Source organism: Homalodisca vitripennis, chromosome 1, assembly GCF_021130785.1.
Source record: "Homalodisca vitripennis isolate AUS2020 chromosome 1, UT_GWSS_2.1, whole genome shotgun sequence".
NCBI lineage: Eukaryota > Metazoa > Arthropoda > Insecta > Hemiptera > Cicadellidae > Homalodisca > Homalodisca vitripennis.
In genome coordinates, this window is record NC_060207.1 from 90,124,025 (window position 1) to 90,412,382 (window position 288,358).

The window sequence follows — 288,358 nt, forward strand, 5'->3', positions numbered from 1 at the left end:
TGATGGTAATACAAATCTTTAAATTTGGCAGCTGAGGTAGTGAACATTAAAATAAATAAACTGTCTTCCCCTTAATTAATAAAGCTACAAAGTTTGCTCACAGTAAAATGTTTTTTTTTTTCTGATACAGAGCTTTTATTTTATTTGAGTAGTAAGCTCCATTAAAGTAATCAGTAAAACTGCTTCTTAATTTAAACCCTTCTGCTTTAGCATAACCTCCGACATAAGCCAAAGGGATCATGTTTTGTGTAGGAAGTTCGTGTTGCGGATGAGTCACTCACTAGTCCTTTGGGGTTGCGTGCAATAAAGTCATCCCTGATCCAGTTGTGAAGACAGCAACTTACGAATATGACTAAGTCGACTGTTTCTGGTTTCAAGTTTATTGGTGTGAAAAAAAAATTCTGAAAATGTGACACAAAATGCATTTTCAGTTACTCTTCTAGCACGACAAGTGGCGTAGTTAAAGTGTCGTTTATGAACATCTGCGATTGCTTGTTTGTGCGTGTAGGGTTTCATGACATGATTACCCAGTTTAAATGTTTCATCTCCTACTGCAACGAATGGTAGCTTAATTTCAGAAGAAGGTAGTTTTTCAGGAGGTGGGAAAATAGTTCCTTCTTGAATCAATTTCCCCATTTTAGACTTTTTTAAGATTCCGGCATCTCCTTCTTTGCCGTATGCTCCGACATTGATCAGTACAAATTTGCAGTTTGCCTCAGCCATAGCAAACAATACAATGGAGAAAAAGTTCTTAAAATTGTGAAAAAGGGATCCTGAATGAGCTGGTGCAACTATCCTCACGTGTTTTCCGTCTATTGCAGATATACAATTTGGGCCTCAGTTGACCCAGAATTCGTCGGCTTTCTGTTTCCAATCAATCTCCGATGGTGGTGGCAAATGCAAATGTTCTATTTTGTCCTCGACAACTGTCAAAACGTCTGGGACAAAATTTGATATTGTAGACGCAGAAAATCTGTATTGGAAAGCCAATGATCGGTATGATTCTCCCGTAGCCAGAAACCTGAAAAAATAGAATTGTATAAAATGTTATAAAAGAGTAACAGCAATGTCGACATCCTCGTCCATTTCCTCGTCTGCGAAGAGCACAATAACTTTGCCAAAACATTCCTTTACCGGTCCATATCAATGAAAACTGTACATTTCTTCAAAAGATGAAACTAGACGAGGAGAGACTTTAAGTCGCGCGTTACGCTGCGTAAAATGACAAATCCTAGGAAAACACATTTGCGCTGCGCAGTATTTAAGTACGCTTCAACTAAACACGCTGCGTACTTGGCCTTAATTACGTAGCACGCAGCAAGCCCAGTCGCGGAGCTAGGAAAACGTAGCTTAAGCCAAATACAGTAATACTTTGTCAAGTAAAACTACTACATATGAAAAACAAATTATATAATAAATGTCTTTTTCTGAATTGAATACGAATAACTCATTCATACACACATTCATTAGCACTCCATCCCTCCTCCAAGACCTACCCCAACTAACTCATCGCTGACATAGTTTCTAGCAATTGAGCTTTCAATAAGGCTGCAAACCGGTTTCAATCCCCCAACTGATTTAAAATGGTTAGGAAGGGAATTCCATGTTCGTCAAGCAGTAACGATAAATGATTGATTGTAAGTTGAGGTTCGGTGGTGAGAAATAAGAAACGTTGATGGGGCCATTTTTTTATCTCTTGCGCTTGTTTCAGAGATCGATTTTAATTTGCCAGCCAAATATATGGGCTTTCCAGAGGTAAGACTAGAATATACCAATTCAGAATGTTTAATAATCTTATATCAGCCAATTTTAGAATAGAATTTTGAATATAAATATGCGTGATATGATTGTCACGTCTTAGATCAAATAAAAAACGTAAACAGTAATTTTGGCATCGCTGCAATTTGATAGCTAGATCCACAGACATGCCATTGATTACAGAGTTACAATATGAAAAATGAATAAAAATCAGTGTTTTGCCAGTAAAAGTTTCACACGTTCTGGCAAGAAGTTCTCCATCTTCTTGAGTGAGTGTACTGGAGCAAATACCCTCTTACAGATGTCCACAACAGCGTCACGCCATCCTAGAGTTGAGTCCATAGTTAAACCCAAAATTTTCACTTTTTCGCAGTATGGAAGAGACACGTTGTTTACAGTAATTTGGGGCATGTTATTTGTCATTTGTCATCAACTTTGTGGGGGAGTGTTCTACAAGTCCAAAAGATATAAAGTTCTGAAGTCATGAGTGAGATATGATAATCATTTGTGTTTTGTTTTCGTTAAGCTTCAGACCCTGTTTCGTTATCCACAAGTTTTTTAATGTCAAAATGTATGTTGCTTATTGTTGTATGTAGATCGCAGACCCCACGGTGATGAGCATAAATTTGTAAATCGTCAGTGTACATGTGATATCTAGTGAATGCAAGTACTGTACAAATGTCTATTAGGTAAAGTAAAAATAAATTAGGTCTCAGTATTGAACATTGCGGTACACTACAAGTGAGCATTTTGTAGTCAGATTCTTTGTCAGCCACACTTACACACTGCCGCCGATTCGAGAGATAAGATTTAATCTAAGTAATGCTAGCCTCAGAAAATCCTAAAGCACACAGCTATCTTAACAAATCGAATATAATGCAATAAAATGCCTTGGAAAAATCAAACTATGTCATAATAGTGCATTGACTTCTATCCATCGCTTGGTGAATGGCATCAGTAACACTGATCAGCGCCGATTCAGTGCTGTGATTTGATTGAAATCCTAATTGATACTTTTTCAAAATATTACTTTGAGGAATATTTAAATTTTACAGTGCACTGTTCTTTCCAAGCTATTTGAAAGAGCAGGGAGAATGCTGATAGGCCTGAAATCTTTTGTTTCAGTGGGTGAAAAAAATTTTGTTTGTTGGACGTATAAGGTCGGACTTTCCAATGTTCAGGTGGAAAAGCCAGTGGTTAAAGATTTATTATATAGAACAGTTACCACAGAAAGTACAGCATAAAGATTCTTTTTCAGAATCTGAACTGGTATTTTATCAGTTTCCAAGGCTTTACTTTGATCCTGTTAATAGCTCGTAGAGTGTCAACGTAAAGGATATATTTTAAAGTGAATTTCTCATATGGCAAGATGGGTGAAGGGTTGGTTCTTGCAGAAACGATTCAATAGCATTTGGATTATTTGCTTGTGATGCAATAATAAAAAATATAGTAAAATCGTTTAGTGGTATACTGCAATCAATATCCGTCTTCTGCTTGCCTATACCTAAAGATTTAACATTCTACCACATTTCGGTGGATTAAGATCTTCTTTCAGAAAACAAACTGTGAATATATCTTAGCCAAAAGGCACGAAGGTCTTGTTTAACTCTATTGCGGAGCTGACAAAACTGAGTGAGGATATCTGAGTCATTAGTTTTACCAGCTCTGTGGTTCAAAGAGTCACACTGAGCCTTAAAACTGAGAATAGCAGGTGTTAACCAGGGAACGGAGCGCTTCTTAGAATTAATTGTAATTAATGGAACATGATTATCATATAGATCCAGAACAAAGGAAATAAACCTGTCAACCATTTCATCATTCAAGTGGATAATGGAGATCCGATGAGTATTTTCAACGTCACAAGCAAAGGAAAATTCATCAATATTTTTTAAAATTTCTGTAGGTTATAAACATAGATTTAGCGCTAGCAGTTTTAGTTTTTAGAACACAGTATATGAGATAATCACACATTTCAACATGGATAATCTTTTAAAACCACATGGTTTTGTATGAATCCTGATCGTGGCAGTGCAGAACAGTAGGTACATTGGTATTAGACATTCACAAACTTTGTGGGGGAGTGTTCTACAAGTCCAAAAGATATATCCAACAGAGTGAAATTGTTTACTAGTCAATCACATTAGTCCATATGTTTACAAACATATATCAGAGGCTACCACTCTTAATAAAAATTTAATTATTTTGAAAGGCTATGTTTGCCCAAAAATGAGATTTTCTATCGGTACATGCTAGCTACTCCATATCAAAACCCAGGTGAGACAATTTATAAATACTTACAGTTAATTAAGGAATTAAGTAAACTGTGTAACTTTACACAAGTTGACTCTGAACAGAATAAGAATTTATAACAAATTTATTAGAGGATTCTTTTAATATCAGACAAAGACTTTTAGATTTCAAAACACTATCTTTAATGAGTGTTTGAGAAAGCTAGAGGTTTACAACTGGTGCAAACTCAATGTTAATCTTTTATCAATTCATATTCTACAAAGAATCATCCAAATTCAGAGTCTGTTAGCTCCAACAGCATTCACTCTGACAAGCATGTTGTCTCATCTGCGTCTTACCAATGTTATTTTTGTAATTCAATAAAACATCATCATCATCAGGAGTAATTTCCTACTTTTAGATGTAAACTGTAGGACATGTAACAAAAAGGGACATTTTAGCAGTCCTTAGATCAAGGAAGAATACTTTGGTTTCTAATAAATCTTTGTCTTCAAAGGTTTCTGTATCTCATAAACCACCCACTTGTGCACTTCTCCCCATTCGCTCTCCAAATCTATAATTTATTACGATTGAAGTGAATGAGCTACAAACAGATGCCTTGGTGGATACTGGCAGCTCTGAGACTTTTATTAGTAAGAGACTTTCTGATAGTTAGTATGTTATACTTCTAACCACAATTAATTAATGTTTCCATGACATCTACTTCCTTCCAACCAAAAGCTGTGAGTTGCATTGTTAACCTAGCTATTCGGGGTCATGATTATACTAGGGTTAAGTTACTTGTACTAGATGGACTTTGTGCCGATGTGTTCTTAGGGTAGTTATTTTCAAAGAACATTCTAGTGTTAAAGTGTCTTTTGGAGGTGTCAGGACTCCATTAAGTCTGCATCATATCTTCAGCCAATTTACCACTGCTACGTTTAATTGAAAATTTAACTTCAGACCGTTATTCTAAATAAGATTTGATGTTCTTAAAGAAAGACATTGAGCAGCTCCTCTCTGAAGTAGTTATTGAAAGTGTATTATTAATAATGCAAGTTTTTTCTGAATTCCGCACATGCTGTGTGAGGCACATGGGATCATGTATAAAATAACTATGTAAACTGTAATATACGAGAACTTTGTCACTCTGGGGTTACAAGATTTTATCACTGGATCAAAACAAAAAACTTGTCCTATTCTTTGGAAGAAGTGAATTAAGTTGTATCCTGCTGTACAGTATGTTAAGAGCTGAAACCAAGGTTTTGCAGCTACAAAGGAATCTGATAAAGGTAACACCACCATTTAAAAGATTACAAATCAATTTTAAAGGACCTCTACCTGGCACCAGCAAAACAAATTCATTCCCACAAGTGTTTATGAACATTCATGCTATTCATTTGCGTTTCTATGCAGAGACACATCATCACCCACAATCATCAAAATGCTAAGTGAAATATTCAGTCTTTATGGAATGCCTTCTTTTATTCATTCAGAATGTGGATCAGCACTGATGTCAAAAGAACTGAAATTATTTTTTGAAACACATGGAACTGATTCTAGTAATTTTTCAGCATACAATCCCAGAGGCAATGGCCATTACAAGTTAAAAAGTATAATGATATAATTTGGAAAACCATCACATTTGCCAACAAAGTACTGAGCATTAGTTCTGTCAGAAGCCCTCTATACAATTAGATTTCTTCTATGTACATCTATGAATACCACTACACACGTTGATGTTCAAGCATCCTAGCAGATCTCACTTTGGTAACTCAGTCCAACATGGCTTTTCTTACTTGTCCTCATTTGTAATCACAACCGACCTAGCAAATTTGACCCTTTAGTGGAAGACATTGAACTTATTCAAGCAAATCCTGGCTATGCTCACATGAGCTGTATAAGAGAAAGGAGTATTATCAATGAGGGACCTAGCTCCAGCAACAGAAACTTGAAAATCAAGGTCTTGAAAATGATTCAAGAAACATTGTTGATGAAAAAACTGATACAGTAGAGTCCCGTTAATCCGACCTAATTGGGACCGAGCCCTGTTCGGATTAGCCAGAATTACAGAAAAATACGGTTTTAAACTTGAGATGGGTCTATTTTGTTATAGAATTATCAACGTTGTTTATTAAAACATATTTTCTGACTGTTGCATTGTATGTCTTGCAACAAATAAACGTGTTTGCGAATACTAAGCACATTTACCGTATTTAGTGTAAGAGTTCTATTGTTAAGCAATGTGAGCGTACTGGATATTGTACGGGTCCACGCGTTCAATAGTTGTACGAAACTACACGTCATCCAATAGACTCTCTTCATTGCGACAGAAGACAATAACTGAATTTATGTCTTTCAACAATTAATATTGTACTCAATAATAATATCAGTACTGTACATCCAATTTTTGTTTGATTTCACTTCTTAATACAGTAATTTAACTCATACTTAACCTATAAGTTTCAATTTGGTACTGTATTTAACTTCATTATTTATGTACTGTACCGTACACAATTTGTCTTAATAAAATACTGTCTATTTAATTAAAGTTTTCTTTGTTTATGTACGAAATGATGCACCCATTTTCATTTTTTATGTAATTAGTTCCTATAACTGTTCATTATCGTTATAAATAATTCCTCCTGGACCTGTTTGGATTAACCGACGTTTGGATTACACGTGTTCGGATTAGCGGGACTCCACTGTATACATAAATCACCATGCCGCACAGTGGAGATTTCCTCACATTTAGCTGGGCAAAAGACTAAACCAAAGGTCAGATCTGAGGCTTTCAATGACCTGAAAAACCTTTAATGGTAGTCTCTTCGATGTCAACACCAGTTTAGAACTCTTTATCTCAGATATTGGTTAGCCAATAGCTCAGTGCATGTAGAACATTTTACTTGCTAGTTTTTAACGGATATTTCCTGTAAATTAAGCGTTTGCTTGAATAAAGGGACAAATAAAAGGAACAATTAATCTCGATTATTGCTTCAGCTGTGGAAGCAGAGATTATGAAAGGTAAAGAAAATTTAATGAGATTTCTTTGAATGTATTCTTTATTATTTATAGTACTTTGAATTTTATAGTTCTAACAAGTTAAATATGTCCCTATACTTTGACGTTGCTGGTACACATACCTAATCAAAGCTATGGCACAACAAATGACGGAAACATAGCGAGAAGGTCTTTAGCGCACTACGATACGGCTTCAAAGATAAGTGGCGTAGATAAAAAACTGATAAAGGGATTTGCTGTGATTCTGATGAACTTGTCAAGTGGAAGAGCAATTAATGTAAAAGCGTTTCATGAATACTCTACTGAGACAGCAAAACTATTCATTGACCTATACCCATGGTATAACATACCATCGAGTGTTCATGAACTATTGATTCATGGCTCTAACATTATTAAGACAGCAATTTTGCTGATCAGAATACTTTCTGAAGAAGCACTCAAGTCCAGGAATGAAGGTTTAAGGAAATTCAAGAGTTTAATACAAGGAAATTATCTCGAGTAGTTCAATTAACTGACTTGTTCCATGCCCTACTATTTTCATCAGATCCACTTATATCTCACATATCATGTAACAAGAATAGTTAGTCAACATATGAATCATAAAACTGATTTGGATAGTAATGTACGGTACATAAATTCATGTCAGAAAATGTGTCATACGAAATGGAATATGATGATTGAGTTGCTGAGCTAGAAGACTGTTCGACTACTTTTGTAAGTACCAGATTTGAAGTTAAGCTATGATCATATTGATTTCATAAATATGGTTAAAATATTAATTATTTAAATATGACATTGTAAAACATATAAAATCAACCAAAAAAGTTGCTGTTTGGCCAACTTTAACTGAATTAATTTGATATTGTTAGACTTTAATTTTGTATGAAACAGTTTTGTTTCATTTATTATAAAAAACTATTACTGAAAGGAGTTTACCATATATAACATTCAAAATATATTAAAATAATATTATCTAAGTCAAACAATCCATAAAAATGCGTTTAATGACCTTTGTTTATTACTTAAAGCTTTTATCTTGTTAGATTTCTGTTTTTCCCCAATGTGTACCTTGAAGATAAGGCAATGACCTAGACCTAGACATCTTGAAATTTGGAACATAGCATTAAAACTGAATAAGAATGCAATAATATATGTATGTGTGTGCGTGTTATTTTTTTAGTTTTAAAAATATACCCTATATAATGTACTGTAAATGTTTAATTGTAAATAAATATTTTCGTCAAAGGACAGCCACTTTTGAAAGTGCAAGACAGTGTTCTGAGCTCCTAGGAGTTTTCATAAGAGCGTAAATTTCACAAGAGGACAAATCTGTCTATTGCTAAGTGATGTGATCCTCCCATGCTGATATGCCAACCTGAAGCTAGCATGTGTAAAAACCTGTAAAATTGCTTTGTAAAAAAATGTAAATATATAAATATACATGCTCATCACAAAGTACTACATCACAAAGTAATAAAATCACTTTGTTGATGTTCAATATGCTAGTCTTCAGCCCTAAGAAATAACAAAATAGTAATGGCAGTCACAAATAAATAAGAAAATAGTATTTGTATAGGCATTCAAACTTTACAGTAATATTTGAAGCAGAACATGCAGTAATTTTGGGCGTAACACTGTGCAAGTAGCAGCAGAAAAAACGCAGGTAGTCAATTGCAACTATATAAAAATACAGTACTTTTCATTCGGTTGATTCAACTGTATAAAACCATAACTCAAAAAGCTTGCAGAAACTGTATTAGCAGACAATCAGCCGGTATAAATTATAATTACTCATTAATATCTCAGTGAAAATCTGAAATTATGCCGGGTTGTAAATCCACATTGCAATGAAAATGGTTGTGAATATGGGACAGTGGATTAAACAGAGATTACACTATTTATTAACTACCATTTGCTCAAGTTTAGTTTATATTTAAATTATTATTGTCATCTTTAAAAAACCTCATGAGGATAGCAATAACATAATTCGGAATCAACAGTATAAAATCTTTAATAATATTATAAACTCAAAACATTATTTTCTTAAACCAAATCAGTTGATACAAAATTAGCATCTAGGTAATTGTTGCTCTGGAAGGAGTTAGACATATAATCAGTATCCCAACTGGAAACTGAGTGGTTGCCCAGGGGCTTCAGGGGGTGTGAAGGAGGGTGCTGTGGCGATTCTGCACTCACTTGATCTACAACGCAGTCGGAACACAAATTGACATTGTCACACACTAGACAATGCCATCGGGTCCCTTTAAGAGGCTTCTCCGAACATACAGCACACTGAAATGAAATAATGATTCATATATTAATAAAATACATTACAGAATATCCAATATACAATATTTTCAACATTATTTCAATTATCCACACTCCCAGCTTTATACTAAATATCACACACTTTACTTCTCTCTAACAGTAGGAACGTACTTATATGTACATGACCAAAGGATAAAAATAAATATACTTTATTATAACAAAGAAAATACACGACACTGTCAGAATACTTTCGCTTGACTAGTATATTAATTTACAATTACATCGTCAAAAACGTTATTCAACTTCAATAAATGTTTAATTAACTTTTTCACTAAACTATTTCTCAACCGTTAAAGATAACATAATTGTTTAGTAAAAACTAGATGCCTGTCTTGAGAGCCATGGGCACTTATGGATTATAGACGCCTAACATTACGGCTATGTAATAACTGTAAGCTTTACTTTACGGTGGATAAGCAAAATTTGAGTGATGTACAACATACATCGGCAACGTTTATCTACATAAGCCTATCTATAGCAAATAATTAAAGAAAATAATCATTTTGTAAAAACTAAGTTTCATGCATAACAACCAACAATAAAGGAAAATTTATTACTTTTGGTAGTTTTTACAATTTTCAAAAGGTTGTTATTTTACTTACTAAATAAGTATTTTGAAACTATTTATAAATACTGCCAAACTTCAGACATTGGGCAATAAATTTAAAATTGTTTCATCACAGTCAATTAGAAATATTTATTTGTTATTAATTTTAATTTTTTCCTAAAGTAAAATTAAATTAAAATTTTTTAACACATTATAATATATAAAGGAGTAAATCAACAGCAATATATTTATTGTAATGCTAGCTATAAGCATTACAGAGTTATAACTATATTATTAAAACAATGAAAAATGTTTATAATGAGCCCGCTCTTTTTGACTAAATAGGTTTAATTTTTTTATAGTGTTAAAATGTTTGAAATGGTGGAAGGATTTTTTAAATATAACTCTACTACACATTTAAATGTGAGCTTCACTTTTTCATAGAATTCGGACTCATTTCCTTCATTTTGTAATAAAATTAACTAAATTAAATAAGAATAATTATTAAAACTGATTTCTGCATATCAGGAACATAATGGAAGATTGAAAAGGCAGTTGAGAAAGGGCTGTGAATACGTGTGTGCAAGTCCTTGAGTCTGTGTAATCCTTCAGAGGCCACGGCTGTCCAGACAGAGATCTGTTTTGACTTTAGCAAAAGTAAATACCTTAAATTTAATTACTATTAATTAGTAAAATATAGAAATTATTGGGTAGATTTCATAGAAATCTGTCTGTTGTAATTGTCCTCATGACGGAATTTTTGGGAGATTTTTAGCAAACCCTCTGAGGTCCTTAAGCTCTTCAAAGAGGTAAATTTAAGACTTCTCCTGGACCTGTTCAATGGGTGTTTAGAAGATGTCTTTTACTCTGCATGACAGGTGGCCCGCCTAGTCTTTATCACCAAGGCTAAGGCTGCACCGGGGACTCTGTCTTTATTTTGTCCCTTGTGTATGCTCAACACGACAGGAGGTGGGACAATGAGGGTGCAGGAGTCTGGCACTATTGAGGGGACAACAAGCCTCTCAGTGTGCCAAAAGCATTTTAACTTCCTAAAAAAAAGTCCCATCAGTGGTATGCGAATGTTCAAACATCTAAACTAATAATGCACTTCAGTTTGACATTTCGAGAAATCCCTCATGTGAAATCTACCTTTCTTCTGAGTCAGCGGGAAGGTATATTTTTCTCTTGAGATAAGCCTTCAATTTTAATTGCAACACAGTTCAAAGTTATTGCACAATGAAGTATTAAACCATAATTTACAGTAACTCGAAATGTCATATTTTTTCAGTAGAAGTTAACTATAAGTCTAATTATTAATGCACACAAGTTTTTAAATGAACCAAAGGTTTTATGGTTTAAGTTTAATGCAAAAGATACTATATTTTGGTATCACAAATGTGCAATTGATTATAAGTTCACAATACAAATATTTTTGAATACTTATACGGTTCGACTTTTAGTTGAACAAAATTAAAGTAATAGATTAATCATTTTTTGTAATTTGAGGATTAATACTACAGAAAATAAATACATTTGTTAATAGTATAGTTAAATCTCCTTCATATCTGATTAAACTGGTAATAGTAAAATTTTTAAAAGTTTTTGAAACAAAATTAATCGAATTATAATGGGTATAGATAGAACTTAGATTACTATTATGACTGCATTAAGAATCGTGCACTAAGAATGGATTACTTAAGAGGGAAATTCTTCAGAAGAATACAAAAATATTGAAGAAGACTAAATTTTGTTGAAGAACCTTTAATCACAGATGAATTACTTTGCCATAAAGAAACAAAAGAGGATAAACAATGTTAATGTAAAAAACCAAACAAAAAGTTACGTAATTATAACATAATTTTAGATTATTATGTAAATATTGTATATGGTTTTACTGTAATATTAATTGAATTAAACTGAGTTAGTCAGTAATTTTATCAATATCAATTTTTAATCATCAAAAATTTTTTTATTATCTGTAAAATTTGCTTATCCACTAATTAAGCTAATCCATTAATTGTCTAAAGTTTTATCACTACCTTACATGGTGTTTGCTTGAGTGAACTTCAATTTTATGATTAATTTTGTACTATAGTTTATTCACAACAAATTAGTTACACATCCAAAATATTGTATCACTTGGATTTTCTGACTTACCTCAATTCCTGGATGGGTAACCGGAGGAAGCTGAGCATCCTTCACCTTGAAGTCAATGACTTTTCTAACGAGATCTCCCCTTAATTCTGGTGGGAAGGCAGGAACTCCCGTTCTGTTGTCATCCTCGTCCAACATGTCAAAGTGTATAGAGGCACCTAAGTGGTGGGCGGGAAAGAAGGTTGACTCTCTTGTGTTGTTTTTCTTGTTTTTTCTGGGCTTCTTCTAAAATTTGAAAATGTATGAACATTTAACTACTTAGATATGAAATTGAAGACTGATCTACTGAATCTAGCATTGTCCTTGCTGTTTTTAACAAAGTACATTCTATAATAACACAACAAAAGAGTGTTATGACTGATAATTATTATTATTATTATTATCAGAACTTTATTATTACAAGGTTAGGTAGAGTACGCCACACTACATGTCTCATAACAGGCTTTTCTGGTATTGCATGCAAAATTCTAATCTATAACTCATTTAATTCTCAAGATGTCCTGCGAGCAGATATAGACAGACAATCATACAGAAAAAAACCTAACACAAAAATTATGTTTAGCCAAACTCCGTGATTGTACATACACAATCATAGAACATATCCTTGTCTATGTATAAATGAAGCATGTCCTGCAAAATTCAAAATCTACAGATGAAATCTTTCTTCGATATATCTTGCCACATGATACATTCACATTTTTTCATTGTTATGTTTCATAGTAATGTTCAGTAATAAAAGTTCAGATGAGCTAGGGAGGGTACTACAAAGCAAGAGTGTGCTAATTTTCAAATCTTGTCACCGACTTTTAACATTAACTCTCCACTCTTTTATCTTTTTATTTTTACTCTATCAATAAAAATGTTGCATTTTAAATTTAGTATAATTGTACACAGTTTATTTACAAACCTATTTATTCTTCTATTTTCTGGTTGGTATACCCATAAGACCAACATGAAAATATTCCCTAACTTTCAGCCATATCCCATGGAGTGACATGCAACATCATCGAACTTAATATTGCTCATATAAAACACAGCTTCATAAACAATTTCAAGTCTGCATGCCATTCAGTTTTAAAGACATTGTATGGACAGATAAGCATAAATGAAATTTTTCCAGTTCCACAAGGGATAGGCTCCATTAACGCTCAGCCAATAAAACAATGGGCAACCAAAATAGTTTTTGGATATGACACATTATTCTTTTACAATACAAAGATTTAAGATGTGTATTTTGGAGATTGTATAAATAGATAATTATAATACAAGTTTTTCTTATCTAAACAAAGTTTGAGTTAATACATTATTTCTAAGACTTAAATCCTTGAATAAAGTACTATCACAAATTTTACAAAAAAGTAAAACTATAAATAATGATAAAGAAAAAGAAATACGGTTTTGACTCTTATATGGACAAAATTACCTTATTAAATAGGTATATCTGAAATAACAGCACTTTATCTTAATTTTCCATCAATTTTTATTATTTTGATTATTATTAGGTTTTTAATAGTTTTCTTTTCTTTCCTACTCTACAAGTTTTATTTAAATTTAAAGTTTTCATATATGTTTAGGATAAACATGTATAAATTAAGGTTATTAATAATTACATGCTGTATTGAAACCGTGTTAAAAATAAGAAGGGTCAATACACTTTCATCTAATAATTTATTTGCTACATAAATAATGTAATATATTTACAAAATAAATATATTTTGTACGTTTTGTTTATATTCATTATACACTTTTTAACAATAAAAATAGATTAAACCACTTTTAGTCTTAAATGAATTATTCCAGTATTTTGTGCTGTAATTTATCGAACCATAAATCAGCAGCTATCAGCTAGCAAAAGATAAATCATGTACTACTATTAAACTGACTACTGTTAAACAGAGTATATTTTATTGGTTTAATTTTTTTAGTAATTGGATCTCAGGATAATGAATATAATATTACCACTTGAAATTGCTTTTCATACAACTTTTGTGAAATTTATAAAATTTTGAATAAGATTTAAGAAGTTATGAAATAAATTAAGTTCAACAAACCTGTAAAAATAACAAAAATATGTATTAAAAATATCTAGTCTCAGAGACACGTGACATTTTATGGAATAGTTTATTTATAGCTGGCAATACTTGTGCTATATTACAAATAAATAAAATCTGTATGTAAATATGTAAAATTTAAAAAAAAACTTATGTATGTGAGAGAACTTCTAAAATTATTGTAGCCAATTTTCGTTTGCACACAAAACAAAATATGAATTTATACTTTTAGGTTTTCCTGGTAATTTGCATTCAATATAATGCACAACCAGAATCTATACACTAAAGAAAGTAGTAGTATAACTTCATATAAAACTATAAAGTTCATAGCAATAACTTTTTTTAAACATTGCAGTTTTGCTAAAAATAATTGCAAAAATAAATAGAGTTCAGGAAATTCAAGTGGAAAGGGTTAAAGTAGCAAATATTATGTCAAACGAACCTTCTGAGAAGTCATGTTATTTGTTTTTAGCTGATGTCCTGGAATTGGCAATCCTGCTTTGTTTAGCTTCTTGAAATACTTCTGCACCCGGCTGCAAACTTGTTTTGTTGTTCTATTCCCTATAATAAATATTTAAGTTATTTTTTAATATTTACAATTTATTCATAAATGTTACTGTAGTAAAATAAGAAAGTACAACTACTTTCTGATATTGGTACTATTTTTTATAATATATTTACTATTCTCTTTTTATTTATTTAATTTCTTCACTAAAAATATAAGATAGTATTTTATAATGAGTACTTTTAAAAATCTGTGCATATACAGGGTGGAGCGCGGTAATTTGCTTTTTTGCACTGCAGGCTGTGGCGGTACTGTTGGTCGAAGAGAGGGGAGAGTGGGCGTGGCTTATAGTGGCTGACGGGAGATTTGTATTCCTCCGCGTTCCAGTTGCCATCATGCAGTGGACACTAGATGAGAGGTCGTTTCGTGTTGAAGCGAATTTTTAAAATGCCCACTCGATCATTGCAGTGCAGCGTGCTTTTCGTTTACGATTCGCTGTTCCCCCACGCGGACGTGTTTCTGTCGGCAATCAATTGTAAATTGGATAACTGCATTCAGAACAGCAGGGAATGTGTCATGTGTATGAAGGGGACCTCAGAGAGTGATTACAACACCGGAAAACATCAATAGAGTTAGAGCAGCAACACTGCAATCTCCAAAACGCTCTGCTCGGAAGCAATCACTTGCTCTTAGCATTTCAAGACGTTCTCTCCACCGGATTCTTCATGATTCACTGAGATTTCACCCGTATAAAACGTGCGTGGTCTATCAATTGTCAGCACGGGATTATTTGACACGGCATACTTCTTGTGAAGACATGCTTGCAACTATACCAATTGTGTTCTTTTATGATGAGGCACATTTTCACATCAGTGGGTGTGTCAACAAGCAAAACATGCGTTACTTGAGTGAAAAAAAACCTCAGAGAAATCCACCAGAGACCTCTGCATTCGGACTGCGTCACTGTGTGGTGCGCCATATCACGAGTAGGCATCATTGGCCCTTACTTTTTTCAGGATAACCGTCGTGCCATAACTGTGAACTACGAACGGTACTTGACTATGACACAGGATTTTTTCAGCCGGCTCTTGAGGCAATGCAATTAGAGGATACATGGTTCCAACAGGATGGTGCCACTGCACACACAGCGAGGGTTACCATGAATTGTTTGAGGCAAATGTTTCCTGGACGGCTTATCTCTTTAAGGGGTGATGTGAACTGGCCGGCACGCTCACCAGACTTAGCCCCATGCGATTTTTTCCTTTGGGGTTACCTGAAGTCGAAGGTGTATATCAACCGTCCCAACACCTTGGAAGACCTAAGGAACAATATTGAGGATGAAATTGGCAGAATACCAGTCGACATGCTTGTTAGAGTTAATGAAAACCTCAGAAAACGTATGCAACAGTATGTGGATGCCGAAGGTCGACATTTGCCAGATACATTATTTAAAACTATGTAATTTAAAAATTCCCTTACTGTTCAATATAATTAAAATAAAAAATAATGTTTTCTAAGATTCATAATTTTTTTATTTCATTTCCAAATCAGCAAATTACCGCGCTCCACCCTGTATAACTTATATATCATATTAAAGATGATGAAAAAGAATTTACATTTCTCCCCAAAACATAATATACAATAATATTTGTGGTTGTAAAAGAAACATTTCAACTTCAGTAAAAATTGGTTATGTTCAAACAAAAAGACAACATCGACAATTTGTATATAAAAAAAGAACGGTAAATAACAAAAAGTTTGGATTTTGACAGTATTTTCGTTTTTATTTGAAAAATCATACTTATAATTATAAAATCAAATGTTTCACAAACAACTCTAAAATTTATATTAATTATTTTTGTATATGTTCCATTATATAATTACCACAAAAGCAGTAACAACTTCATTTATCTTGAAATTTTGGTACAAACATTATTTTAATCTTAGGTTATATACAACTGAAACCATAGTACATATATTTTATATTGCATATTTTTAATGAAATCTAGCTTGCAAGTCTAACTTAAAAAACACCCCCACAAAACCTTTCAATTTTTTATGTTACGTTTTAAAAAACAATAGAACTAAATTGGTGTCTTAACTAGTCTTTTCTAGAACTGATAATGTGAAAATTATGAAATCAATGTTTAGTTTGTAACAGAGAAAAAGTGTGAGCCATGTATCAGCTCTATCTAAAGATTTTTAAAAACATCTAAATAAAAAAACATATATTTTTTAATAGCAAATTTACTAAGATCAAGTTAATACTATTATACTTGCCTAAAGCCTCAGCGATTTTCCGCCATCGGTTGTTTTCATTTTTCTCAGGCGGAAATTCTATGAGCAGTTCTTCCAGTCTCAGCTGTTCCTCTGGAGTCCATAACTGAAATATTGAAGGGTAAAGTAACTTTTGGCTGTTGAAACATTAACCAAACTTGGAATGCTTAAAAGACCAAACAAGAAGAGAAGTCTCTTTTCATATTTAAATCAGGGTACACTGTTTAGTTTTAATTACAATTAGTAATATTTTTATTTTATTAAGCAAATGTTTAACCAATGAGTGAGTGAGAGGGATCAGCTGTTGTCCATCAGACCGATTCTAAATTTATCACGGCCGAACTACCCTGTGCAGAGCGGCTGGCTAGTGGGGTTGTAATCCTTGTACTGATGTGGTCGCTGTGACCTACCTGTCCTACATTACTCCTGTGTCTATGTGTCTCCTGCACATATTCTCTTCTCTGACTTCTCTGCTGATTATCCCATTTCACCCTCTTCAGCTCACCATTCTACATTATTGTTTTACCTATTTTGTTATTCATTGTTTATCCTTTATGTGACCCGTTGTGCGTGCTAAAGTTTATGTTCTGCCGCTAACATGGATTATCTGTCAATGTGGACCTCTGGAGCCCCTCTAAAGCTCTCTCTGGCTTGTCTCCCAATGATCTTGTATGCATGGCCCAGGGACTCGCTCTTGTGGCGGTACTCGTGAAAAGACAACTTCTCTTTGTGAGTGACTTCTTTAGCACATTCCATAAAATTTCCTATCCTCAAATTGTCGGTAGCTGGAGATCCCTACTGGTCCTCCAAATGTTTTAAAAAGTAATTATTCTAAAATAATTGATTTATTCATTTTAATTCTTTTCTCTATAGGACATTAATTGGTCCTCCGGGTCTGATGTGTCTCTTTCTTGAACTTAACATACACAGGTTTTCTTTGTAGACTTTCTAGAAGTGTAAAATTACCACTAACCAACTAATTTTGTGTACCTTATTTTCTTTAAAGCATCAATCTATATTTGAATATGTTACTACATTAATAACATATTGTATTAAATTATCCTCCTCTGACTTATTACCATCTATCTATAATTGCAAACCAATTCTGGGCTGTTCTACAGTTAGTTTTAAACTGAATGAAAATATAAAGGCAAGGGGAAGTTGAGATCTTAGTGCTTATTATTTTTATGATAATTGAAAAATAACTAACATCAAAGTCTTCCGGTTCACACCCCATTTAAAACACTACTTACACAATTAACTTCTTGAAATATTTCTGCCCTGTTGTTAATTGAAAATGGCCCTCCACAGCAAAGCCAACATTTTTAAAGAATGCTTAATATACGATCAAACACTCCAATAAATATAAATTTTTATTTTGTGAGGCCTTTCGTGCTCAAAGAACACATCGTCAGACCCACATAACTTTACTTTTATTTCAGTTATGTGGGTCTGACGATGTGTTCTTTGAGCACGAAAGGCCTCACAAAATAAAAATTTTTCATTTATTGGAGTGTTTGATCGTATATTAAGCATTTAGTTTTCAATAAGAAGAAGCTGGTAAAATGTATTTTTAAAGAAGTTAATTCTGTAAGCAATGTTTCAGCTCAATGTGAACTGGAAAACTTGAATGTTAACTATGACACCAGCCATGTAAGCCTAAGGATTAACATTTGTTAATACAATAAATTATTAAGACAATTACCACAGATCCCTGTTACGGAACCTAAGGGACACACAATAATGTTTAGTTTTTAATACTGAAACTGTTACAAGCTCTCTAGTGGCAGATCCACTTTACACCCTTGTACCACCAGCCATGTAAGCCTAAGGATTAACATTTGTTAATACAATAAATTATTAAGACAATTACCACAGATCCCTGTTACGGAACCTAAGGGACACACAATAGTGTTTAGTTTTTAATACTGAAACTGTTACAAGCTCTCTAGTGGCAGATCCACTTTACACCCTTGTACCAACAGCCATGTAAGCCTAAGGATTAACATTTGTTAATACAATAAATTATTAAGACAATTACCACAGATCCCTGTTACGGAACCTAAGGGACACACAATAGTGTTTAGTTTTTAATACTGAAACTGTTACAAGCTCTCTAGTGGCAGATCCACTTTACACCCTTGTACCAACAGCCATGTAAGCCTAAGGATTAACATTTGTTAATACAATAAATTATTAAGACAATTACCACAGATACGGAACCTACAATAGTGTTTAGTTTTTAATACTGAAATTACAAGCTCTCTAGTGGCAGATCCACTTTACACCCTTGTACCAACAGCCATGTAAGCCTAAGGATTAACATTTGTTAATACGCAATTACCACAGATCCCTGTTACGGAACCTAAGGGACACACAATAGTGTTTAGTTTTTAATATTGAAACTGTTACAAGCTCTCTAGTGGCAGATCCACTTTACACCCTTGTACCAACAGCATTGTAAGAAGAACATATATATACTCAGTAATTTTATTTGATTTTATCAAAATGAAAAGTTGAAACCAAGCATTATGCAGCTGCAGAATTGAAAGAATTTTTTTATTTTACTTTACTCTAAAGTACTTTGTAGTTAGTATTAGTACCTAATATATTTTTTGTGGCATATTATAAATTGTATATTATATTAAGATATTATACATATTAACTTTTCTCAATGTTATCATTTTTTCAACTAACCAAACCATACTATATTATATTACATATTATATTAAAAAAATGAAGATGAACTAGAGCTAAACTCAAAATTCAATTGAATTAACCCTTCCTACCATGGCTACGTTATGTGTAGAAAACTCGGCAGCTCCACAGTGCTTAGAGATTGTGTCTATCACATCGTAGTGCACTAAATTATGTGCCTGATGAGACAATGAGACTACCACTTTACCTATTTATAGGTGTCTCTGATGTCGAAACAATGTAAATGTTTGAGCTTTTTCATCGTCGACTTTCATAGGATCTCTTCAGACGAACATGGCTCCAGATTCCAGGAGTCAAGTCTAAGACAGTGTTAGATACCAGAAGCTACACTAAGAGGAAGGTGAACAGGAACTAAATTCTAAATTCAATTGAATTAACCCTTCCTACCATAGCTACGTTATGTGTATTATATTGCTGCACCACATAACTCCCTCTAAACCTCTTAATTCCCCTAACCCGTACAACCCCCTCCAAATTCTATTCTTCAAAGGCGAAGTATATATTCACCATTTCCTAACTATAACATTCCCACTGCAGACGACACAAACACCGGCAACTTTACAGTCAGTTGATGATAAATTAAATACAATTATGCAAATACTAAACAGCAATACTGATGACATCAAGGAAATAAAAAAGGAACAGAAGGAGCTCGGATTGTCAATTGAATTAATGTCATACTAATATTGATGATTTAAAAATATTAATAAAAGCTCAAGACAACAAGATTAATGAATGTAAATGGTGAAATACAGCGTTTAAACAATGAAAACGTTGAACTACGAAGAAGAAAAGTAAACTCTTTGTCTCATGAAATAAATTGTATGGAACAGTACTCTCACAGAAGTAATTTAGTCATCTACGGTGTTCCCGAAGAAAAAGATGAACATATTCTTAACGTTGTGAGAAGGGTGGCGGCTGCGATTCAGTTCCAGAAATGGTCTACCAACTTGATAGATGCAGTTCACAGAACGGGGAAGGGAAATAACGCTGAGCCGAGACCCATTATCATCAAATTTATCAGCCGATTAGACAGAGACGAGTTTTTGAGGTGCAGAAAAGTGAGGCGTCATCTGAAGGCAACTGATCTGGGCTACAGCAGCGAAAAACTCAATCTACATCAACGAGTCACTGACGCCTTCTCACGAGGGAGCTGCTCAAGCTGACCAAGGCGAGGGCGAAGGAGAGAAACTACAGCCAGGTGTGGACCTTCAATTGTTTCCGTCTTCGTTCGAAAGGACAAGGGAAATACAACACCTGTGATTCAAGATCCTCTCTGTGAGTGACTTGGACAAGATGTGAAATTGTAAGTAGGCTAGCTGTACGTCTGTATATTGATGCGTTATGATTTATATACTTGTTGCCGATGCATGTTTTGTTTATATATTTATACATTTTATAACCTTAATGGTTTATTTTGTTATAATCTAAATGGTTTATCTTGTTATACTCTTTAATAGTATATTTTTGTTATAATCTTAATAGTTTATTTTGTTATAAGTATTTGTTGTTTTTGAAATTTATGTCAGTTTATTTATTTATTTTGGAATGGTCATGTATGTGTATGTGTATGTGGGTATGTACATGTATATACTCGAATGTATGTGTATGTATGTATATATATATATGTATTTAATAATAGATCTAGATTATTAGTAAACGTCATATGTCACCTATTTAATATTTATTAACATGACAATATTTACAAATGAGTAATTTAAAGGGAATACATATTTATTATCAGAATATAAGAGGTCTCAGATCTAAAACAACTTCATTTATGAATAACATTCTTGCTTGTAGTTACGATATATTAACTTTGACAGAAAACCAATTTACAGTCTGATATACATACCGGTGAACTGTTCCCCGACACTTACAACGTTTTTAGAAAAGATAGAAATTTGGATGTTACTGGGATGTCAAGTGGAGGGGGTGTTTTAATAGCAGTAAAAGCTAATTTCATTTGTAAAAGAATTTATAGCCTTGAAGTCGACTTACCAGACTGTGAAAATATATGGATAAAGTTGTCAAGTTATTGCAGGAAAATCAATATATTTTATGTGTTGTTTATATAAGGCCTAGAGCGTCTGTACTAACATACCAAACTTTTTATGATAGATTACAGAATTAACAATATCATTAATAATTCGTGTGTAAAAAATATTAGGAGATTTTAATTTACCGATATTTGGAAGACATTATAACTTAACAATGGGGGATAGATTATGTAGAGAACTATTAATATTTCTAAATACTCATATTTACAATTGAAAAATAACATTTTGAACTTTCAAAATAAAACCTTAGATTTAGTTATTTCAAACATAGAGAATACCGAGGTGAGTCGGGTGTTTGGACCCGCTGGTGGTGGAGGATCCTTATCATCCTGCGATAGAGGTGGAGTGTGTTATCGCGGTACAACAAACGTGTGGGTCAAGGTCGATTGACGAGCCAGGCTATTGTTATCGCCGGGCAGATTTCCTTGAGTTGTATCGTGGTTTGGCAAACAATTGACTGGTCTCAGTTGTATCTGTTATATGATGTTAATGTTGCTCTAGATTATTTTTACAAAGAAGTATATAAGGTTATTAATAACACTTGTCCTCGTAAAAAATCAAAAGTGTGTAAGTTTCCTGTTTGGTTTACTAAGGAAATTATTTTAGATCTAAAATTAAAAGAAAAGTTTCGAAAAAAAAAAAGTATAAACGCTCTGGTAGGCAGGATTATTATGTTAGATTTTCAAATTTAAGGTCAAAAATTAAAAAAGATATTAAAGTTGCCTACGAAAAATTTCGCTATAGAGGCTGAAAATAACATAGTTGCGGACAATAAACAATTTTGGAAGTTTGTAAACATTAAAAAATCGGCAAGAAAAAATTTGCTAGTAATGGAGTATAATGGTTTGCAACTTGATAATGGTAATTTGATATCTAATGGCTTTAAAGATTATTTTAGTTCTGTTTAATTAATAATATACAGTAGAGCCTACAGTAGAGTTGGCAATGGAAGGGCGACCATGGTGGGTGCGGGGCCATTTAGCTCTGGACGGGTTACAGAGCAAGATGTCACTTTAGCTATTGAAAAGTTGAAATCTAAGAGCACTGCGGGTCCTGATCTGTTGCCTCAGTATATATTTAAAGGGTGTGCAGATGTTTTTACTCAACCACTGATTTATTTTATACAATTTAGTTTTGAAATCTAATACATTTCCTGATCAATGGAAGTTGGACAAAAATAACTCCAATTTTTAAGAGCGGGGAAGGAATCACAGATTGTGAACCAAACCGACCAGTAGCAGTGTTATCGGCACCAGCTAAGATATTTGAAAGTATAGTTCACAAATATTTGTATAACTATTTTAAATCAATATTATCACCTGGTCAACATGGGTTTTTGCCTGGCCGCTCTATTAACACTAACTTATTAAATTTTTACAAACTATGTCTCTTCACGGTTGGACTCATCGGTTCAGACTGATGCAATATATCTTGACCTGGCTAAGGCTTTTTGATAAGGTGGATCATTTGATTTTATTTAAAAAAAATTGCATTTTTATGGTTTATCGAATAATCTAATTAAGTTTTTTCATACCTATTTAATAAATCGAAAACAGTTTGTCTATTATAAAGGTTATTTGTCTTCCACTTTTCTAGTACAATCTGGGGTACCACAAGGGTCAAATTTAGGCCCATGTTTATTTACAATAATGATCAATGATCTGTGTGACTTTGTAAAATCTGTAAATGCTCTGTTATTTTGCGGACGATTTGAAACTGTTTTATCATATATCCTCAGTAAAATGATACGGAAATATTACAATCTGACCTAGATAATGTTAATAACTGGAGCGTTCTTAATAAATTGAGATTTAATGTCTCTAAATGTCATGTGATGTCATTTACCAGGTCAAAAAAACTGTATAATAAAAAATTATAACTTAAATGGCGAAGTAATTGCAAGAGTTGATTCAATAAAAGATTTAGGTGTTGTAATTAGTAGTGATTTATCATTTTCCAGTCACATAGAAAATTGTGTCAATTCAGCTAGTCGTATGTTGGGGTTTATAATAAGACAGGGGGTCAATTTTAAAAACATCAGGTCTTTTATCACATTGTACACATCTTTAGTCAGGTCAAGACTTGAGAACGCCGTCATTGTATGGAATCCAATGCATTTAATTCACGAAGAACTGATTGAACAAGTTCAAAAAAGATTTTTTTGAGATATTTATATTATAAATGCTTTAATATATATACATATTTAGTGCCATACATTGAGTTATTAGAAATGTTTGGGCTGGAGAGTCTGAGTCGGAGGAGACGGGTCCTGGCGCAGGTGTATCTCTGGGGCCTGGTCCGGGGTCGGGTGGGACGACGCGAAATGTTTGGGAGTCTCAGTTTATCGAGTGCCAAACTTCAACAGCAGGAACAAATGTTTGTTTCATTTGCCCTATTCACGCACTGCGACGCGTGCATTCTTTCCTCTGTTGAGGATGATGAGGTCTTATATAATACAATACTCTTGGGTGGGGTCCGACATTGACATTCACCATGACAGCTTGAATGTTTTCAAAAAAAAGATTAAGCCATTGTTGTCATGAGATCCGTAGGTCAACGTTCTCCATAGGTTTCTCCCCTCCCCGGGCTGTTTTGTTCTCTATGTGGGTTGGTGTTTAGTTATTTATTTATTACTATTATATTATATTATATTGCATTGTTATTATATTATATTTATTGCATTGTTATTACATTATATTTATTACATTGTTATTATATTATATTTATTGCACTGTTATTATATTATATTTATTACATTGTTATTATAGTATATTTATGATATTACACTAGTTACTGTAAGAAAAGTAAAGTAAAGCCAAACGTAAAGAATTGTGCTATGGACTGAGCTATAACTCAAACCACTGATGTCTGTTTTGTAATTTTTCTTGAACTGCTATAATGTTATTAGGGTAATCCTGTTTTATAGCATGTAAATAAAATAAAATAAATAAAATAATTCCCCAATTTCCATTTATTCTTGAATGAAGAGGTCATGAGAAGAAATCTGTTACAGTTGAATGGGTATAGCATACTAAGACAAGGGTTGGCTAATCTGTGACAGCACCTGATTATGGTAGTAATGCAAGTAGGCTATCTGTTGTTAGTTCAGTATCCTACCCACCAAATCAATCTGATAAGCTGTAAACAATTATACAAGACCATCAGATGAAGGTTAACTCTTCTATTCTGCACTAGAACTCTTCACTTCCATAATTTAATATTTAGACTCCATTATATTTAAATTATTTATATTGATTGATGCTACATTACTGTAAACACCAGGAATATCTTTGGAAGAACATTGTAGATTTAATTTTTTTTTGTCTATAAACTAAATGAATTACAACATTTAGCAAAAACTTAACACATTTATAATCGACAAAAGAGGTGGGAAGGATGGAAGAAAAGACTTTTTCATTGCATTAGGTGAGAGATACAGCAGATAATTTAAACATCGGTGGTTGAAATATGTTCCACACTCACATAACTCATCCTTAACCTTCAAATGCCAAGTGTGATGCTGCTATCCCTGGGAAATTAGTCTGTAGTCTCTTTATATCATTGAGTATCACTAAGGCCATAACAAAACTACATAAATAAGAGTAAATAAAATTTAAATTATTGTTATCATTTAATTTCAATGATATGAATTAAATAAATGATTTAATTATTGTTATCAAATATAATGTTGCTAAGGAAAAGTAAAAAAAGCTCTACAAAATTATGTTGCAATCAATATACAAACTCAAGTGTAAAATTTTATCCTACAAAGTGGTCACATGAAAATTTAAATTATACATCTAGCTAAGCATTTGACTAACAATGCATTTAGTGGTAAAATATGTTTTCAATGCGACCAGTATTGTCTATCAACATGTGATGCATGCAATTCTGCGGGACTTAACTACCTACTATTGGGACAGAGAAAACGAAAATTTTGAACATCAAAATGAACTGTCAGACACAAAACAAGAGTAAGTTTGTGTTCAACACCTGTAGATGAGCTAGAAAGAACAATGTTCTTAATTTACCCAAATACCCACTTTTTACACAGTAAACATGTCTTATTTTAAAATCAAGGACTTAAAAGAGTAACGTATTTTAACATGTTAAGTTTTAAATTAACTTAACAATCATTTAAAACGATAAAAACTATCCAACAGATGTTGAAAGTGAACTCTTTTGTGATTTATGTATATAATAACAATATTACTTTACCGAATTAGAACAAGACTTTAAAATAAAGATATACCACAATACCAATGTTCAATTTCAAATTTTCACTGCCTTGGTTATTGAGGGATTTATTCAAAACAGTTTGTTACCAAGTTTCTCAATTCTGAGTTATTTAATTTTTCAAAAATAAAAAAAATCACTACCATTACTTTTTTTATATTTTTTAAATACTTTCAGTAGAGCTCTTAGGAGGCAGGATACCAGGATGCATTCCTTTCCATTCTTTAACTGTTTCGATGTTACTAAAAGCAATCAATTTAGTACATTAAAAGTAATATTTAATTAACTTCAATTTAGTAAAATAATAAAATAATTTGAGCGTAATTAAATATTAATTTTGTCATGATTAATAAACATTAGTTTGATTTTCAGAAATTGTGATGATAAAACTAACTCCGCTGCTCTTGTTGAAGAATCAGAAAATATTGAAACTTTGGATGTATCAGAAAATGATAGCTATACTAAAAAAGAATTTGGTGTAAATATTGAAGAAAATTGTGATGTCAAAAAAAATGTGGTAAAAACTTTGACAGGTAATGAGGATGAGAGTGAAACAGTTAATGTTTGTATGGTGTTTGCCTGTGTTCCACCCAAAGAAGACAATCGAGATGAATGTGCTATTCACCATATTGAAGAGAATATCAGCGAGGAAGCAATGGATGCTACCACTGCAATAACACCATCTGATGAAGTTGCCACTACGTTAACATCACCTGAAGAAATTATGAATGATGAAGATGTAAATGATAAAGATCCGAGAGAGACAATATTTGGCGACTGTATTCAAAACATACAAGAGGACACACAAGAAACTCAATATGATAAATCGTCTGAAACACAACCTGACAAAGGTATTCAAATGCCAGATCATTATCCTTCTCTCTTTCAACACGTCGACAAAATTGGAATATATGAAATGCAAGCAGAGAACAAGTCTGACACAAGTGATGTGGCACCAAACAAACAAAACAAAGAATACACTGAACTGGAACTAAATGGAAATTCAGAGTTATCGTGTGGGACAAAGGATAACTGCAGTGACACTGGGAGCAGCTGTAGTGAAAGCTGGATGAAACGATTCCTGTTCTACATCACACCTGAGTTTGGCACACAACAAGAAGATGAAACGGCTCAAGTGGTGGAAGTATGTAACTGTGCACAAACACATAGATGTCTGCAGGTTGTACAGTGGGACGAGCAGGACGACGTGACCACAAACTATGAGATGCTGACAGCCGAACAACTGGGATCCGTAGAGACAGGCTCTGTAAGTGACTGGCTGTACAGAGTCAATCCCACCATACATTTGGTGTAAGTAGTTTAGCAGTTAAATGTTTCCAGTTATTTTCCCTACAAATTTACCATAGTTGAATTTTTGCAGATTTTCAAAGAAACTGCTAATAAAAAAAAATATATACACATGGTCCATTTTCCATAACTAATCCCAGAACAATTGCATGATTAAGATTATGCAACTTGATCTGAACATGTATATATAACTTACCATCAACTCATGCATGGGTTGTATCTTGAGGAGCTGAAGAAATAATGCCATAAAAAAGTAGTTTCTTAGGCTCTGCAAACTTGATTTGTAGAGTTAAAATTTTATTAGTTAAACCATTAAAATATTAGGCTCTATCCTATCTGAACTACTGGTAGAAACATTATGTAATTATTATATACAATATGTTTTTTACTGAAAATATAACACCTTTCTCATATAATCAAAGGCATAAATTACAAATTTCTGTAAATATTAAAGCCCAATCAACAACCATACAATTTAATTTCCACACAATGCAAAATTAATATTCTTGTTACAAGTAATTTATAAGTAACCAAACATTCTGGCATTAAACTTCTTTTAATACTTCTGTAATTCTAACAAGTTTCTGATCAATGTTTGACCATTTTTTCTGTATTTTATTAACAATATAGTTAATTTTTTAAGTTATATATTACTTCCAATTGGACACTTTGATTTATTCATAAATCATGAGAGATTAGATATGTCATAAATATACAAACAAGTTGTTACTAATTTAGATACTTAACTGAAACACTAATGAAATGATTATCTCAAAATTGATTATATATCCTGTTCGGGTGTATTAGCACAAATTGAAATTCTTAAGAGTTGCTGTCATTATAAATTGTACATCTAATAAACGTGCGCTAAATTACTAAGTATTTAATATTCGTTGTTACCCAAGGCACACAATTTCTTGTTGAATAATTGGGGTGTCATAGGCACACCTGTTCTAAATGGCGTAGCAGTCAGGAGATATAAGTGATGGCCATTGGAAGTATTTCCATTCAAATTTCTTTGCAACATTCTATGATTTTTTTTATTGAATAGCTAGAAGGATTTCAGTAGCATTTGAACTATCTTGGACAAAAAAAGGGAATCCTTAAGTTGGAGTCTATTAGCTAGTGAGAGCACTTATTGTACAATGTAATATAATAGAGTCCTATCATAATTTTGAAATGAAAGTAGGCATATTTGAAACTTGGGTAAAGAATATGTCCAGTCACATGAGCATTACTCGCAGGAAATTTTAGTCAACTCAGGAAATATGGAGAAGTTTGAAAGAAAGTAACTTAATTGTGTTTTTGTATAGCCTAATAACAAATAGTACATAGGAAAAGAGTGGACTCCTTCTCGCCGACATAGTTTCCTTTCCCTTTTGAGAGGCAGAAACATAATTTTCACTGTAAGTCGATTAAAGTCTATTCTTTGTAGTAATGTCGTTTTTTTAGGTCCCTGGTACCCACCGCTTCTCACTCTATCTCTGCTGTGCTTTGAGATCATATCTAAAACATCATTAGTACACTAAATTGTGCACCACAGTGAGAATACCTCTCAATCTCTATTACACTAGCTGGCTGCTAAGTAAGCCAGACAGAGCTCTTTTGTAGTCTAGGTAGAATGTAGAAACGATGTAGAGCGTTTGTTTTGAACGTCTTCTTCACCAACTGCTTTAGATATGTTGAGACAGACACGGACTCCAGATTCCAGGAGTCAAGTCTGTGACAGTTTCAGATTTCAGACGCTTTACTGAGCGTGAGGTGACTTGGGGCTAAACCTTAAAATTTGCTGTCATTGCTTGTGCCCTCAGTATTAGTTCTTCAAAGGCATGACAATCTTTAAACTTGTTGCAGTAGACTGTATTCACTTGCTTTCCAATGTCTGTTCACTATTCCTTTCTATTTTCGTTTTTCAGTCAGGAATCATATAAATGTATTTGTATATACTGTATTTTATATTGCAAGTCTCTTCAGTGCAAAACAGACCCACTGGCCCTTGATTATATTACTTCAGCATTTATGCAACATTTCAATGAAATGTGAAGTTTACGGATTTAATCTTTCTCGAGATATGATACATTCACATTTATGTTCATTAAGTTGTGTTTCATAGCAGTATTTAAATATTAAGAATCTACACACCACGTCACCAGATGATGTATATGTGTAGTTAAGACTGTTTACTATAGCACTTGTTAAAATGTCATATGGTTGTACTTAGTTTGTTTACAAACTTATTTACTCTCCAATGTATTCATTGCCATGAGACCAATTCAATAATATTCACTAACACTGAACCAAATCCCATGGAGTGAAATGCAAACATCATGGAATTCACTGTTTCCTATATTGAAATGAAGCTTCAAGCAAAATTTCAAGTCTATATGTGAGTCAGTTTTCTAGGCATCGTGCGGACGCACGGATACACATACAGTATTTTATAAATTTCTGCTAAAGTATTGGAAATTGAAAAATAGCATAGTGTTTAAATATTAGTTTTATTTAATTAGATACTACGTATTGAGTGGAATCATAAGATGACCCAGAATAGTAATAAAAGTAAACTCTGCTACTTGCATGAAATTGCTTTGCAGTATTTTTTGTAGAACTTCAAATACTTAACACATCCCAATCTACTTCTACACAGAATATGAGTATTAGAATAATCTGAATAAAATTACGCAAGAAGTAAGATAAATGTTATGCATTCATTGTATTTCTTGTTTCTGCTTGCTGTATATGCTATTACAGTTGTATTTACACTATAATGCACTGAAAACAAAACATCTTACAAAATTTGTTTTCATGGTATTTTTTTTAATAGAGAGTAATTCTAGTTTCCTGTCATATGTTTCCAAAAATAAGAGGATTCTTGTTCTTTCTTCATTACTAAATTCATCAACAGAACTGTCACTGCCAAGTAACATATTCTATACTGATCATTACTCACACGTGAAACTGATGCCATGTTTGCAGACATTAATAAACATTGGAAGCTATCATTGGTAAATTAAATTACAAATAAAACACAAACAGCTAATACAGATGGTGAAATTGTCACAGCAGACCAACTTTGACAAAGAATAGTAGCAGGAGTTTTGAAACCTTTGACAATTTTAGATATTGAATTAAAATTCTCCTATCAAATTAAAGTGACTATACCCGTGTTCTACACTTAGAAGTCAACTAGATATCAAATTTAATGTAAGTAATTAGAATCAAACTTCTACACTCCAATACTTAATGACTAAATGTTTCTGTTAAAGGCCTGCACCTGACATAAGCAATAGTATAACAGAAAAATTACAACATCCACCAACTGAAGAAAACTTCACAGATGAAAATAATAGTGATGACAAGAGTGAATTTATTACCAAAAAATTGTACATTCGACATTGGCTGGACAACACAGAAAAATATTGTTTACAACCTTCAGTGAAATATAATGATCATGTTTAGTAATTATTTGAAATTAAACTGCTTATTTCTGTTGTGTTTTTATATTAAGAATAATTTTATTTTTCTGTTTTTGTTTTTTGTTTAGTAACAAAATTGTTTGATGAAAAATAAGTTTCTGAGGCAAAATAGAGTTATTTATTTGAAATTATATCTTACTTTCAAATCTATATTCTACTGAGTATACAAGTACATTATAATGCTCGAGAGCCAACATCTCGGGCTGCTTGAGACTATTCAAGTTTTCCTAACAGTTTAACCGAGATCCAGATGTAAGATTTAAAATACAATCTAAATTTGTTTAAGATCGATGTAGTAGATAGTAGTAGATAATGTAGGCACAATGTTGGTAGTCATTAATATATGATATATGAGATAATGTTCAGCTGTGTTGATAAATATTTGGTGATTTATTGACATCCCACATTGGTTATGCCATCTGATCAGATTTTATAATGTGATATGTGGAAGCCCCATGTTTTTTTGTGTCAACTGTTGACTAATGTTAGGTTAACAATGTTTTAATAGCCCCAATTTGTTATGACAAAATGATGTGGTTCCAATTATGTAGTGGAATAATATTTAAAGTCCCACATAGTTTATGTTTAACATCACCATGTTGATGTTACTATTGTGGTTCAAATTAAAGTTCAATCAATTGTAAAAGTCCAAAATTAAGTTGTTATGTTTAATAAACCTCATAACAAATATGTTCAAGTACTTGCTGTGGATGCATTATTCAGAAATAAAATTATTTAATTTGTTCACCTGTGCTACAGTACATAACAATGAAGCAATTTTATCTACTTATAGGGATTCTCGAAGTTCAATGATTAAACTCCTTCCTTCAAAAGTTTATATTTTAGATTATACATGATGAAAAACACTTTAAATTTTACTTTAGTTCACTTTGAGGATAAATAATTGATTCACTTGTTAAATTGTGATTTAAAATTCTTCACTTGATTAAGACTTCACAACACTACTACAACTAAAATGTAAAGACAACTTATGTCATTAGCACGTGTTTACATATTTAGTAAAGTATTCTTTAACCCTTTCCGGGCCAGGCGGAAATATATTGCTGTCGGTGACATACGCGAAAAGCGCCAGGCGACAATATATAGTCGCCTTGATATTCGTTGTTTTCTTAAATAAATACGACGTCAAATGATTAAAGTTTTATGTTTTTTTATTCCCTGGGATATTTGTAGATAATTAGTATGAATATCATTTTTATTTTGAAGGTCTATGCATTTTTATTTCGTAATTGTTACATGACATTATCAGCTGACTCGATCTATTGTTGTTAATTCTTTATGCTTTAGTGTAATCGTACTATTGTATGCTGGATTCTTCTTCATTATTTTATTTTGTGGTTGTAAATATTAGTAGTGTTAGTAGTTACGTGCTTAGCTATTGTGTGTAGTAGTTACAATGACTGACAATTTGCGATCTCACGGGAGTGAAATTGTAATTAGCATATTTGTAAATAGAAAAAGTGTAAATAAATTTCAAATAAAATTGTGTAAATATTTCTTGGTAAATAGTGTTTTTAAACTGTATTGAAACTGTTTATGGATCCTACAATCATCTGTTTACCGGTACATCCATAATGTGAATATTTATTTTAAGTTTCTTGCAGTGTAAGGGTCAGTTGCTTTATCACTTGTTGCGAAGTACAATTATGCGTATTTATACAAAATGTGTCATAAAAAATTTATTTATGAGAGAAATAACACAAAATTTTGTATGGTTGTTCCTTTCTAAATGTACAATATAATAAAATAGCTTCCCACATTAAAATTATTTTTCCTTTTTTAGTTATTTACAAAAAAAATTAAAAAATAAAAAATTTTTATGTAATCTATTAAAAAATTATTTTTTTTTAATTTTAAATTACTTAAAACTACATTTATATATTTTTTTGTTGATAGTATATATCTATACGAGTAATTTGGTGCAACTTTTAGGTCATTCTCTAATTTTTATGAAAAGTTATAAATTTTAATCTGAAAGACTGCAAAATCGCCAATTTTAGCCTGGCACTTTTGACTAGTTACAAGTGGATATGATATGTGAAAAAATTTTGCAACATCTAATATTTGGTCCTGGCCCTGAAAGGGTTAAAGTGATTTAAAGAACTTCTTCTATCACTTCACTTAAAAATGCGTTGTTAAGAAATAAATGTAAATTCTCACTCCTGATTTACTTTGATAATAGGTAATTTTGAAAGCACATGTTTCTAAACCGATCTGTTATGTTCTTTCTCGTTACGATTTTGTTCTCAACTATTCCCTGAACTTGTACTTCCTGACTCTCAACCCCACTATCTCCCGCCAATATGATGAAGATCTAATGTACATTATTATAAATGCAGATTTATTTAATTCATATAAGTTTCAATTAATATTTCCAATCTACTTTAATACATTTTTGTTTATTTTAATTCGCTATATATTTATTCAGATAGACTGATGCAGTAGTGATTTCCGCTTACAAAGATTTCCCGCCAATACTTACTTTTTCAAATATTATTTCGTAAAAATTTGCCGCCTTAGAACGTAGCCAACCTGTCACAGCGTTGTGAAGCTCTTCATCACTCGCAAACCTCTGAGATGCAAACCACCGCTTCATGTACAGGAAAAGATGGAAATCACTGGGAGCCAAGTCTGGGCTGTAGGGGGGGTGGTTAAAAACGTCCCATTTGAACTTTTTCAAAAGTTCTGTTGTTCTTTGAGCTGTATTAGGGCGAGCGTTGTCATGGACAAACACAACACCAGATGTCAGAAGACCACGACGCTTGTTTTGAATCGCCGTTTTAAGGTTTTACAGTAAGCTGCAACTGTAATGGTCGTACCACTCTCCATAAATTCAACAAGCAAGATGCCCTTAGCATCTCAAAAAACTGTAGCAATCAATTTTCTCGCTGAAAAAGATTAGCGAGCTTTCTTTGGCTTGCTTGGTGAAGCGGTATGACCCCATTGCATTAACTGTTGTTTTGTTTCGGCATTCACATAGTCTACCCAAGTCTCATCTCCTGTAACGATCCTGTTCAAAAATGTTTCTCCTTCAACGTCATACTGAGTAAGAAAGTCTATGGCAGAACTCATTCTTTTCATTTTGTGATCATTGGTGAGCACTTTTGGAATCCAACGAGCACAAAACTTGTGATAGCCTAGTTTTTCTGTCACTATCTCATGCACAAGACTTCGAGAAATTTCAGGAAAATGGTCTGAAAGTTCCGAGATTGTGAAGCGACGGTTCTCTCGAATTTTCTCATCCATTTTGTTCACCAAGTCATCACTGACAAGAGATGGCCTACCATTCCGGTCTTCATCGTGAATGTTCGTTCTCCCATTTTTTTAAAAATAAACCCATTGACGGACTACACCTTCACTCATAATGTTTGGGCCATACACCGCACTCAATTCACGATGAATTTCAGCTGCTGTGTAACTTTTTGACCACAGAAATCTTATTACACCACGCACTTCACACTTGGCAGGATTTTCTATAATGGCGCTCATGTTTTTACGTTGTAACAAAAGAATGCGCGATCACACGATGCTCTCCCTTGCACAGCTAGAAGCATACTGAACGGCTGCGCACACCGATGTGAGAATGGCGGCGCTACCTCCACTACTTATCGCACCACGCCTAAACGGCGGTTACTTTATGGACGACCCTCGTATATTTAAAAACTACAATATCTATACAAACTCTTGCTGAAATAGTATAACCATTAAGTTTTATAATATTTCTGGGCATAGTACAATACAATAGGCCCAGTGAATCTATAATGTTATCAGAACTTGATACACCAACAGTACCGTAAAAGCCATGTATTTGTGTGGATTTAATATTTTACATGATTTAATATATGTTATCCATTTTTGTGAAGCATTAATTTATTTACACTTCTAAAGAATACAAAATTGACTGGATTTTTAAAGCAGAGTTATTGTAGTTGGTTTTAACTTGTGTTTCATATTTGATATAAATGAGCTGTTCTGATTAGGCAACTCAGAATTCCATCAGTTTCTCTCATTAAATTAATGAGTAACAGTGTAATGTGCATTTTATTTCATAAAATATAATCAAATTAAGAAAACAAAATTATAATATAAACAATATTGCATGCTATACTAATACTTTCATTATCAATACTGGATTATTAGCAAAAATCATTAGTGCCAATGACAACACACTTGTCTTGGTACTTTGTATGTAAATAAATAATATTTATTCCTAAAATTGATCAAATTTAACTGTTATAAGTAAAAACAGATAAAACTGACAAACAAATGTATGGAACCAGAGGGTGTGACATCCCATATTACGATTCATGTTAATGTGTTAATCAATCAGAAATATGTGCTGCCAATTCTATTGCACTGATGGAAGATAATCCTGCATGATCTTCTGTATGCAAGCACAAAACATCATTTAATACGATGAATAAAAATTCCAACATTAAATCAATTAATTACTGATCAACCCTTGTATGAATCATTGATTAGTACATGGCAGACAGTAATTGTAAAGTAATTTAACACATTGGTTGCAGCAAACACCTTATTACACAAAGGGAGGACTGAGAGTAGCCAGTCAACAATCAAAAATTATCCTTTTGATACACTATATTTGATCCTTTAAACTTTAGTACAAGGGTGTTCATGGTTTGGTGTTATTATGGTTTAAATGGTATTCTACTCTTTAAAGCTATTATTTAAAGACAAGAATGCCTTATGTTTTGGGTCTAGTACACTTATAAAAGTATACACTGATTTCATTATTTCCACCAAAGCCAACCACCATTTATTTAAGGTGGGCCCTCTCGCAAGCTTTACTACAAACCTTCAAATAAGTGTACACTAGAACTCAAAAATATCTAACACATGACGGAAATCGAACCCACGACTCCAAGGGCAAAGCCTGCATCTGACAGTAACATTTTAGACCATTCAGCCATCCTGAACTAATGTCTTGAATGTGCAAATAGCTCACTTGTTTTCGCTATACCTCAAAGTACATACCCAAATTTGTGTAATCTATTTACAGTGGAAAGCAGCGGATGTACTGGTATTTCAGAACTCGTCAAAGCGAAAATGACCTAATATGAATAGAAGATTACATTTAGAGACATAGATCATTTCTACAAACTGTTTTCTTACCTGGCTGACAAAAAAACATTCCAGTGGTATGTCTGCTTAACAGAAACACCAGTGCACTACTTTGGACCCTAGTAAAAGACTGATCAGTTAGTTTTTAACAGTGTGAAGTAATACAGTAGTTTTCCAAATACTACGAATGATTGTATGTTTTTGATTTATGTATGTTGTGTGTACAGTGATAGTGAATATGTGAATGTTAATTACTTCATTTTGTTTGTTATTTATATTTTATATTCTTGAATAGTAGAGTTATTAAAACAGATTCCATTACGTTTAAGTCAACTAATGTCATTGTATACAGGGTATCAATTAAATCCCGAAACAGTTTAATATTATTTCAACCAACAAACATAGCTACAATTTCTCAACCAGCTGGATAATCTGGATCCACTACTTTTACTTTAAAAATTCATTGTTTATTTACAAACAATCCTTTACCTACCATGTTTAATATCAATCCTTTTGTATCTTTCTTTAAAGAAATCTAAAATTACCATAATTTGTTTTTGTTGTTTACAGTGTAAATGGAACATGAAAACATTAATAAGTCAACATTTTAAGTTTACTCTGTTATATTGTAGTGCATGAAATTTTTGAGACATGTGTGTGACATTAATTATCCCTTATGCGAACATGATTTAACTTCCAGCGTATTGAGATTAAATAAATAAACATAAATTCTGTTTTGCTGATAACAACTTTAATTGGGTGATTTAAATTTTGTTCTGTCACTTTTACTTGCTCTTCACAGATAATATGAAAGTAATACAAAAGCTAATAATAAGAATGTTTTGAAACCTTAATAAGGCGCCATTTTGATTAGTCAACCTTTTGATGTCATGTTTGTGGCATGGTATTCTACTAATAAAGACCTTTAATTTCATATGTTGCTCGTCCTATGCTCCGATTACTTTTCCTCTGACTCCTTGCAGGCTTTCCCCCTGGAAGTGTAGCGGTCCACTGAATATGAGTTAAAATAGTTTATGTTAAATGTAACTCTATTGTAATGGTTAAAATAATATTAAGCCATCCCAGGACTTAACTGACACGCTTGGAATATGACTTACCTGATTAAATGTCTGAGGTTTAGACTGGTCAAACACTCTCCCTCTGACAATCATTGAATTTGTGTTTTCCTCTGGTGATTTAGGTTCTACTTTGGTTTGTAGTTGAGGTTCTTCTTTACAAACAACCGCATTATTTGAAAGCTCCTCCTTATTGCTGTATTTGCTCCAGTCAATCTTAGGAACCTGAACAATTTAATTAAGAAGAATTTATCATTGGTAATCATAGATAGAAAAATTATTTGCCTAAATGACAAGCTCAAATTTTTCATGGAGCATTTTTATTTTGAAAATCTTTTAAACGACTGATTAATTAGGCCTATTAATTTTGCATCTGTGTGTTATTTACCTAGAAATGATACTGTTTTGAACTTAAGTATTATTAATTGTGAGACTAGTAACTGTTGCTGTTAACTCTTAATTGGCAATACCAAATCATATAGTCTCACAGTATAATTTTAACCAATAAGCCGAGAGCCTTAAAAACTCTCCAAATACTGTGAGACTAAAGTATTTCCTTTACTCTTCTCTCACAGCGTGATAGTCAATGATTGTAAAAAACCGTCACAAGTAAGAAGAATTAAATGTAAAAGTAATGTTAAAAGTAAAAGGCCAATGCCTGCATTTAGTAAGACATAGGTGCAAGTTCTGGTTTTTTAATTAGGTATACAAGCATTCTTCGGGGATTAACAGAGAGAATGAATGGTTACAGCAACTTAATAAGACAAAATCAATAATTTTTAATCTGATTTAACCAAACTTTATAAAGTCTATTCTGAAAATATCATAAGGACATGAAAAACAAAAGAAGTTACAAGTCACTCAAAAAGATGGAACCATATTAATTATTTTGTATTTAATAAATACCATTAATTTATATAGTAATCAAAAGAGGAAGTTTCAAAGTATTTCTGTAAAGTTATTAATGTTCAATATGTCCAAAGTAATTATCTAAACAGTGCTCAAATTCATTCCACTATGTAAAAGGATGAAAGCACCGCAGCTGTGACAAGGTTTCTGCAGGTTGGCTAGGGTTGTTAGTAGAGGTGGGACACAAAACAACCTCCTTAACAAAGCCCTGGAATATAAAATTTGTAGGTGTGAGAACAGATGGTGGTGGTCAGTGTCTCCCCAGTTTAACTATAATATTTGATTGAATACTTCAGTAAACAGGCTATCAAGATTGATACTACATATTTGAATTTGTGGATTAGTTCATCAGACATCACTATGAACTTGAAAACTCAAAATTAATTATTGAGTGCCACATTGTGCATCATATAACTATTACATTAATTATTGTACTAGCTCATTATGAACCCCTCCTTCATATCAGCTCAGATTTGTAACATTAACAACAACACTCACAACCAGGATATGCAACTGAAGTCAAATGGCCAAATTTCAGCAGACTACAGTCATGACAAAATGTGACAATGTATAAAATCGGCCAGCAAAGAGAGATCAGATACTCCAGAAATGAGTGTGAGTGTGGGGAGTGTTTGTGTTCTAACAACCCCCATATCATGTGTTTGCCATCTCGAGTGTTAAGCCAGCTCAACCAATTATAAAGACATAAAGCCAAAAACTAAATTCAATAGCATATTACCTTCTCTATTATGATTCTCGAAGGAAAATCAAGTTTGTCACCCTTGATGAATTTCTCAAGGAACTCTAACGGGTTGTTCCTAACATTTGATCGAAGTTTGACAAGTGTGTCAACATCCTGAAAAAAGAATACTGGTTATAATATTATATAAGTCAAATAGTCCTCACAGTCATTGTGTAAAGTCTTGGTTTGGAGAGGCAACCCAATGTTGAATTGTTGATATCAAGATTGTGAATGTAGAAGTAAATAATGTCAATGGTAATGAAGGTATTTTAATAAAAATTATCATACTTTCTGTTGGTCCTTGTCTTTCAGTAATTTTCAATGAATATAAAAGCAGTCTGCTTTTTATACTTCTTCAAGGAAGAATGATATTATTCAACCCTTGTAAAAAACTCGATCTTCATTAAGTACAAATAATTTCAGACCTATTAACATTTTGCTATGAATTTAAAAAATATGAAAAGCACAGTTTATTGCCAATTACAACAGTAGTTTGAAATTTTTAATATTACTAGCAGTTACCTGTGGCTTCACACACAATTTTCTGCTAAAGAACTAGGACTTCATAGATCCTTTTTAAATGACATACCATGATTAATAGAAATTCCCAGCCAGTTTTGACTGTCTTGTTGAATGTCCTTATTATAAGATTTTTGGCTGTTTCAGATATCGCAGAAACATCTGTTAACAACATTTTTTTGCATTCAGGTACGAGTTTGTCAACTTGTATTAAAACATTATGTTGGCTCTTGATTTCATTTTTCTGGTTGTGTACAGGCTTATCTACTGGTCCAAAAGCAGGTCCTCTCCTTTGGTATACTTCTCTGAGACAGAACTCCTCATATGCTTCATTTGGCTCAAGTAGTTTATCTATTACAGGAGGTGTTACTAACTTAGGTATTCCTGATGTTTCTGCCTTATGTACCTCTGCTCTTACTGTGATGACATTGTAGTACTTACTGTCACTGAAGCCGCGTTTACACGAGGCCAGTAGGCGGGCAGGTTACTTGGAGCAGGTAACCTGGCGCAAGTTACTGTACTGGGGACGTGCCGTTGACCCTGTCCACACGACTCAGTTGTGAGCGAGCCAGTGTTTAATTAAGTTGTATTAAAGTGGCAGAAAGTGCATCTTCTGTGTTATCTTATGATGACGTACAAGAAATTACGCGTAATCTTATACTGGAATTTGTAAGTGAATCCAGTGAAATACTATTGGAAGAACTGGAAAAGAAAAAACTATGGGTGAGAGAGTGGCTTAAGGGAGAGATACCAGTGGTGCATCTGTTCGTAAAGCTTTTATTTTAGATTTAGCTTCAGTTATATCAAACCCTTCAATTTTCATAGCGGAAACTCTTTCACCAAGGGCAGATTCGCGTGCATTTTTGTTCTTTTACAGTTCAGAAAACTGGTCCCATAAGCAAAGCTGGTCCTTGTAAAGTTCCAAAAACTTAATTGTCATCTCTTCGGTCTAACGTGGAGCCATTGAATTAGTACAGTATTACACAAATATATAAAAGTTAGCAATTAAACAATAAACAAACATCCAATAAAGCACTGTTTGTCACCAATTCGCTCACTTGCTCATCAATCAGTTGTCCACACGGCGTCAGTGCAAGGCAGGCTGTGTGGCAGGTACTGTTTTCGAGTGGTGGGAGGGCAGGTTGTCTACTCCTCGTGCAAGTCGACCTACCAGGCAGGTTGACAGGCAACTTGCCTGTGATTTACAAGTGTGGTCGTCCACACGGGGCAGGTTACTTGCCTCAGGTTGCCTGCTCCAAGTAACCTGCCCGCCTACTGGCCTCGTGTAAATGCGGCTTGAGCTCTGAATTGTCCTCTGATATGTTTATTACTGAGATTATTTTGTATTACAGGTTCCAGTTTTCTTGAGTATTCTCTGTTTCATGTTGTTTCGAATGTTTTTAATGGATTTTCCTGACTTGTAGAGAGATAATAAACTTATTCTTTTGTTTACTTCTATTAATTTTGTTGTTGTGAGAAGAATATGGATTTTTTGTAAAGGTTGTATCTGTGCTTAGTATGGGTAGGTAATTGAGTTTGATTTGTTAATAAATTACAGTAAAATACTGGTTAACTCGACTCGTGTCAACCAAAATCTGAGTTGATGGAAACGGTTACATGAATAACACATACAGGGTGTATATTATGTCTGGAAACACCCAAATATATCCTTTAATAATTTAAATATAAATTTGAAACCTCTTACAATCGTGATAGAGATTGGGCATCTACTTTTTGGAACAATGTTTTGTTATGTCACACCAACGGGGGACGTCCTGCCGAGGGTATCGTGAATATTCTTAATGGAAGCCTATACCTTGTGATACATAATTTTAAAGGTAATAGCTTACTGAATTGAATGCCACAAACCGCATCTCAAGGGAATTATTCTATCAGAAAATAGAGCATTTTTAGTATTGAAAATTTACTGATGTTCAACAATGTAATTTTAACATGGTTCTTGCCACAAAATGTGTTACACTAATTTTTTAGCATTTTTTTAAATGTTCAATTAAATAAAACAAAAATTTCATTTTAAGCTGGTTCTATTAGCACAAATTTGCCAGTTTTTATTACAGTACAATTATGGAAATACTTATGTTATTGATTTCTTATTACAAATAAAAAATAATGTATGCTGTTAGAAAAGTCTTACAACAAACGTTTTACCTGCATTTGGTGTCAAAGCAATTGTTCGAACTGTGTTCCTTCTACGGTTTGACAATGAGCCAATCTTGTGTAAAATGATTCGACAGAGTTGCCTAACATTTCTTCAGTTATCAAAGCAATCTCCTCTATAATCCTGTTTCTTAGGTCTTCCAAATTATGAGGCTTTCTTCTATAAACATTGGATTTTAAATGACCTCATAGGAAATAATCGATTGGTGACAAATCCGGAGATCTTGGAGGCCATTCGATTTCTCCTCTTCGGCCAATCCATTTATGAGGAAACCTTAAATCCAAATACTCTCTTACCTGTCTCCCATAATGGGGTGGAGCACCATCCTGCTGAAACCATACATTATCAAAGTATTCTCCTGATGCAATTTGAATAGCTGGGATTATTTCATTTTGGAGCATATTGTAGTAAAGTTCGGCATTTAAATTTCCATTGATGAAAAAGGGTCCAACAATTTTGTTACCTAAAATTCCACACCATACGTTCAGTTTTTGTGGTTGCTGTGAATGGGACTCAGTAATCCAATGTGGGTTTTCACTAGCCCAGTAACGGCAATTGTGCCTGTTAACATTGCCATTTAGGAAAAAAGTTGCCTCATCAGAAAATAGTATGTTGGTCAGAAAATCTCTATTGTCATCACATTTGCGCATCACAAGTTCACAAAACTCAACTCTTCTGTCGTAATCATCCTCACTTAACTGTTGGACTAAATGAACTTTAAATGGTTTGTATTTATTAATTTTCAAAATCTTACTCACAGACATAGGGTGCATATCATGTTGCTGTGCAGCTTTTCTGAGCGATGTATGTGGGTCTTCAATAGATGTTTGCAAAACATCTAGTGCATGTTCTTCATCTGTTGCAGATTGTATCCTACCCGACTTTGGCCGATTACGTACACTCCCTGTCATTTCAAAACGCTCAATAGTTTTTGATATTGTTGAAACACTTATGGGATTCCTTTCTGAGAAAGTGTCATTAAACAAATTACAAACTTCCCGATAAGATCTTTGACAATCGCCATATCCTCGCATCATCAACAGAGTAATTCGTTCTCTTTCAGACAATTCCATTAAAATGCCAAATAAAAACTGAACTACTGTAATTAGATAACTTGTTGACAGCAATGCTTCAGAGACACTGATTAACTCGACAGGAATGATATGACCTTTGTCCATTTGTAATTCCCAAGCTTAGACCTGTCTAGTGAAAGCTCCATGCTCAACAAACTGAAACCTGTAGACCAGATGATTAATAACACAATAATGTTTCTCATAGGCTAGTGACCTTTGTCTCTTTAAACCTTCCTGCTGACTGGAAAACACCAAGTACAGATTCATAAGTAATCAGAGAAAGTGACTCATAAGTTTTATTCATTGTAATAAAAACTGGTAAATTTGTACTAATGAAACCAGCTTAAAAATAAATTGTTTATTTTATTTTAATTGAACATTTAAAAAATGCTAAAAAATTAGTGTAACACATTTTGTGGCAAGAACCATGTTAAAATTACATTGTTGAACATCAGTAAATTTTCAATACTAAAAATGCTCTATTTTCTGATAGAATAATTCCTTTGAGATGCGGTTTGTGGCATTCAATTCAGTAAGCTATTACCTTTAAAATTATGTATCACAAGGTATAGGCTTCCATTAAGAATATTCACGATACCCTCGGCAGGACGTCCCCCGTTGGTGTGACATAACAAAACATTGTTCCAAAAAGTAGATGCCCAATCTCTATCACGATTGTAAGAGGTTTCAAATTTATATTTAAATTATTAAAGGATATATTTGGGTGTTTCCAGACATAATATACACTCTGTATATATATATATATATATATATATATATATATATATATATATATATATATATATATATATATATATATATAAATAACTGAGCAAAATAGTTCATACTCAACAGCAAAATAATGCACCAATCCTCTGCTGTTAGGGCTGAAAAGTGGGTATAACTTTACACAACACTGTAACGACTGGCTGGGCAAATAACATGTCCTTGAGATGATTCATTCTCACCCTCCCACACTATGGCGGAGCAACTGAGACTTCTACATGTATTGTAGCTATGGTGGGAATGGTTCATTCAATATAAATGTTAAGTTCAGCTCCATTTCACCTTCCGCTTAGTGCAATGTATGAATTCCGACACTGTCGTTTTTGGATCTTGATATTCACACTATTTTTTATTATTTACATACTAATATTTATGTAGAGTAAATTATTTTTCTTTAGGTTAAGAATATTATTACAGATAAAATTATTCAGTAGTCATCTGTTTAAAGGAGTTTACGATATATGAGAACTATTTGTAATGTTAATGGCAGTAAATTTACGATTCTGGTGTTCTTCAAAACCACTTAAACTTGTAACTTTCATCTCTAAAATAACAATATTTCATTTGTATTAAATCAAATTGTTTGGATTTGTGTGCCATCAACATTATAGGATAGATAACAGGTAATTAGCTAATTACATCCATCTAATAGTAATTTGTTCAACCAAATGACACCAACTGTTCCCACTATCAATGCGACATTATAGATTTTTACCCCTTTCAATGTTCCCAATATTTTACTTGGTTATAGAAAATTCTTTATAAAATAATATTCCTACAAAGACTACTGAGATTAGAGTCAAAATGTTCTCATTGTTGTTACCCCTTTCAAAGCAGAAATTCTTTAAAGAGGAAATTTCTTCCTCAATGGTTATCAGGAAGAGCTGAGTTGTTATTCTTTCAGTTACTACTGTTGAAAGCTGCAGATTGTTTTTGACAAATGGTCCTCAGATTTTTACTATGTATTTTCTAAAGACTGAAAAAGGCTCTTATTGGTACACTAAACTGAGGACCAAATTTCAGAATACAGCAAACAGATTAAGTAATTAGAAATTGCTAACTTTCGATGTCACTAGCAGAAAGAATACCACACAGCTTAGTGTTTAACCCTTTGAATGCCACAAGGCAAAAAATTTAGTACAAAAGAAATGCACTAGCAACTATATTGCAAGTCATATGCGAAAAATGCCAGGGAATAATAAGAAGTATTACCAGGCTTCCGGAAAAAGAATATATTTTTTTTATTTTTCATACTATTTTTATGAAACAGGTTTGTAAAAAATTGTATTACAATAAAATGTTACAAAACAAATGAAACAACATAAAATAATATTAGTTTTGGCATATCAAAACCAAAAAATGTATAAAGCAATTTTTATTTTTTAGTTTTTATTTTTTATTTTTTTTTTGACAAATTAATAAGAAACAATTTTACTATGGGAAGAATTTTTTTAATATTCTTTATAACATTGTTAATGTGAAAAAAAATAATGGTTAACTTTTTTATATAATTACTATAGTTACATAACAATGTTTGAAATTATGTACATAATGAAAAAATCATTTTTCAGTACCGGTAACACAACACTAAAACAAAAATAATTAATGCATTACTTACATTTATCCTTTGGTTCTAAAGTATATCTAATATATGGTCTTCATATTTTCCTAAAAAGTATGTACACACACACACACACACACACGCGCGCGCGCGCGCGCGCGCACACGCACGCACGCACAGGAGATATCAATTTAACAAAATCATTTTAGAGATCCTAACCTCAAAACGATGTAAACACAACCATGTGACCAAACGTATTATTTTAGATATTACGCATACTATACGTAGCGAGTTGTTTACGCGCCAACGATGTTACGCGCCCGGTTGATCACCGCCAGCTGTTGTTGCTTCTATTATTCTGTGTTTTTTTTATCTTCACTAATATAAAGTACTATGTGAACTATTATTTATCTATTGCAGGATAGTTAACAAATAAAACAATATTGGTTGTGAAAAGAATTCATGAAAAATAAAGCGTTAAAAATTACGATAACAGACGGCGACGACGGATCGTCGCCTGGCACTTTTCGCAAGGGTTTTTGGCGACGATGTATCGTCGCCGTGGCACGCAAAGGGCTAAAAAGAAACAACAAACTGTACAAGCATATAACAAATCAAATAACGATATAAAACCAACAACTAGATTAAAGTGGCATAATATGTAACAACTTTACCTCAACAGCTTTTATTCGTTGAGCTTGTAGACGAGCTAAGGTATAAACCAATTTCTGATAATCCTGGTTTGTTTTGAGAGCAGTGTGATCTGTCTCAAAGCCGAGTGTCTTATCACTGGTATTTTTAATTAGTTCTTCATCTTCTGAAGCTAACTCATCCGCATTGTACCAATCATCAAGATCACTTCCATGATCTGACTCATTATCAGTATTTTGAACAAGATTTAACATTTCCTTCTCTGTCATTGTTTATAGTTTTCAAATCTGAAACAAATCAATAACATTTAAAATATTTCATTTTCAATAAAGTAATATTATTTGATAAACAACAAAATTGAAACTGTTTCATTCATTGCACACCTTACTTGTTCTTTTTGAAAGAATTTAAACCCTTCGTGTAACAGATATGTGAAAGAATTCAAATCCTTTCTTTAATCGGCACATGAAAGGATTCAAACTCTTTGTATAACATGTGCATGTGGATAAGGTTTATGTCAAATCAAATATTGCAGTTATGTTACATTTAAAGGTAATTAGTTATTAGACTACAGCTAGTTCAGGTTTTGAGATAGTAGTATCTGATAACCTATAAATTTTATCCTACACTTTTACTGACCTAATGATTTACCTCTAAAATATTTTGGTTTATTTTATAGATAAGAAATAGGTATTAGACAGTAAATATTGTTGTAATAAAATTCGGCTGCAGTATAGTAAGCGGCCACCACTAAAATTGAATCGGAGAATCAAATTATTGATTAGAAATATAGTACCTAAATTATTGAGAACAAAAACATTTTAATTATAATTATTTACAGTTATTGGCAGCTTTTTTTAATGTATTAAATTGCATAATTGTTCCAAATTAATTCTAACAAATAAAAATCACTAGTATGGTATTTGAGTAATAAGCACAAGTACAATGGCAATGAAAATGTGTTATTTGTGTCACAAGATGGCAGACATGTTTAAAACACCAAGTGAGTTGGCGATTAATATACTATTACAGTAGTTTTAATTATTGTGTTAGTATTAATGTACAGTAGTGCTTACATGATCTGTGCTTGAATTTAGGTTCTATATCGATGGACTTTAATATTTTTTCACCAAACTTTAACTAAAACATACCTAACCTAACTACATGACTCACTGTACGTCTACACGAGGACCTACCACCCTATCCGAGGGTCTATCATCTGGCCGAAAGCCAATTGCTCTAACTGAGGGCTAACCAAACTGAGCAGGAATTTTCTTAGTTTTATAGACCTTTCCTCACTTGTATTTAATTAATATTGTTATCCTAGTCACATATTAGGCACTTTCTATCCAAACAATAAACAAAGAGTGTGAAGTGGGTTTTATAAACTAGTACCGAATTTTTCATATTAGTCTAGATCTTACCTCACTTTTATTCTGTAGCCCTCCAAATGCTATGGGTACTTTGGTATTATCCTATTATCTGGAGGCCACTCTATCCCCATCAACTACTTGTTATTACACGATATAAGTAGGTTTAGATTATGTTATTATAAATATTACTAATAGTACTAAAGTTAAAGTTAACCTTTATGAGCACTCACGTAATCTAAACTAGTATTTAGGTACTACCTCACAGGATGGTTTTCTTTTTTTACCAGAAGTGCCGGGTGGTATCAAAGGCCCCACCAAAACTTGCATTGATGGCTAGGGCATTTCCGATCGGTACTTTCTCAACCTCATATCATGTCCCGATCGTCTAACTTTTCCTATGTCAGATCACGTTGGACAAACTGACACGTCATCTGAGTTCAAGTATCGATCGAAAATAACCCTGGCCATGAGAGCGAGCTTTAGTGGAAAAACTCTTCCAAAACTAGTGGCCTCCGGACAATACCAAAGTATTGAGAAATATTTCCTACATTTTACATTACAAAGAACATAAATATTTAATAAACTTTTTGTTTGAAACATGACAAAATGAAAAGATATCATTGTGCGAGACTAGCATTTTAAAGAATTTCAAGTACATTGCACAATGCACCAATAGCATTTTTGAGGGTATTGTTAGCATATCCTTAGCACTGTTTTACCACAAATCTGATTAAATTACAAATAATTTTACCAGCATAATAATGAAAGTATTGAACATGATAGAAGTAAACCACGAAGTCAAAAGTACATAGTTTATATACGTATACAATAGGCCTACATGGGAAAATTGAGTGAAATATTCAGTGCTTACTCTTTTTGATAAATAGCCTGAGGAAATTAAGCAACATGAACCTAAATGTCTGTTATAAGGACAGCTTATGAATGGTTGATTCTAACAAGTTTGAGAAATAGTTGTTAGGCAATCCACATCCTAGCGGCTAGCCTATCCCAACTTCTAAAACAAACTGAACACTTGACTTTATAACATTTCCTATACATGGAAGTATCAAAAACTATTCCTTAGACTGTTCAAAATGCACCCATAAATATTCATATAACAGACACGTTTATACTCTTGTAAACTATGCTACTAGGAAAATAAGACACAAAACAACTAAATTAGTCTAAACATTGTTTGTTTACAATACCTGTGTGAGGTTATGTTTATGTTGGTGGTTTATGTTTATTTATCGCCAGGCCAGGCTTATGTCTATTTGTTTTGTTACTGGCCAGGCTAGGAGCTCCTTATGCGTCATCTGGATGGAGTGATCGCAAGTCGCAAGTTGCGGAGAGAAAGAGTGGGGATGGAGGGGCCCCTTCTGCCAACTACAGATACGAGCTCCTCATGCAGCAGCAAAATGTGGTGATCGCAACCGGCGACTACAGATAGCCCGTGTATTGGAATAGTGGAATGAGCAGTCCGCGCCGCGTTCTCGCTCCGTACTCCTCTGGATTTAATTTACAGGGTATATCAAAAAGAATCATCCGATTTGGCATGTCTATATTTCGAACAGTAGTAAACAATATATACAATTACTAATTTTTTTGTCTGAAAGGGAAACTCGAAAAGTTTTTTTTTCATACCTTTTCAAAGGTGTTCAATATGTCCACCTTTAGATACACTTGCGGTCTATGCGGTATTCATAGTCATCCCACACTGCAGCGAGCATGTCCTGAGTTACTTATTCCACTGATGTTGTAATGCGATTCCTCAGCTCATCCATTATTGTTGGTAGCGGAGGCACATATACAGAGTCTTTGATGAAACCCCATAAGAAAAATCACATACAGTAAGGTCCGGTGACCTTCGAGGCCAGAAACGTAAGGATACGTCGTTTTTTTGTCCTGTGCGGCCGATCCACCATGCACGAATTCTTTCATTTAAAAATTGCCGAACTGCCAATGCCAATGTGGCGATGCCCCGTCCTGTTGATAAATGAAATCGTTCGAATCAGTCTCCAATTGGGGGAAAAGATCATTATCAAACATATCGAGATATATTATTCCTGTAACAGTGTTCTCAGCAAATAAAAATGGACCGTACACCTTTCCCCGTAAAACCGCGCAAAACACATTACATTTTGGGAGAGTCTCTCTCATGTTGCACAATTTCAAGTGGTTTTTCTGTGCCTCATATTCTAACGTTATGGCGGTTTACCTTTCCATTTAAATGAAATGTTGCCTCGTCGCTAAACACTATGTGCGATACAAAATGTTCATGTCCATCATCTTATCAAAAACGAAGTTACAAAACTCCACGCGTCGTTCTTTATCACCCTCACGAAGAGCTTACAGTATCTGAAGTCTGTATCCTTTCATGCGTAATCGTCGACGCTACACACGCCAGACGGACATAGGAGGCATGTTGAGCTGTTGAGCAGCACGGTGAACAGATTTCTGAGGGCTGCGTGTGAAACAATGGCGGACGCGCTCCACGTCTTCATTGGACACTCTGGGACGGCCCGGTGACTTGCCTTTACACAGACAACCTGTTTCTTGAAATTGTGCATACCATCGTCTAATGCTCTGTGATGTAGGAGGATCAACACCATACTTATTAAGAAAGTCACGCTGAACACAAAATGCGTTTTGTGGTGCAGCTGCCATTTTCACTAGAAATGAAGGAGGCGTTCACTCAAGCACGCTGCTGCTACCTAGCGGGAACCATGTAAAACTTTAAAAGATACTCTTTTCAACAGTACGTTGTTGGCCCATTTAGCCCAACAAACAGAATAGTTATGATTTTATTAAATCGGATGATTCTTTTTGATACACCCTGTATATTACCAGCAAGCCCACACTCGGTATTAGCATCGTGCTGTTACTGAACTGACGTTATCCTTGTTACCGCGGTAACACGTTACCCGGCTACATGTTACCCGGTCATGTGTTACCAGCCGACCAACGCTCAGTATGAATATCATGCTATTACTGAACTTTTGTTATTACTCTTCCCGCGGTAAACATGTTACTGTGGTAATATATCACCAGCCGGCCCACACTCGGTATTAGCATCGTGCTATTACTGAACTGACGATATCCACGGATACTTTTTTCGTCTTCTTTTAGGCTATGGCTTTTTTATCCATGCAGCCTCGTAGTTCACTTTTGTAAACTAACGCGGTAGGGGTCACGCACAGCCCGCCGCGATTGATGACGTCAGCCGTTCACCAGCGACGCGCCCGCTGTACAAGCCTGGCCGACTTATTGTTGCCACTGCCGGCCTATGTAAGCTGCTGTTGCTCGATGCTAACCCCTTATTTTAATTTATCGTTATATTTCTATTTGTAATTGTGTAAATGATTCATATGTTAGTTTTTGGAGATAGACTTTAATTTTCATCTCACTAATAAATTTACCTTTGTTCAAAATGTTTGGTTTTTCAAACCCTCATTGGTAAAGAGGATCCCACAGGCTTAGTTCTAATAGACCTGTGTTACGGAGAAAAGCCCGATCATCTGATTGATTTTATTCTATTAACTTGATTAGTCACATTTCTCAAAGCCGTTTTCTTTATTATTTTTTTACAAATCATACATTTTATTCCCGTACTTAGACAATTTTCTACCTTTCAGTAAAGCCTGCTGGTTTTAAAAGTACGCCGATTTCCTTACAGATTCTGCATTCAGTTTCCGTCAGGCCTAGAAGACCTATATTGATCAAGGCAATTGTGGTTTTTATAGTATCTTGTGATTCAACAAAGTGGGTTACTATATAAAACGTAGAATTCCACCTGGTGGGTACTTGTTGGATCAGTTTCTTAGGTTCTAATCCCAAATTTTTCTGGGAAACAAAAAGCTTTTCCTTAGCAGTAGTGCTTCTTTTGAAAAAAAGTTACAATTTCCTTAATTCTTTTTCTAACAAACTATTTACCTGATCTAATAAGCCTTGCACAATAAGGTTCAGGATATGAGCAAAACAGCCAAAGTGTTTCCACTTGAATGCATTTATGATTGCGTCTTTACTGTCACTATAAGTGAAATATTGGTCATGTGAAATTTAAAAGTATTTTTTTTTATTTCCACTGCCAGGTTGGCGCTAGTGTGAGGTCTTGACATTTATGAACATTGCAATAAAATAGATGCAAGTTCTAAGGAATCTGTGATCAAATTAGCTGTAACAGCTATATAACTTTAAACATTTTTTTATGTCCAAGTGCCTGTAATTAAACACACATTTTCAACATGCAATAATACATGACGGATACCTTTGACACTTTTTTCATACTGAGCAGGAATGAGACTTTTTGAAATGACTTTCCTATCAGGAACTTTGTACGCAGGATTTAGGGCTTTAATAAAACCATAAAACTCAGGACCATCTACTATAGAAAAGGGTTCAAAATCAACCATAAATAGTTTTAATAACAGTGTCGAGAATCTTTATCTGCGTTTCACTTTATTATTTATTATTGGGGTAAAAAAGGTTGTATATTTTGTTGACTGTTTGATGCAACATTTTGCTGTACGCAAATACTGGTGCTGGGGCGAGACATATTCGTTACTGGGGATTCGTTTGTTTGTACAGTATTTTGGGACAACGTATGCATTGCTCAGTGGATTTATTTTTTATAGGAACTGGTAAAGTTACACTATAGTGCAGTCATTGAAGCGAAAAATATGGTCTTACCTCCGAATTTTTTTACTGTGAACAGATTTGCATGAAATTTTGGAATTAGGCTCATCTTACCCTTAACTTAAAAAGTGAAAATGATCTGAACTCCGCCTATTATTTTTAAGGGGTGTAAACAACCCCTTAATGGAAAAATTTACATTGAGCCATTTTATCGCTAGAAAACATGTCTAATAATAATAATAATAATAATAATAATAATAAATTTATTTCTCAAAACAACAAATATGTTACAAATCATGCTGAACATTTGTACACTGGCACAATACAATACATAACATACATAACAACAAAATTAAAACAATGCCAAGCAGATCCTATAAAATTAATATATTTCAAGTACAATGCATAATATAATATAATTATGAGAAAATAGACTCCTCCAAGGCACAGCCTGATTGGAGGTCTTACTGAATTTATTTTACAAATGGCTGATCTAATTTTCAAATTACATATAGAATGAAAAATAATTTCTCCAAAACCAACAAAGTCTACTCATAAAAAAAATACACTTTCAATTAATAATTTGTCTTTCTTTAAAGCCCATACAAATATTATAAACCATTAAACAAAAATATCTAGTTTCATGAATAAACAAAACTGTTCTATGTTTTAGCCTACAACAAAACAAAAATCAAACCTTAAAACTTGATTTTATGTACATAAAATATTAATATGCAAACCTTTATATTTTATAAGTTTAAATTAATATATAAACAAAAAAAATAACGTATATCCATATCAGAAGATTTTACATTTTTTTATCTGCTATAATCTTTAAAAACAAAAACTTTTACTGTATTATCTCAAATAATACTTCGTCTATATTTTCAATTTCCAACAACCACTGTCTTAATTTAGAGCTGAATTTAGTTAAAGAATTGATGTAGCGAATGCGATTAGGTAATTTATTAAATATTCTTGGCGCCAAAAAATTATAGCTTTTGGTAAAAAATTGTGTTTGATGGCCTAGGTACACATACATCTGACGCATTTCTTAATTTTGATCTGTAATCATTTAAATCTGTACTATTCCTGCTACGACGATAAAATATTTTCAAGACTTTATAGATATACGCATGTCTTACTGGTAGAATTTTTAATTGATAAAATAAAGGAAAACTTGCTTCAGTTATATTTCTTCGTAAAATTAGCCTAACGAAATGTTTTTGAATAATAAACAAGGATTTTGTGTTGGTTTTATAAGTCCCTCCCCAACATGAAATTCCATATTCCAGTCTACTATGCACCAGTGAAAAATATATCATTCTTAGTGTATCATTATCGCACATGTTTCGTAAAAATAAAATAGTCTCAAAACATTATTTAATTTTTTCTTTAAATCTTAATATATGTTTTTTTCCATGACAAATCCTTATCTAAAATTATTCCTAAATATTTAATACTGTCAGTAATTTTTTACTTCAATACATTTATTATTACAATATACACTCCTACTACAAATGCAATCAATACAGTGTAGAATAATCCTATTTGTTAAATGATTACCTTCCCTTAAATTAAAATTTAAATAATTTGTTTTAGTGGTACTTAAGATCATATTATTTTTAGTGAACCACCACTGTATAGCTTGAAGATCTAGGTTCATATTCAACTCTACATCAGCCCATGTTTCTCCAACGTAAGAGAAAGCAGTATCATCAGCGAAAGAAGTTACTTTTCCAACAAATCTTGCGCTACATAAATCATTAATATATATTAAAAAAGAACTGCACCCAAAACAGAACCCTGTGGAACTCCAAACTTAACTTCACGTAAATCGCTAAGCACTCCATTCAACTTTACACGCTGTGTTCTTCTTAAAATATAACTTTTGAACCAGTTAAAAACAACTCCCCTAATTCCACACCTATATAGTTTTTGCAGTAATATGTCATGATTCACCATATCAAATTGCTTTAGTTATATCTAGGAACAGGCCGCTTACCTTTTTTCCATTATTTATCCCCTCTGAGACCTCTCCCATAAATTTTAAAAGAGCCGACTCTGTATTTAAACCCTGCCTGAAACCGAATTGATTAGAACTAAAAAAAGTTATTGTTTTTCTAAAAATGTAATTAACTGTTTCTTTATAATCTTTTCAATTATCTTAGAGAATGATGATAGAAGGGATATTGGTCTATAATTTACCGCTGTTTTAGTTTTGATTCTTTTTTATGAATTGGAATTACCACAGCCTCCTTCAATTTTTCTGGAACACACCTGATTGAAAACTTAAATTTATAATATACGTTAGTACTTTACCTAATTTCTTTGAATGTTTCTTAATAATTTGAGAACTAATGCCATCAATCCCAGGTGCTGTATGGTTTTTTAAAGAGCTTATCACAGTGAGTACTTCCTGCTCTAGAACCGGACTTAAGAACATCGACTGCTTAATGTGTTGTTCACTAATAGTAAGTGGTGACATTGTAAAGTGTTTTCTAACACAATTACCTCATATTAAATTCATTTTCAACCCCTTTAAAATCTTACAACCCTTGCAAACAACCCCTAAATTGAAAAAAATCACAAAAAATACTTTGGTATGACATAAAAAGATGTAAGTATAGAGTAAGTAATATTTTATATTCTCTATAATAATTATCAAATTTTTAACCCCCTTTCAACCCTTGAAAACTGCCCCTTGATAAAAAATTGTTAAATTTTTTTTTATAAAATGAAAAGGATTTACATATTATTCCACACTCTCGAAAATGATTATAATATTATTAAATTTTTCTACTCTTAAAACTACCCCTAAATTAAAACAGTATATATATATATATATATATATATATATATATATATATATATATATATATGATTAAAAATTTAAAAATAATTTAATGTAGAGTAAAATATTGCCATTTATTGAATAAAATATTTACAAATTATATAAAATTCACTCAAATGTGTGAATATACATATAAGAACGTTGGTATGTATTCAACGTTCAAAATATATGAGCCATATTATGTATATATATATATATATATACACATTACAATAGTTTTAGGTCTCTATTATACTGCGTACTTTCACATTGCTCCAAATAGTAACCCTCCGAAATTTTCAGTTACTAAGTAGAAAAAATATGATAAGTTTTTGGACCATAACTCCTTCAATTTTCATGCTATCACAATTTATAAAAAACCATTGTAAATGTAATTAAGAGAGCTACAACATCCTTCATTGCAATATATAGTAAAAAACCTTTTTTTCAAACGGTGATGGGTTAAAGGGCTTAAAAGAGGCTGCGATTGCGCTGCCACGTGCTCTTTAAACAATCATATCTCCGTCAATTTTTGTTTGACAGAAAAAACAAAAATACCAAATTGTTTGTCAAAAAGATACCTAAATCTTTTATTCATACACTTTTATACGTATCTGTCGTCATTTTTGAGATATTATGAAAAAAGGTGATTTTTAAAAATTTTAAACTTTTTTTAATCGTGACTTTTTTGAAAAATATGTGTCCTGAAGCAGCCAAACTGATGCAATCTATCACAATCTTCATAATAAAGTTAATTCTAGGCGGAATAAGATTAATTTTAATTTTGGTTGAAATAGCACTTATGAAATCAATTGATTTAAAAGAAAAAACATTAGATGCTCCTCTTATTTCCAATACAGCTTACTTATTTTACGTGCAAAAGACTTTTAATAGTGCTTATTTTAAAGCTTATTTCAAGCAATACAAAGCCCTTTTTTATTAGAATGCCTAAAATGCATCTGCTCGCCGCTAGATGGCATTGACCACATCGATTAAATTTCAAACAAAATAAAAAACGGATTTGATCTTTAATATCTAGCTTAATATTGCACTTAGAACACTTTATAAAAAACCTAATTGTTTATTTTTCTACCTGCTACGATTTTCGATAAAACGTATATTTTTGGAGGTATTTGCAAAAAACCGATGAAAAACGTGAAAAAAATTGCGAATTTTCAATTGCCAATATCTTGAAAATTATTGGATTTTTCGAAAAACTTTATAGATGATTTTTTGCTTAAAATTAGGCCTTCTATCGAGATCCGAGGTTATTTTGAACAAAAAACAATTCAACCCCGAGAAGGGGTGGCAACCACCCCCAGGTTGATTGCGGAGTTCAAATAATTTTCACTTTTGAAGTTAAGGGTAAGGTGAACCTAATTCTAAAATTGTATGCAATTCGGTTCACAGTAAAAAAATTCGGAGCAATAATGCTTCAATGACTGCACTACTAGGGTGGCGTGTCTGTAAATGTTTCTTTAAGTTTGAAACAGTGGATTTAAAGTTGAAATTTGGCCGCATAAATCACATTTTGCTATTTTACTTACAGTGTCTTCAATTGTGAAGTAAGGCCACAACAATTCAATTTCTTAACTCCACTCATTACTGCAATATGGTTCTTTTAAAGTGTTCACTTCACAATACAATTATTGTTTAGTACAAAAATATTTAACTAGTACTGTACACTACAGTATTTGGTGTTGTATACTACTTTAAAACGGTCTAATAATTATAAACTTGTTTAATTCGCTGCACAATGCAATGTTCCACAAACAAGTCTGTAGAGGCTCATTTCTATTATGATAAGTATGTCGTATATAATATTTTATCTTTGTTCCCCGCCCCTCCCACCACACCACTCAATCCAGCTCACTTCTGACTTCACTATGTTATTGGTTTCTCAGTAACGTATTACCACAAAAGCGTTATCAGAGCGATGGTGGCAGTGAAAACTTACTGAGTAACTTAATACCAAAAAGACGTTATGATAACGTCGAACATTGTATAAAAATCACACCTGTTATTGAAATAGTAGGGTGTTATTGGTAACACGTTATCCTGGTAATAGGTTACCACTAAATAACCATCTCACTAAGCCTAATACGTGAACGTGATATACCGCCAATCTCGAGTTAATAGTGTTGACTTAGGTTAGGTTCTTGTGTTCGACTCGTCGTTTCCTCCTCGCCTACTATTTTTGAGGTTAACGTACGTTTGTTTATGTTTTGTTGTATAAAGTTAAGAAACAGGAATAAAAGAATCAATTAGATTTTATACCTTTATTGATTGCATTTAAGCCTACAAATGGAAGATTTAAATTTGGTGATAGAATTTGGGTAAGTTAGACTATTAGATAAACGTGGAAAATTAATTATTTATTTTCTCCTCTGTAAATATGATGTGGTAGCATAGTGAAATGACATTGGGTTTTATCTTTAAGAACAGTTTAAAAATTTAAGCACATACCTTCTTATTGTTTGTTGTGAAAACTTTACACCCCTAGCCATGTTGGCATGTCCTGGGTTAGGTGAAATGGATGAGATTAGAAAATATTGTGTGTAGTTTCCCACAATAAATTATCAAAAATCTTATTGAGTATCTGTCAAGAGTGACTCATTGTATGCAAGTTCTACTGTTTATTTCTGTGAGATATCTTATGGGAAGACTTGGGTAGGGTCCAATAAGCGGACCCGGTTTTTTATATCGAAATTGGCAAACGATATTACTTAATCATAACCATCGATATAATCAATCGATACTGATGAATTATTTTTAACAACTTAAATAATCTATATGAACAGCTGTAAACACTTTCAAATAATACAATTAAGGTAAGTTAATATTTTAAATTTCACGTAACATTGTGTATTGAAATGGCCGTCAATCTTAGGAAGCTTCACGAAATTGCTTTAAAAGACGATAAAATATGTTTTTTATGGCTTCAGGATGTTGGGTTAGTACCTAAGAATCCATTATGTGATATTTGTGGAAAGGTAACAAATGTAACTGTCAGAGGAGCTAACATGGTCGTCTTCAGATGCAAAAAAAGAAGGTAATGGTGGACACAACTTTAGTAAAAACGTTTTCGTTCTGTTTCATCCTAGTTAAAGTTATGAGTTTCCCTGATTTTGGTTATGTTCATTTATTATTTGTTATCATTAAATTCACATTTTAATTTAAACATATGATTGTTGTTACTTTTATATCGATTGATAGTCTATGATTCGATATGCGAATATTAGGTATGCGAATATTAGGTATCGATGATTATATTCTTCGATATAAAAAACCGGGTCCGCTTATTGGACCGTACCCGAAGACTTTAATAAGCAGCCTACACTCGTTATTCAATTGTTTTTATTGAACAATTCGATATATTATCAAACTTCGATATGTACAGATCATACGCAGTAAGTTCTAATAATATTCAGGAACATGAACAATCTTATTAAAATTTTAAAAACAATTTTAACACTAACATAAAAAAAAAAAAAAATAAAACACAATGGCCTAGTTTTAGTTATCAAAGAAACCTTACAATATTAATAACTTGTCCAGCTAGATATAAATGAGTAACCGCTTTTGTGAAATGTAGAAAAGAATTCTCCCCATGGGTTACCAGGAGCCAAACCCACATGTTGAAGTTACTTAAACAAATCTCGTCACTTCTGAGAAATATCTCACATGATTTCTTCATTCATTGCCATTATTTTCAAAGTCTCAAAAATTAATTACTTCTTGCTGTTTATTGCTTAGATTGAAAGTGCTATAACTAATAAGTTGAAATCATATGCTAAGTTAAATAAATCGTAATGTTAAAATATTCCTTAGGATAAAAACATTGAACCATTCAATAAAAATAACAGAATAATAAGTATAGTCGGCTTATTAAAGTTTACCCTATCTTATTTTAAAGATTATTATGGTAATGTAAAACACTTTCTGGTTTTTTTAAATGTAATATTCAAGTGATAAAATAAAAATATGTTTTGAGAATTCTTCCTGGGTAACCAATAAAAATATTAATATAACGTAAAAAGTTTGTGGACTAATAAACCTCTTCATATCTTTAAAATGAGATCTCCCATAACTATATGACTGAAAGTAAGATCATAAAAGTGTTTGGAGATAGGCTTTTATGGACTAAAATCAAGATGGTTGTGAATACAGCCATATCTAAAAATGATGGTATTAAAATATAATTTTGGCTTTCAGAGCAAATTTCTGCTTTAGTAGGCCTACTGGGTAGGGAACGATAAGTGGATCCGGTTTTTTATATCGATATTGGCAAACGATATTATTACTAAATTATAACTTTCAATATAAGCAACCGATGCTGATTTTTGAACAATAACCGGTAAATCTTAAGATCAGCAACTACCGCTCCAATCGCCGTAATTTTTTGCATACTAACACAGGTTAATGTAATTTCACCGAAAAAATAGTCCCGATTATCGCTAACATATAAAAACCAGTTTATTGGCAGTACAATGTTGGCAATACAAAACACCTATAAATAACAAGATTTTCGACTATCAAACTGAAAACAATGGCCGACCATGGTCGTTTTGATGAGTTGACAGTAGTCATGTGACAAACAGGAAAGTTTCCGATTGGCCGGGCGGATCATGTGACCTATAGGACGGCTTCGATTGACCGCCAGACGTAAACAAACAAACCCACATGGACAAGGAATAATTAGTGAAGTTATTGACATGGCGTGCGATGGTTCTTGTCACACGCTAAAAAGACCCTAGCTTGCCTATTCAAAACTCAGATCACGCAATGCTTGCCCGCTGTGCAGCGCTTTGCGCTGCTTGCTCTTTTAGAAAAAAAATTTACTCGAGCTTGCAAAGTCCAAGCCCAGATCACGCCATGACTGCTTACACACACAAAACTCAGACAGAACTAACGCAGGTTTCATTACAGGTAAAAGATAAGCGGCTCGTGTTTATCACTGATAAGATAAGACGAGTTTATACTAGAAGTAGTACCTGGATTACTGCCCTACGAACTAATAACACCAAAAAAACAAATAAATGCACTGTCAGTCAGGTTTTTTTTAATTTTATTTTTTTCAAATTTTTTTTGGGGGGGAGTAAATGGCTACGGCGACAATCGGGACTATTTTTTTTTTCGGTGAAATTACGTTAACCTGTGTTAGTATGCAAAAAATTACGGTGATCAGAGGGGTAGTCGCTGATCTTAAGATTTACCCAATAACTAACTTGTATAAACTATAAATACTTTTTCATATAATAAACGTATTTTCTTTTATAGGTAATAACAGACAGTCGAAAGCTTGTGGAGGACCTTGAGACAAAAGACAAAGTTTAAAAAATGGCATATCAGCCAACCTGCTTGCAGATCATCTCTGTGAGTATTTGCACAGAAGAGAAGTACGGTTTTCTAGAGAAGATGTTACAACAACTTCTCGAAAGTAGTTAATAATTAATTACTACCTAGGAGAAAACATATAAATAATTACGCATATTTCTTATTTTCTGTTATAAATGTTTGTTATGTTGCTATAATTTCATTATTATTTATGAGTTTTTCCTATTTTCAGTTCTAATCTTTTGTTTGATCGTTAGAGCTCATTTATTATTTATACGATTATCACTATGAGTGTTATATTAATTATTTTAATTTAAAATATGATTGTTATGACTGTAGATATGTTAATATTATTTTTAAACACGTATTCAATAAATGAATATTAAGTATCAATGATTGTACTAACCAATATAGAAACCGGGTCTGCTTATTGTACTCTACCCAGCCTACTTCTAATCTATTGTAAAACATTGGAGTTGATTTCTAGGGTATGGGGTTGTAGTAATTTTCTGTATTTCATTATTTCCACATTTTTGAGTTGTGTTCACTTACTTGCCTCTCCAATAAAATTCCTCCCTATGTACCATTCCCTTGGGATATTTACCCCAAACCCCCATACCTAAATTTGTTCAATTTTTACTGAAATTTAGTATTGAAAATAAAAAAAACTGTAAAAGTTTACTTTGACCGTTTCAACCTTAATATTTTTTGTACGTTTGTTATCTATTATTTCCGTAATTATATTATATGAGCATTACTATAACCCAGACAGGTGAAATTTAATAGAGAAAGAACATTATTGATAATTCACATTTACTTTAACTTATTCATATCACAATATTTGTTGTTGTTTAAAATAGAAATGCTTATTTATGAAATGAATGGGAAAGTAAAGAAAAAAGATATAAAAGATATCAAGTGCTAAAATTTTTAAAAATACAAGAAATACTTAAAAAAGGAACTAGAAATTGAACAGACAATGCCTCCGGCCATCAGTGTGTGTTATAGCTAGTGATGAGAGAATCCAATACTTAAAAGAACGATGTATTAAAAAACACCTTTATATTTGAATATGTTATCTGCTTTGAGAACTTCTAACAATCAAGTCTAGACTTGTATTTTCTTCCTTCCCGCAAACTATTGTTTTATGGTTATTTTGAATTGTCCATGCCAAAAAGGTTAGAAATCCTTTGCTTTTTTGTGATTCCTACAAATATGTCACACCCATGATTTATGAACTTCAGAAAAATATATTTGTTTACCTGCTATTTCAGTCCCGTCTGAAAAATCTTTTCCTACTGCATGTAGGTTTTGTCACCAATGGTTGTAGAAATAAATTACACTAAAAACCTCAATCATATTATGTTTTTACACAACAACATAAAAATAAAATTCATTTTTTACTGTATTGTTTTTACAAATGTATTTATTAATTGAATAGTTTTACAATTATACATTTTGTCAAGTTTGAAAATTTCGAATGATTTATTTATAATTATGAATCTCCCTTAATTATTCTTTTCAGATCAAACACACACACATTTAAAACCCTCCAGTGAATATGAATAAAGCTTTTAATATTTTATTTGAGTACTATTAGTCCGAATGAACGAATACTGTAGGTATGAATTCAGTTTTACCAGAGACATTGTATTCATTTCAAAACTATTCGAGTATGTGAGTACCCAGGCTGTATTAATTTAAGTATTCATTTAAAACCGAATGAACGAATACTGTAGGTTTAAATTCAATTCTTCCTGAGACATTTTACTAATTTCAAAAGTATTCAAATTCATTTTGAGGTATTCCAATATGTGAATACCGGGATGTATTTAATTACTATTCAATTCTTCCATCACTAGTTACAGCACCACCTTCGGTATTACATGACATGTGAACAAAAACATCCCCCCCCAATATAATAGGTACCTATCAGTAATTGATCATGGTTCTATAGGTCTATTTGGTCTGGTTACAAATACCTAATAAACCTAAAAATATTAAAAATTCACTTAACCAACTATAATATTTTAGGTAAAGAAATTTTCCATGTTATTGAATTCTGGAAAGCAAAATTAATGGAATACAACCAAAAGCTGCAATATCAATAACGTATTTTTCTTTGTCATTCCACCTTTTGATTCTATTGATCTTATTTGAATTGCTTCTATTATTTTTAGAGGGGGAGCTGAATTACTCTTTAATAAAGTGAAGAAACATTTTGTCCAACTTCCAGGATCTTCTAAGCCATGTGAGTTTTGAATACACAACATGTTTTATTGTGTTAGCTTGTTTGTAAAATATTCTATAGTATTTGTGAGAAAATAAATAAGAATTCAGGAAGTAAATTAAATTTCCAATGCTGGAACTGTTGTCTTAAGTATCACAGTAGTGTATCCAGCTGTAACAGAGTGCAGACTAGACTCCTTTTCTTTTTTAAATGAATTTTTAAAATGAGTATAGCTGTGTGAAAAACCACCAACGAATTTAAAATTATTGCTAACTTGTGAAGTATGCTCAAGGTGACAAACATTGCATACCATAATGAAGTTAGGTACCTTATTTTATAGAGCTATCACTACTACGGTTGACAAAAGATCGGATAATAGCGCATGTTTTTGTTGACATTTCTTGAGAACAATACAAAGATATGCAAAACATGTCAATTGTGATACAAAAGGAAAAAAAACAGTGTGTGGAATGGAGAAACACAAATTCCTAAGTAAACTATCTAAAATCTCATGATATAAATGTGTAATTGAAGTTGTATGCGGCAACTTTCTAAATTTCCATCTACTGTGCTGTTATGATAAATGCCATTGTAATTAAAATGGCTGCGTAGAAAATGAGTAGACATTTTTTTTACTTTTGTGTACATAAAAACCATAATTTTAGTTTAAAACTTGGAGTAGATTGAGTTTTAATTACGAGTAAAATTTAAAATTATTATGGCATTCACAATTTAAGTCCTAATTTATGAATATCTTAAAAATGTTTCTCAGAATTTGAGTATTTCAGATTTTTAAACTCAATGAATCAGGATTTTATCATAAAAAGTCAGGTTTAATCTTCAATATAGGTATATTTTAATATTTTGGCTGCTAATTAGAGTGGTGATTATTCTAGAGACTGCTGAAAGGCTTTGATAGTAAGTTTGTAAAAAAGATGTGATGATAATTGATCCTATGAGCGGTAAAAAATGGCTTAAGCCACATTTGCATAAACATAATTTATAAAATTTAATTTTTATTTTCTACAGAAATATAATTTTAACAATAGGGAATAAAGAATGTCTTAACCTTCAAGAATCATCTAGTAGTATAGCAATGGGATAATACAACATTTAATATACTCCATGCATATATTTTACGTTTAATTATAATTATAAATGAGAGCTGTCTTTGAGGCTTAGCAATAGTCAGCCAATTTTTGATCTTGACTTGCTGTTCTACTCTTGTACAAAATTATAATTCTACCATCCGTTGTTCACTGCTCTGTTGACACACTTACACAGATAGTCGTTACCAGTTTACAAGATGGATAGACAGTGCAGCCAATCCTGGATAAAGTCACATGAAGTTTATAGTGATTGCAATTTTGCAATATAAACATTGCATTATATATATATATATATATATATATATATATATATATAATATTGTAATATTATTAACTCAACATTACAGGGTTATCTAAAACCTTAAAAAAAATATTTTATTGCCATACACCTATCAAGAGGGTAATGTACATTGATGATAGTTGAATACCAAAACACATGTATGGCAATAAAATAATTAAAAAAGAGTTTTAGCTGACTATTCATTATACTAATAATATTGTAAATATATTACCTTCAAGGTATAACACAAAGCTTTGTATGTATTAATAGCTCTCCCACCTGACGAAGAGGATAGATTCCAATCCTTGAAGCATTGTGTTAAACCTGTTATAACCTTATAAACAATGACAAATGTCCGAAATCCTGTTATCCTTTCAAACCTTCCATCGTCAATAACAAACCTTAAATAAACAAAGAATTATCTTCAAAGTAAAAAAAATTAGTGGATTGATTGTCAGCGCAGACATCATCTGAAACAAAGAGAACAGGCCATTTAATGTGAGATTTAGAAAACATAAAGAAAATATGAAAAAAATTATCTGGTGGGATAGTCTAAAATTACTCACCACTGCTGGCCTGCAAATCATCACATAGAATGGGATGAAGCCAACATAATATACCAAGAGGATAATGTTTTCAAATGCAAACTAATTGAGGTTTCATATGTACAATTAGCACAAAACCGCTAAGTCAACCTTCTGTTGAGTTTAGGCCACTTTGGCTACCAATATTCAAAAAAGAATTGACATTGAAAACTAAAAATCTTTTAACAACTAAACAAACCTCAATCATTAAAATTAGTACACACTGTGATATTTGGGTCAATCCATATTAAGTGGTCCAATGAGGTTTTCTTGACTATTTTAAAATATTTTCATTTTTTTATATGTTTTTACCATACTCATAAGAGGTAAAAGATGAGTTTGAAATAATTTTATCTTTTACTGTTTTTGCATGGCGGCCATTTTTGTTTACGAGAATACAATTATTTAAAAATCATTTTTGAACCTCTTTGAGTACCTCATTGGACCACTTCATATGGATTGACTCATTTAGGGTAAGGACCTGTTATCACCTCGATCGTTCTATATGCAGTACAAGCATGGAGCCGGGCTTTGAGACTGAAGATAGTCAGGAAGAGGCTTGACAGGTTACAGCGCAAGGTTGGTCTGGGGGTGTGCAGTGGATATAGGACGATATCCACAGAGGCGGATCTTGTCATGGCAGGAATCTCTCCAATGGAGCTGTTAGCTAGAGAGAGGACAGATGTTTCTAATGGGATGAGAAAAGAGGAGGCCAGAACACAATTCATGAGACCTTCTTCTCATGAATCAAGCAATTCTTGCTGATCTCCTTTCTTGCAGGAGATCAGCAAGAAAGGAGAGTGGACTATAAGGATTATCCCCAAACTGCAGTCTTAGGTCGAGTGTGGACATGGACAACTGACTCTCCCATGTCACCTAGTTTTTAAGTGGACATGGGAGCTTCTGCGGCTATCTACACAAGATAGGCAAAAGCCAAACTGTAGAGTGCTGGCACTGTCATGAGGCTGATGACACAGCAGAACATACATTCTTTGCATGGAGATGGTGGCAGGCAGAGAGAAGAAATGGGGTGTAGTAACTCATTGTGGACAACATTGTGGGGAAGATGTTGGAGAGTGAAGAGGCATGGGAAGACGTAGCTCGAATGATTAAGAAAATCATGACACGTAAAGCCAGAGAAAAGCCATGGGAATAAACCGACCCAAAAATGAAGCAATGAATTAACTGAAAGCTAAAAAGATCCTGCAAGAGCTGAAGTAATACTGACTGGCGATTTCAACTCTTGCAAGATGAAGATCATAGGGCGGGGGTATTTAGTGGGTGAGAGCCTCACATGCTTGGGGGACCTGTCAAGGACAGGCGGTACTCTCTAGGTATCTGGTAGAGATTTCCCCCTCCCCTTGAAGCAAAGAGTGAAATAAAGGTTAAGGACCTAAACATCAAACCAGAGGCGGCTGCCCTTTATCCCTCCCCATCTCTACCATCACTCTCCTGTTCTCTTTGTTTTAGATAACACATCTTATACAATTATTCAGTGTTATTATAATAACATTATTTATCTGAAGATATTGTCCTTTTTTCATATACAATCAATATTGTTTCAGCATTTTTATAATCAACAATCACTATTCATTGTAGAACAACTTTGGAAAATGATCACAATAAATAATTTATTATTTTCTGTAATCAACATCTATAAGTGTTGTTTACATCAGAATACCAGCAGCCTGACGTTCATGGCCTAGTGTAGTTACTGCACTTTGGTGTTATCTTCCTTCTGGCACAGCTCTGTCATATTGAAATGTAATCGCAGCCATATCTTCCAGTATCATAAGCGGAATATTTGTAAAGTGAAAAATTTGTATCATATCTTAGCAGTATTTATTACGTTAGTATCATATTTAAAAAAAAGTGTAATAGGGCTTAGAACATTTGCAACTGTTTTATATATATATATATATATTACAAAAACTGAAACGCTTTGTTTAAAAAACTTGTATCAGTCCTATTCTTTAAGTGATAAAATCTAAGACACAATGTTAACCATGCTCAAAAATAAAATAATCAAAAAAACTACTGTGATAGGCATGCTAACCTCATACATGACAAAAAAGTATTTTTTTATTAGAACATAATGGACACATCGTGGCATGTAAATGGAGACTAGTTAGGACATTCCAAGACAGTATTTTGTTCACATTATTTCATTTTTTTTAAATATAATAGTGACCAATTTCTAGAATTTTGTTTTCTTTTAAAATCATCTATATTCAATGATAAATTTAGAACAAAACAGTTTTTGTGTTGAAAACTTCTTCTAGTAATTTATTTGATTTTATTTACTTTTTATATTTGTTTTAGGGACATTAAGAAAACTTCTTGTGTGGCTGAAAGAAAACTTGTTGACTGAGAGACCTGAACTCTTTGTACAAGGAGAAACTGTGTAAGTGAAGCATGTAGTTAGTTAGCATTATTTTATTTTTTATTTTCATTTAAATTTTAAGTAATATTTTCTGACTATTATTTTAAAGTTAATTGTTGCAAATTTATTTAGGATTTTTTTGTCCATGTGTTGGCCAGCCAATAATATTAAAAAACACAAGTCATGACAAATTTTAAAGATTTGTATTATTTTATAGTTGTTAGATAATAGTTCTAGCTATTACCCGTGACTTCCTGAATAACAGGGACATTTTGGGTATATTCGTTTTAAATACTTGTTGCAATCCAAACAGTACTGAGATAAGTTATGGTAATTGGAAGATATTCCCATTCACTTCTTATCCACTTGTAAGAATAATTAATTAAACTTTTAAGTTTAAAGGACAATTAATGTTTCAGGACCCGGGAGTCTGTTTTATAAGGACCAATGTAATAATTTGAATTTCTTTGCAACTTAAAATAGTTTGTTGAATAGTTCCAAAGGTTACAGTAGCACTTGAACAATTAAAGACCTATAGGGAGAAATCCTATGGTTGGAGTCCATAGTTTTTTTTAGTGAGAGCTCCTATGTTGCTCTTCCAGCAGCGCACGCTATATATTATTTGCACAATGAAAGTTAATTTGGGATTATGAACTTGAGTCACCGAATTCACCCAATAGCTGTTGTAACTCTTGAGCAACCAACTTTATTCAAGTGCCATTATTAAAAGAGTAAAATTTGGCTAAGATTTCAATTGATTCAATCTATAAAAATTACTTAATTCGTGTATAAAAGTCTTCATACAAATAAACACAATTTTATCTTGCAGGCAAAGTTATAGTTTTCTTTGGCTCTGGCAAAGAAAATGCAATAAAATTCCCAGCTTAATATTGAATGTGAGTTGTTCTTGATGAGACTAATAGTTTAATGTGTGATGTATATTTTTTAGGAGACCAGGAATTCTTGTTCTTGTGAATGAATCAGATTGGGAACTATTGGTAAGTCTAACTATTCAATGACACCACTTTATAATTAATGCCTCTTGGAGTAAAAATCCTGTGATGACCGTAGATAAACAATTGGAATGATAGTGGGGCTCAAGGGAGGTTTTCATGGTCCTGTTTGTGTATCAAGGCAAACTTTTCAAAAATTAAAGTAACTTACTTCATTACATCTACCATTTTTTACTCCTTCAATCTTTGTTTTCAAGATCAAGGTTTTATTTTTGATTAAAAAGTGACAGAACAAAACCGGCAATATGATTGCAATGTTCTGTTAGTTTCTTTACAAAGAATGTTATTTTTAATATTAGAAAAAGTACTCATACAGACGGTTGTGGTGTGGGTACGTTATTGAAAAAGAATATGGGGAACAGTTGAGTAGGTTTAACCTTTAACCCTGGATCTGGCTGAAGAAATTTGTGTATTATCAGGAACTATTTTTCTAGTTGTGTACATCATTATTAAAACCTATTTAGAATGCTTTTTACTAAAGTAAAGTATACATTATTATATATTTTATTTTGTAGTACATTGCAAGGAACATTTATATGCAGATGGATCTATTTTTGTATTTCAATTTAGGTTTTTATCAACATTATAAATTTAAAAAGAAAAGTAAACAAAACAAATTAAAAAAAAATATAAACTATTTTAAAAAAATTTTTAAAATCATTTATCATTTTTTTAAACTTTCATTATTTTATACAACGGAAAATTCATGGTGAAACGTCTGATGTCAGTTGATACAATCACAACTTTATAACAAAATACTAGCGAATAGTCAAAACTAATAGTCATATAGAATAGAATAGAATAAACTTTATTTCTCATAAATATGCACACATTCCAACATATTCATTACAAGTATACAACAAATATAAATGCAAACCACATACATAGCAAAATAATCCTGTGCATAGCACGCGATTACATAGTATATCAGTACTGGCTGACCTTCACACATTAACATTCATGCCACACATACATACATACATATACCGAGAAACAAAGTATTGGCCTCCAAGGCAGAGCCTGTTTTGAGGCATTTACATGATTCATAGAAATAAAGAACTAGCAGTGATAGAACAACAATTATACATCTTCAAATATTACATAATCCTAAAACCCTCTTTCCAACAAAATTCATTCAGATTCATACTTGCAAGATAAAACAGATAAATCACACATACACTAATTATATAAAATAAACTATAAATTATAATCCTCATTATGTCTACATCTATTTTAAACAAATACTATCCATTGTACAATTTCCTACATCCACACATACATTTCCCTATCAACCAACAATACAACATTTCATACATAACCCATAATACAAAGACAAAATACTATTATTTCACCATTAGTGTTTATTATTATAAACCATGGCCATTAACAGTACATATCCCTCCCACTAGTTTTGTACAATAAAACCGGACATCAAAACAATACATAAAATACATTTAAAAACATTTAATTTACATTTAATAAAAATTCAACATTCTGCAATGAAAATACCCACTCCTTAATACATTTCAAGAAAGGTATAAGCGACAGACTACTAATTTCACAAGGTAATACATTAAACAATTTTGATGCTAAAAATGAATAATTTTTTAAAAAGAAGGTGTTTGTTGGCATTGGTGTGGTATAACTGTCAGCATTCCTTAACCCTCCATCGGTCGCACTGTATCAATTTGATACGCATGCACGTTCTCTTCCGTGCTATTTCACGATGCGCGCACATACTGCCATCCCCTTCCTAATGGGCTTCCCTCTCCCTCATCCCTGAACTGGCAGTACTACGCCTGACCTTGAAACAGAGCGTGTTTACGGAGCTGTATCAATTAGATACAGTGCGACCATTCCCGTTTCAGATTTACGGTATCAATTGGATGCAGTGCGACCGTTCACGTATCATATTTACAGTATCATTGTGGTGCAGTGCGATCGTTTCTGTTGCGCTTTTTAGGTAAAAAATGTCAAAAACGCAGTTTGAACTTAGAAAACCGATGACGGTCAGGAAAACTGTCCATCGCCTCTTATTTTCTGATACAAGTGAATAAGAGGATGAAAGGTTAGAATACGTTTATGGTGATAATAGCGATATAGACGGTGAAAATGTGGTTGAAGAAAGAGAAGAAAACTCCGATACAGAACAGAGTGCTGATGACGAACTAATGATGTTGGATGAACCACAGCCGGAGGTGATCGACCAGCCACAGCCGCAGGTGATCGACCAGCCACAGCCGCAGGTGATCGACAAGCCACAGCCGCATGTGATCAACAAGCCACCACCTACAACGTCAGGTTCGCGAAGAAGATGCACAAGACCCACTTGTTTTGACAGCTAAATGGGGTAAGAACGATACAATTAAGTGGTTCTTAAGACCTAGGCAGTACAATCAAAGAACACAGCCACAAAAATTTTGCGAGTCTGCCTGGCGTGATTGGGCCTGCACGTCAAAGCATAATCCGAATTAGATTGTTGGTCCAACTTTTTCACAGATTCAATGTTAGAAAAAATGGTTTTTGCATACAAATCAGTATATTACCCTTGTACAGCTAAAGTACACTAGACTTCGTGATGCCAAAACCACTGACTTGATCAAAATAAAGGCGTTCATAGGCATACTTTACCTTTTAGGAGTTTTTAAGTCAAACAGGCAAAGTCTGGATGAGATATTTACTACCGATAGTTTCGGCATAGAAAAAATGCAGAATGATGTTTAGTCTCAGACGGTTTAAATTTCTCCTATGATGCTTAAGATTTGATGATAGAAGTACTCGAGACGAGCGTAAAGAGATTGATAACTTAGCCGCTATCAGAGAGATATTTACAGACTTCGTAGGTAACTGTAAAAAATGTTACTCTCACGGAGAAAAATGTAACTATCGATGAAAAACTGAAAAGCCTTTCGGGGTGGTTGCCACTTTAAACAGTATATTCCTTCAAAACCAGCAAAATATGGTATCAAAATCTTTGCTCTTTGTGACAATAAAACATTTTACACTAGCAATCTTGAAATGTACTGCGCTAAACAGCCAGACGGCCCTTTCTGGGTCAGCAATAAGTCGGACGATGTTGTTAAGCTATTGGTTGAACCAATACATAACAGCGGGCAGGAACATTACTGCCAATAATCGGTTCAGTTCGGTAAGCCTTGTTGACCATTTGAAAGAAAAATAAATTATAATTTGTTGGTACGATAAAAAAAAACCGGACTGGTATTCCTTCTACGCTGAAATGTACAAAAGGAAGACCTTTGTAGTCAAGCTATTTCGTGTATGGTGAAAATTCAACTATGGTATCATATGTACAAAAAAAAAAAAAAAAACAAAAATGTTTTGTTGATATTAAGCTTACATTTCAGTGACGAAATTGATGCTGACTCAAATAAGCCTGATGAAATTGTCTTGCACTACAATAACACAAAGTCTGGTGTAGACCGTGTTGACAAGTTATGTGCTTCGTACAACGTTGCCAGAGGTACCCGCCGATGGCCGATGGTAATTTTTTATGCCTTGTTGAATGTAGTTTCATCATCAATGCTCAAGTAGTTTCATTTGGAAATGACGTTGTCACCAAAATTAGAAGATTGTTTCTACAAGAACTCAGTAACTCTCTTGTAGCTGAACACATTCAACGAAGGTGTGAGACCATACCAGTTGGAGGGATTCCCTTGCACATGCAACATGGACTGAAGAAAATACATATGCAATGCTGACCGGGATGGAAATAGTGTAAATAGAGAGAGGGCCACAGTTAGAGAAGCGGACAAGGTGTGAGTTCTGCAAGCTTGATAAGAGAACCCGACTTACAAAAACACTTTGCAGAAAGTGTAAGAAAACCATCTGCAATGAACATACAGAGGTTGTGTGCGTACGCTGCTATCCGAACATGTCAAACAGTGTTCCTTCGCACATAACTTCTTGAGTTCATTATATATATATATATATATATATACAGTAAGTGGTATTACTGTATTTACATTTTTATAGAAATATCTTATATTTTTTAGCGGACAGAAAACAACTACTTTTTGTACTGCAATTGTTTGGCTAAAAAATGGCAAAATATATGAAACTAGTTCAATATAAATATATTCCATTATTCCTGATCGTTATTGTGTGTCATTTCTTCAAATCCATGTAATTTACCAAATGTGTATCAAATAGATACAGTGCGACCATTCCCGTTTCAACAACAATTTGGTTTGAGAGCACACTTTTTGTAAAATATTTTAAATATTTTTTAAACTACATTTAAAAAACAACTATGATATTTGAAAAGCATAAGGCATATTTTTAGAACCTATAAATATAATATATTATATGATTATATTGGAGTAAATACCACTTAAATTAGTTTTAATACAAATGTATCAATTTGATACAGTGCGACCTGTCATGTAACGTTTCAGGTGCGACCGAAGGAGGGTTAATCTCAATTTATATTCATTACTTTCTTTACTATTTTGAGAATACTACTTATATTCAGAAAGTAAGTGTACTGAAACTCTCACGGCCAGTAGGATTTCTTTTTGACACGTTGGCTACACTGCCATGTGGCCTGATTCCACCCCTCCTCAACGAGACCGTAGGTTGAGGTGTATAATGAGGTAAAAACTGCATATGGTGATAAAGCTATGAATCGTATAAGTGTGCTCAAGTGGTGTATCGAGTTTAAAAATAGTCGTACATTTGTTTATGATTATCAAAGGAGCAGAAGATTAATGTGCTCCCGGAGGGATTGTGACCCGATACGGACCCACACATGACCAGACAGCCAATGACGTGAAGGAGAGGGATCTAGGTGAGGCCAACGCACGGGACTGAGCAGAGAATCACAACAGCATGAGTCCAACTAATATAAAAACAAAACAAACTACCATCCTAGGAGGTTTTGAGTGGTGGGCCCGCTCAAAAGCAAGACCGCACCATGATACCGAACTGCTGCTTGCCTTATTTAAATGGAATGTCGTGAACAATCCCACCCATTCTCAGGACCTAGCACCTTCAGATTACTATCTCTTTACCTCCCTAAAGCTACACAAGGTGTAGAAAAACGTTTTGGACAATGAGGAGGTGAAGGGAGAAGTGAACAAAGGAGTTGGCTTGAAACTACTGAGGATGTCATAAAAAAATTAGTACCCTGGTTCACCATCTGCATTGAGAGAAATGGTGTCCATGTCGAAAAGTAGCTTGCATATATACTAATGTAACTAGATAATGTTTTTGTTCAAAGAAAAATGTTTGTAGACTACAACAATGCAGTACATCTACTTTCTGGATATGTCTTGTAGTCGTTTGACATTACAGAAATGCTGGTAAACATGTTTGCATGGATTTCTTTCTTCAGACCTGAGAGTAATAAACAGATGTTTGAAGCAAGTGCTCTTGTAGAGGAAGAATTTCTGAAGGTAGCCAATCTTTTTCCCAAACGAAATTTCCCCCGTGGAATGTAGAAGACAAAATCCCTTTATTTTCCATTCTGTTGAAGTGTGTGGCAAACCAACATTTGGTATAATTTCGGTGTGTACTTATTACATATTACTATTTAATGAACAATACATCAAATTAAACTGTGAAACATCCCAATTAATGTGATAGACAATTTGTCCTTCTTAATCTGATTTTCGATAACAAAAGTTTGATTTTAAATGGATTAGTAACAAAAACATCTAGTGAATAGTCGTTTGACATAGAAGAAACATTTTTAAGCCACTAGTCATTCAACAGATCCAGGGTTAAAGTATCGATCAGTACTTGAAATGATGCATTGAGTAAATAAATCTCTCATTATTAGTCCTAAACTAAGCTGATAAATCACCAACATTATTAACCCTTTCAGGGCCAGGACCAAATATGAGATGTTGCAAAAATTTTTTTTCACATCTCATATCCCTTTGTGACTAGTGAAGTGCCAGGCTAAAATTGGCGATTTTGCAGCCTCTTAGATTAAAATTTATAATTTTTCATAAAAATTAGAGAATGGCCTAAAAGTTACACCAAATTACTTGTATAGATATATACTATCAACAAAAGAAATATATAGATATAGTTTTAAGTCATTTAAAATTTAAAAAATAATGTTTTAATGGATTACATACAAAAATTTTATTTTATTTTGCAAATAACTAAAAAAGGAAAAATAATTTTAATGTGGGAAGCTATTTTATTATATTGTACATTTAGAAAGGAACAACCATACAAAATTTTGTGTTATTTCTCTCATAAATAAATTTGTTATGACACATTTTGTATAAATACGCATAATTGTACTTCACAACGTTTTATAAGTGTTAAAGCAACTGACTCTTACATTGCAAGAAACTTAAAATAAATATTCACATTATGGATGTATCAGTAAACAGATAATTGTAGGATCCATAAACAATTTCAATACAGTTAAAAAATACTATTTACCAAGAAATATTTACAAAATTTTATTTGAAATTTATTTACACTTTTTCTATTTACAAATGTGCTACTTACAATTTCACTCCCGTGATATCGCAAATTGTCAGTCATTGTAACTACTACACACAATAGCTGAGCACGTAACAACTAAAACTACTAATATTTACAACCATAAAATAAAATAATGAAGAAGAATCCAGCATACAATAGTACGATTACACTAAAGCATAAAGAATTAACAACAATAGATAGAGTCAGCTGATAATGTCACATGACAATTACAAAATAAAAATGCATAGACATAGAGTCAGCTGATAATGTCACATGACAATTACAAAATAAAAATGCATAGACCTCCAAAATAAAAATGATATTCATATTAACTATCTACAAATAGTATACCAGGGAATAAAAAAACATAAAACTAATCATTTGACGTCGTATTTATTTAAGAAAATGATGAATATAAAGGAGACTATATTTTGCCGCCTGGCACTTTTCAGACGCGATCTATGGCGGCAATATATTGCCGCCTGGCCCTGAAAGGGTTAATAGAAAATTGAAATAGGATCTATCTCCCTCATTTAAATCCCTGAAAACCTATAACAAAGATATCAGTTTGTTAAACGAAAAAATAACAAATCCAACAAACCATAGACTGGTTGTCTTTTTGGTCTCTGGTACTGGAATACATATAATTTTGCAAAATAGTTGCTTTGGTAACCAAGTTATGTATCACGTATTTAACTTGCAGTGGATCCAATTTTAAATCCTCATTAATAGCCTCATTGTTGACAATGTGGATTCTGTGTTGATGTTTGTCACAAAATAATGTTGACTATTAATTGTATAAGACTCACCTGGGTTTTCCAATTGCTGCAATTCTCTATTTATAACAGTAGATCACTCCATGTATTGGTTTATTTTCTCCTCATTTATTTCATTCGCTGGGAAATTAAATAATTTGGAATATGTTCTAATCAGTATTCAATCATTAATTTACTACATTGAGTGCACTATTACCAATGTCTTATAACATTCTCTATATATGTATGCACTTAGCACGTGTTTACCAAATTTAGGTTCTGGAGTCTCATCAGAACTCGATACCACATATAGAGCAACAGAAAGAATCTTTAACACCTGCTTCCCTTACGGTGTCTGAATAAGAAGGAGGAATCAGGCCGATATCTTTCTCACAACGTGGTGGCTTATACAACGGGGTCCACAAACCGGAAATGGAGGAAAACCGGCAGCTCTCTAGTATCCAACCCTAAGCGATATGTTCGACTTGAATAACAAACATTCTTCTTGTATTTGTTTTCAATTTCCACCTATCGTTCTCAGCGTGAACCGTTCGAATTTAAATCTAACCAATATTGATCTGTTACTAACTATTCACTGAGATATTTAATAATATCCCTTTCCAGGAAATAGTCCAATTCAGACAATAAAAAGACTATTTGGGCAACACATTTTTACCCAACAAATCATTTATTTACCTTTACAAAAAACATTTTTGTTTCCTGGATCATGTTGTTCAAAACATATGCAAAAATTTGCTTTACTTTTAAAGCGTTGTGCTGCATGTATCACATGTTGTTAACCTGTGTGCTTGCCAGTATTAGACCGGTTTTCATCACACATGCATCACTTTTAGTAACACTGTTCAATGTCACAAGCGCATGTGCGTATGCAATATGTGTGCACTGAATAGGTGTTGGGGTATACTCTATAACCTGTGTAAAACATACTTTCATTTTTGTTACTTTCAGTATTGCTTCTTAACTGTTGTTTCTTTTCTTTGAAGTATATAGTGAGTGAGTTACATTAAAGATATAAGACATAGTCAGGATGATGTGTTCAAATGGATATATGCTAAATAAAGAGTTAAACATAAAACAATAACAAATTGTAAAAATAATATATTTCCATTTATTTCTTGTTATAGTACATTATTTTAATCAATATTAATTTAATATATACTATAGATATATAATCCTAGTACTTACAGATTTTGTACTCTAATAATTGATGTATTGTTATCATCATTATGGAATATAACAATGCATATAATATGCATTAATATAACTGCAACATCTATATATATATATAAATGGGAATGTTTGTTGGTATGTTCCATTATAACTCTGGAACCAATGCACGAAACATCGTGAAATTTTGTACAGTGATTCTACACATTCCTGGAAGTAACATAGGCATACTTTTAGAGAGGTGGCTGTTTCGCTGTTTGTATGTATGTCCTTTATAGAATCGTAAACTATTTGACCGATCATTATGAAAATTTGTATGTATATTTATTTTTCGACGGAGAAGGTTTATATGCTATGCCTATAGATGTATCTCGCCACCAGGCGGCACTGCAAAAGTTACAAGTTTTTAAAGTGCCTGTACACTATAAACTGCGATTACGAGACAGTTAAGTATATTAAATAGCGAAAAACTATTTGAAGGCGCTAAGCTTTGATGTATACTTGTCTTCAAAATACATTTCTGCTTGAACTTAAAGCTTTAGTGTTAGACCACTTTATAATAAAGTACATGTACATAGACAATGGCTATAAACATACACTTTTGACAGATTTTCTTGATCGTGGCAACAATACAAACTCTACATCGTCGTTGGAAATATAATTCATTTGAACCAGAAGTGCACATACACGAGCAAAGCTTACGAAAAGCGTGCGAAGCCGCGGGAAACAGTTAGATTTTTATAAATAGATTAAATGTATTATGTTAATATATTACAAAATGTAATAGTAAGTAACATAAGCTAATAAAGTAACAAGATATATACATATGTATGTAGGGGTATTGGAGAAAAAATTAGTGTTAAGAAAATACAGTTTTAAATTTGTTGTAATAATTTAGTACTAATCTAAAGATAGGGAGCACATATTTGGCGTTTTAAGGATTAATACTACATGAAAAAAGTTGAAAGCAATATTTTAACAATATATTGAAACTTTTGTTGTTGTATTTAAACAAACTGCAGTTAGTAATTTGAGATGTAAACAAATGTAAATTTGGACAGTAAACTTACAAGAGTTTTGGTAACTATAGATAAACGGCTTGCAAGGAAACCTGTGCAAAAGCAAATTTCTGAGCAGAACCGCGCAGGAGGGGCCCCCCTCCGAGGAGTGGGAAAAGCATATTCTTGTATCTGTTTATCAGCTGTTTGGATTGTGTCTCGCTTGCACAATTTTGTTTACACTGCAGCTACTTGACCTGCTCTACAACTATATTATATTTTTTGTGTAGGCATATACAAGTGTCGCAGCCTAAGCATAAAATATTAATTGAACAGATTAATGTAGCCATAGACGTATCTAGGGAGCTTTCATTTTGTTGTGAGGTTGCCGCGCAGTGGCAGTGGCTAATAGAAATGTGTCGTTCAGTCTTGACCAGTTCAATTCAAACGGATCAGTCAAGTGAACGAGTTATCCGGATCAGAGTGTTTCAAAATACCCGTTCACCTGGAAAGTTTTCGTTTACGTTACTTTTTCCTGCCAACTGAATAAATTTGATATTTTTTTTAATGATATTTAAAACTTACACTATTATAATTAAGTTCATTTAAAACCTTTATTCATCAAACATAGCTTAACATCATATGGAACTAACTAAAATTATAAAGTTAATGCGTTAGGTTACACTAGGTTGCCAAAATTATTCAGTCATTCCTTTCGTTCACTGCTAAGGGTGGATTTATATTAGCATGTAGAAGTGGCGTCACTAGCCGTGCCAGTTGGTAGTGTTGCGCCACTTTGGGTTACACACATTTGAGTGGAAACCTAGCTCGCCACTGTAGTGGCGTCAGTTCAGGTCTGGTATTGTTCTGTGACGAGTAAAAATGTCTGATTATATCGAAAATATTCGGAGTAGGGTAACAACATCGATTTCCGTGTTGGGTGAGGAGTTAGCTGATGAAGCAAATGAAATATTGTTGCGGTTACGGCCTAGAAAACTTGGGTCGTGTTGGACAAGAAAATGGATTAGTAGAAGGACAAACCTTGGTGCATCAAAACTTCTAAAACCAGACAGCTTCAGAAACCACCTAAGAATGTCCGAGTTGAAGTTTGAAGAGCTGCTAAAACACGTTGCTCCTCGTATTCAGAAATTAAATACAAGGATGAGAATGGCTTTACTTAGTAAGTATTTAGTAATAATACAATGTAAGGGGTCAAATTTTAAACTAAATGAGGTTATTGAAACTGTACTTTATTTATTTTTATACAATACAAAAATCTACTGAAAAAGGAATATTGAAAAACGAAATAAACTCAAAACGTCATACGTTTATAACATACTAAGAGCTTCACTTAAGATATCTTTTGTGCCAAGTTCAATTGAATCTTCTTGATTTGGAGACACCATGGAAGAGGATGTAGTTAAGGTGTCTTCCCATTGGTAGTGTGACATGGAATTAACCGCGAGCAACGGTCATCCTCTCGTTCATGAGGCACGTTTGAATTTTTTGCATTACTGCCAAAGCATTTATCTCGGGAAACTTTTTTAGCTGACTGGCAATAAACTGGCCGAACAATTCATACTCGCACATATCTTTTTTACGTTCAGGTGCAAGAACCTTATCTGAAATGTCCTTCAGTTGTTGTACTGCGTTTTGTATTTTTCCTAGGGGTTCACCAGCTACTTTTCTTGATATCGGTTTGGCGTAAGGAATTTGCTTAGAAGCACTTGAGGGCTTCTCACGTATAATACGACCAGTAGAAGTAGATGGAATAGATGAAGAAGGGATATCTTGAACATCTTCAAAGATAGTTTCTTCATCTTTGTCTGCATCATCTTGCTGAACTTGAGTGCTTGATTGCTCCTGAAAATAAAACCTGAGATGTACCGTACAGACGAACTTTTAGTAACATTAGGTGAAGTAAAAAAAAGTAGAATCTACTTCATCTATTATTGTTGTATTGTTCGAACAATAGACCAAGTAGATTCCGCTTTTATTAACTCCACCCAATTGATATATAATATGTTAATAAATGCATTTTCTTTCATATTACCTACTCTTACTATATAATAAGATTGTGTAAGGCCGTAATAATTAAATGCACGGTTATTTTTAGGGTCCTACTTCAGAAGAGGAATGGCAAGAAATTATGCAAGGATTTTCAAGTAGATGGAATTTTCCACGATGTTGCGGAAGCATCGATGGTAAACATGTCTCTATATACGATGCCCAAGCAATTCTGGCTCTGACTTCTACCACTACAAAGGTTCATTTAGTACAATACTTTTCGCAGTTGTTGATGATGCTTATTGTTTCACCTACATAGACATTGGAACAAACGGATGTGTATCAGATGGTGGAGTGTTGGCAAAAAGTGGATTTCAAGAAGCCACAGACAGCAAAAAATTAAAGTTACCAGCTAATGCTTTGTTTGTTGCTGATGACGCATTTCCCTGATGACACATTCTTGACTGTGAACTCTAGTTTCTCCATACCACAGACAATTTTTTTCCCATGCGTGTTCTTTTGCATTTCTGTCTTTGTATTCGTCTACTTTATAGTCCAATAAGCAACGGTACAGCTCATACAACTCTAGAAATTTTTCAATTTCGGACAATTTCCATTTCTCTTCCCTTTTTCCTCTCTCTTCTTGCTTTCCTTTACGTTTCTTCACTAATACTTTCGGCCTATCTTTACTTTTATCACTATTCTTCTCAACTCTTTCATTATATTCTTCCCCTAAGGTTCCTGCACTGTCATATTCTACGTAATCTGCCATAACTCAACAAAAACCACTGCACTGCTCGAAATGTTTTTACTGAACTTTCCTTGAGCTACACAATACCTAGTGGCTTGAACTGGCACTCCAATGTGACTGGCGACCACGTTTAGTTGTTTACACGTTCCACTGCAGGTGGCACGCCATTTCAACTGGAGCGCCACTGTCTAGTGACACCACTAATATATGTCGGAACAAATATTGATGGCGTCAGTTCGAATGATGTGCCATTTCACATCTCCACTAAAAGTGGCGCACCATTTCAGGTTTACACGCTCCATTTTTCTCGCCACTTGACAGCCAGTAAAAGTGACGCCACTTTTACATGCTAATGTAAACCTAGCTTAATCGATTAAGAATAAAACCGTAATTTTGTAACTCAACAGGAGGAATAGGGAGCCTGAGTATTATGAAAGGTTTTGGAAGTTAATTGGTTGGATATAAAATATCTTGTTATTTATAAAAAATAAATTATTTCCAAACCAGTAATATATCTTTTTAATTTGTAGTAATTTATTTAAAACATTTGTAAGTGAATAACCTTACTTATGATAAATCAAAGGCATATCAATCTTCCAAGTCCATTGATTATAAGTATTAACATTTAAAATATTTAGTAATGTATCTGGTAATTTACAATTACATTTTTGTATCAGTTTTAATAGATCTTTTTACATTGACTAGATTCCTGAAACAATACATTTATTGTTATGTATCTATCCATTCACTGTACAATATGCTGTTCATCCTATATTCGAACACTTTTTTACAAGCGGATCCTTTCGTTCACATCATTACATTCAGTCATTAATTTTGTTCGGTCAACACGATGACCGGTATAACATGCTCTAACGGGAAAGCTCAGTAACTCTGTACTGACCGGTTCAACTGAACGAATCGCAGCAGTGAACGAAACCGACTGAACCGGATCTACAGATGATCCAATAGAGCGAATGCCGAGAAATGGTGGGGATACTGGGAGAGGGCGACATCACAGTGTCGGGGGGGGTTTTATCCCATCCTGAGTGAACTCAAATCACACAGGGTCTTTTTGTAAATGGTCTACCTATAGAGAGAAACATCTTACAGCTGGCTGTAATTTTAGAAATGTAATAAAAACAACTTGCATAAACAACCCAAATGTTTTGTCATGATACAGTTTTTATTTGTTAAAGATTATGTATTTAGTAGGTTCTATTTTTTTGTTAATTTGTTTTTATTGTATACCTGCACCCAACTAATGAGTCACACTGTCTTATCACTGAGATGGGACAGAAGAATCACTGTCTCATTAAGGAAGGAGGTGGGACTTTTGAAACATATCAAAAATAATGTAATATCACACGGGTTCACATTTCTACTTCTGTTACAGGGTCAGCTGGATTATGAGCTGCAAGACAAAGACAATGTACTTTTTATATCTACTCTTCATGGAGGTTAAACTAAGTAAGTTTACTACTTCCTGGATTGTACATAAATTTAACTTTAGGTGTTGTTTCAATAAAATAATACTTTTTCAAATTGTTTTCTCCATTATATATCTCCCAACTATCATTTGTTAACATTAAGCATAACTCTTTGTACACAGAAATGCTAAAGTGTTTTGGGAAAGCTGAAAAATTTATAATATTCCTATTTTCCAAATCTTAGTTTTTGGTCTGTTTTTATATTTCATCTCTATAAAAGTATAGTTCTTTATAAAAATCTTTAAATGGCTAAGATTTTTTAAGGTTGATTCAAGTGTAGTTCTCCTTACACCATTCTCTGTGTCATATTCAATATTCACATGTACTTTAGTTTTATTGTTTCATCCAATCTCAGAGCCAAGAAAAAATATGGTTGGAGATTATGATTTGAATGTTCTATCAGTATTTACTATTTAAACTACAATAGAATTAACATGTTTTTTATTTAATTATAACTGAATGAAATGAGAAAATAAAATGGCATGTTTTAAATTAAATATTACTTTAAGAATTTACTTTTTAAATTTTATAAAACACATTACAGCCTTCATTAAAACATATTTCATACAAATGTTCAGCCATTTTTTATATATTCCAGATTCCAGGACTGTGACTATGAAATAAAAAGGATATAAAAAAAAAACAAACAGTAAAATTGGTTACACCACCTTGCTTTATCAACAATAATCCTGCACATTCTACCTCCTTTATTCTTCCCTCATTTGGTGGATGCCTGCCTCAGCCTTATTTCAAAATGTACATTTCCTTGAACCTACTTTGGTTAAAAAGCGCATAATTCTAATCCTAATAATTTATTTCCAGTCTAAGAAAATTCCAGTGCCAACTAGAATTTACCTTTTCCCAATAAATAAGATATATATTTGTCACTGTCATTGTTATTAACATGTCAAATGCAGTGGACGCTTTACTGTGCAAAGGCTTAGTTCTATGTTCAGTGTTATTCAGTATAGACCAGTAGTGAAGGTGTTAACTACATGTGTTATAGCTAGACATGTATTGTACAGTGTAGTTTAACACATTGACTGTGGATAACGCTTTACAGCTCAGATGATTAGTACTATGTTTGGTGTCACTAAGTTTAGACCAGCAGTGAAGGTGTTCATTTATAATGTGAATGAAAAATGCCTTTATTAAAGAGGCGGAGTTAGGGCTATTAACACATTCGGTGCGGCGCGGTCACCGGTGACCACCACATGGCGCCACTGGGTAGCGGTGGGGTTGCCGGCGACCCCGCGCTCTACCGCTTGTTTACCGTTTTAGTGTGGTGTAGCCACTTGCTAGAGCGGGGTGAAACTACGCCGCAGTCAAAGTGTTTAAGCCCTCTCTACCACTAAACTTTATATTATGTACAATGAATTTACAATAGCTTAATACAATTGTGGTAAATTATTAACTTATTCTTTAACCCTTTGACTGATCAAAAAATTTTTATTTTTTTTTCCAAAATTGATATGATTTTTAACAGGGTTATTCCTTAAATTGATAGGCTAAAATTATCTTAAAGTAAAAATCTATATACTTAAATGAATACTTAAAAAAAAAAAAACCCAACTTGAACGAGTTTACATCCTTCAGTTGTGGTGGAAGCAAAATAAAAATACTACTATAAAATTATTGAAGAATTTAGTAAATGTCCAGGTGTCGTTATAACAAAAATTTTTTTTTCTTACTTTGTCAGTAGTAAACTAAGAAATTTGAAAACACAGGAAGCGTTTTAAATCTAAAAGTACGTATTATTGTCAACAAATCCAGAAAATTTTGAAGCATATAAGTTAAAAAATGCATGACTTATTGGTAAAATAATAAAAATTTACTTACGTCAATTTGAGGCAATCTGTTTGGAAATCTGGAGTCAAACACATTGAATGTTCTATATTAATTGAATTTGTTTGTGAATCCTGTCTTAAAAATACACTTTATTGTCAAAACACAACACTAATAAAAAAGTTATTATTTACAATATTTACAGTTTTTTTAGTTTTTATAATTTCAGTGGCAAACATGCTTGCCGAGGCATTCAGCATGTACACCAAGACCACATCTTACACACACTGTCCGACCTCCGCTTCTTTCCTTCAGGATGATTGTCACCTGAACAGGTTCGGCACAGTTTTTCCTTCTTCTCAGGTAATTTCCTGAGTCCGAAACCAACTGATGGACCATCACCACCACCCCGGAGATTTTGCGGGATTTGCTTACTTGCAAGCCATTCCGAAGAAAGATCTCCTATCACTTCTTTCATGAACTCAGCCCTCTTCAGTTGGCCTTGTGTTGTATTTAACTTGTACAACACATATGCATTCAGCACCATGCGTCCCAAAAACATTAAATATTACTTTTTTGGCATGTTTTCATGGTCCTCCGCTCATCCATGTACACATACAACATCTGGTCGGTTGAGTCAATACCCCCCATACCTTTATTGTACTGAACGAGCAATTTTTGTTTTGGTCCGTATCAATACATGTCCACTTCTTCTGATGGAGTAAGTCTCTGAGGCAGCCTGGCAGTCAGTAGACAAAATCAAAAAACTGAGATGAGTTTGATTTTTTCTCTCTATGAGCCATCATTAGGAGAGGGCCCTTTTCTCATATAGGTTTTCTGACCCACAGCATATTTTCCTAGTAGTTGATTAGGAATGCCTTTCCTATCCTTCTGAGAGTGCCAGTCATAAAAAGTATTGTGATCATACAAAGTCCTAGCAAGAGATATCGAGGGTGAAAAAGTTGTCGAGATATAAATGGTGTCCCCTTGTTCAAGCAATTTGCCATCTGTAACAGTTGCATGACAACTGTGCTACCTAAGCCAGTCTGTACCACTCTTTCATTTTCCTGAGTCCTTTGTGCTCCTTTGTAGCAGTAGAAAGCTACACAATAACGTGTTATTGAGTCACAAAGGACCCAAAGTTCCCCATTTATGGTGTTTTTTTTTTTGGGAGGTACTGAGTCAATGCGACTCGCTTCTTCGTGCCAACCAATGATTCATCAACAGATAGAGCCTGTGTTGGGGAATAATACTGTTTGAACAGTCTGTTTGCATGATCAATGATCGGTTGAAAACGACCACAAGGGTCATAACCTGGATTTCCATGTGGAATTAATTTGCTTACATCTACAATATGGAAAAATTTTAAAATAATTTGGAATCGGTTGCATGTCATCATCTTGGCAAAAAAGGGGGTAGCACTTGTGAAATGAGTGTCCCAGTAGCTAGTTATACTTTGGCTTTGTAATCATTCCCATGTTTAAAAATTATGGACAAAAATGCTTTCATTTCCAGCAATGTTACATCAACCCACTTCCTGACTCGGCTAAAAGGAGGCAAAGTCTCTTGATTTTTAGCAATATATGATCTTGCGTATCGATTTGTTTCATTTACAAACACCGTAAGTATAGCTGTTGTAAAGAACAGGTTGAAGTACACAATTGGTTTAGAATTTTGTGGAGGACAATGTTTTGGCCCACTCAATTCAGCAAACGTGAACCGATGATTGTAAGGTGGGTCATTGCCTTCCTCCACCTCAACCCAACTACTACTGTCATCAGCAGGAATCATTTTGTTGGACATCATTTTGTGTAGGCCTAGGCCTACCACCTGTTGCTCAACTACACTAGGCCTAGATGGAGGCTCATCTTCCTTGACTCTGATGTCAACAGAGGTACACTAGGCCTAGATAACATCAATGGTCTGTTACCTCGAAATGAAGATGATGTACTGGGTTGGTCAGGGTTAAATGTAGGGTCTTCATCTGTGTCGTCTTCAAAACTATATTCACTAGAACTATCTTCAGATTCACTACTGTCTCGATTAGATCCATTTTTCAGAACCAGTGTCACTAGATTGGAAATTAACACCGGCATCTCTAACAATGCCAATCAAAGTATCTTCACTCACAGGAGAATTCGGTCTCTTTTGACTCATTTTGAACTAAAATTATAATAACCGGCAATATAAGATACTAATAACCTCAAACGAACCGATAGTGACACAATAATTACTACGCCGTCGGAGTTGAGCAGAGACGGACCGAGCTCAGACGGCACAGCCTTCCAAATTTCAATTTCGTTAAAGTTCGATGTCGAAATGTAGTATATAAAAGGATGATTGTTATTTTTTAAATTAATTAGATATATTCCTCTATCAATTGAAATATAGTATGATTTATTTGGCAAATTTAATAACGCTGAAATAAATTTATGATGCAACAACGATATATCGTTGCATATCAATTTTTCGCCCAAAACATCAACAATGATATATCGTTATGTATCACTTTTCGGTAAATTCACTCACAACGATATATCGTTGCGTATCAGTCAAAGGGTTAAATAGAGAAAACAAAAATGCTTAACCTATACAAAATTAAATTATCTTAAAGTAAAAATCTATATACTTAAATGAATACTTAAAAAAAAAAACAACCCAACAACGAGTTTACATCCTTCAGTTGTGGTGGAAGCAAAATAAAAATACTACTATAATAATTGAAGAATTTAGTAAATGTCCAGGTGTCATGATACCCACTCAACAGTATATGTGGAAGTTAAGTAAGAAATTTGAAAACACAGGAAGCAGCTTGCCCTTGCAAGCAGCTCGCCTGCTCAACCATTAGTAGTGGTTGGAAAGTTACCTTTAAGCCCTTGGTTAAGTATTGGTTAAGTATTAGAGTGTTTCTTGGCCCTAACTTTCCCTAGAGATTAAAGGTATTCTTTAACTTAAAATTTTAGCAACACATTTAGCGATTCATTTGATTGACAAGAATTTTTAATTGGAAAAAAATATTTACTGGTTGTTTTAGGATGTTACTTGTTACAAACTACATGTAACGGCTGTAAGTACTGAAAAATTATAGTAGATCTACAAATGTTGGTGCATAAAAATATGTTTAGCTGATAACTGAAAACTTATAAATAAATTTCATAGTGGTTAGTTTCCATATCCTTACTTCCTTGCCCAGTGAGAAGACAATAAATTCATCAATATTTATATCTTAATATTTTTGGTAAGTGAAGATAAATGATCGTTAAATGAATTTTGTTAAAAGACAAATATAAAAGTTTATTTTGAAGAACAAATATACAATGGAATCAAAAGGAGAACTATATGGATTACAAATATTAAATAAAATAAAATTTTTACACCTTACATAGTTTAAAAAGTAAATTAAATAGTAGTTTTAAATAGTAGAACAACAAAATTAATTAATTTATTTTTTGATCCTTTGGAGACCATTTACCAACATTAACATTCAAGATGGGGTTGCAGTGAAGAAAATTATGTTGTTAGTGGACCTATAAGAGTTATTATAACTCAAAAGTTGCACAATTACACTTGTTAACTACACATACATAAATTAATACATAACAAAGACAGAGGTTTTCAAGATTGCTTTATTTGAATTCGTGTATATACCAAACAAAAGCCTCAAATTTTGATAAAAAAATATGAAAACTATATGTATAAGTTTTATTACTTATCCCGGATTGTATTTACCTACCACAGATCAGCTTTTTACTATAAAAAATATTTAAATTGATATTCAAATCATAAAAAATTTAAGACAACGTTTCATGCCCTTAAAATGTCTTAAAAAGAGCAATTTGCAGAAATGTGAAGATTCCTGTAAAGGTCTATGGTCGAATATAGGAAGGTAGACTGCTGATCTCAAATTAATTAATAAAATGACATTTCAACTGTTTTGTTGATATACTATTGTTCTTGGGAAATGTTGCAGTTGATGTAAGACTCTAGTTAGAACATCATCATCATTGTTTATGTGTGAAGGAGGAATTGGGGTTACACACATAAAGCAGTTCAGGTTCCTTTCATGAATTAAGTTTTCATTTGACTAATATTTAATCAAAAATTGTGGTTGCTTTCAATTTTTTATATAAACAATAATTGTTCATTACTATACTTTCAACAGAAAGATAGGAATAAAATTGTTAGGATTTATATTTTGATTTAGGAACCATATTATCTGTTCTTTCTTTAGAGTATGGAGTGTGACCAGATGTAAGGACATTGCAAACAATGTTAATTTTTTGACTCGTCAATTACATAAAAGGTTCCTAAGGCACATAATAGTAGAATGTGATAAGAGCTATAAGATGGGTGTATGTATCACACAGAGTTTAAAACCTTATTAGAATGTTATAGCTTTACAAGGGGTTAGGGGTATAGCTTTTCAAAAATGCTAATGGCCAGATACCATAGGTTATCTTCAATGTGATTTAGAGATGAATGGGGACCTCGTAAAATTATTTTAAGACCCATACCAAATCAATCTTTGGTTTTCTGATAGTACCGGAAATGTTAACATTATTATTATCTTTTGTTCTAAAGAGAAATGAAGCTAATAAAAGATTTAACACATTGGCTGCAGCAGGTGCCCTTGAGTGCTTGTCTTGTGAGATTAGTTATCATCACTCAGTATAAACCAGTAGTGAAGGTGTTGAAAAAATAATAGTATTGAACCTTAGCCCAGCATTCAATAGTATTATAAAAATCTGATGATTATAATTTTGTATTTGATTATAATTAACTAAACAAAATTAATTGTTATGAATAAAATTAATTTAATTTGAATGTTATATACATTTTATTAAATGCTGCAATTTCTTTTATGCATCTTTTGTGTATTTCAAAAATCTCTATCTTATTCTTTGTATTTTAGCTTAATATTTGAGTTTTAAGCCTATTTACCATTATAGTTGTATTAGTTTACTTATGTGAATATAATGAACTAATAAATGTTGTTGTCTATTATATCCAATTGTAAGAACACTGTCACTGGAACTATCACTATAACTATATATGTCACTATCACTTTCACTAACTTTTGGAGGAATAGTGTGCTTTATTTTATCCCAAAGATTTTTAATTTCTGAGAAAACACTGTTAAAATTATCTAGTTGCTCTTTTTTCCAACAGTAAATTATTCCTAATTCTGTTAGGTTAAAAACTAAATCCCAACACCTTTGGGCCTCCCTGTTTAATCAGTTCTCTGGTGTAGCTTTTTACTTTTGAGTTGTTATTTTTTATCATGTTAAACATATCTAATAAATCACTGTAATATTGCAACAAGCTATTATATAAATACTGCCCATTAGTTGGTATGGGATATTTCAACTCTTGCAATAGTCTGTGGTCAAAATTTTCTAAAAACGTTTCCTCTCTTGCAATACAATTATGAACAAACATGGAGGTGATAAAGAACATTAGCAAATGTTCACCTATGAAATAAACCAGCATATTCACTAATTCATAGTTGTTCTGTAATTGTTATAAACCTCTTAGAATTACTAATGTCTTCAAATTTTCAGCAGATAAGATATAAATGGAAGTTTAATTTTTTTCATTATGTATACTGAATGAAGTTCTTCATTAAAACCCCAAAACTCTTGTGAGGAAAATCTTGTATATCTTTAAAATCAAAATAAGTCTATTTTTTCTTTAAAATATGCCTCAAAATACCCATTTTTGAGGTAGAGCTGTCTAGAATTTTGGTGAAAGTACTACTGTTTATTTTAATTATTACAGTTTGTTTGAAAAATCACAAATTTTCAAAATATCAAATATTTTTATGTGTTTGTTCCATTTACATGAGTATAACCTTCGCTGCTTCATACAGAAAAACATCAAAACATCATGATTGAATCTTAAAAACCAGATTCCATATCTTCTGCACCCAATCCTATTTATTTTTATTGCTGTCAATTAAACAATATATATGCAACACTCTTTTTAGTCACATACACATATCAGTCTTATATTTACATAAATAATGTGTGTATCTCATAGGTGGGACATGTACACACATATTTACCAAGGAAATCAATAGTTGTATTGTATAAATATAAATAATTGTATAAAACAATGTAGCACACTCAATTGTGCACCTGATGAGACAATGAGAACACCTCTTCATCTAGTTTACAGTTGATTTTGTAATCTAGCTGTCTCTGATGTCAAAACGATGCAAATAGTTTATTTTAAGCTTCTTTTTAATATTTTAAGTCTGACGTTCATTCCAGATTCCAGGAGTCAAATCTGTCACACAGCATCAGATTTCAGATGCTGCACAAAGTAAAATGGAGTTGAACTCAAAATTCATGAGTCAATTTCTTTTAACACCTATACTAAATTAAATTATACAATACATATAAAATATAACTGTTTGTTTATATATAAAACATACAGCTATAAAATTTAAACATCAAACGTTGAACATTAAGCATCAAATATAATAATCAACAGCAAAAAATAAAATCCCTCATATAACACCATGATGATTGTTTTTTAAATTAAAAATATGTAAGCTGTATATACTGTAATCATTTATTAATTTTTTAAAGTAATAATAACCAGTATTATTAATTTTAATTCTTATTTGTTGATTTATTCATGAACACTAATATATCTTTAAAATAACTAACTTATTATTGAATTTGGTCTAAAAACTGTTTTAATGAAACATGTAACTCTAAAATTAAATAAAATGACTTGGGTCAAAAAAGGGAGTTGAATGTCAATTAGATATCACGAGGACAGGAAGAGGGAGAAGTTGTGATTGCATTTTATATTGTGACCCATGTGACAGATCAAATGTTAATGTTGTTTATATAATCTAATTACTGAATTAAGTGCCACTTAAACGGTGGAAGATAAATTTGGAGGATTAGTTGTAAAAAGGAACACCAACTCAGTTCATTTAGTCATGTTTTTCATACCAACTATTAATAGTGCTTTGTATTATGAGGCAATTCAACAAATAAGGTTTTAAACTGGTCTGTAAATAAATTATTCATCATCATTAAAATGTTAGATTGTTTGTGTGTGCTTAACAGTTATCGTCATTTCACTGTTGTGTGTTTTATATTTCTAGTTACCCATTTTTGCCAGTGTCTTTTAGACATCAAGGATACCAAAACTGTTTTAGAATTCGGCCAGAACTTGGCAAAAAGACTCACAGATAGTCCTTCAGGTACTAAAGAGGACATAATCAATGATCTCACAGACTATTTCATATGTCTCAATACTGCATTCCGAGTGAAAAACGAGAACAAGGAAATGTTACAGGAACTAAAGGTTCAAGGTGGTCCGCCATTCCTTGGTCTTGTTATTCACGATGATTTGCTGGTGAACAAGTATGACATGGAACCAGTGGAAGTGGACCACACTAGAGAGGTGTTGGAGGACATTCAACGGATTTGGAAGGACATCAGTAATGAGATAATGGTTTCACCAGAGTTAGAAGTGACTGATAAGTCTGTCTCATAATTACCAGAAACTTCAATGTTTGTTCCATCTGACTTTGAAAACACTAGACTTTAAACTTGGATAATTGAAGTATTTTAAATATTAAATTTGAACATTTTTTCAGTCCTTTGACATTCTTATGTAATAATAAAATCAGCATAACTTGATATATTGGATGATTTGAACTGTTGTCATAGTCTCTTGAACTTTGAGATACCTATATTTTATGGCTATATTTGTGGTTATTTATAAATAAAAGAACATTGTATTCTCTGTAAAATAGACATTATATTAAATTAATGTATTGTTTCATTCTTAAACAATGTTTAGTTTGTAGTTCGTGGCACAAAAAAGCATTAAAATTTATTAAATAATATTGACATACTTGAAACATTTGTAAAGCAGTCAGAACCATTTAGCATGTTTAAGTTGTGAAATAAGTTAATTAATTACTACGCTATAACAATACAAAAATAATGAAAAATATCACAGTGAAATAATAACAAATCAAATTTAAACAAATTTGAGATTCACGTTCAAATTTTATTAAAGAGATTATTCCAGAAATTATACCAGTTGAAGCCACTTGAAAGATTTTATTAAAGAGATTATTCCATTATAAAAATTGTACTTGAAATAGAAACAATAATAGAAAGATAATAACAGATTGTGATTCGAAATGCATGGAATGGCAATTCTACTTCATTCTTGTAGTTTAACCACTCACATAAATAATAGAAAGTACCAATAAATATTACATCCAAACAAAAAGAACTGCTTTAATCAATCAATCAATCTTCTTTATTTACAGTAACATTAAGAAACGTATTGGCGTCAAAAATATGATACAATCAGTACAAACAATTAAGAATATGTGAGTACAAATTACAATGTTGAAATTATTCTCTTTACTGATGTGTAGAGTCAAAGAATTCTTTCAATGAATAGAGCGGTCTTGTCTTGAGCCAGTTGTGAAGTCCTGTTTGTTAGTGCTTTTAAAGATGTGGGCAGAGCATTGTATAACTTGCATCCGATGTAACTTGGTTTTCTTTGGAACTGGGCTGTGCGATGAGATGGAAGGGAGAAGTTGGTGGCATATCGGGTGTTATAGGAGTGGATGTTTTCACCTCTGGTATGTAAGTCCCGATCTCTTGTTTGAAGTATGACAGTTTGAATGTAGAGAGCCACAACTGATAACATTTCAAGAGATTTGAAAGCATTCCTGCAGCTGTCTAGTGGTTGCAAGTTCAACAAAACTCGAACGGCTTTTTTCTGCAGTACTAAAATACTATTAAGATTGCTCTCAGAAGTCCCTCCCCAAACAGCTATACCATAGCGGATGTGTGATTCTACCATGGTATAGTAAGCAGTCTTTGTTGCATCCAGTCCTGCTGCCCAATATATTCTTCTGACCACATATACTCCAGTGCTGATTCTTTTACAAAGGCTATTAATGTGGCTAGTCCATCTGAGGCCTAGTATCAAGAGACAGACCTAATAATTTTGTTTCTTCTTCGGAGGTGATGTTTGGTAATTCTAAAACAGGTTCTTCTAGTCTACTGAAGTTTAAGTGCACTGTCTTGGATGCATTTAATGCTAGGTCATTTTGGCTGCAGTAGTTAATTACTTTATCAAGTGTGGATAATGAGTCTTCATAAAGGTCTTGTGCTTTGTTGTTTCTCAGAAGGAGAGTAGAGTCGTCAGCACACATGATTCATTTTTTGTTTCTATTTGCTTCGATGATGTCTGGCAAGTCATTAGTAAACAAAATGTACAGTACTGGCCCCAGGACTGAGCCTTGAGGTACTCCTCTTTTCGTGGGCTGCGGCTCAGACAAATATGCAATCTTTGTGCCTTTTGTGGTATCTTGGACTTCTACAATCTGTGTACGCCCTTCAAGGATATTAATTTCCCACCCAAAAAAAAAAAAAAAAAAACACAAAAACAAATAAAATTGTTTTGAAATTATTTTTTAAGTCATAACTGGCAAACCACGCATTTTCTTTACCTGTTATACCTGGAGAAAAATGAACATCTGTCTCAGTCAGAAATTTATTGAGAACAATCTTCATGTTGTTTTGTTTGACGAGCATGGCATGTTGACGTGGAGGCAGATGTAATTTACATTAATAGTTTTTATCATTCCCATAATGTAAAACAGATCTTATTTTAAAAAATTACTCTATTATACATTTATAGAAATAAATCTAAAATGTATGTATGTTCTAAAACACAAATATTTTACATACAAAAAGTAACAAACTAGGTTGAATTTAACATTACTCTAAATCCTATGTAATATTTCAAATAGTTAATTAAACATAGTTGTTTTTTGAATTGTGTTACTTAATAAATAAATAAGTAATTGTCTTTTAGTACTGTATGTATCATTGCTTTTACTCCAAAATATATGTTAACTCTGAAATGTTAAGCATTAGTAAATTTGGCAACATGCAGTGTTTTTTTTATAATTAATAATGCTGCTGTTTGGATGGCAGACCAGGTAGTTGAAGTAAAGTACTTCTTTATAAGGTGATTTTTTTTTCAAAAAGACAAATGATGAGGTGGTAGGGTGAAATTAGAGGCATTTCGGGTGTTGCGTAGATGTAGATCTCTGTGCCTGGTCTGTTCTGAGGTGACTGCATGAAGGATTACTTCTTGGATATAAAGAGACACAACAGTGAGGATCTTGAACTTTTTAAAAGTTGCTACGCAGCTCCTCCGAAAGCGAAGTGTTGCTAGGCATCTTAGTGCTCTCTTATGTTGAATGAGCACCCTTTCCAAATAGGTGTCTTCAGCTCCTCTTAAAAGTGTTATCCCATATCACAGGTGTGATTCAAACAATATTAAATAGGTATCGTAGTTGTGTCTATGCCACTTACTTGTTTTATTCTTCTTATCACATAGGTGCCTGAACTTTTTTTGCAAAGCTGATCAATATGGGGGTCTCCAGGTTAGACGATTCCACTACAACCCCAAGATGTGCTTCCTTTTTAGCCAATGTCAGATTTATGTTTGGACCAACGATGCTAAAATGATAAATAGATAGTAACATAAAAATAGGTTTCGTAAAATTTTTATTTCAGGCATCAGTAATTGCAATGGACAAGACAAATTAAAATATTTGGAAAATAAAATGTATCTTGTATTTGAGTTTACATAAGCTGTAACAAAAATGCTGTGCTGACTATCCATGGTTTCTATAACTAACTTTAATAACAAAAATGTATGTGTTTTCTAATACAGCTGCTAGTTACTATTGATTTTTTATTCATAAAATTATAAAATTCTACTTCTGTATCAATTACCGCCACACCCAAAATGTTTGTTGTTGACATCTTAAGTTTGTATACAAATTTTATGTATTATTTATCAACTTCAAAATATTATTTTTAAAAAAATGTTTAAAACAAATAGGTTTAAATTGATAATAAAACGAATAAACTTAGTAAGTTGTAAAAAATTATTACTAAAAACCCATTGATTAATGGGTATTTAATACATTATTAATTTAAATAATTATTCATCAAGATACAAGTTGGTAAACAATATCACGTTAATTAAGCGTGATGATGGTGATTGCACATAATTCAGCTTGCAGCTATGCATAAACAAGTAGTTAATTAATATGTGTTTTAATTTTACTCACACAACTGTGTAAGATAGTCTTGTTGGGAGTCCCATTTCAATGGGACAACAACTGAATTCATTCAGTTGTAGAAAAGTAGTGTTATCTTTAAGAGCAAAAGTGGTTGTTTTCAGTGGGCAATCAAGAACAAGGTGAAGCGCAGGTCAGAAATACAATTAAAAGGGCATAAAGATATTTTTGCTGTTTGTGGTGAACAATGATTTTTATTATAGGGAGAATAAAGTTAAAACTTACACAATAATTCTTTTTTATTGTGTATTCAATACTGTTAAGTTTACATATAAAACAAGCGTTTTCACATTTACGAGGGCTGTTCAGAAAGTAACCTCCGGTTGGTCACAGTGCGGGTAGTGGAGGGGAGTAGCGCGCCATCTGTGCATTCACGCACTAAGCAGGTCAGTCGGCATCAAGCTGTAGTCGAGTGAACATCGTACCTGCGCTAGTTTAGTTTTTGTGGCAGTTTGAAATGTGTGCTGCAATAGAAAATACCGCCAAATGTGAAGTGCGTGCTGTTATACGGTTTTTTACAGCCAAAGGATACTCTGCAGCAGCTATTCATCGTGAGCTTTGTGCCGTGTACGGACCACAAGTTATGAGTGAAGGAGTTGTCCGTGAATGGGTACGTTTATTTAAAAGTGGACGAGAAAACGTTCATGATGAAGAGAGGAGTGGTAGACCATCCTTGGTGACTGACGAACTCGTTCAGACAGTTGATGCAAAAGTTCGTGAAAATCGACGTTTCACAATGGCGGAGTTGTCTACTGATTTTCCACAGATTTCTAAGACTCTTTTGTACGAGATAGTGACAGCAAGATTGGGTTACCGTAAGTTATGTGCACGATGGGTGCCCAAAATTCTTACCGACCACCACAAAACTCAAAGAATGGCCTCTGCATTAGACTTTCTGTCACGTTATGCGGACGAAGGAGAACCATTGTTAAACAGAATCGTGACCGGTGACGAAACCTGGATTAAGTACGTAAACCCTGAGACAAAAGAACAATCAAAGATGTGGGCACATTCAGATTCGCCTACCAAACCAAAAAAAGCCCGGCAAGATTTTTCTGCCAGAAAACTGATGGCAACGGTGTTTTGGGATGCCAAAGGGGTGTTGTTGGTTGAATTCATGGAACGTGGGACGACCATTAATCAAGACGTGTACTGTGAAACACTAAAAACATTACGACGGGCTATACAGAACAAACGCCGTGGTATGCATGCTGACTTCCGGTATCGTTTTTTTTTGCACGATAACGCCCGTCCTCACTCTGCTTGCAGAACAACAGCCCTTCTTAAGTCCTTCAAGTGGGACGTTTTCAACCATCCACCTTACAGCCCAGATCTGGCGCCAAGCGACTATCACCTCTTCATGCATATGAAGAAATGGCTCGGGTCCCAGCGGTTTGATGACGACGAAGAGCTCAAAGATGCGGTCACAGGCTGGCTCAAGGCACAGGCGGGTGATTTTTATGCAGAAGGAATTTCAAAGCTTGTGAAGAGATACGATAAGTGCCTCAATCGTGATGGAGACTATGTCGAAAAATAGTGCAAAGATGTAGTTGTAAGATGTATATATTAAAATATTTTTACTTAACTTGGTGTATTTTTTTCAATCGACCGGAGGTTACTTTCTGAACAGCCCTCGTACTTCTTCTGAAACAATTACAAAGTTAAAAGGTTACCACACAGAAAAAACTTGTACTGTGCACCTGCTGCTGTTTAATATCTGGTATAAGGTAACTAAAAACAATTTACTTTATGGACAAAAGTAGCATAATAACTGTTATTTGTGCAGGATGATAAAAATAGGTTTTAAACTTAACAATTGCAGCATAATCTAGTGGTAAATAACTAAACTATTACAAAATAAAAGTACTAATCTTGTAGGATGAAGTAGGCTATTGCTTGGACATCCTAATAGTATTTTCAATATTAGAAAATATGATTTGATTAGGCTGAATGTATTATTTGTAGTAACTAGTGGTAGAAATCAATCTCCACATTTGCAAGCGAGCTTTTCTTTACTTCCTAGAGGAATCAATATTGCATGCAATTTTGAAGCAATCACGTTTTTTCCAACGAATAAAAAGTAAATAAATAAAAAAGAGCGCATTTCAATAGTGTGATACTTCGCTCCCAGAGCTGACCTCCCGTAGGAAAGGAGTCCAATCTATGGTAGACTCTTCCACAGGTTCCGGTTCTGGCCGTCCGGAGCGCAGGTGAACTACCCGGTCCTGGATATCTTCCCATAACTCCTTGGTCAGTAACATGATCTAAACCAAAGAAAAAAAACTGAAAATATAGTCATTAAGGAGTTTTTAACATAAAAAATAGCACCATTTTACAAAAGTTTACTACACTTTATGTACGAGACTATAGGAATGAGGACTACACTACAGTATAGTTTTTCATAATTGCTGTGATAATATTGGTTCTATACCACACCAAAGAGTGGAAGTAATAGTATTGGCTATTGTAGCTAACATAAGCATAAATCTGGTTGTGTCTATTATAAAATCAAGCAGCCTTTTGTAGCTTACTACATTATAAGCTTTTAAAATGCCCACTTTTATGAAAAATGCTGTTGCTGTCCACCTTGAACTTTGCAGTAAATAAACTAGTTATACACTTTTTTTGAATAAAGAGAATGGCCAATAATAATGCTCTGAGAAAGTATGGTGAATCATTTAAGATTGGCTAATAAATGTATGCAATGAAAGTAAAAGTGGACAACTAAAAAGTGTAACAGATAACACGAAAAATACAGTAATAATTTTTTTCTTTTAAGACTTCATGTAATTGTATCTCAAACACTAGTTGAGTTACAAAAACTTGGTTATTAAAAGAAGTTTAGAAAATGTTACAAGCATTCCAAAAAACTTATTTTTACTCTAAGGCCATAAATAAAGGAGTTGTGAAATCTAAACAGCTGCCATATTGGAACAAAATAGCATACCGAGCTGGGCAATGAATTTAGCTGTGATATTTATAAAATAAACGTTTGTACAGAGTTTCAACTTGTTGTGGTATTTTTTTCAGTTATCGTTTCCACAAGCCATGTTAAATAACATAGATATATGAATTACTTTATTTAAGACAGAACACTGGAAATGTATTCTGGTACCTCTATCTGAAAAAAATAAGAAACTTTCCGTAACTCCTCAAAAGTGCATAAAAAGACTGCTTTAGACAGGATATTTTCAAAATTTCCAACTGACTCTGGAATCATACCCCCAGACCACAAGGAGATATAGTTCCGTTACTTTTAGTTCTAGAAATCGAGCACTGGATGTATATTTCACTTATAAACTTTGGTGAGTAGTTTTGGACTCTAGGATTCATGTTTAGTGAAGTTATGTAAAAACTTCCTTCAAGTCCTGCCATGAGGAGAACTACAGTAGGTATATTCTGTGTACATAATCTATCTAAACATCAGAGTAATTAATCCATCAGTATATACGTATAAAATTATCAGGTAAATTTAATTTTCCAAGTAAATTTCTTACCATTTGATATCATGGGCAGTTTAGAATGGAATTGTGATTATGAACCTAGTTCATATGGGCCAAATGCCACAGTAAAAGCCATTATTATTGGTGACTTAATGCAAGTGGTTAATACGTAGAAAAACATCTGAGAACGACATCTCTGAGTTATCAATGGCAAAGTGTAGCGGGTCCAGCGGTTGTAGAGAGTTTGGATTGGAGATGTGATGTCCATGTTTAACACAGTTATGTGGTTGATAAAATAACTGAGAAAGTTGAGGTTGTTTTACAAAGTCATAGTATGATCCAGTGGTGGCTCCAGACGCTTTAAGATTGTCTTTTACCATATGCGGGATGGTGAACAATGTGTTTCTACTATACCATTCTCCATCCTTTTTTTGATGATTGGCGTGATTGCACAGGTTGTACAAGTCAACATCCCAGACTGTTATGTTCTATAGTGAGGTGATAACTTGTGTATCACTAACATTCAAGTGGTAAATATAATGCTTGTATTGATTTATGTTCATGTTGCCAAGCTGAACAAATATGAAGAACCATTCACTTACATTGTTAGCTCAGTAAATATGTCTTGATAGAGTATTAACAAATCTAAAACCAATGTTGAGATTGAAACAGCATATATAGTTTTCTAAATTTTTCTATGATGCACAAGTCATATCAGCAGAATATTATAGTATTTTTGTTACAATTTGTTTGACTATGCTACTACATTTTATGTGATTATATTGATGTTATAAATCATAAAAATACATTTTAAATTGGTTAAAAATCTAAATTTACAGTTTAAACTACTGTTACCTCTTTGACATCCTGTACTTCCACACTGTCTGCCCAGTTATATTTTCGTTTCAATTTAAAGAAGTCAAAAGTGACATTAAGATGGGTAGGTCCACCTTGTTTCTCGAGCTCATTGTACACCTTAAATCCTTTTACAATCTCAGCCCCATCTTTGCGGGTCAGGAGCCTGTACACATCTGACAGAAGGTTGTAGTAATTCCGTAGGTCCTTGACAAGTAAAATTCCATGAGGACTTGATAATGTGGTCAAACGGTGATTCAGACTGTTTCCTAGATTCACCAATGGGTGTGGATCCTGCTTTTCTTCCTTTATGCTAAAACGCTCATACTCCTCTAACACGCTAGTCTTTACTAGCAGCAGTAGAATGAACAGGTTCTGCACATAACCCATTATGTAGACATCTCCAATTAAATGTGTTTATACTGATTTTAATCATATTGTAGATCTTGATATTTTAATAACATTCAATTGAATGAACCACTTACATTAAGACTAAGTGACTCCTCGCATTAAATGTGCAAAAAATGTGATTAACTTTCAATTACAATTTATTAATACTGAGGAATAACAATATTAAATAATAATTCTAACTATTATTTTTAATTTGTTATTTTTATAGGATAATTGTTAGTAATATAGATTATTTAATTAAAAAAGGTTCATCGTTTCTAGCATTAATATGCCTGTCCTTAACACTTATGACCTTATTTTAGGTTCTCAAAATATGGGAGATGTCTTATAGATATCTTTAAATAATAATAATAATAATAATTTATTTCCAAATAAATACATACATTACATAGTTCTTTGTACAAATACAGGATAATAAAAACCATAATAATATACTTAGGTAACAAAATACATTTGCCATTACCACAATAATTGAAATCTAAAAGTATCTTAAACTAAGTGCCAAGCCTAACTTTACATCCTTAAAACAACTTAAAACGCATTCATTCCAACATGAATAAAAGTACATACACTCTTCACATTCATACATGCACAACAAATATAAAGTACGATATTACTGTGAAATTCATGGATTGACACATTTAAATATAACAAAATTAAATCAGAATGTTGGGTCATGTATTGTACAAAATGTATTAATAATATGCACCTAAATGTTGAAAGATATACTTTTAGTGTTTTGTAAAGTTTATCATTTTTTAATGGTGATTTATTAATGGAAAGTAAAAATAAGTTTGAGACGTTTTTCTGGAAACCAGTAAAAATCAAAAACTAAAAAAGGATTTGGCTGCATATTAATTTCATCTTCAAAATCAGATATATCCATACATTTATGATTAAAAATAAGGGTGTATAATTGTTTGAGGTGAAATATTTTTCTTATGGGGTTAAAATAAAGATGGCTGCCTAGTATAGCTGGCTCATTAGTCAAGGTAGGATTTTAACCTAATCCAGACCCAGTTCCAAGAAAAGGGGCAACCAGGTTTCCTAATAATTAATTTATATTAATGTTTCACCCCTTTATCCTTTGCACTCAATTAAGACCATCCAGAAGTTATCTCTGGTGCCATAAATGCTATTTAATTGTGGAAGGTCACAATTTACTCTACACCTGTTTGTGCAGATAAATTTGTGCAATTTTATTCCTACCAACTTGAATTTCCACCAATAATGAATGGCTAATATCAAATGGCTAACACTGCTAGCATGATTGTGAGTGACTAAACATTTTAAACATCCGTTTTCTTCCTATGTGAAGTTTAAAAATTTGTGAAAGTAATATTAAATTTAATAAAGTAATAAAAAAAACTAGTCTTCTGACAGTGAAAAAACATGACAAGTGTCTGTTCAAGCAAGAACATTATGCAAGATAATTTTTAACAGGCATTTGGAAGTGGAAATTAGCCCATGATAGTGGCATTTCAATCACAAAAGGATAAATATTCTTCAGACACTTTCTGAAATGTTCTTAGTCATTAGTCTTTTTTAATTTCTAATTAATGTTAATTCAGTAATATGACAGGGTTAAAAGGATGAAACAAACCCCAAAAACTTTGTATTGTTCACAAAAGGGTGTCACAAATTTCTGTGGCTGATAGTATTCATATTTCCAAACAACAAATGTTTTATTAACATTGGTTGAGAAATGTAATGTTTATACAAATATTATTATATCTAAAACTAGTAAAGCTACAGATACCAAACTTTGTGCATAGCTTATGACAAATAAGAGAAAAACTTAAACATATTTGTATGATTTGCTTTAATATTAACAAAATGGCCTGTTACGAATGTTTAAGTAAAATAACAAAAAAGTACAGATAAAAAAAGTTTAAAAGTTACCAACTATTTTGTAATTCTTATAAAAATTTCAATGGTACTTTGTACAACGAAATCAGTCAACACATAAGCAAGCACGATCACTTTAGAGGTATGCTTGTACAAGCCGGGAGCAACAAACTTGTCACAGTTGAGAGGCATCAGCTGTTTGTAGCTTTACTGTTCTAAAGATTATTTATGTATAAACAATAAAAAATGGCAGCTAGTGGTTAAATGATACATTTTTCTACATGTGTTAATAGATAGAACAATTTTATTCTACTATTGAGTAGCACTATGAGTACTATTCATGAACACCTGACACAGCCGCAGCCTCTGGTATCAAAAAGACAACTTTTGTACTGTATAACTGTGAAGCAAAAATATTTACATTGTAAAAATTCCTCTTGTTACTTACTATATTGATGCATACATGTAAACTATTTTCCATAAATATGTAAATAAAAATTATTGTCCATTATCTATGAGCCACAAACTTCTTCCAGGGTGTCACAAACTTCTGTGGCTCATAGATAATGGACAATAATTTTTATTTACATATTTATGGAAAATAGTTTACATGTATGCATCAATATAGTAAGTAACAAGAGGAATTTTTACAATGTTTACAATGTAAATATTTTTGCTTCACAGTTATACAGTACAAAAGTACTGTATATATATATATATATATATATATATATATATATATATATATATATATATATACACACACAAAAAGTGTATTATTAGTTTTTTAGTTCATAGAATAGTAATGGTAATAAAAGTAATGACAACATTTTATTAGAACCTGATAAAATCTATTCTTTCAGCTACTTTGTTCCATAATATTTCAGTTTCATTAAGGAGGTCCCTAGCATGCAGCACCCGATCATCGTAGCTCCAGTAGTATTTCTCTTTCAGCAAGTCAAAATTTACATTCATCTTAAAATGTAGAGCGGTTCCAGATTTATTTGCAATGTCAAACTCTTCTATACCTTTCTTTATAAGTTCACCATCCCTTGTACTGACTTTCTCGTAGACATCATATAGTTCTCCAATGTATTCTTGGAAGCCCTCAAGTAGCTCGCTTCCTTGGTTGGTCGGATCTTTTAACCGTTCTGTTAACATATTTCCAAGCTCAAGCAACCGTTTTTTGTTGTAGTCTTCAAAGGTATTTGAGGAGCAAAACATTAACATTGATGTAGCTAGTATTAGATTCATAGCAAAATGAGTATGTTTTGAGATAAAACACAATTTAAAGTACGGTTTATCCATATATTACTCACATATGGCTTTTATTTATAAATATAATAATGCTGATTAGAAACACTTTACAAATGATACAAAGTTAAAACAAGCTCTCTGTACTCTTTGATAAGATAAGAATATCAATTCCATCTAAATGAGGTATTAACTTTTAATCAAACTTTAAATATAATTTTAAAAATAACAATGATTTTTTACTTAACAAAGTTATTATTTGCTGCTTATATTATTTATTATTAGTACTGCTTATAATAAACTTTTAAAAGCTGGAGCCAGTTCAATTATAGATCCAAAACATTACTGTGTCATCGTTTACCCTGCTGTATATTCATATTTAAAAAATATATACTTTTCATTAGTAAAAACTAATATTTTATAAAATTTAGTGCAGTTCACCCTCACTGGAGTCGGATGAAACTCCAGGAGGTTTGTTATCCTCTTCTGTATCGGGATCGGGTATACCATGCCGTAATCTGTTTGCCCGTTCTTCCATTGCTACCCACAATTCTCTAGTGTCTTTCAGAATAGTTTTGATGTCTTCAGTCTCGTTGCTGTCGTTCCACTTGTACTTTTCTTCTATCAGTTTGTAGTCGAGTTGAAGTCCAACATGCGGTGGGCCTCCCAGCTCCTCGATGACATCAAATACTGCCATTCCTTTACAGACATCAGCTCCACTTTCTGACCTCATCTGGGTGTAAATGTCATCCAGCATGTTGAAGTATTTGTAAAAGTCTTTGAGAAGTAACTCCCCATGTTCTCCAGTTGGATTTTGCAACCTATGCACCAAACTGTTTCCCAAATTTACTATGGGATTTGACTGTGTTTTTGCAAAGCAGATTTCAACAGTTGAACTTAGAAAGAGAACGCATATCAATATCATTGTAATTTAAATGGCAAGCTGATAAAAACCCAATCAATTGGTTTTCAAGTTAGTTATGTAATACTGAATTAAATTGATGGCCTTGTGCAAGGTTCTCACATCAAACAACCGTTAAAGATACCATTTATAAAATTGACTGTACACTGAAATACAGATAATTAAAATAATTAATCAACATGTTCTTATGTCAAACATTTAATACAATCTTAGCTTACTTTAAAATTTTTTAAATTCTTGGTGTGTTTTAGTTGAGTATAAATATAAAAAAAGTCTATCTTCCTTTGTGTTATATAATCTGCTATAGTTAAATCTTACTTTAAAATTATATTTTGTTCACTTTGAAGTAAATAATACATGTTTTCAAACAAAAGTTTTTTTTTTAATATGTAAATATGGAACATTTACCAAAAGAATCCATAAACTTATCAAATGTGTGCATGCTTTTCATATAATGCTTTAAGCTTTTCCCAAATTTTTCTGTTGTCTTTCAAGACCCTATCAATCATTTGAGTGTCACGATCATTTTTAAACACTTTGAACAGGAACTTGTCAAAGTCCACTTCCACATTCAGGTGAGGAGGTCCTCCGTCCTCTATAAGCCCTTGTACCAGGTCTAACCCTTCTTTCTTCAATAATTTATCATTACTTGTTATGTTTGTGTGAATCTCCTCTAAGTTGTTATAGTAATCAAATAGATCCTTCATCAGATCTTCACTCCCTTTTCCTGGATTTTCAAGTCTGTTTTTGAGCGATCTACCGAGAGAATCCAAATATTCCCCTTTGTCTTGATTGGATGAAACTGCACTGATTATGGTCGCTAAAGAAACCACAATGGTGAATATATTGATTTTGTTCAACAAACACTTCATCTCTCAATAACTTTAAAAAAGTTAAGAGTATTCCAACTGATAAAATATTTATGTTATCAAATAATAATTATTTGTTATCTAGAATGTGTGTATATTTATGTGATATTGGATAATGTAATGTTCATAAATATGATAAGAATATACTTTGTTATATTAAGGGAGACAAGAAACAAAATATAAAATTGATGTATATATATATATATATATATATATATATATATATATATATATATATATATATATATATATATATATATATAAATTTTATTTAGTGCTTTTGCTACATCCCTGATGATATTTAAAGTTATATTTTTATATTAAATTTAAAAAAACTGGTTTATTATGAAATCTATTGCTAATAAAACAATTTTGAAACTACTCACACTTTCAAAGTTAGTGAATATATGATATGATGATAGATGACTTTTTATAGATAAGTCAGGGAGAATAATAAATGGTCCATTTATGTTTGGCTTTAAATTTTACAGTAATCCTTCTGTTGATTTAGATTCATTAATATAATATGTAAAAAATAATAATAATATATATATATTTATGTTTATTTTAAATGAAACTTTGATAATATTCACTTCTAAAACTAATGATCTAGTCTTATACTATTAAAATTAATTGAACCATATCTGACTAGAACTGTTTTGATAAATAAATAATTTCAAACATTCTTTTAATATTATTATGCAAGCTATTTTATCTCATTTACATATAATTCACATTTTGCACTTGTTTGAATACATACTTTTAATTTAATAATGATTTCATTTTAAATTTTTATAGATAATTTGATAACAACTTTATGTGTTCTTCATAGTTTCTTTTCCTAACAGTCAACTCATAAATTGTATTGCCAAAACAAATTCTATTGTATATTAATTACATAGTGATTAATTTTTATTAATAATCTGTAACTAAGGAATATTAATAATCTGGTGGTTGATCGGTGCCAAAATCAAAATTGTCAAATGTCAATTCATTGTACAAGAACTCAACGTTCTCTCTGAGAGCTTTCATGGATTTGATAACATCGTACAACTCTTGGACGCTTCTGTCATTCCACTCAAACCTCACCTTCAAGTGATCGAAGTTGACACTCTTCAGTAACAATGAGGGCATCCCATAATCTAAAACCTGCTTTGCATAGTAGAATCCTCTTTTCTTTTTATCATTATCATTTTCCTTCATCATCCAATAAATGTCATCAAAGTTGTTATAGTATTCATAAAGGCTTTTTAACAACAAGTTTCCATTTTCTACATTTGGGTCTAACAAAACACTGTTTATGCATTGTGTCAAATTTTTGATACATACTACGGTTTCTTCTGTTGGTAAGTCTTCATCATTTGTTGCAAGTTTTGTGAAGATTATAACAGGGCTGAGGATTAATACTACAGAAACTGTCTTCATCAAAATAGTCATAAGCTATCTAAATGGCTTTGCTTGTGTAAGCTTGGTATAAGTCAGTCTACTGATTTAAAACGTTTTATGAGATGTTTGAGAAATGCATAATATCTAAATGGACTTGTGGCTCTTTTATTGAATTTACTATACAAACTGAGAAACTGTTTATTTTTTTACGAATAAGTGTTTTTATTATTTTACTAAATAGTTTTCAATTGTTGCTATAGTCTAATATAACCTATGTTTAGTTTTAACGCTTGATGATTTTTTATCTTAAAATAATAAAACCATAAGTTGGCTTTGATGTTGATGAAGACCAACTTTGTATTAATATTTTTGTAGTAATAATCTTAATTAATATAATTAGTTGGAAGCATGTTCAAATGTGTAACTTTTTGAAGTTTAAATAATCTGATAGTGGAAATAACGTTTACAGCTAGTATAAATCTAACTGTACTTGATTTTTATGTCATTTATGGTTTTATAAAATATTTATTGTGCTTTTTATCTTTACAATTTTATTGAGAACATTTAAATTATAAATGGAAATACTTCATCAAATTGTTGTTTTTGATGTTTAGTTTTATCAAGCGTTACTGCGCAAAATATAAATTACAAGTTAATACTTCAGATGTAAAAATAATTTACCAAAATAAAACTTTGAACAGAATAGTTGTACATAAAAAATTCAAGTGTATATCTAGGAGTCTAGAGAGGTCAGAAAAAAACCATGTCACTGCACATTACAGGTACACTGTAAAATATTGCATACGCTGGAGGAAATGAGAGATTGAGCTGCATGGAGTTTTTATGTAAAACTTGTTTTGTTGTCAAGTTTGTCTTTGGTTCGCCATATATTAATTTATACCTCGATGTTTTTTGATTGGGTAACATTATGACTTAAGTTTTTCTGACAACCTGATTTCTATCCTCAAAACCCTGCTATTTTTGTAACATAAAATGATGGCAAATGTTCTTAATCCTGTTATTCTTTCAAATAATCTATTGTCAGTAAGAAACTCATAACAAAATCAATGCTGTTGCATTTTTCCTACATCATTTTAGTACAGAATCTTAATATCTTAAGATATGTTATAAGATAAGTAGGCCAATCTGAACTCATAAAATTAGTTCATGTTTGTACATGTCATTTACCCCTAACGCTAAATCTAATCAAGCTGAAATTTGCAGTAAACGTATTACTTGTATACTTTGAGAAAAATATAATAGTCGCTGATAATTGTTCCAAGAGAAATGGCTTTAAATTGTAAAATAATATATTTTTTCTTTTAGTTTTCATAAATTAATGTAAGTAGAGCCAATACTGATTATAAATATAAGTTTGCGAGATAATCCGACCAAAGAGAAAGTCTAATAATTATTATTTTACTTCAAATTACCCTTCTCAAATTTTACAATCGCCAACCCAGGATGAAGTCAAGAAGGTGACGGGCCTCAGGAAACCGATATGGCACCTCAGGAGAGCAAAATGTAGTAGTTCATTGTTGGGCTCCTCTTTTTGGACAATCCAAGGTGCCTCGACCCACTTGGATGCCAACAATAAAACACTCTTGGCCTCCAAATAGCTGGAGATAGAGGTGCATTCATCATTGGGTGTTGAGATACCAAATGAGATTGGGTTAACTGCGTCCTAGCCCCCTATTTGTACTCCCGGATGTCTAACATCTCACTATGATCTTGTGAAGAAAACAAATATGGATTAAATTAGCTTTGGGCAATGTTGTACTATTTTCTTCTGTTGCTCTTTATTTAGACTAAGGTGATATCGGTTGGCAACGAAACTGCTACGATTCTACCGCATTAGGTCTATAGCCAGGAATTTATCAATGAAGCAATCTATATAAGAGGGAAGTAATAGGTGAAGGAAGGAGGAATGGATGTATCTCTGAATAAAAGAAAGGAGACGCACTGTTCATATAATGTTAGGTGCAATGTCCTTTGTCCGAAATGTTGTTTGTAAGAATGATAATCTGTACGAAAATTGTAGGAAGAAACAGAAAGTTGTGTCCTTGAAGATAAAAATTGCATTCCTCCATCCATGCCTCTACAAAAGTTTTTCCACCTGAAGTCAAATAGTCCCAAGTGGCACACTTTACGTTTTGGTTAAAATCAGAGTTGAACTTGTTCAACTACATAATATCATGAGAGTTTTACACTGTCACACCTCGGTTTAATTTGACACATAGGCAATCAACTGTTCTATATAATTAAATGTTTTAAATGCAGCTGACCATGTGAATAATTTAAAGAATAAATTCAATATTTGATTGTTTTTCAAATCAAACTACTTAGTGTGACAATTTCTTTCAGTTGAAACTATCAAAATAGTATTCCTAGCTATACCATGTGCTTTGACACAATGTTAACTTGTGCAATTATTGTAGTTTATGCATCCGCTTCATCCTATACAAATAATTGAGTTTAGCTTCATTTCACCTTCCTCTCAGTGCACCGTCTGAAATCTGACACTGCCAAGCACTTCAGACATGTCAAGTCAAACACTTCATCTTGATTGGCTCCCATGCTTTATGGAATCAGTTTTCAGTAGTTTCAGAAGTGACTGTCAGCATGCTGAAAATAAAGAAGAAAAGTGCTGCTTAGACCTTTTTTCTATCACACTTTCTTTAAATGAAATTGAATGGCAATTAAAGAGCATTCATAAACTTCAGGCGCTTAGATACAAAAATAAATAACTCCATACCAACTAAAGTAGTATAAGAGACTTGTTCTAAGCGTGTGTTACCTCAGGATTGTTTTACATACCTAGCAACAAAAATGGAAAAAGTATGGAAGGAAGAGTTGGAAGTTACAGAATTTAAAAGTTAAGAAAAGGCGAATAAAACATTCCTGATACCCACTATGGTACCAATTTACCTATTTCCATTTGTGAAACCTATGCAGCATTTGCAGCTGTAATGGTAATTTCATCTAAATTAATTTAATTCATTTGACAGCCTTAGATAATCCTATGCTATCATGATAATCCTATAATCCTATCCTTTTTCAAAGCAACTCATATATAAGGTCCAAAATAACAATCAATATAATTTCAAGTGGTTGTGCTTTATGTAGCAACATTAAATGGTAAATTTGTTTGTATTGGAATTAGATTCTAATGTAAATCACCAGATAAGTTGATCAAGTCAGAGTGATTCTCCAATAATACACAGTTATAGTGATGCAATGTTTACTTAGAAATACTCCTCTTTGCCCAGCTCCTTAACAAGCATCTCATCCCAGACCCTGCGAGTGTAGGAGACGATGATGTGGTAGTTACTGATCTCTTCACCCTCCCAGTGGTACTTGTCGATAAACTGGTTGTATGGAATGTACAGCAGGTGTTGGGGACCTCCGTCTTTGTCCAGGCGCACTAGTAGCTCTTTAGCGTCTGGTAGCCTCTCGGCCACAGCCTCCTGGAGCCTTGTCAGTTCATGGAGGTAGAACACAGCTGCACTCAGGACCTGCAAAGGCACCCAAGTTGGTGTGGTTCTTATGTAAATTGTTTTTTTTTATTCTAAACAAATATTTTTATGCTTATTTTCCTCAACTAAACCTTATCTTGATCTCGTACTGGGCAGTATTTTGTTCTTTAAAACGTTAAATGTAATTTTAGAACTGCAACTTCTTAGAAAATGAATTACATTTTTCTTAATAAAACATGACATCAATAAATAGATTTAACATAAACAACTAATGATGGATTTTTGCAGTTACATTTTACAGTTTTAAAGGAACAGTTTGAAGCCATATATTGTTTCATAGGGAGATTGAGTTAATAGGATAGAAATGATTGGTTGTAAAATGCTGAAAGTAGTGTCAAATAATACTTAGGCTAGGAGTAATGCATTAAAATTAAAAAGTAATAACACTGTGTAAAAGTGAAGGAAACGGGATTTTTCCGGACATTTGCCATCGTTCAGTGAAACAAGAAATCAGTAACACTACGTTTCGAGATCTGCTGTCTGATCTCTTCTTCAGGTAAAGAACTAACCTAATACATAATTACAAACTAGGTTAAAATAAACAAATCATACCAAAGGGTTGTGGCACGCCTAAGTCAGGAATCACAACCACCATGTTGTTTGTCAACTTCACTAACTCTAAAAATATGCACTTAATAAAAAACTATACACAACACTAATCATTAAAACTGAACTACAGAATACAGGTCACAATACGTCTGCATTCGTCCAATAACCACCTAGGACTGACCAGAGGGCACTAGCCAATGGCAATCGTCACTGCAGACAAAAACAAGATGGTGGAAATAAAAAGGAAGGGGGACAGGAATGGGCCCTTTTGTTATTATTGGTTCATGCTAGATGAACTTTTTAAAACCATATTGTGACTCTGCATTGGTTTATTACAAATATATGATCCGTTTGATGCTTTTGGTTTTCTTTTTAGTTCATTTTTTAGAATTGGCAACCAAAGCGGCCTAATCTCGACTGATGGTTGACTGATTGGTTGGTCTGACAATTTAATGTATGTTGCCTCAATTAATTTCCTTTTGAAGAAATGTGGTTCCCGATGTATTATGTTGGCTTCATCCCAATTCATATGATGGTCTTCGGACCAACAATGGTGTGCAATTTGTGTAATGGTGTTTGAGTACGTTTGTGATTCACCCAAGGTAACCGTGTTGTGTAATGTGTGTGTCATGTAGGATCGTGTTGTTGACCCATTTTTTTTGCTGAAGACACATCCTTGGAACTAACTACTTGGACATGTTAGAACTGTCCAACTGTGTTATGTTTTTCCACAAATTGATGATATTGAAAGGGAAAAAGGAATAGCTGTTACTTTCCAACAAGATGGAGCACTGCCTCACTACAGTCTTATTGTGCGTGAAGCTCTCAACAGAAGATTCCCTAATCACTGGATTGGTAGAGGTGGTCCTCTTGCATGGCCGCCAAGGAGCCCTGACTTAAAACCTTTAGATTTTCTTTTGTGGTTACATAAAAAACATTGTCTACACTCAAAATATCCAGTGCCTGCAACATCTAAAGGACCGAATCACTGATGCAATAACAACTGTGACTCCTGACATGATAAAGAGGATCTGGATGGATGTGGAGTATCGCTTCGATCTGTGTCGTGCCACAGGCGGAGCTCACATTGAAACATACTAAATACATAAATAAAACTTTATGATTTTTCTATCTTTTGGTGTAAAAATAATTAAATTATTTTTATTGCATTCTGAGTTATTATAAATCAAAATTAGACCACCTTTTTCGATGACCCTGTATATTAACATTTTATATACTCAAACACTTTTTAAAATAAGAGCAATAAATAAAATTGAATCAATTAATTTGTTTTTATAAATGTTTCAATGCTCAAGGCAGTACTAAAAAATCTCACCTCACACTTGATGAAACCAATCACATTAAAAGAATATCTTATTTTTAACAGATTTTATAGAAATTAATTCAAAAATAAAATGTTCATATTTTTTATTTAAAAACTATTAACTGGTTATTGTGATTTTAGTCACTGCATATTAGTATATCATTTTCTAACAGAAAGAATGTTTATTTTTAATATAAATCAATATAAAATAAACATACAAATATAAAATTTTACATTTTTATTATATTTTATTACAAACATCCAGTCACCTACACATTTTTTATAACATCCAGTTAACCAGACATTGGCATTGATATGCTTAATGTATGAGTCTAAATTACAACTATCTTGATTTATGATTTAGCTTTTACATATCACAAAATTAAACACACAAGCCTGTCACATTGGTGGTACTGTTGACTTAAATTACTCTGAAATTAACATAGAACTTTTATTTGAGTTCTTGAAACTAAATATATTATTATGAAGTGTAGTTTGATTTAATACTAAAGTGATTATACCTTACTTAGAGGATTTTATTGTTTTTCTCAACTTTTTTTATGTGAGTCCCACACCCCATCTAAATATGCCACTACACTTTCAAAAAAGAAATTGTTATAACAGCCAAGCAGGATGACCTTAGAAGCTTTGTAACTTGACGAACATAAAGCTGGCATGAATTGGGAAAACCAGAGAGGGAATGCTTAGTCTGTTGTTGCACATGGTGGAGTAAGAGAGTTTTTAGACAATTGGACAACAAAAGGCATCACCAATCGAAAATACAAGCATATAAACCCAGTGATTTTAACTTTTCAAAGTACAAAACTATGTCAGACATTTAATAGATGTCCAAGTTTGTAGGAAGCGACTACAGGATTGTTTGGCTAATACAAATCAGTAATACGTTTAATCCTCTATACCATTACCAAAATTCAATTTTTCAAACATACTACTCAACTGTGGACGTTTTATTGCATTTTGAATCAGCAGTTTTACATAGTCAAAAGAAATATATTCATACAAATATATAACTAATATATATATTTTTTAATATATAACTATGTATATATATTTTTAATATATATATATATATATATATATATATATATATATATATATATATATATTTTAGCTCCTATATGTGATAAGAGAAAGTTATCTATCTTAAGCCACAATATCATTTATAAATATTGGCGTAAGTGAGATAAATCTGTATTATTCATTTTTCCTTAATGACAAGTTGTAAGTTAAAAAGCTGTAATAAGGCCAACTTAGTATTCCAAACAAGAATAATAAATCACCTGGCTGCCAGTCTGTGGAGGTTCTTTGTAGTAATTTACTAAGGTGGTATTCAATGCGAACAAAGGCGATCCTTTTTCATCTGCCAAGACGTGTGCAATTATTGAAACTAGGTAAAATAACAGCATACTTATTACTGTTTTCAATCTTTCTTATCAGTCTATTATTTAGCCTGTTGAGTTGGTAGGGCTATTAATAAATTATAACTTACTAGTCTAACCATCTTATCATAATTTAATCATACATGATTAGTCAAACCGACTAAATGTTAGTGATATTAGATGTTATTAACAAGCCCATGTTTTGTTTTCTTTTGAACCGTATATACATTTTAGCTTGTGCAAAGTATTTGATTAACTGATATATAAGCTTCTATCTCTGTGTATAAAAAGAGCATATTTAACTGATTTATGCATTATTTGTAGGTTTTCATGTACACTTCCCATGTACCTGGCTAAGTATTATTGAGCACTTACATAATTTGGACTATCAATACAATATTAAGGAGTTATAATTAATTGTGCTACATTCAATTTGAGTCCAATATTACGTTATCACAATATACAGTTTTAAACATGCTCCTGGAGTAAATTAAAAATAACCTTGTTTAAACATTTGTTATTGAATAAAGAAAATGTAAAGTAACTAAAATGTTATATATTGCTGCACATATTATTTTAGAATACATTAAACTTGTAAACTAATAATGGTGGTATTTTCAAATAAAAGATGAAATGTTAGGTATTGGAGGTAAGTCAAAGTTATTATATAGTTTAAGTTTTTTATCATGTTAATATTTTTCACGAACTGTAAAAAAATTATGAATAGAATTTCTCAAAACATAATTTGTTTGTATAGCCTGAAGTTATACACTAAGTGTGGATTTCAAGTTTCAAACATTTCATATATCAAATTATGATAAACAAACATTTTGAAATAAGAAAACTATTGAATCAAACTACCCTAAATCTGAAAGAATTAAAAGAATGTTGAATTTTTTGACCTCAGATCTCATTGGGAATATCCATCAGTAAATGGTAGGTTAACAATGGCACTTCTTCTACAAGACATGGCCATGTAGTTCTGATGCAGCGAGTCTGATTAAAGCACTAAGAGTCGGGTTTCTCAAAATAATCACTGTGTATTTGAGGACTTCTTAGAGATATCTTATTAAACAAGTGAGAATTCTCAGTGGTATCTTAACTTGAAAACAAGTACTGAGAAGTGATCCCAAAAGAGTGCTGACATGCCAGCACTTGTCAGCTGTCTTGTAAAATTCTATTTTAGACACTTGGCTCATTCTATACGTAAGTTACAAGTAAAGTTTTGGTAACGGTGCTGCTTTTTAGTGATGTTTCAATGAACTGTATTGCCTATGCTTAAAAAAGTATCGTACCATGAAAAACATTTAGATTTTTGACCTTGAAACCTGTTTTCAGTCAGTTTTATGTGTTTTGTCTTATTTGACACAATTATATATATTTAAAAAAGTGTTATTAATACTTTTTTTGTATGTTTTACTATTAATTAGAAGTGCAGTTTTATCATATGAAAAAAGGACACTATTTGGACTTTTTTGGCTAAAATTTTTATGTTATCATGTTAGTGTGTAGTAAATAAGGAGTAATTTAAAAAAAAATCAAAATTAGAGGACTTTTTCCTAACTATTTTTAATCGTGCAATGACCCTTTGTGTCAAAAACAGTGGACGTGCTGGCATGCTTGTACTCTTCAACAGGTTAATTTGCAATTACAGTGTAAGAGACTATATGAATAATTATCTTTTTCCAAAATGGGGAAATAGTTAATGAATTATTTTAATATGATTATAAAAGGTTTGTTTGGAAAGTAAAGTCAGTAATTTGTTAATGTAAATGTAAATCAGAGTGCACAGCTATTGGTTAGAAATGAAGAGGCTGAGGTCAACTAACAAATACTGGGTCACTCCATCTTCTTCTCCCAGCTGGAGTGTAAGAACAAATATGTTCATGAGAACCTTCAACACTGTTCAAGTCCAAATGCAGCACTCGGTAGAACAAAGGAGCATGATCAAGTTTTGTGATAAGGTGAAACCTGTTCCAAAAGTCAACATCTTTTAAAAAAAGATGCTCTGTTGAACAATGTTTTAGTGACATAAAGTCTTTTTAGAAGGCTGGAAATAAGTCAACGGCGAAGTAGTATACGCTAGTGTGTCCTCACTCCAAGAAGGCCAGGATGTGCAGATCCAAAATTAAGACAATGCTCATTGTTTCAATTTCAAAGGACAGGTCTATTATGAGTTTCTATCACCAGATGTAACTATGAATAGTGAATTTCACAGTGAAGTGATGAAGTGAATGAAACACAGGTTTAACACATCATTCAGGACATTGGACGTCCAGGCAGAGCAAGTACTTTTTGTGATTCAATGTTTATTGAATATTAAACTAGGCTATTTTCATTTATATAAATTTAATCAATGTGAGTATAAGTCATAAATATGTTAGAGAACCTATTAACCAACTTCGACTTGCCATTCTTCTTCTGTTGTGTCTAAATTGACCAGATGAAGCACCCAGACCTCGTGTAATATCATAATTTAAATGCCCATGTTATTTGTCTAATATTATAATTTGAATGTCTGTGTCATTTATTACAAAAAAATAGTGCACATGATTTGAAAAACTCAATCATGTTTAATATCAAAACAATGCCTTCCAAAAAACATATACCATATTAATAAGTCATAATTAATTGTTTTTCTATTTCAAAATTTGCTTGAAAAAAATGATTGAAAAAAATATGCTTCATTTATAAAATTAATTAAAACTAGTATACATTTTCAAGTATTTTCATATATTTCTTACCTCTAAAACAACTTTTTAGAAACTGAAAACTGCACAATTGTTTAAAACTGCACATTACCTCAAAAACGTTTAAACCTTCTAATAAAATGGTAACTTATCTTAATTATTTTCACCAAGGATTGTTAAGGTGAGTTACCTTTTTATCATATCATTTAAACAATCTAGAGACTAATAAATATGAATTTTATACCTTACCTTAACTGCTGTTCTGTACTGAGTAATATTGACTAGTCATAATGAACATAACGCACTAACGTGTCTACCACATTCAACATGCTAAAACATGTTTCAGAATTCTTGTGTGGTTAATAAATATAAAGATCTCTATATGCAAAAATAGACATACATGCAGAACATTGTTTTACTCATATGATGGTAAATTCATATATAATTAAATTATTTGTGATTTTTATACAATCACAAATAATTATATTAATTGTATTTATTACAAAACTTATTTTTCATTAATTCTACAGTTTTACAGTTGCTATCTTTTAAGTCCATCCTATGTAAATATAAAATTTTATTTTAGAACAAGACCATCATTTGTGTGACAACTTCTGTGCTTCCTTCTCTTGTTGTTGCACTGAATCCCCCTAACATTAATTACATTTGTACTAGTTGAGAGTAAATAAAACTGATTTGCAATCAATAATCTGTTTTTTAGTAGGTTATCACCATAATTTTTAATCGCTTTGTGAACTTTCTAGAGTCTCATCATTTATTATTGGTCTATTGACGGGAGTTGTTGATGCTTCAAAAGATCCATAGGTTATTTCATCCAGGAAGTATCTCCATATCTCTTTGGCTCTGTGAACCATGTTCTCGTATTCTGCTACCTCCATACTGTTCCATCCATAGTGGCCAATTAGTATGCTGAAAGGTACATTAACAAGCTGTTCGTAAGCACCGTCCTTGTGTAGTTTACGTATTAATCTGAAAATTGATTAAACCATTATTGTCATCATTTTAACAGTATGATGCTGTTAAAGTGTTTCTTGTCAAGTTTCATCAAAATTACATGGATCAAGAATGCTGGTTGTTCATTTGATTTCTGTAGGTAACTAATCTTTAGAGAGGGTGATTAAATAAAAAAAAAAAAAAAAAAACAGTCATGATGGAATTTGTGCTAAAGGGTCAATATGGAATTTGAATAAATGGAAATATATCCATTGAATTGTAATATATATTTAGATAATAAGTGGAATAATTTTGTAAAAGAATATGAAAGATTAATTTTTAAAGAATCAACCAATATTTACATAGACTATTCAAAATACAGGGAAATATAGAACTCAAATTAAAACAGTTTGAAATTATAAACCATAATACCCTTGGTTTTTGTTTTTGCTGTGGGTCATTGTCAGCAGATGTAACTATTATTGGAAAATTTCTCTTATTTTTTATAACAAAAGATTTAAAAAGTCACTGCAAAATAATTGAGTAATTTTTTTTAAAGAAATTAATGTTTTAATTGTTACAATGTTACAAAGGTGTGTTAGCACTTAACAGTTAGTTTGTGTAAATGTTAGTTAAAATCCTTAAACAATCTCTTTATTCATCTAATTATTTATGCCTGGTAAATTCTTTTTATCTCATTGATTATCTCATTAAAAAACAAGATAATCTAGTCTATAAAAGTCTTATATTAACTTGTAACATTAGAATGCCTCTGCAGCAAACTATGGAAACATTAAAGCAGTTTAACATCGTAAATTACATTTTACCTTTAAATACTGTATTTAATTGTCAAAAATTACCTTTCTGCTTTTGGCACTCCTTCCTTAACTGCATCCTCTAGGTAAAGCAGCTTGTCCAGGTAAAGGATGCCTGTTTCTAGAAGATGCCTATGAGTTGACTTGGTCGGATCCTCATATATCTTTGAGAGATTGGAGATGACCTCTTGGATGTTATCATACTCATCTTTCTCTTCCACTTCGGCCTGACAGATTGTATAAACTATCAGCACAGACAATACCACAGTCCATAGCATTCTATATGATGACAATTATGTATTCGTAGCAACTGTACCAAGTTGTCAATAATATTTGTTACATAATTCGGAGCTGCATGTCATACAGTATGTTACATTATTTGAAATATATAATTAGAATATGACCTTTTGATGTACTGAATTCCCATGGCAAAAATCATGTGATACAACTTATTTTGTTTAACTTTTAATGTTAGTATCATTTCAATATTATTTATATAGTATTAATAATTTATTTTCTATTGTTTGGTGGTTTTAATGTCGTTTATAACAGATTAATATATACTCATTAGTAAATAATCTAAACCTATATGAGTTCAATTTTGTTGTTATCGAACATTGATTATGCAACTCAATAAAGTCTGTATCAATAATAAAACATTCAAGAAAACCTGTCTTATGTTGTTTATTGGTTATAATAAATCCACTTAACATTGAATAACACTGAATTATCTGAGTTACTAATCTTGATTTTCACTAAAATCTTTAATGAAATTGACAGTTTTAACTTGAATAAAACATTATGTATTAAAAAAGATCAGAAAATGATAGCAAATCAGATAGACTGAAGTTTCCATGACCCAAAACATATTTTAAAATCAGTTATCTTAAAATACTAGCATGAAATGCTAAAATATTATTGTAACAGTTTTACATAATTATAGCAATCTTTAGTGTAGACTCTGTCCCAGAAATGTCTATAGATCCTTATCTGAATCTTAAGCTATATGTTGACAAAGGTTCGGTTTTAAAAACTGTGCACTCCTTCAGTTAGGATTTCTAGTTTCATTTTGTACTTTAAAATTGGGATTTCAAGGATCAAAGCATACAATTTACAACTATTCATGACAGCATTTCATTGTTATCTAGATTTCTACTTGCGACATGATTATAAACATTCAGTGTTTACAATCCTTTTGGCTAATATTTTTCATCTGTAAAATGTTACCTGAAGAACAAAATATGAACTGGTAAGAAATAATCACTGAAGCAGACAAGAATATAGTTTTACATATATATGATTTGTTTTAAATTGAAAACCCAATTAAAAAAAATTGATCATTGGTGTTTATAGATTTAATTTCATTAAAACTGTTGGGAAAAGGCAATATATTTAAAACTGCTAAACCAATTGTTTTAGCTAACAATATCCTGAGAGCATTCTTTTAATACTGATAGTTCTAAAAAAATTATTTGCTTGGACTTAAAAATGTTAAAACCTATTTAGTTTGTATAGTGTACAGCAGGGGTGCCCAACCTTTTTTACCCAAGGGCCACATTGTAAAGCCTTTATGGCCAGGTGGGCCAACATCCAAGGGGATTTGGAACCCCAAACAAAATGTATTGTCCGGAGTTTGTTCCAGAAATCTTGTGCAAAATATGAGTTTTAAGGTTATTTGGCCCTTGTTTCCTGATTATTATAATTTCTTATTATTTATTAGTTGTTAGGTAAAGCTTTATAATATATTATGTTTTTATGTTCTTTTAGTAGAAATAAATATAAACTCAGACTTTTGAATGTTTGCTCTAATTCTGAGGGAACAATAAAAAAGTCTCCAATAAATTGAATGCATTGATTTTAATTAATCCTACCAGGATACTAGGACATACAAATTACCACCATAAATGACAAAAAGTAAGGTTATTTTGTTTTACATATTTTAAAATCAAAATACCAGTATTGACAAAAAGTTCAATGAGATCCTTGGAATTGCTTAGTGCTGAGAATATTTTTCCTTTTAGGCTCAAACTTAGTGGTCCCAATCGTTAATAAAGATTTTAAATGTTCATCTGTAAGGGATGACCGAAATTTTGATTTGATAAAGTTCATCTTGGAAAATGCCTGCTCACATACATAAGTCGAACCGAACAACGAAACCATGGTTCGAGCAAACTTCTTTATGTTCTTGAAATCTTCTTCCGGCAAAGCACTATAGAAAGACAACAGATGCCTCTTTTAAGGCATTCTTGATAATTTTCCCTGTGCGTTTCATTTGTTGTTAGGTCAATAATTTCAAGTTGAAGGGATGGAGGCACAGTATCTATATCACACTTGAATGGATTTTGAAACATTTTGATTCTACCACACTCTTTGTCAAAATCTTCAAATCTTTTGTTAAACTGCTGACTCAATTGGCTGACGACCTTAGCAGTGAACTCAGAAGGGAACGGCACACTAGCTTCAGATACAAAATTTTGACATGTTTCAAAGTGGTCTAAATTCTTATTACTTAGCTGCTTCTCAAAGAGGGCCAGTTTTTTTCTAAAAGCATTTACGTGATGGTTTGCATCGGTAACAAGAGAATTAGATCCCTGTAGTTTTAAGTTTAAACAGTTGATATGCACTGTGATGTCAAGTAAAAATGCTAACTTCCACAACCAAACCGGATTAGAAAGTACTGGCTCTTGACGACCTTGTTCTATCATAAAAATATCTATTGCTTCATGAAGTTAAAAAAAAGTTGTAAAACTTTACCCCTACTAAGCCATCGGACCTCACAATGGTAGGGCACGTCTGGGTAGTTACTGTCTATTTCTGAACTGGCGGTGTTTTTGGGAGGACGACCGTATGTAGTTTACTGTTTTCACAACAATTTCCATCACTTCTGATATTTCCAAATTTTTTCCACACAAAGCCTGCTGATGGATGATACAATGTAGTATGATGGGTTTCTCTCCACTAGTGCCTTCCACTGCTTTGTATACGTTTCCAACTACACCTGTTTTGGTACCACTCATGTTTTTACCTCCATCTGTAGTCACTCCTTTTAATTTTGTAAAATCAAGTCCGAGACCTAAAATAGTTTCCTTAATTTTAGAAAATATTTCCACACCAGTTACAGTAGTTTTCATTGAATGATCTCCAGCCAGTTCTTCGGTAATTTGAAATTCACTATTTACACCTCTTACAAACAGTAGAATCTGAGCTGCATCAGAGTTATCCGTGGATTCATCCAAAGCAATTGAAAAACATTCAAACTTTTCACAGGCTAACATTAATTGGTTGTAGACGTCTTTGCTGATATCTTCGGTTCGGCGAGTCATGGTGTTACAAGACAGACTAATAGAGCCTACCAAAGAAAGTTTGTCAAGACAAAGCTCTTCAACAGCTTTCAAAATACAACTTTTGACTATTTCACCATCACTAAAAGGTTTACCTTCCTTAGCTAAAATGTGAGCAATTTTGTAGCTTGCTCTTACAACAGACTCATTTTCATCATTACGTTTAGTAAATATATTTCTCTGTGATGGCAAAGATGCTTTCATAGCATCTACTTTTTCTATTCTAAGTTTACCTGAAAGCTGAGCATATTTACTTTGTCCGTGTTTCGTGTCAAAATGCCTTCTGATGTTGTACTCCTTTAACACCGCTATTCGTTACAAATAAGGCACAAGGCACTGTTTCTGTTATTCACAACAAAATATTGCTCACTCCACTTCTCATTAAAAATACGACACTCATTGTCATTCTTCCTCTTTTTGGTACTACACATTGCGATATAATGTTTTTAAATAATTCACACTATTATTAAAATTCAACTGCTGCAGAATTCAACACGTAAAGACTGACACCACAAACACTCTTGTCTGCATAGAGACACACGGGTAGTAGCACTAGGATTGCAGGGTTGGGGTGGGGAGGTAGTGGAAATAAACAAGTCACGTGGCGAGTGGTGACCTTGAGTTGGGTAGGGATTACGTTGCCACACCGCGCGCTGCGCCGTGCTTTATGCGCGCTCTATTCGCCAGCCGGCAGCCACCACCGTAGTCAGTGAAATCTGTCAGCAACTACTTTACTTCTTTCAACACTCATACTCCACCAAATGAATACGGCTCGTTCTACGTGAAATCGGCTGGACTGCTTGGTTCTCAATATTTGTATTTATTTAATATTTAAAATGCTTGTAAACAAATTTATTGTTTTGGCAACAAGGCAGGCCACATAAAACTGACTCGCAGCCCTGGTGTACAGCATTAAGAGGCAAGCATTTAAATGAAAAAATAAGCCTCATATAATATGGTTTATTTATATGAATCTCACTGGCTACCAGGATTGGTCTGTGATAGTCTCAATATTATACTATACTACCATACTATTAAATATGAAAATTAATTTTAAACTAGAAAAAATATTTGTATGGTTTATAGGACAAACTTATAAAATTAAATAAATGTCTATGATTGAATCCAGCTGTAATACAATTCAATGAGCTCAAATAAAGTTTCGTAATCTTTCTTGCAATTTGCTCACTTGAGAATGTAAAAGTAACAGAAAAATACTTTAATGACATTAAGAATTAGTAGATTTTTTGCTACATCACTTTTGGCACATTTGATGTGTATTTTTTGTGGTTTTCCTACCTTTAACATTCTTTGCCTTTCCTTTTAATATTATTAGTTCAAATATGATTTATTGGCTGAATGTTTGAGAAGTCTTTCATTCACTCAAAGGGCTTGTTGAAAAACTTTTCTGTCTATCCACATAATATCTCTAGAACAAACTAATCCTTAGACTTGAAGTTTTGTACGAAGCTTGTTTCTATGTAAGTAACATCAAGTTCAATGATGGTGTGTGTCACTCCATGGGATTTGGCTGGGCATTAGCAAGCATTTTTACATTGGTCTTATGGGTAACCGAAATGGAAATGAAAAAAATCACTGAATAAATAAACTTTGTAGAATCATGACATTTTAACATGAGACTTAATAACATATGTAGCCTTAAGAAACAACTTGAAATTTTGCATGTAACCTCAGCAAAGTCATTTGTTATGTGACACATGGCATGGTGTACTCCTACCATAGATTACAATAAGACCAATAGATAGGACATCGGGTGCTCGCAGGTGAAGCCACTGCGGTGCGGCTAATACTCAACAATATGGCGGCGCAGGCGTGAGTCACCCTACTGAGGAGCGTCGCCTTGCACCCCCGCTCTTCACTTCGCCCTTGTCGAGCTTACTGTAGTGACCTGATACACTCCGCTTACTGACCATTTTGTACTTCTTATAAAGGCAATAGCTAAGAAATATTTTAAGTTGAGACTACACCATTTTTCAAAGAAATTCAATGAATCAATACACAAAACCAAACTTAGAAATTATCTCTTGAAAACAGTAACGTTCATGTGGCAATAATTGGTTCATTGAATTTTAAACTGTTCAAGTTTTTCAATTGTATTGTAGTTTTTGTCTTTTGTTTTGTTTGTCATCATGGTTGGAAATGGTCACCTAAAAACAAATCTATTTCTATATTTTCTTCCTTTTTAACGCAATTTTAATTGAAAAAGATCAATAAACTAACATTTATAATATATGACTTAAAACTTCTTCCTCTTCACAACTGAGTATTACAGATTAGTTACAATTAACTGAGTTGTAAAGTTGAAACTATATTTTATTGTACATTTAAGTAATTTTCCATACTTTATTATAATTAATCTATAAATCTTACTTATTGCCTTACTAATTGTATAATAAAATAATGTTTACAGACTTAACAAAATATTTTATTAAACCTTTATACATTTTGTTATAATATGTAAACATAAACTTTAGATATTGCGTTTTGGGATATTTTTAGCTGAAGGGTTATAAGGTTTAAAGTCATGTTTCCCTCATCTAATAATTTACCCGCATATACAAACTTTGCTCATATTATAGTATATATGCAAACAATAAATAGCAAATAAACTCTTAGTTGTACTTGTCTAGAGTATTGACTCAGATTGAATTCCTTCATTAATTATATAACTTATGTGATTTTATTTGAAGTAATTACTGTAAACAAGTACAAATAAAGCATGTTCTACTCACTTTTTATAATATGCTATAATGTACGATACGAGGAAACAGATGCCCCGGCATGGACCGCACGGAGCGTTGAGCTCCAAACGGTCGCGGCACTCGTAAATTAACGTCTCACAAACAATAACTTTCTGGCCAAACCATAAGAGCTAATTAAAAAAGAAAATATGTTCTGAAAACTTCATCTATTCAACAACATTTTCCACCGTTTTTAAACTTGCCTGACCAAAAAACGGCAAAAGTAGCAGCCGACTAACTTTTTTATGTCAAGTTTTAAAATGTAAACATAATTCTCGACTTTATTTAATTATTTAAATTGCAAAACTAAATTTTTTGAACATTTGAATGATACCACAGGCATCCATAGCTTATGGAATTCACTCATACCAAGTTTCAAAGTATTTTCTTTATTCTAAGTAGGGTAGATCACGAGTTGATTGAAATGGGAGAACTGAATTTTTACACTAATCGGAGCGTAGTTTTGAGTTTCTATCCCACGAGAACATGGCGGACCTGGCTTCACCTGCCCCAATGTTGGCAAGATAGGCATAGCCCATCTATTTGGTCTTATTGTAATCTACGACTCCTACCTTGCTTATCCATTAAATTAAAACATCCATTATTTTAAAAACCTTCATTACTGCAGTTTACTTAAGCCTAATGTTACTGAGCTCTACACATCAGATATAGCACTGCTCGGTAGTCAAAGTGTTAATACCATTATTTAAAAATTTCAAACAACTGAAATTTCTTTGTTACTTACTCTTTTTGAGCGATCTTCATTCTTGTCATTTTTTGGCCTGATGACAGGAGTTGTTGATGCTTCAAAAGATCCATAAGTTATCTCATCCAGGAAATATCTCCATATCTCCTTGGCTCTGTGAACTATGTTCTCATATTCTGCGACCTCCATACTGTTCCATCCATAATGATTGATCAGAATCTTGAAGGGCACACTCTTCAGTTGGTCATAAGCCCCGTCTTTGTGCAACTTTCGGATCAACCTAGGACAGTTCTTGATACATTTGTAATTGTTGTTGCAGTATAACGCCAAGATATCTTCTAGTGAAGTGTAGGTCAATGAAAGACAGTCCACATCAATAGAGTTTTGTTAGTATCTAAGATTTATTTATTCCAATAAAGACCAGTTATCTGGCAAATTAAAAGGAAGAGTGTGCAGTTTATAATAAGGGGGTAGTATGGATATGTGATGGCTCATAATATATGATGTTTTTATATGGTATATGGTAGAATAAAATTACTTTCACCTTACAGAACAATTTTCAAGGTATTAAATTGAACGGAAAATATTGTATCTCCTCTAAATTATCTGAAAATTTGAATATTAAATGTTTGTGTATTTTCAATAGTTTCTAGATTGTGCTAGCTTAAGAGAAGTTGCTCAGTGTATAATGCTTAATCTTGGTGTCTGCAATGTTCCTGAAATTTTCAGAAACTGTGATGAAAAGTAATAATACAGGTAGTATTTAATTTTCAATATTTGAAATATTAATTTTAGAATTACCTTTCTGCTTTTGGCACTCCTTCCTTAACTGCATCCTCTAGGTAAAGCAGCTTGTCCAGGTAAAGGATGCCTGTTTCTAGAAGATGCCTATGAGTTGACTTGGTCGGATCCTCATATATCTTTGAGAGATTGGAGATGACCTCTTGGATGTTATCATACTCATCTTTCTCTTCCACTTCGGCCTGACAGATTGTATAAACTATCAGCACAGACAATACCACAGTCCATAGCATTCTATGTGACAACAATCTGTTGGTAGCAGTTTGTCAGTAGTATAGTGTTATATAACTAGGAGTTGCATGTTTCACAGAACAGTATGTTTCTACATTTGGAATACATGAGTAGACTCTGGCCATAAAATCTTTCTTTTCAAGACAGTTAGATAACATCATGAATCTATAATGAAATAAAGGTTTATAAATTCTATGTTGTATAAAACATTGTGCTATAGTGATTAAAATTTATTAATACATAGTATAGTACTGTAACAGGACTTAAAAATGTTTGCCTGAATTAAACAAATTTGTTTTTTTCATCAGTACTGCTGTAACATAAAACTATCAGTAAAGAGCTTTAATAAAAAATTCATGTTTAATACTTTGTCTTCCAAGTGACACAATGTTCAGAAAATTAGTATTGCGGTGTATGCCATAAGCTGCTGCTTTAACTTGTGGTAGTGAAAGTGCTAAGGCTCTTAGCTTTGGTGCAGAAGTATTAAAACCTAAAACTCAGTATGTGAATAGTTTTATAAGCAATATTAACCATAAATGAACCAGTTCTAAGAAAGTACATTTAATTTCTTTTACTTTGAGAAGAATATGAGCTAACATACATAAAAATAAAGCTACTCCTGAAGGAATTTCAACGTAAATATTTCCTATACTCCAATTTCAGATCTGTGTTAAGTTGCAAAAACTGTATTAAAAAGTTACTGACTGAAATAAATTTTAAAACTTGTATCATAAACACTTAATTAAAAGCAAAAATTTATATTTATGAACACTCAACTAAAATTTGCAACAGCAAAATTTGTTGCAAATACAACTTTTTGTGTTTTTATTCATTTAAGTGTACTGCATAACATAAATATTGAATTGAAGAAATCTCTTATTGTAAAACAACTTAAACAGTAGTTTTATACCAGATACTCACATTTATTAAACAATTGTGGGTATGAATTAATCTCATATTTATAGAACAAAGTATTATCCATGCAAGTACTACACATTCCCAACATAACGTAAATGCATCAATACGTTTTTTGTGTTGTTAGATTATGACCGTGTGAGATCTGCCATTTACTATGCGCCAATCAGATGACTCATATCAGTAAGATCCATTCACCACACAAATATTACAGAAATATGAAATACTTGGCAATATTCATGCTTTTTCCTCTGATACAAAGCTCAGTCAGTCAGTACACATATGGTAAACTATTAGAGCTAGCTGATAATATAACAGCTGTCTACGAAAAAGCTTTGCCAAATGTTGATGATGAACTCAATTTGCTTAAGTTTGCAGCATTGTACATGGATCAGCTAATGGACCTGGAGGATGCTCTTGACGATGGTGAAGTAACAGCGGAGTGGATGACAAGAGAGTTGCTGAGATATAGGAATCACAGGATTTGGGAAAACATACCTTTTGAAAAATTTATGAAGTTTTTTGACTGGGGAGAAGAAGAAGAAAAAGAATACAATCGTATTGTTTATACAAGTAAAGATTTATGTGAAAACTTGAAAGGAGTACTAAAAAAGAAAAAGAAATCTAAAAGTTGTGCAACAGACAAACTTAACTTGTAAAATATATTTTTAGGGTTGTATTTAAATACTTACTGTAATAAATTCTTTATCCTGTTGCCAACTACACTAAATGAATAATTGACAGGATAAATAGTCAAATAATTCAGCACACATTTATCTTTTGGTCTAGTAAGAAGTACAGCATTTGTCATAGGCTATTATTGAGAATTACAGGCTACTACATTATCTTGTATTGTTTATATGTAGATAAGTATTTGATTAATTTTTCAGTTATTTCAGTAGTGTTGGTGTAAAATGCATAGTTTTGTATGTTGGTGGTATCTAGTAGTCATATGTAGATGAATTTTATGTATAAGAGTTTAGAACACTTAATTTCCCAATTTCCCTATGGTTTGTTACTGGCCAAATAAACATTTAGTTGCAGCCGTTGTAATATACAGTATAAAAATGCACTCATCAACAGGTTAAAAAAGCATATTATTTATTACAGCATGATTATTTCTCCATAACATTAATATCCATATCTATTTAAGTGGATGTTTTACTTTCTTATTTTAGTGACAAGGAACACACATTTTATTATTTTAATACTGAAAGGTTTGATAAATTGCACACAAAATATGTAGTTTCTATATTGTAAAATTAGTTATTCCATTTTAAGCACTTAACAGTAAATAATTAAACTAAATTATTAAATTAAACTTAAAAAACTATTAAATTTTTCAAATAACTGGTCCTAACATTGCACATTTCTGAACAAATTAAAGTTTTTGGTTAGGTTTAGCACATTATCTGCATATAAATTTTAATAATTTTCATGAATAACTTCTGATACAAAATTATCAGATAATTGTTAGAAAACGTGGTTATTTATGAAACAATATAGAGGCGGTTGTCTCCAAAATTCTTGATAAAGTTATCATTGATCTAATTGATGACATATTTTCTATTTTAAGATCAAACTTGGCTGTTCAAAGGCATCACACAACAGTAACGACATCATCAGAAATACGAAACATTTTTACTCATTATGTTTTGAGAATCATTCCATTAATATTTATTGAAATAATCATTTATGTTCTACTGATTTTATATTCAGCCTGCACTCGGAGTAATTTCATCATTATAAAAAAACTATGCAGCCAACAACAAACAATCTGTAATTACTTATTTGTTTGCATTTTAACTTTTTTTTAGAATCCATTGGCCAATGAAGACATTAGCAGTATTTCAAGATTCATATAAAAAATAGAGCTTAAGAAATATTATACAACACAAGGTACAAAGTAATCAAACTGGGGAAGACTCACCAATTATAGAGATTACTTTGATACAGCTGGATAGTTCAGTGAGTTTATATCTTTATTATTCAGTGTAATGTTCATACTGCTTGTGTTCATTTATTTTCAATACATTTTGTTGTTTTCTCTTTCCAAGTCGAATGATGAAACAATCAAAATAATTGGTGATGACGACTCGTTTGAAAATGACGAACACAAACCAACAATCTTTGAATTAGTAGAGCTTGGGAACAATATTACCCGATCACTAAAGAATCCCACAGCGATTCCTGGCCACCAGTTTGTGCGTGATTTGTTTGTGTACTGGGAAGATATCTCATGGTTGCGGACATTTGTTAGAATGAATCGGAGAGATGGACGGATCGTATACAATGCAATTAAGAAACAAGGTGGTCCTCCATTTCTAAATGTTGAATTTGAAGATTCGATTTTGTTAAATGCTTACAGCCACTGGACCAAAAGAGACATTAGGGAAATAAGAGAAACAATTCATGACATTGATGTGATTTGGTCTCATATGGAACTCTATTTGAAGAATGAAGATGAACATATGGCTCCTACATTTTATTCAAAAAAGAAAGAATAGATTTAGTTTGTTCTTGACAAAAAAGTGTTGTATTTATTGTATAAATTGTTATATACCTTTTTTAGGGTTTCATAAATCATATATACAGGGATATTAAAAAATATTAAACATTACTTTAACTTTTCTTTGCTGATTAGCCTACTAAATTGAAACTCCCAACTCTTATTTCTATATATATATATATATATATATATATATATATATATATATATATATATATATATATATACACAAGTTAAAACTCATTCCATTTACTATTAATTATTAATAACTGCTCAGACATAAAAAATTATTTAGTCATTACGTATAGCTCAATTTTAATTATTTATGTAGCAATTTCTGTGTAAAAAAATGTTTCTTATACATTTGACTGTAAGTTTTCTTAAATTTATTATAAAACAATTTAATCAAACATAATTTTAAAAATCGTTATTTAAATTTGATAGTTTTTGTCGTTTTATATTAAAAAGAATAAGACTATCATGAAAATATAAAACCAAAGTGTACCAATGTACAGGTATAATATAAATAATAAGTATATAATAAATATTTATATATAATAAATATAAAACCTAATCACATGTGTATCAAAATTAAAAATACAAGAAACCTTGTTTGGAACCCTGAGGGGCACCATTCTGTTTCTTTTATATTTAGATAACTCATTACTAATAATAACCTGAAAGGTGCTTCTAAAAATTGTGCCGTCTCCGCCTATTTGTCCATCTGTGCGACAACTTGTTTAAGAAAGGTACAAGAGACTTGGAACATGACACATTGGTTTTTCTGTACTTATTTTATTGCTACAAAACAGGACATACCCAATTACTTTGTAACAGTATATAATATTACAACAAAAAACTTATTAAAGGATGTATGAGTCCAATTATTTTCCAGTGTACAGTATAACAATGCTGTTATCACCACACAGAACACAATGATTGGTCACCACAATAAGCAGTGATACATTACAATGTATCAATGCTGTATCAATGTATCAACTTATAAACTGCAAGGAAATTACAATACCATAGTAAAATCAGGTGACAACAATACAGCTATAAAACAGTAATGAACATAACAAAACAATACAATATAGCTATCTATATACAAATAAAAAATAAAAAAAATAGTAACAGTTTATGTCCCAATTACGTTAGACAGTGGTCCAAGGATAATGAGATCAAAAGGCCAAAGGGAAGCAAACATTGCACTCTGGAAGATGGCAGATATTTACCATGTTGATTTGGAATGTTTCTATGTCTTGAGTGTCTTTATTGCTTGAAGTGTTTTAGCCTTTGGTTTACAAGGTACAGTTTAAATAATTTCAAGAACGTGGTAAGTAATTATCCAAAAATAACTTGTAGTTATAAAAACACAAGATTTAGCTTATAAAAGAAATTTGTTTGATTAAACTCAGTGCCATTTACCATATTTAATACCATTAATAAGAAAGACATATTTCTTATCTGTATTTTATTCAGTATATTGAAATTGAATGTAAAAAAAGATATTGGCCTATATTGGTTATTCTGATATAGTCATGTAATTATATAAGTTCCAACTTTATTGTGAATTTAAATAACAAAAAACTCAAATTCGTAAATACTACTTCTTGAAACTATAATTAAACAGTAAAGCAATGTTTTATATATATATAACTATGTCATTACAACTATGTCATTATTGTACATAGTTGGTATTTAAATCTTATTGATCTATCAAGGTTTACAATTTTTTTCTTACTGCTTGTAAAATGTTGTACCAAATCTTCCGAGTTTTAGACACTGTTATCATGAACCTGTCCACCTCCGGTTCACCCCAATCATATGCCAAGGATATATTGGTAAGAGGAATCTTGTCAAGATGTTTAGGCATATGTTTGTCAATATTTTCTACTAATGTGGCATTTTTGGTTGAGTTTCCTATTGCAGTTTCCAAATCTAACAAGTGAACCAGATACGATTCAATGGCATGAAAAAGATATTCTGATGTACACGATTGAGGTTTTGTAAACAGATGTCATGTTTTGCACTAAATGTCCTAATAAGTCATAGTTTTGACTTGATATGGTGTTGAGGAACAGAAATACAAGGGAGCCCTTGAGCATAGCCTTACAAAAATACTCAACCACTTAGTATGCAATACTATAACTAACTTTTAATGTTTATGTTTTGGTTCAGAAATGCTATTAATTAGCCTTGTATCACTTATTATGTTAATGTAATATAGCAACTGTCAAAAGTTTCCACTAGATTCTGGTTCCAACTCTTCAGGACTTTTTACTTTGATCTTCAGTGCATTCCACACTTTGCAAGTTTTGTTCATCAAATCTTCATAACCATCTCTTTCCTGTTTAGTCCACATGTAGCCCTTGGAAAGTTTCTCATAAGGTGGATTATATGCATGCAAGGGTCCGCCTGCATCGTAAATGTTACGTAGCATGACATCAGCTTCATACTCCCCATAGTCCACTGCAGATACCAGCTCCTTCAGCTCATCATAGTAGCCCACAGCTGTGTCCAAGAGGATGGAGTAGTTGAACCTGTTCATGTTTTGGTAGATTGTTGTCAGATTTTGTTGAAACTCTGGTAGGTCCTCGTATACCCAAAATTCACAGAGAGAAACAATTGCTTGAATTAAAACCATTAATAATTCTACTAACATGTTTATACACTTGTAGTCTTCTGTTAAGAAAAAGATCCACTAATCTGTTCATCAATGTAAAACAATTCTTTATTAAGTTCTATAAGGATCCAACATGTTTATATACATATGGATGTATAAAAATAACTTTATTTTCTTGTTTCTCATAGAATTGTATTACATAATTAATTTTTTTAGAGAAAAGACTAAGAACTTTTCAATATTAACTAAGATACTTTGAGTATCATTAAAGTGTAGTTCTGTTGTATTGAAAACTATGTCTAATATGTTGATAATATAATGTAACTTGAACTATTAAAGTTGTAATTTTTCAAATAACATTTGCTTTTATTGTAGTTTTTGTATGTATAAACTTATATGTATGTTAAAATTGTTAATAAAAAATACCATATGACCAACATATTCTATTTAAATTTAAAGAGTATTAATAATTGAATTGCATAAAAAAGGTCCTAAAGTTTTAAAATAAATTAAAGGTGTATTCATTAAAGTAAAGTTTCATTGGATATCTCAAACTGATAGTGGAACCAGAATGACTACGTTCAGACTGTGTTTATTGTTTTTGTGTCAGTTATGCGTCGGGAGTGACCTTAGCTTTCATGTCCGCTATCTTGACAAAAAAATATGTGAGTCTATAGAAAATCCAGTGCTTTTGGGAGGTAAATATTTGTACAGGGATCTTTTAGATCTGGTGATATTTCTGCAAGAAATTGAACACAAAATGAAGGATGGGAACAGAGATGGTGATAGGGAAACAATGAGCATCATTGAAGAAGGAGGGCTGCACCTACCAAACATCACGCAAAATGATGAAAGATTGATGGAGGCTTTCAACTGGACACAGGATCAGGTAGATGAGTTACGTATGAAGACACAGGACATTGCCGGCCGCTGGCACAACATGCTTCACATACTGAAGAGACAACCGTTGTACCCTGTAGATTACGACATTGATTCGGATAAGTTTCTCCAAAATCCAAGAGTTAACACAACTTAAAATTTAGTAAAATATTTTCACTTTTATATACAAAATGAAAAAATATATAGTCAGTATATTCACATTTACTTAATCACATGATAAGTGAGTGTATAGAATATCTGTTTGGATTAAAAATTAATTTGAATGGTATTAATGGTATTAACAATACAAAATAAGGAATGAAAATAAATATGAATTACAATAAACAGTGTAATAGAGATAAGATAAGATGATCTGATATTCAGGGTTACTTGAAAATAGCAATTTATTATAAAAATGGATAATACTCCTAATCAGGATATTATGGCTAGAAGGAACATTCATTTATGCATGGCAAAAAGATTCTGCATAACTTAAAACTAAGCTCACATTGTCCAGCTGAATTGGGACTTAGTGCAACTGATTGCTGCATTGAGTTGTATCTTATTTTTAGTACCCACTCCATTGGGAATTTATTATGGCTGAGATATGGTGTTGTCAACAGACTTGACTCTTGGAATCTGGAGTCCATGGCCATCTGAAGGTTCCAGCAAGACCAAAACAGTAGAATACCTTGGCAATACTACTTAGTATTTTTCATGATTTTAGCATTAAAAACGTACTCTTGGCAACACAATGAGTTCTCAGTTGTTTTCGTGGTACATACTTTTAACATCAGAGGCACATAGACTACAAAAGAGCCCTGTCTGGTTTACCCAGTAAAAATTCAGTGTACTTTAGATGAAAAGGTGCTCATCTCTCATTATGCACACATGACTGTACCTCTTATAAAATTTTTGTCACATACATAATCATCTGTATGTATAGAGACACACGGGCATTACATAGAGTTCAGTGAAATCTTTCTACAAGTTTTTTGCCAGATTCTTACTAGGTCGACAACGTCAGTGGTGCACCTAGAAATCTTCTCTGGGGGTGTGTGGAACTTTGGGCACTTGGAGGTATCAAAACCACTCTAGAACAGTAGGGGGGTCCGGGGACTCTTCCCCAGGAAATTTCTGAAATATTACGTCCAAAAAGAATTTTTTAATAGTTCTTCTGAACTAATAAAAAGAGGGCAAAGATCACATCAGAGTGTATAAAATTAAGAGTAAAACTACTTTACCACCAATCACCAGTAAGCTCACACAGGGATAATTAAAATCTTCTTCAACAAATACAGTTTATATGAGGTGTATTTAACAAAATAAAAAAAATGTAATTTTAGCATTAATCAAATATTGAACAAAATAGTTCAGTTTACATCACACATCAATACCAAAGCTAGATCTTGATTTTACTTGGATGAAAAAGGATAAATATCCCAGTTTGAAAGTTGACCACAGTTTAACTAATACAGCTGAAATAACGGCGGTTATATAAAAATGTATCTTGTTTGTTTCTGCATTTCGACATATAAAACTATTTACTAATAATAACTTCCAGTTTTTATATCAATAATAGTGAAAAATACTGGTTTTTGGCACTTTTCAACAAAACTGCAAATATATAAATCAGAAACTTATGATAACAGTAACTGGAACATTACCTTTACCATTTTAGGAGTACTCTGTAACGTATGATTATAAATCAGTATGAGTTGATTTTGTACTTGGTTACTGAGAGTAACGGGTACAGGTAGAATCCAAAAGAAAGGGTAAGAACTAACCTCACTTTCGTAGTTGCTTTGTGGCAGTAAAATTCATTTACTTATTTTAAAGGGTTTGAACAAATTTGAATTATTATACTTGCAGTGCCATGTATTTCAAAAATTAAAATAGTTATTAAGTTTTAATTCCTGTATTTGATTATGATTGATTAAAAAATTCCAACATAAGTATTATTTCTAGTAAAAAAGGATAATTAAGGCAATTGATTATTTTGAAATAAAATGCTCTTGGGGAGACAGGTCCCATTCCTCCACCCCCACCCCTCCCCCCATCATTGGTGCGCCCCTTTGTGTAGTCCATTTTAAATCTTTGTCAGTTGTAACATCCAGATATTTGGCTTTGTTCACAGATTCTATGTTTGGTAGCAACATGCAATGTTACCAGTAGAGAAATGTTTCATTTTCAACCATCTGTTATATTTCCAGTCAATCTGATTACAACTACAAAACACAAATTGAAACTCTCCATACAATCAAATTGTATCTGAGACAAGATTGTTTCTACCACAAACATTTTTAACTGTGGAATCGATGTTTCCTCTACATAAACGTCATTTACATAGCAGTGTTTTCATATGAATATAAGATCATTTTATAATAGTATTTGATAACATTTTGATAAGAGTGATAAAACATAGTTTGTGATTGCCTTGCACTTGATGCTTTTTTGCACACCTAAGTGTACCTATTATGTTGAGTGTAATGGGTAATCCACCACTGGCTTCCAACAATCTTTTTTGTGAGCTCCTGTATAAGGATTACTCTAACGCTGCAGCTAATACTAAAAAATTCTATTATTAAATCAAATATAAATAATTGTTATGACAGAACTTTTAGAAAATGATTGTATAGCCTACATTTGTTGATTACAAAGCACAGATCCCAAAATCTCTCACATTGAAAATTGATCATGGAGACCAATATGGCATAATATGAGATTGTAAAAATATACATTATAAAAATAGTACTCATGTATGCCTTTGTTAAGTTCATTAGCCAGCTTCAACAAAAGATATAAAGATAGTTGCTGTTAAAAAATTTTGAATATTGGGTGTTGCACAACTAAGAGTAAATATAAAGTACTAAAATATGTAACAGTTTAAACTATTTATATTCATACAGATATTTTTATATTTAAAAATATTTTGGTTTTTGATATCAGATGATCCAAAACTTTTCTTGTAAGGAAATAGTTATATCTCAGCCATTAACACGTTTACAAAAGCTGAAATTATTGTACTTTTAAAAATTAAAACGCAATTTCAACCAAAAATAAAATATGCTTATCGGTTTTTCAATAAACGTATTCTGGAGTGATTAATAGTGTCCGTGAATGTATTTTCAGTGTCCAAAATGCAGATGGATAATATTTATAGGGTATTAGAAAACCATTGTTTTTTTACCCCACCGATTGGGGTATGACACGCATTTCTAATAGACCCACCAACATTGTAACAAAAATGATCATGTTTTACAACATCTTGTAGTTTTAAAATAGAGGCTATTACATGTTTTAAGAAGTACATAATATAATAGCAGCAATATACATTACAATAATTTATTATCAGTAACTTAACTTGGCACAATAATATTTAACATACTTGGAGACTATCTATTTAATGAAAAGTTTTAGGGTGGTGATATTTTATATTATCATAGTTAGTTATATTATAAGTTTGTGGTTTATATTATCAGTTATTAAAGTAGTAAGTTTTAGAATTAAAAAATATTTGTATCGTTATAAAACATTGATAAATCATTAACCAGTTATGTAAAGTTGGATTTATTTCATTCTAGTGTTTTATTTCTAGTGTTTATAGAATTTTTTTTATTTTTTGCCATAAAGCGTTTGTGTCTTTCCATACGCTCTTCTTTCTTCTCTTTCATCAGTCGCCTTTGTTCAATTCTCTCTAAATGTTTACGTTGTTTTTGAGCTTTCCTCTCTCTTGCTAATAATTGTAACTGTATGTGTTTCTGCTGCCTTTTAAGTTTTTCCATCTTGGTTTGTCTCATTTGTTCACTGCTTTCTGTAAGTTCTGTACAAAAGTTATTGTAATGGTTTACTGAAGAATAAATTGTATTGTACACACTATCACTCTGCACATCATGTTTTTCAAAATCCTCACCCATATGAAAGTGATTTTGATTATTTTTTTCATAATTATTTTCTTCATCTTGAATGGAAATGAGTGTGGAGTTCAATTTATATAGTACATGATCAAGCATACCATATTGGATGGTTTTAGTTAAACCCATCACTTTTCCCCATACTTCTCTTGTACCATTCAAAATATCATGTAAAACTCCAAGATCAAATTTTGACCATTCATTTTCCAGAAAAAGAGGTGTCTTTATTGAAATGTTTAAGTGTTTTGGACCTCCATTAGATTTAATTTTCATTACTTTTTTGAAACCCAAATAATCTTTGTGTTTCAATTTATCATAGAAATATTGCAGTGTTTCATAATACAAATACGCATTTCTTTGCAATAATACTGGACTCACATCAGCTTGTATTAAATCTGTTGATATTATTTGATCCAAACATTGCAAGTTATGATCATCATAAACATCTAGAGGAAAAGTAAAATTTACTGAAATGATAAATGCAAAATTGTAAAAACTATAAACTATGATGGTAAGTGCATAACAGCTATTAATACTCAAGAGACATTTAGTGATGAACTTGTGTATTGTACTATTCATATATTGCAAAATTAGTTAAGAATGGTAATATGAGAGGAATGTACCTTCTATTCATTACACAATATATTATTCAAAGAGCTGTGTTTCACATTTAAATTGATATAATTGTAATTCAGTATTGTTAAATTTCAATTTTATACAATAATAAATAGAACAATATTTTCAATGTTTTATGATATGTTTTAGTTTGAATTCTTAAATTTTGTCTTCAATCAATGAAGTCTACAAAATCTGTGTAAAACATAAAATCAAAATACTTAACTTATTAATATTTTGCAAATTGATTCCGGTTTCAGTTTCTGTTGTAAACTTTTTACTTCTGTAATGAAACTAACCTAGAAACATTTAATCTTACTGCAAAAGTGCAGTACTAAAAAATGTTGAATGTAATAATTGTTTATCATTAGTTAGGATTGATTATATTATGGGTCTATGAAATAACAATAATTATTTCATTATGAGCAGTTTTAGTGACAACTACTTAATTTTGCCTTTGGATTTTTTCTGTGTCACATAAGCATCTAAATCCAGCCAAACAGTCTTAGTCTCTTCAATCAATTCCCCAAACTCCCAGACATCGTAGCTATCCCAAGTATAGTACTTCACCAAAATTTTCATGTTTATTGGGAACATGTGCATGTGGTAAGGTGCCCCTGCCTCCTTCATCTTGTGCACCAGTTGGAGAGCCATCTCATCTCCGCTGTAGGTCCTGTTCGCCAGGTCCTTTAGGCCATCCAGAAACTTCTGCAACTTGCCCGTAAGATGAAATGTTTCACCTGATGGACGCAGTATACTGTTTTTACACTCTTGGGACATCTCTATCAGATCGGAATTTTGACTGTCAACAGCCTTGTTGAGGAAGATGCATAGAAACGACAACATAAATAACAAAGATTGATTTGTTTTGACCATTTTTGTGGAATTAAAATGTTTAGTTATAAAGTAGAAAAATAAATTCTCAAATAAAATCTGACCTGCTAGCATTAAATTAAATTATTAACTTATCACCATGTCCAAATTAGTAAAATAGATCAAACTGAAGATAAGATGTGTCAAAGTAGTTTAAATCAATAAAATTATAGTTTCAGATAAGAATGAACTACATTAAATCATTAGTAACAAAAATAGGAAATTTCTATAACTTGTTTAATTTGTGTGGTACTATAGTTTTTAAATCTTTGTAATACTGAAAGTAATAAACTTATAATTAAGATAAATTTTGTTAATGAATAAATAATTATTATAAACACTTTTAAGAGTAACTATTTTTACTATTAACAATTTTTCTTCATTTATTCTAACACCTTGACTGTGGGTCATGTTAGGTAACTACTAAAACTAGTTGTTGTACTAATTGGTATATCCACTGCAACAAATTTTTAACTTCATCATTGCCATAGTTTTGTGTTTGGTGAAGTTACATTGGAAAGATCATGCTTCCGTTCGACAATGGCTGCAGAATATGTATTCAAGTAATTTATACATACCTTGTGTAATGATGGGCTGAACATTAATTTTAGTATTTAGCAATTGCACATTCCAAATTGGTCAAGAATATTTATTACTCACAATGGTGTTGTTAAACCCATACTGAATTAAGCGATATATCAATTAATTGTTGTAACTTGTTACAATTTTAATATCAGTGAGTCAAAAATGCTTCCTTGAAATTTTGGGGTTTTCAGTTATGAACCAAATTAATTCAATGATATTAAAATAAGCTTTAAAATAATTTTACTATATTTAAGTAATAGTGAAAGTTTTCATTCACTTTTATCAGTAACATAGTCACACACTTATCTTCTATCAGAGTAATGGCTAGCAGTTTATTTCAGTGAGACTCTTCAATAGAACATGTGTATTTAACTTTAACACAATGATTAAAAACTAGCATTTAAGGACTTATCGGACTTCTTTTAATTGCTCTCTTTTCCTGTTCTTCACAAACTCTTTCAACTCGAGCCACATGTTCTTGCCTTCCTCCAGGTACTTTCCGAACCTCCAGCAATCATAGTGGTCCCACTTGTAGTATCTTACCAGGAACAACATGTCTACAGGAAACAGTGTGAGGTGATAAGGACCCTGCCGCTCCTTCATACAGGCGAACCCCCACATCACGTACTTGTCTCCACGATGAACCAACTTGATCCATTCTCGGAAACCGTCATTGAAGCTTTGCAACTTCTTCATCATCCAGTCTGAGTCATGTTTGGGCCTTTTTATTTCATCTTTGAGCTCAAAAGATATTTGCATGATGTCGCCATAATCAATTTCATTTGATTCATCACCGAGAATAAAATTTGTGAAAAAAATCAGAGGTATTAGAAAGTTCTTCATTTTATCTGGGTTAATTTTACATTTTTCAGTGAGCTAAAGAGTAGTTATTTATGTTATTACTGTCCAATATCAGCAAAACATCTTTAACCTCCTTGAATAGCCAATTTTGTTTTGCTACCAAATAACTCTTACTGATGTAATGAGATAACTCAGTCAATATTTTCAATTTGAAAAAATAATTAATTTAATTATTCAAATAACTACAACAGTTAAACAAGATTTTTTATTTCTGGCAAATCACGGTTTCTTATCATCAGTTTGAATTATTCTTTGTAGTTATTCTCTTGTGACAAGCTTTTTATAATTATAAAAATATAATAAATATTGAACTAAAAAGTTTAAATTATTACTTAAGTTATTAAATTGTTACGCTAATTGATCAATCTTTCTTCAAAATTTCAAGGTGACATTCTGTAATGTGTCTCTCTTTACAATTTTGTAACCATCATAAAATTTAAAAATCATATTAAAATAATGGCATGAAATTTAATTAATTTTGAATATAATTCAGAGGCTGACTATTCCTTCTACTGCGTATTACTAATGTTAAGTTATAGTCTTAGATCAAACTATATTATGGATATATTAAGATTCTTTGTTAAATATTTGCCAGTAGCCTAAAATATGATTCAACTTGTTGAATGTTAATGTTGTACAACATTTTTGACTGTACAACAAAACCTATATTGTATTATGCAACCTTTTTTCCAAAATACAATACAGAATTGCATTTCAATTATCATGCAATTTCAAAATTATATTTTAGAAATAGAAAACTACTTTTTCCCAAATTATGAATTTTTTAAAACAAATTTCCAAGAAACTTCTCATTTTTTTTACAAGGTCTATGTGAATACACCAAAATTACTGATTAAAATAAAATCGTTTCTTGAATGTATACCCAAACTGTGTAAATACTAGACTAAAAGTTAGTTTTGAGATAGTTTCCAGTGGATCTAGTGAACAAGAGATTTTTTTAGATCCCATCTAAATTTAATAGAAACAGGTCTAAATAGAAATGAATTATAATCCTTAGTGACAACAGTACTATTTTAGTCATATGAAATGACTAATCCACCATATGAGATAAAAAATGAATATGTTAAGGATGATAAAATTATATGATTTCTGTAATAATACAGATATAACAATAGATACTGATCTATTTACCTAGGTGATTGTAACAGGTCAAATTACGACATTTGAATATTCGCGGGGAATTGGCAGACTGTGACGTCAGTGAATCGGCAGACTGTGACGTCAGTGAATCACATGTTGTCGGAATTGAGATTTATTTGATTAATAACGAAGAAATATATTAAACTTTATACGGGAAAAGATTTGATTAATTAAAATGAAGTAAACATAATCAAAATTCGTGTTTTACAAAGGTGCTAAATAGAATTACGCAGAAAAGCCAATTGTGGGATAAATGACTTGTATATTGATGACGTCATAAAGCACATGTTGCTAAAAATTTTAATAAAAAGCTTTGAAAAAATAATAAAAAGAAAATAGAAAGACTTAAAATTGATTAATTATAGTAAACGTGATAAATTTCGACAATTATAAGAAAAGAATCAAATTATATTTATTCGTGAAGACGCTGATTTGAACGAGAGAGGGGATGAGTATTGTTTTGAGTCGGTATCCGTAGTTTTATACGGAGATTCGGTCTTCTCTTACCAGACTTGAAGCAAGGAGGTTGTGTTGATTCTCCTGGGATAGTAGTGATCTGTTATATAGTGTATTGAAATTTTAATGAAGGATGGGATATTATTTTAGACTTTTAAATTATCAAAGCATTGCAAGGTAAGTGAAATTATAATATGTATTGACAGTCTGACATGGAATAAATTAACGTCAAGGTCACTTGGTTTGACTTTTCTTTGAATATCCCATTTATAAAAAGTGTGATGGAGTGATATTAAATTTTTTAATCACCACTCAACATATTTTGAAACCTGAGATAGACATAGACTTGTTGTTGGTGATAACACCACAGACATTCAAATTTAATAAGTTTTAAACAGTACCAAGGGAACGCAGCTAGCATTGGGCAGATTTTGGGCAAGATGGCGACCAACACCATCCGGAGCAAAATGGTACAGCAATGTGGGACTGGTGACAAAAAGGCGCACAACTACATGGTGAGTCAACAACACTAAAGAACCGACTCACAACAAATTGACAACCACGTGGAGGGGATCCGCAGCAAATTGACGCAGTCAATGTAAGGGGCTTTCAGCAAATTACCGCAGCCAACGTGGGGCTGACACTCATCATGATTTAAGCCACATCAGGCCTGGGCTCCTCAAAATACTCTCTTCTCCCCTCCCATAGGATGAAATAAACCTATCATTCAAGCAAAACTGTGAAGTTTAATACCTACTATTGTTTATTCTTTGTTGCTGTTGAAGTGATAATTATAACAAATTCTTTACAAGCTGGCAGGTAAATAATCAACTCCTTGAATAAGCAAAGATTTATACATAATCTATTTTGTTGTATAATTGCTTGTATAGTTTGGGCGCGTTCTTTAGAAAACATGTGGTATATCCACGTAGGAGATAGACTTTACAGATAGAATTAAGAATTAAAACAACTTGTCATAATTTTAGAAAAATTTAAAGAATTACATAATTAATTTGTTATAAGTTATAATCTGGTAATTTAAGATTGTGGTGGAATCTCATTCAAGATTCCATCATTATTGGTCCCCCTATCCTGGATATATGCGGGGGTTGGGCAGGGTTTGTTAACTACCACACTTAATGATTCCTTCAACGTGGTTCCTTATGAACAACTGCAAAGAGCACAGAAGTTATTTTGTCAGGTAAGCATGAAGTCTTCCTACTGTTTGCTGACTTAGAAGGTGGGTGTTTTTAGCTAGTTGGACTAGTGGATATGGTATTGATTGGCAGTAACAGAGCTATTTTTATACATGTACGCATTTAAAGATCTAAGCTATATCTCTAATATTTATAAGCTTAAGCGACCTTCCAGAATTCAAAATTCGAAACACAGTCACTTTTATAGTATCACTCAAATTAAAATTGTATATTCATTTTAAAATTAAGATAATATGCACTTATTCCTTTGATTAAATTAGTTTCTCTATGAGGCCTTATGGATTGATTCTCTGTGATAAGACCAAGCTACAACTCACTTCCAGTCTTCTTATGATCAAGACATGTACATTAGCATTGTAGCTCAAACCATTCTTGAAATATAGTGTGTATAGATAAAACAATCTTTTAAACAACTAAAGTTAGTCTCGCTAGCATTATTCTAATCAATGTTAATAAAAAATACTTATTGTGTCAATTATTTTTGTAGGTTATAGATTTCATCTTTTCTTGAGAAGATTCCTCAATCAAATATTTACATTTACAAACTTTCACTAAAAGATCACAAGTGAAACATTCAATAATTTATTAGGTATATAGTATGTTTCTAATTTTCTAAATTACATTGTGAAAAGACTATTTACACACCATACAAATCAGTCAACATCCAAACCTTTTATTAATTAAGCTCTATTTGGTATTTTCTTGGTCCAAATGCATTTTTCTTTCCCTTCTTTTCTGAATCATCAGTGTCCGTTTCCTCGCCTCCATGTATTCTGAGAGCCTATACCAAATCTGTTTGGTTTTTTCCAGGTAGCCGCCGAACAGCCAACAGTCATAGCTATCCCAGTCGTAATAGTTCAATAATGGCATCATTTCTATAGGGAACAGCTTCAAATGGTGTGGCCCCTCCTCTTGCTCCATCAGATCGTAGTCTGATATCGCCTCCGAGTCGTTTGCAAATACTTTGTCACTGTACGACCTGAACCCGTCAAGGAAACACTCGAGATTTTCAAGAATGTAAGGAGTTGTGCCTTCCGGTTTCTTTATTAGTTTCTTCAGTTTCATGGAAAGATCCATCAAATTTATTACGTCATCACTTGCAGAGCTGAAGCAAAATGAAAATACAATAGAGCTAATTATCTTTAAATAGCTCATTTCAACTAGTGAAGAAGTTAGAATGTAACAAGCAGTTTTGGAAAAATTATCCTAAAAATCAAAATTTGTAGTTCCTAATCTCTCACGTTATAAAGAGATAAGAAACCTTAAATCGTTGAATAACTATGAATTCATGTATTACTCTTTAAGAAACTATAAAAAATAAATAGAAAAATGGAGACTTTGTTAATTTTCTTTCCTATCTTAATGGCACATAAATTAAATTTGTATTTTAAAGCAATGACTGTAGCATTAAGTACTTGTAGAAAGGATGACCATTATGTTCAGTTGTTTTCAACCTTTCATTGTGACACTACTGAATTCCAATTTTCATTCTTGTCCTTCATTTCCATGTAGGCTTCCAGTTCACGCCACAAATTCCAAGTGTGCTCTAAAAAGCCTGCAAGCTGGTTTAAAGCATATTTGTCAAATTTGAAAAACTCTACCAATGGTCTTGGATCCACAGGGTGTAAAAGGAGGTGCTTTGGACCACCCTTTTCCCTTAAGGCATACAAAAACTCTAAAGTACCAGGCTTATTATTTTCTACAGCTCTTGTGAATTCTTCGAGATTCCTGAAATAACAATAGATGTCTTCTATCAAATTCAAGCCATGGCCGGTTGGATTCTTCAACCTATCAAATATAGAGTCTCCAAGAGTGTACAAAGTTCCCCATTCATTGTCAACTGAAGGGAGAAGTGTAACTGGTTCAGTTTTGGTCCACTTGTAATTAATTGTAAAAAGCAGAATAAAGTAACTCTTCATGTTTATAACTATCAACTTATGTCATAACTTTGTTATGAAAATTTGTTATTGCCTTATATAATGTATGTTACTAACAAAATAAATGTTTAATATTACACAGCACTGATCAATAGTTTAAAAATAATGATTCAGCCCTCTTAGGATCACTCACCAGTATTTTATGTGAATACATTGGTTGCCATTGAATGTTGACATCGTCACCTTTTACTCGGAGGGATGAGTAATTCAAATAATAAAATTAATAATTTTTTAACTATTGTTATTATATTTTTCTTTAATAAGAAATATATAAAACAAATCCCTTTACTACAGTAAACATTTTAGTATTGGACTGTAGCTTTTGATAAATATTGTAGTATCTATTTTAAATCAATTTTAACTTAATGATTTTATCTTATGCATCTAACATTAATGGAAGTTTAATGAAACATATTGTCTTGAACATTTAAATGTTTGGGTGTCATTACCTAACAACTTATACAGATTTGTTTAGTTTACATTTTGTGCATTAAAAATTACAGTACTGTAGTGTTGAGTTAGTTGAATGAAGGATATAGGTAGGGGTATCATTGTATTTTATTATCATATTCAAGACCGATTATGTCTAATTCAGTAGATCACAGTAATATTACATATTATTTATTCAATTATTATTGTAGTTAAAATTGATTTTGTAATATATAACTTGTTTTGCATTATGGTTTCATACTGCTTCTTTTTTATGTGCTTTTCCATTTTGAAAGAAGGCATTAGTAAGAATGCGCCAAAGAAAGTGTGTAAAACCTGTGAAGATATAATCACTCTTGGAGAGAGTATTAATGATAGAATAAAATCTCCTTCTGGACTCAGTGAGGATTTTATTGAAGATATCCAAATTTGCTATGAAAGCATAGAAAAAATCATGGATGGAATAAAAGTGAACAATACAATATGTATACATGATTTTTTCAAAATAAAAAGTACTGGAGGCCCAGCCCACTTGCTACTATATCCAGTGAGTGCTGCACCCCTTGTTACATTTTATGAATGGGACAGTTTTACAACCTGGCAGTTCAGAGGTCTTATGAAATACACTTGGGTACTCTGGCAAGACATGGAAGATTACATAACAGAACATCACATTTGTAACCCATCAAGTTAATAATACATCCAACAACATATTCTTGTACACATTCATTATGCTGAGAATGATCACAATATTCGACAAAAGTTAATTTGAGATAAACTAAAAAGAGTGAATATAGCAGTTTTTGACCAAATACTATTTATTTAGACGTATTGTTTATAATGAGTCGGTAAACAGAAGCTTTCAATATAAAAAATGTATCACTTGATAAAATATATCACATAAAAATTACCTTTTTAACATTTTTATTAAATTTGTGAGTGGAGTCTTCCCCATTAAACATAAACTAAGTGTGGCAGTGATTCAGGCCCTGAGAAATTTTTGTGTAAGATTAGTTTTAATAACTTAATGCATAAAAGACTTATAAAATTTGAAATTTGGTTATGATTTGAAATCACCATTCAGGGTGATGGAGGGTAAAGCTCCATTCCATAAACAACAGTAGCAGGAGATAGTTGACATCATTAATGAGTTAAGGTGATGTAGTCAAAAGTTTGAATTATCAGATGGATCTTCTTCAAAATTGGTGCCTGTATTGTCTGCAAGCCCAGAGATCATCCTGAGGTCATTCCACTGGTGCAGTGTCTGTTCCATCATGTCCTGGAACATATCCACTGTGTGCTTATCCCACTTGTAAAACTCAGCGAGAGGTCTTGTATCCACTGGTCTCAGAAGGAGATGCTGAGGACCTCCTTGGTTTAGAAGACGAGTAAATGCATTTTGAGCTTCAGGATTCTCTTCGTTAATGCCCTTCTTCAGATCTTCTAATTCTATTATGTAACTCCTCATATCACTGAGGAGATCTGTGCCGAAACCAAAGGGCTGTAGAATTTTGGACCGGATTCGAACTGCAAGGGCATGCATGTGTGCTTTGTCGTAAACACGTGGAACTGGGATATCATCACATAGAGTTTTCACAATGAGTTGTATCACTAATAGATCAAAATATATACTCTGCTTGATCCATCTCATTGTTATCTGTATAAAATATATGAAGTAATTAAATTAACACACTGTATCTATTGCTCTTTTATGACCAAGTCTAAGTGAAATAATAAATTATAAATCACCTCTAGACATAATGAATTGATTATTACAAAAAGAATATTTGATTATTAATTCAATTATTTATTAAAAGCACTAAAACTTACTTCTCACTGCTTTACAACGTATAAGGTCGAAAAATATAAAAAGAAACTTAAAACATTACACTTAAAAATAAAGTATTTCATAAAGTTATGAAATATCTAAATTGGTTATATTTACGTTTTGAAGATAAAGAAATTAATGTGATTTACAAGTACTTCTGAATAGCGCTGTAACTCATGATTGATTTTTTAAAATGTAAAAATGTTGTTTTTTTACGTTTTAAATTGAGGTGACAATAATTTTGAAGATATTTCTATTTGGAATAAAAAATCTTGATCCCTCTCTCTTTTACATAAAGGACTCCATCTCAAAATTCTTAAATGGCATCCTATGATTTGTGATACATTGAAAAGCACGTAAAAATAGTCCTAACTTAGTAACTAAATTTCAGTTTAGTCAAAACAATTTTAAAAAGCTGACTGATTTATTTTCTAAAATATATATTTGTAAGGATTGTGTTACTTGTGTTACACAACAATTTTTAAATTGATTTTGACTAAACTATAATATGATTCTTATTTACATTAGTTTGAATTTAGGCTGTCTTAACAAATCAATACATTTTTAACTTACAAAAAATATTTGAAATCATTTTATTGTACTATATTTTATAATCCTGATCTTCAAAGCATGTAAAAAATACAAGGGATTTGGTACATTATAAATGGAAATCTTAGTGCATGCAGAGCCACAGCTACATACTTTACCAGAGGGGCAAGTCCAAACAATTGTCACCCTTGCCCACCAAACTACTCTGTAAATTTTTACCAGAAATTTACTTTTATGGTCTTTCTAAACCAACTTGTAAATAATCCAGACATAATTAATTATTATTATTTTACTCATGGTATTTTGTACCAATGTACTGAAGCTTATAATTTGTTTATTTGAAAGATTAGGAGAAACCAAAACTATATATATATTAGCAGTTACCCGCGGCATCGCACAAATTTTCCTGTTGAAAAACAGGACAATATATTAATGTGTTCTTTTTTTATGACATAATAAACAGTCCTGAGATAATCAATAGTTACTAAAAGCTATTCCAATCTCCTGATCCATTTTAGATTTAAGTTTAAAAAACAGTGTTTTGGGATCCTGAAGTCGTAAAGTGAAAAAGTTTTTATAAGATTCATATTTCCCTCCAACATGCCATAATAATTTATTAAAGTTCTCCGACGATTTCAATAACAATAACAGTTTGCCTTTTTGTCTCAATGACGAAAGTGTATCGTACAACTAAAAAGTTGAAACAGACACATATTTGGTGAAGTGAATAAAGTTGGAGTACATGCTCCGTAGCAGATGCTCACGTAGTGAGGAGTAACTCCTTCTAACACGAGTAATCTGCTTCGATGTGAATAAAAAGTCAATATTGGGCCAGAGGACTTGCTCAGGCAAATGGAGCAAGTGCTCACAGTTCCCTTTCCCTATCTTGTGCTAGACAGACGTGTTGCAACTTGTCCAGATATCGAGCAGATAACACTAATATTAAGCGTCCACATTCGCATTTTGTTTTAGTTGTCTCACGAGTTACAACAAAACAAGTGATGGCTTGTGATAAAGGGAATAGCCCACAACTTGAAAACCAGGCTTCTTTTATTTCGATTATAAAGGAGTATCCAGTTATTTTGGAAAAGAGTAATATACCAAGTATCAAAAACAAAAGAAACAGAGCCATTGAAGAGATTCAATATCGAATCGATAATGAATTGGGATTGCATCTCGACTCAAGCCAAATTTTGAAAAAAAATTCAAAATATAAAGAATAGAGTGAAGTCAAAGGCAGATACTAACAAGACTGGCAACAAGAAGGTTATCTTGAAACCATGGGAAGAGGAGTTACTTCATTTTATTGAAGGTGACACCGACAACCCGGCTATTGTGCGTTTAAAATGTAAGTTCAGTTAAAACTGCTAAAAAAATAATTTTGCCTTTTATAACAGTTATTTGATCTTGTTGGCATGATAAATAAACTCTCATTTTTTCTTCATATTGTATTGGTATACTTTGAGTTAATTTTTTTTCAGAACTACGCTTGTAATAAAGAACTTTACGTTTTCAGATGCTGTTACTGCGGGGGCTGAAGAGACTCAGAATGAAAACAGTGTTTCTTTTGACTCTTCGGTGGATTCCACCAACTTTGAAACTAGCTCGGATAAAACAACTGAGAATCGACAAGGAAAAACGCAAGATTCAACTGCTGAACAACGTAAAGTAACAGGGCCAAACGTTAAACAAGCAAAGAATAACTTAAATTAATTGAAACTGAGGAAACTAAAGATTTGACCTTGCCTGAGCTAAACGTTTGGTGTTACTTAAGCAGCTTGAGTACTTAAAAAAAGCTGAAAAATTGGCTGATATACAATTAAAACGAGAAGAATCTAAGGAAATCGATCAGCCACAATTAACAGCACCATCTGAGCAAAACGGAATTTCAACAGAGGAACTACAAACTATGATTGGAACTTCTTATTCAACAACTTACTGTGATGGATTGGAGTTCACTACTCTGTAATAAATGTATATTAATGTAAAATAAATTCTCATCCTGATCCTAGGATAAAAATACCTACCTACTTCCAATTCTAAAAAAACACACAAACAACAAAAACAATACCAAAAATATCTAAACTCTGGGGTCGTAATGACCGTGTTTACGTGCGTACGACTTTCAATAGAGCCAGTCTTACAGCCGTAAAGCCAGTGTCTGGGACAGTCGCTCAAGGGTCTTATGTAGGCAGTGTGTACAACCGCGTATACAACACGGCCACAAGCAAAGGTTAGGTACTGTGTTACAACAAGGCTTGTGGCCGTGTTGTATACGTACACACTGCCTACATAAGACCCTTGAGCGACTGTCCCAGACACTGGCTTTACGGCTGTAAGACTGACTCTATTGAAAGTCGTACGCACGTAAACACGGTCATTACGACTCCAGAGTTTAGATATTTTTGGTATTGTTTTTTTGTGTGTGTTTTTTTTAGGAATTGGAAGTAGGTAGGTATTTTTTATTCTTTTACCAGAACATTTATTTACACAGTACATTCTTTTTAAGCTGTTAAGCTCCATGTATCAGCTGAGCAATTTCGGTTCTTCTCTGTTGTCCTCTATTGCGGATGTCTCTTTCGTTACGATTCTCTACATTGCCAACTTCATTGTTTTGCCTTTCCTCAATGTTAAAGTCAAAGTCCTCATCACTTAGTCTTTTTGCTACATTATGAAGAATAAAGCAACAAACAACCATCGATGGAACATTTTCAGTTTTAATCCTAATTTTGTTTTGCATAATTGGGAAACGTTGGTTCAACTGACCAAAACAACGTTCAATTATTACTCTTTCTTGGGCCAAACACAGATTGTATGCCCTTTCTCTAGCAGTTATTGGGTTTTCATAGGGCGTCATAAGCCAGGGAGCTATCCCATAACCCGAATTTCCAATTAGGAGTGCATTAGCTTGATTGAATTCCATAATTCTGTAAATATCTGAATTTCTCCAAATTCGTGCATCATGCACTGAACCTGGCCAAGAAGCATCTACGCTTGTGAACTCTTCAGCAAAATTACAAGTTGCCTGCACATTTATACTTGGAAACCTCTTTCTATTTATACATTCATCGCCATGGTCAGAAGGCTTTCGTATAGGTAGTTGAGTGCAGTCAACAGCTCCAATGGCTGAAGGAAATCTGTATTTTTCTTGCCAATTGGCTTTTTGTTGTTCCATTTCTTCTCTTGTAGAAGGAAATTTTATCCATAAGGTTTTCTTCAGTAATATAGCTGCCATTACATCTGAAATGGTTTTTTGTGACTGTAGTTCTGTCGATACCAACATCTTCGGCAACACCACTCTGAAACCCAGTAATCATCACCAACATATCGAAGAAAAGTACGCATTCTGTCCAAATTGGGCAAAGCAACACCACGCCTTTCAAAGTTTTTCCCCAAGAAAATGATCACTAATCCACTCAACATTCATTTTATTAAAACGATAAAGAGCTTGGTAGTCTTGCTCTAGAAATTCCCGACGCACTCTTTAAAGTTTTACAGCACGAAAAGGTAAAACCCTGCCATCACAAGATTGAACGTCTTTATCGGTAATTTCTGGAGTACGTGCTCATATTTTGGAGCAAGTGCCTAATTTTATTCACCTAAAAAGGTGAGTAGATACTCCAAGTCAATTTTCTAGTCGTCAACATGAGAAAGTGCTCCGAGCCTCCACTGAGCAAGTTCTTTTTATTCACATGAAACTGGAGTAAGTACTCACTTTTTGGAGGAAAGAGCATTTGCTCAGCTTTATTCACTTCACCCATTGACTGCAGAGTCAATATGTGTCTGTTCCGGTCATTTAAATTCACTCCCGGTCTAATCTATTTACGGTTCTACAACTGAATTATGCTCTTGCATTAACCAAAAATATGATCTCATATATTGGTTTCGGAATCCAACTTAGATTAATTTTTGTGCTTAAGTGATTTTTATTTTTATTCACCGATTAACAAATATGTATAGGGGTTATGCTTCTAGTATAAGAGCAAGGGTGTGTTATCCCCATTTGCTTTTCTTCAACTACAGTAAAAATGCTGTTCATAATGTCAAAGGAGCTAACCAGATTCGATTACCTTAGTATGTGCAAACATTCACAGCTTTGTACAATAAGGTAGTTTTTATAACAGCGTATAATTAGCATTTCCATGGCATTAGATGGTTTATTGATCATTGGCACAATCAAAATTTAAAATTAGATAATAATTTTGTCTTTGCAATCTGCATTACTTTACTGATCAAGCAGTTTACAATAATAAAGTATTTTCTTACATTTTAATGTAAACAATTTTTTTGCCTCTTTAATGAACTTCAGCTGAAAGTGTTAACAGCTGTAAAGTATTAATTCACTTTGTATTAGTAATGTCATAGTGCAGTCTGTAGAGTTTTATTGCCTTTTATTTTTTAAACATTATTTTTATTGCCTTATGTTGTTGTGTGTGTGAACCTTTATTTCATTTTATTACTTTATATAAATAGAGATTATAATTTTTGATTGTAAAATAGTAATGTAAACTTTATTGTGGCTCTTGTTTTACAGTAATAGTAGAGTTTATTAATTTATGGTTAGGTGTAAGAGAGGACTTAATAGTCCTAACCTTGCCAATTGAATATGTTTTACATTGTATTCAATAAAGACATTTTTCATTTCATTTCATTTTTTTATGATTTTACCCAGGGTGTTGTTGCCTCAGTAGTTTTAAAAATTAATTTTTTTAAACAGTAGTTTAAAAAATTACTCTCCTAAGATTATGTTTTTAAGAACTCCATTTAACGTAAAAAATGTCAACTTTTTAACCATTTCGTTAAGAATAATAGTTGAGATGCTAATTTGATATCAAATTTTTCATATATAGTGATTTTTAAATTACAAACTCAAAAACAGTACACTTGTTCTTATCTTTTATAAAAATTTGGTCTTAATCAGATCTTAAGTAGGCCAGTTATGAATTTTTGAAGTTACAGTTTGGTTGAAATTTATAACTTGCTTTCGAAATAAGCAAGCTAACTTTTAATATAACTCCTGTTATTATAACTCTACTGTTTAGTCTGTGGTTAACGTTCAAACTCAGGTACATATACTTTTTTATCCTTTTTGGATCCTGTGTGGTTCTAAAACATGTTTTGAAAAGTCTTTCTTGAGATTGATGAAAAACTGATATTTTTCATAGAAATAACATTAAAAACAGTTTTTTTATTATTGACGAGTTGTAGAGTATATAAAATTTACACTGTCGTTGATTTTAATATTGCTAAGCTCTACACATAAATCACCATTAAAAAGATAAAAATGTATAAAAATATTTACAGTGAGTTTGTAAGATGTTTATTCTATTGACTCACTGGCTTCCAGTTCTTTTTTAGTTTGACGTTCTAGTAATTTCTGTTTGAGTTTCTCATGAAATGATAATTCCTTGGGGCATTCTTCTTTGTTCAATAACGCATACAGTTTCTTCCATGCTTCCCTTGTGAATTGAAGTAGTTCATAAAACTCATCTATGATATCCCTATCCCACTTATAAAAGTCAATCAAAGTTCTGATATTTACAGTATTGTGTAAGTGTATCGGACCTCCTGTCTTATTCACTTGTCGATACTTCTCAAACTGATCAGGCAGATCCCTTTGTGGAACTAGTCCTTCTCTTATACCTTCCTTGAATTCCTTCCGGATGCCCTCCAGCTCCTCAAAATATACAAAGACGTCTCTAATCAGCTGATCAGTCGTACCCCAAGGTTTTTCAATTGTATTTTTTATCCTTAACCCCAACTCTTGCAAATTAGTGTCTTTGACACGTATGGTGAAGTTGAGCTGTGTCAAAATCAACAAATTAATAAATCTGTATACAGTCTGAGCTGAAATCATTTTATTTCATGTGTAATCATTTCTGTAACTGATGCTTTATTTATAACATACTAGTTATCCTGTAAATTATTGTAGTAATCTATCTGAACACTGCACACATCTTCTATTTGAATAATAACATTTCTCATTGATCCACTAATAACATTAAATTATTCACAATATCTATTCATGACTTGTTTACTGTAGTATGAACTCTCTATTTGGTAACAAGCATCTCTCATTAAAATTTTCTTATGTTTTTTTGTACATGAAAACAATAATTTTAAAGAAATTAGCTATCAGTTATGCACAATAAACACATAGTTACAGAACAACCTGATTAAATATACAGCTTGGTATACTGATTGTTTGTCATGAAACTTATCTGTAAACTGTTTATTTACATAATATCATAAAAATTAGCTACATCCAATTCAGTAAATATTTCTATAATACAATAGTATACATTCTTGAATTGATTTATTTGTATATAAATAGATACAGATGAATTTTTTTAATTGGCCTTGATAGTGATGTAGTCTTATGTAAACTACGAGGAACACCTACATAAAGTAAAGAAGTGTTAGAAGTTGACACTCAAGGAATTAATAAACTATTTTATTTTGGTTTTCTTGACTATTTTCTATCTGAATAAATAGCTGGATAAATTACATCTGTCTTCTAATTCTTTCAGACTAATCAAAATTGTCTTAACAACTTTCATTACATAGCAAAAATTCTTAATCTTATACCACTTTCATGTAATCCATTACATAATTTTCAAAACACTGTTTTATAAGTGACACAGGTTTATGTTTAGGTTGTGCCACATTACAAATCTAATTAATACACAATCAAGATTCATTAGTATTGTAGAATGTGTGACTTTAGAACTATCTCTTAATAATAAAGAAATTAATTTCTTATAATGATGAAAGTAGTGTTAGTGATACTATTGGTTGGTCTGTGGAACTGTGATTGTTTGATTAAAGTAAAAGTAAAAAACAAGGATGTAGACTTGGGTGAGTTAGGTAAAAATATAACTGAAACAATACGTAAACCATCAGGTGACATTGATGACTTGATAGGTAATATATACAAATATTATGAAGCATTAGAGGTAATCCATAATGAAATGAAGAAAGGTGTTACAGATGCATTAAAAGCTTTTCACCAACTGAGAGGGTTGGGTGGTCCACCATTTTTAGCATTAGTTCCTGTTGATGAGAAGCCATTGGTGGAGTTCTACAAATGGCAAAAGTACCATGGAATTGAGTTTCGGGGATTTCTAAAGTACAATGAAGATGAATGGGCTGAAATGAATGAATTTGCCAATAAAAGTAGAAAAGCACTTGGGAGTGAAAAGTAAAAGTAGTGAAAACTAGAAAATATAAAAGTTTCTTCTCAGCAAATGTGTTTAACCTTTAAGTTCAAAATAATTATTTAGCCTCTCAACTTTACTGTGCTTAAATGAATTAAGCCTTTTTGCTAAGAATAAATTTCTTTTAATTTTAGCATCAATTAAAAAATTACGATATTTTACTTATTATATTTGGTCGAAACTTACTATTAATGCTGAAACATCCTGAAAACGATTTTGAGTATTTTTATGTTATCCAAGACACAACGATCAAATGCATAATATTTTCAAAACTATGTTTACATCATGAACATTACTGGCATAGAACAGCAAGGCTGTTTTGATGAAGAAAATATTTTAACACATAAATCAAGGGTCAGCAGGCTGGAAACTTTTATTACACTATCATTAGTTTCATTCAGGCAAGTAAAGATTAAGTGTTGTTTTAATATGCCACAGCTATATAGCAAAAGCCTTAAAAGGCATTAAAAAATCTGATTAATTTATTGTAATATACATTAATTTCTGTCTTGCTTTACTTTCCTCACAGCGTTACGAAATTTACTTTGAAATTCCTCTGATTCAATAATAGATAGTACATAAAGAAATTAGATAATAAATGATATTGTTATGGATACAACACTGGTGCAGAGAGTAATATTTTATCTACAAATTGAGATAAATTATGATATTATTATTTTAGAATGCAGAGTTAAAGAAAATGTAGTATGGTACCTGACTGTCTAAGATACACAGTTTGTGATCAATTTTTTTTTATCTTCTTTTTGAATGAACACAACTCAAAGTGCTGTAGAGATTAATTACATTATTTTGTTCTTAATAAAATAAGCTAGGAAGTTCAATACATGTAAGTCCTGACTATACTGTACAGTAACTAGCTAAAGACAACTTTTTATTTACCATTTTATGGAATATTGAAGTGATCTATTTCACTAAGATTAGCACTCTTAGATCTAAAACACCATTTCTCATACTTTTTCTATTTGTTGTATTAAGATACTAACTGCCACCATATACGTTCCCAAGATATTCTGTATTGCTGAACTAAATTTTTCATTGCTGATATTGATTTTATATTGATATTTTGGGTAGTTTACAATATTTTTTCAAATTGGTAATTGGAAGCAAGATTGGGGTAATTTTGGGCCGATCGGATCAGCACTTTTTCCTTCCTTATTCTTCTTCTAGAAAATAAAGGAGACGACCTGATCGAACCATGGTGTATTGTATTCCATTTTACATGCTCTTTACTGCTACCAAGGTTGGCAATCATACAGGGAATCTTTGCATCCTCTCTTGGTACACTCTGTTTACAGAAAAGTTTTACACCTTCGTAGATCTTGCCAACGTTGTTTTCTTAGAAAGAGAAACCCATCTTGCTCGGACAGTTACAACCATTAGTGCCTGGTTTCCTCATCAAAAATGCTAAATTTAAAAAGGGAAGCTGAAAAGAGATGAAATTATCTGCTTAGAGTATGAAAATGGTAACATGTACAGTAATTAGATGAACAAGAGGATAGTTAAAAAGATGTCAACTAAACACCCTGTAGGATTTGCAGATATCTACAAAAAAATGTGACCCATTCTCAATCCTCCAGTGGGACACGATTATAATTGGGCCAAACTCTGTATCAATGGTTCCACAAAGCAGCAGAGGAAATACTTCTGGGTACGTGAGTAGTAAACGATGATAGCACAGGAAGAACCACAAGGAAACTTTACTCCATCATATCATTCCAAAAAACTTTATTGAGCTTTTTTGAACATCTGAGGCAAACAACCTAGAGCCTGCAAAAGTGTTACGCCACACTAGCTAGCTGAATCAGAGGGTTACATAGGTGAAGGGAAAACAGACGTAGGGTAAGAGAACTGTAAATTATGCTAAAAACAATTAGTAGCCAATAATGGTTGTCAAAAAACCAAAAACCTCAAGAAAGTGCTAATTTTTTATGATAATTTCTCTGGAACGCCATATTTGAGTAGTGTTACTTTACTTAAATTTGTAACGTAATTTTATCTTAAATTTATCTTAATTTTACTCATGTATTCAGTAAAGAGTATTTTAATACAGTGTTACTGCATTGTAAAACACTGATTTTTCTTTTTCAGTTTAGTTTTCATCCTTTATTTTGTTTTATTAACATGAAATATGCCAGAATGTGCTAACATACCTATAAACAATTAAGTATAATAAAGCTATATTAGACATTGTTACATTAATAATTTAAAACAAGTTTTTGTATTGCTCAAAATAGAATCTACTCAGAAAAGTGCCCACCCAAAATTGACACTTTTCAATGACAACATGTAAGCCTAAACATAACCGTAAACAGTACTAATATTGGTCTGTGTAAAATCTTAAAATGTCTAATGTCGAAATATGGCTGCAGAACACCGTTAGAATGCGCTTTGATGATGCTATAAGGAAAAAACGTGTCAATGTCATATGGTTATTGCACATACTTGCTCTAACTATAAAAACTGTGTTGAACCAATTGTGTTAATGTGGCAGTTAAAGTGTTAATACAGAAACTCTTCATTTTTTATGGCATTTAAGGTCTATGTCAAAGTGGCTTGACCATTGTTGGTTGTTTCTATAATGATGTCTTTGGAAAACTTATTTTAGTTTTGAAAATGAAACAGTTAAATTATGGCAAGTGGGCCACAGCATAACTGAGAAGATTTTTTTTATAAGCTTGAGCATAAAAATCATAATACAATATGGCACTTTATCATAATCCACAATCTAATGGTGGATGTTCTGTTGAACACGCTTAACTCTTTTACACAGTTTTCCTAATATTTCTGATTAATAATGTTGATTTATTGTTTTTAATGGAAGTGTCAAATCCCTGTGCACAATACCACTTGAATCTGAAAAGCTCATAACCGTGAACTTTTGTTTTGAAGCTTTATGTGTGACTGAAGTCCTTTTGTACATAACATGCACGGTTCCTAGTCTATTAAAACATTTTAAACATCATTGTTGCATTTTCACAAAATTTCACACACAAAAATCGCTTACCATTAATCAATACTAACATGATTGGTAATACTGATAAGTAACATGAAGATCTAATTGCAGGAGGACAAAAACACTTATTACTTTCCAATCACTATTGAATTCAATAAAAATGTTAGCCCCAGACATCCATGCTACTCTACAGAAGTGTAAACATCATCATGAAACTTAACATAGGGCTGAGACTGTTTAATATCCTTGATGGACTTTTGCATTTTCTGGATTTGAAATACTTTTGTCAAAAATATTTAAATTTAAAAACAATTAAATATTGTAGTATAATGTGTTCTGTTAGGCTGTGGGCATGAAAGTAGACTTACTATTTGTTATTAATAAAAGAAACACCTAAGATAAAATAGCCAAATCTTACCAATTCCAGTAGCAATGCTACTGTAAAAATTTAATATTGGAATAAAATATAATTTTTCTTGGTTTTTGCTTTACTTTAACATTAATTAATAGTGCCACTTTACTCTATGGAATTGGAAAAGTTTGAATATTTTTCATTTTATAATTTAATATGATACAATAGACTGTATGTCTCATCGGCTTTTTTATGTTAAAGGAGCTATTTTAAAATTATATCAATAAAACAGCATTCTAATCTTACAGTATGGATATTGTAGGTCAAATATGAGCACATGTAAACTACATATTCAAGCACTAATTTGTATTTTCTTTCATCATATACAGTATATATGAATCTTTGATATAAGCTTGATCTTGGTAATGTTTAATAAATCAAAATTACGACACATTTATATAAAACTTACATAATTGTACTGCATTGTTACATAATTCAGACAAAATGTACCATGTCTGCTCGGCCCTCCAGTGTGCGGTTGTTGACAACATATTGAATCTGATTCCACATTTCTCTAGTTTTTTCTATAATAGCTTCCACCTCCTCTACTTGTTCAAACGTAAGGTTGAACATACGTGTCATCAGGACATTGTATACTTTGGATCTAAGATGAGGAGGACCTAGTTCTCTCTCTAACGTTTTGTACAATTTGTTCCCTGAAGGTGTTTCATCTTCTACATTCTTAAAAACTTCCTCCAAGTAGTCATTGTAGGTCAGTAACATCTTCATGAACTTGTTACCATCATGCCTCTTCTGGTAGAGCAGCATCTCTTCTAGCTCTTTGCCGAGTTTCAGTAGCTTCCGAGGCTCCAATTCCGCAAGAATACATATTGTAAGAAGAAGAAGACTTATAGCGATGAGGGGTTTCATGGTGTAAATAATATTAATGGACTGATAACTGAAGCATCTGATTTAGTTCCATAATCCCTATTAAGATTATATGAGTTAGAGTAGTTATTTTGAAATTTAATAAGTTAATATTGTTTTATTGCTCAGATGTTTTAAAATATATAGACATATATTTTTAAGTTTGAACAATTTAATAAGGGAAGGATGATCAAGTCTAGTAAAGTAGGAATAAAGCACAACAATATAACATGTATGGGGAAGAAGAAGCAACTATGACACTAAAGATATCAGAACCTAAATCCTGCAAGAACAAGATAATGTTGGTCTAAATTAATCACTCGAATCCTTTTTTTTTACAAAACTCTCCATTTAGGCTGGACTGATTATCCTTCTTATTCTGTTTTATATATTTTTTTTAATTATATATATGAATCGGTATTTGTTAAAAGGGCATCAGTCACTTTTTTCACAATTCCACTTTTTGGTGGATTTGGATTCTTTATTTCTAGATCTACATTCTGTGTTAATAGGGCATCAGTCAGTCAAGTAATAAGCCCACAGCATAAGGTTGAATATTGTGTAATTTGTTAAAAAGGCATCAGTCTATGACTCATGCCCTTTTTAACTAAACATGTTGGCTGTACTTTTGTTTAGTTACAGCTGTTAACATGGAAACAGCTGTCTAGCAGCTTGAATATTGTGAGCAGGTTTTAAGGTTATAGTTTTCAGATTCTTTGGTTAATTCAACAGAGTAAACGAGTAGAAAAATATGATAGAAAATATGGAAAGTGTTAATCTCTTAAAAGGAAGTTTACAGATCCTAGTGAGTACAAAAGGAATCAAATAAGGAAAGCCATTATCAAAGGGGAGAAATATGTGAACCATAAAGGCAATGAAACTCCAGCTAAGAAGCCTTCATTTACTTGTGGGTAAGTAATAATTTAAATGAGGTTATCAACATAAACTTATAAACTTTGTTTACCAATATAATTGGTGTGTGTCTTTTTAAATAACTTATGTAATAAAATCCTCAGAGCTACATCAAGTTACAAGTCTGAGCCCTAAGTAGGCTATTACTGAAAAAATTGGTTTACATTAGACCTAAAACTCTCTTTTTTGTTACAGATGCAAGAGAAATTGCTTGGGAGAGTTTCCAGAGGACAACGTGACTGAGATTTTTGCTAGGTTTCACGACCTCGGTACGAAAAATGAACAAGACATGTTACTATATGGACTTATTGATGTGGAGGAAGTGGCAATACGTAGACCAAGAAATGAAAATCCAAGAATAAAACAGTGCTAGTTTCAAATATCACCTTTTGATTGGAACTTCAAGACATATAGTATGTTTGAATGCTTTTGTCAATGCTTTTGGTGTTACAACCTAAAAGAGTCCGGCGAATCAGAGAACTCAAGAAGGCCCTGCAAAACTCCCGAAGATAAAAGAGGAAAGGTAGTGTCTTTTTCCATGTCCGATGAAACAAAAAAGCTTGGTTAGAGAACATATTAGTTCATTTCCTATGAAGGAATCCCACTATTTGGGAGGAACCAAATTTTACCTGAATGCGGAATTAAATTTAAAAATAATGTTATAACTTGTTTTTGTGAGAAGTACCCTGAAAAGAAGGTGAGTTATAGTTTTTACTACACGTTTTTTAAAGATAATTTTAATCTCAGATTTGGTCGGTCTCAAGTCGACACATGTGAGGAGATTAAGCTAAAAATTAAATCTCCGCACTTGAATGAAGCTGCAAAACAGAGTGCTCTGTGGCCGAGCTTCTTGTATATAAGCGACGAAGCCAAAAGTTTTTTATTCTGCGCTAAAGTATGAGGCCTCAGAAGATGCTAAGGAAGAAAACAATATTCTTTCAATTGCATTTTATTACATGCAAAACATTTCCCCTCCCGAAGGTGCCTGTGCAGGAACTGTTTTATTTGCGCCAACAGTGAATGTGTTTTGTATAACAGACTTAAAAGGTAGAAACAGCAACATCTACCTCTATCATGAAAGAGAAGGTCACAAGGGGCCTAACGAAGTTTGCTCCTTTTTGGATGACTAACCTTAAACATGTTCCGGAAAGTGTGACAGAGCTCCGTATTTTTTCGACAATTGCGCTGGTCATAATAAGAACCAGACATTGACTAGGTTTTTCCTTATTTTTAACTGACAGTAAAAGGTTCTTAAAAAATTCAGCACTTTTATCCTGTCAGAGGTCACAGTTTCCTTCCTTGTGACAGAGAGTTCGGCTTAATCAAAAGGATGCTTAATAAGCATGACAGAATATTCAGTATGTATGAAATCATTGAGGTAATAATAAAAAGTGCCAAACCTGGAAAGTTTCTTGTGAAGGAGGTGAGAGCTTCAGATATTTCTAACTTCAAATCTTGGTGGATAAAGTATTACAAAAATACTCCAGTTTCAGAGGAAACAAAAAAAAAACCAAGCAAAGAAAAAGTCAAATTTGGGATCAGTAAGCTGTTTTCATTTTGTATTTGAATCTACTTTAAAAGGCTACATAAAGGCATACACCACCATTAATGGTCTCCATTGCCATACCTTTTTCATGTCTTTAACAAAACAGGGATTACTGGTCCCCAGCGAACTTGCTTACCCAGAAGGTAAAGTGCCTATAAAAAAATGAAAACTCCAAGATTTAAGAAAAGTCATTCAGTATGTACCTCATGAGAACAGACAATTTTATAATAAATATTTTAGAATGGGCCTGTAATGGAAAATATTAATATGCAAGAAGAAGATGAGTGATAAGTATCAACAAAAACCTACAATAGGGCACAAATTTAGTTTCTTTTCAATGATAAGGAGTTTAAAAAAATTGTTTAAGTAACATAATTTAAGCTTTAGGCCTATACCAAAAATAATCTGTACTCATTGTATCTTTAAAAATAAATGTTTTTTTATAAATTATGAGTGTTAACACTATTTTTTTTCATGTGAAATATTGAAAATTTGTTAAAAAGGGCATAAGTCACACATTTTTAAAAATTCATAAAAATTTGAAATTTTGATAAAAATTTGAAATCTTTATATTGGGATGTTAAAAATAAGGCAGAAAATTACAATGCATATTTATTTAGGAATTTTATATTTGCTATATAATATTTAATCGGTTTTATCAAGTTTTCCGAAAGTTTACTTTTCATGACTGATGCCCTTTTAACAAATACCGATTCATATACACATATTTCAAGTATTGGTCTTTCCAAGAGAATTGTATGCAGAATAAAACTAAAAAAGAAGAAAGATGTTGCTTATAAGATCTTATTCTATTAGCTGTAAGTGACAAATTGAAGTTGTACCTGAGGAGGGTAGTTGATGATAGCAGAAACTCCCCTCTAATGGCTCTCTGGAAGATAACTACTAAGTACTAGAAACTATACACTTTAAGATAAAAGAGGTGCTATTCATCCCATTCCTTATTTTGTAACTGTGAATACATTATTTTAGTACGTTTTTTATTGTCAGAGACAAAAGGGTTTGTGAGTTTTCAGAACAGTGAAAACCCTACTGTGCTTCTCGCATCGTCACAAACTATAGACTTGTATGGGAAACTTAAGATGGATTTGTATGGCAAGCAAATTAAGATGGATAGTTAGTTTAGTATAAGGTGCACTAATAAAATTGCTTCATTACAGGCTCTGATTATACAAAAGCATAGGACACCATTCTTTAGGGGACATGTCTACTAAGTAACACAACAGACTTGCTAGTTTCAGCATAAAGATCTTTTATATGAAATAAAAATAATATACCATACATTAAACTCTGTGAAAAGGATTAGAAATGAATTATCAATTAATTAATTTGAGTTTATTTTAATTTAATTGTCATATCTTTAGTTCTTTTCTGTTCTATGAATATCTATAAAAATAACCACTTGAGATTATTGTATTTTAAAATCCATGTAAAGTAAAATCTTACTGGGAGAAACAATTTGATCAATTACTATTCTTTGCATGATTGAAGTCATTGGAAACAGATACACCATCACTAGTGATAAGTGATTTACCCAATGAGGAAATATAAATAAACCATCATAAGTGGTTAGTGGTGTACACATTGACTCTCTGACATCTTATTAATGGAGTGTGGAATTGCTGCCTTCAATTTCTAAGAGTTATCCTTAATGAAACACACACTGATTTGTGTTAATTAATTGTACTAAAATGGTACAGTGTCTTCAAAAACGTTATTGTTAGTGAAGCCTATCACTTGAGGGACTGGAAAAAATGCCATTTCTGTCTGATTATTCTAACAATATCTCGAGAACAAACTAACCTATAGACATACAATCACCCTGTCTGGACCCACTTGCTCAACATATCCACTTCATACTGCCAAATAAAGAGTTAATCAATTACATACAAGTGTATTTGATATGTCTACAATTGAACATACAAAATGTGTATGTATCGTATAAAATATTTGAACATGTCATTTTCAGTGTACACATTATTAAACTAAAACTAGATCTAAAAGTTGTAATACATTGTTATTATATTAAAATAATATTCACTCTTGAACAAGATGAAAACTATCAACCAAAATTGCAGTTCTTTCATCTTCATATTTTCTATGTTCATAGGTTGATCTTATTTGCGTCCAAATGTCTCTAGTTTTGTTTACAATTTCCTCTATTTGGTTACCTGTAACATTCATAACTGCTGATAAGTAATTGTGGTTTATCTCCGATGAAAGATGTGGCGGTCCATTTTGTTTCTCTAAAGTCGTATAGCATTTTTTTCCTAAAACCGTGAACTCATCCACATGTTTAAGCACTGCGTTCATGTAATCATTATATAATGTAAGTTTATCTAAAAGCTTCCTGCCATTATATTTATCTTTACATAGTAATATAGTTTTCAGATCTTCTCCTAATCTTACAATTTTACGGATATCTACCTCTGCTAATATGCACACAATGTATAAAAATAAATTTATGAAAACAAATATCCTCATAATGTGTAAATTTTAGAGAATGTGTGAGCACGCACTAAATAATTATTGCAGTAATGGAAACTCAAATTTGAATTTGTAAGAATAAAGATTAAGTAAATAATGTTTTAACATGATGGTAGAATAGAATTGGGAATTAGCTACAGCCTATTAATGTGATTACAGTTGCTGCAGAATTAAAATCCATTAATTCAAGATAACATAAATGTTTTGTGGATATGTTATACTTACTTCTACTCTACAATAAATGTAAGTGTTTATCTATATAAGTTCAACAGATTTTTATCATTTCTGAAATATTCTCCTACAGTTCTAAATCATCAGTGAAAAAGGATTAGAGAGAAGCTTCTCTAACTTCCTTATATATATATATATATATATATATATATATATTATATATATATATATATATATATATATATATATATATATACTTTTCTAGTGGTATCTTTGAAGAGAAATTAATTATTTTGAATCTCTTGATTTTAAAATTTTTAGAAGCATGTGGATAATTAATATAAACAGTAGCTTTTTAGGAATCAGAAATGTTTGTCTGTAGCAATCAATTTATAAACAGACACTCCAGCAAAAAACTATAACTTAAAATAATTATAAACATAAGATATATTAAACAACTTATTTCAGTAGAATGATTTTATTGACAATGTACTAATGTCGAGTTACAATTTCAAATATTATGTCAAACTCAATTATTTCCTCTGCCTTTTTTCTGGTTAATGTTATGGAATTGTCTTTTGTTGTAACTGTGTTAAAAGGTAATTCTATTTCTCAACCAAACAGCTCATTGTTGTTGTATTTTTATCAAAGGTCTTTTTTTACTTTAGCAGTAATGAGAGAGAGTGCTATGAGTAAGGACCACTTTGTATTTAGGTACTCAAAACTGGCCACTTACCTTGTTACAAAGAAGTTTGTAAATAATTCAGGCTAAGTTTGTTAAATATTTGTATTCCATGAATAGCACATTTTGTGCAATTTCTTTAGATGTGGGAAGAGTGAGTAAAATTTTGTGAAAGATTAATACTATAGAAGAAAAAAACATTTATGTATTTGTAAATATTTGGAAGTACATCTTGAAATTTTAATATTTAACTGGTACAGGACACATTTTTGTTTGTTCAAAAATAATACATAAATTTGCATTGAATTACTTCCTTTTAGCATCCCATTAGTGTAAGCGGTAAAGATTCAAAATTGTTGATAATAATAGTAACAGTGTAAAGTTTATCTACCTAATGTTAAGGTATGACATATATACCTCTTTGAGGTATGATACCCAAATTTTGTATGTAGTTTAGAAAAATTAAAATAAGGTCAATGCTAATATAACAGACCCATTTAAATAGTAGGTTACTATTTTTTAAACAATTGTCACATTTTTTTGAAGTTAGAACTTACAATTAATTAGTTTGGTTTCTGTGTGAGTAAATCTACTATAGTGGCTGTTGTAGAGATTGTAGATTCTATAGTATACTGAGAGAATCTGTACGAATACTACTTTTTGATTTGATAAATGCACATAACTGCATTCTGTTTCATAATTTATAGGCAAATTTTGAATTTTATGATGTAAAATAACATACCAAAGTATTAGTTCTTATTTTACTAACAGGTTGCAACTTACAAGTGTCATGAATTAAAATTTAATCATGAACTAGCACACAGCTAGTGTCCCATAGGAATCTTGGACCTTTTCTTTTTATTGTTATGATTAATAATATTCTTGAGATGTCAATATGCAGAGTATATATTTTCAGAAAATATAGTAACATTTTGAGAGCCAATAGGTCTGAGTATGTTCTACTTGTATATAGTATGAATCACTCTATGATGAAGTGGATTTCTGCTAACAAAATAAACTTTAATTAAATTAAATCACAGACTTTCATTAAATCATAATGTTGTAGTACATTCAATCAAGTTCAGGATCAAAATATTCGTTATTCATTATTTTATATTGAGTTTTGTATATTGAACAGCATCATGAACTTATTATATTTACATGGATTTGAAAATTAATGTACATTGATGAAATACTTAGTAGTATTACTCGTATAAGGTACAATTCATATAAGGACTTGGTTAAACTAGACTTTGAATTTGTTAATATCATTTATATTTTGTTTGTCTGCTACAAAAGGAATGTAGGGTGTTTATCTTGATAAAAAGAGAGTTGGAGGAACAAATGAATAGTATCTGAAGAAAAGGTCCTCTTATGGAAATTAAATTATTTGTCTGTAACAAAATATACTTAAAACTAGCTTATTTTTACTTATTACTTAACATAAAATTTGAAAAAAGCAACAATATTGCTATCATGTGGTAAGTAGGCCACAAGAATTGTCTGATTTTCATAGAATCAACCATGTACACTTATTATTCCAAATGCAATTAGGATTATTATAATTTATTATAAGAGTTTGGGTAGTTACTATAATAAATGTTACTCATTCTTTATTTGATTTCTTCCTCAATTTGGCCTCAAAATCAATGTAAGTTGCTAGACTGTAATCTATTTGATTATTTTACGACAGTGTATTGATAATGCCTTGTTCGATTTTGTTTAAATATGTTTTATCCTTTAATTTCTTTATATGTAATACTCGTTTTCCAGCCTTATTTATTTTTCATGAATAAAGTACAAATAGGTGTCACCAAACTATAATTTATTCTTTCAGTGTAAACTTACCATTTTTATTTTGTAATTACAATAATGATAATTTAGGACATCATTGAATTAAAACAGAATATTTTGAATAATTTGTTTCATTTTTTATGTTTGTTTTCTTTTGAATTAAGACAGATACAAATAAAAACAATCATCTTTTATTACAAAAATCAAAATTATTTTATATTTTATTTAAATAGAATAAAATATTCTCACTTTGGGTTGAGGTAGTTAATTAGTACGGAGGTGGGGTGATATTGTGCTTTTCTATTTCTTTCTCAATTTTGTCCCAGAGAGTTTGTGAGTCTCGAATCATTTCATAAATATCATTAACTTCATAAGTGGTCCAACCAAATGTTTCTCTGAGCAGAGCATCATTCACAGTTGCCTTCAAATGGTGAGGACCACCTTTGTCACGAAGTTGGAAATATATTTTCAACCTCATTTTTGGTGCTCTGTTTCTTCTAACGTCATCGTACAGGTATCTCAAATCCTCGTGAAAATCAAATATCCCTCGAATAAGAGGACCTCCATACCCTGTTGCTCGTTCCAGTTGGTCTTTGAGTTCTTTGCATCTCTGGACGATTGGAAGCTCTTCTTCTTCATCTCTTTGGTGCTTCTCTGCATTTACCTCAAGCGAGAAATACGCTGCACTGTGTCGCACCCAACACACAAGCCACAACGAGCACACTAGCCAGCACTGACAGCTCATCCCCGCACACTGAGAGTGATACCCTGTTATGTAATGCCTACAGTCGTAGTTCGGAATGGGCAATCAACTATTCCATTTTATTAGTCAACATGTTTTATGGAATTGATAAGCATCAGATATTGTCAAATCTCAAAAATACAATAACACTTTTTAGAAATGTCAATGTTTTCAATATCAAAGTAGTTTAAAATCATCAAGTAAATTCTCTTTTTATTACACAATAACTTTTTTTGGATAATTTGATATGTACACTGTTTTTATTCCAATAACAAAACAGTTCTATACTGTAAAAAGTAAAATTATTTTTATTTACTTTAGAAAAAGACATTTTTTATAAAATACAAATCATAGTAAGTGGTAAACCATTTTAAAAGATAAATATTTTCTACAGATATGTCAGTACCATTGTGTGTTTATAATTGTTGTGTCTATCATGATTTTAATTTTATTTATACATGATTTGGCATTACTGAAAATTAACCAATATACTTAGGTGATTGTTTTTAGTCTGAATTTAATGTCATGCTTTGTTGTACACTTAATATAACAATAACAATTAATTCTATAAATATATAGAAGGCAAGTAAAGAAGAGAAGTATCTTTAGATTACTATTTACATCTTCACAAAATTATTTAGAAACTGCTTTGAATTTTTTTAATGTTGGAAATAAGCACGGCACCACAAGTAGTGTAAAACATTATTCCATGCTGTGACAAGTAAACAATTTTATTAATCTTTAATATAATAATTAAAATAATTCAAAATTAAATTTTCTTCTATCACCATATACATGGTTTTTCTGCTTAGTTTCAGTAATCTGAAATTCTAAAATGTGTTCCAATAGTTAACACCATCACTCAAATTAATGTACATCATCAATGACTGAATATAATGTTGAGTTATAGTTATGATTTCAATTAAAAATTAATTTACTAAATTTTAGTGTATAGAGATTTATACACCCTAAATGTTGCACTCAAAATTTATAAGTATGCAAATTATAAAATTTGCAGACCTCCTGTCCTATCTTTACAAGGACTTACCTGAATTCTGCAGATTATACATGCAAATAATTTACTCTCATTGTTATTATTGGTAAAAATACTTTAATTAATTTAAAATGTTTGTAATTTACGGTAATCAATTAATTTATTTTTTTCAATATATTATTATTATAAAAAATATTTTGTTCCAACATGGGAACATGCTATCTTTGTAACCAAACTCTGTAAAAGTCATCTAGTTACAAAGATCATAGGTTAAATCTAATCAAATAAACAACTTAATTACAAACCTTTATTGATTATACATCTTTCAAACATATCAAACACCTGTTTGCATTTGGTAACCAAATCCACAAACTCATTGAGGTAGTCGTCATTCCATTTGTAGGTTACTTTTAAAAGTTCTTCACTGATTGGAGCTTTAAATATTTTTAAACCTTTTTTTCTCATTACTTCTTTTCCAGTTTCAATTGCTGCAGGATCATCAAGATCCTGATTAGCTACCTCAAGGATATGCTGCAGTGCATAATGGAGTTTGAACAAAAGTTGGTAAATTTCATCACCTTTACCTGTTTCAGGTTGTAACATTAGTTTATTAATTTTTTTATCTAGTTGGAAAATTGTCAAATTTTTTGGTGATGCATTACATTGAGAGTCGGCATTGAAAATAGTTATCAAACTAATAAGTACAGATGCTAACATATTTTTTTCTTTCATGAAGCAGAAACTAATGCAATTATAATGAAAGATATCATTTATGGGCCTCATGAAAATACATCTGTTGATATCAGATCAATTCATCATTGATAAAACAATATAGCAGTTTTGTTAAACTAGGATTGTTAAATTTTTATGTATACAAATTTTTTTGGATATAAGAGAGGAGTGAAAACAATAATACATGTAGGTAGTTTAGTTGTAGGAGGCATAAAATAACATTTTATTACACAATCACAAATCTATCTTGATTGGTGTAACCTCAGTAAGAGATCAGTAAATATTTCTACTACTTTGTCTTAAGTCAGTTCAGATACAATATTATTATGAAAACTCATGGTCAAGGCATGTATCTAGGATTTAAGTTTGGTAAGGGGGTCCAAACCTATCATCTCAAATTTCTTGAGGAAGGAAATTGCCTTCCTACTGCCAAAGATTTTTCATAAAGATACAGGATGTTTGACAACTGTGGATCTAGACTTTTATAAACTGTTAAAAGGATTAGATTAATCAAAAGCCTGTAATGTACCCTTTATATGGGTGTATCCATTGAGAGGTAGAATTGTAGTGTAATCGTGTTCTGCTGTTAACTTTAGAAATTAAAACTTTTTTCCCCAATGGATACTATGAGCCACAACTACACGGAGTCATTATTTTTCATGTTGGTTGCTGATTGATTGAGCCACAGCAGACGTGTTCATGGTAATTTCGGCTTCATATTTGCTAATTGTAGTGCTCCCACATTGAGGCTGAAATACAATATTTCAAGAATTTAATATTGTGATAATGATATTTTGGCACAATATGAAAAGGGAAAACTTAGATGATAGTCACAACTATGATTCTCCAAATAAGCCACATGAATTTAGGTATATTAAACAAGATGATCTCCAGAGCGGTGAAAACATTGCAATATCAGGAGATCTGTCTACTAATCTTATATGTGGGGGTAAATTCAAAGAAATCTCATATTCTGTATATTTACATTTGTTTAATTTTTATGCTGTAAGAGATTAAAAAAAGCTCTTTTCAGTGATGTGTAAAAGAAAAGGTATAGGAAGAGAGAGTTTACATGAAGTAAAGTAAATTATATACTATAATAATATCTCAAGACCATTGTCACATATTAGGGAATGCTTCTAATTACAGACAAGAAAGAAAGATCTAAGATTTTATTAGATATCAAAACAGGATATCATTGGGTTCCAACAACTACAAAATGTACTTGCCATCGGGTGCATATAAACCTTGTACATAATTAAACTGAAAAAGAAATTTATATTATAGTATGTTATCAGTAATTTTAATAACATAGTAACAGAAGTGTCTCATGAAAACTACACTGATCCATACAGTGGAAATATAATGTTAGGGTTACACGGATACAGACAATGAGAAAAAATTAATCAAATATTAATGGAAACCTTTAAAAAGAATACTTTGTAAACTCCCTAAATGTATAAACATAGAAACAAATATATAAAACCATGAAAATAACTATTAACAATACATACAAGATTTGCTTACAAGTTTTAAATCTTAAATTGGATTAGAAATTAAAAAAATGTAATGTATAAATTAATTTCTGTCCATACATTGTGCTAATTATTAACCATATTACAATTGCATGCTTCTTAACTATGAAATTCTTGTTTTTTTTTTTTAAATATATTTGGTATAATGTATACATAAAGAATCTTATTTATTCATCATACTGGACCTAGAGCTTCTACCTTATTAGCTATAGCAAAATAATCAGGTATTTTTGCATTCTTTATGACATTAAAATGCAATAATTATGAATTGTAACAGTTCTAACAGTGAATAATTTAATCTTTGTTTTTTTAAATAGATCTAGATGATCTTAAATGATCTAAAACTAAAACATTTTTAAACATTGTAATTAGTGTCATCATCCAAGATAGTTTCCATACACAAATTATGTGTTGTTTGACTGAACTCACAGCCTTTGTAATAGCTATTAATTTGTGTTCTTCAGATCCACGGTACAAAGAACCAACAGGTAATTTCACAATTTTTGAACTTGATGAAAAAATTACCAAGCTTATATCTCAACCCGAACTGGGTAAGGGTGATGAACTATACCAGGCTGTATACACACTTCACTTGGAGTTGCTAGAAATACATGATGTATTTAACTGGCATCGTGACTGTCCAAAATCCTTGGCACTTGGAAAAGAAATTGTGAAACGAAGTGGTTTAAACATTTTTAAGACTTTCATAAATGAAGAAAGTTTGAAAGATGTCTATAAATACAACAATGCTCAGGTATATGAAATCGTTGATTTAATAACGAATTGTGAAAGATTGTATAACTCTTCTGAACCCATTATAAAACAGGGTGAAGTAAATTAATGATTTTTGAATTTATTCCTTGTAAATAATACTAAATAGACCAAGGGAAGAAATCTATACACCTCTAAATGTAAACTTATAATGCTGTAATTTTAGGTACTACATTTTTTGTTCCGTGATCATTTTAAAATATTCTCCAACTGTACATCAATGATTAAAAGAAAGAATTTGTTTGGATGGTAGTTAATGCCAGTGGTGGAGGAAGGAAGAGAAAACTTCTGATTTTTTAACACTAGCAGACAACCAATTAAATCCAATTTTAATATCCAAGATAGTAATTTCAATGGAATTATATAATATTATGATGCCATTATATTTTTTAAAAGCAAACTCAGAACAATAGACGTAAAACTATAAACTTGTTAGGTGATAAACACAGTGGTGCAGTCTAGTTCTGTTTGAATTACCATTGTATTGGTCAATTTATCCTGGTAATTTGCAATAATGTGTTGTGAATGCCAAGAATGCATACATAAGTACTGGTTTTTTACTGATTATTTTGTTTGCATCAATTATACAAATATCAAGATCAACAGATATCTTATTGTATTTATAATCTGATGTGGTGAAAGCATCGACAAAGGAACAAGGTTAGGATATATGGGTCCAATGATGCTAGTAGAAATTTACGTTACTCTGCTTTCTTTTATGTTTGTCATCACTTCTGCTATGGATGCTAATGCTCCTCTACACTTGCTGGACCGTCGTATCTATGAGGAGCTGAGTGAACCCACAGAGACACTCGGACGAGGTGATTTGGTTCTCAAAGAAATGATAGCCTACTACTGTAACCTTTATGATGTCTTCAACTACCTCAAGTGGAAAGATGAGAAAGGTTTGGAGATGATCGATGTGCTGGAGAAAGAAGGGGGCCCTAAACTGCCCAGTATGGAAGTTAATGGGGAAGCCATCAAAAGAGCATACAAGTGGGAAGATCGTGAACTGGAAATGATAACGACGATGCTCACCTCTATCAAGTCTTTATGGAACAAAGTAACGGATAAGGTGTATCAGTTTAGTAGTTCGCTAAATGTACCACATAGATTCTAAACTAATAGTATTTATTTAATACACAACTATTCACAGTGTTTTATATTCATTCTTTAAGAAGTTTAACAGCTAATGTAATTAATATAAACTTTTCCATAAACAACAAGTATTGAGTCGTTTTGTGTGTAGAGAATGTGGTGCAATGTGTATTCCTTTTAAAAAATGGCCAACTGTTTACATTGAAAGCTAATTAAAAAATTGTGGGAAAATTGTTTATCTGTACGGCAAGAAGCTGAAATTTCTCTCCATGAAAGTGTAAGTAGTCTTTGGTCTTGCTTTCAGAGTAAGTTACTGAATAAGATCCTGTGAAAAATAGATTATTAAGGTTGGTTTTGGGAAATCTTTGACCTTAAAGTCTGATGATTAGTTTTTATCTCATAAAAATCCAAAAAAAGGTTTCATTTAATGTAAACATCTCGAATGCCTAACAACATATTATGAATGTCGGATTAGACATTACTCTTCATACCTTAAATCTATCTAATGCCACTGTTCTACTTAAAAAATATCCTTCAGTAAATATAAAAAGTTATAAATCAACAAGTTGACTGATGTTGAACCTAAGATAATATCAAAATTATTTAAGTAGAGTAATGTTGCTTAGATTCAGTAAAGAGAACAGCAATTGGTGGTTTGTCATTCAATGTTCAAAAAGTATGTATTATCGAATAACTGTCTCGTGGTCTTAGACAATTTTCTTGAAAACCTAATAAAGTTTTAACATAATATGAGTTTTAACTCTCTAATTTAATTTTACCATTATTACTCATTGTTTTATTACTAGATTCTAATGAAATTAGTAATATGAGAGTTATGGGTAAAAATGACATTGTGAGGTCAAATTCATAGTTCAGCCAGGGAAAGTGATATTCAGAGCAACCCTAACCTTTAGAAATTATTTTGAGTGTATCCCCTTAGCAAAGCCCTTAATCATATATATCCAAACTAAGAGATGTTTAAAAAAGATTATTAATTTTAAACTGCTAAAACAGAATTGTATTAAAACTTTAATAAAAATTCATATATAAAATGCAGACTTCTAAATGTATTCAGAAATATATACTGTTCTTAAAGCAATAACACTCTTCATCTCTAGCAATTCAGTCATTGATCTTTTACTCAATTCACTCAATTGAGTCAATATAAATTATCGCTGTGAGATTGCAATACAAATCTACTTATTATTTTATTGTGGTAAAATATTTAATGTTGATTTTTTTTTTAAAGAACACTAATGCTGTTTTTACACAATTATTTTGTTATTATCTGGTCCCAGATGACATGAGTAACATCCAAAAACACGTTCAGTTTATTTAATATATCATCTCAGTTGAATGTCATATAATTTTGGATTGACTATATTACATCATAGGTTTTCACTAGGAAAGAGCTTTGGGCCAATGGCCATGCAATATGACCATTAAGAATTTGTCTCCAAATTGCTCCATTGGGCTTAAATTTTTCAATGACAAGTAATGAAATCTGAGAAACTGCTCAACAAATTAATATGATCATTTACATTGAAATGCAAAAATACCTCATAGGTACTTATTGAAACGGTTTTGCTCTCCTACTTCTTTGCTTTAATTTTTGTCCTTTTAACATAAATATTCAATAATTCTTAATTGGTTTGGACATCTTCCAGTGATTGTCAGTTATCTCAAAGAAGTTATATAAATATGAGTCCACCATGACTCTCCTATTACTGTGAAAAACTGTATAACTAAGAATAGGCTCCAATCACGTTAACACTTCTGACATGACGAATCATTTACAATAGTACTTCAGAAATACAATTAATTACTTCTTGATTAGCAATTGGTAAGATTAAAAGATATCACCTGCCATTTTTAAAAGCTGGATCAGTTTATGCAATGTTTACCTCCAACAGATTAAGTGATGTGCATGAGTTCACTAACAGTGTCACTTATGTTATTGATAGCTTTCATTATTCTTTTTGGGATATTTCAAGTAACAGAGAGTGTCCAGAGATCTTTGACATCTGCAGAGCTCCAGGATCATCATAAGCGTGTGGAGAAGACAATATCTATGGTTATTGACTATTATCTGGAATTGTATGGTGTATATCGAGCGTACAAAAAGAATCCAAATCAAGATATAACCTTGATAGAAAAATTACAGGCAAAAGAACCCGTGGTAAACAAGGCACTTCAAGAAGACAACACTCATTGTGAAGAGAAACAAATGAAAATATTAAATATGACTTTGACTTGTATCGAGGAAATGTGGATGTTTGTCATGAAAAAAGCAGGAATTCATCAAACAGTTTATTAGTTTATAGCAGTAGGTTCAGTAATAAAATAAACACCTCATAGGTTATTTTATGAAATTAGACCATTGCTTCTTACCCTAAACTTAGCTTAGAATTGTTTATTCATAATTTCTAAAATAGCCATAAGATGTTAAAGACAACCAGTCTGGAGTGTATTATTCATAATTTCTCAAATAGCCATAGGATGTTAAAGACAACCAGCTCGTATTTACGAAGCTGTATTGTATAACTGTTGTGGTCTTTTTAAACTTGCTTTTTTATTAAACCATGCTTTGGCCACTCCAAGGCCCTACTTGGAGGTAATTTAAACCCAAATCTATATTACTATTAACTATTTAAATTATTAAAGACAAATGCAACAGAAACTGTGCAAATAGTTTAATATTCACATATTGCTGATAAAGATTTTTTTTAGAACATTGACAAAACTACAGCTATACCATACAATGTTTTTCGAATCGGCTATCATGAAATCAGTATTTAATATTGGGATATACAACAAACTCTGATTGTGAAAGCTATGGCTATGGCATACATGTTGACTGATAAATTTAAAATTATAAACACTACCTAAAATAAAGAATACACAGAAATATGTAGTTAGTAAAAATTAACTTATTGGAAAACATATTGTTCAATGAATTTTTAAAATCAATATAATAAAACACTAGATTCATTATGGACTAGAGTCTACAAGTTTTCACAATCACATTATAGCATCTTCCAACAAACACTATCACACTAAATGGTGTCCAACAAATTTCTGCAAAAACATAAAACACACTATCAGTTTATTAAAGAGTAGCATAAAGATATTGCAGTGTAAAAAATATCATTTTGGTTCTTATTGATGTAGTATTTTTGTAAATTGGTGTTGCTGTTAGTAAATAAATTGCTATTTCACATCAAACATTATCAATAGGAACATGTGTTTTAGTTACCCTGCAGTTTAATTCAAACTGTGATTTAATGAATTGAGTTTAATTCAAATTTACTTTTTATCTTTTTCTGGATTTAAATTGTAATCAATTTCAGTGGTAGGAACAATATCCATTCCTATTTGTATATTTCTCCACATTCCAACTGTGTCCTTAAAAAGTGCACCAAGAGCCTTGGACTCATCTGTAGTCCAATTGAAGGCTGTCATAATCAAAGAATAGTTCGGTTTTATAATTGGCAACCTCAAACCACCGCCATCTAGAAGTTTCTGGACAATAGCTTTACCAGCCTCTCTCTCATCTCGCAGCATGTCGTGTATGTCGTCCAGTGCTATGTACAGCTGCAGGAGTTCAGAAGATAGTTTTTCCTCCTGACCAGTCTGTGGCTGCAGAAGTAGGTTGCAGACGACATAGTCTAGCGTTAGCACGTGACCAATGATGTCACAGTGAATATGTTTGCTGAGAAGTATAAGACCTATCACTGTATAATCAAGGATAGAATACATTTCAGGAGAAATAATCACTTCAATAAACAAACAATGCAAAATGTGTTTTGTGTTAGTTTATTGGATTACACTAGTGAAGGAAATGTCTCTGACATTTGAAGAGTAGTATGCTGATAACATATAACTGTTAAAAGAACATGATTAATCTGTAATACAGCTTATTTTGTAATGGACTATTCATTACACATATTTCAAAGACTGAGATTTGGAGTATTTAAAAAGAATACAGTAAAAACAGATTAGCTGTAAATACATTTTCCTAAAAAATAATAACTATGTTTTTAGCAGTATTATTTGTACAGCTTCAGATAGCATGGTGGTCATCAGCTGAATTCATATATGGCAATTTGTTTGATTATACTCAAAATCTGACTGCAGTGTACAAAGATCCCGGTCACGTGTTCGGAGAAGACCTGATGCGCACTGCTGTCTTCTATCTCGATGAATTGATGGAGCTGGAGGAAGCTCTGGAAGATGAGGATGAAAAACCAAATGCTGTCAAAACTCTCTCAGAACTGTATCATGGAGGTGGGCCAAAACACATCAGACAAATTCCCTATCCTCTACTTATTGATACATACAACTGGACGAGTACAGAAGTGGATGACTTTGCTAAATACATAAAAATGACATCTGAATGTTGGGACAGACTGGTAAAAATATTGAGAAAAAAATTAAAAGTTGATAGCCAAGAAGATGACTCTTAACAGTGAATAGACATGACAGGCTTTTTACTACTTGAAAATTAAACTTTTGTAATAGTGTTTTTAATAAATGACAAATTTATATTTGTTTTACAGTAAAGTGACCTAATCTGCTGTTATGATACTAAAATAGTATTGAGAGGTAGTTTTGGTTTTCTTAGTGAAATCACGGTCTCTTTCACATAACAATATAATGTAATATTGTTATAGAACGTAGTGTGTTAGCCTATACTATTAACTTAAGGGTGTTTGGTAGAATTTATATATTTTTCAAAATATCTGTATTTTTTCTTTCTGATGCAAAACATTTACTTAAACATATTGTTAAATCTGTTTAAGCTTTTAGATGACTTAAAAACCTTCAATATCAGAAGTGAAATTTTCAGTAAATGTTCACTGAAATATAGACAGTGGAGAAATTGTTTAAAGTTTAGCAGCTACAAAAAATCTTACATCTGATATCAAAAGAATTTTTATAGTAAAACTAGATATCTTATCAAAAAAACTAAATATTTAATTTAATTTGGAGTTCCCTGAAGAAATATTGAACAGAAAAATATGGTTAACTACTTTGAGGTATGAATTACAAACTAGTGACAGACCTCGACAAAAGACAGAAGTGTTCTCCACATGAGGGCACTTATTATTTTTAATTTTACTAAGATGGTTAATTTTACTGAAAAACTTATTATAATGTAACATACAACAATATTTATAATAACAGTTTCTAAATTTTACATAAACCCCCTGACCATATGTTGATGAAAAATTCCTTTAAACTGTTCTTAAATTATTGAAAATATCTATGAGTTGGATACCTAAAAGTGTACAAAAATCAATTGCTTGCATATCTGGAAACCATCAAATAGTTTTTCGATTTAGAAAAATTAGATTTTCAACATCAAAAGAGCAAATTAAAAAGACTAGCATTGTGTATAAATTTAATGGATGGAAATTCAGTAGAACGTAGAAAATTAATTCAAAAATAGAAAAATTCCTTACAAATTGGATTTTCTATTTTTTTCTTTTTAAAATATTAAAAAGTATAACATTGATTTCAATGAAACTGTTCAATTAAGTTAGTTATGCCCTTGTATCGGATGTATTAACTATTTTTTTTTTTTTTTAGATTGGCACTGTTAACATTGTTTATAAATTTTATGGATGGAAATTCAGTAGAATATGTAAAATAAATTAGGAAATATAGAAATTCTTCAACTATTGTTTTATATCTTCAAAAAGTACAATAATTTTAATTAAACTTTTCAATTACTTAGATAGGCCCTTGGTAATATTGTATATTAATTTTATGTATTGATATTTTGTAGAACATAAATAAATTATTCAAAAATAGAGAAACCCCTCACGTCATTATCAATGGATTTTTCAATCAACATATTTTGAAAAGTACAACATTGATTTCAATTAAACTTTTCATTTAACGTACATAAGCCCTTGCTAATATTCTATATAAATCTTATGGATGTGAATTTAGTAGAACATAAAAAAAAATTATGGTTGCCTGTAAAGTCGGTTTTACGGGCGAAGATTTTACGTGACAACGTCTTTTTCTCGGTAGAATATTTATTGATATGAATATTATTAAATTGCACAATAGGAACAAGGAATTGAATGAAAATAAGAATTGCACAAATTTTAACTATAGAAATATATTTTGTTTACTAAAACATTGTACATAATTTGAAATTAATTAAAATTTGTTATTGTAAATGGTAAAGTTGAATAAAACATTTACTAAAATTGGAATTTGAAATTCTTGCTAAACACAGTTAAATTCTAACTCCGCGCGTGGTGATTGGTCGGTTTAGTTCGTTTGTTTGGTCGCACTGTTATGACAGGTTAGAGGTTATAATTTGTTATTTTAAATGTTTGACTAGCAATACGCGCTGTTTCTTCTCAATCGATTGAATTACGATTGATTGCAGAGTGATTTAAACTAATAATTTACTTAACACTATCAACATTTGTCAATAGTATGACATAACCTATAAACTCAGTTTCTCAACTTTTGTGTCAATCTAACAATCTATCAATCAATCATAGTTTACGATAATGAAATATCAGTGTACAATTATTTACCTTTATTGTTGTAGTTGTTGTAAATGACGAATCTCTGCTTTATCCCGTGCAGCGGACCCACAGTTATCTGCTTTATCCCGTGCGGATCCCGTGCGGATCCCGTGCGGCGGACCCACTGGACGGGCATCGTAACGTTACCGGGCGTTACACTTTTTCATGAGTGACTCCGAGCCGCAACCTAATTTAAGACGTTGTCACGTCAAAAATTAATTAAAAAATAGAGAAATCTCTTATGTCATTGGATTTTTCGATTGTACGTATTCTAATATTTCAAAAAGTACAGCTTTCATTTCAATTAAACTTTTCACTAGATGATGACTTTTTAGTCAAAAGTGCTACACTCATCAATATAATAAAAAAAGCACTTGTGGATTAACAACAACCTCGTTTTCAAATTCGGATACAAGAGACAATTTATAGCAGGAGTTGGCAATACTTGACACAGACAGAGCTTCCTCTCTCCTCACCACTACTGCACTCAAAATTATCAGTTCAGCGGTCTCGTAGTCTGTCGCAGTGCCTTTGGCTGTGATATATCAAAACCGTTCACCAACTTCAAAGTTTCTTGGGCGATTATTTAGCTTGGACACATTTGTTTTTGATATATTGTGTTTAGTAAACAACTTGTATGGCTCATTAGTAGTGTTCAATTTCGATAATGTTTATAGTATAGTATAGTATAAAACTGATACAATGGATAGATTTGTTGTGAAAAAACTGAGGCTAAACTTCAGCGGCACATCATCGTTATCGACAATTTCTTCAGCTAACCTCACTTCTACCGCTAGTTCTTCATCCTCACTTCCTACACCTACCGCACCTCCAACATCTCTCACTTCCTTTTATGATGATAAAACAATAAGAAAGGGCAAGGGGAGAACTTTCCAAAATTCTTGGTTGAAGACTTTTAAGTGGATTGAATGGGACACTCCAACTGATAAGATATTCTGTAAAATATGTAGGGAAGCAAATTCCAAGAGGTTATTACAATTTAGTAAGAAGAAGGAGAATAATTTGATCCATATCAAGTTTAATAACTGGAAAAAAGCCATAAAAAAGTTTAAAGCCCACAAAAATTCTGAAACACATGTAGAAAGTATCTCAAAAATGGCCTCCTTCTCTAGTTCAAGTGTAGTGGTTCAGTTAAATGAACAAATGATTACCAATATAAAGAAGGCAAGCTCTTGTCTTACAGCTATTTTCACTTCATTAAAGTTCCTATGCCACCAAGGTCTATACGTGAACATGACGAGCTTAGTTCTAACTTTTGCAACTACTCAACTTGAGACAAAATAACATTCATGAGCTTAAGGAATGGAAGAGGTGTACAAGTTATAAATGGTTGTCTCATGACACTCGAAATGAAATAATCCAGCTATTAGCAGACACTTTTCTGCATACTGTTGTAAAAGAAATTAATAAATGTAAGCACTTTTCAGTTTTGCTTGACGAAAAAAGTGACATTTAAATTAAAGAACAAGTTGCAATTTGAATTTGTAGTGTAAGTAATGATCTCGATATTAATGAGGACTTTATTGGTTTCGTGACATACACGAAAGCTATAGCTTTGTTTAAAATAGTATGGACATTCTTCTACGACTTGAACTTCCAATTGACAAGTTACGAGGTCAGTGCTATGATGGCATCAAACATGAGTGGCGAGTTCAAAGGCTTGCAGAAATTAATTACTGATTTGCAGCCTTTGGCTACTTATATTCACTGTGCAGCACACTTGCTGAACGTAGCCGTAGAAGACAGTTTGAGAAAACTTTCTGTCATGAGAGACACAATAAGACTTTCAAAAGATTTGATAAATACGATAAGGGCACCAAAAATAATAAATATATTAAAAACCATAAATTATGATGACAAATTCAGCAAATCTGCATCCACTTTGTCCAACAAGGTGGACAATGAGATCAAGCAACAACATTTTCAGACTAACAACGCACTATAGCAACATTTTGATGTTTTGGAAACATTTTCCCAAGAAGGAAATTCAGATTCTGTTTCAAAATGCTCTGGGTTTCTTGAAAATATACTTCACTTCAATACATTTTTCTTCCTTTCACTGTTTTGTCATGTGATGGATCCTGTAGAGAAAGTTAACATCAGTATCCAATGTCCCAAGATTGGTGATGCAGAGGTGGAATCAAAGCTAAAGTGCCTACTTGAAATCCTTGAAGAAAAGCTATCTGAATTTGAACGATTCTGAGATGATTGCCTAAACAAAAAGCTTGACAGCGTTGAAGATCCTGAACTACCTCAGCGGCGATTCATACCAAAGAACCTTCAAGAACTTCAACTTATTCAAAATCCCTGTGGATTATTTCCAAAGAATTTACTTTGAAATATTCAACACTATCAAAAATTGTTTTAATGAGAGATTTCGATCTACTGGACTACATAAAGCATTAATGGTGGAGAAAGAGTCAGTCTCAGCTGTCAATGAAGAGGTGTAAATACCATCAGACTAGAGAAACCACAGGAATTCTTCGAAAATAACTTAAATCTTTACAGACTCCATCTCCATCCGTCAATGTTAGGGAACATCGCCAGACAGAGGAGTGAATCATTAAATACAATGAATGATAGAAAACTTATGGTTGATAATGAATTAGTGCATGAACTTCTTCCAGAAGTCTATGGAGCTTTTTAGCTTCTACGAGTTGTACTGGTGACGACTGCATCAGCCAAAAGGTTATTCGATGCATTTCATAGACTTAAAACATACCTGCAATCAACTATGGGGCAGAAGAAACTCAACAATATTGCTGTTCTCAATGCCCATCAGACTGTGTTCATTTTTCATATAGGTATATATTGTATGATACATATAGTCATAAAGCATATATTCCATACAATGTGACTCTATAGTCACTTCCCTCCCCCCCAAAAATTTTTCTTAAGTCGGTGCCTATGGGTTACATCCACCCTTGATGTTCATAAATACAAATCCAGAGTCTATAATTCAGTTGTTACTTAATTTATCATTAAGTTTTGAATATTAATCTAAGTTTGACATTATGATTAACAATAACTGTATTATATAACATTATTTCTATAATAAAGTTATATAATATTATTATGAACAATAATGTGTTACTGTTAATTAGGTAAGGGTTTATTATTTATATTTTCAACCAAAGCCATCTAAAATATGATTTCAAATGAGCTTTGAATTGTTGAACACAACCAGTAATGTACAAAAGCTGATATAAAACATATAATTAGTATGTATGAAAAATGTGTAAAATCTTTGAGACAATTCTAATAAACAAAATGAATAAAACAATTTTATCACTGTTCCGTTTAGCACTGTTAATTATGTTCAAAAATTATTAAACTACATTGGTTTTAAACTATAAGTTAAGATTAATTAATAAGGTCATGGACTATTAAGATCACCATTTTCAGGCTTTAATTCACTGAGGGCTTCTTGTAAATCTGACCAAGATTTTTTAGTTTTCTCAATCACATTTTCAATCTCAGCGATGTCACTGGACTTCAACTTCATTACTTCCATTAGTCGCCCCAAGGGAATGTTGTTGATATGCTTAGGTCCCCCATCTGCATGAAACTGTCTCAGAAAGTTTTTGCACTCCTCTTTCCCCTCTTCTATCCCTTCCTCCAGTTTGAACATTTCATCCAAATAAAAGAAAGCATACATAAGTAATTTCGACAAAGTACTTGAGGACGGATCTTTATATATACTGAGAATTTTGTCACTGTACTCCTTCATGTCTGTCATATCCAAAATGCAGACTTTAAAAAAGCATATAGTAAAAATGAAACTAAATAAATGTATTTTAGTTAAACTATTCATAATTCAAGTAAGGCTAAAAGAGAGACACTGTATACTACTGCCAGAATTAAACACTAAAACTTAGATACCAAATTTAATACCGAACTGGAAAATATTTTATTCCACACATTTTTCTTGAAATATTGTATACTTTATAATTCAACAACTATTTTATCAAACTTCAAGGTTTATTACCCAATTTAACATTTAACTAGTTATAAACAGTTTAATGAACTTTTATTTAACACTAAAAGTTAAGATTGTTAGATATATTTGAGAATAATGTTGTGGTGTGAGTGTTTAAGTTTCAATAATTAATTAACTATTACTTATAATTAAGAAAATTAATAGAACTTTAATATTGAGTTAAGCCATATAGTTGCACTAATAACATACCTGTAGTGTATAGATAGAGGGTTACATCTTAACTGTTATGAAATCTTAAAACATTTTACCATTTAAAAATTAATGTATTTATTTCAGTTTATTTATTACTAGTATTCTATTCTATGTGATTCATAAATTAAAGACAATTTAAAGGAATTCCTTACATGATTCCTTTGAGATAAAATATAATTATTTTATCATTATAATAACAAAACTGTAAATAAACTCTGCGTCTTCACCTACATTGCACTTGATTTTGTAGTCTAGGTATCTCTGATGTCAAAATGATGAAAAAAATATTATTTGAATTTACCATCGCCAACATTTTTTGGATATCTTCAGACTGACATAACTCCAGACTCCAGGAGTCAAGTCTTTGACAGCATTAGACTCCAGACACTGCATTAAGTGGAAGGTGAACTGGAGCCAAACTCAACATTCACATATAAATAAACTGTTTTGTAATCAGATTGAGCTGATGCCTGTTTTCTTCCACTGAAGCTTACATGGTGAATAAGCATAAAGTTCTTATGGTGAAGCCAACCTTATCATTACGGGAGGGGATGTATATAATATTATTGTAACTAATTCTTTTAGTTTCAGTGAAGCTATAATCAACTCATCGTTGGTTCAGTTTTTGTAATAGGTGTTCAAAATCAAGGAAAACTGTAATGGGTTTTGATCAATTTTACCAATATACATTGAGTAGTAATGAACTGTTACTGTAGTCTACTATTTGTATATTCATCATCATTCACTGTAAGTTTACTGTTAAATGACTTCAAAGAAAATTAAATTTGTATTAAGTATTTTTATTAAAGTATGTTTGCCAATATTTTACTTCTACAATACAGTTTCAAACTTTAAAGCATAAGATAATGTTACTGTATATATGCATGGACAAGGTACAATTAGGTCACAATTAGAGGTATTCACCCTAATGTATTATCATTTTATTGAGTACCTATTAATTAGTCACATGAGAAAGGGTATATATCCTAATATAGTACATTTAGAGGAGTCATATATTGCAAACATATTGTAAAATTCTCATTAATAGTATCAATTCTTGAATATCTCCAGAATGAAAAGAGAAAGTTCCATCATTTTGACAAACCTAGGATCTTAGTAAACAAGGATGGCCCTATAAGTTAATTACTTAAATCTGTTTTAGGTATGCCTTTTTGTACATTATTATATTGTTCCTTTGTGTATTTTTAAGAAGAAGCCACATTGTTTAGCTGATTTAAATTTAATTAGAAGAAGACAACAAAATTAACTACTGAAGTACTAATTAACTACCAATTTTGAAAGAGTGAGAAAACAACTTGAATAAAAATCATTAAATTTTCACAGACCTCACAAAATTTTTATATTTAATACTTAAATCACTTAACACTTTAATTAATTATGATTAATTCATACAGTCTTTCTACAACAAGAACTCATTTATCATGTTGAACGATTGTTGAGCCAGCCATTTTTCAAGTTATGTCTGAGATCATTCCATCTTATCAACTCATCCAGAATGAGGTAACAGAAAAGTTTTCCAATTGAAAAACATCTACACACAATTCCTGAGTTCCTTAGATTTGTGTTTCTTCTTCTGCAGAAAATCTGTTTGTCAACCAAATCTTGAAAAGGTTTTTGCAACTATTTTGTATCTCCAGCCTGGTCAAGATTTTTATTACGGTGTGATTTTTATTACCCTCTTTATGAAGAAGTAGGATTAACTTTTCTACCCTCCTTAAAGAGCTGCCATATTTCAAGTAGCTCGCAAACAGAACAACTCTTGCAGACTCTGTCGTGCCAGTAGCAATGGTTCTTCTGATGGTTTATAAGGCATTGCTCAGTTTTTGCAAAGGATTCCAATATATTTCTTATACGAGATCGAAGTTGACTATAACTCAAAGATCCTTGGTGTAGTTAATGGTCAGAAGAGTAAGTATGCTAGCAAATTCTTGCGTTCCAATATCAGCTGCGGTTTCTTCTTCATTGAGAACTAAGACATTTTTGACGCAGTACTCAAAAGTTAACATTTTTGATATGAAAGAACTCACTTCAGTAATATTTACATACTTGTCTGGTGATAAGATGACAGTGTTGTTGACATATATGAAGCATTTACTATATAAGTTGATATAGAATGGTAAGTTTCATAAAATATACAAAAATTACTGGCAGACACTGATACCATCAACCATGCTGTTGACGGTTTGTTCTATCTTATACTCCAAAGCTGTCATTATTGATTTATCCTCATGAAACCATATGACTCACAATAAGTGGGTCATTTATTCTGATATTATGTTGATAACTGAACAAAATAATTCTCTAGATAACCTTAAATATATTAAAATCGGCGATATTGTTCTGTACTTTTCTGTGTTGTCCTCTCTTCTTATTTTATAAAAAGGGAATACCATATATATTTAGAGCTAGAAAGTGAGTGATCCCTAAAGAAGTGACTAATAGTCACACCTATGCGTGATAACAAGAGTTATTCCTAACAAAACTTCACATTGCCTAGTCCTACTGATGACTCTGGTTTTAGGAAATCGATTTTCTTATTTGTTACACTCAAACAAGTTGGTAAGAACCCATTCAGTTTTGTAAGATCATTATATCTGTAGAATACATAAAGAGTAGCTCAGAATAAGTAAAGAATTAAAACGTAAATTTTATCAAATTGCAGAATTTTTCAGTGAAGTTTGTAAGTATTGATTAAATGGCATGCCATTACTTAAAAATCTATGTTACTCTCTTCATTCTCAGTCAAGAAACTTATCTGAGATTTGGAAATTTTAAATTTGTCATAAAAATGTTAATTTTATTTCATCTTCCCTAAAGAAAATATTCAGGTTTGATTAATTTTCTATCAACAAAATGTAAAATTAGAATGATGCATTGATCTTGGAAGACAAAAAAAGTGCACTAGGTACTGTTTGGTAATCAAGGCAATTCTCAACTAGTTTCTAAAGTACCCTTTTTAAATTAAACAAATTCAAATTAAGTTATCTTGTAATCTTGTTGTTATGGTAAAGTGTAATGAGGTATTGAATACATTTGTTTAACCTTTCTATTCATCTATATGCTTAAATATGTTTGTTATGACAGTAAAACCATTTAGAATCACATTTAAATATCAATCCTAATTTTAACAGAATTTAAATAATAAAATAATAATTAGTAAAATGAATATAATCAAATCAAGTTTTTACCAGTGTTTAAATATACCCATTTGCTTTCAAATGATTTCATCAGGCTCCTTGCGTTTTTCCAGTTCTTCCAGACATTCTCCCCATACCTTTCTGGTGCTGTCAATAAGATCCTGGTAGGTACTAATGTGGGTAGCGTCCCATTTGAACGTTTCAATAAATTTCTCCCAAGGAATGTTTCTCAGATGAAACGGAGGGTTCCCCTCCAAATAAACCTCCCTGAGGGTCTGAAGGCTGTCCGGTTGGTTGATCCTGACTAACATCTTTAGCTTTACCAGTTGGTACAGATAGTCCTTAGCAGCTTCAAGGAGATCTTCTGGTCTGCTGTCCTGAGGATTCTTATAGATCTGCACCACAGCTCCTGACAACTCCAGAAGAGGGTGTTGGAGAGCCAAACTTCCACTGATAACAAGTCCGAGGATTACAGCTGATTTTGAAACCATGTTTACCCTATTTCAAATATTGACTGTCACATGATGTATTAATGGTCTCAATCATAGAGCCGTTCATTGGCATTTACAATAGGGATCAAAGTATTTTTAAAGATCCGTCCACTCTGATAATCCTTATCAGGATGAACCATCTTTTGCTGCTTCTAGTCCAATTAGTGCTTTGTGCGACACAAACAACAGATATGCCTCCTGGCTGTGGAGAGCTACAGACAGGGCATATTATTGCTCCTGAATGGAAAAACCTGTTTGTCACAGGAAGGAACTTGACTTGTATCTATAACAACCCAACTTGTGAAGATGAGCTTGTCAAAATGACAATGTTGTATCTAGAGCAAATTGAAGAGCTTGAGAGAGCAGTAGACGACAACAGATTTCGATCCTTGGATGCTGTCTGGGAACTTTATCTCTGCGGAGGACCAATACACCTTAAGCAGATACCTTTTAATAAATTTATTTCTGCATTTGACTGGAACTCTGATGATGTACACAGTTTCTACTCTATTATCAACAAAACTAGGAATGTTTGGGACAGACTTGTTGCAGAATTGGAAATTCTCGCAGAATCTGATACAATAATCTAGGAGAAATGTTGAAGATATATGATTTTACTCAAGGTCTGGTTGTTTGAAATGTTTGGCTCAGACTGCTTGATTAGCAAAGTGACAACCAATAATAATAATAAACAATATTTAATACATAGTAATAGAACTTATACAAGATTTAAAATAGGAAATATCCCATTATCCAAGGAGTGTGAATTTCATCAAAACTTGTTCTACTCCTTGTAATCTATGTCTTTCCCAAATAAATAGTGTCTCTTCATTTTCTTGCGTAGACAAAAGACACTATAGTATGTTTGTGTATGTAGATAAATTCATATTATTTCATCGATTTTTTTATGTTTTTCTAGCTGAATCAAACATTCATTCCAAACACTTCTCGTATCTGCTATGATATCTTGGAATTCACTCATGTGAGTTGCATTCCATTTGTATTCTTCAATTAGTTTTCCCCAAGGAATATTCCTCAAATGTAAAGGAGGATTGCCTTCTAAGTATATGTCTTTGAGTTTTTTCAAACTCTTAGCTTTTTCCTGCTTTGCATTCTCTTTAAGGTTTATTAGGTCATAAAGATAATCTTTGGCAGCATCAAGGAGGTCCTCACTTTTGCTCAGTTCTGGGCACTCATATATCTGTAATACAGCTTCTGTGAGCTTTACTAAAGTATGGTCTGATGCATTATAACTACACAAAGTTACTAGTATGGAAATTATTTTCAGGAGAAACATTTACACGCAGCGTGAATATTTATCAAAGCACTCACACTTATCAGTCTGTGGGGTCTAATGGCTAATTACAGCAAGTGTAAACATGGTCAAAGGTTGGGTTACACACATTCAGTTGAACTTATGGTAGTGGTACGATGGTTCCATTGTTGGTATTACTCCATGTACCACTGTACGTGACACAACAGGTAGCAGAGCCCCCACCAGGATGTGGTGTTTATCATACAAACTTTACTATAACGCCTCAGTGGGAGAAGCTTTTCTCCGCTGGCAGAAACTTGACAATGTTTTACAAGAATCCTTCTCGAGGTTATGGACCTGGACATGAGATGGTAAGGACTGCAATGATTTACCTAGAGCAGATGGAAGAACTTGAACAGGCTGTGGATGAGAACCGATCCACTGCATTAGACGCTGTATGGGAGCTCTATTTGTGTGGGGGACCCTTACACCTGAGGCAAATACCTTACGGAGAATTCATTCGAATATTTAAATGGGACTCTACAGATATTGATGAATATTTTACTCTGATTAATCAAACCAGGAAGATTTGGAACAGACTTGTTGAGGAACTTCAGCGTATAGCTGATCCTGACCTGATTATTTAACAGTTACAGAATAGTTTTAATATTATATTTTTTCATATATAAATAAATATATGTACGTGATAGGTGTTTAAAGAAGTCTTCAATGACATGATTTTTTTGTACAATAATAAAGTGTTTTCAGATGCAAACAGTATGAAGGAATAGATAAGTTTCAATTAATTAAATAACATATTGGGAACACAAGAAAGACATTTCAGTTCTCATGTTTCAATTCTACATTAAATGAACATCACATACAAGTGTATAAATCTGCAATAAATTTTAAGATTTCCTAATTTACATTGTATTAAAATTTGTAAAAAGTCACTTTAGCAATATTAAAATCATTTTCATGTAAATCACACTGATGGCAGAAATTACTAGATAGATTTTAAAACATGTTATGCTAATGATTTAATCATATTTTTTTAGATAACTTTAAATTGAAATGAACTACAACATTTATAAATGTTATTGTTTCCAATAAAATATTTCTTAATATTCAATAATTTAGAAAGTACCTTCTCGAATAGTCCAATAATGAGGACCTCACACCTACATAGTTGTAGAAAACTGGCAAATAAGAAATTCATTTTTTCTAGATTTTTAAATATTGTACTGATGGTCAATTTAGTATTTTAACTTCATGATTAGTTTATAGATTTCAACAATAATTTTTGATTATTTCTGTAACTTCATTTAAGTTTCTGAAATAATTAGATTGCTGCTTTGTTTTACAAAATTATTCTGAAAAGATAAGGAAACAATTTCTTTTTCAATTTTTTAAAATATGTAAAACTTTATAGGCATACTTAAAGTATAACACCGTTTGGTATTTTCTCATAACATTAATCTAAAACAAAATATCTGTTATCCAACAATATATATTTCCATCAGTATTTTTTATTTGAAACAAATTAACTGCTATCTTGACTCTCATAACAACCACTTTAACAATCACCTAAATAATAAAACTAATCATCTTACACACAAGAAGTTATTGAGGAACATTTTTAATCACTTAAATTATTAATTACTTTATTGTTTAGCAAACCTTTCCCCAGATTGACTTATACAGGTCCATTAAATTTGTTTATCAAGTAAATCGGAACTTGGAGTTGAAAGCCTATAAATAAATCTTATTTTGAATGATTTGAAGTTTTGTAATCTGTTAAAAAAAATTCTAGTAGTAAAACATTTACAACTGGAATATGTAGGTAATAAATTAATTGAAACATGCAAAAGTTAATATTGGTGTTGTTTACTTTCTGGCACTGTTTGTGTAGCGAATTGGATGAAACTGTGATAAAAATGGATGCTGAAATTGCAAATGCCATCACGGACCCAGAATTCCATAGTGACGGTTCGCTCAGGAAGAAGATATTACAGCTGGAACTTGCATTAGGTGAAATTGCTGAAAGATTGAAAGAAGGTGACGAAGATGGGAGGGACGCAGTGAATAGTATAGATAAAAATGGAGGTTTGTTACTTTCTAAACTGGATACCGTAAATGAAACTCTAGTTATGAACAAGTTCATGTGGAGTGAGGATAAATACTATGAACTAATGTTTAACATAAAACAGATCTGTGCCACTTGGAGTGCCATGAAGGGTGGGGTGGCAAATCCTACAACAATAATTTATATCAGAGGTCGCAATCGAAGTGTGGGACTACAATATATGGAGAAATATATGTAAAAAATATATTAAGTGTGCATTTTAAGTATTACTTGTGGCAGTTTTTAAAATTATTTTATTTACTAAAAAGAAATTGTTTTACATAAAAATCGTATAATAGTAGGCTATAATTAATTCGTTTTTTAATAAATAATGTTATTTATCACTAGAAAAATCTCATTAAGTTAAATCAATAAAAAACCTATTTTCTATTTTAATGATGGTGTTTATTGCAAGAGGTTAGGATACTCATTTTTATACGTTTTAAATAACAGTAGTTTCAGATTTGGTACTTAAAAATTGGAAATTAAATCAAGTAAACCATGAACTTTATTACCATCTTAAAATGTATTGTTACTGTTTAGCTAGTATTATATCAATAAATTTATTACTTGTTTATATTTTATTAACAACAATTCATTTACCAATACTGCTCTGTATTTCACAGTCATAAATTTCAAAAGCTCAAGAGGCAATAGCCTACATGTATTGTATTATCATGCAACTCATTTTTTGTGATAATGATAGAGAAATTTCCCTTAAGACAGATATCAATCTTTATCTATGTTGGTTTTGATGAGGGTTGAAGTGGAAAAGTATCAAAAGGGTTATAAATATCATGGGTATTTATAGGTAGAATTTTTTTTAATTTGACGCTCTTAAAAATTATTAGATACACAATCAAAAGTTAAATTAACGATGTTAAGACTGAATATTTGGCTTAAATGATGACTTCTAGTCTTTTTAACTTATTGGATGTTAGCACATCTATATCATTAAAAATATTGAATTTTGTACAGCATTTTTAGGTATCTAAAACTATTATCTTATATATATATATATATATATATATATATATTTTATTTTATATTTTATTTTATTCTGTGTTATTATTGTGTACTTGAAAAAGTTGTTAATACAACGAAATATTGTACAAGATAATTGTAGTTTTCTTTTGAACTGCTTAAGAGACTATATATATATATATATATATATATATATATATATATATATATATATATATATATATATATATATATATATATATATATATATATACATTTGATATCAGTTGAAAGGTATTACATTCATCCATGCATTTTGCAGATTTGTAATACATCTAACTTTAAGGCTCTGCTCCACAGACTTTCAAACTTCCAATGATAATCTTTTGAGAATATTTTTGATTACTTTAAAACAGCTGATTATTATAAAACCTATGTGTTGCCAAGGAAGTAATTCTCAACCTACTAACCAACTTTAGCTGATTGGATATATAATATACATAATTGAAAAAGCAAACCAAGGGCTGGTACTCTAGTAACTGTTATTTAGGTGTCTGACGGTTGGTCACAAAACTAATGAATATGACCAGTAAAAACTGTTATCACTTTGGTATGTTTAACCTATTTTAAGTCCTCTCAGTTCACCCTTCATTAGAACCTGTGCAGCTGGTAATCAATTTCAGATTTAGGGAAATTCTTTATTGGTTTCACAAAATATTATGTTGCATGTGCATTAGACAATGCAAATTGTCTCTTTTTTCAGACTCTTTTCAATATTTTTTGCATAAACAGAAATACATCTGCTTATATATTTCAAAACTCAGAAATCAAATAAATATCATGTTATTGGTGAGTTTATGTTTGCTGATTACTGAATTAAGAACTTTTTATTAGATTGACTTTGAAAAGTAACCAATGTTTGATTTGAACCTATTTCAATCCAAATTGTCATTATACAGACTAATTGTCCAAATTGTTATTTGTACTTAACAGACTGCAGTAAAACAGTTGAACAGTCTTCAGAATCAAACGACTAAGCCTTATACCCTATTGTAAAAATTGTTCCATTGTGTTCTAACTACTATTTGGAATTTTAAAATAGATTAAATAAAATTCTATACAGCACTGATAATAATTTTAAGATACATAAGTCACTTATCAAATTCAGGGTAAATATTAGAAAGACGGATATCAAAGGAATCTATTCATAGTACCGGATTAATTGCAATTGTTATATGCATTTCTTTTAAAAGCTAATTGAACCCCAAATATTTTTTATCCTATTATCTTTATGACTTATACAACTGCTTATCCCTTACAAAATATAGATTATGACATTTTAGAATCTAATTGTGTTTTACAACACTTTATCTTTGATCTTATTTTTGATAATAGAATTATGGATGATGTCTCATTTTAAAGATATAATTAATACAAATCCAAAAGCTTTTTTTTAATTTTTAGAGGTTATTAAAAAAGTCTTACACATTTTTTTCATTGTGTAAATTTTGTACTTTACAAAAAAAAAAAACAAAACAAAAAGTGTTTGGATGTTTATTATTTATATATTTAAAATAAGTTATCGTCCATAATGCTACAATACAAAATATGGGCATACAAGTGCATAAGATTTAACATTATTCTTGTAGGGAACTACAACCTGGTTTGAATCTGCTTACTCAAAAATTGACATCAGCAAAACGACAATACTGAGGACCCAGTATCAATCAGCCTTTTTTATTATGTCCTTATTTTTTACTTTTTCTTGGTGTGATTCAATCATATCAAATCTGAATTGGGACTTGTTTTATGTACAAAACTATTTCAATATTCATTAAAATCTTATATAATAGTTTTATATATTGCTAGTGCAAAAAAAGAAACATAGTATAATTATGATTTCAAATACAACCAAAGTAGAAAAACTTTACAACATAGAAGCTATTGATAATAATAACTTATTTTTCACCTTTAAGCATGTCAAGTTGAACCTGTTATGTAAGGTCTACAACAATAATCACTATATTAATTTAGTGTTAACTTTTACAGTTTCTTTTATTTATAAGAGTTACATATGGTGGTGTTAGGAATTGTATTTTTAGCTAAACTATGTTTTGGGACGGAAATGACTGCAGAGATGAATACTTCAATGAGAGCAGAAGTGCATGAGAAACTGCACAAAGGCACACCAAATCTTCTTCTCACACTGGGAGACACTCTCAAGGACAGTTTGCTGCACCCTACTCCAGACAGGAACCATGGTGAGCAGACTCTACGGGGGTTGTATGACTACTACCACAATCTAGAGGATGTGTACCAGATGATGAAGGGGACAGAAGAGGTGGAGAAGAGACTAGGGATGAAGCTGTTCCAGATGCTGGTTGAGGCAGGGGGTCCACCTCATCTGGATATTGAGTTCGACATTGAGGATGCAATGGAGAAGTTCGAATGGAATAACAAAGCGGTCTATAGTGTCCGTCAAGTCATTGATGATACAGAGGATCTCTGGGAGAAGATACAGATGGAGTCAGAGAAATTGGATAAGTTTCAAAGATAAGAGAGAGATTGTGGTGATGCTGTTGTGATTACAGAAATTACCTGATTATTAAGATTCTTTCAAATAAAACTAATATCAGAATGTTGCTGCTAAATTTATTTTTTTGCTAGTATTGCGTTTAACTCAGTTATTCACTCACTGAAAGTATTGAGTTGGCCTACTTTCAGGTGGGGCATTGTGCTTTGAATGTTGGGAAATTTAAAACTTAGCCCACTTTTGATAATTAAAGAGGACAAAAAATACATGCAAATATATTTTAAGTTTTTGAATTTTTTAAACGTACATTGATAAAGCACATTTAAAATGGGGTGCATTAGATATAAAATCAAAAGTTTGTCCAATAGTGTGTGTATTATCTCTTTCAATAGTGTACATGATGTGTCCTAGATATATTGTTAGATTGCAAATTTAAATTTGTCATTAGCACCAAAACATAAAATAATGCCCCAATATTTTTAAAACAAGAAATGAATATTGTTAAAATATGGGCAATTTGATTAACATTTTATTAACCACCAATGGTGTGTTGTGGTGAGGTAGAAAAGTCTATCTGTGACAGTCTATGTTGTTTGGTTTCTAATGGTTTATATATAATACCTATACTAGTACACGCTATTAAATAACATAGGTGATACACTCTATTAATATTTATAAAACCACTGAACATGTGGTAACCTACCTGTAACAGTCTATGTCATTGGTTGATCTCCAGAGGTTAAGATCATTTGAAGATATGCAATTCATTTCTGTTTTGTTGTGTTCTGTTAGTTTACAATTGTCTGTACTCAGTGCCCTCAGCTGTGTTTCTCACAAACTTTTGCTCATGAAACTGGCTTGCTAAGGGCCACTGGAGTGGTGTATTCAGGGTTATTAAATCCTATCTTGATAATAGGTACCATGTGGTTAGTTGGAATGGTGAAACAGCTAAGCCTGTTAAAGATGAAGCATGGTAACCATACTCGGCTTTTCTTTTCTTAATGTCAATTAATGACCTGTATCTCAATGATAAATTTTGTACTTTTTGCAGATGACATCCCTCATTAGTCACTCATTTATAACTGCTGCTACAGAAAATGTTTATGTATAATTACAATTAGTACCTGACTGGTTTTGTAGCGAAAAAATGGTCTTTAGTGACTTAAAAACACAGGAACTGACCTTTAGTCTCGGCAAGAAGTGGATGTCACAACTCAGTTAACTTATCAAGTTAAGATAGGTCTGCTTTTTTCATCGTAACACTTTATATGGCATGCTCTTATAAAGTCACTCATCTCACGTGCATAACATTTTGTAATAACAGAAAGGGCTTTAAGATTCTTGAGTGATGCTGGTTATTTGATTACTGTAAGCCATTATTTGCAAGACATAAGATTTTAAATGTACGGTAAATAATATATGTGTATATAATATATTAGCAATTTTATTAAGGATAGTACTGATTGTTTTTAAGTAATAACAATATACATTATAATTTTACAAAGGATAATTTTATATTACCTAGATAAAGATTATCCAAATCTTATGTCATTTCTTTTTGTAGGTAGGATAATGTCCAATTTAGTACCAGTAGATGTGAGATCACGGCCAAATTCCAGATTTAGATCCATAATTAAAAACTGGATTATTAATAATACTTACTAGTTATTAGATGAACTTCATAATGCTAACCTTAGAGGCATGCACTGATTCATTGCTAGATTGCAGTTTGGTTATTTGCTTGTTAAAGTTTAGCTTTGGTATTAAAATTACTAATTGCATGAGCTTGATTGATTGTATGATTGTTAGATTTAATCTATTTCTTGTTTCTAATGGCTAAATAGATCTTTGAATCTTTAGAGAAACCGTATCAATTACTGTTTTGTCTTATAGGTTGTTGTTAAGCTATATTTTACCATGTTTCAGCTAAACCGTTTCAACGCACTTTTATAAGCAGACATGTTTTATTGGCATGTTTAACATCTGATATACCTAAAAAATAGTTGGTTTAACACAATTTTGGTGTGGTGTTAAGTGAAAACTTTAGTCAGAATATTAATAATTATATAAAACGGCGACTATTTATTGTGGCTTTAGCTGTACAACTTTGTACTATTTAAAACTTAATTTATGATCATACTCAATAAAGTTTAACATTATTTAAGCGTAATATGAATTCACTATAAATAAAATCACAACGATTAATTTAGAATTTTAGACATTAAATACACGTTCCATTTTTAACATTTTAAGCTTAAAGGCAAAAATTAAACGTGAGTAGATTTTACTACAAAAATAATCTAGAATTCATGGAATGTATTAAATATATCAGTATTATTAATTAACCGTAGCAGTAGCAATGAGTTCTAAAATGTTTATCCACATTTCACGAGCACGCTCCAAGTTCCTCCTCAGTTGTGTAGCTCTATCTTCGTCCCAATCATAAGCTTTCATCACACTTGCGTCGTCCTGTTTTAAATCCATAATTTTCAATCCACCTTTGGCCTTTATCTCTTCTACTACTTTCTTCAAAGTATCGTAAATGTTTCCACCTTCTTGCAGTTTTTCAAAAATTTGATCAAGGGACAAAAACAATTTTAGCATATTGTTCATTATGACTTTTTTCATCACTGGGTCTGGCTTTGTTACATCTTTATGCATGGATTCGTCCAAATCCATTATGGTTTCAGCATCGAGTTTCAGATCCAGGTCAGTTACTTGGGCTGATACCCACGTAAAACAACCGAGTACTATCACTAATAACATTATATCGGACGATGACATGTCTGATATCTGATGTTCAATCCCACTAATAACATTATATCGGACGATGACATGTCTGATATCTGATGTTCAATCCCCCACCTCCTCTGTCGTTATCAGAATAACACAGTGGAAGATAGCCTAATATGGTGAACCCTATAAGATATTTCTTTATTGTTAGATAGTTTAACGCATGCCTTAATTATATTATTTTAATTCACGTTTTCCCTAATAATGCTTGTGAACGGTAACTGTAAACTACAATACCTATTTAAAGAATGAACACAATATTTATACTAATTATTAATATAACACAAAAATAAGAATCTATTGAGAAATAGTTAACAAACATTAATAACTTTTACAATTAAAACTACTATGAATGTGAAAGAAGTCTTTCATTTAATATTGTTTCCAAAAAATTCACCATCCTTAAAGTTAATAATCCACAATGGATAATTTTATAGGAGAACAATATTACTGACTTGGTATGTGTTAGAACGTAAACACAGTAGGTCAGGTAACTATCTAACCATCACTTACCCTCCAAAAACAGACCATTCGGCTATTTTTGTCGGCTGCAGGTATGCTCCGAACCGCAGAACCATGCTGTTGAATGACGAGAGTGATGCTTGCATCATGAATGTTCAGATTATGCTTCATCTCAAATATTTGTTAATGATTTACACACACCTTTTTTATTTTCAGCTTTAACTTTGCATTTTTATCACCACGTGTTAGATTTTTTTACTTTTAAGCATTCTTAAAATCGTGTTTTAGGATTTGACACCTGACGAAGACATCAGGATACTAGTTCTTAAATCTTCGCCTTTCTATTGTTTTAACACATAATGACGTCTAATTTCCATGATCCTGTTTTACTTTTAGACGCTCTTCAAATGTCTTCTTTACCTAATTTCGGGGGATGTCTAATAGGCCTACAATCTAATTTTCATCAAATTCTTTTGAATTTTTTTCGTTATCCACGCCATTTTAAGAAGAGATTTAATAAACTCAATTACTGCTCATTAATTATACTTATGTGAAACATAATCTCGTAATCTTCATTCACTTTACATTCCGAATGAGAAAAACCAACTTGTACCCAGTTCTTAGTATTTATATCAAACAGGCCATCTTGAGATCTTAGATTCACATTAAAATATTTAAAGTCTTTCCCTTTATGTCTATTTTAAAATTATTTATACATGGCTTGTTTCGCTGAAAAAGATTAAATCTGTGCAAATAATTACTTCTCCAGTTCTTTAATTGCGTGCGTTTCAGCTATACAGTTATTGTACGGTAAGAAATTCATAATCCATTGTTTCAAATTTGGTTTGTCTTACATGTTTTTTTTTAAATATTTTTAGCTGACCTTTTTTGGGTTATTTGTTGTTTTTTATCTACTTAGTAATACCACGTATTTTCCCTTTATTTCAAATATCTGAAATCACCGTAATTCAAAATTTATCTACTAGAGTCTATACATACGAGTATGTCTTACAGATTCCAGAAACAATTCTTCTGTGTTTTTTTAATATTATATTATTATAACATTCTATGTTCAATATTTTATTTATAATTGGGAATTAAAAATTAAAATGGTGTTATAAAAATGAACTTATAATGAAATACACTAATCTCATTATTTTATACTTGTTTTGCAGGCTAACCTTTCTGTCTTAATCTTTTCATATTTCAACAATGTTCCAAGTCTACATTTTAATATACTATCATTTTTATAATCTGCCAAGTGTTATTTTCTGGATACTGTTAATATATTTTACGCATTGTTGCCTTCAGTTTAGCTCAATAACATATGTATAAAGTTTTAGGTAGATACATTGAGTGTCAGTCGAATCCTCCGGTTAGAACGTACTTGACACTAATAAATATACTGAATTTTATTGTTAATTAGAGTAAAACAATTGTTGTACATAAGCTCCCATATCCATTTGCTAGCAAAAGAAAGATGAACATATTATTTCAAACCTGTACATTGAACTTAAGATACTCCTTTATGGAAACAGTCAACATAGTAGTCTTTGTAGGTTCGGCAATTAAAAAAATTACAGTTTTAACTTAAATTGTTTTTATTAAACAAAAAGGTTTAGGCTAAATTTTGTATTCCCGAAAATTCAAAGGAAAATATCTAAAAGATATGGACGGCAAATAGTATGGAATAGATTGGTTCAAATTAGCGCTATGATTATATTGCATATAATAAGAAATCGTGGTGCAAAATGATATAGCATTTACCACTGTGTCTTTGGATTGATGCTGGGTTTTACCTCGGCAGCTGTAACGTTGAGCAATACTTCAATATTTTTCCACGTGTTTTCTATTCCTCCGAGAGTAGCAATGAGCATTTCGTAGTCATCCGCATTGTACTGGAACTTTTCCCGGACCACGTCAGGATCATAGGTGGCCTTGTAAATCTGAATACCGCCAGCACTTTCAATCTCACTGTAGATTTTCCTGCCTTTGGGGTTGTTTGCCTCAATCATGTCCGAGACATCATCCAGATTTGTGTACAAAAAGTAGCCATCAGAAAGAAGCACACTTCCTTTTCCAGGTTCAGGATGTAGGAGCAGATTAGTCAACCTCTTGTCGAGGTCGATGAGAGACACTGAGTTGTTGAAAGCCGATGTTGATGTGACAACCACACATATCACCAGCAACAACAACATTGTAAATGGACATATTCACGTTGTTAATGTTTTCTTATCAAGACTAACTTTTACTAATCTTTATACTGATTTTGGTGATAGCATGAACAAGAATATGTTACAAATGTTTATCTTAGTATTTATATAGAAGGAATTACAATTTTTATGTTCCGATGGCGATACCATTCACATAAAAGTACTAGGTTGATAATAGATTAAATTACTATAAGCACATTTATAATTAAAAAAAAAAACAATGATATATTGAATGTGTACTATTTATTGCTCGAAAAGTAGGGACAAGGAAGGAGAGATTATTATTCGCCTTACTTTGAGTCATTCCATGTAGCTCCTAGTGGTTTAGCCTCTAAGTGTTTAGTAGTGTAGTTTAGGAACCCTGAGTTCAGATCCAATGAGGTTCAAACAGAACAACAAATAGAAAATTAAACAAAGAAACTTCGAAGCCTGTGTATTACTTACACGTCAAAGCATTATTTTTCTAGGGCGAATCGTAGGATTATTTAAAACTGACATGTTAAATACAAAAATGTACCTGCAAAAAGGGTACATAACTTTACTGACTTCATTTGACTAAAAAAATAGTGTTCGTTATTAAATTCCTTATTCAATTCGACTCATTTGTGCATTTGACATGATTAACAAAATATAAAAATATCTATAGTTCAAGTTGTAAAATCAAACCTAACATTTCTCCATCTAAAGTTGTACATCTAAAGAATTATGGATCTCCTCAGAGATCTATCTCCTTATATCCTGCAGATTCGTCTTTTCTTATTGCAAAAGAGGTAATCAACGGAACGCCATCAAAATTCTAAAAGCAAGCATAAGTTGCATATTAGTACATAGGTTAAGATCCAATTAAATTAATAAAGTAACATTTCGGTGAAGTGTAAAATTTGCAATCATTAGAATGTTTCAATTGAAAAAGTCAGACACAACTAATGCGAACAAACAAATTTAACTCCACTAATTATCATAGTATAGTGAATTCAAAAAACAATGAGTAACAAGTACTCTCCCTTTATGAATAATTTCTAAATAAGGAAAGAAATAAGTATGAAGAATTTAAATTTCAACTACTTTTATATTTTGGGGCTCTTCCCAGCCATTAGGTTTTCTCGATCCATAATTCTCCTAGCCTCCGAAACCCTCGGGCATTATGGTTCTCTTTGGCTTTTCATTTCACCATTCTTAAGGAACCTATGATTGTTTTTAATTTTCGAGGCTCCATTATTGTATTACCGTAACATCTAACTACCCACAGCTAGACTAAAGATGTTATCCTCTTTTCATCTAAAATGAGTTTCCTCATCTTTTTTCTTCTATCGTTTTGTTCCATGCGTTTAACTCTCCTCTTTGTATGCACAAACTCTCGTTTCCTATGGCTTGTGGATCTCCATGATTTGCTCCTAATTAATATTTGGTTCAGGAATTACTATACTAGTCTCAACATCATATAGTTCCTACCATCGCATCCCTCTCTAATGCTTCAACAACAATTCATATTGTAATTTCTTTAAACTATGCAGCTTTCTCAAAATCTGTAAAGTGTGAGACTTTTTAATTAAGAAATTGCAGAATTTTGGATACTAGCACGCTATAAGTATATCATTCTTTCAGGATTATATTCTATCATATAACACGCATTTTACCTTTTTTAGTGTTTATTATTGGTAAATAATCATTTATTGCTCGTATTATATTAGTATGTTGGTTCCTAAGACACAGAAGACATTTCTTAGTTTAGTAACCGACTACTGAGAACAATATCACTCACGTTAGGTAGACACTAATTGTTCAGCTTTAGAATTTGGCTTTTAATAAACTAAGGGATAGTAGGATTTCGGACATTTGCTATCGTTATATGTTATAAACAGTATTACACTACATTTTGAGGATTGACTTTTCTTCATGTGTCAAAACCCTAATACATACAATAATTTATAAACAAAAAGTATGGTAATGGATTATCTTTCAAAGATATAGTTAAGTTATATCTGACTGGTACACAAATTGCGTGAAGCCCAGAATGGAGACAGTGTACAGGAGCAAAGAGCACAAACACACGTCAAACCCGAACTAGAGAAGGTCGGTACTAACGAGGAAATCAATGTCCGCATTTCCTGTGGTATCGCGGTGCTTCATTTGAATATCCCAAAAAATTTAAATATCTGAAATATTTACACAATATTTCAAATATTCAAAATCGTACTATCCTTACAAATTACAAATCATTTATCATCAATACCAAACTTTAAATACAGAAGAAATGAAATATTTAACCTTATGTAAGGAAATGATTATAGAAGCATTTGCTGCTGCTGACTTAATAATGCATACAGTTAATCTTAATTGTACTGACTAGATTGAGGGAATTCATTAAAATTCAGTAATTTTATAAAAATGTAATATTCATAATCAAACTGAATAGTGTAATATTTTTCATATTCTAAATAGTTAAATAATAAATATAAATAAATATCATATTCTCTTCTTTGTGTCAAATAAAATAATAACACATTTTACTATATAATTCATTATTTTATATCCATTTAGTTCGTTCATTCCACTCTCAGATAAACTAAAGAAAATGACTCTCTGAACCTATTTACCACAACATTCAAATGAAAAGTGCAAGGTTGCATTTTTTAGTACATTTTAAAATGTATTGAAATTATAATATTGTACGTTTACATTATGTCATATTACTTATCAAAACCGGTAGCCCTGTTTGCATGAACTTTTCGAAGTTTTTAATGTGCAATTCACAGCCACACACAACAATGTTACGATTAACTGAACGATATTTTAGCAGTTAATCTGAGAGTTCTGATGTTTCCATGGATGTAACATTAGTATCGGGCTCTCCCCGTAATATCTCATTTTCTCTAATACGAGCTAAAATTTTCTCACGATAATGTTCTCCACTATCTGGTAGCGTGACATTTAATAACACCTCAATACTTAGCCACACGCTCTTCATTTCTCTTATGGTAGTGGATAAATATTCCAAGTCATCATCTGTAAACTTATATCCTTTTTTCAGAGACTCACTGTTGTAAGTAGTGTTTATAAACTTGAGCCCTCCCGCTTTTGCAAATCTGTTGTAAATTTCAGCCCCTTTGGGATCCTGTTCGTCCACCAAATCTGAGACTTCATCTAGACTCTTACAGAGAAATTCTGAATCGTTCAGTAGCTCGTTGCCCTTACCCGTCTGAGGATGGACCAGAAGAGAGGTTAGATGTTGATCGAGTGCGACGAGGTTCACAGTTTGATTCAGAGCATCGCAATGGTATAATCCGTGAATTACAAGAAATAAAATCACCATCTTCAGTCTCATTTTAGTTCACCTCTGAAGAGCTGTGAATGGACTAGTGGAAGAGATAATTAATCGACAACAAATTTAATCTAGATTAGAGTATTTGTGTTTGGGCAGTGGCATGTGATCGTTGTAGTGATGTTGTATTCACTAACAATAACTCTCAATTCGGTTCTCGTCTGCTGCATCGTGTTGATTGCTACTCAAGATGATTTTAAGGATGTTGTCAATAGTACAGACCATAAACTTTCTGACCTAGACAAAGAGGTGGTGAAAGTCCTCCTTGATTCGAAGAATGAACAGGCAAAAGAGATGGTGAATATGTACATGAAAGAGTGCTGTGATTTGGAAACACAGTTCAGCAAAGTTGATGACTATAACTTGACTGAAGTGTTAAATGATTGACACGATTTGTTTAAAATTAACTGTACATAAAATACCTGTTAGAATAAGAATTTTTAGTTTGTATTATAAAAATATTTAAAACTTTACAAACTTGATACATAAACATACATATTTATTGTAACAAGAGTTAAACTCGTACCATGCGTCTCCAAACGTTATGGTTAAATATTACACAATTAAGATGTAAATATTATTAAGAAGCGTTTTTATACAGTAAACCGGTGCAGCGTACGGTTGAATATCCACATTTCTCATCACACCTCCTAGACAGTACGTGTATTAACAACGTGCATCATGTTTATTGCACTACTATGATGGAGAGTCCCTTGACACATAAAATAATTAACGATGACTACATAAATATCTGTACCACCTCGAGAAAGCAAAATCGACTATTTTATTACAATTAATAGATATGTTTATCACGAGAATATTAACATGTAAGAAAGAAATAACAATGGTTTTGTAGTTTCAGTACCAGTTTAAGACTTATTTTAAAAAGTCAATATGTTCACGATTCTAAAGAATAAAATGACAGGGAATCAAAGTTTTAATTGTGTATTTACATAGTTATATTGTTATGCTTGTTTCAACAAATGAGAACCGGCTGTACTCTTTCATCTCTTAAGATTAATCCTAAATCTTAAAACATTTCACGCTTTTATTTTTGTCATACACTATGTATGATTTATACACATCTAATTAATCTCTTTTAGTTTTTCCAATTGCTTGTTAAATTATGAATATTGAAACACAAATTGAACGCATTAAACCAAAAAGTATACATATTATACAAAAATAGGCAATAATTTGTACCATTTCAAATTATACATCTGGTAAAACGTTGTCATCTATAACAAAATTCATTTTAAATGGTTAAACATAAAGAAGAGTTACTCCATTACAGTTAAAATTTAAGGGTTGGCCATATTAACTAATAAAAGGTCAAACTCAAAGGTCTTAGTGGAATAACTATGAACACTGCGAGCTAACAAGACGGCAGAGTTACTTACGGTTTAGTTAGAGCAACATGATCTACTTACTACCTATTTTATTAAAGGTAAGAGATAATGTTACCATCATGTAACCAAACACCAGTATTCAGAAAGTCACACATCGGAGTCAACTTCAAATAGTTCTACAGAAGGAAGTCCTCAAGCCAAAATAAAGAATGAAATGCATAATTGTTTTTTCCTAATTCAAGCTGTTGAATTTTATTGGATATTTCGAATACTTTGAAGCTGATATTATCACAGTTTTACTAAGAAATAGTATAGCACAACTGATTTTGTACTGCATTTACTAGTATTATGGATTTTTGCATGTGAAAGCAATAGGTCAATATTTGGTTTTTCTCGATTAAGAAACATAATCCTAAATGTGTCTACTTACAGTGGTGTGACACACTCACTTTATACTTCCAAGTGAAGAGGTTAATGTGTATACCGGTTAGGTTATGTGGAATACAAACCAAATGAGTGTTTATTTTGTTTATAACTGAGATGGCCTATATTGTATAAACAATGCGAGATTCATTGTTTAGCTCCAGTTCACCTTCCTCTTACGTGGAGCATCTGAAATCTGAAGTCATGTTCGTCTGAAGGGATCCAAAAAAGTCGGCGACGAAGAATGAAGAAGCTCAAAACGAAGTCCCTCGCATCGTTTCGATATCAAAGACACCCAGACTACAAAACGTAGTGCAATCTAGGTGAAGAGGTATTCTGTCTTATCAGATGCACAATTCAGTGCACTACGATGACAATCCAAAGGCACGGTGGAGCAATCGAGTCTTCTACACATAACCTTGATTATAGATCCTTTTGAGTCTGATTCTTTTAATTACTAATGAATTTTTAGAATTACAATTATAGATGCTGCACGTAATATGAAGGTGAACTAGAGCTAAACTCAACATTCGCATTGAATCAATCCTTCCCACCATTGCTGCATTATGTGCAATGCGAGATTGTTTATGATCAAATAACTAATCTTTCTCAGGAATACAATTACATAACACTGATTGTGATGAGAATAATTGATATAAATTACAAAAAAGTTATTTATTTTTAAAAACTTCCAAATAATCTTTACACCTACGCAATATTATTTTGATGCCCAATGTGTAAGTTTCAAATTCAATAAACTGGGCATCCCTCCAGTTGTACTTGTCGCGCAGATACCTTTTCTTCAGTTTAACACTTGTGAATTTAGGTAATCCCGATTTAACAATACTTCTAATTAAACTTATTTTTGAACAGTTGAAGTCACTCTCATGTTCTGTGCTACAATTCTGAACACACTGCGCACTGATATTCTCCAGCTGATTGAAGTAGAAAAGTGATCCATTCATCAAGTTCGAACCTTCACCCTTCTTAGGGCTTGTTAACATTTCTACTAGTTTGGTGTCAAGTTCTTGTAAAGTCATATTTTCAAAGTTGATCGTCGTATCTGTTGTTTTTAACACGACAATAAGTAACAATCCTCTGAGCCACTTTTGTATCATGGAAATTCCATACAAAAAACTTAAACCTCACACCTTGGAATGTTTCACGGTGTTGGTAAATGATTTTATACTTTGTTGTGTTTCTATACCACTCATGGCAAATGAATCTACCTTAAGTATTATGAAGTACAGTTTTATAAATAAAGAATAAATGCCTATCAGTTTTCGTAATTATTTAAACATTAATCAACCCTGTATTCTAGGTCGGTTATTATCGATTGTATGGTGATAGAATGTGTCTGAGAGGTCAAACACCATTGAATACATTAAACCGAACTGCTTCATCAACATATTTTATTGTGTAAGGATTGTATACGAAGGCAGGGTCCAATTCTTAGTCATGATTTCTATAGTTTTATTTTTTACAATAAATTTTAAAATTGTTTTCAGCTTGACGACAGAGAAAATCTACCTAACATCGATTGAAAGGTCTGTAGACATTCCTCTTCACGAATTGGATAAACGGATAGTGAAAATGTTAACAGAGTTACCACCTAGTATTGACAAAAATGTTCAAGCGAACGCTCAAATGAGTGTTCTACTTTATAGATATATAATGGACTATTTTAATTATCTGGATGGTATTGGTGAATTGTTATTGAATGAAGATAAAAATGCTTATAGACTTCTAGAGGAGATCGGAGTGGAAGGGCCAGAGTTTCTCAAAATTGAAATGCTACGGGAGTCTTGGCATTCAATTGGGAAGTTGTACGGGTTTCATGAAGGAGAAATCGAGGAAATGACAACCACTTTTGGAGCAACAAAGTATATGTGGCAAAATTTGAAAAAACAGCTTGAAACTCACCTTGAAAAAAAGAAGAAAACTTAATTGGTAAAGTGTCCGTCAAGATTATTTACACAAATATAACAATATTTGATTCCATCGCCTATGAGTCATCAAGTAATCAATTGGTTTGTAATATATTTAAACAGAATAGACCCACTTCGTATATTGTAAAGACACAAAAGCGCAGATACTATTTTGCATATATTTCTCAGACATTTTCTTTCTTCTTATAATCTATTACTAGTTATATGTTGATTCCAAATGCCTCATTAGATCAATGCAACAGCTCCTAATATGTTGGAGTAGCAGATTTTAACATCAGAGCCAAATTTCATTAATTAGCGTAAACAATTTAATTTGAAGGTTTAATTTGAATGTGTACATAAATTTCCTTTTTCCTAGTTCCTTATACAATTATGTGTATGGATTAAAATTTTCATTGTGACTTTTTAGTGCTTACAATGTTTGTATGTGCTTTTTGATTAGTTTTAAATTTATTGGTCCACTAATTATTTTACATTTATGTTTATCATTTTGTTCTTGTAACCATCAAACTGATTTCGATACACATAAAACAAAACGGATATTTGGATTACATATTGCTAGAACACTTTTATGAAAGTAATTTCACACGTAATGTTAAGTAATTACAATTATAATTACAATATACGCCTACATAACAATGAAAATGCCATTTAACCTTACTTAATACAATGTTATTAATATGCATTTGTATTATGTGTATACAATGTGGCAGTGGCAATTCAAAACTTAGTAATGACACAAATAACCCAACAAAAGTAAAATCTGTCACAGAAATAGACTTAGTAGTGACTACTAAGCATGGGCAAGTACGAGAGTCTTCAAAAACTGTTCACAGTAGTAATGATCAATATAACGTAAAACACTTTAATTCGGACCATGAAGAGAATTTAAGCACGAAGAAGAATTTAAAAAGATTCCAGAGAGTAAATAGTGAGGAAGAATTGTCACAATTTTCACTCCGATCCAAAAAGAAGAAAACTAAACCAAAGAAGCACGAATCCGAAATTATAGAAGATATTTCACTAAGTGAAAGTGATTCTGTTGGATTTGAATCTGATGATGTAAGAGTTAATTTAAGGGAAGGTGAAGAGTTTTTAGATTTTTCGGATTTAGCCAAAATGAAGTCATTTCCTATCGATAATCGCACATCGCAATCTTCTGAAAATTATATTCATTTTCCTCTTAAAGAAAATCCTCTTTTAAACTGGACCTGTTCTCTTATATCTCTTCAAAAGGAGCGAAATATTTCTACTGGTTTTTTGGACAAGAGAATAGCAAATGTTATAGATCACGCTGAAGACTATCCAGAGGGAGGGACTCAGCTCATTGAAGACATGAAAGAGTTCTACTGTTATCTGAAACATGTCAATCAGCTAGTTGCCAGTAAAGAGAGGAGAGGAAATACGTTAATGAAGAATTTGGTTGAAGAGGACCCAGAATTCTCTCAGATTGAATTTGATACGGAAGAATTAGCTGATCATTTTAGCTGGATTGAAGAAGAAGTTGACGCCTTTGAGAAATTAATGGACGGCATTTGCTACCAGTGGAAATGTTTGGTAGCCAGGTATACTCAGAAAAAACACCAATAGAGTTAATTTATTCATCTCTAATTTAAAAGTTACAAATTTCAACTTTAATCAGTTTATGGAGTGTGATAATTTTGGAAAGTGTCAACAGTTCAAATCTGAATAACATTATTCCTCAAACACACAAATGATTTTTCATTCATTACGAATTTCTTGACGTTTTAAGTTCTTTAGTAACATGGTTTATTCTTTATCTAAAAATAAATTTAAAAAAAACTTGATGTAATGAATTTATTACTGCAGAATGTTTACACTATTAACTTTTATAAGACGAGTTTCCCATGGTAGTGCCTATATTGAGTTGAGCTTACTGAACATATTGACAATCATATTAATATCAGGATGTAAACATTCTGTACAAATCGCATAACCATAAAGTTATAACTATCTTAACATAGCTAGTAATACACAACTTAGTTATTCAATGCTTTCGATATTCACGTTATTGCTGTTTTAATGTATTCACGTTAATAAATAAAATGTATCTATCTTTTGGAATTCTAGAAATATAATTTTGTTTTCAAACCGTGAACGAGTCTCATCAAACTAATTTTCCACAGGCATGGTGAGAATAAACATATGATTTTAAGCAAACAAACCACTTTGCTCAACCTCGTTTGTTATAAGAACCATTACTGCGATTATTTTCGAAGAATTAAGTTGTGGAGTTTTAAAAATATAAAAATGTGTTTTTCTCACTAAAAGTGGAATGAACTAAATTAATTTTTGGGTCGAGTAACCTTTAAAATATATAGCCTGTTTATGTGTTGTATAAGACTTACCTCTATTACAAACTGGATTTGTTTAATTGTATTGTGTATTTTAAAATATATAGCCTGTTTATGTGTTGTATAAGACTTACCTCTATTACAAACTGGATTTGTTTAATTGTATTGTGTATTTTAAAATATATAGCCTGTTTATGTATTGTATAAGACTTACCTCTATTACAAACTGGATTTGTTTAATTGTATTGTGTATTTTAAAATATATAGCCTGTTTATGTGTTGTATAAGACTTACCTCTATTACAAACTGGATTTGTTTACTTGTATTGTGTATTTTAAAAGACGATTATTTTTTTACTACATTATAGTGTTTAATAATAGTGTGGACGAAACATAAAGATATGTTTATCTCACATTAGGCAATTTAAAAATAAATATATTGCAAACAGGATAATATTATGAAATTAAGTCATAAAAGTCAATGCCTTACATTTTTCCAAACTAAACATACAGTATGTGTACGTTGTTACTGAAAACAATTTTTACACCAAACCAAAATATACAAGAACCTAAATCTAGACGTCAAATTATAATTACATTTATAATCTTGAGCCAATCATTGAAACATACTTTATTTTCACAAACATAAAAAGGAAATTAGATAATAAATATGATGAGATTGTTCCAAATTAAATGATTGTATCGCAATTGTGAAAATATTCATAGAGTAAATACAGGGTGCCTTAATAATTTAGATATTCTATTTTTATTGGTAACAGATGAGCAAGAGAAAATCATTAATGTTATACTAGTAATATTCAAAGCCACGCCGTAGAAAATATGTAGGCCTGCGAATATTTTACGATATATTACGAATGTAAACATTGTTTTACATTGAAGAATTTCAAGCGTATACTTCAGGCTCAGGTTTTCTTGTGAACTTGATGTGTTGAGTTCTACTGGTTAGTATTGTTGGCAAGTGGGATGGTCGATAAGGTATAGGAATAAATAAGAGCTTATTAAAAACCAATAAATATATACAAAACATAGAATCCATTAAAAAAGTATTTCTACATATATGGCCTTTACCACAGATTGTGATATATGTAGTACTGTAATGGATTACTTCAAGAAGGTTCACTTCGGGCAGGTTTATAGCTGCCAGTGGAAACTACACCGATTATAGCAATATCTGAAGAACTCTATGGATGCCTTGGAGTGACACACCACTAATCGCAAATGTCAAGATACTGGGGGGAAATACGGTGAATGAGTGTTGAAGTGGATGGGATCTCATAGTGTCGAAAGGTTTTCGCAAGCCTAAACATGATGGAGTATTTTGTCTTCCCTGACCGCTTTGAGTTCCAGCCGTGTCACATATATCTGAACAACCCCATGGATGCTTAGGAGTGACACACCACTAACCGCAAATGTTGATGTATTGGGGTGAAAGATAGGTGGATCGGTAAGTTTAGTCTACTGCGGAGGATGACTGTTGGAGTGGGTGGAGCTCGCTTACCCACTCGCTTAAAGGCTGTTACTAGCCTGGACTTGCTGTTCCTAGATCCCTTTGTGACTGCAGAGGCTATAACAGAGCTGGCCTCCATTCTTACAAGGTGACATGGCCGAGATGTGCACGTTACCGTTCCATAATGAATATAACGTTGGATCTCGATAAGAGGTGGCCCCTACCTTCCAACCTTGTCCTAAATATCTTCTCACTCTAGAATCAAGGTTCTTTTAAGACGAAATGCAATGGGAGCTTTCTCAGCTTCTTGTCCTAATTGACAAAGAACAACAACGTAATGGATCAAATTGCCAATAAAACCGATTATAAAAACCAGTAGTCCAACAAGATTAACTTTTATCCCTTCGACCAGATATAAAGTGATGTCTTTAACTCATGTCACTTTAATATTTATATTGAAATATTTGTCAACTTTCCTGATAGTAAGTGCTACACTTCAAAATCTAAATCGGCCAACAACTATTGCAAACAATACTGATTCACGTGTGTTATTTACTGATGTAGACTTGTACACACTTGATGAAAGAATACTCAAAACTCTCCAGAATCCGGAACACGATGTCAGCCAAGGGCGACAGCTAATCAAGGATTTATGTGATTATAAATGTTATTTAGAGAAAATGATAACACACTTAGAAGAGGACTTAAATCAGAAACTCTTGGATATCATTATCTCCCAACCACCTCAATACATTCATTTCCCATACAACAATGAGCAACTGAAAATTGCATTTTCATGGTCTGAAGATCAAATAGAGTATTTCGATTATATCTACGAGAGTTCATTTTTACTTTGGAAAAGAATAGAACAACTAAGGGAAGTTAAAATTTGAAAGAAATTCAAATAACAGCAACTATATAAATATACTGTATATGAAAACAAATTATCTCTATTTTCATAAGACTGAGGACAAAACCCTTAAAATAATAGAAAATACATTATATAGCATTATAATAATATTAATAATACTGTTTTGAGACGCACATTGCTCAACAATAAAAACCCATGTATATTAATATTTGACTTTTATTTAAGGAGAAGCCGATCCCCATTTAAGCCTTATTATGTTCGTCGTCATGGGCCATGCCATGTGCGAGGATCTTATCAAACAGAATAAGGGGGAGAGTCGATATAGTACAAGGTCGATGGTATTGATAAAAAGTGCAAGGGTCACAGTCAGGATTCGAACCTGCGATCTCTAACTCGGACTCAAAGTCCAACGCCTTATACCGCTCGGCCATTGATACTCCCAATGATATATATAAATATAAATTATATTTTTATATAATATTATAAATCAAAACATTAAAAGGCTAATTCCAAAACATGTGTCATCAAATGGTCCTAAATTTAAGATAGCAACAAAGCTTATTTTTATTCGCCAATGTAATCTCATGATGTCTCGAAATCTATTGATTGTTATATTACAATTCTGTAATTACGTAGGTATATTTCAAGATTGATATTTAATGGTTGTATTAAACTTATACTAAAAAGTGTTAACTGAGCTGTTAGATATTTTGAGATTCCGTCACAAATTTAGGAATTATAAAAACCTTGATTTGTTATCTGCTTGCCGTAGATGTTGTTTACTCGTATGTAAACATTGAACTATAAATCTTTAATTACGTCATCTTTAATCTCGTAGACCTACGTATAGAAATTGGCGATGCCCAAGGAAACAAATAAACACAAAGAGCTGAGGTTGGCCTGTGAAGCGAAATTGGATAAGGATGTACGCTAGTTAATTTTATCGGTACCTACAGTACTTGCAATTTCAGTTTTTAAAGATACTGTTTGTAAATTATCTAGTCCTTACTATCACTTAAGTTGTTTTCACGCAACAACTCAGACAACTATGTTGTTGTTGCTCACATAATATAGTGGTCATATCAAATTATTTTATTTCTTTTCGGCTGTAGATGCTAGTCAACCGAAAAAAGAAGAATGGTCTAGATAGGTTTTTACTGGATTAGGGTCCATACTATTATTTTAAATCATAAGCTGTTAGTCTATAGGTTAAACAGGATTATTCATAGTTTATATACTTTAACGTTCTTATTATTAAACTAGTGTTAGCGTGATTTATTCAAATTTTATATTTATTCATATTTTATTTAATAACGCTGAGTTTATATTTTTAGAATTAATTTTTCTTGGTCTAACTAATTTGTTTGCAGTTTATATTGTATAGTACTTAATACAATTAAATTCGATAATAATCGGGGCAATTGTCTATAAAACAAAGTTACCAAATGATTATTAGTTTTTAATCGAATAAATACAGTAATGAGTAAAATATTGGAACATATGTATAAAAATACTGAATGGTTTCTCACAAGCCAGTGTAATTAAAACAATGGAAAGTAAAGGAATGCCACATACTATGTGTGTTTTCAATTATAGCATCCAAATGGGCAAAGTCGTCCTTCTTCCACTTGTAAACAGTTTTAAGGAGGTTATGATCGTACTCTGTCCGAATCCATTTGGGGCCCTCATAACTAATATTTCTAAGTACATCAAATCCACTTGGATCCTTTTCTTCCACTAAGTCTTTTATTTCATCCAAAGAGTCAAAATATTTGAAAGCATGTTTCAGTAATTTTCTTCCTCCGCCTTCTTTTGGATTAGTCAATTCCTCGACAATCAATCGGTCAAGTTCCAATATTGACATATCTTTATTCTCTTCAGCGCTGTGATAAAATATTTTTGATGAGCATAAAGAATGAAATGGTAGTAATGGAAGAAGTACCAATAAAACATGCCGAATCATGAAGTACCAATGTCTCGAATAATTAATTATACTTATCTAATCTTTGAACGTGAAGAAATTATATGTATACAAAGTAATTTCTTCAAATTATATGAATAAAATAAAAACTATTCAAATGATGTAGCTAAAATGCCATAATTTGTACTGCAATTACTAAGCGTTAACATTACATACCGTTCATGGTTAACGAACAATTAGACGTCATCACGTTCGTTACTAGAAGTATTTTTAGTTTCAGTTCCTTTAGTTTTAACTTTATTCAACATCTTTAACAACCGTTCCCAAATAATTTTTGTACCCTCCATAGTTGCCCTCAGTTCATTAAATTCACTCGGATCCCATTTATAAATATATCTCATGTCATCCTCGGCCATTGTGGAATTAACAAACTTGGGTCCACCTTCTTTAATCAAGTTTTCCAAGCGTTCTATCCCCTGTGCATCTTTGTCCTTGACTAGCGTTTCAATGTCGTCTAAGATATTGTAATAGTTGTAGGCATCACTCAGCAGATCCTCTCCTTTGTCCTTCACAGGGTTTGTCATCCCGTTCATGATCCTCTCGTCCAAAACAGCCAAAGGGATACTGTCGTCATAAATACTGGTGGAAATCGTTATAGAAATAAGGCAACAATGAATTATATAAAACATTATGTAAATACTCCACTGTTTACCGTGTTTTTATTAGAGAATGATTAGCCACAAAGCAGCACTATCATTATAAGTTAACGACAACCTCAGACATGTAAATAGCGTTAATATAATCTGAACACTTACTGTTAAAATCCATCAAATGGTAAATGTCTCTTGAGATACACTCACCATTTCATATACGTTCTAACAGAATCCCACAAACACTCAATGTTATTCAAACCGTCATAAACTTTGTTGAGTTGCCTTTCATCCCATTTGTAAATGTCCATCAGATGCTCTTTAGGCCAAGTGAGGTGGTAAACTTTCGGTCCATATTTACCGATAAGTTCCATCTGCGTCTTGGCAAATTTTCTCTGTTGGGGTTTACTATGCAGAAAAGCATCTAGAATTTTATCTAATCTTTTGATGTATTCATCTAAATCTTTCAAAAGCAGTTCTCCACTGGCGTAGACTGGAGTAAGAAGAGCTCTGGCAATCCTGCTCTCCAGATCCATGTAAGACAAAACTCCGGAGTCTCTTAAATCTTCAGTGCTTACATCTTTAGAAGTGAAGTTGTCATATGTGGCCAAACTGTCACATGCCACCAACACTGAGATGGCGGAAGTTAGAAAACTGTGTTCGTAATCAAGAATGCGTATGTACTTAGACATTTGCGTATGTACTTAGCCGACGCTGCATACCAAATAATTATAGACGGAGATAATTAGCACTCATTTTTATAGACAGTATAATACATGTTTATCAATAACATTAGTTTTTTAATAGGCTGAACATAAATCACTTTTGTTGTAAATAAAATATTATTAATGGTACATTTTTTGTTATAATTACGGAAAATGTACTTATCCTCGATATATTTAATATACACTCAAACTATTTCAGACTATATATATATATATATATATATATATATATATATATATATATAATAAAATAGTTTGAAATATATATATATATATATATATATATATTTCAAACTATTTTATTGGTTGTTCTGAAATAAAATCTCAAAAAGTGTTTTACTTTGATTTTTTAATATTTAAAAAGAACCCTTTACAATAAAATATAAATACTTGTAGTATTTAGGGTGCGTATTAATCATACCTATAAAATCTCCCGTAGCTTAACAACGAAAAATAAGGGCGTTAAATGTGTTTTAATGTTAATTCTATTCTTACGGGAAAAATTCAAGATCGTTTAAGTAATATTTTAGTCGTAAAAACTTATATTACACTTTTAACTTTCGCATTAACATTGAAATATTCCATGTTTAAATTATTGGTTAACATTGCCTTTAACAGTAGCAGTACAATATTGAACTCCTAGTGTCCAGCTTCATTTAAATGTTTGACAATTGAACAATCAATGGAAACAATTTAATTTAATTTCTTAGGACCTCTCTCATTAACGTGTTTTTATTTATTTTATTTTACTGCTATAACTGTTAAAGCCTAGTCCTCACACGGAAATATGTTGTGGAAGCATGTTTTGTTAGGCAAAGTATTTTAATGTGCGTTGAAGGCTTGTATTGTTTTCATAAACATCCATCTAAAATGTTAGTTTTTGGGCTTGTGTCCCAACTAAAATCTTTTGCTCAGTTCACACCACGCCGAAAAACTGCAAACATAATTAAATTCTTCAGATATTTCGGCATTGTTGTGGAGAGCCAACAAATTTAATTAATTTAAATAAGTTAGGTTTATTGACTGGTGTTGGTTAATGTATTGGCTGTAGATGGGTATAGAATGGGTATAGGCCGAAATACATATTTTAACATTTCATTCATATTGTAATATTTCGGTGTGAACCGGAAATATCAGATGATAATAGTTTCTTACAGCTCTATCTAGCTTTCATGCTCTTTGTTGTGTTTCTTGGTTAATGATAAAGGATCCACGGTTATTTTTGTGTTTCGTACTTTATAACCATATAATTACGTCACTTACAAGGCTCCATGAGTAGGACTTTTAGAGTTTATGAAGAATGTTTCATTCTATAATTATAACTTAAACAAGTTAAAATAGTCACAAGAATACGTTAAACTATTTCTTGTACTGTAGAAGGAAAATGTATCCAGTTGTCTGCGTTTTCCAAAATACAGTTCATCACATAATTAATGTTCTTACAAACTGTCGAACGGTTCCACTCCAATATCTTCTGCTACACCACTTTGAAACCCCGGATCAGCTGTATAACGAAGAAAAATCTCCAATCGTTGTCTTGGAGTGAGTGCTTTCCCCCGAGTTTCGTCACTAGGCGGTAGAAATTGTTCTGCTAAAAAGTCTATATTCTCACTTTCAAACCGCATCAGCTCCTTGCACTTAGTCAATACTCTTCTTTCACCGTACACTCTTCTTTCCCGTACTTGCATAAACATCGCCATTAAAAGTCACGCAAGACATAAAAGTGAAGTGTGCCTATCTACAGACTCCAAAATAATGGAGATATATCTATAGGTAGGTAGATGTAACTATACTTTAATCACACCAAAAGTGAAGTTACAACTTCTATTCTAGAAAAGTTAAGATACAACTACAGGGGGTAGTTCTAGCTTCTTTTTAATCACATTAAGTGAAGCTCTAACTATAAAATACTGAAGTGGTAGCAATAACTACTTTTTAATCACTCCACTTAGTATATGCTTTTTGGCCAGATATTGGTCAATGTTCTTTAAAATATCATAAGTTGTCTATTCAATGAACTGGCTAGTTATTTTAAAATTAACGGTGAAAGTCAACAACAATAACTAGAAAATGTTGCTTTATTAAAAACTTTATTACATATTTCGCCAATCTTTTGGATCAGGACGTTAATAAATGTCTGTAGAAAAGCTGAAAAATAAATTTATTCATTATTAGATAAAGCAAAAATAATTATTATGTACCCTCACTTATGAATGTAATAATCCACTGCCTTTCAATACAAAATGGGTTTATATACATTACAAATAAGTGTTGTGTTTTAAGGAAACTAATGTGGTGTGTTTAAGTGTATACATAACATATTTAGGTGTTACATTTTTCAAGATCTAAAATTGTTGGCCGATTGTTTTATGAGAAATGTGTGTTATAGAAATTTTAAAGTCAAACTAAAAGAGTGCTGAATTTACTGCTTTGTATTATTAGCCACTTGTGGATGGTTGGCGTAAGATTTGAAAAATAGAACTGTTTATGGAATGTTGAAGCAATACCGTAGAAATAATCATATGCTTAAGAAAATAGTAGATGCATTATCACGAACTTTTAGTGTAAACGAATATTTGAACAATATTCTGTTTTGTGTTCTGAGAGATGATATAGATAGTTCTCATGTTTTATTTTGATCTATATTTGTGACAGACTTTTTCCTTATATGTTTAGAGTTTTTAGCAGAAGTACTATTTGTTGTCCGTTTTTTATAAGTACCTCTCGTTTTTCCAGTCGGCCGGGGACTTCTGGTGATTCCTTTTGTACGCCTTTTTGATTTCACTGTTGTCTGGTTTGTTGGTGGCTCTATAGTAGTAGTAGTAGTTGTTGTTGTTGTCGTCGTCGTGGTAATAACAAACGTTTTTCTCAGCTGGTCCAGTTTATTCCAAGAATATAGGATCCCCCTGACATTCATCATGAGTTCAGTCGCGTTTTCTTCTGTCCAGTTGTATTTCATTACAAGTTTTGTTTCATTATACTCAACAGCCGTACAGTGTGGCCCCATCTTCAGCACACCTATTTGGTCTTTGTGCATAAACTCGTCGTATATTCTAAAACCAGTGGCATCGTGTGACTCGATCATCTCACAAACGTCTTCTAACTTGCTGTAAAATTCGTATGTGTCGTGAATCACTTGGGCTATTTGACTTTTTGCGTACGGTTTATTCATACCTTTCACTATCGCTACATCCAAATCCATCAAGTCTTTGGTTTCATTTAAGTATCCCGGCATGAAGAACTGTGCTGAACAAGTACCGGCTACCATTGAAACTAACAAAATATTTACCATCATTAGGTTTCAGTGATAATTGTTTGTTTAGCTGTTACAAGTGCAGTGTTATGAAATTAAACATAACAAGTTTCAACATACCTCTTGGTATGTGTTACAATTTTAAACAAGTATAAAACTCTTAAATAAAATCTGTTACATGCGATATTAGTCACTAGCCATTCCGATAAGAAACTCCTTTCTCTGTACTAATATAGTTCAAATCGAATTACGTCAAACCGTCAGTACAATAATAGTTGTCATTAATTATACTTAATACTAATTTACTTTCTTAGTAAGAATAATTTATATTTAAACCTTGTAAAGTGCTTCATTTTGTAATAATATGGATTTACATTTCGTTTATAGCGAATGAAAAAACTATTTTAAGTAGCTTTGTTTCACGTGTCCATTTCTCATTATGCCTTTAAATAATGTAGTAGTTATCATATTAAAAAAATAAAAAAAAAAAAAATAAAAAAAAAAAAAAAAAAAAAAAAAAACATATTGAACTTCTTAAAAATTAAAAACTGTTTTTCACTTGCTGAAGATGTGTAGTTGTAGGCCTAATAGTTCGAGAATTCGTCTCAAAAAGGAATTTTAATTTTTAATTCACAATACCATCTTATACTTTATTAGTATGAGCGGGCCGTGAAATGACATTTCTTCCTGTCGAATGTGAAGCTTGAACATTCCGTAATGCCTTTAGTCTTTGTGGGACAATGTTTTGTAATATAGTATTTTTTTTTATCAACTAAAGATACAAAAACTAAATTACATTATTTACTTGGTATTAGTATTTTAAAATTTTAAATCATTGCAATGCTAAGACTTCAGCCAACATTCCTGAAAGATTGGTCATTACGAGAATTTCTAAATATATTAGAAAAAATATAGTCGTTTGACAGGTGTTTGGTCTTCCGATCATATGTTAGTTTGCTTATTTAAACGCATATGTGACAGATACGGCCAAATACAAAATAATTGAATCGGAAAAAGTAAGCGCTCTGTGGTGTAATGGTAGCACATTCACCCGGCAAGTGAGAGATCCGGGTTCGACTCCCGGCGGAGCAAGTACTTTTTGTGATTCAATGTTTATTGAAATTAAATAAGGCTATTGCCATTTATACAATTTAACGTATATATATATATATATACAGGGTGATTCATGAAGTTCTCCCCCCACTTCTACAGCACATTGTACTAGTAAAAATAATGAAAAAATGTTTATATTAACATAGGTCCGAAAACGCTTCGTTAGCGAGTTACAGCTAGCGAAAGATTCGCCTGAATTCCTGGGTAAAGAGTAAAATAAAGCCATACTGAACTTTTGGAAAGGTTAATTAAGTAAGAAATATCGTGGATTCTTATGTATTTTTACCTGATAAAGCTAATAAAATAGGTTTTTAGAACTGTACCTGTAGTAGTTTTTGAGGGATTCAGGGTTAAATGCAAAAATTGGGGCACGAAACAATGTTTTTTTAAGTTTGATGTACAATAAACTTTGTTAAATTGGTAATAAATACATATAATCAACAAACATAAATTGTAGAGGAAGTTTAATTCTGAGAAAATTGATATAATCAAAGTCTAAAATAAAACAGAAATAAGTACCAAAAAATCGATTTTATTCAGTATAATACATTACTAGCTGTAAAGAAATACCGTACGGTATTTTAGTTAAATTAAACAAAAACAAAATGTTTGTTCCTTAATGATGAGATAAATTGAGAAAACAAGATTAACTGTAAATACATTTGTTTGTAAATAAAAATATCATGTTTTTATTACGTTGTATTTTTTTTTAAACAAAAATTTACATCAAATGTTCGAAAATAAATGAAGCAAACATTTTCCCATTATTGTTTACTAATCATCGAAATGCAGTTTTTTGTTTTATTAATTTCAAAGTTGGTAACGCACGAATAACAGCTGATCAACAATGGTATTCTGTACTGTTACGTTAGAACTGTGTATTAGTGGTGTTTTGCAAGCTACAGCAGGAGATCGGGTTCTGTGAATCGTGTTATTAAATGCAATTTTTCTGTGAGTTATAATTCGATTGTTTATTCAGCGAAAAAATGCCTTACTTATTTACATCAGAGGAATACGCTGATATGGTTTTTATTTTGGGTTACTGCTAGAGCTGCTGTAGAAGAATATGAACTACGTTACCCTAATAGGAGGATTCCAGATACCAAAACAATTTCAGGAATTTTCGTACTCTTCGGGAAACAGGATCACTACCAAGTACTAGAACCAATTATGAAAACGAGTTGTCCAACTTGATGATGATATTGTTATTAATGCTGTTCATCGCAGTCCAGGTGTAAGTACACGACGTATTTCTAGGCGAATAGGAGTTTCGCAGTCAACGGTGTGGAGGTCACTTAATCTAAACAAAATTTTATCCGTTTCATAAACAAAAGGTTCAACATCTACAGCTAGGGGATGGTCCGCTTCGCTTGGAGTTTTGCAACTTTTTGAATATTAATAATCAACTCTACAAGCGTATTTTGTTTACGGATGAGGCACAATTCCACTCGGGGATGGTGTCAATAAACTTGCACAATGAACACTCATGGGCAGAAGAAAATCTACATGAGGTAGTGGAACAGAACTTTCAACACCGATTTAGAGTCAATGTCTGGTGTGGCCTTTTGCACAATCGGCTGATTGGGACCTTTCATATTACCCTGGGACGCCTAAATGCTGAGTTCTATTTGCATTTCTTCAAGAAGAGTTGCCGCAGCTGTTAGAGAATGTTCCTTTACATCTCAGACAAAATTTGTACTTCCAGCATGACGGAGCACCTCCCCACTTTTTCACGTGCCGTTTCTGCTTACTTAAATCATCACTTTCCTGGACACTGGATTGGTCGTGGAGGGCCTCATCCTTGGCCACCAAGATCACCAGATCTATCTCCATTGGATTATTGCATCTGGGGGATGGATGAAAGACATTGTATACAAGACAAAAGTGAATTCTCGTGATGAATTAATTGCCCGTATTATGGATTCGGCTGTGCAGATACAGGGGAAGTCCTGAAAAATTAAGAAACGCAACAAAAGCAATACACAAACGTGCTGCAAAATGTATTGATAATGATGGCCTCATTTTCGAACATCTATATAAAAAGGTGCGTACGGTTGGCCCAACCTGATTAATTTTGCTTAAAACTAGTAATGTTTTTATACTGAATAAAATCGATTTTTTGGTACTTATTTCGGTTTTATTTTAGACTTTGATTATATCAATTTTCTCAGAATTAAATTCTCTACAATTAATGTCTGTTGATTTTATGTATTTATTACCAATTTAACAAAGTTATTGTACATCAAACTTAAAAAAACATTGTTTCGTGCCCCAATTTTTTGCATTTAACCCTGAATCCCTCAAAAACTACTACAGGTACAGTTCTGAAACCTATTTTATTAGCTTTTATCAGGTAAAAAATACATAAGAATCCACGATATTTCTTACTTAATTAACCTTTTCCAAAAGTTCAGTATGGCTTTATTTTACTCTTTACCCAGTAATTCAGGCGAAATCTTTCGCTAGTTGTAACTCGCTAACGAAGCGTTTTCGGACCTATGTTTATATAACATTTTTTCATTATTTTTACTAGTAAAATGTGCTGTAGAAGTGGGGGGAGAACTTCATGAATCACCCTGTATATATCACAAAACCTATAATAGCATACTATAACGCAAATTCCTCTTTTAGTAGATACGCTCCAATAATTTATTTATTAGTACGATAAGCAACATTTTTTTGTTAAAATTTGCCTCAACTTACAATGTTTTGGTAATATTACTGGGGTACTTGAAGGTAAAGTGATAAATATAAAATGTCAAGACACTAAACATTCAACTTTTTTAACTTTTGTACTGTTCACAATTTAGCCCACCTTCTTGACTGACTGGTTCTATATATTTTTTTTAGAAAAATAGCAATTAACTGAATCAAATGCTAATTTTTAAAGTGCATTCTAATAATTAGTTTATTAATTATTATATCGTAAACTTATTTAACTTATGTAGTCTTAGTTACAACTTGTTAAAATTACAATGCTGTTAATAAATTTGATATGAGATAGTTTAATAGGAGGAAATAACTTATGTATGAGTACACATAATTAACAATATTTAAGTTCATTGTTAAAGGAAATAGTAAAAAAAGTTCCTTTGAAATTAAATAGTTTGAAAAGAGCCAACAGTTATGGTTTATTTTTTACTTGTTGAAAAAGGACCTCCTACTATATCTCTAAGGAGATGGCTGCGCAGTTCCAATATTTACAGTGACCTTTTTACTAAATTCTTCCTCGGCTTTCCTCAATCTCTCGACACGTTCTCTCTCCTGTTCGGCTTGTTCAGCCCGTTCCTTCGCCTCTTTCTCTTGAATAATTTTGAATACAGCTTCAGCCGACTTAAATTCACCTTCAACTTCTCTCCATACCATTTTTGTCGTTTCAAAATGCTTCTCCAAATTCTTCAAGTCATCATCAGACCAGTTGTACGCCTTTTTCAACAGTTCCCTATCCACATTAGCTTTTAAAAATTGCGGACCCCCGATTTTTTGTAACTCCACAGCTTTCACATAGGCTTCAAATACATTCTGTTGCACCATGTCCCTGCAGTCGCCCAACCGACTGTTGTAGGTTTCCACATTCTCCAACAGGACGTGACCTCTGCCCTCTATAGGGTCTATGAGGTCTCTCACGATATCGTCATCTAAATACTTCAGTAAAGGTGTGTAATCTATGGGTTTCCCGCACCAACATGACACAATCAGCTGTGTGAAGAGTACTGAGACCAGTTTCATTTCAATATCTGAAACATTGATCAATATCTTTAGTAATCATTTACATACTATTATACTCCCATTAGTGTGTATTACTGTTCATTTCATAGGGTGTTAAACTACTTTAGTGTTGAATGGAATTGTATCATAGTAGCTAGATTATTTTTGTTAAGTTAAGAATGACAACAAAGGGGAAATTCACAAAAATGGATGACAATTGAAGCTGAAGTGTTTGTGGCTTTCATGCAAAATGTAAATAGTTTATTAATGGTGTCATTAAAATTAAATAACTCAATAAGTTTGAAACAGTCAAGTATTTTTTTTTTTTTAATTACCATGTTAACTTAAATTCCATTTATGAAACATAACATTTGTGATTTTTGGATATAAAGTGCTTTATTAATTAAAACGAGGGAATGTAAAATACTGGAGTAGATAAGATCTAAGTAATAATAATAATATAACACTGCAAATAATTAATATGTTTCCTGAAAAATACGAGTGAAGTTAAATATTATAAGATAATAAATGCTTTTAGAATATATTACGTTTATGTAATAGGTATATTGAAGTTGGTAATATTAAAAAACAATATAAATGCATACAACTCATGAGTATGATTTGCTTTGTAATTTTTATATTCATTATACCATCAACGTTAGAACTACAAGAAATTACAAAGGATCTGTTGAAATATGACAATAAAATTACATCTCTGATGGAATCAATGACCACAGATAAACTAGATGAATTGCTATTTGCACTGGAGGCATTCGATAGTAAACTAGAGTACTTAGTGGATGTTATTGATGAAGAGAACAATCCCTCTAAGGCTAAAGCAGTTATTGTTGAGTTCATTGAATACTTGGAGAAGAACTGGTCTAGAAGGGCTCCAAGGTGTGTTGGGCTTGATTGGGATGGACAGAGATTAATGGAGCAGTACAACTGGACTGAAGACAATATGGATGACCTGATGACACAAGTTGGCGGATTCCAACATGACTGGGAGATGCTGGAGGAATTGTTGGGCTATGCCACAACTTTAGCCACCACTCGGAGAACAAGGCCTACCAGATCCATCTATCGTAGGAGCCCTACGGGTGCCATTTTGACTAGATAAAGATTGCACAGTTATTTCTATCAAAATACATTTGTGCTTCACATTGCGCAATTTGTATTTTGGTAGGTGTTGTTTTCAAAATGTGCAATTAACTATATTGTAATTTCAAAATGGAAATACTAGCCTCTGCTGAAAAAGTGTCATCTATTTTGTTTTGATTTTGTATTCTGACTAATACACTTGTTGTGACTAAAGTCATCCTGGTAGCACACAAAAAGGTCGTTTAAACTAACTTATCGGTTTAATCTCCCCACTTGTCAGACTCATCCTTTGTGAAGTGAAGCAATCAAAAGTTTTATATAAACAGGTCACATGTTTGCATGGAATATTTACAAACAAATTTTTCATTTTTGTAATATAAAATATTCAACAAAATTAAATAAAATTTCAGTAGCTCAACTTTTACAAGGATGAAAATTATCCAAATGGAAAATACAGAGAGCCGTTTTAATCCTAGTTTGAAAGTTCGTAACAAGAATTAATGTACAAACATGTTTTTGAGCTGTTAACAATGTATTAATCCATGGAATCAACAATGACTTACGAGTATTAACCTCAGGAAATTATCACTTCGGAAAATGGTAATATGTCTGCAGAATAGTTAAAAGAAAACACATATTGTTGTTTATATAACATATGTTTCTTATATTTATTTTGACGTGACGTCTTAAATTAGTTGCGGCTCGGAGTCACTCATGAAAAAGTGTAACGCCCGGTAACGTTACGATGCCCGTCCCGTGGGTCCGCCGCACGGGATCCGCACGGGAGAAAGCAGATAACTGTGGGTCCGCCGCACGGGATAAAGCAGATAACTATGTTTATTCGTGAAAATGTGTGGAGTGCTTAGATTCGTCATTTACAACAACTACAACAATAAAGGTAAATAATTGTACACTGATATTTCATTATCGTAAACTATGATTGATTGATTAATTGTTAGATTGACACAAAAGTTGAGAAAACTGAGTTTATAGGTTATGTCATACTATTGACAAATGTTGATAGTGTTAAGTAAATTATTAGTTTAAATCACTCTGCAACCAATCGTAATTCAGTCGATTGAGAAGAAACAGCGCGTATTGCTAGTCAAACATTTAAAATAACAAATTATAACCTCTAACCTGTCATAACAGTGCGACCAAACAAACGAACTAAACCGACCAATCACCACGCGCGGAGTTAGAATTTAACTGTGTTTAGCAAGGATTTCAAATTCCAATTTTAGTAAATGTTTTATTCAACTTTACCATTTACAATAACAAATTTTAATTAATTTCAAATTATGTACAATGTTTTAGTAAACAAAATATATTTCTACAGTTAAAATTTGTGCAATTCTTATTTTCATTCAATTCCTTGTTCCTATTGTGCAATTTAATAATATTCATATCAATAAATATTCTACCGAGAAAAAGACGTTGTCACGTAAAATCTTCGCCCGTAAAACCGACTTTACAGGAAACCATAATTTTTTTTATGAATATTATTAAAACAATCCAGTACATGCAAGTTACTTTAGTTATCAAATATGGGTTTTTGTTTTAAAATATCCACTGTCCATTGTAAAAATGAAAAATAACTAACATATTTATTTAAAATGTTAAAACCTGCACTGTTGTATAGATGACGTCTTAGACGCTTTTTTAACCAAATACCACAAACTTGTATCTACCACTATATCTACTCTTCTCTATTAGCTTTTTTTAATGATAAAAATTGGTTTAATTTGGCCTTAAAAAATGATTATTTTTCTATACTTAATAAAGTTTTATTCAAGCTAAAACATTCCTTTGAAATAGTCGTTTTGAATTAAATATTGAAATAATTTAACATATATTTTATAGTCTTTTTTGCCTTATAACCAAATTGCTATGTTTCAATTGGTTCACAGTTAAAAATCTAAATTTTATTTATAAGTAAACATTTTCATATACCATATATATTTCATTGTTTTTGAAAAGCTATATATTTTACATATATATTTACATTGACAAATATGTTTTATTTAGGTAAAAATTAAATGAGTACAGGTAAAATCCCCTTTCATATACAGGTAAATTTTGCATTTTCTCACATTATCTCATATGTATTTTTCCTAGTTCTTACCCTCAGTTTATCTGTTATCAAAATACGATTATATGTAATTGTATAGTTTAAATCAACATTTTCAATATCTTTAAGTAAATAGTTTTTATGTAAACTTTAATATTAAAATTTCAATAACTTTATCATATAGCATTTCCCACAAATATTCTCATATAAGAGGCTTTATTACTTAATTTTTTTTAAATCCATTATTACTAAAAGGCATTTTGAATATTATTACTATGTTGTTTTTACATTAGTGCCAATGAAAAGTTTACACTAAATAAAATACTTTGTTTCTTTAGTAAATCAATATTTCCCTGCTGATAAGAGGGTGTTTTTTAGTAGTAAAACTATTTTTTCCAGATACAAATATAAGTTTGAAGTGGTTTTTCTGGCATTTTAATTTTTTCTTTGTCTTTGCTTCTCTTATTAATGCCTAATAAGTAACACTCATATTATAAATACTATATTAGTGCTCTACCATAAATTGTTGAAATATTGTTAAGCTAACAAAACTTTAATTTTTCAAACTTCATAAAGTTTGGAATTATGTATGAATTAATTGTAACTTTTCTAAAACTCTTCCCACAGTTTTTCTTGAAATATATTATCAAACTCATCTTTAAATCTGACTAAAAATACTTAAATTTATTGGAAATTAGTTATGTTTAGCTACTAACATAATTTAGAGTTTATTCAATCATTAGAATACCATATTCATTTTTGAGATATGATATCATCAACCTCATCGTATTTTATTACGCCCATTTAGTAGACAAAAGTAATGCTGGGGTCTATTTCATGATGCAGGGGGCAGTGGCCCTTGTCATATTAGCACCTCTAATTTCACACCTAGCTCTGTGCAGAAGAAGACCAAATATTCTTGAAGAAAATCAGTCAAAGACCACACTTCACATTCTGGATGACAACATTGTGGAGTATTTGTCAAAACCTTCGGAGAATTCTCGCCAACAGATATTCTCAGAGATTGTAAGTTACAATACTCACTTTGCTGAAATTATTAATGGGTTCAAAGAGCGAAAATTCAGGTATGTGAGAATAGCTCATGTGATATATGACAAGGGTGGTCCCAACTTCATGAAGCTCAGAGTGGATGGGCCGATGCTACTGAAGATTAACGGATGGACTATGAACGATATGGGTGAGCTGTACCATCACTTGAAAGCCACTCACAGACTTTGGTTGGACTTTAAGAAAATCTATGAGGAAGTAAAAACTGCAGTGAAGGGTAACTGGACTCAGCTGAAGTCAACATTCCATAGCACATTGTCACCGGATGTGAGATTGAATATAACAGCCATTTTCCAAGGTGGTGATGAACAAACCGAATTCAACGTCACTCAAGTAACAAGTATACAATCGACAAATAATACTTTAGTTTGAATTGAACATAAACTTATAAGCTAACTGAATTGTAGAGAAATTATTTAATTTTCTAATAAAGAATTGAAATGTATATGTTTTCTTCTGTAAAACACATTATTCAGGAATACAAAAAGTCTCAATAAACTAAATATTGAATATTCAGCGAATGTTTTATTATCACAATATTGAATATTGTGATAATTCTAGTAACAGTTGTGATTAAGGAATTAGCTAAGTTTCAGTAATCTCTTTCATTGTATTCAGTGTGCAATAAGTTACGTCTTGATGCTTAATCTTCCATGGAAATTACTTATTCTTACAAAATTTTAAATCAAGTAAGATCAACATAAAAATTGCTGTAAGTGTACAATTTTTAACATGACCAAATCCATTACTCTGGTTTTATACTAAATTGATCAATGAATACAAACTATGTATATAGTTGGATTTCTTTTTATTTGACACTCAAGTAATAACATATTTATTGCTGTTTCAAAAAGTATAACGAAGAATGGATACACCTGTCTGCTTCATGGGAAAATGCCAGCTCAATGTGTCATTTATTTTTTGTACCTGACATAATAAAATTTGTCTCATCTTGAAGTCTGGTATAGAATACATAGTTTGGAATTTCACATACATCTTAGATAAGGATATTAAGTTAAAGATTTTAATTTACTCCTAGATTTACAAGTAAATTCCAAAGTTGGTTTATTTTACAGTGATTTGATGAAATCTAATTCAAATATGTATATTTCTAAATATATACAATTATTAAATTAAAGAAACAAAAAGAGTATTAAGTGCTTTTTGGGACAGTTTTATAAGGTCTATGAACTGAATGGAAATATAAGTAATATTGTATGCAGTGATTATTAACTACTTTAAAATTAGGAACATACTATGTGTGAAGTAAATATGCACTTCAGAGTTGGGCTCTTAAATACACATAATATTTCTCAATTTCAGTATTTGTAATATATTTTGATATTTTACAGTTTATTATAAAAAACGCAGAATATTATAGTTATGTTTTTGAAATGTTTTGTAACATTTGTAACAAAACTTTTGGTTCATGAAGTTTATTATCAAAATATTGCAATGTAATAAATTTTATAATATTATGGTATTGTTTCAATTTTGAATACTTTTTATCATGATTGCATGTATATTAGAATTTTAAAAACATAATATTTATTTAATATTACCGTAAAATTACACAATATTGTTAAAAGTTTTCAAATATTTTATAAATATGTTTTAAAAACCTAACATGATTGCAATAATTATTTAATGCTTTAAAAGTATTTAATTAAAGTACTTTTTAAAGTACATAATTTGTAACATTAACAAAACTTTGAAACAGTGTATTTAATATGTCCGGATTATATTATTGTACTATATTTAAGCTATATTTAAATTTTTGTTCTTGTTAATATAATATATTGTTTACTCTTAGAAAAATAACAAAGAGGAAAGAGTTTTCAAAAATTAAAACTTTTGTGAAAATAGTTTTCAGCTTTCTTTGAATGTGATACCTCACTTCACACACACACACACACACACACACACACACACACACACACACACACACACACACACACACACACACACACACACACACCACACACGCACGCACACACGCACGCACGCACACACACACACACACACACACACATAATATGTATATACAATATATTATATACTGTGAACATAATATTGTTCTAAACATTTTAAATCATTTTTTGTAATCTATTGTCCTCATCTGTTACATACTCTAAGAAATTAAGAAGTTAATGAATTTGAGTACCAGATCCTGTTATTGTTTTTAAGTACATTATACCAGTAATTTTAATTAAAACAATCTTCACAACTACCTTTTCAGATTATTTTCATTTTATTTCAATTTAAATTATCACATATTTATAAATATTCTACATGAATTTACAGTGTTAAGTTCTTCACCGATATAAATGTTGTTTTAATCAATCATACAGGATTTAATAGGAATTTTCCAGTTCTTTTTTTAGAACATGCAATAGAAGTTACTATTAAAATAAACGTAATGTATCATTTTATTCAAAAAAATGGATACTACACATTATAACAAGACTAGCAGCTGGAACTATCCTGATATTCACCCTTATCAATGAACCTGCATTTTACCTGCTATTAAAACTAAACAACTATTTTTATTGAGATAAAAATCTACAAATAAGAGAAAATTAATATTCTGGTTTTGCCAAAAATGTTAATACATAAATTTGAGAAACTAGAAAAAAGTTTTAGTAGTGCCTTCGACTACAGAAATTTTGTTCAAATTTTTTACACTCAAAGGTAACAGTATAGTAATATAATTTCTACTGCACTGATAATAATGGTTATCATATGTAATTGAAGTAGTAAGTTTGTTTATGTATTTATTATTTTTACAAATAATTAGTAATACGGGTATTTATTTAAAGATATATTTTATTAATGGCACATTACTTATGTGTACTGCACGAATACGCTTTATGTGATGTGGGAGATATTATTTAAATACGTATACTATTATAAACTTTGATAACTATCACATTTTGACAAAGATGTTTTAATTGTGACAGTCTTTGAACTATAACAGGTACACTAGGTTTTTAATCAAAATCCATTCACATAAATTTTGCTTTAGGATATTTCACATTAGCATACCTTTTGAAATTTTGCCACAAAACTAAAGTGTCTGATATGGCGTTTCTAAAGTCAAGTATCTCTATTTCCGACCATCCACATGTATTCTTCAAATAAGTATGATTAAAGTTATGTTTGAGAATTTGAGGACCTCCAGCACCACATAGAGTCTTTGTTACCATGAGTTGGCCAAAGTTCTCACCTCTGCACTGAACCAAAATGTCTGACAAGAACCGGTTGTAAGTGCTCACAGAATACACCAGACTTTGAGCGACTCCAATCAGGTTTTCGTTCTTTAATAAGGAAACAATATTTTTTTCCACTGAACCCAGAAAAAACTTGGGTGTCTCTTCTATGCTGAGACTACTGTGAATTGAAAGTAACAGAAACAAAGATGGCTGTAACATTATATTGAGTTGCAATAGACCAAATGTTCACACCACCTTGGAATTCCATTGGTAGTTTTATTTCCTTTCATAAAAATCAGATAAGATTTGTTTAAATAAAAGGTCATACACATTAAGAAATACTGAAGCAACTATGTGATTATCAAAACAATTTAATGATTAGGTAAATGAAAATTACCAACATTCTGATTTTGTTTCTAAATAAATAAGTGTTTTAAATTTCTAAGATAATATTTCCTATTTCTGATCTTAGCTATAATATCTATCAGGTCAATCACACTTGTCAATGAATCTGAATTTCGCCTCTGCATGATTAAAAATCTTTATTGTGCATTATGAACATCTTTTTTAGGTTAGTCTTAATTTCTTGAACACAATGATATTTTAATTCTGTTTTTGTGAAAGATTGTCCTTCAATTTCTAAATCAATGACAATAAGTTTTCTTAGATAGAAACAACAGTGTTTGTCCTCGTGTAGTAAAATGTTTTTACTTTGAGGTTCGTACTTAACTATATATCATATTCATAAATATATGATAATTAATTAATTCACTGTTATAATATTTTCTCACTTAAAATCAAAACTTGTTTAAAATTAAGAAATTGTTGGAACGTATTTTTCAATCTATAAAACGATTTTGTGAACACCTTTCTAACATTCACTGAAATATGCTTTAATTGAATGCTTTGTGTATGCATGTAAATGTATTTGAAGCTACAGTATGTCCAAAATCTGTTAACAGAAAAGAAATTAATTAAAATTTAGAAGATAGCTATATTTGTTTGATACATTTACACTTGTGACACTTATAACTCTGAGATAAATTAATGTTCAATTAAAATATAATATTCAAAATTATATTAAACATTTATTAAATAATAAACAATATTTACAAAATAATTGGCTTAAAACAGGATAAATTTAACAATTAGCAGGATTCAGAAATATTAGGTTTTTTTAACACAAATGGCATTTTTATTGAATGTAATAAATGTGTTTAAGGGAAACAGTTGAGGGGCCTATCAGTTGAAGAGCCACAGTTTTACCCCTAGTCTAACGTTATTAATGTGCTCAATGAAATGTATACAAAATTGTTATACAAACTATACCTGTACATCCGATCATTGGGTAGCAGAGAAACAAGGTATGAAATTTTAATAATTTTTTAAAAGGTTGTCGACGTGGTTAGTAACTAGAAGTTATTAAGACAAATGGCAAATGTGAACCCGTTCTAAAACTGAGCCTAAGTGGCTTCTAAATAAATAAATAAAATTTAGATATAGTTACAATTCAATAAAAAGTAAAGAAACAACCATGTAACAGTAAGTCTAAATTCAAAATTAGAATAATATATAAATTAATATAATGATTTAAATCCACTAGATTTGTATTATGTTTGTACTGACACTGTCTGTATAAGTATGATTCTTGTCTCAATTTGTTCCCGAAAGTGCAAACAATATTTTTCTGATTGACATAGGAAACAGTATTATGATAATGTAGGGTTAAGAAAATTATGTATTAATTAAAATATTGTTTATTCTTTGTTTAAACCATAAAACACGTCAAAGAAAAAGCTAGAGAGTAATGAAAAATGTTAATATACAAGTAAATATAGTGATGAAAGTGTATAAAATAAGTGACAAATGCATGAAGAGCTATCAACTACCCAGGAATCCACTTTGCAGATTGTATATAAGAATATAATCATACAAATTAATAATTGTCACATTTGAGCTGTTAAAACGTTAAAAATGTGATTAGTTTTGGTCAGTTATACATATATGGAATATTACAACACAAACATATAATATAGAGTTGAAAAATTGGCACAAAAAAGTATGGCTTGTCCAGAGCAGTAGAAATTACATTTGAAAAATGCTTAAAAAATAATCCAATAGCTTATTAAAACTTATTACTAAAATGATCAAAAGAGTCCATCTAGCATAAGGCTACCGTACTAAATATTTTATCACAGTTACATTATTATGAATCTTATTACTCATCTGGTATTTGTATTTAAAAGTATTTAGAAATGAACATGATTAAGAAACTATAAGTAACTGTTTGATATATGAACTTTAATTTATTTTTCATTTGTGATAAAAGTACAGTTGTCACTGAAGAATATAAATTAACGGTCTTCCTCCAAAAATAAGTCTGTTTTGGTGGTATGGAATCCCCTTGAAACGTTCAGTATAGAGGAAACCAACTTTCATATTTGAATCACACTAAATTTAATGTTCAATATTTCTTCTATTTGTATATTACGAGTATATTGTCATAGAAAATTCATTAAAACTTAAATAAAAAATATTCAACCCCTGCTGGTAATAGTATTCTTCAGTCACCACAAGGCATGATTTTTTTCATTCAAGGTAACTTTTGATGTAAACTAATAAACCATTAGTTACATCAAACTAAATTAGTTAGATTAGTTAAATTAGATTTGTTTGTTGATTTAAACTAAAATGGGTAGAAAAACTTACAAGGTTAGCATTCCTTTTTTGTGATAAAACATTTTTATATCAAGAAAGATTATTTCAGTTATCCATTTATCTTTAAGCTTTCATAATATCTGCCATTATTCAGAAGATACTGATTCCTGTTCATTTTGTAGATATTTCTGCAAGTCACTGTAGGACTTCTCAAAATCTTGCCACAGAAGTTCGGTTTCTTTAAGCAGTCTTTTAAAATCATCAATGTCAATCTGCCTCCAGTTGAATTCTGATTTCAAAATGTCTTCTTTAAAAGGTTCTTCAAGGTAACGTGGTTGCTTTCTCTTGAGAAGTGTTTGGCCGGGCTCTATAGCAGTCTTTCTCCTCAGATCGATCTTTTCAATGAAGTCCTGCAGAGTTTCCAAATAATCAGCCACCATCTCGAAAATCTGCTTTTTCGACAATGTTTTCGGATCTTTTAACCATCTTACAATAGAGTCATCCACCTCATGGAGGTACTCTCCAACTCCCCAAGCTTGCAGGCTGTAGTGTGTAAAGAGCCCTAACAACAGCAAGACAATCTTTAGCATTATAAAGAGTGGCTAGGCTTCCAAGCCTTATCATCTTCAATGATCACATTTAATAGCTCAACTCATTAGTTATTGAGCTGCATGGCTGAATTAACTGATTAACTAATGGTTGGGATTAATAAAAGATTGTTTACTTTCTACATGTCATATTAGAATCAAAGATATTCTCCTAAGATTATTGTTACTGTCAATAAAATAAGTGTAGATGCTAAAAACAATAATTCTCTAAAATGTATATAAGTTAAATATTCATTATTAAAGTTAAAATACTTATTTATAAAAGTACAAGTACTTCTCTTACGGAATTGTGAAATTTAAATAAATCTTCAATCAAGGATACATGTATTATTTTAATACTTAATGAATTGTGTATTTTATATTTTTGCTCTAGGACAAGAAGATGAAGTTATACTGCACTTAGACCTGAAAGGTTCACCCTACACTTTCTGGAATGACATGATATTCATGATGTGTAGGAGTGGAGGAATTGTAGCAGCCTTATAAGATCCCATGGTGAGTCATTATGTTCTCACAAGATAAAATTCTTCTTATGCTCTTGGCCAACAATGCAAAAGCATCTTTTTTGTAATGAATACCACCACATTTATACTAGAAGTGAGTAATTAACTCAGTCACATAAAAAAGAGAGCTCATTGTGATGGTTGTTTTATCATTCTATCCTACAGTGTACTATCAACGGTAGCAATGGAGTACAGTGATATGCATTTAGCATATGATGCTGCTCGGGGAAATAGTGTCAAAGCAAGGGGATTTACATATAGCGGTTTCCTGGCAGACATTTCTCTGACTTTTGAAGCTATTCATGGTTGTTTCGATGGACAGATATGTTTTTAACCACTATTAAAGAAAGGTTGGACAGTCACATGACATAGAAGAATATATTTTCAAATTGTTGAGGAAAGTCCAAGGATACGGTAAGGATAATCTCTAATGTACTAAATTAAAACCAAACTGTAGTCTGGAGCACAATTAAAGTATTACTAGTACTTACTAATTACTACTTACAAGTTGTAAAAATCCAAATTACTTTAACAAAGTGTTATTTACAGATGAAGCTACATTTTCCAGAGACAGTATAATAAACTGTCCTAACATGTATCATTGGGCACTACAGAATCCTCATAACAGGTGTCATAAGCAACCTTTTAGTTTAAATGTCTGGTATAGTATACTTGGATCACCTGCTGGGGCTTCATGTTCTTCCACCCAAAATGGCAACATTAAACTAAAACTTTTGGAAAAACAGCCAGATTTATTGCTTTATTCACCTGCAATAAGAAAAGACATGTGGTTTTTGCATGATAGCCACCCATTTATTACAGTAATATCATGACTGATTACCTCAATATTGAGGAAGGTCTTTGTAACTTGGGCCATTAAGGAAAAAAACAGTTGTCTTAGAAGGAATTTTGTTTTTGTGCTAATACTAGGTTGGCTGCACTGCTAAACCTTTTCCAGCTGACTTCTGTAAATTTGGCACATTTTGTTTGTGAATAGGATAGGATCCATAGCATATTATGGTCTATGTCAAAGTAAATATTTGACCTCATTAACACGATTTTATTGTACAGTAGTAAAGGTACGTATATTATGAATAAGTAACATATTATCTCTAAATAGCATTTTTATAGGTATTTACTCGTATTCATCTTATGAAGTGTAACAACACAATGATGTCTTACTAAATCTAACCTAAAATATTTTTCTGACTGGATTGCACCATGGGCCACTTTCATTCCTTGTACCTTGGGTCCAAGGTACAATTGCTTTATTCTTACACAGGGCTTTTCTTTTATTTCTAGATGCCAAGGAGTAAAGAGGGGAATAAGGGACCAGAAGTCTCTGTGGAAAATATACAGGAAGCTATAAAACCTTTTCAGGGAACAGACCTATCCATCAGAGCGGCTGTGAAGCAATACAATGTTTCTCGCACAGCTCTTCAGCAGCACTTATAGCAGGTGCACACTTAAAGAGTGGAAACACAGAGTTCTCGTATAAAAATAATTGCTCAGTTTGACAGATTTTCTCCAGAGAAGAAGAACTGTCTCGTCAAGACTATTTGTTGACTGCTAGTTCAATACACTATGGCCTTTCAAAAGGAAACGTAAAAAAATTGGCATACGAACTTTCCAAAGCCAACAAGAAGATATATCCTGTGTCTTGGGATGCCAGTCTCCAAGCTGGAGAACAATGGCTAGTCGACTCCTAAAAGGAACCCAAAATTGTCATTGAGAACACATAGACCTACAAGCATAGCTCTTGCATGTGGATTTAACAAGTCTGTGTTAAATTATTGTTCAATAAATATGCCAGTTTATTAGAAAAACACCTATTCACAGCAGATCAAGTATGCAACATGGATGAAACAGTTGTATTATCTGTTCACACTCCTTCAAAGGTAATGCATTCACCAGTTTAGTCACTAATAGATCCAACCCTTATGGATCTTCAAATTCACGTACGGTCCCAGAAAAGCTAAATTATGAATTAATCTGTGACCTAGATGTTAGTGCAATCCTTTCTGGTTTAACTGTTTTCTACTCTTGATCTGTCTGGTACCTTGTTCTTCGAGTTTAAAGATGTTTACTCAAGGTCCTTCTAGTTCACCACTCCTAAGGACAAGTCTACGACAAGTGTGGCAATAATATCTCCAGAGGAAATTAGACCACTCCCGAAAGCAGAGCAGAAATAACTTACAAGCATGGGCTGCAAACCTAATAGGTGCAAGGTTGTAACTGATACATCCCCAAAAAATTAAATTTCAGAAAAAGGAATAAGAAAATAATTAGTGTAAATAAAAGAAAATCGTCTGCACTTTTTAATGATGGCAAGAAGAAAGCAAAACAAAGTGCAATTGAGAGGGAAAAGAATGGTTCTACATCTGGCGACTAATTGGCGTCTTCTTATCTGAGGAAGTAACATCGGAATTCAAGATTTGATAGAAAGACATGAATGGAGGAGGAAGGAGAAGTAAAAGACGATCACATTTTTTTCACATCAACCAATCCACCGTTTGTACAAATGGATACTTGTATCGTTTAAAAGTTACAATCAAACATTATGTTGGCAAAATAACAAGTGTAATTGGGGGTTGTCCAGTTTTAAAATTTGCAAGACCATATAAAATACTTCCATGTTTGTTTGGTCACAAAAAATGATGAGGGAAAAGTAGAAAGAGAAGATATAGTTGCTTTTCTTCCATCACCAGTCATCGGGAGAAGAGGGCAATTGTCATTTCCTGTGTCTTTCTCGGGTTATAACGTTTGTTAATCCATAAAGGATGTTACATATAAACATTATTTTATAGGCTCTAACAGTTAATGTCATTATATCCTCAATTATAGCCTCAGTTAATGTCATTGTACCTCTGTCCATGTGATCTATTAAAACAAAATTATTTAAAAATATAAATATTAAGTTAAAATTGTAAATAAATTAGTATTAAGGTCTTATTAACGTGTTTTACCTATTACAAACTAAAATGAGCTTTAGGCAGGACTAATTTAGAAATATCCAAAGACAAATTCTGACACAAGGTACAATTATGTCCACTACATATCCTCTGAAATGGGTAGGGTGTGGATGCCACTGTGTACTGTAAATTGGCCAGCTAGATCACCGAACCTCAAACCAGTGCATTATATTTATTGCGTTACCTGAAGTGTATAGTGTACGAAATAGAGGTTCCTGATGTACAAGAATTGATGCGAAGAGTGTAAACTAGATGCATCAGTATCAAGACTACTCCTAGGATTTTTGAAAGAACACAAGTCATAGTCATAGTCATATTTCTTTATTAACATATTCTTCAAGAACAGTAATAGAGTCACAATGTTAACAAATTACATAATTGATATTAATAAATAATCAATACAAGATGTCAGAGCCTCCAATCTTCCTTGTTTACTTCTGTGAATTCTTCGATGGTGTATATTGGGTGGTCCACCAGGAAGTTGTGAAGACATCTTTTCAAGGCAGCTCCCTTGAGGTTTTTCACAGCTTGTGGCAGGAGGTTCCTCAGCTTCCTACCAATGTAGGATGGTTTTTCCTCGAAAAGTGATGTCCGATGTAGAGGTAGTGTGTAATTTCCTGCATGGCGTGTGTTATGTGTATGAAGGGTTTTTCCTGTTTGTACATGCAGTTGGTCAACGTGCAAAATTACTTCTTGTATGTAGAGTGCAGTAATTGTCATAATTCCCAAGGTTTTAAATGCTTGTCGGCAGCTTTGTTGGTGTTCGAGTTCCGCTAGGGTTCGGATAGCTTTTTTCTGCAGGAGTAGTACTCTGTTCAGGTTTCCTGCAGAGGATCCACCCCAAACAGCAAGTCCATACCTCACATGAGTTTCCACCAAAGCATAGTAAGCTGTTTTTGCTGCCTCCAAGTTGCCGATACATTTTATTCTGCGTACTACATATATACCAGTGCTGATTTTTTTGCAAACCTGGTTTACATGCTCAGTCCACGTAAGTTTGTGGTCAATAGTTACGCCAAGGAATTTGATATGGTCTTTTCTTGAAACATCAAGTGGGTTAGGGATATGGTCCTTCCTCTTGCTGAAGTTGATGTGAACTGTCTTCGATGGATTCATGGCTAGATCATTCCTTCTGCAGTAATTGAGGGCTTTACTGAGAGAGCTTGTGGCACTTTCGTACACTCCTTCAGCAGAGTCATTCTTAATCAACAATGTTGTATCGTCTGCATACATCACACAAGTGGTATTGTGATCACGTATATAAGCTGGGAAGTCATTCACAAATAAGACAAAGAGAACTGGGCCCAAAACAGATCCTTGCGGTACTCCGCGGGTAACAGGTAGTGGATTGGATTGATGTGAAGTAGTTACACCATAAATGGTAGTTTGCAGCTCGACTATTTGAGATCGGCCTGTGAGGTAACTTACAAACCATTTGTTAGCTGTGTCTCTGATTCTTAATGATGTTAATTTCTTTGAGATGATGTCGTGGCCCAGGCAATCAAACGCCTTGCTGTAGTCAAGAAAGAGTGCAGATACGTATTGTTCTTTGTCTATTTGGTCAATAACATGTTCAACAAGGCTGATGATGGCAGAGCTGGTTTATTTTCCTTTCAAAAATCCATGTTGCTTTTCGGTTATCAGATTTTCTTGTTTTAGGTGAGCCATGAGTCTGTGTAGAGCTATTTTTTCTATGATTTTTGAGAATGTTGAGATTAGAGAGATGGGACGGTAATTTTGGACTTCCAGTGTTGAACCTTTTTTATGTTTGGGGTATACTTTAGAGAGGCTAAGGGCTGTAGGGAACTCACCAAGGCTGAAGGACTTATTAATTATGCTGACTAAAGGCGGCATTAGCTCTTCAGAGCAGTGTTTCACAATTTTAGAAGAATATTCATCCACTCCACTTGAAGATTTTGATTTTAGGGCATTTATGATGTTCCATACTTCATTGATGCATGTTGAGGTTAGATATAGAGATTTATCAACATAGTTAAGTGGAGTTTCGTAATTTTCATTATCATCTGCGTCCCCTGGGGAGCAGTTATTCTGTTTCAGCGTCAATTCTGCTACTTCTGTGAAGAAGGTGTTAAAGTGGTCTGCAGTTTGTGTGGGGTTGCCCACATATTTCCCATTCACTGAGAGACATATGTTTGGCTGTAGTTGATGTTTTCCTCTTCTTTCATTGTTTATGACATTCCAAAGAGCTTTACTTTTGTTGTCAGCTGAGTTGATGAAGTCAGCATTAGCATTTTTTCTTATTTCTCTAAGTTTTTTATCATAATTTTTCTTTTTTACCACCATATCTTCTTTGTCTTGGGTATTTCCTGTGGTCTCAAATTTGTGCAGGGCTTTTAGAAAGTCATTTTTAAGGTCTTTGGCCTCGTTGTCATAATACACATGTTTCCTTTTGTATTTTTGACTACATTTTTTAGTAGGACAGGCAATGTCTAGCGTTGCTTGGAGAGTTCTATGAAAGATGTTGTATGCTTGCTCTGCATCTGGGGCCATATAGACAGCATTCCAGTTTTTATTCATTAGGAGAGATTTTATCTGGTCTGTACAAAATGCCTTACAACACCGTGTTGAAACTGCATTTTTGTAAGGGGGCTGGTGTCACATTAAGCAGTATATGTAGACTTCAATATTTTTAATGTAAATTTTACATAAAGTGTATACTTATACATGTTCTATTTGATTGAATCCAGCTGTTGTAATTCAAAGGCTAATAATAAAAAAGTTAGGACTTGGGTATACGAATATACACAACATAGCTATGGTGGGAAGAGTTGATTCAATGAGAAAGTTGAATTGAATTTAAGCGGCTTATAGACGGGGAAAGTAGAGACAGCAAGTTACTGGCGGCCAGTTACTGCCTCTTCAACTTACCGCTTACTTCCCCTGTCTAAAGGGGTCCTTTCCACTCCAGCGGTAAGTAATTACTTGCGGCCAGTAAAAACAAACCTGTTTGTTTTTACTGGCCACTCCACGGCAAGTAGCGGGTCACGTGGGCGATCACGTGACCACTGGCGGCCAGTACTTTCCTGTCAAAACAAGCACTTCCCCATACTTACCGCCAGTAGAGCAGTGGCAAGTAAAGGAACGGATCGCATTGTCATATGTTGTTGTGGTGTAGTACGTTGTGAAAATGTCAGGAAATTGCGTTGCAGAGAAGAAGAAAAGTGCAATTAAGTGGAATAGTGATGAAATTTCAAAGTTTTTGGAGGTTTTTCAGAGCTACGAGCTGCTATGGAACTGTCGTCATCGTGAATACGTTGACAAACAAAAGCGTGAATCTGCTATGCATAGGTTAATGACCGACATTCAGAAACAAGGTATACAAGTACCGGATACTTGTTTTTTGCGGAACAAAATTAAAGTGATAAAAACAACGTACAGACAAGAACGTGTCAAAGTTGAGGAATCTAAATCAAGTGGTAAAGGTACGGATGACCTGTATGTACCAAGACTTACCTGGTACACTCTTGCTGACTCGTTTTTGAGAGTTGTGGCTTTAACACGCCCTCAAAATCAAACCTGGCGAAGCAGGTAAGTTCAATTATTTTTTATTATATGAACCTATTATTTACAAGCATAGTCGTAGCGTATCAGAAGGGGGCCCATTAGGGAAATTTGAATACCCTCAATGGAAACAAAAATTATATACATTATTTTTAACTGTATAACAGTTAATATTTGTTTTTAGATTTCATACTAAGAAGATTTAAGTTTATAATTATTAATAATATTGTAATGTTGAGTCCCCTCCAACGTTGCGTTTTTGGTTATCAAGGAAAACTACAAAAATGTACAATGTAATGAAAGGATGATAGGATGTTTGACATTTGCCATCGTTATATATTACAATAAAAAATAACACTACGTTTCGAGGATTGAAATCTATCCTCTTCTTCAGGTGATTAGAACTAAATTACATTAAGCTACGACTTTTGGCAACGGGTTGCCACTAGAAATAAGAGTATAAAATACTCGTGCTTGCTCTCGTGTCCGTGGTTTGTGCGCGTAACGTGCGTGTAGTGTACACAAGCAGTCTTCTGGTATGTATGACTTATTTTATACTTTTACACTTCTATTGGAAATCCGTTGCCAAATGTTGTAGCTTAATTTAATTTAGTTATACCTGAAGAAGATGATAGATGTCAATCCTCAAAACGTACTTTTATTTTTATTGTAACAAATAACGATGGCAAATGTCCGAAATCCTATCATCCTTTCAAAGCTTCCATCGTCAATAACAACTTCAAACAAAGTACAAGGTAATAATATATTTGATTTATTTACTACAAATGCACAACGGTACATATTTTAATGAAACACTAAGAAATCAATATGTTTACAAGAAACTCATGATTGTCTTCTTTTTTCAACTATTCAAATCCAATCGATTGTTTTTGCCAGGGGACGGAACCAGGACCTATGAAGTAGGTAGCAAGCTTGTCTCTTTTATCAGACGCACTCTTAGAGGAAGGGTTTGTTGAGCGGTCAACGGTCAAGGACGGCAAAGAAGTGGGGGTTGACCGCCACCTTCCAGGGTGAATGACCCCCGTTTCTGTCAACGCTTCCTTTTTCCAAATAAGTTGTGGACGATGTAGTGCGGAACCAATTGTGAAGTATGCATGTGCACTGAACAATCAAGTCTACTGTTGGAAGGTTGAGATCGATGGATTTCTCAAATATTCTGAACCGTGATGCCAAAATACAGAACGCGTTTTCAACAACCCTACGAGCCCGTGATAAGCGGTAATTGAATAAACGCTCTTCTAGTGTCAAGTTCCTTTTAGAGTAGGGTTTCATCACATTTATGCTGAGTGGAAAGGCATCATCTGCTACTATTACATAGTCATTCGGCCAATTAAACTGATTTGAATCCATAGCTCTCTTTAGTGAAGATAGTCGGTAGACGCTGCTATCGTTTGCTCTGCCGTTTGATCCAACATCGATGTACAAAAAACGGTAATCTGCATCTACTAATGCCAGCAAAATTATGCTGTAACCTCCTTTGTAGTTGAAGAACTCAGAGCTAGATCCAGGTGGTCTTTTTATCGCGACATGCTTCCCATCGAGGGCTCCACAGCATGATGGAAAATTCCATTTTACATTGAAGCTTCTTTGTATGTTTTCCCATTCACGTGTAGTGCTTGGTACCTAAAAACAACATTTGTATTAGATAGTGTACATAAATAACATTGACACTAATAGTGATAGCCTTTTATGTTGCAGGCTGATTGTGATAACACTACGGACCAGGACTTCATAGAGGAAACATTAGTGGAGGTGGAAGAGACTGATAACACTCAAATCGAGAGCCAGCTGGATGAAAATACAGATCAGTCTGTTGAAAAAACAACTTTTGTTCCTCCACATAATATTAAAAAACGACGAGTCAGTAAGTTGGCCAAAGTCGAGCAATCAATTGCAAAACTACAAAAGATAGCAGAAAACCGACCAAAAAGTACAGCTTCTGCAAGTAAAAAGCAAGATGAGTATGATGCGTTTGCTCAACACATGGCTACCCAGTTGAGGACCCTCCCGCTCAGAAGCTTTATTATCCTGCAAGAACAATTTCAAAGCCTAATAACTAAAGAAAGGCTCAAGACCATGAACCCACCCCCATCACCAATCATGTCGACAGGCAGCAGCTACGATGACAATGATGACAGCGAACTGCAACCTTACTCTCAGAGTATTTTTCAAGATCATGGCACGTTTTATACAGAATTAAACTAAAACTGTACTACATTCTTTCAATTTTTTTCATTCTATTCACATTTTTTGTACGTTACAAATCAAACTTTGAATACATATAATTGAAATATATATTTCGTACAACATTCCGTTCTTTTAATTTCACCTAACAAACTAGTGTATGATACATTTTTAAATAAAACTTTTACATTGCAAAGTGAGTTCTACTTTTAATAAACCTTAAAGTTTGTAGGTATAAGTTACGTAGCGAAGTAGGCCTACGTAGGCTTAAGTTGTGTCAAATTTGTATATTTTAAATTGAAAATTGTATGTTTTTTCTAAACATTAAGTAATTTAAAGAATGCGTTGGATCTGCTTACCTCCATAAAGCTCTTCAAGCAGGTCACAATGGCTTTCATAACATCAGGTAAAAAAATCGAAATTGTAGGTGCTGGTATGCGAAATAGCAATGATAGCGACTGCAAACTGTCACCTGTAGCCAGAAAATGCAGAGTTGTTTCAAGCTTTTGTCTGGGGGTCAATGCTTTACGCATTGGAGTACTTTGCTTACGAATTATGGGTTCTACCATATGTAGCAGCTCCTCAAACTTTTCGACACTCATACGTAAATGTTTTTTTAAAATCCAGAGGATCTTCCATTGCGAGTTCGCGAAAAAGAGTTGCAGATGCACCAAATTCATGTCTCCTGTCGACCCACTTCTTCACCCAAACTCTTTTCCTATTCAAAACAGATCGCAATTCTTCACTTAAAAGTACAACACATTCTTGAATTGCTTCATTAAAAGCTTCGCAATATTCTTCATCACAATCCGACATGATCTCACAATAGACTGGCCTACTGGCCGACAGTACAACCGATATACTTGCTGCCAATAACTTTCCCTGTGTAAATGGAAATTGGTGGAAAGTGACGTATTGTCAAGTACTGGCCGCCAGTAACTTGCTGTTTCTACTTTCACCGTCTATAAGCCGCTTAAAGCGGCTCTAGTTCACTTCCTCTTAGTAGTACACCTGATGAGACAATAAAAATACCTCCTCATCTAGATTACATCATTTTTTTAATCTAGGTGTCTCTGATGTCGAAACAATATAAAGAGTTCATTTTGAGCTTCTTCATCGCAAACTCTATTTTGGATCTCTTCAGACGAACATTTCATAAGAATGTAATTTCTACATGAAAGAAAGCATAAACATTCACCAACAAAAACTGATGTAATTATTTTATTTTTCAACCGATTTCAACAAATTTATGCCAACCTCTTATGAAACACCCTGTAAATAAAGATTTCATTCTAGCTTCTGTTTTAATCACTATTACAGGCTATAGTCCAGTCTTGAAACAGCAATGAAAGTTTTACTATAATAGGCCTATCACAAAATTAGTTTCGCCGAAGTGATAACTTTGAAAAGTAATCATTTTAAAACAATGTGCAAATTCCTAACAGTGGTTAGGATCAAAATCAGGTATTGATCATTCCTTGTTTATATTTAACACAATTCTAAGAAACCGTTTCTAAAAGCTGCTAAGATTTTTAATTAAAAAGTGGAAGTGAATTGTATTACTAAAATTTCAATAATGTCGCTGATTATGTTACTATTAAGATAAACAGTTAAACCGATTACAAATGTCTTCTCTGCCCTTAATCATTGACAATGGCAAGGTACACAAAACTACTTGGTTTACAACAAAGTATGATTATGATTGTTTATTTTTGCAACTTCTGCAAATGCGAGAGCGTCAGTCCCGACCTACAGCCATTGCTGGACAGACTGAACCTTGACGAAAAGTACCACGGATTGGCAAATGAGATGTACAAGGAGGCTGATAAGACGTTGACTCAAGATAAGGATCCTCTGAAGCACATTGAAGGATTGAACTTGAGCGTTAGAATGTTACTGGGATCTATTCCGGGACCTGATAAGCTGATAGGAACAGAAGCAGAAATGATGGGTAAGAAAATATTACAGTTTGCAAAGGAAGAGTTTGGAAAACACGAAATTGCAGAATCTTTATTGAGGTCGAAATATAACATGACTGAGGAAGATATATTGAAATTTAAGAATTTGTACAATGACACTAAAGAGTGTGTGGATAAATTAAATGTTTTATTTGACTGTGTGTAGATCCAGTTGTATTAATTAATTTGTGTGTATCTTACCTTTGCGTATCTTACCTTTTTAGGAAGCAGGTTATAAAATAATCTTAAATGCCTTTTAAGTTTATTACTTTACCTAGTTTAAATTATTAACTGTGATAGTACGAATCTAATACTTTATCAATAAAAAAAATATTCTAATCCATGTTATGAAGCGGTGTTGCTATTAAAACAAGTATTATATACATAAAAAAATGTAAAAGAATGTGACGTAGAACTACCAATATAAATTACTAAATAATAAATATTTTTATTAGTTACCATTATCCGATATTGGTTATGGTAAAGGCCCAAAGCCTTATATATAAAGTGTCAAAATATATAGATAATAATGTGTAAAAAGTTTGTTTTTGGCGATGGAAGGATTGTGCATTTAACAGGGATTTTTTCGTGAATTTTCCATTGTTCAGTGATACAAAAAGTTTATAAGTTTACGTTTCGAGGTCTTCAATCTGATCACTTCCTTGGGTAGATAACTACTGCATGGCGCTCATGAGTGGAGTAGTGAGTAGTGAAATAAATAAAATTATTTATTTTCTTTGATTCAATAAATAATTGAAATTATAAATTTGTAATTTCAATAAATTATTATAATTTGGCTATATCTTGTCTTTAATTGGAATAGTTTAATGTTTTCATAGTATTATTATCATATTGTTTCAGTCATTTTTCTTGTTTTATTTTTGTCCATTATAGTATTTTAATTTGTTAGTATTTCTAATGTTTGTAATTATTTAAATGTGATTTTAACATCTATATATATAAAAATGAATGTTTGTATGTTTGTCCTTTATGGAATCGTGAACTATTGGACCGATCATGATGAAAATTTGTACGTATATGTATTTTTCCACGGAGAAGGTTTATAAGCTATGCCCATCCCTTTCCCGATTCAGGATTCCGCCCCACTGGTTACAGAAATACCCATAAGAAATGCATTGCAGCAAACATATGTTAACGTCTTTTCAAATTTTTAATCAGCTGTTCTTTGTAAACATATATTACACTTATAGTTTTAAAGCATAGAGTAAGCTTAAGAGAAACGACAAATTTTGTTTAAACTGTTTCTGCAATCACTGTTAAACATAGACTTTACTATCCAGATAATACAATTCAAATTTGACGTAAAAATTCACCTTTAACTGCAATATTTATTTAATATAAACCATGCTCATGCTTGATCAGAAGAGCAATGCAGATATCATAATTACTATCTTACGTTGGCTACAAATATAAAGAATGTTATAAAATCAACCTTAGTTGTTTTTTTTTGACAGAAGTATGGTTCTCAAAACTCCGTGTGTACATATTCTCTCGATCGAGACAACAAAGCAAGCTCAATCGTGGCATCGGAGATATAACTAATTTAATCTAAAATTTATTATAGTAAAAAAAAAAAAATTACTAAGTAATATAAGGACTTCGGTTCTTAAGATTTGCGTGCGAAGCCGTGGGTAACAGCTAGATAGAGGCAGGAATATGGTACATACCTTCATAATACGCCCAAGAGGCTCACGATGGAACGACTATCAATTATCTCAGCAATGTTTAGAATGTGATAGAAAAAGAATAAGTGAATATAGTGTACTGTTTTCAACGGGAAATTGCGTGCGAAGCCGCGGGCAACTTTTGCAAAAAATTATTGAAATGCGCAGCAAAGCGCGCCGGGCCCGCTAGTTGCTTAATATTATTAATTGTATTGCTACTTTTATAGCTATCAATTTATTTCATTTGTTTAAACTACTGTACATGCATAGTATTAATAACAACAAATACAAAAGAGTCCGCCGCCTTCCAATAGTTACCGTTAACATAAATTAGGAAATTGAGTTAAATAATACACTTTTTATATGCACTATAATTTTGTTAAAAAATAATATGATTAACACTAAATTTCGATATTTTCTAAATTTCTAGTACTGATGGACTAGGTTAATTATATTGTTAACAACGATTAAAATGACACCCTTAAGTTGAATAAGGAACATGAACACAATGCGGACATCGATGCGACACTGGGCAAGCAGGCACTACGGTAGAGGGGTGAGGAAAGTATAACTGAATATTTTTGGAATGTTCAATGAATTCGCTCGAATATACCCCGCTCCCCCTTACCCCCCGCTACTTAATAATACAAACACTTTTTATTAAAACTGAACTTAAAATACTGATCAAAATAGGTCTGCACGCAATAACCAACTGATAATTAAGTAGTAGCCAACAGTAAAATTAGCGATTGTCACAACAGAAACAAGATTGTGACAATCTGTGAACGAATGTAGGTCTTTCTGAACTGAAATTAATTCCGCTGTAACGTATCACGGAGACACTGCATAGATCAAGGAATCTCGGCACAAACCAGAGGTAGGCCTTATTTATGATTTTAGAAACGTTCCAGTCTGTTAAATTATACTCATTTAAAGATTGTCTTACAACGATGTTATGTGTGATTACTGTTTGTTAAAGGAAAGCATGCCATATATTTTAATTTTAATTATGACTATCAAACTAAGCCAATTCAAAATTTTACTTTACATGTCTCAAAATCTAAAGTTATCTTTTAAAAACTTCTTCAAAACTCTTTGTGTTTACATCCTACAATATATCCTAAAGTACAAAAAGTGTTTTAGTTGATTTTGAGAGATGCTCCGTCTTTGGAGGTGCCCTTCATTTTGAATGACTCTGCCTAAGTTTATTTTTGACTTAAAAACTTAACCGACAGCCTTTTTTTATTAACCATCTGTAGGTTGTTTTAACACATATTTAGATGGTTTATATGAGAAGATTACTTATATTTCGTTCCTACTTAAAGACTTTTCTAAAAGTATTGGTATTGAAAGCAAAATGACAAGTCACCTTTAAACCAAATCGTGCAGAGGCTGCACACAACCTTTTGCATTGACAACACAACATAAAATTAAAGCAAACGATAGCTCTAAAAGATTCGCTTTCATCAGATAAGAAATATACCTCAATATAATATCAACAATGAAGTCTTGCCTGCTTTACTAGTGTTAGCTCGCTGCTTCTAGTAGACTATATTCGACAAGATAATGGTGAACCTAATTGAATGTGTAGTCTTTCTTGTCAGTGTCACAGTGGACGTTGAAGGTGTAGACTTCGACTTCCAAGGATTCTATCAGGCAGATACCCGGTTTACCCCGGATAACGAGACCGACCACTTGGGAATAATGGAAAATCTTAACAAGAACGTGCGAAGAATGTTGGCGGCTCTTGAACGACAAACTATGGCCGAAATGAACAAACTGGCCCTCGAAGCGATCACTCTTGGGCAGAACGTGCTTCACTCTGCAGAACTCCAGTTTAGGAAATACGCCCAACCTGAAAGGTTCACTCAATATATGGACTCTAAAAATGTGGAAAGGTTCATGGAAGCACATAGAGATACAAGATACTGTTTAGAAAAAATAGATTCTATTTTTGAAAAACTTCCAGGAGTATTAATGTAAGATAGTTTATTGCGTGTTAGGTCATAATAATTTTGATAACAACTATTTTTATAAATCCAATTAAAACAGTTAAAATCTAAAGATTTTAAAAATTTATTATTTATAAGATAGTTTTTCGCGAGGAGGAAATTTATCTCCCTTCATACACACAAAACTTGTGCTTTCAAGTGTGAAAGACAAGCAATTTCTTAAAGGATTGAAACCTATAAAAGGATAACTATCTGAATAAAGAATCTCATTGAAACCAAATTTAAATTGTGTCATCGTTATGTTCTTGTGTAAGTAATTGGTGGACGAAGAAATATGGGGATTTTGCATACAAAATCTACTTTAATGAACCCAAGATCGAAGGGGCTTGTAAAAATTAAAACAATTTTGGGAAACTGTTTTTAGACAATATTTTATCTTGGTGGGGTAATTGGCCGCGTTATCTTTTTCTAAAGGTGGCAATCCTAGGCCAATGCGGAGTATCAAGTGCCGGACGTCCGGTTTGTAAAAATCCACTGTGATTTTGTGGTGTTGTTTTGACGGCATGTCACTGGAAGAGTGGAAGGTGGGTGTAATTATACGATTATCACTTACATTGTTATCAAGACACTTCACGTGTTTCAACAAAACGTTTAAATAGAGATGAATGCTGAATAATTTAAATCCCATTGCGTAAGTATTTTTGACAGCTCTGAATTTACTTAATTTAAAATCAAGCACATCTTTGGGCAATGTGCTTAATGACGTGGATCAACATTTGCTAAACGAGAACTTGTCTTTATAGCAAATATTTTTGTTTTTATTTTTTAAATCAAATTTAATTCCAAAGCTTACAAATACAACCTCCAAATTATACCTTACAAAAATAACCAATATCTGTATTGGAAAATCAAACTCTGATTATCGTATCTTTCGAAATATACATAAAAGATGAATTTCTGTGTGATTTTTTCAACACATTTTGAGAAAAGCAATAAAACGTAGCTCTTTCTTTCGCGGGCATGTGCGCTCGGCCCTACTTCTTTGTGTAAATGTCACTGATGTAAATTAACATTATTTCTTACATAACACCAATTAGTAGCCTACCTTAGTTTGAAGTTTATTTTTGACGATGGAAGGATTGTGAAGGAAACAGGATTTCTCCGGACATTTTCCATCGTTCAGTCTGTTTCCTTCACAATTAGTATCTCATATGTTTGTTGTCATATGCAACTTTTGGCAATGTAATAGTTGTAACAGTAAAACAGCTGTTTTACTTTGATCCACGGAGAGCAAAAATCTTTAGTCTTTTTTATAGTTATAATATGTAGAGTAAAGGGGTGGGGGTGATGTACTTTCTTCAACTTTTTCTATTTCCTTATATTTGTTAACTGAAAACAGTAAATATGTAGCTCGATATAATCAAATTTTTCACATGTCCCAACAAAATAGTTATAGTTCAAAATTTAAAACAACTCATTTCGAAGACATTGATTTAACTACTGTATTGATGTTTTTGCTATGGGTGATATGTGAATCGAACCTATCGGGGTATTTGGTATTGTAAATGCTTCTATAAGTATTTTGGTTTTTGATACAAATTGTAATTTTTACTGTTCTGCACTATACGTTGTATGAGTCAGTTCGTTTTTCTAGAGATTGATAACTCATTGATGATTGGTTGTCATCTGAGGCTAAAATATAAAACAGCGTTGTAACTAGGAACTCATATCAAATCTATACATGTTTCACTTCAGAAACTTAAATATTGATGTCTCAAAGGTTATTAATTGTTAAAAATTCGATTCCACTCGCATACCAATGTATGTGACAAAATTAATATTTACTAAGAACATTGTTCAGACTTAATTTACAAATCGTAACAATATTTCCTTATCAGAATTAATTGTACATTCATTGTGATTACAATAATGGTTTTGTATGGTAGAACTTGATTAAACAGAACAAGATTATTTGTCCACTTGACATATCTGTTAACTTGACAAACTTAATACATTCTTTTTCGTTTCATCCTTATATTATCTAAAACTCTATTAAATGTCAATACCTAATATAATGTTTAATATTAATACCTAAAAAATACGTTATTAAGTGTGTTTTGAAATGTAACATAATTATAAATACAGTTGAAAATATACATTCTTGTTATGGCAATAATTATTATTACATTATACTTTATATTACTTGTTGCGTCAGAAAATCAAGACTCAAAAGTGCTACCGAAATTGCAGTATGTACAAGAGCTCTTTGACCGTTTAAGTTTGTCTAAAGTGTTTCCTGTTATAAAAGACCGAGCAATCGATGAAATAGAAAAAAATAATTTAACTCAACCCAACCTGCTGAGAAAAATGGAGTACACGAAAAAAGAAATGCAACATGTGTTGTGTGTAATGAATGTTCGTAAAAGGTTTTTCAAACGGAAGACATTAATTTTAGTAAAACGCTTACTAATGGAATTAAGGCAAGAAATCCGAAATATGGCTCTGAAACCAAGCAAGTTGAGAAAATTGTACGATATGAATTCTGATGAAATACAAAAGTATTATGCACTTCTTATAGAATTAAAATCTATATTTGGCTTAGTTGATATTACGTTTAATCAAATTGAATAACATTGAAGCAGATTATTTTTGACGTATTGTATGTTCATTTTTATTCTTCTAGGATTGTAATGGACAATAGAACTTGGTAAAACTGTCACTTTCATATAAAATGAAGTGCTAACCTCAAACACGCATTATAATAATTTAGGGAACATTTAAGACTATATTACCCAAAGTTTAAGGATGAATGGTATTCCAAAACCGATTGTCACTATTAATATAAAAAACAAAGCAACTCTTGAATGTTCTTCACCTTCTTTAGAGTATAGCTTAAAAACGACACTCTCCAAAACAAAGATATCACATAATTTACACTTCGTTTACATTGTCAATAATGCCCTCTTGCTGTAATCGTTCGGTCAACATTTTTGAATACTCGATCCTGAGATGCCTCCAGATATCCTGTGTTTCATTGAGAAGTTCGTACATGGTCGTCAGATCAGTGATGCTCCAGCCATAAGTGTCTTGTAGTTCCTGATCATCCATCCGCCTCACCAAGAACCTCGGACCGTTCCGTTCCCACAGAATCTCGGCGATCGTCGCAACTTTCATATCTTTTTGCATAAAGAGACTCAGTATTTTACTCAGCGTCGAGTTGTACAAGCGGATATTGTTCAGTAGCAGATTGCCAGTCCCGGGGAGAGGTTTGGATAACAATCTGACAATAGTTCTGTCTACAGAATAGAGGTTCACATCATCACCTGCGACTATACTGACCAATATGAATATTATAGTTGGTGCTAGTGACTTTCTTCTCAGTAGAGTCATGCTTACTGGTATTGTTATCTACATTTACTACATTGATATACAATAAAACATGAAGATAAGAACTGAAACTATTATTCAGAGCAAAATAAAATAGTTCGCCATTAAAATAATTTATATTGCCATATGTCTAAATTATTCAAAAGCTTTTCATGATATTATAAAGACATTATGCGTTTGATGTTTTGTGCTGGATTAGTGTACAGATATATTGTTGGATTTTGTCAACTCTCCTTTTCGAAAGGGTCTGTTTTATAATTGATCCAGAACTTTAGAAAAACTAATATAGTGTTGTTCCGGTGTAGAAACTTTGGATTTGTTAGAATTAGGTTTTTTAAAGATGTGACATTTGCGGACAATTAAAAATAGTCTGACTGTCAAATTCACCGTCACCGGCTTGTTCTCGTGGTTACTGAGGCAACGTCATTAAGTTTTATTTATTTTTAATGGGAGTGAATTTACAAGGATGATATGTATTGCAATATGTACTGCGTGTAGGCATTTACATGCTTAAACTATTAAACAAGGCATGAATCATAACAACAGCATAACAGGTCGATGGACAATCAGGTCGATCAAAGAACTACGAAGGTGGGTGGAGCGTAGGCATTTGTACCTAACTGTTTTTGGTAGACCATAACAATTTCCAGCTTACTTGTTCCAAATGGGCAAGTTCTGGTACTCGGGACAAGAAGCTGGTCACACCTTCTCAACTAACTGTGGTGCTATCAACTAACTCTCGTCCGACTTTATTATTAGGAACATTGTGTTTGATTTTCAATCCCTGATCAATGTCTCTGTATATGTAGAGAGAACTGAAAACCAAGAAAACAAAAAAAGTAATATGTAATCGACGTTGCCATATCTCATCGTAATATAATTACAATAGACATCCACTGAGAATGTACTGGGCACTCTCTTGGAGTAATGCGGAGTAAACCAGAAGGTTTTGAAGTGGAAAAATCCTCTTCGCCAGTTCAGTGCTGCGAACGCTGTTATATGTAATGGCATTTCCCATATCATCTTGTAAAATCCTAGTTTCAACATATATTATTAAGTGTTCAGTTTTCTCACAATTAATATGCACAATTAATATGAAAATACCATAAGTTACAATGAAATACGATCTTTGTTCGACCTGATTTAGGGTGTTTGGTTAGGTTACCAATGCCGTCTCTGCAACTGCCTGTGTTCGGACACTCCACAGACTCGCATTTCTCGCGTTAAGGCCTGTCGCACTTCGTAAATCACAAAGCACAATTACCAGCATATTGTAAAATGTATTTTTTTTTATTGGTAATACTTCAAATATAATGAAAATTTTCATGTTTAATAAAATGTTGAGCTTTACTATAAAAAAATTGTATATCTAAAAAATTGCAAATTAACCACATATTGTAAATTTAATGTACATGATTGATCTATATATCTAACAGTATACACAAGTCATCACTCAAGATTTGTATATTACTATGAATTTTACTTTTGAATTTTGAAAACCGTTATTGAGTACAATGAAGGCATAATAATGGTATTGTTAGAAAATAAAAATCTACGTAGTGAACAAACACTCTTTATACAGTGTTTACACATTTGTTCAAAGTTATCGATTGAAAATCTATTACTGTATTACTTAAAAAACAATATAATGTAAAGAATCTTCTTCTTATAAATTAAAATGAATAGCGAAATATGTTGGTAAGCGCAAATCTCGATGACGGCTCGACCAATTCAGTTAATTCTTTTTGTAAAATGTCCATTGAAATCAGAGGAAGGTTTTTATGAAACAAAGTTACCTGGAATATTTTGGAATTCAGAAACAATTGTAGTTTTTACGTTTCATAATTCAAATTAAACTGGCATTAAACAGCTGTTGACAGCTATATAGTTCGACACACTTTCTGAAACATCTGTTTACATTTGAATTTTATCAATAATAAGTAAACAGTGCTTGATCGGTAGTGTAATACAGATATTAAATAAAACATTAATATATAAATTTTACTCCAGATTGCGCCAGTGACGAATTAAAATCATCTAATGCATTAAAATACTGTTATAAAACTAACCTCAACAAAGTTATGAATGTTTTCACATAAGTTACTTTAAACTGGTGGGCTTCCTTGACATTATGATATTACATTTTAACAATGGCTTATGGAAAAACAGAGAAATGAATGCCTCAACGATTCATTCTTTCCCTGGCTACAGTCCAAAAAACAAGTGTAACGCAAAACTTTAATAACGATTATTTTTTAATGTTGCATAACCTTAATAAGGATTTCCCCCTTATACCGAAAGTACATAAGATACAGGTAGGACTTCCCCCTAGGTCGTAATAGGCTTTTCAGTCCTACTTATGTGCGTATTTTCTTCATCAGGACAAGGTAAACTCAACTAGATCACCACGATGTTAACCAAAATAGATTTCTGAGAACTAGATAATCGAACGTATAAATAGTATTTTGATCGAGGTAATATGGCAAGCTAAACTGTGACATAGGTAAGTGAATTTAAACGGTCTTAAGTAGGCACTTTTTAACCGAAGTAGGCATCTCGGTCCTACGTAGCCTATATATATATATATATATATATATATATATATATATATATATATATTTTCTTCATCAGAACAACAAAACAAACTCTACTATGGTACTGGAAATATCTTTGCCTTGGAAATAACATGAAATATATGACAAGGACTGGAAATATATGCTGTTTTACCGAAGTAAGTTTCCAAGACCTGTGTGATCCGAGGTTTGTGTTTTCTTAATCGGGATAACAAGGCAGATTCAGCTGTGACGTTATGTATATAATTAATTAGAACCAGAAATGCTCTTACACGTGCCAAACATGATATAATAATTCAGTTAAACTCTGATACTATTCACCATGAACTTAAATAATATCTACCTGATGTATGCCTACGTTTTAAAATTTTTATAGGACTCCCATTGCTTTTACTAAGTAATATAAGGACTTCGGTTCTAAAGATTGCGTGCGAAGCCGCGGGTAACAACTAGTTAACTAAATAAAAGTATAAAATATTTCACAGTTTGTATACAATATATGCCTATACAATAAATACTGCATGATTTTGAAACCTTTCCAGTACTCACTTAGCATCCATGCATTAATGTTATATACCTTCAACATTAACTGTGGCACCTTGCTTATTTGTGAGTTTCAGATTATAAATGTAATGTCACGTTGATATTTTTACATTATATGACAAATGTAAAAACATTATCATCCACATTAGTATTTCAAACTATAATGAAATACTTACTGTTTCATGTTTTTATTTGTGTTCTGTATTTGCTAGTTGAAAATGCGTTCCAGCAACGCTCATTATTGGGAAGAACTGAAGAGGAAATACTACATAAACTTGTAAAACCGTCTCCTGGCGAAGGGAGGATCTTGATCTCGCTGCTGAAGAAGTATACAACGGTATTGGAGGAGCTACTGGGAGCATACAAGAGGAGTACCGGTTCTCACGTACTTGTCTCACGTATTGTCCAAAAATTGTATAACAGAAGCGGTCCTCGTTTTATTCATGTACAAGTTGACTTGGAAAATTTGAGGAAAATCCATTGGTGGTCTCAACATGAATTAAACTTTGTTAAGGAGTCTATAGAAAACACTACACAAGTATGGATGGCTTTTAAATCATATTTTGAGAAAAATGGAAACAGGACATCTTCATGGTAATAATCCCCTCCCCACACAATTACGTGTCATAGTGTCCAACTTCGGTTTAGATAGTTACTGACCTCCTTATTGTCATTAGTAAAGTATTTATTTACCCATATTGGAAAAGTGAATGTACAAAATAAAGACTAAACAATAATAAATAAGTGAAAATGTAAACAATGTAATCAATTAAAGGTGTGATTTCGACTTTTCAGCTACTTTAGTTTTCATTTGTTCTAAATTTTGTAATGTTACATCATTTAAATTTATCTTAAGTTTTAAAGTAAAGTAGTACACACTTGACACAGTTAAACACATTTAAAATGAAGATATATTAATATATTAAGAAAATAATGGAAACTATTTCATTATGTATCCTGAAATGTTTATTGTGGAAGAATAAAAATATGAGAAATTTCAGTTTTAATTTTGGTTTCATTTTTATATATTTTAATATAATTTCCAACGGTGTTGTAGCAAGACATTACATTACGCGATATAAACTAATCGTTCCGATGTTGGTCTGAACAGATAACATTATTAATGATCAAAGTGAACGTATTTAAAAGGTAATATAAATGTACAGTATGTATCTGTATTAATAGATATTTCTCATTCATACTTCAAACATGGTCGTCGTACCAGGAACCCTACAGTCATCCAATTGTAAATTTATTCTTTCGCTAATAAATTTGAAAGTACCAACATATTTTTTATAAGTAAAAGGTATAAAATAGTTAAATAAATTTTGCAAAAATGTTTCTCTCAACCTGTATACTTGCTGTGACCAAATTGTTAGAGAGGGAATTAGGCATTTCAAATAATAATCTAAAAGTTTTATAAATATATCTTGTGATTGAAATGAGTTAAAAATGTATATTTAAAAAAGTAATTTTTATTATACATATTACATACATGTATGCTTTAGTGTAAAATACTCGAAATGATTCCAAGAAATATTCTAATATCCAGCTATACAATATTTCCCTCTCATACAAAGTACAATTCCTGTAATGCAAATTGTTTTATGTAGTTTTAAATAGGACTTTCCTAACTATAAGAATAAAAATGTCAATTTTGTAATAAATCAAATGCATGTACGCTCTTTAATATAAAAAAATACTTGTGTTTGATAGATTTGGAGCTTCGATTTGTGATATCACCACATAAACACATATTAGACACATCCTTATGAATAATGTGAAGCATGGAATGATAAAGAACATTTTGGAGAGTTAAAGAGCATATAGAACACATTAGATTAAAAATGTATGTGAACATAAGAATTACAAGTCTTGAGTTTTAAAAATTACTAAAGATATTTAGTAACTTATTATTAATTGTTGTAGTGAGAGCTACAAACATTATAATAGGCTAAGCGTTACCGAAACCTGACACTCAAGGGGCTGGAAAATCTTCATTTCTGTTTGTATGTTTGTCTTTCTGTCCATACAATATCTCTAAAACAAACTGACCTAAGGTAATGTATAATTAATGCAAACATTCAAAAATAGCCTGGCATTTTTCGTAATAATACGTAACTGGTTGAGCGCACCAAATTTCATTAATAAAAACTATATTTTATTTCACAAAATATACCAAACATATCAATAGATAATTATAAAGACTACAGGATTTTCTTTAAATCCGATATCATATTGTTACACTTTTCCAACAAGTAATTAAATTGTGATCTCTGTTCGTCGTTAAATTTGAAGCTTTCACAGAGTATCTGGTTACTTATTGCTATCCTTTGAACTAATACCGCTAAGTCCGATAGTGTGACCTTCAGGTCGTCTTCCAGTTCAACGTCAAGTCCTCTTTGTATCTGTAACAACACGGTTGATCTGAAGTCACTCAAAGACCTGTGAAGTGATTTCATTTCGTACATCAGTGTTGTGTTTGGATTAAATGTCTCTCTCAGGATTTTTCTAGCCTCTTTCTCGTGATTTGTATTGAGTTCATTAAAACCCAACTCGTCTAAAACATTTCCCGTAGTTTTATCACTTCCACTATATTCAAGTAGTATAGTGTACATGAATACATATATATTTAAACATACCATTCTTTAATACAATGATTACTAAAAAGTTCTGCATATCTGTTAAAATTCACAGAGTGTTTAAGGTTTACTGATGGATAAGTAAACACTGTTAAGTTCTGGGCCCAAAACAACTCATAATTGATGTTACATTATTATGAGTCAGTAACTAAAATACTTTCTAATTTACTTTTTAGTTTTAACTCAAAGACCTACGCAAATTCTTTGAACGCACTGTTCATGACGATATATCTAGTTAAGTTCGTATTAACAGACCTAGGCTATCAACTTGAATAAATTATTTTTACAAACTGTTTAAGCAATTGCAACACATAAAAAAAAACAATGGTGTGAGTTGCTCGAATTTTGAAACTCTCAGTTCTAGACTTTACGTAATATGGGTACTGCAACATGACGTTATATAATTATGTGATTAGTATCAAACTGCCAAACAATAAATATTTTTGTCTGAGCTATATTGTTCTTTTAATTTTTCTCTGATACGCACAAAGAATACTTCTGAAATTCACATTTTGATAACAAAAACACGTGGTACATACAGTCAATTCATTACGCTGTGGAGGATGTCATGGAGGAGTGGCAAAGTTTGACAATAATTATAAATTGCGAGAGGTACTAATAATAACTTTTAGTTTTAGAGACTTTCTATAGCAAATTTAAGGGATATAATGGTGGATAATAAATACTATTTATATTGATTGTTACAATTGTACATTCTTTATTAGTTAGTTGTAGCTTGGACTAAGATTAAATGAGGTAATGAATGTTATGCTAATTCTTGAATCAGTCACAAACTGATATCTTGTAGTACGTTAAATGTTGGTAAATTGCTTTATTTAACATTAAAATTACTAAAGAAACTCCTGCATGTAGAATATTTTCACCTGTGAACTAGCCCAGATTTTAATATTGTTTTATGTTGCAGCCTTCTCCCAACTTTTGGAAGATCTCAGCTAAGTTAAGACTGAAAACATACAATGTAGTTGTGCTGAAGCCTTGACCTCCATTCCCTGGCACAAAAGTTATTTAATACTATTCCAAGTTATAATTTAATCAAACATTTTGATGAAAGTTTTGGTTAATGTCCATGGCTAACTAAAATGACCAGTCTGTTATGTTTAAAATTGTATTGGCTCTGGAACTTCCCCTCCAAATTAAAAAGCTTACGAGATCAATTAAGTTGTATTTATTCCATCGCACGTTTATGCGAATTTTGGTTAAAATCTATTCAAAAATAACGGCTTATAGAGTTTTTTTAATAAAGTATTTGAGATCCAGAGCAACAATGCCATTCCTACTGGTCTCAACAACGAACTAAACCTTACTATTTGCTAATTGAATAATTTTTGTAGAGTCTGAGATCTTACAAAATTGCATAGAGTATAAAATAAAAAATAATACTGGCAACTAAGGTTAAAATCGCAACATATTCTAAATTATTACACCTTGGTTTAACAAGTGTTTATTTTCTCGGAGTACATGTGATCAATAGGAAAACTATCCAAATTCTTTGACAACTGTTGCATAATTGACTTTTGATCAGAAACAATTATTTTATTTTGAGCTTGTTTACAAGAAGAAAGTTTTCTTACAAAATAGAAATATGAATTCTAAATTTGATAGTGACGGACTTAAAGAGCTTTACTGTGTAGCCTACTTTTAAGTAATAAAGTAAAACATTGGGATTAGATGAAAAAAATATTCAAATATCAATTTAAAGTCGTGGTGAACAATACATTTTTATCCTCAACATATTTACAGGTTAGAATATCAGTAACAACTCTTCGTTTTTCGCGTTTATATTGGTTCAGTTTAAGTTGTCTTAGATTTTATATATTTCATAACCAAAGGATGAAAAACAGTAGCTATTGACTACGACCAAAACAAAACACAAATTTTTCACAAAAGAAGATAAAAAGGAGAGAACTATAACGTTTTGTTTTCTGAAGGTTTACTGAAATGATGAAAACTCATTTTGTATGCAGCCAAATTAGAAATTCTTATTGGATACAGAGTGTTGAGTGTATAGGCAACCAATCGTTGCAGACTGAACAGATTGTTATCAGAGCTAAAGTCATCCACAGTATTTTGGGCCAAGATAAATACAGTGTATACTTTTGCTTCTGAGATATGATCCTTGTTCCACATTTAAGCAATCGAAGAGTTCTAATCATTGCAAATATAAATAATAATCCCAATAAAATACGAAACAGATGAAGATCGAAAATCAGTCTATGAAACTGAGATAATCTGTATTTCCCACTCTTTTGCAGTTCTTCGTATTGTAATGAAGATATGAACAAATACACTCTGTGACCCAAGAAGTAGCTGATTACAATACACACTAAACCCAGATCGTACATTGTCCAAAAACTTGTTACAAATGTTGTTACACCCACTGTGTTTAAAATCATAATGAGTTTTATTATTCCAAGAATTGCGTATATAATAAATATAATGTCAAAAACATTCCCATTTTGAATTATAATTGACCAGACTCGTTCACCTGAAATAATCAATGTGCTTTCCAAGTGTTCAGTTAAGAAAATAATTGAGGTAAAAACATTTTCATTGACACCATAAATTGAAATTTCAAAAAAGAACTACCTTAATTCTTGCATCCAGCCAGCCAGAATCAAGGAGATTGTAAACTGTGTCTTCAGATTCTCTTCGTTTTCGTTTCAGTTCAGCAATATAACCTCCCCCATGAAATATTTTATCAGATTCTGTAACTATACTGAGAGAACTGTTTTGTTCAGGAAATGTATATAGCCGAGTATATCCTGAAAACACAACATCTTGGTAAAAAAACCTTCTTCCACTCTGCACCATAAGCGTCTATATCTTCTGTGGACAATGAAAAATGTACATTGCAATGTATTATTATATTTTGAAAACGTATTGGAATATCACAGGTTGTCTTGACAATCCGAATCTGGTGATGTCGAGGAATTGCCCATTATTCTAAGAGCTGCGTCTCGAGTCCAGCCAATGTGTCTTCCAACTGATTGTTAGCTGTAACTTGTTGTACCATTGAGTTACATAAATTACAGGCAAAAAAGTCCTTTGGATATACTATATAGAAGAAGAGATACTTGTTGTACTCGATTTAGGTTGAACATTTTAGCTAGATTTTATATTTTTTAAAGTTATTTGTGAAATTCTCTAGAAACAGCTTTTGAAATAACACAAAATAAAGGAATGACTAAGAAACACTTTTCGAAAATATCAGTAAACGCCCACTAATTGATATTAGTGATATGCTAAAGTTAGTTTAAACATTTTTAGACAAACTTCAGCAAGTATCATGTAACCTTGAATTTTTAATAAATAGACCACGATTTAAGTTTATTTTGAAAGTTTATCATTTTCTTAGTTGGTTTAGCATTTAAATATATGGATTGTTTGTTTACAAGTTACATAGTATCCATACACTACCTGCAACAAATAAAAACTACGAATATAACCGACTCGATAATTTTGTGATATGTCAATAACTAGGATAAGAAACTAAAATGTAACAAATCTTATCTTATTCAGAAAAACTCGCAAGAATAAACATTGTTTTTTCCTTGTTTTGTTCCTTTTTTAATATAAGTAGATATGAATATGGCGGTTCTAGCTCACTTTGGGACAGACAGAAATTCCATACAAAATACTGTTTAAAGGACAATAAACGAATCTGTAAAATCAAACAGTAAGGCGGTTCTAGCTCACTTTTGGGACAGTCAGAAAATCAACGTAAAATACTGTTTAAAAGGACAATAAACTAATCTGTAAACTCACGAATGAAAAATTAACCGAATCTATAGCTGTTTTACTGTTCATTGTAGGCTTCTAATTTCTTAAGCTGTTTTTAATGAAAAAATCCAGAAATCTTCGAAATCTTTATTCTACAAAGTTAATTGTAACACAGTCTTTATCTTTAATAGTCTTCTTTCCAGTAACAACCAAGTGTAATTTTTCATTTTTGTTCAAATTCTTTAATCTTTTTTTCATCCAAAACAGTCAAAAATCTGTTCGGTAAGTGTACTTTATAATCTTCCAACTCGGCAATTATTGTAAAACCCGAATTTATCTTTCATTTTCTCCAGATTCAAAATTTTGTATTTCTTATTTTCTTCTAATTCTATTAATCTCTTGTATTCTTTGAACTTTAAAATCACCAACCTTATTCAACTCTTGTAACAGCGCCATTTACATAGAAAAAAATTAATACTTCTACACTTTTAAGGTGAAAAATCAACACTATACTTCCAAAATACACAAAAAACCGGGGTTTTGACCCTAAAAACGTGTTTTTAGGGTCAAAACCACAGCTCTTAAGGTGCATATATACTAGAGTTTTTTTGAAAAATCCTGAAAATCTACTGAATTTCTCTAATTATTGCGAATTTTTAGCTTTTAAAGTTGATAATGTGAACGATATTTCTCGAAAATTCTGTTGTAAATATATTAAAATCTTAATGAAAAATCTTGGAAAAGTTAAAGAAAAAAATATTGAAAAAATAGTATTATAGAATTTAAATTACCCCCTACCAAACCAATATAGTAATAAAAGTACTTTTATTACTATAACTATACTATTTTTTCAATAATTTTAAAGTCTTAGTTTACAGATTTTTCTATAATAAATAGAAGAATCTACAGCTGTTTTACTACAATTTGTGCTGATTTGTGTCAAAAAATCACCACTTCTCAAAATTTTAGTTTACAAATTTTTGCTCTTTAAATATGGAGCGGAAAAAGAATAGAGTGCCCATACTGCAAAAAAGATGTTTTTGAACATCATTTTACCCGACATTATAAGTCAAAGAATCATCTGAAAAATAAAGATATTTATGAAAAAGAATTAAATTATTTGAAGACTTGGGCTAAAGAGAATCAAATCGATGGTCACGAGAAGATGTATAATATAGAAAAATTGCGTGAACTAAAGTAAAAATTTCAAAGTTGAAAAGAAAAAATCTCAATCTATTTAAAGATGAAAAAATTCAATCAATCGCTGAGAAATTGTCCATTGAAACAAACGATAAAACTAAGTCTGAAATGATCGAAGAAATTGACAAAACTCTTAATGAGAAACCCGAAAATATCATTGATGTAGAAGTTTTATCCTCAATACACGGTCTTTTCAAGCAATACATTTTAACAAACTTGAACGATAATTCCATGTCAATTTACAATATCTTTCTATTTTGCGTCCAGAAATTAAAAGTTTAATCGAAAAAATGTTCAAGAAAATGTTAAAAAATAGTAAAGGATATCTCTCTTTGGAATGCGAATACGAAAGAACTTTAGTGAACGGTGAAACACAAACTTGCCCAATGTATTTTTACTATAAAAAGCAGACGAGATCTTTGACATAAAAACGACTTTATTACTAAGCAATTTAATAAATTAACACATCGAGAACAGACAAATCATCCAAATCGAGGTTCTGGATGGACATTAAAACGCTGTAAACAACTGATTTTGAGCCTTAATAAACACGAATTTATGAACGCAGGGATCATATATCGATTTACCAAAAGAAAATCAAAGATAAGAAAAGCTTGTATAAATATCAAAAATAAAGATGATTTCTGTTTTGTTTATTCTATCCGATGCGCTATTGAAAAACCCGAAAAAGAATGCTGACAGAGCAAAGCCAATACGAGAAATTTTGTAAATGACGAGATATTTTCAGGTTTCGAGTATCCAATGTCCCTTAAAAGATATACAATTATTTTGAAAAAACGAAGTCACAATTCCAAGTACAAATATCCAAAAATGTCTATAAATATCTAACAGTTTATGATGAGAAACTCAATATTGTTCCATTACAAAATTTCTGAAAAATACGACGCTGAGTTAAACATTGACTTATTGTATGTTAAACAAGAAGACAAAATCTCATTATGTTTTGATAACAGATTTAAATAAGCTCGTTTTCTCTCAGTTATCTAAGCATGAACACAAAAAATTTCTATGCAGAAGATGTTTAAGCCATTTCTACAAATCTGGAGATTTAACAGACCATTTAGAAATTTGTAAAAATCACGAAGTTTGTAAGCCAATTATGCCGTTTCCCAGGTCAAACAACAACATTTATTAATTATCCAAAAGAAATTTTCTCATCCTTACGTTATTTATATGGATTTTGAAAGCATATTAGAGAAGATTCCCACATGCAAAAAACAATCCGCAAAAAATCGATCACAACCAAGATTCAGAAGCACATTCCATATGGTTTTACTCTATACTTAGTGTCTAATGTGACCAATCGTATGTACAAGCCGATATGTTATCGAGCCAAAAATGAAGAAGATTTGCCAAATGTTCCTGCAAAATTGTTTGAAGAACTTAATAAATTATCGAAATACATAGCTAAAAAGTATAATTCTAAGAATAAAATACCTATGAAATTGACCGAAAGAAGAAGAAATTGCATATCAAAATTCAAATCTTTGCCATATTTGTGAATGTGAGGGTTTTGATAATCAAACAAGAAAAAAAGTACGAGATCATTGTCATTTAACAGGTTAAATTTAGAGGTTCAGCTCATTTATCTTGTAACTTGAATCTCAAATTTCCTCAGAATATTCCAGTTTTTCTGTCACAATATGTCATGTTACGACACTCATTTGTACATAAAAGAATTGGCTAAACAATATGGAAACGTTGATTTGATCGCAAACAACCGATGAAAAATACATAAATTATTCAGTAAATTCAGGATATGGGTATGAGTTTGAAGATGATAAACCAAGAAAGTTCATCAAGTTTTCTTTCGTAGACACGTTCAGATTTATGGCATCGTCTATAGAAAAAGTTAGCTAAAAATCTAAAGAGAGAAGACTTCAAACATACAAATCATTTTATACAAGATGGTCTGAACGCAATTTCTAGATAGACAACCAAATGACGAAGAAGAAATTCTTTAAAATTCTATCTGGAAAAGGCATATTTCCTTACGAATTTATCGACAGTATTGAAAAAACTTGATTACACAGAAGAATTGAGAATTCAAGATTTCTATTCACTTTTGACAGATGAGAGCATATCTGAGAAAGATTTTCAACACTACTTAAATGTATGGAACAAATTAAAAGAGAAAAATCTAGGAAATTACTCTGATCTCTATAACATTCAAGATGTTCTATTGCTCGCTGATATCTTTGAAAATTTTAGGAATATTTGTTTGAATTGCTATAAACTTGATCCAGCACACTATCTAACAGCTCCCAGTCTTGCATGGGATGCTATGTTAAAAAATTAACGAATATAGAATTACAATTAATTAGTGATTATAATATGTATTTGATGATCGAAAAAAGGTATTCGCGGAGGCATTTCTCAATGTATTAAACGATATGTGAAAGCAAATAACAAATATTTTTAAAAGATTTTGATAAGACAAAGCCTGAAAACTATTTGTTGTACGTCGATGCTAATAACCTTTATGGGTATGGCCTAATGCAAAATTTACCATATAACGAAATCAAGTGGAATGGATCCTAAAACGTATACAACAGCAGATTGGAAAGAAACAATTTTGGGAACTCACTGGCGAACGAAGATTATGGCTATATTCTCGAAGTCCGATCTAGAATATCCGAAGAATTTACATGAAAATCATAAAGATTTGCCTCTTGCTCCAGAACATTATAACAACAAACTTTGCACAACTCTACTGGATAAAAACTGAATATGTTGTTCCATTCTAGAAATTTGAAATTCTATCTGGAACAAGGTATGATTTTGAAACATGTGAATAGAGTTATTGCATTCGATCAGAAGCCTTTTATGAAAGATTACATTGATTTTAACACAAACATGAGAACCAAAGCTACAAGTGACTTTGAAAAGGACTTTTATAAGCTGATGAACAACTCAGTTTTTGGAAAATCTATGGAAAATGTGAGAAACAGATGTGATATTAGACTAGGAAATGAAGAATTTTCAATGAAACAGGCCAAGAAAAACGAACTTCAAATGCTTTAAACATCTTTGACGACAACTGTATAGCGAGTCACATGTACAAACAAAAGGTTAAATTTAACAAACCGATTTACATAGGATTTTCAGTTCTCGACCTCTCAAAAATTGCTAATGTACGAGTTTTATTACAACAAATTAAAGAAGTTTGATCCAGATTTGAATCTGTGTTACATGGATACAGACAGTTATTTTCTAGAATTGAAACGAGATCCTTTTAAAATTATTAAAGAAAATATAGATGACTTTGATACAAGTGATTATCCAAAAGATCATGAATGTTTCACGACTAAAAATAAGAAGGTAATAGGGAAATTCAAAGATGAGTTAAATAGCGAAGTTTTAGAAGAAATTTTGTGGTTTAAGGTCTAAGATGTACTCGTACAAATATCTAGATAAAAACCCAGTTAGGTGTAAAGGAATTAAGAGAAGCGTTTGTAAATAAAACAATAAATATCGAAAACTTGAAGAGATGTTTGTTTGAAGATAAAGAAGAATTTAGAGAGATGACAGTAATCAAAAGCTATAAACATGATTTGTATACCATCACCATAAAACAAGCTGGCACTGAACGCTAAAGATGATAAGAGAAATGTCCTAGAAAATAAGATCGATACAGTACCGTATGGATATAAAGGCGAAGCAAAATCTAATATATTAGATGAGTTAAATAAACTTGGAAAACTTTGACATGTAAATGGAAGATGATTTGATTTGATTCACTGCCACAAATGCAAGAAAAAAAACGAAAAATATAGATTCTAAAATCGTTCAAACTCAAAAACGGGTTGTATAGAATTGCAGCAAAATGTTCAAAATGTAAGACAAATAAGAGTAAATTTATAAAGAATCCAAATGAAAAAGAAGTAAAAGAAAGAATCTAAGACTAAAGATGAGATAGAGATTGAAGCTCGAGAAATTCATGCACCAGTACGAAAAAAGTTTAAAAAGAGAAAAATTATAACATTAGGAATTGACGATTTATGGGCAGCAGATTTAGTTATAATGTCTAACTATTCAGATCAAAATGAATGGATTTAAGTATATGTTAAATGTTATTGATACTTTCTCACAATATGCTTGGTCAAGAGCTATCAAAAGAAAAAAACGGTAAAGATGTTTCAAAAAGCCTTCGAAGATATAGTAAAAGACCGCGATAAAGATCAATCACAAACCGCCAAATCTTACTTCATACAGATAAGGGTTTAGAGTTTAAAAATTAAAGAAATTTAACGAAGTTTTGAGAAAATACAACATTAAGATTTATCATACTGAAAACGAAGAGAAATCAAGTATTGTAGAGAGATATAACAGAACTCAAAATGAGAGAATGAAAGTAATTTTTTGAGATTAATAAAAACTTTAAATGGATCGATATTCTTCAAGAAATCGTAAAGAAATATAACGATACTGTTCATAGCACAATCAAAATGAAGCCCAAAGACGTAGATAAGGATGCAGAAAAGGAGTTATTAGAGTCGGTTTTTAAGTATGTTCCACCAGAAATTCACACGAAAACTAAATTTAAAGTCAATGATCATGTAAGAATTGTTTAGTAAAAAACAAACATTTTCGAACAAATATAAGAACAATTGGTCAAGAGAAATCTTTGTGATTTATCAAATTAATAACACAGATCCTGTAACTTATAGTATGAAAAGATTTAAAAATAATGAAGAAATAACCGGAAAGTTTTATGAATATGAATTTGAGAAAGTCAAAGATTTTTTTCTATATAAATGGAGGCCCAAAAGAAATGTTCAATGTGCAAAGAATTAAAAGGTTTTGAAGAATTTTATAAAGATAAGAGTAGAAAAGATGGAATTATTTATAATTGTAAAGATTGTTATAGGAAGTATCATAAAGAGCTGTATGATAAAATAGAAAAATTAACTTTGGAAGAGAAAGAATGTCTTAAATGTAAAGAAACTAAAAAAATTTCAGAGTTTAATAGTCATCCCTATAGTAGAGATAAGAAAGACTCATATTGTAAAGATTGTGTAAAGAAGAATCACCATAGATTAGATTATGAAGATACTCAATGTGAATGTGGAAGAACTATAAAATGGTTAAATAATTATCAAAAACATTTACAAACAAAATATCATAATTCAAGAGTTTTTAGTAAAATTGAGTAACATTTTTCATCGTGTAATTTTAGATATTCTATAAAATCAGTCGAGATTCTGCCATATTTGTAGTAAAATGATTTCCGTTGTATAAAATATTCAAAGATTCTTTCATTTGGTTTATACAGATTGATAGAATTTGGATCTCCTTGTCTTAATAAAATTTCCATTTCTGGGTAATCAATTTCAAGTTCTTTCAATCTTCTCGGTATTTCTCTCTTTTGAGCTCTGATAACGTAATAAGGATATTCCCACATGTGATTCTTCTTAATTAATACAAAAACATGGTGTTTTTTCTTAGCAAAATCTTTACAAACAAGGTCTGGTTTCATTAAGTCAATTTTTACACTTTGTTTTGCGATTATTTCCGTTTTTATTTCATCTTTAATTTGCAAGTGTTTAACTTCGTCCTCTAAATATTTAATCTTGTTTTCAAGTTTGTACACACCAAATTTACGAATACTTGGTAAAACTTCTTCTAAAACCCAATCTTGAAACATTTCTGCTATTTTCATTTTAGATTTCAAGATTAAAGAATATATGCCTGCTTCATTGATGAAAACAGTGTTTTTTTTGAAAGTTTGAAGGCGGGGGCGAATCACCCCTACCTTCAGAATGTATGTTTTCGAAGCTTTTTTTATATTTTTTCTTTGACATGTTCTTTAATTGCTTTCTTCGTATCTTTATATTCTAACACCTCTGCAACATCTTTCGCCTTAAACCAAAAATTCATTATTTTCGTCAACAAATGTTAAAATTTCTTTATTATTGAATTTGAGTAGATTCACAACTGACTCCATTTAGATAGAAAAAAAATTTAACTAGTAATTTTTATTTTGAGAATAAAGCCCAGATTCATTAACGAAAACAGTGTTATTTTGGAAGTTTGAAGGTAAGCTATTTATAGCCCCCCTTATATTTAGATTAAAATAGAAGTTTTTATCATCTTCGTCAACGTTTATTCTGATCGTTTGCAAAGTATTTTCATATTCTAGAATTTTTGCTACGTCTTTAGCCTTAAACCAGATCACATTGTTTTCGTGTCAACAATCGTAAAGATATGTTTGTTATTGAATTTTAGTTGATTATTGAGTAGGTCTACAACTGTCTCCATTTAGATAGAAATAATAAATTTAACAAGCAATTTTTATTTTGAGTATAAAAGTCCTGATTCATTGATGAAAACAGGGTCAGGATGAAAGATTTTGAAAGAGTCGCGATTCGATACCCTTGTCAGAATCTATGTTTTCAAAGCTTTTTTTGTATTTTTCTTTAACATTGTCTTTATTCGTATTTTTTGTGAATATTTGTGAGGTGGCCCTCGAGGGCTACCTTATCTATTAGATAAAAGTATTGGTATTTATCATCATTATCAACTCGTTTTGAAAGTTTGAAGGTAAGAACGATTCGTTCCCCCCCCTTGATTCATCATCATTCTTTCGACAATCTTAAATATATTGTTGTTTTACTCTCATTATTTATTAAATTTCCCTCAGAGTCTTGTATAGTTAGAACGATTTTTTTGGAATTCTTTTAATATTTTTTTCTAATTGGAATATAATCGATTTCATTCGGTTTTTTCACTGATTTTTTATCCATAAGCAACATTTGGGAAAAAAGTGTACAAAATTTCAGATTCTTTGTGTAAAAAGTTCGGTATGATTTTCAAAACTAGGTTCAACGAGATTACAATGTACTTCAATTACATCAAACGGTCTAAATTTTTGGCGTTTTATTTCCTAAATATACCTGATTTGGCCTCAATAGTTTCTTGAACAAACCCTAACAAATCTACAATAATTGCTGAAAACATTATTCTTACTGGTGATTTTATTTGAATTTTATTAGAGAGATAATTTTTTTGCATTTCAAACTTGTTTTCGTCAAAGTTTAAAGATTTATCTGATTGTTTGAATGTTTTTAGATAATTTTTAAGGGAATTTTTTATTTGATCGAAAGTATAATATCCTTTGTTTAAACCATAATATTTTGTTATGTTCTTCTCACTAAATCCTATACAATAAGGAGAACTTTCACTAATATTTATTACAAAATTGTCAGAATAAAAACCCCGCTTAAACCGATAAAATAATTTGATTCTTCCTCTAAGTGTATAGGATGTTCCAAGTTTAAAACTAATTTTAGAGCTTTCTGAAGTCAACTTGAACAGCTTCATTTTCCGCAAGCGTTGCTTCAAGATGAAAATCTTCTATTTAAATGGAGAATATTTTTAAAGCAAAAAGATCAGATAAAACTTCAAACGTTTGAGAAGAAAATAAGAAAGATCAACCAATCAGATTGTTAATTGTTGGTTCAAGTGGATGTGGAAAAACAACTTTATTATTGAATTTTTATCTACAATAGGTTGATTCCTTATTCCAATTTGTATGTTTTTAGTAAAATCTTTAGAACAAGACGCTTATAAAAAATTGCAAGAGAGATTTGAAAATATTGAGAAAAACTTAAGCAAAAAGGTATCACATTTTTATAATGCCTCTGAGGACATAGTTCCATTAAGCGAGTGTAAACCCAATTCGTTAATCGTTTTTGATGATTGTATTTTGGAAAATCAGGACGTTATTAAGGAATATTTCGTTATGTCTCGTCACAAAAACACATATCTCTTGTATCTATCTTTCCCAATGCTTTTCAAAGGTTGGATAAACAAGTTTATAAGAAATAATCTGAGATATGTTGTGTATTTTTAAGCAAGATGATCACTATTCGAGAAAGATTTATAACAATTATGTGGGATCTGATATGAGTTTTAACCAATTTAATGAGCTGTGTGATAAAATTTGGAAGGAAGACTACGGATTTTTAACTATTAATCTAACTTTGAAGCCTAAAAATGGTAAATATTTGAATAAATTTTCTAATATAAATGCTGCTCAGTGGTCTGGCAAATCTACTTGATAAAATATATTTGTTACAAATTATTTTTACATTATCTTTACTTTTTATTTACATTATGAAAACAACTGAAAAACGGTAAATCTGTTCACGTTTTTTACGTTCCACGTTCACGTTTTTACGTTCCACGTTCACGTTTTTACGTTCCACGTTCACGTTTTTACGTTCCACGTTCACGTTTTACGTTCCACGTTTCGTGTTCCACGTTTCAAAATTTTCCTAAATAAATGGTGAACGTAACTTCTGAAGAAGCGAAAAAACTTGATCAAATCGAAAAGAAATTAATCAAAGAATTTAAAGAACAGATTCGAATTGATGAAGAAGAACAAGAACTAATTCAAAAAATTAATCAACCTGTAACTTCTGCAATAAAAAATGTTGAGGGCAAAATTGAAAAATGTTTTAAGCGATAATCAAAATTTAATGAATTTGGTTCCAGTTGTACGACAATTTGCCGATATTTCGATTCCAGAATCTGAGTTTTGAATTGCCAAAATTTACCATCTTCAACACCATTTAGACCTCGAATCATTGAAGACTCTACCATAGTTGAACCAATAAGTCCTGGAACAACGGATATAATAATTGGTGAAATTGGTAAAAAAATTCCTTCCTAGAGTAAAAGATGATAAATTTGGTTTGTATTGGGGATAGAAAAAAAGAAAAGTTTTATGATTGGAAATTTACCCGTTAATTTTGAACAAAAGATATAATTATTAATGAAAAAATGTACGAAGGTACTCAAGGTTTATGGAGATTATTAACAGACAATGACGTTCCAAAAGATAATTTATATTCTGAAGAAGATTTTGAAAAAGTATACAGAAATTTTATGGGAATCTGACTCAATTTACAAAAATAATGATCCATCTACTAAGAAGCCTAAGTCAAGTAGAGGTAAAAAATATATCAATTTGATTAAACCAATTTGGGAAAAACGAATCGAAGGATCAGGTGTAAGAAAAATACAATGATAATAAGATTGAGTACAGATATATCGACGATTTGACAAAACTCGATGGAAATTATAAATTATATTTATGCTCAAGAGAAGGCTGGAAACAACAATTTTTTTGAACGAAAAGAAAGCGATTAAAGATTTTTATTTCGAACAAACTTGATGAATTGATTGAAAAACCCTGATGGAATTAAATATTTAAAGCGAGTTTTGCCAGCAATAAGTTCATCTATGATTGAAGGTAGCGGACTTTTTGAATGATTTTATCAACAATTTTACCTTTTGAATTACACGTAACCAACTTATCAGTATCTGGGGCCTGGCACAAAACTCGAAAAAAAGACTACAAAGAGGAGATCCTGGTATAAATAAATTAGATCAAGCTGCTATGGAACACGATATTTTTTTATGCAAAACATAGTGACATACACAATTCCAGGACATATAGCAGATAAAGTTTTGCAAGATAAGGCAATGGATAGATTTTTATCAAAAGATGCTAGTTTAGGTGAAAAGATTTGTTGCACTTCCAACAGTTGGAGCAATGTTTTTGAAGAGAAAACTAGGAAATGGGAATTGAAGAGAACTTGAAATTTTAACTATATAAATGGAGGTTGAACGTTAAATTTCAGCAAAAAATCAGAAAGAAAAAAAAAATAAAAACCCGCTTTTAAGAAAAAAAATACCCGTTAGTATTCAATTTAAAATAGATCAACTAAAAAATGGCGAAGATAAGATATGTTTTAACAAATAGACAATACAATACAATAAAACTCGAAAAACATAAAGAAAAATAATAAAGGAACCAGAATAGAATATTTTCTTATAATCAGTTGAAAGAACTTAAAAATGGTGGGACTTTTGGAAAGATTTATTAGATTTTGGAGAAAATATTCCAGTTGTTAAAAATGTTGTTCCTTATGTTTCGTAAAGCTGCTCCAATCGTTAAAAAAGATGTGATTCCTATTGTTCGAACATTTTAAATTGGTTAGATAAAGAGTTGGAAGATGTTACAGGATCTGGATTAGATGAAAAAACTTTGAATTACGTGAAATCAAACATTTAAAAAAAATTTAAAACCTTTAACATTCGGGGAATTGGAAGAAATCTGCAAAAATATTAAACATTTTAGAGGAATCTTCATGAGAGATACATTACCTGAAAAAGTTAAGAAATTTGAATGTGGAATTGTGAATTTAGACTCGATTAATGGGAAGTGGAACGCATTGGATTTGCTATTAATAAAAAAATGATAAGATTTCGTTTTATTTTGATTCGTATGGAAGAATTGAGGACAAACCACCTATAGAATTTGATTAAATATTTGAAAAAAATCAAGCGTTTACTAACAATGATTCTCAGATTCAAGACTATAAAGATCCCCCAATTTTGTGGTCATTTATGTGTTTTTGTTTTGAATGACTGAGTAATGGTTAAAGATTTTAAAGAAGTTGTTAACAAATTATTGCTTAATAAAATATGGATTCACAAAATATTTTTGACGTATTTGGTACACAAATTATTCAAAATGTAGATAATAGTTTCAATTTTGATAGTTTGAGAAATGAGTTTGATAACAAGTTTAGAAAAATTTATTACAAAACCTTCCAGATTCAGATATGTTTGCTGTCGAGATTGAAGATTTTAAAGCAGAATATGATAACAAACTTGCAAATTTCATGAGTTCAAATGAAGTTGCTGATAAAATAAAAACATTGGAAAAAGAAGTTGATGATGGTGTAAAAAAAAATTATTTACCAATTTAATGTCTCATATCGAAAAAGCTGATAAAATTACTGAAGCGATCAAAGTTGAAAAGAATTATGTTAGTTTGGCTAATAAAAAAAGAATTGTCGGTGTTCGACCTGGTATTTGACAAAACATGATGTTGTTGTTTAAAGAACAAATTTTAAAACCTCTAAAATTATCAGAAAACATCGATATTGTTGATTTACATGATCCGAATGTTAAAAATGCCTTAGATTTTAAAGGAAAAAGAATTAGCGGTGTTAGTAAAGGAATTAATCCATTTGATGTTGTTGTAATGATTCAATTAGAAGATCCTATTAAAATGTTTAATGAACTTAAAACAAAATTATGAAGAATCATAAACAGCATGTTAAAGATTTTTACGACAGAAGTCTATGATAAGTTAGAAGCCAGAAATAGAAGATCAGTAGACGATGTTTGGTGAAAATTAATGAAAAACTTACTAAATTTAAAGAGTCTTTTGATAAGTTTAGTTTAGATGCTACGAAAACTTTTGAGAATATTGGTCATAAAAATTTGTTGAATACAATGATTCTTATGCTGTCAAATTTCAAAAATTAGAAAAAAAACTTAATAATATGGAGGAAGATCTTACTGAAATAGGTATTCGTGTAGGGTTTTATGCATGATAAAATTTCCTTATATAAATGGCGCTCATATATTGTGTGAGATGTAAAGAAAAAACTGCAACAAATGATATAAAAATACTATGCAAACATCAATGGAGTTAAAAAAGAATTTCGGGAAAATGTGCTGAATGTAACTCAAAAAAGAGTCAATTTATAAAAAAACTTGAAATTTTTTTCTTAATAAATAGAGATGGCGGGACATTACAGTGCTTTCGATCTTTTTATCATGCAACACGAAAGAGATTTGAAAAAAAGAACATTGGGATGACATTTCTCAAAAATATGAATTATCCGAAGATATGATGAGATTATACGTAAACAAATTGAATTGGTATAACATTGCTAAATATCAAACTCTGTCCCCAGAGTTCATTCAAGAAAATATACATTATCAATTAAAAGATCATATGTCTGTTCTTTGTCTCTATCAACACTTGAGTCTAAAGTTTTTGGATGAAAAATAAAGATACAGTTGATTGGAACAATATTATAGATTAGCGGTTACTATCCTGTGCAGATTTTATTGAAATATGTGGCCGAAATTGCAAAATTTAAGGAAGAGAATCCTGAATATGACGAAGTAGATCATTAAAAAATGACTCTAATTTATATCTTTTTCTTATAAAAACGTACATTAGATCGATGAAAAAATGATACAACGATGTTTAAAATTTTCTCTTATTAAATGGTGGGACTACAGAAAGTATGCTAGTGATATTGAAAGGGCGGAGTTTAAAAATTTCTATCCAATTAGTAAAACAACATTTGAATGAACCGAATAAAAGAACTGAGTTTAATATTGATTTTGGAGATAACTTTTGCTCGTCTAAACTTCCAGTTTTATATTTCTGGAACTTTAACCAAAACAAGATGGTCAAGCATATCTTGGAACTGATAATGTTAGATTAATCGATAATTTTATACCGTTTTTATTTTTCTAAGATTGAAGTAAGAAAACACAATAAATTGATAGAAGAAGTCGAAAACTGTGGCCAATTAAGCACTATTAAAGGAACCATTTGTTATTCCAAAAGTGATGTATTTTCAAACAGTTTTGAATCAACTTTTAAATTTGGACAATTTGAAGCGGTCGGTGATTTAGCACATTTCGGCCTTAGGATTTTTTGAAAATGTTACTATTCCGATCTATAAAGGAGGATTTTATCTAAGTTTTATAAGAGCAGAAGACGATGATGTGATTCTGAAGACTGCAACTGGAAATGTTATGCCTGTTGATGGAAAAATAACAATTACAGATTTTTTTATTAGAGTTCCAATGATTGATTACAAAACCACGAGTAAAATTCAGTTGATTGATGAAATTATAAAATCTCAAAACATTATGTTTAATTTTCTAGATTGGCAATGTATTGAACAAAAAGGTATTTCCGGAACAACTTATTCGTTCGATATCACAAATATTTATAGAAATATATCTTCAATCCCAAGTTCGTTATCATCGGTTTTCAAACAGATAGACAGAATAATCAAGAAAAAAAAATCCTTCAAAGTTCGATAGTTTGGATGTAAAAAATATCAGAGTAAAATTGAATGGTTCTTATTATCCAGATGAATTACAAAATTTAAACATTTCCCGGTGGTCTTTTCAGAATCATGTATCAGATGTATCAAGATTTTAAGAAAGTTTACTACAAAAATATGGAAATGTATTACAACCCCAAAGAATTTATGCAAATAGACCCATTTATGTCATTGATACAACAAAGAGTTTGACAAATATTTCTAGTTTCAAAGAACGATATAATTATCAATATGGATTTTTCAAAAATGCTGTTACAAACGCGATTTGTTTATGTGGTTGTGGTTTCTGAGAAATTTTTAGCCTATGATGTGATTAAGAACGATATTAGAGAAATTCAGTAGTTAATGATGTTCATATTGTTCTCTTTCATTCCTTCTAAAACTTCAAAAATATACTCTTTCGCTGATGAAAAATCTCGATTTCTTCCGGAATAATCTTTGTAATCATAAACAAAATATCCTAAATAGTTTGTACAATAGAATGAAATTATTTCTTTTTATCTCGGTAGTTGAAATATAAAACATAAACATTTGCGCTGAAAAATTTATATCTCGGCAGACTTAGTTCCATAGCTTCCATTTATTCTTTTTGTAAATGGAAGAGTATAATGCCAACTGTTACAAGTGTTATAATAGAGGAGAAATTATTGATAAAAGATTAGTTTGTAGAGATTGTAATTTAATTTTGTACGAAAGACCTAAACCTAAGAAATTTCGAAATAAGCTAACACATTTGAATAATCTGCTTAGAAAATTACAATATGGAGATAAGAAGCAAACAAAATTTGTCTCAGAATTTAGAAAAAAGAACAAAAATTTTTACTTATCTCTTGGAACCGTTGACAAAATTATTTTCCTTTTCAAAGAATACATTAGGTTTGTAGGTTTAAAATACACACGTTTATTATGAGAAGATTTTACCTGTATTTTTTCATTATCTGGATGTTGAATTTGTCTACGATTTTTAAGCCAGAAATCCTCGATGATTTTATAGTACATTTGGAGAAAGTAAATGAAGAACCTCGTGAAAAGAATGCGGTTTTACTCACATTCTCTCCCCGGTTTCTCGAGTGATTGTTAGCAAATTTCATTATTTCCGTTTATAGATTTTTTATTAAGATTTCTGGATTTTTTCATTAAAAACAGCTTAGAAATTAGAAGCCTACAATGAACAGTAAAACAGCTATAGATTCGGTTTAATTTTTTCATTCGTGAGTTACAGATTAGTTTATTGTCCTTTAAACAGTATTTTACGTTGATTTTCTGACTGTCCCAAAAGTGAGCTAGAACCGCCCTTACTGTTTGATTTTACAGATTCGTTTATTGTCCTTTAAACAGTATTTTGTATGGAATTTCTGTCTGTCCCAAAAGTGAGCTAGACCGCCATATTCATATCTACTAATATATATTTTATAGGTATTTAAAGTTATTCGTTTTATTTTTAAATTTGAATTGTGTTGTACTTTTTAGTACCTATGTTTCGTGTCCTGTATTTATTTAGCACTGAAGATGAGTAGGGACTAGTAAACGTCAGGGATTTAAGGATTAGAGATTTAGTAAACGTCCTAGTACCTATGAAGTTTAATTTACCGGTTTTTTTGTAGTACGTTTCAATTTTAAGTAAGTTTTTGTCAACGCTTTGGTCTGATACCTTCCATTATCAAAATCGACTTTTAAACAAAGTAATCAATCAATATGACCTATTCCTATTGTTGCTTCATATAATGCTTCGGCTCATATAATGAATCGTCATCTAAAACTGTAACATAAATTTAGATTTCCCCAAGCATATCTGAGGTGTGTCATTTTCCTTTAGAGAAAATGTAATCTCTGTATTATACCTTAAGCCCACTACTCGTGACATATACTCGTATTTCCACTGTACTCTAACTAGGATTCCACTCATCAAACAAGGAAAGGAAACTTTCCCCTGTTGTTGCTGCGATAAGTCGTATTCTGTGGAAGAAAATTCCTTTCCAGATTAGTAATTTAACTAACTGCAATATTACTCGTATTATTTCACCTAAGTTGCGTGCTACATTAAAAAAAATCCCTTTTTCAAAGCAGTATCTGGATAATTACCGCCTTAAACGTTTCGGGAGTATAAGAGATTCCCTTAATCCCCGCTTCTAAGGGTTATATTTTGGTGCTCATAGTCTATGTGAATGCCTGACTTCTGGGTGTTCTCGGCATTCAAAAGGTTCCAACCAAGTTCCCATTATATAAAAAATTCCAGGAAACTGGAGCGAGTGCACAGTTCTGTATCGCTGAAGACTGTTATTTTTCTACCCCAGATGATTTTGGTTTCTAGAGTTCCACAGATTCAAGGAGTTCCCTGCCCCTGGGAGGTTTACGCTTCTGGAAGTCCTAGACTCCTGGCTTCCCTTTCCAAACTTGTTTAGTAACTTCTGAAGACATAAACGTTCCTATCTCTGGGAATTCCTGTCCCTACTAAACACTGAGTGTTTTATAACTTCCTGCTTTTAAAAGCTCCTGATCTTTACCAGTGTCACACCCAGAAAACTTTTCTGGGGGGGGTGCCCGGACCACCATGGAGTCGGCTGCCCTCCCCCGGGAAATTTTCTAAATATTAGATCTTAAAATGGATGCTCTTTTATAGTACTTTTGAACTAGTGAAAAGAGCAAGTTGTGCAAAGTGGAGGGTCAGCGTGTGTAAAGTTTGCAGTAAAACCACTCTACCACCAATCACTAGGAAGTTTATACTGGGATAATTAATACTTCTGCAACAAATACAGTTTATTTAACTAAAACAAAATTGAATCATAACGTTAAAAAAATAGTTAAGTTTAAATCACAAATCAAGACCAAAGCTAAATCTTGATATCTACCCTCGAATAAAACAGTAAGTATAGATATCCAAATTTGAAAGTTGACCACAAACAAACATAGCTGCAATAACAGAGGTAAAATTTAGCTTGTTTATTTCTACTTTATTCTGCTAGCAATACTTCCAGTTTGTATGTCTATAACAATGAGAACAATACCGGTTTTTGGTGCCGTTCAACCAAACTGCAAATTTGAACATTCATAACTTGGAAACTTGTGATTTAAAAAAGTTCAAATGTTTATACAAGATATATGAAATTTTGTACTGTAATTTAGTATGTAATTTTAGAATAGTGTGGAAATAAATTATTATTATTAAATTACCATCTTAACTTTTATTCTTGACCGGGTGGTCCACACAATTTGGTGTTAGTCACGCCACGGAATTTTTAGTCATTATCTCGAGTGTGTAATTTTGTAAACCACTATTAAAAATGTTAAATTATAAACACAGATTAAATTTAGCAGGTTTTGTTAATTTGCCGTAACCGGCAACTGCTGTTTTAACGCGCAAACTGCCCAGGGTCGTGCTCGTAGTGACAACGAATTACAACAAACTAACACAGCTCAGGGCTTGGGAACATACTCACTAACGAGATAGCTTATCAGTCAGAACTACTTCAAAAGATACTTTGTACTAGGAACTCGTCTTTTCTGAGAGTACAAGTTATCGCAAACCGAAAGTATCCGGTACAGGTTACTTTTACGATACTACAAATTCATAACACGTTTACAGCCGTTTCTGGTACAAATACTCGGACTTATTTAGTAGTAACAAACAGTAACTGGAACATTTAAGAGTACTCGTAACGTACGATTTCAAATCATTGCAAGTACATTTTGCACTCGGATACTGAAAGTACCGGGTACAGGTAGAAGCCACAAGAAATAGTAAGACCTAACTTACTGTCGTAGTTCTTGCATAACGGTGAAATATTAGCGTTTTGAACTAGATTGAACTATAATGTAGTGCTTTGTATTTTGTATATTAAAATAGTTATAAAGCTTGAATTTGTGTGTATAAATATAATTCATTTCAAAGTTCCAACATAAATGATATTTTGATTAGAAAATGGACTATTAGGCTATCGATTATTTTGAAATAAAATGTTCTTGGGAGGTCCTGTTCGTCTTGTCATCAATATCGTTATATTGAAACCCATATATTCATAATAATTTTAAAACACAAATTTACATGTGTTTACATGGGAAACTGTTGTTCCTGAAGCTTGCCCTTTTTGTCCAAAAGAAACTTCATACATTGACCTTTGTTAATATAAGTTATTTCATAAAACTTTCATACAAACTTATTTCAAATTTTACATAACCATAAGACATTCGTGGTAGTTATATTGATAACGTGCTACATACCATTGCCTTTTAAACGAATTGTCCATTGTCATATTTTAACTCATTTTGATATGGCTCAAATCATAGTTTATATAAGACGTGCAGGTGCAAGGTATTTGTGCGGAAAATTGAAATGCAACTAGCAAAGACAAATTAACTAGCTAATTTTAATCCACATTGTCCCAAGTAACAAATTTAATACTTCTAAATTAAATTTTTCATTAGAAATACTATTCAAGAACTGTTATAAAAGCCACCTTCTTGAACAAAGTTGTAAATGTTTGCAAATAAGGTACTCGTAACTGGTTGGCCTCCTTTACATTGTTATTTGGCATTTTTACAAGGTTTAAGGAATAAGCACTAATATGCCTCAACGAGCCATCGTTTCACATATTTCAGACCAAAAATAAAGAATACTTCTATGAAGCAAAACCTTTATAATCGATTATTTAGAAATGTTGCAAGAAATTATTAAGTATTGCCCCCTTGTACAGGAATTAGATGCTTATTGACCGTATTTGGTTTCTTAATCCAACGTGTGTATCTATATGTTATTCATTGGAACAACTAGATAGACCCAACTATGGTACTAAAAATATTTTAGACCAGAAGTCGAAGCTTTTTGACCGGATTAATTTCCCAAGACCTACATATGGATATATTTTCTTAATCGGGACAATAAGGTAAACTCAAATGTGATATCGTAAATATTTTGACATATTCTTCACTGCATCAACTAGGCAACCTCGCAACTATAGCACTGAAAATGTCTTAGACCGGAAGTAGATTATAAGGTCTGGAAATATAAGCTTTTTGAATGAAATCAAACAACTGTGGCACTATAAATACATTAGACAGAAAGTTAAATTTTAACTGCCGGAATAGGTACTTTAAAATAGGTAAATTACAAGGGCCAAAAGTAGACACTTTTTCACCGAAGAGTATCGAAGACCTACATATTGATCAGGACAAGAAAAACTCAGCTTTTGTGTGAGAAATATAATTTATTCGAACCAGAAATGATCATAGACGCGTTACACCATATATGGTAGCTAGCCGCAGTTTTGCTTAGCTTCTGATCCTTTTAACCATGAACACTGAAATAATATGTACCTCATAAACGCCTAATTCCGTTTGAAAATATTTTAGGGTTCCATCATATTACATCATATATACTGTGTAATATGCACCACGATAAGGTGCAATCACTCAGAAGACTAAAGACTTTGATTCTACAAAATTGCGTTTAAAGCCATGGGTAACTTCTACTATTTATTTAAAGTATCAAAAAACAGCTTGTCAAAAGATATAAGTCTAGCTTTTTACTATTTAAAAGACATTTAATGAGTTTTGTGTTCGCAAATTAGGAAAAAATAGTTAACCATTATTCAAATGAAATAATCCTTACTGATGTTTGTATTTTCTCATCCGTCAGTATTTAACTCTCCATTTTAGTACTGCAGTGAATTATAAAAATGCACCTGTTTTATTTACATACAAATTACTTCTTCTAGTGTAAAAATAAACCTAATTATTTTTCAATTTGAATTTTTAACAAGTATTTTGTGGTTTGGCCCAATAGCATTCCTTATAATATCATTAATTGACTTTGGGGAATCTTGATTACAATCAGGTTTGTATTTTTTCAGAAGTGATGGAAGTTATAAAGAACTCAATTTCCCAAGTGCCAAGTTTAGAGGATGGACTGTCCAAGTCTGGGTGACCAAAGGATAAAGAATACACCTCCCCATAATTTTAAATCCTGAAATTTTGTGTTATTCAATGCCAATCGGAATGCCCGGTTTTTTGGCTGAGCATCACATCTTGAGGAAGAGAAAACTTCACAGTCCTAATTTTGCCTCCAATAAACCCATGTTTTATTTAATTTACCATTTTTTAGTGGTGACCTTCATGTGGTCACCCTACTTAAACAGAACTTCAGGCTAATATCCCAATAAGAACTCAGATTTGTATCCGGTTACATTACAGTAGCTCTCATCTAGTGGTGGGTGGGACCAGTACAAATTTTCACTATAATCGTAGTATACCATGTAGCATTATTATTATTCTTATAGCTATGTTACTATAAATTTATATTATATATTCTGTAACCTGAAGTGAATCATGCTTAAATGATGTGATCTCGGTTGGAATTATTTTATTAAGAAGATTTTTGTTCACAAACTTTTGAAATAACAGATCGGAAAACAAAAAAACAGACACATTTGTTATTATTCCATGAGGAATTTGAAGCAGAATGTTGGATCAACTTAGGCCCGACAAGAGGGGAGCAGGGCCAAAATCCCCAGGACCTAGGCAGAGCAGCCTGCTCATGCTCTTGAATGTAAGAGGAAGGCATATTAAGAATGTACAGATATTAAGAATGATGAATTTGTCTCAGCTGCTACATATAATTGGTCAAGATCAAAACCATTTACAAAGAGATTACAATTCTTTACAAACAGTTTTAGTACATAATTAATTAGTAAGTACACTAAATTTAGTAGAACATGAAGAGTTGCTAGGTAAAGAAAAAACAACTATACGTGGCGGCCCTCGTCAATGTTTGCCCCGAGGCCCACTCTGGCTTTTGGCCCCACACTACATGTCGTGTAACAGGCTTCACTGAAGTTGCATGCACAATCTTAAGTGTATAGCTCATTTCATTCTCAAGATGTCCTGCAGACTGACATGCAGATATCATACAGAAAATAAATGTTTAGTATTTCTTTGCTAATGCTCAGCCAATTAGTCCCAAAAGAAACTGATGAAGATAAGGATAAAAACTTTTACAGTATATGAATTAAATATTATGGCTTTTTATTTACAAAAACATTTCCTTCACAAAAATTACAAAACAAATGTTCTTTTAAATTTTACTAATTAAAAAGGCCTGATTTTTGCTACGGAGAAGCTAGCTGATACCTTGCAAATATGTCACTTGTAGGTTTAATGAATATACTATTCAGAATGTCAACTTACTGCTGCCTTGTATGTCATGGACTCAGATATGTATTCAAAGATTGGTTGGGAAACAAGATTGATGAGGAGATTTAGTTTATCTTCAGATGCAATTATGTTCTTCCTTTGATGAAATTTTATCTACAAAAATCTCAAATATTTTAACCCTCCAAGTGATACTCATATTACTCTACAGTGATAGGCCTTTTTATGATGATGCGCAGTGTTTTTTGTTTTAATTCATAAAACATATCAAATATACCTGAAATATAACATATTATATATTAAAATGTTCACTATAATATATACTAAATGGTAATGATACAGAAAAACTTACCAAGAAAATTTTTTCATTGTATTATTTACTAATGACCTTGAAGAACAAATTTTTCCAACAAAAATTATATTTTTGAGGCTATTTTTCACAATTTCCATAGTAACATATTTGAAATTCATTATATACAAAAGATTCACAATTTAAGTTTGAACACAAAGATGTATAACACTTGTAGTTTATATTTACATGAAAATTGATTTTGAATATGTTTTTCACCAGCATAAACAAACCGAAAACTGCCAAAAAATGTACTTTTCATCAACAAGTTCCATATAATGTTTATTTGTATCTGCTTGAAAATATACGACATAGAGTTTCAAGTAAAGGAACTCTTTCTAAACCGTTTAGTATAAAATATAGCTGAATTCCGATACTAGTTATTATTTTACGTCGTTTTTCACGAACGGCTCGGACCGAGCCATTATCGATTCAGACAGGGTCCCTAACGGCTCGGTCTGAGCCGCTATCACTTGGAGGGTTAAATCAATATTTCCAATGTTTAGAGCAAGAGGATGAAGTAGGATCAATATCAAATTTGTCAGGTTTTAGATTATTTCTCTGTATTAGTTAGGATTTACAATAAAAAGAAGGCTTGCTATTTAGCATTCAAATGCATAATATGATTAAATTTTAATGAAAATCAACCCAATTAAGAAAAATAAACAAAATAAAGGGTTTAAACATTACATGCAATTTCATTCAATAAAATATAGAACATAAATATAATAAATTTGACATTAAAAAGATTATGTACACATGATCTAACATATGGTAGTTTATATTAATAATGTAACAGTAGGGCTGTGGCTCTCTACCCAAGAGATCACACAGTTCGATTCCCAGAGAAATAAAAATAAACATTTGCAAGTGGGTTTGGACTGTTTTCTTTTTAAAATGTTTAATTTAATTAATTAAAATACCATTCGTGGAAACAAACCCTTTTAAAATTTGTACAGTAGCAAAAAAGTGTGTTATATAATTTTTAATCAACAGATGTTGTAATGATTTTTTTTTCTATAATACTTGTAACAAATAATTTAACAATCTATTTTTATGTTAGAATAAAAGATTTTCACTATTTTCAAGGTGGTTGGGGAAATTGGAGCAAGTTAACTTCCTCTGGAATATTCTTCTCCATAAAAGAAATTCTCTATTACTTACTCACCTTGACAAATATGCATACTAACTTGAAGCAGCATATTAAAGACTTTAAAAGAAGAGTGGTTGCCAGGAGTTTACTAACATGTACTTACAACCTCAACAAAAAGCTGTGATTGCGTTGTGTCAAATATAAATTTGCTGAATTAGAGTTGTTTGAGATCAATCACATGAATTAATTTTTTAAAGTTTTTTCTTCTACGATTATATTTTGGGCTACAACATGAGATTTTATGGGATAGGGAGTTGTAACCTCTTGTATTCTTCCCTTGGCTGTGCCCCATGTAGTGCCAGCTTGACAATATACAAACATTATGTAATTGTTTAAATTAATACACTTGTCAAAACAACATTAAATAGCTATTTTGTACTTACTAAAACCTGAAATAGTGCAATTTTACTGACTCAATGCACATCACTATGAAATATATTTTAATAAGATAGTGCTCGAAAAATTTTAGCAATTTTACATAGATCTCTATATGTGACAATAAATGCCCCTGCAATAAAAAAAGGGGGCAACACCAACATTTGAATTTTTAATTGTGCTGTCATTCCATGTAATGTGGCTTGGTAATTCATAAAATAAAAATGTCCTATTCTATATCAAAAATTGATCAATTTAATTTTGTTCATTAAATCTACAAAATAAAAAAGTGTTACTAATATAATTCCAAAGACCACGGCAGCTAATATTAATAAAAATAAATGTAAGAATATCTTTTGTGAGTTAATATTCTAATTCTTTGGCTAACTAAAAGGTACCTCAACAACAAAATGTTATTTTTTGGTAGCAAAAAATTTAAATTTTATAAACACCAGATTTACAGTGTCATTTCACTAATTAACTGTGTGGATTTTGTTGTTTTATTAAAATTATCTTATTATAGACTGTACAAAATTTACAGGGACAGTAAGATCAAGATTTCTAAATTGGACTCTCAATTCTAACACCTGATTTAATGTTTACATCAAATTTCAGTTGCAACACAGATTGTGTATTATTATTTTATTTTGCTAAACATTTACAACAATCCAAAGGTAATCCAATTAACTTCTTAATTTCAGGTTCTCTGTTTAGAATAATGGAAATGAATTTCAACACGCTATTAATTTGTATAAACTTATATGATCTGTTCCCTTCACTTGAATGATTGGCCATAAATTAAAAAATATTAATAAATCTTCATTTTTAAAAGGTATGTATTATGTTAATCTTTAAAGTTTTGCAAGGCATTGTCATATATCTATGTAATTGGGTGACACAGGATAAAACCATCTATTCTGATCTTAAGAAATTAATAGCTTAAAAAATAAGTAAAATGGAATGAAGTCTCAGTCTGGTTATTAGAAACATTCATCTTTAGTGGGAAGTAGTCTAAAACTTAGACATTCAACAGGTTATTATGAAAAATAATACTAAAGATGAATACTTTGTTTATTCCTCAAAATGCTGGGTTATCCCAACGTTAAAGATGAAAGCAATGTTCACACTAAAGAAGTACAACCAGTAGTCTCACAAGTTAACCAAACCCTGACCTCACTGAAAAGTCTGATATTTGGATTAGAGTAAATGATGTATTTATTTATGTTTGTTTTTGAATAAATTATGTATGAAGATTTACTTATGTGATCCTGTCTCATGTGATCCTATTCAGGTGTGACAACAGAAAGTATAGTAAACAGACATTCAATCTGTAGCAGGTAGTTTTGTTGGTTATTCATTCTAACATAATTTCTGTCTAATTGTTCCAGTTTAACTTATATACTTTATGAGTTGGATTTATCGTGTTGGTTAATTCAGCCCGGACTTTAACTGCAGAATGGCTCACTAAACTGATAGCCTAACATTTTGACAGCCCTGGTCTATGATTAGAGAGGCATCGTATTATAATGAAAGCTCTTACTCTGATAGGGTAACCCTTTGGCTACCATAGCCCCTGATGGGGGTGTGATATGTTTCTTTAAATTATATCAATAAATAATTTAATGTAGAACAAATTCATATTTTATGTCTAGCCTATTTATTTTTTAATTTACTACTCGTATATTTTTAGGTTTATTCTATTAATTTATTTTTTATAATCACAATCAATCACAATTCTTTATTGCCAGAAAACAAATACAAAATTTGTATAGCAATCGTCATACATACGTGTAACTCTATAGACTTAAAATTGTTTTATTTAAATAATTGTTGTACCTAGTAAAAAAAACTAAATCTTCATCTAAAAATGACAATGTCAACAAAAGAATAAACAAGTCAACATCTAGTGAGAGATGCCCGATCAAATTTTATGTTCTTTAAACTCACTCACGCTATAAAATTCATTTAATATTAAATAGCGCTTGAGTAAATGTTTAAAATGCAAAGGGTTCGTCTGGTTCTTTATATGATCAGGAACTTTGTTCAAAAATTTTACACCAACTTCAGATGGCAGGCTCTCAAAAGATTTTAGTCTATGTTGGGGAACTCTGAAATTTTCCCAATAATATTATACCGTACTACTAACACATTTGCTAACAACAGACTTGCTCGTTACAACTAGTCAATATCATTATAGATCAGTAGTGAAAGTGTTAGTACTGGATAGCTATAACAGTGTGTATGTGGTGCTGATAAAAAATAGCAATGCTAAGTAAAGAACTTACTTTTCCAATAATGAAATTTTGCATTTGACTTTATAAAAACAATACTTTTTAGCATTACCAACGGTTGAAGTAGATTTTCAGTTATTGGCATGCTATTCTTTTCAATAAGTTACCTGCTATATGTGCTTGTTTTATGTGTACAATACCCATGGGATCAAGCTGAGGAAAGACACAGCACAGCCAGATAATGCACTATAATAGTCCATTGCTGTGTCTGCACAGACCATAGGCCAGAATATACCAAAAAATTAACTAAAACAATTTAACTATAGTAAAAAATTAATTTAAACTATTTTTAGAGTAGGTAACCTTTTGAGCTCCCTGTACAAGGCCTCCTGCTAAATATTGCAAGTACAACCAACTCAATTTCCTCATCTTGTATCACTTCAGGGATGTGCAAGAAAACATTTTTCTCCTCAATTTAGTATTGGTTTGAGGCTGGTCCACTTTAGAAACCCATTGCTCGTTCTTAATATTGACTATTAACATACAGACCAATAGCTTTTCACAACAGTCGCATTAAACAGAAATAACACAACAGAAAACAAATAATAACAGGAGACGAAAGGAGTAGTAGTGAAGACACTGGTACTCATAATATTGACCCTTCCACTCATCACACTGCTCACGTGAGATGGTGGCGTCTAATCTCAAGAAGCTCCTGAGTTTATTGTTATTCAAATAGAGATACACTTAACTTAAATTAAGTGAAGTAATGTGAAATCAGAAAACAAGAGCACCTATAATAAATTTCTAGATAATTTTTAATTGTTCAAAAATAATTATTCACTTACACAATACACTTTGGAAGCTATAAACCTCACTAGATGTGTAAAATATCAGAATAATTAATGCAGAGCATACTCTTTTAGAGATTGGTTTTATTAAATATTTAGTTAAAACTTATAATTAATGTCTTGGTTAGCTTTATATCTTTAAAAATTTTTTCAGGAACAGGGTTGGAAAAATGGTGGCATCTTTCAATTTGTTATGTTGTATTATATTACTGTGGTCTTACAATGTAAACATGGAGACAAGGAAGATTCCACAAAAGTGCACCGTTCCTTACTCAAAAGGCTCACTGATTGAGCCTTGTGGATATTGCCGAGTATGTGTTAAAGAAGAGAATAAAGGGATTACCATTAACAGATGTCTAAACCCAAATAATGTGGCAAAAGATATTTTTAAGTTTCCACTATTTAATGAAATCAAAATAGTAGCAACTCCCATTCCTTACCTTGTTTGTAAAAATGTTAACTATTGCAAACCTATATATGCTTCGCAAAGTCGATGTAATTGTAGTGAAGCTCGGAAAGACAAGAAGGGTAAAGGTGAATGTATCAGTATGTTTGGCTCCTGTAAATGTGGTTGTGAAAATAATAGGTACGGACAGTTGTGTGAAAATCCCATTCCTCCAGGAATTGATAAGGAATCATTTGCTGATATTCAAAATATTATTTACTCGCCCATGACATTTTCAAGTGACTATGCATCTTTTACAATCTATTTTTACAGAACTGGAGTTAATGTTAATATTGAGATCCTAACTGAGCGTGAAATTTTAATATATGATGAATTAAGTTGTAGAAATAATGTTTTATCTTTCTATGATCACTGCAATAATTTGTTTGGGGAAGGAGAACTTTATTTATATGAGACATTTTGCAAGGGTTCACCCATATATCTAGATGAATCTGACAATATAGAGTGTGCAGTGGTGGTCAACCTTGCTTTTCCTCGAGTTCAAATAAATCCTCAAAATGCAAACAAGTTTATTCATAACAACCCAAAGATAAAAAATTTTACCATGAAAGATGTTGTCGCCAAGCTTGAAGTTGTAAACATTTTTGTCCGCAACAAAATGTTGGATGAGTCTGATAAAATGACAGTATTTTCTAAAGAAAATGATTTTATAGTCATTTATGATAGTAAATCTCATCTGGAAACTTGTCTTCCACGTGTAACAATATCCAAATATGGAAGCACAATGTTTAACGTACCTAGTTTTCCTCGTACAAAAGAAATAGTTGTTACGAGTACAGTCACCCTCAATGATGATCCACAGTGTGAAAATCAGGGAGATCCAGAATTGAATTGGTTTATATGGCTTATTGGATTAAATCACAATGAAATGGAGGATATTCCAATTTTTGAAGCCTTCAACACTCCTGTATTAATTTTAAAGGCATTTATGTTGGAATTTGGCATGTATAAAGTAAAGCATGAGGTCCATTTTGTTGAAAGAACTTTTAGTAAAGAAACCACATACTGTTACTTCAAAATTGTACCACTTCCTTTGGAACCAATCATTATTGGAGGCAGTTTGAGATATGTTTATTATAAAAACGATTTAGAACTCATCACCACAAACATAACAGACCTGAACATGCCTTTGTCTCAACAAATGAGTGTGAGACGTATTTGGTATTGTAACGACACTAATGACCCTTTATGCAATCCGGTTGAAACAAAAAATTTAACATTGATAAGATCTGGACCATTTGTGAAAGGAAAAGTTTACAATATTATAATGAAAATAAAAACTTCTACAAATTTTGAGGAAGTCAGTCAAATCATAATCATGACTTCAAATCCAGTCCCTAGTTTACTAATTGAATGTTTAAAAAAACTGTGGAGGGAAGAATTTTAAATCAGATACCAGAGATATTTTCTATTTCAAAGTCAGGATTTCATTATACTCAACTCAACAGGAAGAAGGAAATAAAGTATATGACTGGACATATACTACTAATACTGGTTCAAGCTCAAGCTTAGACCTAATGAGACAAGAAGAGGAAACACCAAATTGGATTCTAATTGTTAAAAGAAATACACTAGATTTTGACCAAGAATATACTTTTAAGGTGACAGGAGGAGGAGATCCTAGAGGGGAAGCACAAATTACAGTGAAGACTTTTAAGCCAATATTGTTAGAGTGTGATATTTCACCCAAAGAAGGAGTTGCGGGTGAAACCAAGTTTTTTGTGAAGTGTTCAATAGAGAACAATGAACCACGCCCTATGTCATTAACACTCATTTTCTATGATATGTTTGATAAAGACAGTCTTGACCGGCGTTTGTTAGCTTCAACTTTTGTTAATGCAGTTGACAACATTGTTCTTACCAGAGGAACAGTTGCTGTTTTTGCTACCAATATATACGGACAGTATCAAGACACATATCTTACAGTCCTTCTGACCTCTCCAATCGTAAATTCCAAGTTCCTTGAAGAGACAACCAAAACTCTTGAGAATTTCAGCAAAAGTCAAGGATATGAACAAAAAATTAGCTACATATCAGCAATGTGTGACATTTTAAATAGTAACCTTCCAGTTAAATATGAAGCTGTTGAAACTTTTCTAGAGATTATCAACAAAGGACAGGTAAGTAATTTAGTGGAGCTTGAGTTGTTACTGTCAACTACAAAGGACATTGTGTGTGATAAAAACAACTGTAATATGCCTTCAATGACTGGAAGAAGTTATATGTTTCTTTCTCAAATACTGTCTACAGCAGGAAAATTTTTTGAAAATGAACTTATCAGAATGTCAAGAATTAATTCAGAAATGACTACATCCAAGGTCAATTTACTACAAACAACTTTTCTGCAATGTGCAGGTGTCCTGTTAAGTGTTCGTGATAAAAGACTAATGAACAAAAAGTTTGTTGATATTGACTACAGCATTCATAAACAGTTTATGTTGGGAAACCTTGAAACCATGAAAGCTCTTTACAGAGTAAATCGAGGACTTATCATCAAAAATATTCCTTACATCGAACACAAAAGTGTGCAAACAGAACACATTGAAACCTGGATGAAAGATGATACTCCTACCTTTTTTACTAAAGGGACAAAAGACGGTTATGGAGGTAGTTATGTAAGAATATCTCATCGATTAGCCAACTTTCTCTATAAAAAATCCAGTTCAATTGTACTTAGCACTATGGAATTCAAGCAGGATCCATATTGGTGGTCTCAAATAGAGGAAGTCTCTACTGTGGTATTTTCTATAACCTTGGGGTATGTTTTAAGTGATCAAAAATATATTGCCATTAAGTCATTTGTGTCTCCTATTGATATATTTCTAAAGAAAAAGAATAGTGGTTGGGGAACTGTGGAAGGAAACGTGACTCAACCCAACCCTACAGATGATCTTGATATAAATGATTTGGCTGTTGCTATTCACAGAATACATCCACCTAAAGGATCAATGATTTCATTGAATTTTACCAAGTTAGAAGAAAATGATGTATTGAGAGTATATGTTAGTATAAATAAACGTCCAGATTATGATCAGTTACTAGAGGGAACTTTGATTACCAATCAATTTCCATGGTATCAACCTTTGGTATGGACAAGAGAGGATGATGATATTTTATTTATTGGAATTTTACCTGGAAACAATGTTTCAGTTGGAGAAACTATCTCATATAAGTTTGAGTTCCAAAGCCAAAGGTGTCAAGTCTGGTATGAGAGCCTGTGGACTATCTCTGGCTGTAAACTTGGTACGGAATCGACAGAAGAGCTACTACACTGTCAATGTACTCATTTATCTTCAATTGCTGGATTTTTACGAGTTCCGATAAACTCAGTTAATCCATTCA

The 288,358-nt window shown here is 31.9% G+C and overlaps 14 protein-coding genes and 1 long non-coding RNA gene across 32 annotated transcripts in view; 6 read left to right on the top strand and 9 right to left on the bottom strand.

Moving 5' to 3' along the window:
• Positions 1-9,001: 9,001 nt before the first annotated feature.
• Positions 9,002-55,845, bottom strand: LOC124366322 (ZZ-type zinc finger-containing protein 3). 3 transcript variants are annotated; one of them, XM_046822802.1, is made up of 8 exons: positions 55,659-55,845; positions 45,294-45,557; positions 38,499-38,615; positions 36,893-37,075; positions 16,874-16,976; positions 14,531-14,649; positions 12,041-12,262; positions 9,002-9,300 (listed from the first exon to the last, which is right to left on the bottom strand). In XM_046822802.1, exons 2-8 carry the CDS (start codon positions 45,537-45,539, stop codon positions 9,052-9,054), a joined length of 1,239 nt encoding a protein of 412 aa, XP_046678758.1. In that variant the 5' UTR covers positions 45,540-45,557; positions 55,659-55,845; the 3' UTR covers positions 9,002-9,051. The 3 variants fall into 3 exon arrangements, with proteins under 3 accessions (XP_046678758.1, XP_046678739.1, XP_046678747.1); XM_046822783.1 differs by lacking the exon at positions 55,659-55,845 and adding an exon at positions 47,852-47,997; XM_046822791.1 differs by lacking the exon at positions 55,659-55,845 and adding an exon at positions 47,515-47,756.
• On the top strand, positions 25,350-30,699 carry LOC124366313. Of its 2 annotated transcripts, none has more exons than XM_046822762.1 (3): positions 25,350-25,622; positions 26,257-27,195; positions 30,459-30,699. In XM_046822762.1, exons 1-3 carry the CDS (start codon positions 25,471-25,473, stop codon positions 30,649-30,651), a joined length of 1,284 nt encoding a protein of 427 aa, XP_046678718.1. In that variant the 5' UTR covers positions 25,350-25,470; the 3' UTR covers positions 30,652-30,699. The 2 variants fall into 2 exon arrangements, with proteins under 2 accessions (XP_046678718.1, XP_046678727.1); XM_046822771.1 differs by having other exon boundaries at positions 26,257-27,151.
• Positions 55,846-56,007: 162 nt separating the features above from the next.
• On the top strand, positions 56,008-85,635 carry LOC124366337 (ubiquitin-related modifier 1). Of its 3 annotated transcripts, XM_046822833.1 has the most exons (6): positions 56,019-56,447; positions 61,629-61,699; positions 65,974-66,055; positions 66,984-67,032; positions 80,605-80,678; positions 85,518-85,635. In XM_046822833.1, the coding sequence occupies exons 1-5, from the start codon at positions 56,416-56,418 to the stop codon at positions 80,671-80,673; spliced, it is 303 nt and encodes a 100-aa protein (XP_046678789.1). In that variant the 5' UTR covers positions 56,019-56,415; the 3' UTR covers positions 80,674-80,678; positions 85,518-85,635. The 3 variants fall into 3 exon arrangements, with proteins under 3 accessions (XP_046678772.1, XP_046678789.1, XP_046678781.1); XM_046822816.1 differs by lacking the exons at positions 80,605-80,678; positions 85,518-85,635 and adding an exon at positions 78,570-78,779 and having other exon boundaries at positions 56,008-56,447; XM_046822825.1 differs by lacking the exon at positions 85,518-85,635 and having other exon boundaries at positions 56,020-56,447; positions 80,605-80,753.
• Positions 85,636-95,325: 9,690 nt separating this feature from the next.
• Positions 95,326-98,437, bottom strand: LOC124366362. Its single transcript, XM_046822867.1, has 2 exons — positions 97,937-98,437; positions 95,326-95,902 (listed from the first exon to the last, which is right to left on the bottom strand). Exons 1-2 carry the CDS (start codon positions 98,324-98,326, stop codon positions 95,744-95,746), a joined length of 549 nt encoding a protein of 182 aa, XP_046678823.1. The 5' UTR covers positions 98,327-98,437; the 3' UTR covers positions 95,326-95,743.
• Positions 98,438-107,853: 9,416 nt separating this feature from the next.
• Positions 107,854-111,767, bottom strand: LOC124366371. Its single transcript, XM_046822879.1, has 2 exons — positions 111,337-111,767; positions 107,854-108,141 (listed from the first exon to the last, which is right to left on the bottom strand). The coding sequence occupies exons 1-2, from the start codon at positions 111,460-111,462 to the stop codon at positions 107,872-107,874; spliced, it is 396 nt and encodes a 131-aa protein (XP_046678835.1). The 5' UTR covers positions 111,463-111,767; the 3' UTR covers positions 107,854-107,871.
• Positions 111,768-114,516: 2,749 nt separating this feature from the next.
• Positions 114,517-124,794, bottom strand: LOC124366350. Of its 2 annotated transcripts, none has more exons than XM_046822854.1 (5): positions 124,657-124,794; positions 123,505-123,686; positions 122,743-122,983; positions 115,940-116,121; positions 114,517-115,115 (listed from the first exon to the last, which is right to left on the bottom strand). In XM_046822854.1, exons 1-5 carry the CDS (start codon positions 124,690-124,692, stop codon positions 114,866-114,868), a joined length of 891 nt encoding a protein of 296 aa, XP_046678810.1. In that variant the 5' UTR covers positions 124,693-124,794; the 3' UTR covers positions 114,517-114,865. The 2 variants fall into 2 exon arrangements, with proteins under 2 accessions (XP_046678810.1, XP_046678801.1); XM_046822845.1 differs by having other exon boundaries at positions 123,505-123,900; positions 124,657-124,793.
• A 3,909-nt stretch (positions 124,795-128,703) lies between these two features.
• Positions 128,704-137,805, bottom strand: LOC124366378. 3 transcript variants are annotated; one of them, XM_046822908.1, is made up of 2 exons: positions 136,645-137,805; positions 128,704-135,901 (listed from the first exon to the last, which is right to left on the bottom strand). In XM_046822908.1, the coding sequence occupies exon 2, from the start codon at positions 135,155-135,157 to the stop codon at positions 134,240-134,242; it is 918 nt and encodes a 305-aa protein (XP_046678864.1). In that variant the 5' UTR covers positions 135,158-135,901; positions 136,645-137,805; the 3' UTR covers positions 128,704-134,239. The 3 variants fall into 3 exon arrangements, with proteins under 3 accessions (XP_046678864.1, XP_046678857.1, XP_046678848.1); XM_046822901.1 differs by having other exon boundaries at positions 128,704-135,907; positions 136,645-137,804; XM_046822892.1 differs by having other exon boundaries at positions 128,704-136,006; positions 136,645-137,799.
• A 3,107-nt stretch (positions 137,806-140,912) lies between these two features.
• LOC124366395 lies at positions 140,913-156,964 on the bottom strand. Of its 5 annotated transcripts, none has more exons than XR_006922806.1 (3): positions 155,699-156,949; positions 152,493-153,750; positions 140,913-141,451 (listed from the first exon to the last, which is right to left on the bottom strand). XR_006922806.1 is itself a non-coding variant. In XM_046822923.1 (2 exons), the coding sequence occupies exons 1-2, from the start codon at positions 142,458-142,460 to the stop codon at positions 141,034-141,036; spliced, it is 462 nt and encodes a 153-aa protein (XP_046678879.1). In that variant the 5' UTR covers positions 142,461-142,638; the 3' UTR covers positions 140,913-141,033. The 5 variants fall into 5 exon arrangements, 1 of the variants encoding a protein (XP_046678879.1); XR_006922807.1 differs by having other exon boundaries at positions 155,939-156,947; XR_006922805.1 differs by having other exon boundaries at positions 152,493-156,964.
• A 4,208-nt stretch (positions 156,965-161,172) lies between these two features.
• LOC124366410 lies at positions 161,173-174,588 on the top strand. 4 transcript variants are annotated; one of them, XR_006922809.1, is made up of 4 exons: positions 161,470-161,765; positions 166,385-166,465; positions 168,637-170,318; positions 172,036-172,413. XR_006922809.1 is itself a non-coding variant. In XM_046822945.1 (3 exons), exon 3 carries the CDS (start codon positions 169,614-169,616, stop codon positions 170,061-170,063), a length of 450 nt encoding a protein of 149 aa, XP_046678901.1. In that variant the 5' UTR covers positions 161,470-161,765; positions 166,385-166,465; positions 168,637-169,613; the 3' UTR covers positions 170,064-172,413. The 4 variants fall into 4 exon arrangements, 2 of the variants coding, with proteins under 2 accessions (XP_046678917.1, XP_046678901.1); XR_006922810.1 differs by having other exon boundaries at positions 172,042-172,413; XM_046822945.1 differs by having other exon boundaries at positions 168,637-172,413.
• Positions 174,589-183,122: 8,534 nt separating this feature from the next.
• Positions 183,123-188,421, top strand: LOC124366425. Its single transcript, XM_046822973.1, has 2 exons — positions 183,123-183,388; positions 187,625-188,421. Exon 2 carries the CDS (start codon positions 187,650-187,652, stop codon positions 188,034-188,036), a length of 387 nt encoding a protein of 128 aa, XP_046678929.1. The 5' UTR covers positions 183,123-183,388; positions 187,625-187,649; the 3' UTR covers positions 188,037-188,421.
• A 30,723-nt stretch (positions 188,422-219,144) lies between these two features.
• Positions 219,145-223,682, bottom strand: LOC124366433. The gene is made up of 2 exons (XM_046822986.1): positions 223,393-223,682; positions 219,145-219,896 (listed from the first exon to the last, which is right to left on the bottom strand). The coding sequence occupies exon 2, from the start codon at positions 219,886-219,888 to the stop codon at positions 219,331-219,333; it is 558 nt and encodes a 185-aa protein (XP_046678942.1). The 5' UTR covers positions 219,889-219,896; positions 223,393-223,682; the 3' UTR covers positions 219,145-219,330.
• Positions 223,683-238,331: 14,649 nt separating this feature from the next.
• Positions 238,332-241,070, bottom strand: LOC124366451. Its single transcript, XM_046823020.1, has 2 exons — positions 240,147-241,070; positions 238,332-239,226 (listed from the first exon to the last, which is right to left on the bottom strand). Exons 1-2 carry the CDS (start codon positions 240,465-240,467, stop codon positions 238,564-238,566), a joined length of 984 nt encoding a protein of 327 aa, XP_046678976.1. The 5' UTR covers positions 240,468-241,070; the 3' UTR covers positions 238,332-238,563.
• Positions 241,071-243,631: 2,561 nt separating this feature from the next.
• LOC124366478 lies at positions 243,632-255,702 on the top strand. Of its 2 annotated transcripts, none has more exons than XR_006922814.1 (3): positions 243,632-244,307; positions 252,098-255,139; positions 255,453-255,702. It is a non-coding gene; the product is annotated as an uncharacterized LOC124366478 (long non-coding RNA). The 2 variants fall into 2 exon arrangements; XR_006922815.1 differs by lacking the exon at positions 243,632-244,307 and adding an exon at positions 244,341-246,073.
• Positions 253,341-258,129, bottom strand: LOC124366469. The gene is made up of 2 exons (XM_046823054.1): positions 257,135-258,129; positions 253,341-254,293 (listed from the first exon to the last, which is right to left on the bottom strand). Exons 1-2 carry the CDS (start codon positions 257,357-257,359, stop codon positions 254,093-254,095), a joined length of 426 nt encoding a protein of 141 aa, XP_046679010.1. The 5' UTR covers positions 257,360-258,129; the 3' UTR covers positions 253,341-254,092.
• Positions 258,130-280,427: 22,298 nt separating this feature from the next.
• The window catches only part of LOC124366458 (polycystic kidney disease and receptor for egg jelly-related protein-like), an 11,006-nt gene continuing 3,075 nt past the window's right edge, over positions 280,428-288,358 (top strand). Inside the window, exons 1-2 of one of the 2 annotated variants that reach the window (XM_046823041.1) lie at positions 280,428-282,300; positions 284,705-288,358. The exon at positions 284,705-288,358 is cut by the window's right edge and continues 448 nt beyond it. In XM_046823041.1, coding sequence (XP_046678997.1) covers positions 284,721-286,403 — 1,683 coding nt within the window. In that variant the 5' untranslated portion in view covers positions 280,428-282,300; positions 284,705-284,720 and the 3' untranslated portion in view covers positions 286,404-288,358. The remainder of the gene's footprint in view (positions 282,301-284,704) is intronic. The other variant, XM_046823032.1, reaches the window with a different exon arrangement.

Excerpts from the sequence above, each read along its gene's own strand:
- LOC124366313 (XM_046822762.1), top strand. The coding sequence starts at position 25,471 with ATGCATTTAGTGGTAAAATATGTTTTCAATGCGACCAGTATTGTCTAT. Across the intron at positions 25,623-26,256 it reads CTGTCAGACACAAAACAAGA|AAATTGTGATGATAAAACTA; the intron begins GTAAGTTTGTGT and ends TTTGATTTTCAG. Across the intron at positions 27,196-30,458 it reads AATCCCACCATACATTTGGT|GCCTGCACCTGACATAAGCA; the intron begins GTAAGTAGTTTA and ends TTTCTGTTAAAG.
- LOC124366322 (XM_046822802.1), bottom strand. The coding sequence starts at position 45,539 with ATGACAGAGAAGGAAATGTTAAATCTTGTTCAAAATACTGATAATGAG. Across the intron at positions 16,977-36,892 it reads AACCTCAGACATTTAATCAG|TTATGGACTCCAGAGGAACA; the intron begins GTAAGTCATATT and ends TCAATATTTCAG. Across the intron at positions 9,301-12,040 it reads TTACCCATCCAGGAATTGAG|TGTGCTGTATGTTCGGAGAA; the intron begins GTAAGTCAGAAA and ends ATTTCATTTCAG.
- LOC124366337 (XM_046822816.1), top strand. The coding sequence starts at position 56,416 with ATGGAAGATTTAAATTTGGTGATAGAATTTGG. Across the intron at positions 56,448-61,628 it reads AATTTGGTGATAGAATTTGG|AGGGGGAGCTGAATTACTCT; the intron begins GTAAGTTAGACT and ends TATTATTTTTAG. Across the intron at positions 67,033-78,569 it reads AATCAGATTGGGAACTATTG|GGTCCTACTTCAGAAGAGGA; the intron begins GTAAGTCTAACT and ends GGTTATTTTTAG.
- LOC124366362 (XM_046822867.1), bottom strand. The coding sequence starts at position 98,326 with ATGGGTTATGTGCAGAACCTGTTCATTCTACTGCTGCTAGTAAAGACT. Across the intron at positions 95,903-97,936 it reads AAGTACAGGATGTCAAAGAG|ATCATGTTACTGACCAAGGA; the intron begins GTAACAGTAGTT and ends TCTTTGGTTTAG.
- LOC124366371 (XM_046822879.1), bottom strand. The coding sequence starts at position 111,462 with ATGCTGTTATTTTACCTAGTTTCAATAATTGCACACGTCTTGGCAGAT. Across the intron at positions 108,142-111,336 it reads CTCCACAGACTGGCAGCCAG|GTCCTGAGTGCAGCTGTGTT; the intron begins GTGATTTATTAT and ends GTGCCTTTGCAG.
- LOC124366350 (XM_046822845.1), bottom strand. The coding sequence starts at position 123,737 with ATGCTATGGACTGTGGTATTGTCTGTGCTGATAGTTTATACAATCTGT. Across the intron at positions 122,984-123,504 it reads GGAGTGCCAAAAGCAGAAAG|GTTGATCCGAAAGTTGCACA; the intron begins GTAATTCTAAAA and ends GAACTGTCCTAG. Across the intron at positions 115,116-115,939 it reads GGAGTGCCAAAAGCAGAAAG|ATTAATACGTAAACTACACA; the intron begins GTAATTTTTGAC and ends ATCAATTTTCAG.
- LOC124366378 (XM_046822908.1), bottom strand. The coding sequence starts at position 135,157 with ATGAATAGTACAATACACAAGTTCATCACTAAATGTCTCTTGAGTATT.
- LOC124366395 (XM_046822923.1), bottom strand. The coding sequence starts at position 142,460 with ATGTCAACATTCAATGGCAACCAATGTATTCACATAAAATACTG. Across the intron at positions 141,452-142,416 it reads TGTATTCACATAAAATACTG|CTCTGCAAGTGATGACGTAA; the intron begins GTGAGTGATCCT and ends ATTTTGCTTCAG.
- LOC124366410 (XM_046822945.1), top strand. The coding sequence starts at position 169,614 with ATGGGTCCAATGATGCTAGTAGAAATTTACGTTACTCTGCTTTCTTTT.
- LOC124366425 (XM_046822973.1), top strand. The coding sequence starts at position 187,650 with ATGGATGCTGAAATTGCAAATGCCATCACGGACCCAGAATTCCATAGT.
- LOC124366433 (XM_046822986.1), bottom strand. The coding sequence starts at position 219,888 with ATGAAACTGGTCTCAGTACTCTTCACACAGCTGATTGTGTCATGTTGG.
- LOC124366451 (XM_046823020.1), bottom strand. The coding sequence starts at position 240,467 with ATGAATTTGGTGCATCTGCAACTCTTTTTCGCGAACTCGCAATGGAAG. Across the intron at positions 239,227-240,146 it reads GCTTGAAGAGCTTTATGGAG|GTACCAAGCACTACACGTGA; the intron begins GTAAGCAGATCC and ends TGTTGTTTTTAG.
- LOC124366469 (XM_046823054.1), bottom strand. The coding sequence starts at position 257,359 with ATGGTGCAGAGTGGAAGAAGGTTTTTTTACCAAGATGTTGTGTTTTCA. Across the intron at positions 254,294-257,134 it reads GGCTGGATGCAAGAATTAAG|ATACAAAGAGGACTTGACGT; the intron begins GTAGTTCTTTTT and ends GTGTTGTTACAG.